This window comes from Trachurus trachurus (assembly GCF_905171665.1).
Source record: "Trachurus trachurus genome assembly, chromosome: 18".
In the NCBI taxonomy this organism is placed as follows: Eukaryota; Metazoa; Chordata; class Actinopteri; order Carangiformes; family Carangidae; genus Trachurus; species Trachurus trachurus.
This window is the reverse complement of record NC_139909.1, coordinates 433,002-721,359: the sequence shown is the minus strand read 5'-3', so window position 1 is coordinate 721,359 and position 288,358 is coordinate 433,002. Positions and strand designations below refer to the sequence as shown.

The 288,358-nt window shown below is 44.2% G+C and overlaps 8 protein-coding genes across 20 annotated transcripts in view; 3 read left to right on the top strand and 5 right to left on the bottom strand.

Moving 5' to 3' along the window:
- Nucleotides 1-43,015: 43,015 nt before the first annotated feature.
- Nucleotides 43,016-53,122, top strand: LOC311001442 (voltage-gated potassium channel subunit beta-3-like; the record flags this gene model as incomplete). Its single annotated transcript, XM_083992528.1, has 9 exons — nucleotides 43,016-43,220; nucleotides 44,460-44,528; nucleotides 47,580-47,666; nucleotides 49,405-49,490; nucleotides 49,586-49,706; nucleotides 49,903-49,997; nucleotides 50,118-50,238; nucleotides 52,858-52,946; nucleotides 53,030-53,122. The coding sequence occupies 9 exons, from the start codon at nucleotides 43,016-43,018 to the stop codon at nucleotides 53,120-53,122; spliced, it is 966 nt and encodes a 321-aa protein (XP_083848654.1).
- Nucleotides 53,123-60,896: 7,774 nt separating this feature from the next.
- LOC311002155 (rano class II histocompatibility antigen, A beta chain-like) lies at nucleotides 60,897-66,929 on the bottom strand. The gene is made up of 6 exons (XM_083993403.1): nucleotides 66,797-66,929; nucleotides 64,422-64,694; nucleotides 63,084-63,297; nucleotides 62,248-62,315; nucleotides 61,212-61,325; nucleotides 60,897-60,934 (listed from the first exon to the last, which is right to left on the bottom strand). The coding sequence occupies exons 1-6, from the start codon at nucleotides 66,849-66,851 to the stop codon at nucleotides 60,909-60,911; spliced, it is 750 nt and encodes a 249-aa protein (XP_083849529.1). The 5' UTR covers nucleotides 66,852-66,929; the 3' UTR covers nucleotides 60,897-60,908.
- Nucleotides 66,930-67,208: 279 nt separating this feature from the next.
- LOC311002161 (RLA class II histocompatibility antigen, DP alpha-1 chain-like) lies at nucleotides 67,209-173,078 on the bottom strand. Of its 6 annotated transcripts, none has more exons than XM_083993419.1 (4): nucleotides 172,959-173,078; nucleotides 71,989-72,237; nucleotides 67,644-67,928; nucleotides 67,209-67,524 (listed from the first exon to the last, which is right to left on the bottom strand). In XM_083993419.1, the coding sequence occupies exons 1-4, from the start codon at nucleotides 173,020-173,022 to the stop codon at nucleotides 67,403-67,405; spliced, it is 720 nt and encodes a 239-aa protein (XP_083849545.1). In that variant the 5' UTR covers nucleotides 173,023-173,078; the 3' UTR covers nucleotides 67,209-67,402. The 6 variants fall into 6 exon arrangements, with proteins under 6 accessions (XP_083849545.1, XP_083849547.1, XP_083849544.1 ...); XM_083993421.1 differs by having other exon boundaries at nucleotides 172,962-173,077; XM_083993418.1 differs by lacking the exon at nucleotides 172,959-173,078 and adding an exon at nucleotides 73,041-73,160.
- On the bottom strand, nucleotides 76,671-186,881 carry LOC311002158 (H-2 class II histocompatibility antigen, I-E beta chain-like). Of its 5 annotated transcripts, none has more exons than XM_083993409.1 (8): nucleotides 186,818-186,881; nucleotides 186,126-186,395; nucleotides 185,461-185,674; nucleotides 184,815-184,882; nucleotides 183,016-183,129; nucleotides 181,726-182,878; nucleotides 181,664-181,695; nucleotides 76,671-76,852 (listed from the first exon to the last, which is right to left on the bottom strand). In XM_083993409.1, the coding sequence occupies exons 1-6, from the start codon at nucleotides 186,870-186,872 to the stop codon at nucleotides 182,853-182,855; spliced, it is 747 nt and encodes a 248-aa protein (XP_083849535.1). In that variant the 5' UTR covers nucleotides 186,873-186,881; the 3' UTR covers nucleotides 76,671-76,852; nucleotides 181,664-181,695; nucleotides 181,726-182,852. The 5 variants fall into 5 exon arrangements, with proteins under 5 accessions (XP_083849535.1, XP_083849536.1, XP_083849534.1 ...); XM_083993410.1 differs by having other exon boundaries at nucleotides 181,664-182,753; nucleotides 182,790-182,878; XM_083993408.1 differs by having other exon boundaries at nucleotides 181,634-182,878.
- A 23,570-nt stretch (nucleotides 186,882-210,451) lies between these two features.
- LOC311002163 (mamu class II histocompatibility antigen, DR alpha chain-like) lies at nucleotides 210,452-212,937 on the bottom strand. Its single transcript, XM_083993425.1, has 4 exons — nucleotides 212,814-212,937; nucleotides 212,429-212,674; nucleotides 211,528-211,812; nucleotides 210,452-210,770 (listed from the first exon to the last, which is right to left on the bottom strand). Exons 1-4 carry the CDS (start codon nucleotides 212,872-212,874, stop codon nucleotides 210,649-210,651), a joined length of 714 nt encoding a protein of 237 aa, XP_083849551.1. The 5' UTR covers nucleotides 212,875-212,937; the 3' UTR covers nucleotides 210,452-210,648.
- Nucleotides 212,938-221,766: 8,829 nt separating this feature from the next.
- On the top strand, nucleotides 221,767-231,385 carry LOC311001508 (uncharacterized protein; the record flags this gene model as incomplete). The annotated part of the gene is made up of 4 exons (XM_083992596.1): nucleotides 221,767-222,124; nucleotides 229,040-229,056; nucleotides 230,021-230,202; nucleotides 230,278-231,385. The coding sequence occupies 4 exons, from the start codon at nucleotides 221,767-221,769 to the stop codon at nucleotides 231,383-231,385; spliced, it is 1,665 nt and encodes a 554-aa protein (XP_083848722.1).
- Nucleotides 231,386-243,915: 12,530 nt separating this feature from the next.
- mepceb (methylphosphate capping enzyme b) overlaps nucleotides 243,916-288,358 on the bottom strand; it is an 88,780-nt gene continuing 44,337 nt past the window's right edge. The window contains exons 2-10 of one of the 2 annotated variants that reach the window (XM_083993398.1): nucleotides 260,867-261,213; nucleotides 256,862-257,301; nucleotides 253,664-253,956; nucleotides 252,122-252,431; nucleotides 250,790-251,047; nucleotides 249,377-249,707; nucleotides 247,157-247,369; nucleotides 245,268-245,376; nucleotides 243,916-244,304 (exon numbers count right to left, since the gene is read on the bottom strand). In XM_083993398.1, coding sequence (XP_083849524.1) covers nucleotides 244,252-244,304; nucleotides 245,268-245,376; nucleotides 247,157-247,369; nucleotides 249,377-249,707; nucleotides 250,790-251,047; nucleotides 252,122-252,431; nucleotides 253,664-253,956; nucleotides 256,862-257,295 — 2,001 coding nt within the window. In that variant the 5' untranslated portion in view covers nucleotides 257,296-257,301; nucleotides 260,867-261,213 and the 3' untranslated portion in view covers nucleotides 243,916-244,251. Of the gene's footprint in view, nucleotides 244,305-245,267; nucleotides 245,377-247,156; nucleotides 247,456-249,376; nucleotides 249,708-250,789; nucleotides 251,048-252,121; nucleotides 252,432-253,663; nucleotides 253,957-256,861; nucleotides 257,302-260,866; nucleotides 261,421-288,358 lie in introns of those variants that run through there. The other variant, XM_083993399.1, reaches the window with a different exon arrangement.
- The window catches only part of dlg4b (discs, large homolog 4b), a 50,647-nt gene continuing 23,942 nt past the window's right edge, over nucleotides 261,654-288,358 (top strand). Inside the window, exons 1-6 of one of the 3 annotated variants that reach the window (XM_083993394.1) lie at nucleotides 261,654-261,848; nucleotides 266,683-266,888; nucleotides 269,410-269,529; nucleotides 273,224-273,306; nucleotides 280,338-280,463; nucleotides 288,308-288,358. In XM_083993394.1, the coding sequence (XP_083849520.1) occupies nucleotides 266,870-266,888; nucleotides 269,410-269,529; nucleotides 273,224-273,306; nucleotides 280,338-280,463; nucleotides 288,308-288,358 (399 nt within the window). In that variant the 5' untranslated portion in view covers nucleotides 261,654-261,848; nucleotides 266,683-266,869. Of the gene's footprint in view, nucleotides 261,855-266,682; nucleotides 266,889-269,409; nucleotides 269,530-273,223; nucleotides 273,307-280,337; nucleotides 280,464-288,307 lie in introns of all 3 variants that reach the window. The other 2 variants (XM_083993395.1, XM_083993396.1) reach the window with 2 other exon arrangements.

Below are 288,358 nucleotides of genomic sequence, written 5' to 3'. Positions count from 1 at the left end.
TATTGTACCCTGATACCCTGGTCCACCTGGGGGTGTAACATTATTCACTTTTCATGTAATTAACTTAAGATAGTATAGTAGTAGCCTATAACTAAAGTCTCCAATCTTGTTTAAGATACAGTTTATGTGCAAGAAATCATGCTTAATCCCATTTGGAATGGTAATGCTGAAAGTTCCGTTTTCTCTGATTTGAGGTAGGACACTGGAAGAAAATTTGGTCATAGCAGGTGTAATCTTCTAGATAGAAAGGTCATCTTGGGCTTAAATTGAGGCTTACAAATGTGGGAAGTTTTTCATATCTATCTAAGGCAGTGATATGTATAATAAAATGCTTGAAAATGATCACATTTGATGACAATTTGTCAGGCGGAAACACATTTTTTTGTCTTTTGGGATAAACTGAGGGTGATATTTGAAAATAGAAAGGCAGTAAGCCCCAGAATATTATTCTGATAGTTTCCCCTATGTGTCAGGATACACCATGCAAAATTTCAGAGTTATCTGACCATGTATGCAGTTGCTGTACCCTAATATATGCCATTACATCATTTCGCCAGAAGCTTTTCCCCAAAAGGGGGTTTTTTGGCCCCTGGGGCCAAACGGCCCCTTGCTGGGGGTGGAGGTTATCAACTTGTGATGGCCCAATGTATGGGATAACAAGAAATAATAGTGAAAAAAAGGTAGCAAAAAACATCCTGAGGAGTGGACCTGGCTCCCGGCCTAGACCCTTCAACCACATCCACATCATAAAAACACCATACACAGGGAGCGCACAATAAGAATTACAGACAACACAATAGATAATAAAAAATTTAGCTATTTTGAGCTCCTGTTCAGAAAACCCACTGACAGAGGCACGAAGGAGTTCTTATCACCTGTTGTTCCAGATGTTAGTACCTGTTGTTCAGCTGAAAATCAGAGGACAGTCCATTGTTAACTTGTTTTGTCTCATTTACGTCTTGTTGGCAAATGTTTTTTATGGAAGTGAGACCAAAGATGACTTTCTGGACCAGCTGAGTATCAGAGGACAGTCCTGGACCAGGTCTGGACCAGCTGAGTATCAGAGGACAGTTCTGGACCAGGTCTAGACCAGCTGAGTATCAGAGGACAGTCCTGGACCAGGTCTGGACCAGCTGAGTATCAGAGGACAGTCCTGGACCAGGTCTGGACCAGCTGAGTATCAGAGGACAGTCCTGGACCAGGTCTGGACCAGCTGAGTACCAAAGGACAGGTCTGGACCAGGTCTAGAGAACCAGGTGTTCATCCAGTCCAGCAGGGGGCAGCACTGAGAGTCTGAGCTGGAAACACAAAGCAGGTTAAAGCAGCAGCTGATTTATCTTCATCTGAGAAGCAGCAACAGGATCAAGACCTGGACCAGGATCAAGACCAGAACCAGAACCAGAACCAGGACTGGGATCGGGATCGGGATCGGGATCAAGACCAGAACCAGAACCAGGACCAGGACCAGAACCAGGATCAGGACCAGAACCAGGACTGGGCTCAGTTAGTGGGAACCAGGATCCGACCTGGTTTAAAAAAGAGAGAAGGAGAGAGTCAGAAACAGAGACAGACACGTGAAGGGAACTGGTCTGAAATGGTGTAAACTGGTGTAAACTGGTGTAGACTGGTCTAAACTGGTGTAAACTGGTCTGAACTGGTGTAGACTGGTCTGAATTGGTCTGAACTGGTGTAAACTGGTCTGAACTGGTGTAAATTGGTCTAAACTGGTGTAAACTGGTGTAAACTGGTCTGACCTCGGGCCTTCCTCTTGTAGTAGATGAATCCAGCCAGAGACAAGATCAGACCCAGGATCAGTCCTGAGGCTCCGATGGCGATTTTGTTCCTCTCTGACTCAGGCATGGACGGATCTGAGGACAGACAGGTAAAGACAGACAGGTGAGAGACAGACAGGTAGAGACAGACAGGTAGAGACAGACAGGTAGAGACAGACAGGTGAGAGACAGACAGGTAGAGACAGACAGGTAGAGACAGACAGGTAGAGACAGACAGGTGAGAGACAGACAGGTGAGAGACAGACAGGTAGAGACAGACAGGTAGAGACAGACAGGTAGAGACAGACAGGTGAGAGACAGACAGGTAGAGACAGACAGGTGAGAGACAGACAGGTGAGAGACAGACAGGAAGAGACAGACAGGAAGAGACAGACAGGTGGGAGACAGACAGGAAGAGACAGACAGGTAGAGACAGACAGGTAGAGACAGACAGGTAGAGACAGACAGGTGAGAGACAGACAGGTAGAGACAGACAGGTAGAGACAGACAGGTAGAGACAGACAGGTAGAGACAGACAGGTAGAGACAGACAGGTGAGAGACAGACAGGTAGAGACAGACAGGTAGAGACAGACAGGTAGAGACAGACAGGTAGAGACAGACAGGTAGAGACAGACAGGTGAGAGACAGACAGGTGAGAGACAGACAGGAAGAGACAGACAGGAAGAGACAGACAGGTGGGAGACAGACAGGAAGAGACAGACAGGTAGAGACAGACAGGTGGGAGACAGACAGGTAGAGACAGACAGGTAGAGACAGACAGGTAGAGACTAGGAATGGTGAGATTCACCGATTCATATCGCTGGTCCGATGCTGTAACTAGTAGGAGCCGTTGTGGTGAGCTGGGAAGAGGTGGTAGCTGCGGACGCTAACCAGCCGAAGTTAGCAATAGCAGTTAGCATCCGGGACAGCTAGCAGGGCTAGTAGCTCTCCTACTCTCCTGCTCTTCCTGCTCTCTACGAAGGCGGACGCATCTCTCCCTGTACAGATGTTAAGTACAATATCACATATGGTCAAGAGGTGGCGCCGTTGAGGTGTGTTGACATGGTTTAGGGAATAGAAGAAGAATGTGTTGTATCTGTTTTACGAGCATGAGTAAAGGAAGCTGTGTGGAGTTTACACGAAGTCTCTGGAGTCTGTTTTCACACATATAAACACTACCACAACATGGTGTCAGAAATAAGCGAACCTACTGTGGGTAAAAAGTGGGTGTAGTTGAGTTAAGTGAGGCTGAAATAGCCCAGCGGAGGTCGTCATTATTTACCTGACCGGCGTGCAGGCTAAGCTACGCGAGGCTACGGAGAGCACGGTGAGCAGCGGATCCGCGTCGGAGCCCGGATAAGGACGGGAGATGACAGACCAAATTTTCTCCATCGCGCCTCCTGGCAGCTTCAACTTCGAGGAGCCCAGCTCGTGGCCGCAATGGTTGAGACGGTTCAAGAGGTTCAGGATGGCGTCAGGATTGAGCGGAAAAGAGGACGGCTATCAGGTCAACTCCCTACTGTATGTGATGGGCGAAAAGAGTGACGACATTCTCACTACGTTACCACTAAGCGACCAACAGAAGACAGTCTATGCAGAGGTGACAAAAGCCTTTGATGAACATTTTGTGGGTAAGCACAATGTCATTTATGAACGTGCTAAGTTTAATAGCAGACAGCAACAACAAGGCGAGTCTGCAGAGAACTTTATCACAGATGTGCATAAGCTGGCAGAGCACTGCAAATTTGGTGCCTTAAAGGAGGAAATGATAAGAGACCGCATAGTGGTCGGGATAAGAGACTCCAGGCTGTCAGAGAGACTTCAGTTAGACCCAGACCTGACGCTGGCAAAAACAATAACCCAGGTCAGGCAGCAGGAAGAAATAAAGAAACAACAGCAACAGCTACGAGGGACACACACAGAAATTAAAGGTGCTAATGTGGATGCCATAAACACAAACAGAGGGAGAACACAATATAGACAAGCTCCCCCACGCAGACCAGAGCAGTCTATGTCCAAGCCAAGCACTGTAAACAAGACATACTATAATGAGAAATGTAAAAGGTGCGGCAAAACGCCACAACACCCCTGGAAACAGTGCCCAGCCAAAGAGGCCGAGTGTCGAAAATGCAAAAAAAAAGGGACATTTCGCTGCAGTCTGCAGATCATCTCAAAGAGTGGAAGCTATAGTGGACAGCGACACAGAATATGACATAGCTTTCATGGGGACAGTTAACACAGAAGGAATTGAAGAGGAGTGGTTAAAAGAAATCAGCCTCAACGGAAAGAAGGTAACATTTAAACTGGACTCAGGAGCCTCAGTTACAGCTATTCCATCTTCCATGTACTCGAGAGCATGTGATGGCAGGCTGAGGACACCACCTAAAAAGATTAAAGGTCCAGATAACTGTCCATTGAAGGTTTTGGGCATCATGAAAGCACACATTAAAACTGAAAAAAGAGAAACAAGGCAGGATGTATATGTGGTGACAAACCTGGTGAAGCCACTAATGGGACTTCCTGCTTTAATAAAGCTGAACCTGGTTCAACAGGTAGCTTCAGTACAGGAGGAGAAACAAGAAGCGAGCCATCAATACAGAGCTATGTTCCCAAAAGTGTTTTCAGGGCTGGGAAAGCTACAAGGAAGCTACGAGATAAAACTGAAGGATGGAGCAGTTTCTTATGCTCTCTCGGCTCCGCGCAGAGTTCCATTACCTATGAAAGAACAAGTTAAAGAAGAGTTAGACAGGATGGAAGCAATGGGAGTCATAAGAAAAATTGAGGAGCCAACTGAATGGTGTGCGGGGATGGTGGTGGTCCCCAAGCCAAATAAGAAACCCCGCATTTGTGTGGACCTTACCCGACTTAACGACAGTGTGTGCAGGGAAAGACACATACTGCCTGCAGTTGATGAGACACTGGCGCAGCTGGAGGGGGCAAGAGTCTTTTCGAAATTAGATGCAACATCTGGTTTCTGGCAAGTTCCTCTACACGAAGAATCACAGCCTTTAACAACTTTTATTTATCGTTCGGAAGATATTGCTTTCAGAGGCTCCTCTTCGGCATTTCTTCTGCGCCTGAGCATTTTCAGCTGAGAATCTCACAAATAATCGCAGGGGCAAAGGGCGCTCTGTGCCATGCGGATGACATCTTAGTCTGGACAAGACAAAAAAGAGCATGATGAAAGACTGCAGGAAGTACTGAAAAGGTGTGAAAAAGCGGGCCTCACCCTCAATGAAAAATGTGAATTTTCAGTGGAAAAAGTGAAATTCCTTGGACACAACATAAGCGCATCAGGAATCGAGGCTGATCCAGACAAAATCAGCACCATTAAAAACATGCCAGAACCTCGCAATGTGGAGGAGGTCCGCCGGTTCATGGGAATGGTGAATTATGTTGGCAAGTTCTCACCCAGCCTACCAGCTCTCACAAAACCCCTACGTGACCTGTTAAAAAGTGACAGCACATGGACATGGGACGCACAACAGAAAACAGCCTTTGAAAAAATTAAGAAAGAGCTGAGTTCTCCTCCAGTCCTTGCACAATACAGTCCTAAGAAAGAAACAATGGTATCGGCAGATGCATCTTCATACGGACTGGGGGCGGTCCTCCTGCAGCGGCAGACAGATGGTAGGTGGAGACCTGTTGTGTACATATCACGGAGCCTGACGCCCACAGAGGTCCAGTACGCGCAAATAGAAAAAGAAGCACTAGCGGCAACATGGGCCTGTGAGCGACTCAGCTCATATCACGTAGGTGCGTAGGTAGCCGCATGCTAGCGGCTAATCTGCAGCACGCTGTACATTCCCTCCCACATGACTGACTGTTTACTTCCCCCCCACTCACGCCCCCCTCTCCCTCTGTGGTGCACTCACTGCCGACAGCTTCTCCCCAGAGCTCCCCCTGCTGGCCACACCTGTCATCGTCTCCCTCAGCTGCTGGCCTCTCCATCATTACTCTGTCTAATAACCACAGCAACACCCAACCACTCCCTATTCCTGTCCATATTACAAACAGACACCACTCTGGCAGAAACACCACCCGGACTGTTAATCACTCTGTACTAGCCAGCCCATCTATGCTGGCTTCCACTCACACCAAATATGATAACTCATCTGTCAGCTTCGGACTTCTCAACATCCGCTCACTTACAAACAAAGGACACCTCATCCATGATCTCCTCACTGACCGCAAGCTCGACTTCCTCTGTTTAACTGAAACCTGGCAACAACCAAATGACTTCTCCTCACTGAACGACTCCACCCCTCCGGACTTTACTTACCTCTCCCACCCCCGTAGCCACGGCCGTGGGGGAGGTATTGCAGTCATTCACCATAAGAAATGGAAAGTACTACCACAGTCACTGCCTGTCTTCTCCTCATTTGAACATCTTGCACTTACACTCCCTGGACCCACTCCCACCATCATTGCCACTTTCTACCGCCCTCCCAAGCCCCACAGTGACTTCTTAAATGATTTTGCCGTCTTACTCACCCATCTATCCACTCTATCACCAAACATCATATTACTAGGGGACTTCAATATACACATGGACAACATTAATTCACCCCTCACCAGAGACTTTTCATCATGTCTGGACAGTTTTGGACTCCATCAATTCATCAACTTCCCAACACACACAAAAGGACACACTCTGGACCTAATCTGCTGCTCTGGCCTCACCCCCTCCAACTGCACAGCTGACGATCTCCATGTGAGTGACCATTTCCTCATCTCTTTTAGCACTGCACTCTGCCTCTCAAGAATCAAGTCACCACGCTTCATTTCATTCCGGAACTTAAAGAACATCAACATTGACACTCTCTGCTCCACCATTGACACTATTCTGATCCCGGACTGTTCTACCACCTCTGACGAAATGATAACCCTCTACAACACAAGTCTAAGCAACATCCTCAACTCCCTCGCTCCACTCAAAACACGCTCTGTCTCCTTCTCCACAACTGCCCCCTGGTATACCCCTCATCTCCGCTCCATGAAAACTAAAGGCCGCCAACTGGAACGACTCTATAAGAAAACTGGACTCACCATTCACAAAGAAATGTACATAACCCACATACGCCATTACAAGGACTCAATCATCCAAGCCAAAACAAATCACTACTCCGCTCAGATAATCTCCAATGAAGGAAACATCAGATCACTGTTCACACTGCTCAACAGAACTCTCCAGCCACCTGACTCCTTACCTCCCCACCTGTATTCAACTGACACCTGTAACTCCCTAATGCAGTTTTTCAATGACAAAATCTCCATCATTCACCAACACTTAGATTCAGACTCACTTCCCTCTCTCCCACCTGCACTTCCTCTCCTCCCACCAGCACCTCTGCCACACTGTCAGCACTTCTCTAGTTTCCAACCTCCCACTGACCTTCAAATCATCCGTAAATCCAAACCCTCTACCTGTCAGCTTGACCCCCTTCCCACCACCCTTGTCAAATCTTGTCTCCCCTCTGTGCTTCCCCTCATATCTGCCATCATTCACTCTTCACTCACCACTGGAACTGTTCCCTCACCCCTCAAAACTGCAGCTATCACCCCTATTCTGAAAAAACCTGGCTTAGACCCCAACAACTACAATAATCTCCGCCCCATCTCCAACCTACCTTTCATATCCAAAATCCTTGAAAAAATAGTCGCCACCCAATTACACACCCACTTAACTCAAAACTCCCTCTATGACCCTTTTCAATCTGGTTTCCGCCCCCGCCACAGCACCGAAACTGCACTCATAAAAATCACCAACGATCTTCTCACTGCAGCTGATTCCGGTTCACTTTCCATCCTCATCCTCCTCGACCTAAGTGCAGCTTTTGACACCATTTCCCACCCCATCCTCCTTCATAGACTCTCCTCCATCGGCATCACCCACACCCCCCTTCACTGGTTCCACTCCTATCTCTCAGGCCGCAATCAGTTCATCCAGCTCAAATCCTTTAAGTCTGACCCCTCCCCAGTCACTACAGGTGTGCCCCAGGGCTCTGTCCTGGGGCCCCTTCTCTTCATCACTTATCTCCTCCCCCTTGGCACCATCTTCCGTAAATACAACATCCATTACCACTGCTATGCGGATGACACCCAGCTCTACCTTTCCAGTAAACCAAACTCCGCACTCCCCTTTGTGTAAATCAGGTGGATGTGTACATGTGAATATTTCTAGACTTTTTATTCTAAACATATATGACTCGGTTCAAGATTGATTAAGTAATCAGTAATGACTTTGATCCCTATTAGTCGTATCATATTTTATCTTTGCTTTGGTGCATGTAAGTGCCATTTTGAAAAAAATGTAATTATTCTTTGCAAAGTGTGTACAATAAAACTTTATTTTTATGAGATATGTCTGTTTTGTTACATCTCAAAGTCACTCAACTTTGGTTTTATTGACCCCTTGCAGCTACGTCACAATTAGAACGTGACGCGAGAGGCGACGCCATGACGGACGGCAGAAAGTGCTCAGTGATAATGTACTGTGTATGGGTGCCGTCCAACAATGTGGCTCGATCACTTCACACTACAACCTTACAGCATTATCACTTATTTTAAATAGAATATCTACTCATCCGTTGCAATAATCCGTTTGTTTTTTTGTTATTCACCGTAGAATATCTCAGTTTTCTGTGCTTTTTCCACCGCTAAGGAGCCATAACGTCAGTCAGTGTCACACTCCCCATACAGCAGCTGCTCCTGTCTTTGCTGCTGCTAACTACAGTTACCAGACCTGGAAAGTAAAACCTGGTCCGACCCGTGGGTGTTGAAGACCTGACCCGACGTCTGTATAATTAGTGATCATTCTCTGATTAAAGCCGGCTGAAAAATAAAAGAAAACGGGAAGCCGTCTTCCTTTGTAATCACCGCGATCCGCCGGCGGCAACTACGTTGTGACGGTGCTATGTTTACTACGAGCGTTAGCTGTTGTTAGCCACAGCATGTAGCTCAGCTAGTTAGCTTCAACTGTGTTTACATCGACTATACACTGTAGATAAACTAACTTATAACGGCATCGATAACGTGTCTGTATATCTTTGCACTGGTCCTGTTGCTCATGTAATCCCGCTGCCAGTGGCCAGCCCCCGGTTCTTAGCTCTAGACCAGCAAGGAGTTGGTGCTTCAGACCAGTTTTAAGAACCAATAACCGGTTTTTAAGCGGTGGAAAAGCAAAGAACCGGTGCTAGTCAGGCTCTGGCTCCGAACCAGCACTGGAACCAGCTCAGTGGAAAAGGAGGGGAAACCCTACAACCCCGGTATGTCACAAAACTATAACGCGCCCATTCAATTACATTGACGTTCACTGTTCTTTTGCCGTCCATCATGGCGTCCGGAGCTATCGCGAGTGGAACGTGTTGAGATCCGCTCGTGTGGATCTCACCCAGGTCGGGAGGCAAGACACAAAGTGGAGGAGGCGAAGGTTGAATCAAATAAGTATTTAATCGCAGTCTGCAGAGAGCGGAGATCATACAGCACACAAAGACAGTGTTACCAGGAAGAGCTGAGAACGATCTGATCTGAGTATGTTTGTGTTCATCCTTACACACTGTGGGTTTGGTCCCTCCCAGTGTGCAAGGTGTGTACTACTGTGATGGGTCTATGTGAGCTCTGACGTGTGCTGATGTGCAGGCCTATGGTCACATGATCTATGAGTACTCTGTACAGAGTGTGGTGAAATTCTGTGTGTAGCCATCTTAAGGTCATGATGACCCTCAGTTCTGCTCTTTCTGGTACATCCTGTTATGCACATATCATTTTGTAACATAGCTATTATTATTCACAATCCCCCTTTTGATCTCTGAACAGAGATCACACAAATGAAAAGAAAAACATCTCAAACAACCTCAAAACCAACACCACATATAAGGCACTCTGTGAAACTGAGCTGTAAGCAAAAAGTCAACACTCATTCACTTTATTATTCCATTCAGATATATCACAGACCCCTTGGTAGAGCCGCACATGCTATCTGTGAGGGTGGCTAGCACCAACATAATTATCATGAACAAAATAAGGCAGTGCGGTTGCATGTACGTCTAGTTACTTTGGCATAATAGCAAAAAACAGTGAGAAAGACTTGAGTGCAAAAATAGTGTGAAAGACCTGAGTAAGGAGTCACACCTCCTTCTCAAACGTGAAACATGGAAAGGTCAGTATCTTCGTGTTCACAATCAGAGGGAACGTCAGTTACCGTGAGTAGAGGCATCGTGAGGTGTGCGGGCGGTTTACCTTCTATAGCTGTGGTGATGACGCGACTGGCTAGGGAGCGAATGCAAGGGATGCAGCAACAACCACATAGGGTCAGGATGGAGGCAAACACAGCCACTGATACCAACAATGATGACACCAGAGACCTGTATTTTCCGAAGGCCTCCATCCAGTTATCCCACATGGAGGTGTCTACACCTGAGTGATCCTTCATCTTCTTGTTGAGGGACCTTAGACCTTCAATTGCTTTAGTTAGCCTACCGTCGGGGGCTGTGTTGTTGGGGATGAAAGTACAACATTGGTCACCAAAGATAGCACAGACACCTCCTTTTTCTGCTAGGAGCATGTCAACAGCAATTCTATTTTGGAAAGTCATAAGGGAGGTAGCTTTAAGTTGCTCGTGGACAGCACTAAATCCTTCTTCCGTTTGATTACCTAGACGCTGGATATTGTAATGGACGTAATTAATGCGGTCAACGTTTTTGTTAATCGTACACCACCAACAGAGGTTTCCATTTCCCATATTGTAACATTTTAGCAAGCAGTAAAAACCTTCAGTGACGAGAATTTTCCAACAAGTAGTCCAGGGCAGGGTTACTCCCAAGACAGATTCAAACTCTCTATGTATCTCAGTCACACAACTCTTTTAGCAACTGCACAATTGACAAAGGTAAGTATAAAAGATTAACGCGACTGTGTATTTAATTAAAACCTGCAAGCCAATGTAATCATGTTTTGCCGAGATGTAAATCACAGTTTTGTTGTTCCTGTGACTAGCAGGTGTAGAAGAGCCCAAAGAAATGTCGCAATCACTACAAACCAACAAATGATGAGTAGAGTAAGCTTCATTATTTTCTTTTCAACACAATAAAGTGTATCACACAACTCTTTAGCAATATGCGCAGTACTTTTAAAACATAATAAGGTAAAATATGACAAAATTATAAAATGTACCCATCAAGATGTAGTGCTATAGGTATTATAATGTAGTCGTTCCTGCGGTGTACAGGTGGTGGAGACTCCAAGCAAAAACCAACATTACCACAAACCAACAGATGATGAATGAGGTGAGCGGCATGTTCTTCTGGGCGCCTCGACGATCCTGGTTGGTGGTTTGGCACACCACTGTTGGAGAGGAACGCTATTTCACTTCCTCCCTAGGGGTATTGGTTAGACTACCTCACCCTTTCGCCACCAGGGGATTATTCTGCCCCTTGTTGATCGGTGGACTTTGCTCCTTCGTTCTGCTCACGCAGTGTTTCTCAGATTTCCCCCAGGGTTCTGGCGGGGGCTTCAGCTGCTGCACATTGGCTCCAGTGGAACCACGTGTCTCCTTTGCCGTTCAGCCGAACGGCGTGTGAGGTGCGCTCCTTTACCTGGAACGGACCTGTCCAGCGTGGCTCTGTCCACTTTCTCTTGGTCACTTTCAGCAGTACCCACTCGGAGTCGGGAGTTGTTGTTGTTTCTCCTCCATTGTTTTCACCAACCTGCTTTGCGTATTCTGAAACAAGAGTCTGCAGAGCATGAAAGTACTGTTTTGGGGTTAGAGACTGATCATTCAAAGTTAACCCCACGAGCTTTGTTTGTGGCCCTGGAAACATTCTTCCAGTAGATAACTCGAATGGGGTGAACCTTGTACTCTGATTCACTGAGCTACGTACCGACATAAGTGCCAGTGGGAGTGCATCCAGCCAGTTCATCTTGGTCTGGGCACAGATTTTAGCTATCTTACTTTTGAGGGTCTGATTCATCCTTTCAACCTTTCCCTGAGACTGGGGATGATATACAGACCCAAATTTGTGTTTGAGACCCAGTGCTTCCTCCACCTTTTGTAGATCATGGTTTTTAAAGTGTGTGCCATTGTCAGACCTAATTCGTTCCGGAAAACCATGTCTTGGAATGTACTGATTAATGAGGAACTTTATCACCGTCTTACTGTCTTCCTTCCTTGTGGGAAGAACCTCTGGCCAACCTGTATATGCATCAACACATACCAACATATACCTGCAACCTTGAACCGAGTTTATCATATCTGTGTAGTCTATGATAATTTCTCTTCCTGCTTTTGTTTCCAGAGGGTAACGTCCAGGGTGGGGTCTGACCGTTGGTCTGGCGTTGTACATCGTACATTCAGGACAAGTATTTACATGATATTTACACATTTGTTTCATAAAAGGGTGCCACCAATTTTCCAAATTTCTCACCATCTGTGCTGTTCCGACATGTCCCACCCCATGTGCTTCTTTTAGTGCTATTTCTCTGATTCCTGGCGGTAAAATGATCCTTCCATCAGGACCTCGCCACAAACCTTCTGTTTCTGTACAACCCCTACTTTTCCACATAGATTTCTCTTGTGGTGAGGCTTTTCTTTGCTCAGTTTTTATATGTTCGATTTCAGCATGTTCATTTATGTCTGTGTCAATGTCTTTCTCTGGACGGATCATCATCATACTATGTACATACCCTGCAGCTTGTTTGGCTGCTAGGTCCGCGGCGTCATTTCCGCGCTTTGTGGCTGTGTTTAGCTTCTCATGTCCTCTGCACTTAATTACTGCCACCTGCCGTGGCAGTAATAGAGCTTCCGCAAGTTGCTTCATCTCTTCCTCATGTTTAATGGGTTTGTTAGATGCTGTGAGGTATCCTACTCTCTGCCACTGTGGTAGTTCTAGGTGTACTGCACCTACCGCATATGCTGAGTCTGTGTAGATGTTAACTACCTGTCCTGCTCCTAGTTTTAATGCTTCTATAACTGCCAATATTTCTGCTCTCTGAGCTGACTGCTGTCCTGAGACTCTTTCTGCTTTCAATGTGCGTGTGTTCTGTCCTATCTGTTCTATTACTGCATAGGCTGAGATTAATCCTTGCTTCTCATGTCTGTAGCAGCAACCATCTGTGTACAGTTCTCTAGCCTCAGTAAGAGGCTCTGCCTGTAGGTCTGGTCTGACTTTTTCTTCCTTCTGGACCTTATCTACACACTGGTGGGGTGTACCTATTCCCATTTGATCTGCCATGTTGGTGCCTTCATGCGTGAATGTGAGGTTGGGTGCTTCTAAGATTTTTGACAGGCGTCTTTGTCTCAATGCTGTGAGTGTGAATGTGGCGGAATTGACGTACGCTACAACGCTGTGTGTTGTTAGTACATGTAGTGGGTGGTCCATCACTATGTGTGCTGTTTTTTGAATGACTTTTGCGATTCCGGCCACGTGCTGCGTGCATGGTGGATGTCTTTTTTCCATGTTGTCAAGCATCGTACTGATGTACATTAATACTTTCCTCTCTCCCCCTTTTTTCTGGAGCAACACCCCGTTAACACAGTGTGGTGTTCCAGAAACATCAAGGTAGAAAGTGCTGGAGTAGTCGGGAACCGCGAGTTCGGCGGCCGTGGATAACCTTTGTTTCAGATCAATGAAGGCTTTGTCTGCCTCTGTGGTCCATGTTAGTGGAGCTGTTAATTTACGCATGCCATGTTCACGAATGAGGTCACGAAGGGGCGTGGTGAGAGAGGTGTAGTCAGCGACGTAATTCCTGCTGAACCCCGTGAGGCCAAGGAAAGAAAGCATTTCCTTGACCAGATGAGGTTTTGGGTGGTGCAGGATGGTGTCTCTGTGTTGAGGGGAGAGGCTGGAGCCACTCTGAGATATCTGTCTGCCTAGGAAAGAGACGGCTCTTCTGGCTAACTGCAGCTTAGATTTACTAACCTTGAACCCTTTCTGAGACAGATGTAGTAGGATCTGTTTGGTAGCTTGGAGGCACACAGCTGCCGTGGGTGCTGCTAATAGCAAGTCATCAACATACTGCACTAAGGTGGTGTGTGGTGGCAGGGCACATTCTGACAGTATGTCTTTGAGCACTTGATTGAACAGACCTGGTGAGAGGGCGAAACCTTGGGGCATACGCAAGTACGTCAGCTGTCTACCGCGATAGGTAAATGAGAAGATGTCTCTGCAATCTTCAGCTAGAGGAAGACAGAAAAAGGCATTAGCCAGGTCAATGCAGGTGAACCACTGGTGCCGGGGGTCAAGATTGGTGAGAGCAACGTAGGGGTTTGGGACCGGTGTCGTAGCGGTACGTAATGCACTATTAATGGAACGCAGGTCTTGAACCATCCGATATTTGCCGGTACCTTTCTTTTCCGTAGGTAAGATGGGTGTGTTCCATTGAGAGTGTGAGTCAATCAACACCCCCTTTTTGTACAACCCCTCAATGGTGTCTGCAATACCGAGTTCGGCCTGTAGTTTATGTGGATATTGAGGAAGCCAGATTGGATCCGTGGTGTTCAAAGAAAATGTGACAGGTGGGCAGTCTACCAAACCCACATCAGTGGGACCAGTGGCCCACAGAGAGTTTGGGAGAGAGTCCAACATGGCGGCGGAATCTGGGTGATCTGTCTTTTCACGGCCGTGGTGGCGGGAGATCTGAACATGTTCCATGAGTGCCTGATCTGTGCAAGAAACCTGTATTTTATATGTTTTAGCAGTAGAGGAATGCATTATTTGTGGCGTCTCCAATCTGTCTGTTGTTTTGCAGTTTTTACAATAGAACCTAATTCTTTAGCTTGGTGGTCAGGATGGAGAGCGAGGGAGACATGTGGTGCTGCCTCATCCTCCATCATGTACCATTGTAACTGTGCAGGTAGTAGGTTAACACTGGCTACTACACCTATGGGAGCAACATAGATGCTGTCTGTGGCTATACTCCAATCAGTACCTTCTATCTGACTGCTGAACTGTTCTTCATACCACTCTGTGTTTTGTCTATCATAAAACAATGTAACATGCGGAGGATCAGGAGGGGCCACGTAGGGGTGTAGCTGGGCTATCCAGGGCTTCCATTGTAGGTAGGCCGACAGGATCCCGCCATGCTCTCGTGTTTCACTATGTAGTAAGCCCCAGTAGATGTCTGCCGACATGTCCACTACAGGAGACATGAGGCATTGTCCAGACCGTGCTGTGTTGATGCTGTTACAGTTCATCTGGGTACCATCAGGGAACGAGACAGTTAGACCATCAGGGGAGCATAGAATGTTAGCTCCCAGTCTGGTCAACAAATCTCGGCCCAGTAGGTTTGAAGGGACATCAGGAGAGACCACGAAGGGGTGCAGCACAGTCTGGTTCCCCAGCTGCGTGGTGAGAGGCTTGGTATATGGCAGAGTAGTAGGAACCCCAGAGAAACCCATGACTGTGATGACTTCAGATGAGAGCAAGTTCTTTTGTACAGTCTGTATAGTGGAGATAGTAGCACCTGTATCCACTAAAAATGGCAGCGTGTCGTGGTTGACCGCCACTGGCAACACTGGTTCTGCCGTTAAGTGTTGCTCAGGACTTCTCTGTGGGGTGTGTCACTCTTCGAATAGCTGGGGGAACTGCCCAGTAGCTCCCCCTGTGGTGGGTTGGGGATCTTGTCTACTCCTGCCTCCTCTGTTTTGAAAGCCTCCCCTCTGCTGACGGCCGCCCCTTTGCTGGTTGTCATTGTTTTGTGGACATTCCCTCGCCCAGTGGGACGGATCTCCACATAGGAAACAAGCAAGGCCTCTTCTCTGTGACCTCCCCCTGTAAGCTCCTCTCAGGCCCCCACCCCGTGAGCCTCCCCTTCCCCTACGCATGTTATTACCTCCCCTATGGTGCGGCTGTGACTCCCACGGGGGAATAGGATTCATGTCAGGAAAAACAAGATGATCATCCCATTCCGGTCCCTGTGCTGACTGCATCATTACTTTAACTTGCTCTTTTTTCTTTTTCTTATCATTGACGTCATCCCTGGCCTTAGCTAGTTGCAGTTTAAGTAGCTGAGCTTGGAGGTCAGAATGTTCTTCCTCCTCTTTCTGTGTTTTATCTTGAAAGATAGTGAGGTGGTGCACGAGGTGCTTCTCCCACGTGGAAGAGTCACATCCTAACATGTCAGGGTTATTTTTCATGGTGTTTTGCACAGACTCAGGGAGGCCGTTCAATACAGCCTGTCGGTACCACTCAGTTTGGGAGCCTGAATTCTTAGGACAATGTCCTGTCTGGTTCGTCCACATGTCTTTAGCGGCGTTCAGGAATTGACGTGGATTTTGTTTAGGATCCCAACGAATTTTGGGCATAGCTGTAGAGTTAGGCAGAGGGAATTGCGCGCGCATAGCTGTGCCTATGCTATTTATGTGGTTGGTGAGTGGGGAGTCGTCTGGGAGCCTGATGGTTTGAGCGTCCATTTCTATGTCTCGTTTGTTACTTAAGGTCATGCATCTACCGGCAACCGCGCGGAAATCACCTAAGGCCAATGTTTGTCCTGCTGTCAGGGAGTCCAATTTGCTGAGCCACAAACTGCCTCCATCTGTGACAGGGGGCAGTTTGTCGACCAGAGCCTGAAGGTCACCGAACGAGAACGACTTGTATTTTGGTTGTTGACTCCCCGGGACCGTGGTTAAAGGAAGAATGGTATGAGGAGGAGGGGGTAGGGTATAGAGCATGCCTGAACGCGTAGCGCCGCGCTGGGCATCGGGAACATATTGCAATATTCTATCTCTGGCGGGGGACAGGGACTTCATTAATTTCTCTCTTACAGCTTGACGCTCTAACCGCTGAGCATCAAGGCATTCATTAGCCCGTTGTACGTTCTGATGGTCTTTTATCAGCAATTTTTCAAAGTAATCACGGGCGTTGAGGTCATTCACCGATTCCTCTTCTAATTTTGAGTATTCAGCTTCTAATTCAAGGAGCATGCCGAACTCGTTAGGGTCGTCATCTCTCTGGACTTCGGCTGCCATTGTGATTGTGTGGGGTACACCAGGTGCCTTTTCCTGAGCTGGCTGTGACCTCCAAACACTCCTCTTACCGTTAGGGGATAGTTCCTCGACTGGTCTGCGGGTTGAGGGGGAGCACTGGCTAGCTAACTGCCCTGAAGCTGCTCCTGAAAGGGTCCTTAGCCTAGCTCCCTCAACCTCTCTTTCTAACAGCTCTGAAGTCGTAGCCTGTAGCTTAGCTGCGTGTTCCATCAGCATTTCATAGTGTTCTGTCTGTTCTGCCTCCAATAGCACCTTCTGCTCTCGTTCTACTTCTGCTCTGTCTACCCTATTGTTATGTTGAGTGTCATGTTAATGCATTACTGCTGATTTAATATTTGGTTTTCTGTTATGTGCCGTATTTTGTTATTTGCATGTTTATTTATTTATCTATTGTGTGTTTTGAGGTTTCTTTAATGATGATTCTCCTGATTACTTTCTTTGATTTGAATTTACATGTATGATTTAGAAACGGCAGATTATGATTTGAAGCATTGAATGCAACCTCTGACCTACCAGCCAATCGGCTGCTACAGCAAGCCCCACGGACTGATTGATAGGCAGGCCAGGTAGCCGGATGTGTGTGCCTTTTTTTTTGTTCTTTTCAAAGACGCTGAAGACAGAGAAGCAGCGCCGTAGGAGCAGACCACGAGGGCCGTCCAGTGACTCTGGCAACAGTGTATCGAAGGCGTTTGGACGTGATATGGCAGAAGTTGGAGCTTCTGCCAAAAACCCGTGAGTCCCTAATCGATACACTTGTTAGCTACTGCCTGAAGAACTCTGGAAACCAGAGAGAGTGCATCCTGTGTTTGTAGAATAGACTGCTGGCCGGCGTCTCCTGTGTTTTAGGTCCACGACGTCGCTGGGAGGAGCTACAGCCAAGTGGAGGCCGTGTGAGAGCGGTGGAAGCAGCACAAACAACAGAGGGATCTTCAGACGGAGGACGGCTCGCGGTGGCTACTCGGCGTGGCAGAAGAGACTATAGGAGGACAAGGACTGGAGCGTGGTCGTGAGCTTGGACTGGCGAATTTTATCCTTCTTAAAAAAAACAAACATTACTTTTACAAAGAGGTCTTCTCATTTTTTAAACAAGAGACATTGCCCTCACAGTAGCCTATTAACAAACCTTGTTCAATAAATCTTTCTGTAACTAAGCTTGTGTTCAGATAATTGAGTACTGCTCACCATCGTAAGAAAAGAACTTGAATTTGGTGGTTTATTCATCTTGAAATATTTTATATATTTAAGAAACTAAAATAAAACCACCATTATCACATTTGGCGTTGTTGGCAGGATTCGATTTTGTGAGCAGTGCTTGATATCTGTAACTTATTGAGATGATGATGATGCCAATTTATCCTGGTGCTCCATGGGTGCCAAAATTCCAAGGGTCAGGTGGTGATTTAAAATATCACGAATGGAAGGAACAAATTAGGGGCATTTTAGAAGCACAGGAGCTAACAGAAGCACAAAAGGTTGCAATTGTGTTGGGGGCATTGAGTGGGGAGGCTAAACGACAAGTGTTTGTTTTAGAACAAGAGGAACGTGAGAGGACTGTTAGGATTTTTACTGTATTAGATGCACTTTATGTGGAGAAGGTCCCATTGTCAGTGAGAAGGGCACAATTTTTTGGATGTGTTCAAAAATTAGATGAGCCACTACAAGCATATTTATTGCGGCTAAAAGAATTACACTGTAAGCTAAGACAACACGACCCAGATGAGGCCCCCACTGACTCTCACCTCAAGGACCAATTTCTGTTGGGCCTTGAGGCAGGACCTCTGCTCCAAGCCCTGAAAATGTTTGCCCGCCATAACCCTGATGCCACTTTTACCCAAATACAACAAGAGGCTTTGTTATTAGAGGGGGAACAACAAGGCACAAAATGGCCGGAGGTTGTATGTGCAGCAGTAGGCGGGTCTAACTATTCTAGATCTCGTTCACAGACTGATTGGAAGCAGGAGCTCAAGAAAGAAATTATGGACGAAATGAGAGGTCAATTTACTGATTGGAAACATGACTTAGTTAAAGAACTTAAATCATGGAACGCAGAGCCCTCTCAGTCCAATCAGCACACTCGTCCTGGGGTTTTTACTCAGCCACAGTTTAAAACTAGGCACCCTAGAGCTGGTAACCCCAATATGTGGGATGAAAATGGTAGACCCATCTGTAGGCAGTGTAAACAATCTGGCCACATTGCAAGATTTTGTAAAAACTCCTCAGAATCTAGTTCAAGTTTAAACTGATTCACCCTGCTACCGAGGTCCATGTGGCAGGGTCGACAGCTGTCGAAGATTCTCAAAGGACCACAGAACTTTTCATTGGTGATTGCCCCACAGTGGATTTGTCTGTAGAAGGTGTTAAACTACAGGCCCTCCTAGACACTGGCTCCCAAGTCACTTTAATGCGTCAAAGCTTACTTGCCCAACACTTTCATCAACACACCACCGATCACATGGGCACAGACACTTCCTTCCTGAAGCTCAAAGCTGCCAATGGACTTAAAATCCCCTATATTGGCTATGCTGTTATGGACTTTGAAATTGAGGGGTTAACTATACCAAGTCGTGGCATAGTTATTGTGGAGGATGGGATTATTTCTTCACCATTGATAGTGGGAATGAATGTTATCCGCTCTTGCTGGGATGCTGTTTTTCAGGGCCCAGGAGGCCCAGTTTCATTCTCTTGTCAGAATTCAAAGTCGCAACGAGCCTGGAAGGATGCATTCGCTGTGTGCCAGAAGATTGCTGCCATCCCTGCAGATGGATTCTTGGGCTACATCTGGCCAGTGGGACACACAGGAATCCAGGTGCCAGCTAGAAGTGAAGTGGTGGTGTGGGGCCGAGCCCGAGCTGGTCCTGGTGGTAAGGACTATCTTGCAGTGGTAGAAGGACATCAGGAGCCAAGTACTGTGAGTATTGCAAAAACATTGGCTGTGGTTAATAATGGTAGAGTTCCTATACGAATTCGTAATCTGAATCCATTCAGTGTGTCCCTGGACCGCTACCAGAAATTGGGAAAGCTGTTTCATGTGGAGGAGACAGACGTGTTGGGAGCTAAAAATGTGAGCTTGACCCCAGAAACTGATGGTGCAGTTGAAGTTGGACTGATTGAAGCCTGTGTCCAGACTGTAGAAGGTGAGCAATCTGACCTTTTTGACCTAAACAATCTAATAAACAGACCAGGTTTATCTGAAGAGGAACAAGATAAGGCGAAGGGGCTCCTCAAAAAATGGGAGAAGGTGTTTGCCATCCATGAGGAAGATTTTGGGAGAACAGGTACTGTAAAGCATAAGATACCCACTGGTGATGCTAACCCAATTAGAGAACGTTTCAGACCATTACCACCTATGATGTATAAGGAAATGAGGACACTTCTTTCTGACATGCTTGAAAAAGGGGTGATATGTGAAAGCTCCAGCCCATGGGCAGCACCCATTGTAATAGTGAAGAAAAAGGATGACAGTTGGAGGTTCTGCGTGGATTATAGGAAGTTGAACTCTGTAACCCACAAAGATGCTTTTCCCCTCCCTAGAATTGAGGAGACGCTGACATCCCTCACCAAAGCAGAGTATTTCACCACCTTGGATCTGGCGAGCGGGTATTGGCAGGTGGAGATGGACCCCGAGGACCAAGAGAAAACTGCCTTCACTACACCAGTGGGTTTGTTTGAATTTCAACGGATGCCTTTCGGTCTCTGCAATGCCCCTGCCACTTTCCAACGCTTAATGCAACAGTGTCTTAGTGGCCAGATTGCAGAGTCCCTACTTGTATATTTAGATGACATCATAGTGTACTCTCCAGATTTCAACACACACCTTCAACACCTGGAAGAAGTTTTTGCCAGATTGCATAAACATGGACTGAAGTTGAGACCAGACAAATGCAATTTACTACAAAAACAAGTGAAGTTCCTGGGTCATGTAGTAGATAAACACGGGGTTCGTCCAGACCCCTCAAAGATTTCTGCTGTGGTTGACTGGCCCACACCGACCACTGTCAGAGAAGTGAGAGCATTCCTGGGGCTAGCTGGGTATTATAGACGTTTCGTCCTGAATTTTGCCAAAATTGCCCGTCCACTGAATGCATTACTAAGTGGTATCCCCAATTCTAAACGATCTAGTGGAAGAAAAGTGGACTGGACAGAGGAATGCCAATCATCCTTTGATCATTTAAAAACTGTACTGACCCAGTCTCCAGTATTAGCATATGCTGATTTCACTTTGCCATTCATTGTCTATACTGATGCCAGTAACCATGGACTGGGGGCTGTGCTGGCTCAGAAGCAAGATGGTCGTGAACGTGTTATAGCTTATGCCAGCCGTGCCCTGCATCCCACTGAACAGAACGACGCTAATTATAGCTCTTTTAAGCTGGAACTTTTGGGATTGAAGTGGGCAATTACAGAAAAATTTAAAGACTATCTTACTGGAACCAAGTTTGTTGTCTATACAGATAACAACCCTGTCGCCCATCTACAAACAGCCAAGTTGGGTGCCACTGAACAGAGGTGGGTTGCACAGTTGGCCTCTTTTGACTTTGAGGTGAAGTATCGTGCAGGTAAAGAGAACACAAATGCAGATGCTCTGTCCAGATTTCCTGTAACTGTTGTACCATTCACAGGAGCTCAGAGTCCAACACTCGCTGTCAACAGAGTTGATGTGGCTGCATCCGTGGACCACGACAACACGCTGGAGTTTGGAGAGGAGGACTGGGGAGTTTTACAAGATGGTGATGGAGACATTCAGCCTGTCAAGAGGTATGTTGAGAGGGGATACTGGCCAGAGAAGTTGGAGAGGAAGGCCCTGCCTGCAAAGACACAGCAACTGTTACACCATCGTAAGAGACTTTGCCTACAAAATGGTGTGTTGTGCCGCAAGGCTGTTGACCCTCACACACATGAGCTCCGTTCCCAGGTCATCTGTCCAACCTCTAAACGTAAGACTGTCTGGGACAAATACCACGAGGCTGCTGCACACGCCGGTGTGGAAAGAACCCTGTCAAACATGCGACGTTTCTTCTTCTGGCCCAATATGGAGGTGGAGGTACGAGGATACAACTCTAGGTGTGTTTGCTGTAGCTTACAGAAAGACCGGACGGAACCTAAAGCCCCATTACAACCCATCTCAGTGTCGTATCCCTTGGAGGTTGTTGCTTTAGACTTTCTTTCCCTGAGCCGACCCAGTGATACTTACCAGAATGTTCTTGTCATGACAGACATGTTCACACGATACGCATGGGCCGTGCCCACCCGTGACCAGACTGCAAAAACAACTGTCAAGGCAATTTGGACAAATGTGATTCAAATTTTTGGCTGCCCCTCACGGTTTCATTCGGATCAAGGTCCAAACTTTGAGTCTGATCTAATGAAACAATTGTGTGCTATGTATAATGTTTCCAAGAGCAGAACCACCCCCTACCATCCAGCCGGGAATGGCAGAGTTGAGAGATTCAATCAGACACTACTTAACATGCTACGTACCCTTGAAATAGACAAACAGAGTAAATGGCCAGAGCACCTCCCTGAGCTTTTGCAAGCTTACAATAATACTGTACACAGTGCAACAGGTTTTGCCCCTGCCTATCTGATGTTTGGCCGTCACCTCAGGCTTCCAGTCGATGTTAGTCTAGGGGTTGCTCCCACTCAGCTCCGCCAAAACACAGTAACTTGGGTCAACGAACATCATAAAAGGCTAAAGTCCGCCTATGATCTAGCCCACAGAAAAATGGGGGTTACTGCTAAGAGAGAGAAGGTACATTATGACCAAAAGGCACATGCCCCCTTACTTTTGCCAGGAGAAAGAGTTTGGGTGCGAGATAGGAATCGAGAAGGTCATGGGAAGCTTCACAGCTGGTGGGGCCCAGAACCACATGTGGTGGTAGAACTTTTGGGGGATTCAGGGCTGGTTTATAAGATCAGGCCAGAGAAGGGAGGAAAAGAAAAGACCCTTCATAGGAATGCCCTTAAACCTTGTGTTGGCCCTGTTGAGGAGATGCCTAAAGAGAACCCTGCAAGAGAAAAACAGAACAATGCCCCAACACCAATCTTATATTTCCCACCAGGTTTTAGGGCACCAACTGAGCCAACTGGTGTGCCGGACTCGCTACGACGATCAGCCCGTGCAAACTTAGGCCAACCACCTGCCCGCTATAGGTCGTAGCCATTGGCAGGGACTGCCAAGGTTAAAATGTGGGGGAGTGTTATGTTGAGTGTCATGTTAATGCATTACTGCTGATTTAATATTTGGTTTTCTGTTATGTGCCGTATTTTGTTATTTGCATGTTTATTTATTTATCTATTGTGTGTTTTGAGGTTTCTTTAATGATGATTCTCCTGATTACTTTCTTTGATTTGAATTTACATGTATGATTTAGAAACGGCAGATTATGATTTGAAGCATTGAATGCAACCTCTGACCTACCAGCCAATCGGCTGCTACAGCAAGCCCCACGGACTGATTGATAGGCAGGCCAGGTAGCCGGATGTGTGTGCCTTTTTTTTTGTTCTTTTCAAAGACGCTGAAGACAGAGAAGCAGCGCCGTAGGAGCAGACCACGAGGGCCGTCCAGTGACTCTGGCAACAGTGTATCGAAGGCGTTTGGACGTGATATGGCAGAAGTTGGAGCTTCTGCCAAAAACCCGTGAGTCCCTAATCGATACACTTGTTAGCTACTGCCTGAAGAACTCTGGAAACCAGAGAGAGTGCATCCTGTGTTTGTAGAATAGACTGCTGGCCGGCGTCTCCTGTGTTTTAGGTCCACGACGTCGCTGGGAGGAGCTACAGCCAAGTGGAGGCCGTGTGAGAGCGGTGGAAGCAGCACAAACAACAGAGGGATCTTCAGACGGAGGACGGCTCGCGGTGGCTACTCGGCGTGGCAGAAGAGACTATAGGAGGACAAGGACTGGAGCGTGGTCGTGAGCTTGGACTGGCGAATTTTATCCTTCTTAAAAAAAACAAACATTACTTTTACAAAGAGGTCTTCTCATTTTTTAAACAAGAGACATTGCCCTCACAGTAGCCTATTAACAAACCTTGTTCAATAAATCTTTCTGTAACTAAGCTTGTGTTCAGATAATTGAGTACTGCTCACCATCGTAAGAAAAGAACTTGAATTTGGTGGTTTATTCATCTTGAAATATTTTATATATTTAAGAAACTAAAAGAAAACCACCATTATCACACTATCTTGAAACGGTGGGGGCTGTGAACCGGCTGATGACGCCTGGGAGGGTGCAATCGATGCTGGGTAGACGGCGGTGGGTGCAGCCGACGCGGTGATGGACGGTGGAGACGAGTTAAAGGCGGAGGTAAAGACGGAGGGCGGAGCCGACTGCGTGTGTAATGGCGCAGCCGGTGAATGGGCGGACGTGAAGGGGTTAGTGTGTACGGCCTGGTGTGCATGCAACTCAGCAGTGGGGTATAACTGGGCCGTCCCCGTGCGTTGTTGGTCGGCGTCATCTAACTCGTCTTCTAATGTGGGCCCACCTACGGGCATAATATGCATGGTGCCTTTACCAATCCTATATGTGGGAAACATGCCAGGTGGGTTTAGTGCATATGGGGGTGGACATGTGGGCGAGCATGAGAGGGTGTCAGGTGCAGTTACCATTTTGGAGGGAGTTGGACTCCTGTGTTTGTGTTTCATCCCTTGCCAGCAGATAGCCAACTCAGACCAACCTCGACACTCCTCCTCCCACTCGTCCTCCTTCTTTTTCCACACATTCCTGTGAAACCAATTTGCTGTCTTTCCCTGCTCTACAGCCTCTTTCTTTTTTGCTGTTGCTGCTTTTACTTTAGCTACTAAGAGAGTATGTAAAGGTTCTTCATGTTGCAATGTTTTCCCCATATCAGTGATTAATGTATGCATCTTTTGTTTGGTTTTTTCAACCTTCTTTTCTCTACTGCCCTGTTTTGTGAGGGCGCCTAGGGCGTCTGCAGTGGTGTCTACTTGGACTAAGAGGGTCTGCCAGGGACCCCAACCACTGTCATTCATTTCTGTATCAAATTCTCCGTCCATGTTTTATCTAAACTCTGAGCTCCACAGTTAGTACGGCTGCAGGAACCAGGAAATGGCTGCGTTAGCCCCTTGCAAATCCTCAGAAGACAAGCTTCTAGACCAACCTAGTTGATCCGGTCTTCTCTGGGTGTTCTAATCACAAGGATTCTGCAAAGTTTTAGATCTGTATTCGGCACCGTTTATCAACTGGGTGTTTTAGCCTCCAAAACTCTCAGCTGGGTCGCGGAGTGGCTTTTACGCACTCGCCGCCCTGAACAACAGTGAGCTGGTGACGTTTGTTAACACCGCTAGGTTACCCCGCCACTTCAGTCAGCGGACTGACTGAATTGACCGTTCACTGCTGACACTGAGTGAAATGGATATTCACACAACGAGTTTCTCAGAGTCTTATTCTTCCCCACCCATATATTGCTCACAATAACTCCAACAACACAGACAAGTTAGAACTTTTACATAGAAAATAAATTTCAGCGCTTTCACAAAGGCATATCAAACTGTGCATGCTTCAGAAGTATTTGTAAGAAATTATTTTGTTTTTCCTACGGGCCTCGCACCCTTTAATTTTAGACAGACAGACGTGCTTGGTTTGGAAGCCTGTTCTTCCTCCCCGGGCCTTTCACCCTTACCGCAATAATTTAACCAATAGATAATTTAAATATCTCCAAGATATTAAGGCCTTCAACCTACTTTTAAATGTTAATAATTCTCCAAGAATGATATCAACAAGTATACTTAGGGGACCTCACCCCCGGGACTCCAACCCAGCCGCGGTATCAACCGCTCCTGGACCCCGTCGGGTCGTCAGGTGGAGTTACGCCACTCTCAAGGTTTTATCGTCTGCTGTTTTATGTCTCTATTTTCTTTACCTTTGTCTTTAAGTTTTAAAATACTTTTCTGATTCTTTTGCTACTTTACTTACATGTACATTGGACAGGACACAGTTCTAGTGATAGTCAATATGCAGAATTCGTTATAACAGGTTTTCTGCTTACCTTTTATGTGCCGGCTTGTGTCCTTATCCTCTGTCCATGAAGAAAAGCTTTTAGGTCGAATGGTCCATCCACCTGTCTTGCTCCCCCTTTAGCACGGACGAGCCCCCATTTGTTGAGATCCGCTCGTGTGGATCTCACCCAGGTCGGGAGGCAAGACACAAAGTGGAGGAGGCGAAGGTTGAATCAAATAAGTATTTAATCGCAGTCTGCAGAGAGCGGAGATCATACAGCACACAAAGACAGTGTTACCAGGAAGAGCTGAGAACGATCTGATCTGAGTATGTTTGTGTTCATCCTTACACACTGTGGGTTTGGTCCCTCCCAGTGTGCAAGGTGTGTACTACTGTGATGGGTCTATGTGAGCTCTGACGTGTGCTGATGTGCAGGCCTATGGTCACATGATCTATGAGTACTCTGTACAGAGTGTGGTGAAATTCTGTGTGTAGCCATCTTAAGGTCATGATGACCCTCAGTTCTGCTCTTTCTGGTACATCCTGTTATGCACATATAATTTTGTAACATAGCTATTATTATTCACAAACGTGACGTCACGTGCAAGGGGTCAATACTACATATAGGTAGATACATGACAGAATACTCAGTGTCTATACTACATATAGGGAAATACATGACAAATACTCAATGCACGACATAGTTAGTGCTCACATGTTTGGTTGTCAACGAGCCAGTTCTTTATGTTAACTTTACAGTTTTTCTCGATTGTTTACACATAATTTCTGAAAGCATGATGCCTCATACTAGGGCTGGGTATCGATTCAAATTTCAAGAATCGATTCGATTACGATTCTTAAGATTCAGAATCAATTTTTTTCGATTCGATCCGATTCTTTCGATCCGATTCGATTCGATCCGATATCAATTTGGGTTAGTGTCATTAAAACTGTTTTTTGAGCTGTTACCTTCTCATTTTCTAGTTATGTAACATATTAATACCTGATTGTCTGGTTATGCAACATATTTATAATAGTATTAAATTAATGAAGTAGCATATTGGTAGTTAATGATGGCTATAATGGTGCGTTCCAGGCAGGCTTTTTAACCCGTAAGTCACGACTTCAAGTCACCAGTTACGAGTTTGTAGCGTTCCAGGCAAGTTACGAGTTACTAACTGGGAACTGGGAGTAGATCGATCTAGTACGAGTTCACAGGTGGGAAGTTACGAGTTTGACTGTACGTTCTAACGGGTAACCATAGGAACAGGTCGGAAAAACACGAGTTACGGGTTGCCTGGAACGCACCATAAGACTGGGGAAAATGGCAAGGACCAATCCCAGAATGTTGTTTTACAAACATGCTGTAATTACTGAACAGATCCAGGGCACCTGCAGCAATGGATTGCTATTGGGACAGTAACCTGGTGCATTATTAAAAATATGACATGAAGAATTCACCCAAAAGCTGTTGCTGTTGAATACAAAAGTATTTTAATTTTGTCATGGCCATTTGGCCCACAAACAGCTGTGAACGTGAACAACTAAAGATAGTGAAGTGTAGGGTCGCACACAGTAAACTACTGCATGTTGTGCACGCTTCAGTCCGAATAGCAGCATCAGTGTGAAAGCAGCGCGACTGACGAGCGGTCGGTCATGCTGCGCGGAGCGGAGCGGAGCGGAGCGGAGCGGCTCTCTGACTGCAGCAGGCACCGTGACACTGCTGTGAGACTGACCGCCGGTGAGGCTGGGGGGGGGGGGGCTCGCGGCGGCTCCGCGGCTCGTTGAAGACGGTGCTTGACGTGCTTTCACATCGGAGTCTACAAACGAGAGACGTCTTTAACAACACCGGAAAAAGTCACTAGATTTGTCGCTAGTCGCCATTGACAAAAAAGAGAAAGTCGCTAAGTTGGTTGGATGAGAGAGTGGGGGGCGCGGGTGTGAGGAGGAACGTGTGCGTGTGTGTGTGTGTGTGTGTGCGTGTGTGCGCGAGAGAGAGAGAGGAGCAGAGGTTCGTTAGTAGAAGTTTGTCTGTTGTTTTTCTTTCTTTTTGGTTACGGCCGACGTAACTGTACCGTTCCTGAAATAAATGAAGGTTTGTTGAGCAACTCCTCCTCATCCTTTTATCACGTCCGGTCGGACTCTATATTAAAAAAATAAATACATAAAAAATCGATCTTTGGACGTGCGAATCGATCTGTAGGAAAGCAGAAGTAAGTGGTCCGGTCGTTTTCGCTAATGCTGCGTTCCAGGCAGGCTTTTGAAACCGTAAATTACAGCTTCAAGTCACAACTTACGACTTAGTAGCGTTCCAGGCAACCCACTCGTGTTTTTCCGACCTGTTTTACCGGTGAAAGTCACTATAACGGCCACTCGTAACTTCTGACCCGTGAACTCGTACCAGATCGAACTGGTACAACTTCACGGTCGGAAAAATACGAGTTTCCTTGAACGCACCATAACAGTCCTCGTCCCTACGTCACCACATTCACGGCGTTCCTTGGCTGCACATAGAGTGCCTAGAGAGAGAGAGTGGCGCCACCTCCGTTCACTGCAATGGTTCAGTTTTTTCACAGCAATGGCGGCGCATGGAGCCCCTCAAAAGTTCCCGGAAGTTAGCATAAGCTAACCGCCGCTCAATGTATTCCAATGGAGCAGCTGGTCGGAGCAGCACTTGTTCAAGGTAAAATGTTTAAAAAATGGCATTTTCATATCAGTAGTGCATATGAATTAAATCGACATGAGTAATTAAGTATGTTGGCGGATTATCCCCGTCTAGATTTGAATATTTAGAGAATATTAACAGATAAAAGTTTAGGCTAGCACTCTGGCTAACGATAGCAACACATGCAACAGGCTGCTAAATGTAATTCTGTTCTCTAAATATAACTTAATCCAACGCTGTCAATTGTCAGACTAGTAGCGAGGTTAATGTATAGGGAGTGTGATTGCAGTTAAACATAAAATTAATATCATTGAGGCTGCGGAAAGATGGGTGAAGTTTATGATATGAGGACATTCTGGACTGCTGTCTCAAACATGGGAAAATGTTCTGATTTGCTCATTTATTTTTTAAACCACTGACTGATTAAAATACACATCTTGCCATGGCATGTTCTCAAGTAATCATACTAAACATTATATAAACTATTGGTCATATTATTTGATACACCTGTGCAACATCATGCAGTGCAGTATAGGGCTACCAGCTGTGCCATAAATTCAGCTTGGTGTTCATTGTACTTTATGTTATTTGTTGAGCTCATTGTGTGTTAGACTGCATTATCTCAACAATTGTTGCTCATATTTTGCCTTCAAGTATTTTAATGGAGAGGAACACTGTTGAATGTAATGCACCCCAGCACAGCAGCATCCACTATGACTCCCGTAAATAAACAGCAACTAGTGACTATGATCACCTTTTTGACTATGTCAGCTATAACTAGATTTTTTTTTTTTTATATAAATGAAGAATGTATGGGCCAGAGCAATAAATAGTTAATCAATAATCATAGACATTGATGCTGTACATCAGGAGAAGTAAGGACCAATGATCTTATAGCTCAGGAGTGATGATGACAAGGATGTAACATGTCTCTTTATGTGTTAACTGTTTCACCAGATGTGGGACAACAGCCATGAAGGAGAAATGCCTGTCTGGTGTAGCTGGATGTGTCACCTATGTTTTATTCAACCCCAAAGGATTTCCACATGGCCTGCTTAGGTCTACCCATGTCGGTGGTGACATTTATTACATGTAGCCCAATGGATTCTGCCCTCTCTTGTCGTTGCTACTGTTTTAGGAGCTGTGATTCTGTGATTCTTCTTGCATTGTTTTTCCTGTTCTGCTCTGTTAATTAAAAAAATATTGAACTTCCCAGTGGCATGGTATTTGAAAGTGTGTGAAAGAGCAAATTGTTTGAATATGATTACCTCACATATTTTTTTGTTGAAATCTAGGTGTTTAAATTGCTCCTTCTGACTTTAGCCAGCCATGCTTTTCTCCTGTCCCTGTGTTTGGGGAAGCCATACATGTGCAGGCCTTTCTCCAAGCGACTGGAGCATCCCCATGCAGCACAGCATACCATGGTTAAGACAACACAGTGGAAAGGACGCAAACAGCTTGACATGCTGATCTGTTTGACTTCTGTAGATCTGTTTTTAAGGAATTTATTGTGATATTAAGTGCACTGGGCAAAACATGACTCTGTGTTTTATTATGCATCACTGAGTACAGTAAGTTTGGGATAAGTATACAGTTAACAAATAGTGATAAAATTCCATATATTTGCAATGAATTAAAATTAAACTTTAATTTATTTGCCATGGATTTTCTATTAGAGTTATCATCATAATGCTGTTGTGTAGTCAATTGTCAAATCACTTGTTACTCTGCCTCAACCAAGTCTGAAAGTTAAAAAAAAAAGAGGAAATATTACAGTTTTATTGCTATCAACAACTGTGTGGGTTTAGTAAAGTTAACAGAGTTCAAAGCAACACAAGCATAGCCTAATAAGAAGAATAGTTAACAAATAGTGATAGAATTACGTGTATTTACAATGAATTCAAATCAAATTTTATCATTTGCATGGATTTCCTATTTGAACACGGTTGTCATCATTATGCAGTTGTGAGTCCAGACATGTTGTGAGTGACCTGTCAGTTTGCCTCATTCAAGTCTGAAAGTTTGATAAAAACAGAGAAAATGCTACGATTTTACCGCTGTTGATGACTGTACGGGTTAAGTAAACTTAACACAGTTAAAAGTAATTAACACAAGCATATAAATACCGCAAAACAAAGCATTTATTGACCGTTATTTAGCAATTACCGGGGTTTTCCTATTGCTTTCAATTGCCCGCCAAGCACTTCCGGGAACTTTCTGAGGCTACATGGACCACGTGATCGGCCAGCATTTTGAACTTCCGTTGTCGCCACTCTCTCTCTCTAGGCACTCTAGCTGCACACACAGCCCTGCATGCCGTTCTCTCTCCTCATTGGATAAAAACTGTAGGATACGATAAATGTTTTCTCCTGGGCTCAGAGCAGAGCAGAGGGACTGACAGACCCGTGTTTCAGACCAAACACTCTATGTAAGTGATTGCTGTCGGAAGATATAACTATTTAAGACTTATATTAACACAAGTATATCACTTACTTCTGCTTTAAGATGAGAATCGATTTAAAATCAGTGGATCGATCTTTTCAACCCAGCACTACCTCATACTCTCAGAACTCTACACACAAATCCAAAAAAAACACACACAATGGGCAAAACCCCTCACTGCTCCTGCAAAATGAAACTTTACATTCAAAACAATGTTATTTATTCTCAAAATGCTATTTTAGTCTCAAATGACACAAACCATCATATGACTAGACATTTATAAGAACCAGTTGAACACTGATGTGCTCAGTGTAAAACACTAGGATGAATGGAAAACACTTCTACTCCATTCCTCATGATGACTTAGGCTTTTTTTGTTTTTACAGTAACTACAGACAGTACATAATGTAAATGTGTTGTAAAATATTTTAGAATATTGTTTTTATACTCAGAACACTCAAATACACGGTAACAAATGGAATGCGTGAAGACGCGACCGAGGTGGTCGTGTGACGATGCAGCAGCGCTGATGTGACCACAAGAAAGAAAAGAAAAAGAGTTGGTCGGGTTCAGCTGGTTTACGGCCGAACAATTTTGAAAGACTGAACACATAATTTTGATGAGATGAGAGACAACTGTAACGTGTAGCTCACCAAACTGTAAACTGTCTTGTCTGTAACAACATCTATTGCACGTCTGTCCGTCCTGGGTGAGGGATCCCTCCTCTGTTGCTCACCCTGAGCTTTCTCTGATTTTTCCCTGTTAAAAGGGTTTTCCATGGAGTTTTTCCTCAGTGGATGTGAGGGTCTAAGGACAGAGGATGTTGTCACGATGTCATGTAAAGCTAGGGGTGGGCGATATGGCAAAAATATCGTATCACAATTTTTTTAAAATGAAGTCACGATTTCGATTTCATCACGATCTTAAATCGAAAAAAGAAAAACAGACAATTTAGGCCAAAGAACCTTTCTGAATAGATTGTAATCTAAATGTGCAAACAACGTAAACATAGTGAAAGGTAAACGACAACACTCTGATAAAGTGCACTCTTGCAACATAAAAGGTAGCTTTCAATAAACATGAAAGTAAAATATCAATGAAGACATAACACAGTCATTTTAACAGGATTTTAAGTATATCAAAACACTAAATAGCTGATTGAAAAGGGTCAAATAAAAATATAAATTAAAGTAACTGTTATCTCTTTTAGCAAACTTTGTAAATGTCCTTTGTTTGCGCTTTGCAGCATAGAACTGCAGTTTATAGAATGAGCCCCAGACGATCCTACGATCTCTGCACTTTGGCAGATCGTTTACACACTCTAATCCTTCACGATCTAATATCGTCATATCGCCCACCCCTATGTAAAGCCCTTTGAGACAAACTGTTTGTAAAAACGGGCTATACAAATAAAATTGCCTTGCCTTGCCTTGCCTAGTAGAGCAGCACTCTTTGTAGTCAAATACTTTGTTCTAGTCTAGGTTCAAATCCTTCCATCAACATACAATTTTGGTGATCAATGCATTTTCTTTTCTTATCATCATTACAGTATGATCGGTGTGTGTGTGTTTGTGTTAAGTGTGGCCTCTCTGTTTGGTGTCTCTCTCTTTGGTGTCAGTCCATCACTGCCTGTTATGTTTCCCTTTTTTGCTAAAGCTCTGACTGCTAAATGTAAAACTGTGTGACAGGTGTTTACCCATGTGATGAGTCAGTGTGCATAGTAGGGAAACTAACTTTAGAATATTGAATAACAGTGTGTTACTCGTGAAAACAAGAGATTTTCTTCATGAAAATTGAGCCAAATGCAATTTGAGTGTAAAGCAGGAATTGTGCTTGTAGTTTAGCAGACTTGGTTCAGGGGGTCGGTGCATGATGAGTTAGATGTTGAGGCCGTTGTGTCTCAAGCACCAAAAATTGTGTGTAAACAATCGAGAAAAACTGTAAATGAGTGAAATGACGGTGAGTTCCACTGGTGTGACGCTCTGAAGGAGAAAACAGCGTCTGTGCTGAACGAGGTTTTCCTGAGTGGGATTATGCAGAGTCTTTTTTTGGACGCACCTCGTGTGGATCTAACAGCAGATGATTTAAACTTTATGAACCTCCAAGGTCCAAGCAGGTCTACGCAGGTCTAAGCAGGTCTGAGCAGGTCTAAGCAGGTCTAAGCAGGTCCAATCAGGTCCAAGCAGGTCCAGGTCTAGGTGAGGAGGAAATAATGAGACAGAAGTACAGACTGTGTGAAGAGTCATTAGACACACACACACAAAAAGACACACACACACACGTTATCTGATCTGCTGTCCTCTAGTTTCACTGTAACACACACACAGTTGACAGATGTGTGTTTTGAAAGAGGAGACCGGCAGCCTGTCGCCATGGTAATGATCATACCTGTCAATCAACAGGTAATCTGTCAATCTGATAGGAAGACACCTCATCACCACCTCCTGACCCAGCAATGACCTCACACACACACACACAGGTTTGGACTCTGCACCAATAGAAAACACTCTCTACTCTACTCTACTCTGCACAGTTATGCACATGTCTTCATAACTGTGCATCAGCCTTGTTCTCTGCACTGATAAAAAGTCGCTGCAGCTCAAGCCGAGTAAACACAAGAGCCTCCTACATGGCGACTGCATTGTTCCCAAGTGTACAACATCATGTGGACAGTCTGCCTTCTCAGTAAAAGGAGTTAGTTAACCTATGGAACACTTTACCCACTCACCTGAAACTGGAGACTGATACAAACTCGTTTAACAGAGGATTACAGTTTTTCTCGATTGCTAAGACACATTTCTGTAAAGCTTCTCTCCTTTTCTCTAAACTGTGAACACAAACCCCCAATTACCAAGCTACATTCACAAAACCTCAGACTCTTCTTTCAAAACCAAACTTTCACCTCAAAACAGTTCAATCTGTGCCCAAAACTGAACTATGTTGTCAAATTATTATATATACTCACTACTATTATTACCTGTATTATTGTATAGCTTCTAGCCATAGCAGTGCAAGTGATTAATTAATATTTTTAGCCCTATTATTGTAACATAGGTTCTATTAGATATGACTACCAGAACATTCTAAGCACTTTAGTGACTGTAAGCACTTTATCTCTTACTCGAGACACGGTTGCACTTTTTGTATTATTGTTGTACTACTGTATTGTATATTATTACTTTAAAAATTGAACTGTAAACTGAATGCTGCTATTTTATAACTGTGATACCATGTTTTTATTTATTGTATTGTACTCCAGGGAACATCTGTAAATGGGACAACAGATGGAAATTAGCCTGCGGCTGAAATCTGGCTCGTTTACAACTCTGTATCACTCAGTCTTGTTCATGAACTTGCACTGTCCCACCCAAATAAAATTGAATTGAATTGAAATCGTGCCCCAAGTCAATCAAAATTAAAAACACTACTGCACGTCTATCCGTCCTGGGTGATGATTGCTCACCCTGAGCTTTCTCCTGGTTTTCCCTGTTAAAAGGGTTTTCCATGGAGTTTTTCCTCAGTGGATGTGAGGGTCTAAGGACAGAGGATGTTGTTATGATGCCATGTAAAGCCCTTTGAGACAAACTGTTTGTAAAAACGGGCTATACAAATAAAATTGCCTTGCCTTGCCTTACTGAGCAGCCACTAAACACTACATAGACAAATAGAAAACACAACGCTCAGCACATGAAGCTGTAGAAATACATGTTTCTCTGTACTGGATCAGGCCACAGGACTTCATCCTGAACCAGCTTACAGTATACTGTATGTGCCCTCACATCATTGGACACAAGTGTGATCAATTTTGAGTTGTTGTGTTCAACCGGTGAAACTTGTGCTTTACTTGTGTTTGACTTTTGCCACCTGTGCTCAGCATTATGCAACACAGGTGCATCACAATGAAAATGTGTTGGTAAGATGTGTCTAAACAGGTGAAAAGTGCTGATGGTTTTGCCAAAAGAAGTGACTGATTCAATCAGTGGGTGAGAATTTGGTTCAGACAACAGGGTTTAGTGTTTTAGCAACTGAGAAAAACTGTAAAAGCAAAACAACAATGCTCACATGTATGAATATGGACTTTTTCATTGTTACTACTTTTACTGTTGGATCATGATTTCTGTTTGCTCAATCTCCTCTCATTGATCTTGTGCTCTGTATTTTTAGATTAGTCTGCTACTGTCATGATGTAGTGTCATGCACTTGGTTTCATCTCATACTGTTGATAATATGTTCTGTATTTTTAGATTAGCCGCCTATGGACTGGTGTTGAAAATTAGCACAACACACTCAAGCAAAAGCATCTGGTCTGTCCACTGGAACAGTCTCAATGTGTTTGTGATGTCCATATCAAATAAATAAATAGACACCTTTTCATAGCCGTTTGTCTCGGTCGCTGTCTGTCAGGATGTAACGCTACGACTGCTTCCCTCACAACTCATCAAATACACAATCCAACAGCTGACAGCTAACAGCAGCTAAGCTAACGGCGGTTGCAAAGTTAACGATGGTTGCTAAGGTAACGGCAGAGCTACCGACGGTAGCTAATTAAATGTGCTCTAGCCCAGTGATTCTTAACCATAGGGCCGCGGCCCACACCTGGGCCGCGAGCACCCCCTAGAGGGCCGCGAAAAACTTTCAGTTTTGCACATGTGGGCCGCGAGGGCCGTGGGACTGCGTAGATCATGTCCAAAGTCCGGCCCGCGTCTCTGGCCTCCAAACAGGCTGAATGACAAGAGGCTTCACTCTGTGACTCGGTCTCAGCACCTGGGCACGTTTGTTCCATAGCGGAATGAAATGAAGGGAGTGAAGCCTCTTGTCAGTCATCCAGGATCTTTGTCTCTGTGGGGGGAGGCGGGGCCGCTACACACACAATATAATACATCCATGACACACACACACACAGTGCAGCATGTGAGTCTGTGAGGAGCAACGCTAAGTAACGTCAGTGTTGCCAACTTAACGACTTTCCAAACCATGTTCCAAACCCTCTTAAAGACTTTCTTATAGTCAAAAGCCACTAGCGACAAATCTAGCGACTTTTCCGGTGCTGTTACTGTTACAAACGCTTCTGGTTTGGAGACTCGGACGTGAAAGCACGTCATCACTGCTGTTTCCAACGAGCAGCGGTGCTGCCGTGAGCCCCCCGCCCCCGTCCCTACAGCCCCCACCGGCGGTGTCACAGAGCTGTCCCCGCTATGAGACCCGCTCCACGCCGCTGACACCCCCACCACACCCGTCTTTACAGCGACATACACAGCCTCAGTCACTACTCACCTCATCTACTGTGATGACACGGTCAATATCTTGAAGTGCTATTTTGTTGAGACTTGATAAGCCATTTTATTTATTGTTTTGGTTGTGTGTGGTTTTATATTTGACTGCATCTTTTCTTAACAGAGACAGGGTCTATTCTTGTTTTTGGTTGTGATTTTTATTCAAGTGCAATTTTTGATTTTTGAAAAAAAGAAAGAAAAGAAAATCCAGACAAATTTTTCTTAATTTTATGTGGTCTTCAAATATGAAAAGTGATTTTGGTAAGAACTTGTTTAGATTTATTTATGTATTTGAAGAAAGGAAAAGAATGCCATTTGCAATTAAAAAAAAGTATTAAATAGTTAATTTGCACACACACACACACACACACACACACACACACACACACACACACACACACACACACACACACACACACACACACACACACACACACACACACACACACACACACATATACATATATATATGGAGAAGAGATTGCCCCTGCACAACTCAGATAAAACTCCACATTGGTGCAGGTGGTGTCAGGAACAAAAACCATGAAAAAAGAAAAGAAGGTTCCACCGCACTCAATGGGGTACATTCAATTAATTTATTGTTAAAACCGCAGCAACGCGTTTCGCCCTGTGGGCTTCATCAGGCTAGCCTTTTCTTTTTTCATACATATATATAATTTAATGGGCCCCGGGCCACTTTGTACTATAAAAATTGGGCCTCGGGGTCAAAAAGGTTAAGAACCCCTGCTCTAGCCTATAAATAAATTGTGACTTGACTTGATAAATATAACGTTAGACTGTTATGTCGACATTGTAGGGGCTGGCTGGCTGCTCATTTATTGTTTGGTTTAATCTTCGCCAGATAGCTAATAAAGACGCTTGAAATAGCCTGATATGATCTCCTCCCTCCTTCCTAAAAAAAAAAAAAGACAGGACGCAGAAGAATGACAGCGGTTGAATTACCGACCAGCAGCATCTGATGACCCGGGCTGCAGCTCCTGATCCCCGGTTCTCCTCCTCTCCTCCTCGGTGTTGGACTCGGCTCTGCTCGCTACCTGGCTTCCTCCACGCTCGGCTCTGGCTGCAGCATCAGGTGTGTTGATCCGAGGAATTAAAGGGACACTACGTGATGTTTGAGGTTAATAGATGGAAGCTGCTAAACTAAAGGAAGAATGCAGTCAAACATGTTAACAGCTTTTCAAAACTCTTCACACAGTTATGGTGCGTTCCAGGCAGGCTTTTTAACCTGTAAGTCACGACTTCAAGTCACCAGTTACGAGTTTGTAGCGTTCCAGGCAAGTTACGAGTTACGAACTGGGAACTGGGAGTAGATCGATCTAGTACGAGTTCACAGGTGGGAAGTTACGAGTTTGACTGTACGTTCTAACGGGTAACCATAGGAACAGGTCGGAAAAACACGAGTTACGGAACGCACCATTACCACAACATAATCTCTCCCCATGCAATAAAATGACTGACTCAGGTCGTCCAATAGGAAACCGGGACGTGAGAAACTGTAATAATCTGAGTTAGACTTCAGGTAGAAACTTCAACTTCAACTTCAATTTAAAACAACTTTATTAATCCCACCAGGGGCAATTGATTTCAGCCGCTTGCACAGTCCAAAAACACAGTACACACAATAAATACATGTAAGAAACAAGGTAAATAAATAGAATAGAATGCCAAGGAATACAGTGTTGTCAAAGATCAGTTGAATAAAGTGAATAAATACATACGTTGCACATGTTTGACCAATAAAATGTGCATGGTAAGAGGAATAAAATCATTATCAAGAATTTAAGAGGCGAATCTTGCAGACAGGTGAAACATAGCGACGACCTGAGGGCAACAGAGAGAATTTGCTTGCCAGCACGTAACCAGGAGAAGACAAAATATTGTTTACTGAGCAGCTCACGGCTCTGCTCCGCCGTTCTAAAAATAAAAATAGCTTGCATCGACAATTAAAGGTAACAAACCTACTGCTATGACTGTAGGGATTATGGCAATGGGCCAATTTCACAAAAATGTTGAACTATTCCTTTAATACAGACAGAAGCGCCTGCTATCCCGTTTGCATTTCGATGCTGGTAGAATTTCAACTGCAACAACCCAGACGCGCAAAACGATTTTACAACCTGCGCGTAGTTTTCAAGCTGCGTCGGACGAAGAGTCAGCCCACTCATCTCGACTTCATCGAGGGAACAGACCCATGCCATGTAAGTACAGTGTTTGTTTTTGAGTTAGATAAAACTGAAAATAATTCTGTCGTTCAACTGAAAGAATTTCATGCCAAGTTTTCAAATAAATCACATTTTTAAACATTATTTTCATTGTTGAAGTTTAAAAGTCTGGGTGTGCGACAAGGGGAAAGCAGTGATTTTGACAATTGTAAGAATGTTGAAAAGTATGAAAAAATTATAATAGAAAGGTGGTACATTTTTTCTAAGGTGGTTTTATTGTTAGTTTGACAAAGACAGTGGAATTTGTACAATATGATGTGTATTTTTTTTAAAATATGACCAAAGAACATAAAAGTGCCCGTAGTCTAAGAATCACCCATACACGTTATTATCATATCATTCATCTAACACACCGTGTAGATGAATGGAAACACCTTTGCACACCGGTAGGCAGAAAGGTGCATCGGAGGAGGAGAAACACGTGGACTAGGCGAAGAAAATCCTGCACACTTTCCTCCTACTAGTCAAACATGTTACAGCTTTTAAAAACTCTTCACACAGTTACCACAACATAATCTCTCCCCATGCAATAAAATGACTGACTCAGCTTGTCCAATAGGAAACCGGGACGAGTTGTAAAAAACTGTACAATTTGCCTTAGATTTCGGGTAGAAGCAGCAATAATAAAGAGTGGGTTGGATTTTGTTTTATCCCATATAAGTTTTCTCCTGGGCTTACAGCAGAGCAGAGTGACTGACAGACCCGTGTTTCAGACCAAGCACTCTATAGAAGTGATTGCTGTCAGAAGATACAACTATTTAAGACTTATATTAACACAAACATTCCGCTTACTTCTGCTTTAAGGTAGAAACAGCAATAATAAAGAGAGGGTTGGATTTTGTTTTATCCCAGTTGGTCAAAGATGTAAAATAAAAAAAAGCGCCTGCTATCCCGTTTGCATTTCGATGCTGGTAGAATTGCAACTGCAAAAACCCAGATGCGCGAAACGATTTTACAACCTGCGTGTAGTTTTTGAGCTGCGTCAGTGCCAGTGGAGATGAAGCCGACTTCATCGAGGGAACAGATCCTCGCCTTGCCTGTAAGTATATTGTTTGTTTTTGAGTTGGAGAAAAGTGAAAATCATTCTGTCGTTCAACTGAAAGAATTTCACGGTCTTTTCGGTCTTTTACAAAGATGTACTGTATATCAGGCATGTCCAAAGTCCGGCCCGTGTTAGCTATTTTAAGCTATTTTATATTTCACCAGACCTGTGGCCACACTCTAGCTGCGCGACCCTTGACCCTTGCCAGCCCATTTCTAAAATATGATATAATATAATATATAATATACAATGTTTCAAATGAACCTAGATATGTTTAAGCTTCCTGACAGACTTTTTCTTCATTTTATGTGGTCTTCAAATGTGAAAAGCAGAGTGATTTTGGTAAAACCTTGTTTATATTTATTAAAGGGGAACTAAACCCCTCAGTTTTGGATGATGTGCTCTAAGCTTGAAATTCAAAAAATGCCTTGATTATGGACGGGACTCCAGGAGCACTCTCCGATCCCCCCTCCCCCCTCCCCCCTGCGCCCCATTCACACCCGCGAAATCACACAAAAGAGAAAAAAAAGTAATAAACACACATCAACACTTCTGCTAGCGCTAACGAGCTACTAACGAGCGACTCTAACAGCACTAGTAGCGTGGACACTACTAGGAGAGGACGCCAGAGCCGTGACACAGCATCTACAGCTGATCCGCCGGCTCGTTAGCTCGTTAACGGCTCGTTAGCGCCAGCGGCACTAAGGATTCCCGTTCAGGCAGCTGTTAGCAGCCGTTAGCCGCAGCAGAGCAGCTAGAGTGCCTAGCAACCGTTAGCGGCAGCAGAGCAGCTAGAGTGCCTAGCAACCGTTAGCGGCAGGCAGCAGCCGGTGCTGATTGGTCGGGGAGCTGGTGGCCGGTGACGAAAGCTGCCTCCAAAACGTCATCTGCCTCCATCTCAGCCAATAGAAAAATTTGATTGTAATAGCCGTGTTTCAACCCATAGAGGGCAGTCACTCTACATTTTTACTACAAAATACACCAAGTTGAAATATTTTGACTAAAATGTCAAAAGTTGGACCAGAATCAACTGACAACACTACCTTATACCCAAATATATTTGTTTTCAGCAGAAAAAAGTGGTTTAGGGGTTTAGTTTAATATTCTATGTGAAGAAATGAAAAGAAAGCGGTCGGTACGGCGGACTCTGACAGGTCCGCCGTACCGACCAGCTGATAAATGACACGTCAGTAACACGTCGGATGACGCTTCTGAGGAAGACTGGAGTCACAGTCGAAACTGTCAAGCAGGTAACATCACTCTTGATTTCAATTGTCTGAACACAAGAAAAATATAACTAATATATTTGAGAAGACAAAATGAACATAATTAATCTAATACGTGGAAGTTTGGACATGACGGTGTCAAGTCGCTCCGCCGACTAGAAAAACTGGAAAAATCCCGAGCACGCCACAAGAACCACCTGAGATTTAACCTCCGATGCAAAGACGAGGATATAACACCGGCAAGCCTCAATATCCAATGTCCCATTCCGACCAGGAATGCGGAAAACATCATCAATAAAGCGAAAAAGGCTCTTATCAGAGAACGGATAAGAACCACGGTAAACAAAATCGACAAAATCAACACGCAAATAAAAGAGGAAATGGACAGCTTCAAAAATCACTGCACGTTGGAGAAGAAGTGGGAGGAGGATGTAAACGCACACCTAAAACACACATATGAACAAGAATTCGACACATCAAAGCAACGCCAGATCAAAAAACTAAACAAATTAATAGAAAGAAAAAACAAAAACAAAAACACACATCTCCAAACAAACGACAAATGGCTGCGCAACCTATCAAAGCGCACCCTCACGGAAACGGAAAAAACAGTATTAACAAGAGGTTTAAATTTCGCCATTACACCCACCAAAATACCAAAAGAAGAATACATTTTAGCCACAGAACTGGCATGCCACAAAATCCAAGACCAGGGACAGAAAGCAGAACTCCGGAACGCTGTAGCAGGTATCCTCAAATCAGCAAAACTTCCGCAAAGTAACATCACAAAGGAAGAAGAAACAGCTATAAACACATTGAAACGGGACAAAACCATTACCATTCTACCATCCGACAAAGGCAGAACCACAGTTATAATGGACACGGAAACATATGAACAACAGATGGAAACCATGTTAGGAGACAGAGGGACATACGAAATAATGAAAAAAGACCCCACAGAAGAAAAGAAAAAAACATTGAAAGCATTACTGAAACCACTAGTAGAAAATAAAAAAATAACACGGGACGCCTATGACCACATGATACCCACAGCCAACGTCACCCCCCGGATATATGGAACCCCCAAAATCCATAAAAAGGACACCCCACTGCGCCCCATCGTGGACAGCATCGGATCAGTCACATACAACCTCTCAAAAGCTCTGGTGGAAATCCTCAAACCCCTCCTCGGAACAACAGAACACCACTGCAAAAACTCTAAACAACTGGCACAAGAACTCAACAATATAACAGTACAAAAAGATGAAATCCTCATATCACATGACGTAGTATCACTATTCACAAAAACCCCCGTTGATGTCACTTTACACATTGTGCAAGAACGCCTCAAGGAAGACCGGACCCTCAAAAAACGCACAAACCTCACAGTTGAAGACATATGCAAACTTCTAAACTTTGTTGCCAAATCCACCTACTTCCAGTTCAAAAATAAAATATACAGGCAAACAGAAGGATTCGCAATGGGAGACCCACTATCCGCAATCATGAGCAGTTTTTTTATGGAGGACCTGGAAACCAAAGCAATATATACAGCACCCGCCCACTATAAACCTACACTATGGAAAAGATACGTTGATGACATCCTGGAGAAAATAAAAACCGGACACACACAAGACCTCACAGATCACCTGAACACCATGGACAGCACTGGCAATATTCAATTCACACACGAAGAAGAAATAAACCGGACCATAGCTTTCCTGGACATAAACATTCACCACAAAGAAGACGGCAGCATTAAAATAACAGTTTACAGGAAACCCACACATACCGACCAGTACCTCCTCTGGACATCAGAACATCCCACAGCACACAAACTCTCAGTTGTCAGAACACTATACGAACGGGCCACCTTCATAACAGAAGAAATAGACAGACAGGAGGAGGAAAAACACATCCAACATGCACTCACACTCTGTCAATACCCTAGATGGGCCATAGAAAAAGGAAAACAACAAGTCACAAACAAACAGAAAAAGAAAAAAGACGAAAAAACAAAACATACGAGAAAGATAGACGACAAACCCAAAGACATCATAACCATACCATACATCCGGGGAATAACAGAATCAATACAACGGATCATGAAGAAACATCACATCAACACAGCAGTTAAACCACATACAAAACTCCGTCAACTACTAGTTCACCCAAAAGATAAAATAACACCGGACCACAAATGCAACGTCATCTATGAAATACCATGCAAATCATGCAACAAAACATACATCGGAGAAACAGGGAGGTCATTCAACATAAGGAAAAAAGAACACCAAAAAGAATGCGAAAAAGAGACAGCTGGACGATACACACGGACACAAAAAGAAAAAGCAGAACAGGAAAACCTAAAATCAGCAATCACAGACCACTGCAGAAGAAATAATCACATCATGGAATGGGACAAAGGCAAAATCATCACATCAGAAACAAACAAGTTCAAACGCTGGATAAAAGAGGCCATAGAGATCAGGAAGCGGGCGAGGGACACCATCAACCGGGACGAGGGGGCGTACACTCTCTCGCACACCTGGGATTCCGTGCTCCAGAGACCACCCAGGGCGGAGGGGGCGCGGTCGGTACGGCGGACTCTGACAGGTCCGCCGTACCGACCAGCTGATAAATGACACGTCAGTAACACGTCGGATGACGCTTCTGAGGAAGACTGGAGTCACAGTCGAAACTGTCAAGCAGGTAACATCACTCTTGATTTCAATTGTCTGAACACAAGAAAAATATAACTAATATATTTGAGAAGACAAAATGAACATAATTAATCTGAAAAGAAAGCCACTTGCAATAAAAACATGTATTAAATTTGCATAGTGTTAAAGCAGATATCAGCTTCACGGCCGTTTCGGCTAATGCTGCGTTCAAGGCAGGCTTTTGAAACCGTAAGTTACAGCTTCAAGTCACAACTACGACTTGGTAGCGTTCCAGGTAACCCGTAGCTCGTGTTTTTACCATCCTGTTGTCTGTGAAAGTTCCCTATAACGGCCACTCGTAACTTCCGACCCGTGAACTCGTACCAGATCGAACTGGTATGACTTCACAGGAAGGAAAAACACAAAGTACGAGTTTCTTTGAACGCACCATGAGTTAGCAGCCCCCGCCCTTGTCAGGCATCAATTGGTCCTCGTGCTACGTCACCACATTCACGCGCATCCCTTGGCTGCACACACAGCCCTTCATGCCGTTCTCTCTCCTCATTGGATAACACTTGTATCCCACAAGGAAAATTTTCTCCTCGGGTTACAGCAGAGCAGAGTGACGGAGAGACTCGTGTTTAGGCTGAAATACTTCATGTAAGTGATTGCTGACGGAAAATAGGACTATTTTATATTAACAAAAACATTCCACTGATATCTGCTTTAAAGGTTCAAAGGATCCAACCCACAGGTTTTCACCTCACCAAATCTGGCCCTCTTTGTGAGAGAGGCTTGTCCAAAGAGTTTGGACACACCTGATGTAAATGCATGTGAGTATCTGGCACTCTTAGAGACTTTATTGTGCTATTGTAAATTATTTATTTTGATGTTCATGCTGTCTTTTTGCAAATTGTGAACCGTGTGGATTTTATTTTAGTTTCTGTTATAGCGTATAATCTCAAAAAAGATGTTATGTACACACTAAAAATACATTTTCTGTTGTTTGAAAGAATTTTGTGCAACTTTTTGACATTTACAATTTGAGAGATACAGCTGTGACATTTCTGCATTTTGAAAAATGTGCAAATTTGAGTTTTATTTGAGTTTTTAGCAATAATACAATATTCAGTATGGACACGAGCTGCAGCTCTGAAACCGTGTGTGTGTGTGTTGATGTTTCCATGTCCAGAGTGGAAGTGGTCCAGCCCGTCGCCACCACCTCTGCCTCTGTGGCGTCGTCATGGTGACGTGCTGAAAGGTGAGGTGCGTGACCTCTGACCTCTCCCCCGGCAGCAGCAGCACTTCCTCTCTCTTCCTGTTGGCTCCGCCCCCCCACTCGCCGCCACATTCCAGCTGCTGACCAGACAGGAAGTGATGTCACTCACTGCTGCTGTCTGTCCTGTCTTGTCTCTACGTTTCCCATGATGCCGTTCCCTCACACACACACACACACACACACACACACACACACACACACACACACACACACACACACACACACACACACACACACACACACACACACACACACACACACACACACGAGTCTCTGTCCTTCAGAAGGTCGACAGAATGTCTGACATCATCAGTGATGACACAACCGTCAGTTCAAACACAGAACACTAAGGCTGTCAACCCCCCCCCCCCCCCCCCCTAAACTAGAGTCAGTTTCTAATGCTTCTTATGTTAAATATTCAAATTATATTCACATTATATTAAATCTTATTAGCTCAGTATACGCCGACGTGTCTGTTCTGATGATACAAGTTTAAAAAATTACGATTATTATGCATTAATTCATTCTTTTCCAACACTATGAATGCGTAAAATTCAATTATATTCAATATAATAAATTACTTTTCTAATTGTATACACAAAATATTTAAGTATCTGTTAAAAGGTACAACGAGGAGTTTCAGAAAGTGAATTGTTTTCACTACATTTCCCATGAACCTCAGCGCGCACGGTGAAATTCTTGGACCGGCGCAAGACGGACGAAAGCGAAAACATTTGCCAAGAATGTTTTCAAGTCGGAGGTTGGAAGACGATCAGATACCGTCGTAGTTCCGACCATAAACGATGCCGACTAGCGATCCGGCCGCGTTATTCCCATGACTCGCCGGGCAGCGTCCGGGAAACCGAAAGTAGACACTAGGGATGTCACGATTACTTGTTTTCACAATTAATCGCGGTATTAAACGCCACAATTAATTAATTGTAAAGATTCCTAAATACCGTCACTTTCCAAAAAAAAAGATCATGTATGAACCGTATGTGCAGATGTGCTCCAAAGTGAAGGTAAATGCTCAGATTCTGGTCCATTTACCTAAAGTAACATTGAATTGGAATTTAAATGCTAGAGTGTCATTTGTAATTAAAAAAAAAGATTAAAATTAACTTAAACATTTGGTATCGATGACACTTCCCCTGGCGGATGAATAATTGTTCATATTTTAATAGATATTTAAAATATTTTATAATTAGTAATGTATATTTTAACTATATTTGATTTTACACATTAATAGTGTTGTGAAATTAATTAATGCATAATAATCATGATAATCGTAACACCGTGATTATTTCTCTGACAATAATCGTACCAAAAAAATCTATTATCGTGACATCCCTAGTAGACACTTTACTTTCTGTCTTCACCTCTCTCTCTGTCTTCAAACTAAATCTGCTACAAATCTCAGTCGACTCCTGCACTTGTTAAATATGCCTTGTCATGCCCTACTGATGAACTGTTTTATTGTATTGGATTGTATTGTTTTGTATTTTTCTAAGTGTAATTTATATAACCTTGTTTTCACTTTTAGCACTCCCCTCCCTTTCAGGCTGCACTTGAAAATAAGAATTGTGTTCTTAATTTTCTTCCCTGGGTAAATAAAGGTTAAATAAATAAATAAATAAAAATGCTGGACGAGTCGACCACTAATCATAAATAAATAGGGCTGTCCCCATTATCACACTGTATTTTGATAATCGAAGCTTCGCGGACATAAAATCGGTCAAAACCGAAGCTTCGACGGCCGGGGGGGGGTGCGCGATCATAGCGGAAATAATGAAAGTAATGTCAGACAAACACTGCATATCTCCACAATCAGGCAGGTTTCCAGGATGCCAAGTAGCCGACTCATTTCAATGTAACCGTTGCCGATGAGAACCGGTGTCAAAGAGGAAAAGAAAGAAAATCGATCACGGACTTCATGATCGATTACCATGGCAACAAACGAAGCTTCGAAGCTTTGGATTTTTGGGGTCAGCCCTATAAATAACAATATCACCAGGGGCGGAGTGGGGCGCCAAAATCTACCGGGAAACGCCACGGTTTCGGGTCTTGTCCTACTCACCAACATGCTTCGGTGCCATGGATGTATTATATTAACGTTCGGTGCCCATGGAGAAGACAGAGCAGCTGCTGCTGTGATGTGAGAGGTTCCGGCTCGTAACGGTACCGCGGTACCGCGTACCGACGCCCCCTGGCCCACTTACAGTAAAGCACGGACTTTGTTGTCTTGTTAAATTAATATAACTTATAGATAACGTAACACACGGGCAGGACTGATCAGGTTTGCTGGGTAGCTTCCGTGAGTCGTTCTGTTTTTAGCCGCAGCCGCTAGTTTAATGATAACTTTAACAGTGATAGGCTAACGCATTTCCCATGAGGCTTTGCACCATTCTACATTACTTTAAGAACAAACAAACAAATTAAATTGCTGGTTATTTTATATTTTGTGGTCATGGAGGTTTTGTAACATTGAAGTAAAATAATTAGATAAAGATAGGAGGCTAAACAAAAATCATTTAGTAGGCTGGATTGATGAGAGTCTGATTCACTATCGCAACCATGAGTGAGAGGTAGAGAGACATGAAGGGGTACAAATAATGGGTGGACTTTTTATGAGGTGTAGAGGTAGAGCTTGGAGATTATCATGGGGACTTATGATGATAGTTACTTTTAACTCATGATCACCACACGGCCGCGCAGGGCAGCTTGCGGGCCGGCTCACTTGGGTTTATTGGCCGCCGGCCGACCGGGAAATCTCCCGGTCCTCCCGATGGCCACTCCGCCCCTGAATATCACAATTGCTATAGAGACAAAAGGATATGTTTATCTAAATGGAGCATTAACAAGTGGTAAAGTAGATTCATCCACATTAATATGAGACTCTTCCTCTGGGAATCTTTATTAAAGGACCAACTATTAACCCCCCAGGGGAAAGTGTTTGAACTCTTTCAGTGATTATCTGTCATCAACACCAAATGTTTGTGTTGATTGAAGTGTTTTTTCTTTGATATCCCTCAGGTCTGCGTGGATCTCTGTCCAGGCTACAGCTGGACTACGTCGACATCGTCTTCGCCAACAGGAGCGACATCAACGCACCGATGGAGGGTCAATACACACACACACACACACACACTGATCAGATTGTTATTGGTCAGATGGCTATTGATCAGATGGTTATTAGGGGTGTGACGAGATCTCGCAAGATTAAACTCGGCGATATTTCTCGTCGAGTTAAAAATCTGTCTCGCAAGATTTTTTTTTTTTTTAATGTTAAATGAAAGCAGGGTTTCCACTAGCAGTTACCACTACTTTTCACTCCTTTCCACACAGTTCTACCTCTGTTTAGGTGCTTTTCTGTTCAATCACAGCTAAGTTCTTCATGGTTCCTCCTCAGTAAAAACCAAACTTATCAGCCGTGGTCTCTGCTCATTCTACCACTCTAAGGGGCGTTGTTCCCCCTTAGAGCGGTAGAATGAGCATATACCACGGACTGGAGTGATATATTGCTTTTATAAAACGGTTACCAATAATGACAATATGAAAGAGGAATACGCAATCAATTTCATGTAGTTTTATTCAACCAGAAATACATATTATTCAATAAAAAGCTGTTCCCAGCTGTCCAGACGTTAGCTCCAAGTAGCTCTCCGAGTATCCCATGGCTGCACACACAGAGAGGACTGCCCCTTTATGCCGTTCTCTCTCCTCATTGGATAAAGGTTGTAGGATACAAGGAAAGTTTTCTCCTGGGCTCAGAGCAGAGCAGAGTGACTGACAGACCCGTGTTTCAGACCAAACACTCTATAGAAGTGATTGCTGTCGGAAGATACAACTATTTAAGACTTAGATTAACACAAACATTCACCTTACTTGCCTCTACTTAAAAAAAATCCTAGAGGAAACTCTGTGACATAATTTTGTTTGCACTTGGAAAAAGGGAAAGGAATATTTATTTTATTTTAACTTTTATACATTTTAGTTTTAGTTTCAGTTTCAGTTTATTTAAAGCTCATGCTTACATCATGCATGTAAAGAGTTATAATAAAACATTAAAGGAGCATTATCGCAAATACAGCAGTAATAGCATAAAATAAGCTGAAATATGCAAAAGATGGGTCGGGGGGAGCCATAACTAAATTTACAAAAAAAATCGCCAACAGTATAGTGTCCGTGGGGCAAATGCAGCATTTGTTGTGATCCAAGCCGGCCCGGCGCTTGCTGCGTTAAAATGCACTCGGAACTCGCAAATCCGACCTCCGAACCGGACAAATATGCAACAGTAAGTAATGTAGCAGTGTCAGGCTGCTCACAGTCACTGAATCGCTGGTAGAACACTTTGTCTCCACGTCCCTGTGTCTTTCTTCAGCTGTCCTCTCAGCGTTATTAAGGAGGAGGACGTGTCAGTTGCTGTTGTTGTCGTTGTTGTGGTTGTGCGCGACGTAGAGCTGCCGCTTCCACTAGCGAGTTTTCTTTTTCCCGCGATTGCACGTTCATTCAGCCTGGTGAGGGAGGAGGAGGGGGGAGGGAGGAGGAGGGGGGGAGGGGGGGGACTAAACGAGGCTGCTCTCTCTCTCTGACAGCTGCCCACTTGTTTATATCTGATAAGCTCCGCCTGGCTCCATCTAGTGGCCGAATTTTGCGATAATACTCCTTTAAAATGCATGAGCAGCTCAGTTAAATAAAAGTCTGTTGGTCCAGTCAGAGATTCTGTCATTGTAGTTTTCTTAAAATCTCGTCTTGTCTCGATCTCGTGACACACACCTAATGGTTATTGATCAGACTGTTATTGATCAGATGGTTATTGATCAGATGGTTATTGGTGGTTATTGATCTGTGTTGCCAGAGGTGGTCCGAGCCATGACCTTTGTGATCGATCAGGGGATGGCCATGTACTGGGGAACGTCTCGCTGGAACGCCGTGGAGATCATGGTACAACCTGTCTGTCTCTCTACCTGCCTCACCTGTCTCTCTCTCTCTATACCTGTCTCACCTGTCTGTCTCTCTCTACCCGTCTCCCCCGTCAGGAGGCGTACTCGGTAGCGCGACAGTTCAACCTGGTTCCTCCGGTGTGTGAACAGGCAGAGTATCACTACTTCCAGAGGGACAAGGTGGAGCTGCACCTGCCGGAGCTCTACCACAAGATAGGTACACACACACACACACACACACACAGAGACACACACACACACACACACACACACACACACACACACACACACACACACACAGAGACACACACACACACACACACACACACACACACACACACACACACACACACACACACACACACACCCACCCCCACACACACCCCCAGGTGAGTGAGCTGTCTGTCTCTCAGGTGTGGGAGCAGTGACCTGGTCTCCGTTGGCCTGTGGCCTCCTGACGGGGAAATACAACGAGGGCGTTCCCGAGAGCTCCAGAGCCGCCATGAAGGTAACACACACACACACACACACACAGACACTCAACCCATCTGTTACCGTACACACACACACAACCCATCTGTTACCGTGGTGATCACTGTGTGTGTGTGTGTGTGTGTGTGTGTGTCAGGGCTACACCTGGCTGAAGGAGCGTCTCCACAGCGACGAAGGGAAGAAGCAGCTCAGTAAAATCAAAGACCTCCACCTGCTGGCAGACAAACTGAACTGCACTGCTGCTCAGCTGGCTATAGGTCAGTCCTACCTGTCTGTCTCTCTATACACCTGTCTGTCTGTCTCTACCTGTCTCTGTCTCTACCTGTCTGTCTGTCTGTCTACCTGTCTCTGTCTCTACCTGTCTGTCTGTCTCTACATAACACTTAAAGCAATACTTACCTTTCTGGAACTTTTGCACATTTCTTTGTCTAAGTTAAAATGCTATTAATAATCTGATGATACATTAAAATGTAAGAGAAACCCAACAGGGTTAAAAACTCATCATTTTTTCATTCTCATATAATTCTGAGAAAAGTCTGACCAATAATATTATTCGGTCCGATTAATAAGATTTGACGAGCGACCGAACCTACTTAATATGTAATCACTTTGTGCACCCCTCTCCTCCTCTCCCCCCTCCCGACCAGGAAGAACGCTTATTGACAGAGCAGTAGCAGGACACAGAGAGCAGAGGAGACTAGAGTCACAACACACAAGAAAGAAGGTTTTTGGAAATAAATAGTTTTTTAAAAGACCAATAACTGCAGCCGCAGCTGGTCACGGAGTTTCATGTCTGATATTGTAACGTTGATAGTGATCAGCCCCGAGTGATACACACAGGAAGTCACATGTGTCTATAAAGCATCCAGTGCTAACGGCTAGGCTACTGTTAGCTCTGTGCTAACGGCTAGGCTACTGTTAGCTCTGTGCTAATGGCTAGGCTACTGTTAGCTCTGTGCTAACGGCTAGGCTACTGTTAGCTCTGTGCTAACGGCTAGGCTACTGTTAGCTCTGTGCTAATGGCTAGGCTACTGTTAGCTCTGTGCTAACGGCTAGGCTACTGTTAGCTCTGTGCTAACGGCTAGGCTACTGTTAGCTCTGTGCTAACGGCTAGGCTACTGTTAGCTCTGTGAGTTCTCAGCGGTCCGGACCCGGTTGAACTCCGGACCGGCGCGGCTCGACTCGGCTCGGTCTGGGTTTATTTTCGGCCTGAACCAGCGCATCAGGTGGCGCTGGTCCGGCCGCCAGCCCGGCTCGTTGAGAACTGTAATCTGTAACAATCACTTCCCCTGCGTCTCCAGTAGCAGTAGGCTAACAACAGTTTATTATAAAACTCATCAGTCATCATCACTGAGTCCGTTTATACGGTTTAAAACTCCGGTGTTGTGTTTGTTTGTGTTGTTCCCGTTTCACTCGCGTTCCTGTTCTGTTTACCGTTGCCATGCCAACGCATGCAGCAGGGAGGGAGGGGGCTCGTGGAGCTGCGCAGGAGTGAGAGGTGGGTGGGACTTGTGAGGGAGGTGGAGCTGTTGGTTTTCAAATGTTTGTGCTGTGCTGAGTGAAATGCCAGATCGGTAAGTATTGCTTTAAATTTGACCACTTTTTGCAAAATATTGCCACTTTTTTTCTAGAATTGTTTTTGAGAAATTTTACCACATTGAGATATTTTTACCACTTTGAGAAATATGACCACTTGTTGAGAATTATTACCACTTTTTTCTCAAATTGTTTTTGAGAAATTTGACCACTTTTTTCTTGAATTGTTTTTGAGAAATTTGACCACGTTTTTCTTGAATTGTTTTTGAGAAATTTGACCACCTTTAGACAAATTTGACCACTTTTTGCGAAATTTGACCACTTTTTTCTTGAATTGTTATTGAGAAATTTTACAATTTTTTTCTCAAATTGTTTTAGAGAAATTTTTTACCACTTTTTTCTTCAATTGTTTTTGAGAAATTTGACCACTTTTAGAGAAATTTGACCACTTGTTGAGAATTTTTACCACTTTTTTCTCAAATAGTTTTTGAGAAATTTTACCACTTATTTCTAAAATTGTTTTTGTTTTGTCTGTAACCTGTCTGTCTCTCTACCTGTCTGTCTGTAACCTGTCTGTCTGTAACCTGTCTGTCTCTCTACCTGTCTGTCTCTAACCTGTCTGTCTGTCTGTCTGTCTCTCTACCTGTCTGTCTCTCTACCTGTCTGTCTGTAACCTGTCTGTCTGTCTGTCTGTCTCTCTACCTGTCTGTCTCTCTACCTGTCTGTCTGTAACCTGTCTGTCTGTCTGTCTGTCTCTCTACCTGTCTGTCTCTCTACCTGTCTGTCTGTAACCTGTCTGTCTGTCTGTCTGTCTCTCTACCTGTCTGTCTCTCTACCTGTCTGTCTGTAACCTGTCTGTCTGTCTGTCTGTCTCTCTACCTGTCTGTCTACCTGTCTGTCTGTCTGTCTGTCTGTCTACCTGTCTGTCTGTCTACCTGTCTGTCTGTCTACCTGTCTGTCTCTCTACCTGTCTGTCTGTAACCTGTCTGTCTGTCTGTCTGTCTCTCTACCTGTCTGTCTACCTGTCTGTCTCTCTACCTGTCTGTCTGTCTGTCTGTCTCTCTACCTGTCTGTCTACCTGTCTGTCTGTCTGTCTGTCTGTCTACCTGTCTGTCTCTCTACCTGTCTGTCTGTCTACCTGTCTGTCTCTCTACCTGTCTGTCTCTCTACCTGTCTGTCTGTCTACCTGTCTGTCTCTCTACCTGTCTGTCTCTACCTGTCTGTCTCTCTACCTGTCTGTCTCTCTACCTGTCTGTCTCTACCTGTCTGTCTCTCTACCTGTCTGTCTCTCTACCTGTCCGTCTCTAACCTGTCTGTCTCTCTACCTGTCTGTCTCTCAGCCTGGTGTCTCCGTAGCGAAGGCGTCAGCTCCGTCCTCCTCGGCGTCTCCAACACCGAGCAGCTGCTCGAGAACCTCGGCTCCATCAAGGTGAGGCTCCGCCCCCGACTGCCCCGCCCCCTCCCCCTCTGAAGGTTGGCATGGCAACAACCCTTTCTCTTCCTGTCTTCCAGGTTCTGTCTCAGCTGACTCCGCCCCTCATCACGGAGATGGACGCGTTGCTCGGCAACAAGCCACGAAACGCCAAGAAGGAGGGGCGGAGCTGAGGGGGAGGAGGAGGTAGCCACGGTGACGGCAACATGTCAAATAACCAGAAATATTTATTCTTATATTAATAGAATATAATATATATAATATATATCAATGTGAAGATGCAATCGCCCGACGCCGTCGTCATGGCAACGCCCTCGCGTCAATCATCTATGCATCTATGTTCACGCGTGCATGAGCCGATATAAACACAACCGATAACCAATAACCAATAATCAATCAGTTCTCAGTCTGAACAAGTCAATGTAAACATCACCTGTAACACCTGCTACCGCGGCAACAGGTGTCGCCATGGTAACAGCCTCCCCTCATCTCTCCCGTTACACACACACACACTCTCTCTCACACACACACACACACACACACACACACACACACACACACACACACACACACACACACACACACACACACACACACACACACACACACACACACACACACACACACACACACACACACACACACACACACACACACACTCGTAGGCTATTACTCATGAATGTAGACCCGTAGCGTTTAGAGCGCGTTGGCTCCACCCACAAACTGTGTCGACTTCAACATTCATCAACTACAACGTCTCAAACTGAATCAAAGGTTTTATTCACTTTCATCTTCATCCGAGTCTTTACAGTTGTTGATCAGTTATCGATCAGTTATCGATCAGTTATCGATCAGTTATCGATCAGTTATCGATCAGTGTGGAACTAAGTCCAGGCGTTATGACATCACCATCATCTATAATCAATCAATGACACTGTGTTTGACTCAGGTGTTGGCTGATCACCCAGTCGCCGTGACGACAGGCTGAGGTGGCGAGCTGTGGTTGGTCACATGGTTCCCCCCCCCCCCGTCAGTATTTAACCCCTTGTTCCCCTGATGTAACCGAACCACTGGACAAAATGTCAATAAAGTTATTTAAAAACCACGTCAATGACCACTGTGTGTGTCTGTGTGTGTGTGTGTGTGTGTGTGTGTGTGTGTGTGTGAACAGAGCCCTCTAGTGGCCAAACATCAGTACAGAAATACAAACACACACACACGTGCTCCTGTGACATCATCATGAGGTCACACCAGACTGCAGAACTACGGAGAGTCGGTGGGACAAAACCATCACGTGTTGTATGGGATCTTAATTTGTATGTGCTGGTCTCTTTCAATAAAGTTTTTTGGGAAAAAATAAAAATAAAAAGAGTCAGTGGGACAAAAGTCACAAAAACAACAACGACGATGATGATGATGATGATGATGATGATGATGATGAAGACACGACAGCAGCAGAGAAGCAGAAGAAGAACCAGGATTTCCCAGAGTTCAGAGCGGTCGGTTCTCCAGGTGCTGAGCGGTGGAGGTTCTGCTGGTGGTTCTACCTGGTTCTATGTGGTTCTGTGATGGTTCTACCCATAGATATATAAGAAGACTAGGTGACTCGCCCGCCGCCGCTGCCCAATGACACGGCGTAGCCACACGGCGGCCATCTTGGTAAGGTCAACTCTCTCCCCCCTATAGACCAGAACGGCATTTTTATGCAAATGAGAATGACTGATGCATCCTGGGTAATTTAGGGGCAGCGCCCGGCATTTTTACATTGCACTCAGTGGCTTTTTGTGTTTTGATGGAGCGTAGACTAACTAACAATCAATCTGAATGTTTTATTTTGTGTTTCTTTTGTAGCACTATGTCTCATAATTATTCTGACACCCTCTTTGAAACCCACCGTTCACGCTATCTTGAAGAATTACAATGAATGAATCTAGCGGTATGCTCCTTTAGCCTCCCACAGTGATCAATGACTCCACACAGTGGCCAGAAATGTCTGACCCAGACATCTACACGTAGGTATGTGGTGGAATCACCGGGAGGTTTTGGCTCAGTGTTGTCTGTAAACAGCCTGTTAATAGACAACTCTTTGTTAGTTAGTTTGTCAAGACAGTTAGGCTGAACTTTTCAATGGAGGGATGCCGGGCGCTGCCCCTAAATTACCCAGAATGCCTCAGTCATTCTTATTTGCATAAAAATGCCGCTCTGGTCATTTAAAATCACGGATCATTTTAATCATGTACTTTTTTTGTAAATGTAACATAATGCAAATAGTTAAAGTAATAGCTACATTCTGGTTTATTTTTCAGAGTTATGAATAGTTTTTTTTAGTGCAGAGGACAGGACCACCCACCTGAACTAATACAAGTGTCTGTACGAGTTGCCCGTTCCAATATGGCCGATCACTTGAGACGTTCCTACACCCTACTTTCCCAGACTTCCTTCTGCAATTGTAAATTCAAGTTCCTTTACACTGAACCATCTGTGATGCCCAACTTCCCACTTCCTAATTCACACTCCAACCCCTTTGTATTTTAAATTGTATCTCTTAACTCCATTATACCTGGGGAGACCGGTGATGATACCTTCAAAGGTGAAGGTGTGAAAACACAACCAGGGAAGGGGCCGGCCAAAGGACACAAACACACCCCAGAAGTGGACCTTCCCTCAGCTAGAAATGTTTAGGTTTTCTCTTTGTCTTTGTCTTTTCTTTACCATCATCCACTCGGATATGAACTGACCTTGCCTTGCAAGGAAATAAATGCATGTCGGCCGGCGAAGTCTCTATTTCATTATTCACCAACAGCAAACGGCAGAGAATTTCCACAACATACGTCTGCGTGTAGTCCGATCCTCCTCCTGGTTCTATCTGGCTCTACCTGGTTCTGTGGTGGTTTCTACCTAGTGTCGACCTGCTGCTGAAGCTGCCGCCGGCTCTTTTCCCGTGCGTTCTCATGGATCTTCCGGTGGCTGCGTAGGTTTCCTGCGCGGGAGAATGCGACGCCGCAGCGGTCGCAGCTGTACGGCTTCTCCCCGGTGTGCGCGCGGCGGTGCTCCGTCAGGCTGCCCAGCAGAGTGAACGTCTTCCCGCACAGGTCGCAGGCGTGCAGCCGCCGCGCCGCCGAATCCTCCTCCTCCGCCGCGTGGCGCTGCCGCAGGTGCAGCCGCAGGTAGCGCGCCGAGGCGTAGGCGCCGCCGCAGAGCGTGCAGCCGTAGCTCCGCCCCTGGTGCAGCAGCTGGTGCTCCTTCAGGTAGCCCAGCTCGGTGAAGGCCTTCCCGCAGCGGTCGCAGCCGAACGGCTTCTCCCCGGTGTGGATGAGCCGGTGCCGCTGCAGCCGGTAGGCGCGCGAGAACGTCTTCCCGCACAGCTGGCAGCCGTGCGCTCGGTCCCCGGTGTGCAGCCGCCGGTGGATCTGCAGGCTGCTGCTGGTGCTGAACGTCTTCCCGCACAGGTCGCAGCCGAACGGCTTCTCCCCCGTGTGCACGTACCGGTGCACTTTCAGATTCACCGACGTCCTGAAGGTTTTCCAACACTGCTCACAGCGGTACGGCCCCGGTTCCTATGGCAACACACACACACACACAGACAGACAGAGTGAGAGTTGGACCGGGACCAGAGGCCTGTACTGTGAAGGAGGCTTAACGCATCCAGGTTCATGATGCAGCTCAACAAAACCCCGGTCTGAGAAAACCGGTCTGAGTTACCACGGTACTACGAAGCACACATCAAAGGAGGCGTTTGGCGTCATATGATTCTACTTTCTCATTAAATGGACCAATCACAGGCCTCAGATTTCAGCCAAGAGCAGCAGGTTGTTCTAATGGAGAGAGGATGAGCGATACAAAAAAGCCTGATGGCAGCATGAAGCAACTGTTTTTTAATACTGTTGCTATTTGCTGCTGCACAAATGTACATTTCCCCACTGTGGGACAAATAAAGGAATCTTAACTGAACTTAACAAATATGACAAGAGAGGAGGCTGCTTTTAATTTCTGACAGCACTACATTGAGCTACTTTTAAATATGAATCTTTATACATTTAAATTAAATACACTAGAGCAACAACAACTGTCACGTTAAATTGTGTTTTATATTGTTTTCATACATTTCACTGAGCGCAATTATAGAATGTGAGTGTGTGTTTTATTGAAAGCGAGGCTGGTGTGTGCGTATGGAAATAGGTACAGTGGGTTTTTTAGCTGCTGTAGCTACAAGTGAATCTCATTGTCTCTGCACAAAGACAGCAAAGACCTTTTTAAATGTGAAAGAAACAGTGTGGACTTATTCAAGATTTGCGTTTGGGCAACACTGATATAACAGGCGAAACATCGAAATTAATTTATTCATGGCCACATTAAGTGAAATTATTAACTTTACCGATTATCCATCTGATTGTCTGACTGCTGCGAGCGAACAACTTCTATCAGTGGTGACTGACTGTATATAAAATATATATAGTCTATAGTCTAATATATAATGATCTCCTGACGCTCAGCTCAGCAGCTGAGCAGCGTCTTCCCTCAGCTGAACATCTGCAGGCAGAGACGCTCAGAGAGAAAGTATTTGACCTAAACAGCAGCGGATCAACGCTCCGTTCTGATCCAGATCCACTGGACTTCCACAGTAAAGGTGACGCAGCTGGAAATGAGTTCAATAGTGCAACAGCGGCGCTTTTATAGCCGCTTTTAGGATGAAACTCTGAATGAGCTAAGCATAAGTTACCATGGTGATGTAGCGGGTTAAAAGAGAGCCGCCTTGAGCCTGAACCCTCTAGACGCTTCACAGTATAAACCACCTGGAACAAAGACTTACTGCTTTCATCTCGTGACTCGGTCCAACACCGACCGGTCCGGTGCTCCAGACCTGCTGCTCCTCCTTCATGCTGGTCCTGGTCCTGGTTCTGGTTCTGGTTCTGGTCCTGGTCCTGGTCCTGGTTCTAGTCCTGGTCCTGGTCCTGGTCCTAGTCCTGGTCCTGGTCCTGGTTCTGGTCCTAGTCCTGGTCCTAGTCCTGGTCCTAGTCCTGGTCCTGGTCCTGGTCCTGGTCCTAGTCCTGGTCCTAGTCCTGGTCCTAGTCCTGGTCCTGGTCCTGGTCCTGGTCCTAGTCCTGGTCCTGGTCCTGGTCCTGGTCCTGGTTCTGCTCCCGGTGGTCTCTACTTCTCTCTCTCTCTTTCTTTGTTTGTTGTCGCTTCTTTGTTCAGTCCTGACCTCGCCGCGGGTAGCAGGAAGCTCGTCTGAAACCTGAGCTAAGCCCCGCCCCCTACCCCAGGTAGAGCGGTGGCTGTGACGTCATCAGGGGGGGGTGGGGGGTCAATCAATCAATATAAACTTTATTATCACCGAAGGGAGTTTTAGTTTAGTTTAGTTTAGTTTAAGTTTATTTCTGACATGTTAAAATAAATAAAACATCATACAGAAATGGACAGACATAACAAATACAAACTTTGCAAAGACAACATTTGGACAAAATAAAATAAATAAAATAATTGAAAATAAAGGTAATTTGATTTTTTTTGTTTTGTTTTTTCATATCCGAAAAGGAGTGAGAAGAAGTAAAACTTATTTACTCCCACCCCTTATTCATAAATGATCTATCAAGTCATTATAGTCATTATAGTCTATACAGTAAATTAATTTATGAGTTATTTAACTGGATTTATTCTAATATATTATTATATTTATATATATATAGATTTATTCAAAATTTGTCATGGAGAGTCATGTGCCACAAGTTGCTGCATTACATAAGTCGCCTACACAAAACAGATTAAAAAAAATTCGACATTCCTCACACAGTTCCTGCATACACACAATTCTCACATTCGCACAGATAAATATAAATATGGTAGATAAAAAGTACTGATGAGAAACTATTAAAAACTCAAATAAAGTGCAGGAGTGTCTAGCGCAATAAAAAGATTAAAGGAAAAAAAAAAAGTACAATCTCAAGAGATGGAAAATAGTGATAACAACCCAATTAATATTTAGAGATTTAGCAGGTTAATTTAGGAGGGAAATGGATGTAGGGAGGAAACTGAGTTTGTATCAGTTACTTTTGCATCACCTGTGTGTCTCATCATTAACACTGTGACGTTATCATCATGTACTGACAGGAAACCAAACACAGGCTTTACCCGATTACAGGAATGTATTTGTTTATGGTCTTATATTAGGTTATATTAGTTTTATTTTATATTATACATATATATTATATTTCAGTGTCAGACTTATAGGTTTGGATGATACCTCAGCTCAGTGGGAACCTCCTGTCATCTTTAACCCATGAAGACTAAACAACATCCTCCTCAGGTCAGAGGTCGTCGTCATGACGCTGTGGGAAGACCTTGTAGACAAACTGTTTGTACAAAATATTCTGTTCTTGTAAATAACTGTATATTCCTGAAACATTTTGGTACATAACTACATGTTTGTCTACTTTCTACTTTTTTACTGTATGTCACAAATGCTGCTGTAACAACCACATTTCCCATGTGAGGGTTAATAAACAGTTTTATGTCTTCAAAACAGGACAAACAGATGAACTTGCCTCGCCTCCTAAAACCTGAGGGTTTCTGAAAAACTGGGCCGACTGTCATCATCATTCAGAAAAACATTTATTTCTCAGCTTCTGAAATAAAATCAAAGGCATTTAATAGCTTACAATCTTGGCTTTAACTAGAAACCATTGCCTTTGCCCCAAAAATCATTCAACATGTTTAAAAAATTCACTTAAACAGAAAAAGTTTGTTCAGTTTTTGGCACATTTCATGTTTTCTTCACAAGTGTTTCTATGAATATCACAGCGACACTGGAATAAAAAGTGTCAGTCAAAGAATAAAGGTGGAACTGGCACAGTGAAAACACCAGTGTGTGTGTGTGTGTAGTAACTGATCCAGATCTGCAGGTGGCGCTGCAGCATTCAATTCAATTCAACAACTTTATTTGTCCTCAATGGGATTTGATGAATGCAGAGTAAATGATAAATCCACCGAGTTGTGAAACCTTTTTTTTTTTAGTTTTGGAGATGGAAAATGCATGTGCTCTACTGTAATGTGATCAGTAAACATTTCTCCATGAGCGTCCTGCCCTGAACACTGAGTTTTTCATTTTTTAGTGTAGTGTGTAATGACTTTTGGTGTAGTGTGTAATGACTGCTCAGTAGTGTTTCTATTTTGACAGATTAGAGCAAGATCTGACAGCACTGTTTGGTTTTGAGGAAGTTTAGGATGTTTGTCAGTGCTTGTTTGGTGTCATCTTAAAGAGACACTCTAAACTTTCATTCAAGCCATTTTGTGAATCTTTGACAAGAGAATCACGCACGTTAACCAGTTCACACCAGTCGACAACTAGTGTTTATAATAATCACATTGCACTTTAAATTTAAACAATGACTAGGGGTGTAACGGTATACATGTATTCGTCCCGTGCCGTCACGGTTCGGTGCACACAGTCACACGGTGAATACGTCTGAGTGAATATTTTAAAAAAGAAAGAAAAAAAGACGGACGGACGGACGGACGGACGGACGGACGGATGGACGGACAGACAGACAGACAGACAGACAGACAGACAGACAGACAGACAGGCCGCCGCCAGACCCTTCAACCACATCCACATCATAAAAACACCATACACAGAGAGCGCACAATAAGAATTACGAACAACACAATAGATAATAAAAATGTAGCTATTTTGAGCTCCTGTTCAGAAAACCCACTGACAGAGGCACGAAGGAGTTCTTATCACCTGTTGTTCAGCTGAGTACCAGAGGACAGTCCTGGACCAGGTCTAGAGAACCAGGTGTTCATCCAGTCCAGCAGGGGGCAGCACTGAGAGTCTGAGCTGGAAACACAAAGCAGGTTAAAGCAGCAGCTGATTTATCTTCATCTGAGAAGCAGCAACAGGATCAAGACCAGGACCAGGACCAGGACCAGAACCAGAACCAGTATGGTCCAGGACTGGGCTCAGTTAGTGGGAACCAGGATCCGTCCTGGTTTAAAAAGAGAGAAGGAGAGAGTCAGAAACAGAGACAGACACGTGAAGAGAACTGGTATAAACTGGTGTGAACTGGTGTAGACTGGTCTAGACTGGTGTAGACTGGTCTAGACTGGTGTGAACTGGTGTAAACTGGTGTAAACTGGTGTAAACTGGTGTAGACTGGTCTGAACTGGTGTAGACTGGTGTGAACTGGTCTAAACTGGTGTAGACTGGTCTGAACTGGTGTAAACTGGTCTAAACTGGTCTGAACTGGTGTAAACTGGTCTGACCTCGGGCCTTCCTCTTGTAGTAGATGAATCCAGCCAGAGACAAGATCACACCCAGGATCAGTCCTGAGGCTCCGATGGCGATTTTGTTCCTCTCTGACTCAGGCATGGACGGATCTGAGGACAGACAGGTAGAGACAGACAGGTAGAGACAGACAGGTAGAGACAGACAGGTGAGAGACAGACAGATAGAGACAGACAGGTAGAGAGACAGACAGGTAGAGACAGGTAGGTGAGAGACAGACAGGTAGAGACAGACAGGTAGAGACTAGGGATGGTGAGATTCACCGATTCATATCGGTGGTCCGATGCTGTAACTAGTAGGAGCCATTGTAGTGAGCTGGGAAGAGGTGGTAGCGGCGGACACTAACCGCTACCGCTAGCCAAAGTTAGCAATAGCGGTTAGCATCCGGGACAGCTAGCGGGGCTAGTAACTCTCCTACTCTCCTGCTCTCAACGAAGGCGGACGCATCTCTCCCTCTCTCCCTTATCTTCCCTGCTTTGCTTCTCACGTCTCGTCCTGTCTTGTCTCAAACTTTGGGAGCCTCTCTCCGCTTTTCTCTCCAAATTTAAATCATGGAATTGGTCAACTGGTCTCTCAACACCTGTCTGCCCTGACGGAACTGTCACCGCTGGTTACATGATGGACTCGTGGGAGAAGTGGAGGGTCGTGTGCCTGGCGATTCTTTCCGTTGAGGTCATCAAGGATCTCTACATATTCTGAACCATGATAACAGGCTATCTGCTGATCGGATTAGGCATTGCCCTGGTGTATCGGAAAATTCAGAAGACGGTGACAGCAGTTCAAAGCCCCATGAAGCTGCCTGACATGATTGATGGAGTGAGCAGAGCTGTTAGCACTCAGACTGTGGATGTAAACTTTATAAACCGCAACACTGAAAACATCTTGGAGAAGCTTTCGGCTTTGCAAAGGCGAATGGATCGATTTGTAGACCAGAATGGACAATCGAATCGGCCTCAGTGGTGGAGATATACATCCCTTATACAGACAGACAGGTAGAGACAGACAGGTATTTACCCCAGTCAGTGATCATGGGTTCCTTCAGACTGGCGTGCTCCACCTTACAGGAGATCTTCTCTCCAGACCTGCAACACAAACCAGACCAGTTTTATTAGAATAGATGTGTCGTGGAAAATATCGGTCCTGCCGGTGGCGAGTCAAAGAACAAGACAGGAGAGGTAGCATGAACCCAAGTTTATTCTCCATTCTCCACAGAGAAGGGGAGAAGGGAACAGAACACAGAACTACATGGCAGGTAGCAGTTCAGAGTAGTGCCCCAAGAGCAGAGATTGCAGCCCCTTCTTATACCCCACTTTATGACTCTGGTTACTTCATTACTACAAGCACGTCTAGCCTTCCCAGACAATAAAACAATCAAACAGATGTGTTACTCAACAAATGTCTACCCCAGTCGTTGGTTTCCCTATAGGAATTTACAAATTAGATCAGTTAGTAAACAAGGTTGTACATGGGTCATCCTAGTGTCCTTGCTCTGCCCCCAGGTTTATTATGGTCAATACACAAATTCTCCACTAATGGAGTTAACAGGATTGCTACATGGTCTTACTACAACTACTTCAAAGACTATGTTACCACTTATTACAAGGAGAATACCCATCATAGCAATTTTCCACCACAGATGGTTTTTACACATTGTCATGACAACATCCTCCTGGTGGGAGTGGATCTGGTAGTACCTAGACCTAGACCTAGACCTGGACTCACCTGGGTGTGTACTCCAGGTGGGAGTGGATCTGGTAGTACCTAGACCTGGACCTGGACTCACCTGGGTGTGTACTCCAGGTGGGAGTGGATCTGGTAGTACCTAGACCTAGACCTGGACCTGGACTCACCTGGGTGTGTACTCCAGGTGGGAGTGGATCTGGTAGTACCAGTCGGCGTCTGCCAGCTCCTCGGTGGAAGTGACATCAGAGTTCACTTCCTGTCCGTCTCTGATCCAGCTCACTCTGATCTGTTTGGGGTAGAAGTCGAAGACGCTGCAGACCAACATGGCAGGATGGTTCCCAGAGGGGGGGGTGGTGGAGTGGAGCCTCACATACGGCTTCACTGGAACAGATCAATAACATTATACATTATCATTATTACCATTATTAGGGTGGCACAGTGGTGCAGTGGTTAGCACTGTTGCCTCACATCAAGAGAGTTCTTCAAATTTGGCAATAAATGCCAAATTTGAAAAAAAAAAGAGTTTGTCACACCATTTTCTGAACCTATTCACTGCCCTATCAACGTATCATGTCAAATCGCTATATTTCCCTGTTTAAAATGCACTGCAAGAAGCAGTTCCCCTCCAAACCGCCAAAATGCCATATGTCTTCTCTCGACCAATCAGAATTCGGTGAGCGCTCTACGCCAGAGTCCTGCAGAGATCCAATTTTGGGAAGATTCGCGCCCACCCCACCCGTAGGTTTTTAAGCCTGGGAAAGTTGTGAGCGGTCACACGAGTGGCCGAAGATTGTTTATTTACATCAAGATGGTTGCTTTGTTGTCGCCACGTAAAGTATACCCCTGCAGCCCCCACAGCTCTGCATACCGTAAGGGCCCTGCCCCCGCCTGTAAAGCCAGGTTTACACCGAATCAACGATCGATTTTTTATTACTATTATTTTTTTACAGTAACATGGGTTCACGTCATGATAACTTCTGTATTTTGACAGCTGTTTATTTTTCTTTAAGGAGGGCTTAATCTCTCACACTTTGAAAACCCCTGGTCTATAGAGAGCCGAAGCAGAAGCAGGAAGTAACGGTCGCCATGGGACTTCAATTGTGAAAATATCTCCATGTAAGTGAACGGGAGTCAAATTTTATTTCATGACCTGATTGCTGCGGAGTTGCGGTACCAAGACGGTGTTCTCGCACAGGAAAGTTACAGGTACATTTCTACCACTTCAATGAGTTTAGAAACATTATTTTAAGATCGAAAAACTACAAAATGGTGCTTTTAATCAGAAACCAGTTGGGCCATAACACCGGAAACATTGGTTGCAAGCGGTGGAGGATGATGGATTCTCCACCAGGTAAATGTAAACACATCCAGACAGTGTCGTCATCATTGATACTGATTAACAGAGGGTGGATCAATAACTGATTGTATTGACAGCTGAGCAGCAGCTGCAGTGACTGTGTTTGTCCAGCAGGTGGAGACAGAAGCTGTGTCCCAAACACACTCACCTGACTTAGTCAGAACAATCTGGTAGTCAAGGCCAACGGTGTACAGACAGTAACTCTTCCTTGTAGTTTTCATCCGAGCCAGCAATCCGGTATCTTTGTTCCAGGCCTCAGCGTTCGTCACTCCGTACTCTGTCAATCCTATGAACTTCCCCACTCTGCTGTCAAACCTGGTGAATTCCAGTTTGTTGTAGAAGACCGACCTGATGTAGGTGATACCGCTCAGTTCAGAGGAGTTAAAGTCACAACGATCCACTCTATAAAACCAAAATCCATCTGTGGAGCAGAGTCAGAGAATTATCACTGTGTTCATCAATGTATTGATCGATCAGCTGACAGGACTGACCAATGATCACTGATCTATACATTGACAAGCGTATTGATCAGTATACTGGTAAGTGTACAGATTAGTGTTTAGATCAGCGTATTGATCAGTATATGAATGAATGAATGAATGAATGAATGAATGAATGAATGAATGAATGAATGGATTTTTTATTTTCGTGTCATGCCACCACTGTGGCCCGTCCCATATGAGATTACAAGACACATTTAATGACAAATACAAAACAAAGACTAGACAATCCTTCCTATTGGTGTTACCTGCCACACAGGTGTGACACAAATAAACTATTTAAGATTACTTTCAGTATTCAACTATATATCGCTCTTCGTCTCATTGCCCAAGCCTTTTCAAGAAATAAAGAAAATGCAAATATATTCAAATGAAAAAGATGTTTTAGCTTCTCAGCATCGTCTAACCACACAAATTCGTCATTTGGATCTACTTTACTAAACAATTTTTGTCTTATAGAGTCATAAAAAGGACAGTAGAACACAAAATGAATTCCATTTTCCACCTCTTGGATGTCACATAAATTACAAATTCTATCGTCTTCTGCTGTGCCAACATATCTGCCTGTCTCGATATGAAGACCAAGTATACCAGTTCTCATAGAGCACACAGGGATCTTTTTGGACAAATTATACAAAACATAGTGTTACTGTTTTATTTCACAGTAAGTACGCAGTTTTGGTTTACCCCAAGTATCTAATGCCCATCTATCTTTACTTTGTTGGAAAATAATTTATTTTAATATGTTAATCTCCCCTTTCTCTTTGTTATAATAATGGTCTTCATATCCTGCTCTCAGCAAGATGTCCCATGCCCCATTGGTCAGAGTGACCCAAAGATTTTTCTTGCAATCCTGTTACGATTTAATCCTAGTATCCTATTCCATAAACGCACCATATATACACTCCACCGTACCTCAGTGGGTTCCCAGCCCTTATCTCCCATCACAGCTAGTGTTGGTGTGAATTTATGTACGGCAACAAAATACCGAATGGCTCTACAGAGGGTATGCACGTGACGTCACGGTACTCGGAAGTCACTGTGGATCGTCCACTGAGTGGCAAAAAGACGAGTGGCAGAGCCGCCAAAGTTTCAAAACAGCGCAAGTAACGGAGCAATTTTCTCCGAGCCCACACAAGTCTGACAGCTTTGCCAGCATGTACAGCAGCATGACCTAACAGAACTGCTAGAAATCTTGAGGTTCAGTGTCCGTGGAGCAGATGCTTTTGAGGAACTGGTTGTCGATTCCTTTTGACATCAATTTGTTTTGATATAACATATTTTATCCAGTCTATGAGTCCACCGCTATCTGCTAGCACGTTGAGGGAGGTTTGTTTTGCCACTCAGTCCGAACGAATGCGGCGTTGCCGAGGGCAACGTGACGTAAACGCATACCCTCTATTTTGCACAGCCTCACATTTAGGGTACTGTTTGAATCCCCATACTCCTACTACCTAATCTCGCACTGGACACACACAACCCAACATCCCTCAGAGTCTTTATTTTGGCTATAACACCCCCTAGTGCCCAGCTTGCTGACTCAGCCAGTAGTGATGATCCTTTCATGAAATTCATGTGTTCATCCAAATAGAGACCCAAGTATTTGTAGCCTCTTGAATAGTTCAACTTTGACTCTCCAAACTTAAATTAGAAATCACTTGTCTAGATGTGTTTAGATCAGAGTATTGATCAGTATAGCGTCTAGATGTGTTGATAGATCAGAGTATTGATCAGTATAGCGTCTAGATGTGTTGATAGATCAGAGTATTGATCAGTATAGTGTCTAGATGTGTCGATAGATCAGAGTATTGATCAGTATAGTGTCTAGATGTGTGTTTAGATCAGAGTATTGATCAGTATAGTGTCTAGATGTGTCGATAGATCAGAGTATTGATCAGTATAGTGTCTAGATGTGCTGATAGATCAGAGTATTGATCAGTATAGTGTCTAGATGTGTTGATAGATCAGAGTATTGATCAGTATAGTGTCTAGATGTGTTGATAGATCAGAGTATTGATCCTACCTGCTGTGGAGACGGCGCTGAGGAGCAGGACGAGGCTCAGACAGGTTGAATCCATGTTCGTGTGTTGACCAACACTGACTCTGTCTGACTGAGAGCTGCTGGAAAAAGACCAGGGCGGAGTCACATGACCTGAGTGTCACCTGTTACCAGGCAGACAACTGCTGCTGGGACACAGACACTCAGTTTGGTCTGTGACTCAACTACAGACCAGTGGTCTGCTGAGATCAGTCTACCACCCCTGACTGTGACCCTTGACCCCTCCTCTCTCTCCCCTGTCAGCTGTTAGCGTAGCCTCTAGCTGCTCTCAGCCTCACTACCTTACCAAGTTGCCGTGGTAACCTCTGAGCCTCAGGCTCTGATTGGCTCTGAGCCCTGTCTACCAGACATTTATACACACACTCATTAAACACACTCATGTTTTGTACTTTTATTTGGAAAGTTTATTGCAGCTGATCAGACAGAACATCTGGATTAGAGGTTTAATGATGAAGATGATGAAGATGATGATGTCCATCAGGTCATATACAGGTGATCACAGGAGGAGAGCAGGTTAAAGCTGATAGGACAATATACAGGGACAACCATGACATCATCAGCCACAGCCAATCAGCTGCACTCGTTCCCTTTGATGAGGAAGAAGGTTCCAGCAGCCACGCCCAGCAGACCCACGGTCAGACCCAGTCCACAGAAGACAGCTGGTCCAACAGCTGGCTGCTGCACCTCCACATCTGGAGACACAGAGAGACATGTTAGAGACACACACAGCTGGCTGCTGCACCTCCACATCTGGAGACACAGAGAGAGACATGTTAGAGACACATCTGGAGACAGACAGACAGAGCCTCACCCCAGAAGCGGGTCAGTGGTTGGTCCAGAGCCAGATGTGTGACGGTGCAGCCGTACGTGTCTCCCAGCTGTGGGACGACGTCCAGCCTGGACGTCTGTCTGAAGGAACCGTCATCGTTGGGATACGGAACGTTGATGCTGGATCCTTCAGTCACGTTCTGTCCGTTCTTGGTCCAGTGGACGAGGACAGGAGCAGGATAGAAGCCGGTCACATGACACAACAGAGTGTTCTTCTGGCCCAGCTCCACATCGTCTCTGCTGTAGACAACTGGACCGGACGGAGGATCTGAGACACAGGGACACAGAGGCCCAGTTCCAATCCGCCCCCTAAAGACTCGAGCCCTGAACTGACCTAAGTGACGTCAGCTCTAAGTGACAGAGTGTGAGAGTCTGTGAGGGTCCAGATGCTGTAAACATGAATGGAACAGCACTCACCCACTCTCACGACACGTTACCTTGACAACAAAATGTTGTTGACTCCGGTCTTGGGCCGATAATTTACCGTACTTTCAACACTCACAACGTGTGTGAGGGAGGCACTCAAAACAAAATATTCCTGGCTCAGATCTGATGAAATCATCATCAATAATCACAAACCGCACGTTAATATTGAACTTGTTCTTTCTTTTCTTTCTTTCTTTTTTTGTTGCTGCTCCTGTCCATTAACAATAAAGGGACAGCGGAGCTCTCTCTGTCTACGTGTGGTAATTTACTTTTCTTTTCTTTTTTAACACTCGTGTTCCGACGGCATCCCATGTGTTTGACTTCACAACGCTATGAACTGTGGGTAATTTGCTTACCCAAAGTCAGCATCGGTGCTGACTGACGGTAAGGGGGCAGTAAGGGCTCATTCACTGACTCACTGACTTCATGATCTGACAACGGAACAGCCCTCACACACTCACGGACTTCCCGTGAACGCACCTCTAAGTCAGTGAGTCCGTGAGGGATTGGAATTGGGCCAGAGACTCAGGGTCTTGGATACAGAGACTCAGAGACAGAGACTCGGAGACACAGAGACACAGAGACTCAGAGACACAGAGACTCAGAGAGTCTGGGGGTCGGCCCGAAGGCTGGGCAGAAGGGCAACGCCGCTTGCGGGACTGGAGACCAGGAGGACGGCTGGCTGCTGACTGGAGTCTCGGGACAGAGATGGGCTGGGGTGCCAGCGGGACACAGGAATCAGGAGCCAGTTGAACCACCAGCTTGACACTGGAGACAGGAGCCGGGCTCAAGACCGGCTGGACTCTGGAAACAGGAGTGGATGAGCCCCTCGGCTGGAGGCTGGGAACCTGGGACTGCTCGCCACCAGGTTAAGGACAGGAAACCCCGAGCTCTGGCACATCAGAGCTGTGGGGTGCTGAGGATCAGTGTCGCAGCGGTGGTGCCAGCCAGGCCCCCCGACGCCGGAACAGGAGTGGCGTCCACCGGGACCCCCGACACTGGAACAGGAGTGGTGTCCGCCGGGACCCCCGACGCCGGAACAGGAGTGGCGTCCAAGGGTGACTGCAGCCCAGGGAGTGGCGCCGGAGTACGCTGCAGCTCAGGAGGTGGCCGGACCACAAAGGAAGCAAGGTAGTAGGGAGGTTAAGCGACTTTTGACTTCAAGTCATGATGCAAAGGTCCCCTTTGGCATAGATGTACATTAGGGTCATACAAATAAATCTATCCTAAGACACAAGTGAGATCACACTTTGTATCTGAAATAAACACGTTTTTAAAATGCCTTTTTTTAATTGAGAAAACGCATGTTAAAAGCACATTCCATTTAGAATGTCCATATAAACTACAATGTTTTCAGCTCCTGGATGTTATCTACAGCTTATTTGTGACATGATTGCAATATTTCAGGATTGTTTCTCAGTTTGAATGATGAACAGGGATCTAATGCCTTTCAATCTGTAGGGCGGACTGACATAGGAAGCCTAAAGTCCAGTCAAGACATTCCATTATGGCTCATTTAAAATAAGAAATAAAGATACTGTAACATCATGAGATTAATAAGATGAGCATTAACAAGCATTCACAAAAGTAAAAATCTACCAAAATAATGAAGCTTACCAGTTTCTCAGCATTACTCTGAGAGAGGATCTTAACCAGCTATACTGCGCAGGTGAAATAAGTCAGTCCTAATCATATGCTTTATGTGAGAGCTGCGAACCTAAACTTCCCTATATGTACATAAAAGCTGAACATTCCTTATTAAGGGCGCTCTACATTGAAATTTGTTAGTTTACTTTAGGAGCACAATGTAAAATGTATTCAGTATCAGGTTATATAAGCCTTAAATAATGTAGAGGGTCCTATGTGACCCATTTTTACATTTGAGAACAGTAAAAACATTTTTCCTTTTACTTTAAGTTGACTTCTAATATGTGTCATATGTGTCAGTAACTAGTTATAGGTAGGCCTATATTTTGACCAACACAATATTTGGCTAATTGGTCTTTCCTGACACCACTGTGATATGAATTACATCTTATTATGTAATAAGATATATATATATATATATATATATATATATATATATATATATATATATATATATATATATATATATATATATATATATATATATATATATATAACTACTTGTAGGCTATATTTGTTGCACTCCGTCTGATGTTCAACAAATCAGTATCAGTTTTATTTATGTTTTTACATTAATAAAACCCAATATCCTCCTGTCACACAAGCAGCTGCATGTTGTCATAGAAGCTGTAGATAACATCCAGGAGCTGAAGGCATCAGGGCATCTGCCTGAGTTTATATGGACATTCTAAATGTAATGTGCTTTTAGCATGCATTTTCTCAATTAAAAAAAGGCATTTTAAAAACGTGTTTATTTCGGATACAAAGTGTGATCTCACTTGTGTCTTAGGATAGATTTATTTGTATGACCCTAATGTACATCTATGCCAAAGGGGACCTTTGCATCATGACTTGAAGTCAATGGCCTATTTTTTGGGCTTAACCTCCCTACTAAGGGGAGCAGGCGTCGGCCGGACCACCAACGAGACACATGGCAGGGCTGTGGGCTGTTGAGAGGCTGGGGCCGGGGAGCTCGGCTGCAGGGGCTTCAGGAACTGGGCTGGTGACTGTCGCAGATCAGGTACAGGAGATGGCTACCGCAGAGAGAGAAATAAAAGTAGCGAAGCTCCGGACAGAGTTGCGGTGATTGTATCCACTTTATGATACGTTATGAAAACATATGTGTCTATCACAACAACGGATTTTCCGGGACAGATCAGCATAGCAAATCATTTTTGTTTAAATGATTCGGGAGATTTCCTGATAGTATCATACACGGCAACAACAGAACAACCATCTTGATGTAATAATAACAATCTTTGGCCGCTCATGTGACCACTCACAGCTTTCCCATTGGATTTTAGCCTGTCATGTGACGGCACACAGATCCCTATTGGAGACCCGATTTTACAGGCTTGGCTGCTCGGCTTCTGGGTAAGCTACAGGCACACCGATGGGATCAACGTAAAGGTTGAAGGGTCCCGCTTTTATTAAAAAAAGAATTACATTCCGGAAATAAACGCGAAAGAGTACGGCTATTCTCCCATTATCGTTGGTGATGATGGCGATCTCACGGGCAACGGGTGTTAGGGTGTTTTCACACATGTTTAGTGCACACCCTAGTGCGGTTCCAAATGTTAAAATGATACATTGTTTCATTTTTCAGTTAGTGCGGTTGCTTTCACACCTGCTTTTTGTCATTTGGGACCAAACGCCGCAGTACATGGAGAGCGTCATGTCTCCATGACTACCGGTTGAAATCTGGAAGCTTAAACCAGAGATAAAACTTTCATGATGGAGACTCAAGTACGCCGGTTGTTAGTGGCTCTGGTCATTTATTTCTATGTTTGTATGTATAACTCTTGGCAAACGACAGTTCCGATCTACTTTTCTAGTTTGGTACTTCCGGCTGGTTTCCGGTTGTGTTCACCCAGCTCGGTCCCGTTAGTTCCCGGTTAAACGTTAAACACGGGCGGACCTCTGCTGCTCGGTAATCAGCTGCTCCGCGGACACAAGGGACAAACCCGCCGACCTTTCCAGTGTCTGAGCGGACTCAGCGGACACTCACCGACCGGCTGCCCTGCTGCTGGTGCTTTGTTTGTGGGGACAGAGCTGCGTAGGACCGGAGCACTTATTTCCTCAGTCGATGTGAGGGTCTAAGGACAGAGGATGTTGTTACGATGCCATGTAAAGCCCTTTGAGACAAACTGTTTGTAAAAACGGGCTATACAAATAAAATTGCCTTGCCTTGCCTTGCCTTATTTCTACATATTAACAAGTTCATTAACTGAAATGAGGATCAGATCAGACGTTACCTTTGTTCAGTGGGAGGTCCTTCATGATGACACGGACCATCTTCAGGTTTGTTCTGCAGGTCTGTTGATCGGCCTCAGCATTATCATATAATACCTCCGGGTAGCTCATATGATCCATGAAACTGGGCTGAGGCTCCACTCCCTTATGATGGACGAAGTCTGCAACCCACTTCTCTTCTCCATCCAGAGCGATCGCCTGCTCTCCATCAGAGTCTGAACATCCAACGACTTGCATGTCCACATGGACACCTGGACAGACAAGACCTGGTTCACTGACCGTCTGTAGTTGTGTCAGTAGTTATTTCACTGTCTATAGTTAAGTGTCAGTAGTAATCCAAGTGTCAGTAGCTATGTCAGTAGCTGTCTAAGTCTCAGTAGTTGTGTCAGTAGCTGTCTCAGTGTCAGTAGTTGTGACATCTCTGCCCAGTTCCATACCTCCTTGTCTCAACACCTCCAGGATGCCACCCACAACTCCTAGAGCCTGAGGCCTCTTGGTGCACCATCAACACAGCTGCTAGTGAGACCATTGGCTATGTGAAACGACGCCACCAAGACTGGTTTGATGAGAACAACCTGGCAATCCGTGACCTCATAGACCAAAAACGGAGGGCTCGATTAGCATGGGAAAGCCATCCAACATCTAAAAGCAAGGAATCTGCCTTTCGAAAGATCAAGGCTACTGTCCAGTGGACCATACGGAAGCTTAAGAATGGCTGGTGGACCAGGAAAGACGAGGAGATCCAAGGCTATGCTGATCGCCACGAGACAAGGAATTTCTTCCAAGCTGTCCGCTCCATCTACAGACCAAGTCACTAAGCTCTGCTGATGGTAATGAACTCCTGAAGGACAAAGATGCTATCATTGCCCGATGGAAGGAGCACTTTGAAGACCTCCTAAACCGACCAGTGTCAGTATTGTTTCAGTGGCTGTCTCAGTGTCAGTAGCTGTGTCAGTAGCTGTCTGAGTGTCAGTAGTTGTGTCAGTAGTTGTGTCAGTAGTTGTCTCAGTGTCAGTAGATGTGTCAGTAGTCGTGTCAGTAGTTGTGGACTCACCACCGTTAGCACAGACACAGACGACACAGCCGAGGAAGAGGAGCAGCTCCGACACCTTCATCATGGTCTTCGTCAGTAGTTCACTGACACAGTCTGAGCGTCTGTTGGCCTGAGAGACGACTGACAGCAACTGACAGCGAGTCTGGCAGCAGCTCGGTCTTAGAGTCCCAGCAGCCAATCACAGAGCAGAGAGCAGGTGATGTCATCAGTGCCCAGGTAAATGGTAAATGGACTTGCCACAGAGCGCTTTTCTAGTCTCTCTGCCACTCAAAGCGCTTAGGTCACTTATGTCACATTCACCCTTTCACACACATTCATACAGCGCAGCCACAGCCGCCCAGGTAGAGGAGGAAGCAGCTGAAGAGAAACTTTCTGCAGACGCTGCGTTCAAGTGCTGCAGGAAAACTCAGTGTGGTCACAGTGACAGAGTCAGAGCTGCTGCTGAGCACCAGAGGAGAGCGTGGTGAAGTCCTACTGGAACACAAGCACCTGAATGCATCATGGGTTTAAACACAGAGGAGTTAACTCTGAAAGAAAAGTGTCATCAGTCAGTGTTGTGTGTTTTATTACGCTGGAAACAACCCCCTCCAACACAACCCTGTAGATTTTCCATATTCAGCCATTATAACCGGGTTGTGAAATACCTGGTTTTAATCTTCCAGTCTAACTCCCTCCTGTTTGGACTGTTTGTTGTTATGACCAGACAAACAGGTTTCACTCCATTCATCATCACAGATTACATTGTTCACTTCAAGTTCCCATCTGTTTCTAAACCCATTCTTTAACATTTTTTAAATAATACTTTCCTTTTTCAACTTCTTGAAAAGTTGTACTGCCTGATAGGGGCTTCAGGGAAGAACAGGCTCATTGTCTTACATTGTTCTGCATGTTCTTCTACTTTTTTACCGTATGTCACAAATGCTGCTGTAACAACCACATTTCCCACGTGAGGGTTAATAAACAGTTATGTCTTCAAAACAGGACAAACAGATGAAGTTGCCTCGCCTCCTAAAACCTGATGGTTTCTGAAAAACTGGGCCGACTGTCATCATAATTCAGAAAAACCTTTATTTCTCAGCTTCTGAAATAAAATCAAAGGCATTTACTGTAATAGCTTACAATCTTGGCTTTAACTAGAAACCATTGCCTTTGCCCCAAAAATCATTCAACATGTTTAAAAATTCACTTAACCAGAAAAAGTTTATTTGATTTTTGCACATTTCAGTTTTTCTTCACAAGTGTTTCTATGAATAACACAGCGGCACTGGAATAAAAGTGGAACTGGCACAGTAAAAACACCAGTGTGTGTGTGTAGTAACTGATCCAGACCTGCAGGTGGCGCTGCAGCATTCAATTCAATTCAACAACTTTATTTGTCGCCAATGGGGCAGTGGGGAGCATATAACAACGTACAGATCGCAGATGTTGACGGTCAAAAGCAATGAATAATTGATCAAATTAATCAGACTGTGCTGTTTCTAGACCAAGATGGCCAGAGTGCTCTATAAGATTAAAGTGTGCTGTGCAATAAGCTACATCCTCCTCTTAGAGTTGGGGAGGGAGACAGCAGTTTGTGATAAAAGATTGTTTATATCTGTTGGTTTTGATTGGTGCAAGTCTGAAGAGGGAACCAGAGGGAAGGAGCTCAACTTGTTGGTAAAGTAGATGGGAGCTGTCAGACTGGATGGATAATGCTTTATTTAATTGTACAACCTTTTGTTGTACATATCCTGCAGGGAGCATGTTCTCTATAAACTGCCTGAGATTGAATACATGATTAATATGATGACATATTGATCAGTATTGATCAGTCATCGTGTTGTGATGATGAGTTACTTTACCTCAGAACATCTCAACAACACCAAGTGTGTGTGTTTTTACACTAGTGTGAGTTTGTCTGACTGGTTCATGAGCTGCTGTATCAGGCCACACAGTGATGGGACTCTTCCCTCCTTAATGACTCTGCAGAGAATATCAATAAATATAAAACGGCCCACAGACCGTCAGCCTCCCTATAGCCTCCCTATATTCTTACTTTACTCCTAGTGTTTCTATAGATGTCCTTTTGTTTGCTTGTTTCCTGCTTTCCTCTTCATTTGTGCTCTAAACTCACTGGTTGCATCATTGTGTAACCAGATGATTGACCTCTGTTAATCACTTCTTTCCTCAGATTAAAAATCCTCCAACACAAGAAATCTATGAGTAACTTCACAGAGGAATGAAACACAGACAGAGCTCAATGAAAATGTGATATTACTTGCGACTTATTTACAGATTTTGATTGACAGATTGACAGTCAAATAGGTACCGGTTCTGATTGGCCGAGTCAAATGAAGCCCCGCCCCCAGCGGGTGCTGGAGCACCGGAGCACTAGAGCTCTGGAAAAGAGAGTAAGGACAGCATTGGTCCAATGGCAGCGCCTCCTGATGGAGGAATATGGGTTTTGCAAAAGAGCCAAAGAACTGACATCTCTGCATTGTTGGTGAATGAGCAAGTGTGGTATTTTCAATAATTTAAGGACATTTATAGATCACCCACGTTAATAGCATCATCGTGGATCCTACAGATAAACATTAACACATAGGCTACTAAAAAAACAACAACAAAAAAACAACAGTTGTCTACATTAAAGCAGAAGAAAGTGGTCCGGTCGTTTTCGCTAATGCTGCGTTCCAGGCAGGCTTTTGAAATCGTAAATTACAGCTTCAAGTCACAACTTACGACTTTGTAGCGTTCCAGGCAACCCACTCGTGTTTTTCCGACCTGTTTTACCGGTGAAAGTCATTATAACGGCCACTCGTAACTTCCGACCGGTGAACTCGTACCAGATCGAACTGGTACCACTTCACGGTCGGAAAAATATGAGTTTCCATGAACGCACCATAACAGTCCTCGTCCCTACGTCACCACATTCACGGCGTTCCTTGGCTGCACACACAGCCCTGCATGCCGTTCTCTCTCCTCATTGGATAAAAACTGTAGGATACGATAAATGTTTTCTCCTCGGCTTTTTTCCCTTTGGTTTTGGAGATGGAAAATGCATGTGCTATACTGTAAAGTGATCAGTAAACATTTCTCCATGAGCTTCCCTGAACAGTGTGTTTCTTAGTGTAGTGTGTAATGACTGCTCAGTAGTGTTTCTATTTTATTATTATTATTATTATTATTATTCATTCAATTTATATAGCGCTTTTCAATGACCCAAAGACGTTCATACCACATTCACACCGGTGGTGGTAAACTACGTGTGTAGCCACAGCTGCCCTGGGGCATGCTGACGAAAGCGTGGCTGCACAATGTGCGCCAAACGGCCCCTCCGACCAAGTTGGGTAAGGTGTCTTGCCCAAGGACACTACGACAGAGACTGGGGGAGAGCGGGATTCGAACCGCCGACCCTCCGATCATTGGACGACCCGCTCTACTGCCTGAGCCACTGCCGATTAGACCGATTAGAGCAAGATCTGACAACACTGTTCGGTTTTGAGGAAGTTTATGATGTTTGTCACTTGTTTGGTGTCATCTTAAAGAGACACTCTAAACTTTCATTCAAGCCCTTTTGTGAATCTTTGACAAGTTCAGTGGTCGAACAATGTTGTGGTGACATGTGACAGTGAAGCGACACTGAGTCTCTTTTTTTTTTTTTTACTTTGTTGTTTTTATTGCAGAAAAATATAGAATCCAAAATCAAACATGTGGATCAGAGACCAGAGCCAATAGAACAGAACCAGTGAACCAGAGTCCAGATCAGACCTGGTCCAGGACCATCATTCCAGATTAGACCTGATCCAGGACCAGCAGAGTCCAGATCAGACCTGGTCCAGGACCAGCAGAGTCCAGATGATACACCAGAGTCCAGATCAGATATTAAGAGACACAGACCTGAATTGTGGTTTACAGTGTGAGGTCAGTAAACAAAAATAAACTCAATAGGATCATTAACATGGCTAGTTATAGCTAGTTAGAAGCACTGGAATAAGAGAGTGACGACACCTCCATGGACTCCCATCGTACTATAAGGGTTTTGCGCCCCCTAGTGGCAGGATATGGGTATTGCAAAAGTGCCCAGAAAACCCATTCACTCTAATGAGCCGGTGCATATTCTCATTTGTCCAGGTCATAGTATTTCAAAGGAGGTTAAATCGAAAGCAACTGGACTTAGTTGTTTGTCTAGGAAGACGTTTCACCTCTCATCCAAGAGGCTTCATCAGTTCATGTACGCAGCTGACCAGGCTGGGACTGGTCCAACTATCTGGTGTGGAGACTCACTATTTAACCTCTTGTGTGGGCGTTCACAAGGGTGATGATGTCACTGGTTCCCTTTTGTGCTCCAAGTGCCAACGACAGTCGTTGGAGTGACAGTCGTTGGTGGGAAGTTGGTTTCGACTTCGTTAGTGCCCTATTGTGTTCTAACGACAGTCATTGGAGTCACTTGCCACTTGTGAACAGTGGTTGTCAGTGGCGTGCACAGACTTTTTGAAGGGCAGGGGCGAAAAGGAAAAAAAGGGGCACCTAATAGCGTGTCCTCGCCACTGAAGAGGGCACTTTAGCACGCGTTTTGGCTTCCCTGAAGGCACTTTAACACGTGTTTTAGCTCCCAAGAGGCCACTTTAGCACATGTTTTGGCTCCTAGATGTGGCTCCTAGATGTGGCTCCTAGAGGGCACTTTCAGGGCTGCCAAGTTTCAGAAAATGACAAGAGTGAGACTTTAGCGACATGGTGCGTTTGGCCAGTGACCACAGGTCGGCGGCGAAAATTTTTTGCCCTTTTTTAACATTGATTTGGCCTGTTTTAATATCGATACCTTAAGACTAAAAAAACGTTGATTTGGCCTGTTTTAACACGTGTTTTGGCCCCCAAGAGGGCACTTTAGCACACGTTTTGGCTCCTAGAGAGCACTTTAGCACGCATTTTGGCTTCCAAGGGGGCACTTTAACATGTGTTTTGGCTCCCAAGAGGGCACTTTAGCACACGTTTTGGTTCCTAGTTGTGGCTCCTAGAGGGCACTTTCAGGGCTGCCAAGTTTCAGAAAATGACAAGAGTGAGACTGTAGTGACATGGTGCATTTGGCCGGCGACCACAGGTCGGCGGCGAAAAAAATGTGGCCTTTTTAAACGTTGATTTGGCCTGTTTTATAATATCAATACCTTAAGACTAAAAAACATCGATGTGGCCTGTTTTAACACGTGTTTTGGCTCCCAAGAGGGCACTTTAGCACACGTTTTGGCTTCCAAGGTCACTTTAACATGTGTTTTGGCTTCCAAGAGGGCACTTTAGCATGTGTTTTGGCTCCTAGAGGGCACTTTAGCACACGTTTTGGCTAACCATGAGGGCACTTTAGCACACGTTTTGGCTCCTAGAGGGCACTTAAGCACGCGTTTTGGCTCCCAAGAGGACACTTAAGCACGCGTTTCAGCTCCTAGAGGGCACTTTAGCACGCATTGTGGCTCCTAGAGGGCTCTTTAGCACACGTTTTAGCTCCTAGAGGGCACTTTAACACACGTTTTGCCCCCCATGAGGACACTTTAGCACGTGTTTTGGCTCCCAGGGGGCACTTTAGCACGCGTTTTTCAACAATTGGGCCACGAGGGGGGGCGACTGCCCCCCCTGCCCCCCCCCTGTGCACGCCACTGGTGGTTGTTCTTTGAGGCTAGATGGTTGAGTCTCCTGGGAAGGGATGAAAGGGCAGCATTGTAAATTGGAGATAGGTGGTGTCTCAGGCCACCTCCCCTGTTGAGGGACGGTTTTTCTACTTTTACAAAAATGGCTTCTTTAACTCCTCTTTCAAACCATCCTCTCTGTCCAAATCCTAGACAGAGAGGACAGCACTAACGAAGTCAAAACCAACTTCCCACCAACGACTGTCACTCCAACGACTGTCGTTGGCACTTGGAGCACAAAAGGGAACCAGTGACATCATCACCCTTGTGAAACGCCCACACAAGAGGTTAAATAGTGAGTCTCCACACCAGATAGTTGGACCAGTCCCAGCCTGGTCAGCTGCGTACATGAACTGATGAAGCCTCTTGGATGAGAGGTGAAACGTCTTCCTAGACAAACAACTAAGTCCAGTTGCTTTCGATTTAACCTCCTTTGAAACATTCACTCTAATGTAGTATGTGTGTTGCCCACTTGCTGGTAAATTGATGAAAACAGACATGTTTTTGATTTTAGGTGTCTTGGTCATAACAGATTACACTTATAATTTGTTTATTAGTTGTCAGCTCTTGGGCGCTTTTGCAATACCCATATTCCGCCACCAGGAGGCGCTTCCATTGGACCAATGCGTGTCGTTACTCTCTTATTCCAGTGCTCAAAAGCTAGTTGGCCATCAACAAAGACCACTAGACAGCCTCTATAACACCGCTGCACAAAAGAAAGCCCTGTTAATAATCAGAGATGAGACTCACCCCTACACAGTGAAGTTAAACTACTGCCCTCAGGGCGGCGCTATAGAGCACCTCTGGAAAAGAAAAGATCTACAAGGGCTCCTTCATCCTTAATTATATTACCATAATCAACAGGTCACAGTAAAGGGGATCTTGAAGTGCAGATGTATGTATTTTTACTATGTGATCATTGTTAACTTGTTTTGTCTGATGTAAGTCTTTCTGGCAAGTGTTTTTTTTATGTAAGTGTGACCAAAGATGATTTTCCTGCCTTGGTGGGACAATAAAGTTTATTTTCTATTCTGCACCAGTTCTAGACCTGCTGAGTACCAAAGGACAGGTCTGGACCAGGTCTAGAGAACCAGGTGTTCATCCAGTCCAGCAGGGGGCAGCACTGAGAGTCTGAGCTGGAAACACAAAGCAGGTTAAAGCAGCAGCTGATTTATCTTCATCTGAGAAGCAGCAACAGGATCAAGACCTGGACCAGAACCAGGATCAGGACCAGGACCAGAACCAGGGCCAGGATGGACCGGGACTGGGCTCAGTTACTGGGAACCAGGATCCGTCCTGGTTTAAAACAGAGAGAAGGAGAGAATCAGAAACAGAGACAGACACGTGAAGGGAACTGGTAGAAACTGGTCTGAACTGATGTAGACTTGGCTGAAATGGAATAGACTGGTGTGAACTGGTTTAAACTGGACTGAAATGGTGTGAACTGGTGTAGACTGGTCTGACCTCGGGCCTTCCTCTTGTAGTAGATGAATCCAGCCAGAGACAAGATCAGACCCAGGATCAGTCCTGAGGCTCCGATGGCGATTTTGTTCCTCTCTGACTCAGGCATGGACGGATCTGAGGACAGACAGGTAGAGACAGACAGGTGAGAGACAGACAGGTAGAGACAGACAGGTAGAGACAGACAGGTAGAGACAGACAGGGAGAGACAGACAGGTAGAGACAGACAGACAGACAGACAGACAGGAAGAGACAGACAGGTAGAGACAGACAGGTGGGAGACAGACAGGTAGAGACAGACAGACAGACAGACAGACAGGAAGAGACAGACAGGTAGAGACAGACAGGTGGGAGACAGACAGGTAGAGACAGACAGGTAGAGACTAGGAATGGTGAGATTCACCGATTCATATCGCTGGTCCGATGCTGTAACTAGTAGGAGTCGTTGTGGTGAGCTGGGAAGAGGTGGTAGCTGCGGACGCTAACCAGCCGAAGTTAGCAATAGCAGTTAGCATCCGGGACAGCTAGCAGGGCTAGTAGCTCTCCTACTCTCCTGCTCTTCCTGCTCTCTACGAAGGCGGACGCATCTCTCCCTGTACAGATGTTAAGTACAATATCACATATGGTCAAGAGGTGGCGCCGTTGAGGTGTGTTGACATGGTTTAGGGAATAGAAGAAGAATGTATTGTATCTGTTTTACGAGCACGAGTAAAGGAAGCTGTGTGGAGTTTACACGAAGTCTCTGGAGTCTGTTTTCACACATATAAACACTACCACAACATGGTGTCAGAAATAAGCGAACCTACTGTGGGTAAAAAGTGGGTGTAGTTGAGTTAAGTGAGGCTGAAATAGCCCAGCGGAGGTCGTCATTATTTACCTGACCGGCATGCAGGCTAAGCTACGCGAGGCTACGGAGAGCACGGTGAGCAGCGGATCCGCGTCGGAGCCCGGATAAGGACGGGAGATGACAGACCAAATTTTCTCCATCGCGCCTCCTGGCAGCTTCAACTTCGAGGAGCCCAGCTCGTGGCCGCAATGGTTGAGACGGTTCAAGAGGTTCAGGATGGCGTCAGGATTGAGCGGAAAAGAGGACGGCTATCAGGTCAACTCCCTACTGTATGTGATGGGCGAAAAGAGTGACGACATTCTCACTACGTTACCACTAAGCGACCAACAGAAGACAGTCTATGCAGAGGTGACAAAAGCCTTTGATGAACATTTTGTGGGTAAGCACAATGTCATTTATGAACGTGCTAAGTTTAATAGCAGACAGCAACAACAAGGCGAGTCTGCAGAGAACTTTATCACAGATGTGCATAAGCTGGCAGAGCACTGCAAATTTGGTGCCTTAAAGGAGGAAATGATAAGAGACCGCATAGTGGTCGGGATAAGAGACTCCAGGCTGTCAGAGAGACTTCAGTTAGACCCAGACCTGACGCTGGCAAAAACAATAACCCAGGTCAGGCAGCAGGAAGAAATAAAGAAACAACAGCAACAGCTACGAGGGACACACACAGAAATTAAAGGTGCTAATGTGGATGCCATAAACACAAACAGAGGGAGAACACAATATAGACAAGCTCCCCCACGCAGACCAGAGCAGTCTATGTCCAAGCCAAGCACTGTAAACAAGACATACTATAATGAGAAATGTAAAAGGTGCGGCAAAACGCCACAACACCCCTGGAAACAGTGCCCAGCCAAAGAGGCCGAGTGTCGAAAATGCAAAAAAAAAGGGACATTTCGCTGCAGTCTGCAGATCATCTCAAAGAGTGGAAGCTATAGTGGACAGCGACACAGAATATGACATAGCTTTCATGGGGACAGTTAACACAGAAGGAATTGAAGAGGAGTGGTTAAAAGAAATCAGCCTCAACGGAAAGAAGGTAACATTTAAACTGGACTCAGGAGCCTCAGTTACAGCTATTCCATCTTCCATGTACTCGAGAGCATGTGATGGCAGGCTGAGGACACCACCTAAAAAGATTAAAGGTCCAGATAACTGTCCATTGAAGGTTTTGGGCATCATGAAAGCACACATTAAAACTGAAAAAAGAGAAACAAGGCAGGATGTATATGTGGTGACAAACCTGGTGAAGCCACTAATGGGACTTCCTGCTTTAATAAAGCTGAACCTGGTTCAACAGGTAGCTTCAGTACAGGAGGAGAAACAAGAAGCGAGCCATCAATACAGAGCTATGTTCCCAAAAGTGTTTTCAGGGCTGGGAAAGCTACAAGGAAGCTACGAGATAAAACTGAAGGATGGAGCAGTTTCTTATGCTCTCTCGGCTCCGCGCAGAGTTCCATTACCTATGAAAGAACAAGTTAAAGAAGAGTTAGACAGGATGGAAGCAATGGGAGTCATAAGAAAAATTGAGGAGCCAACTGAATGGTGTGCGGGGATGGTGGTGGTCCCCAAGCCAAATAAGAAACCCCGCATTTGTGTGGACCTTACCCGACTTAACGACAGTGTGTGCAGGGAAAGACACATACTGCCTGCAGTTGATGAGACACTGGCGCAGCTGGAGGGGGCAAGAGTCTTTTCGAAATTAGATGCAACATCTGGTTTCTGGCAAGTTCCTCTACACGAAGAATCACAGCCTTTAACAACTTTTATTTATCGTTCGGAAGATATTGCTTTCAGAGGCTCCTCTTCGGCATTTCTTCTGCGCCTGAGCATTTTCAGCTGAGAATCTCACAAATAATCGCAGGGGCAAAGGGCGCTCTGTGCCATGCGGATGACATCTTAGTCTGGACAAGACAAAAAAGAGCATGATGAAAGACTGCAGGAAGTACTGAAAAGGTGTGAAAAAGCGGGCCTCACCCTCAATGAAAAATGTGAATTTTCAGTGGAAAAAGTGAAATTCCTTGGACACAACATAAGCGCATCAGGAATCGAGGCTGATCCAGACAAAATCAGCACCATTAAAAACATGCCAGAACCTCGCAATGTGGAGGAGGTCCGCCGGTTCATGGGAATGGTGAATTATGTTGGCAAGTTCTCACCCAGCCTACCAGCTCTCACAAAACCCCTACGTGACCTGTTAAAAAGTGACAGCACATGGACATGGGACGCACAACAGAAAACAGCCTTTGAAAAAATTAAGAAAGAGCTGAGTTCTCCTCCAGTCCTTGCACAATACAGTCCTAAGAAAGAAACAATGGTATCGGCAGATGCATCTTCATACGGACTGGGGGCGGTCCTCCTGCAGCGGCAGACAGATGGTAGGTGGAGACCTGTTGTGTACATATCACGGAGCCTGACGCCCACAGAGGTCCAGTACGCGCAAATAGAAAAAGAAGCACTAGCGGCAACATGGGCCTGTGAGCGACTCAGCTCATATCACGTAGGTGCGTAGGTAGCCGCATGCTAGCGGCTAATCTGCAGCACGCTGTACATTCCCTCCCACATGACTGACTGTTTACTTCCCCCCCACTCACGCCCCCCTCTCCCTCTGTGGTGCACTCACTGCCGACAGCTTCTCCCCAGAGCTCCCCCTGCTGGCCACACCTGTGATCGTCTCCCTCAGCTGCTGGCCTCTCCATCATTACTCTGTCTAATAACCACAGCAACACCCAACCACTCCCTATTCCTGTCCATATTACAAACAGACACCACTCTGGCAGAAACACCACCCGGACTGTTAATCACTCTGTACTAGCCAGCCCATCTATGCTGGCTTCCACTCACACCAAATATGATAACTCATCTGTCAGCTTCGGACTTCTCAACATCCGCTCACTTACAAACAAAGGACACCTCATCCATGATCTCCTCACTGACCGCAAGCTCGACTTCCTCTGTTTAACTGAAACCTGGCAACAACCAAATGACTTCTCCTCACTGAACGACTCCACCCCTCCGGACTTTACTTACCTCTCCCACCCCCGTAGCCACGGCCGTGGGGGAGGTATTGCAGTCATTCACCATAAGAAATGGAAAGTACTACCACAGTCACTGCCTGTCTTCTCCTCATTTGAACATCTTGCACTTACACTCCCTGGACCCACTCCCACCATCATTGCCACTTTCTACCGCCCTCCCAAGCCCCACAGTGACTTCTTAAATGATTTTGCCGTCTTACTCACCCATCTATCCACTCTATCACCAAACATCATATTACTAGGGGACTTCAATATACACATGGACAACATTAATTCACCCCTCACCAGAGACTTTTCATCATGTCTGGACAGTTTTGGACTCCATCAATTCATCAACTTCCCAACACACACAAAAGGACACACTCTGGACCTAATCTGCTGCTCTGGCCTCACCCCCTCCAACTGCACAGCTGACGATCTCCATGTGAGTGACCATTTCCTCATCTCTTTTAGCACTGCACTCTGCCTCTCAAGAATCAAGTCACCACGCTTCATTTCATTCCGGAACTTAAAGAACATCAACATTGACACTCTCTGCTCCACCATTGACACTATTCTGATCCCGGACTGTTCTACCACCTCTGACGAAATGATAACCCTCTACAACACAAGTCTAAGCAACATCCTCAACTCCCTCGCTCCACTCAAAACACGCTCTGTCTCCTTCTCCACAACTGCCCCCTGGTATACCCCTCATCTCCGCTCCATGAAAACTAAAGGCCGCCAACTGGAACGACTCTATAAGAAAACTGGACTCACCATTCACAAAGAAATGTACATAACCCACATACGCCATTACAAGGACTCAATCATCCAAGCCAAAACAAATCACTACTCCGCTCAGATAATCTCCAATGAAGGAAACACCAGATCACTGTTCACACTGCTCAACAGAACTCTCCAGCCACCTGACTCCTTACCTCCCCACCTGTATTCAACTGACACCTGTAACTCCCTAATGCAGTTTTTCAATGACAAAATCTCCATCATTCACCAACACTTAGATTCAGACTCACTTCCCTCTCTCCCACCTGCACTTCCTCTCCTCCCACCAGCACCTCTGCCACACTGTCAGCACTTCTCTAGTTTCCAACCTCCCACTGACCTTCAAATCATCCGTAAATCCAAACCCTCTACCTGTCAGCTTGACCCCCTTCCCACCACCCTTGTCAAATCTTGTCTCCCCTCTGTGCTTCCCCTCATATCTGCCATCATTCACTCTTCACTCACCACTGGAACTGTTCCCTCACCCCTCAAAACTGCAGCTATCACCCCTATTCTGAAAAAACCTGGCTTAGACCCCAACAACTACAATAATCTCCGCCCCATCTCCAACCTACCTTTCATATCCAAAATCCTTGAAAAAATAGTCGCCACCCAATTACACACCCACTTAACTCAAAACTCCCTCTATGACCCTTTTCAATCTGGTTTCCGCCCCCGCCACAGCACCGAAACTGCACTCATAAAAATCACCAACGATCTTCTCACTGCAGCTGATTCCGGTTCACTTTCCATCCTCATCCTCCTCGACCTAAGTGCAGCTTTTGACACCATTTCCCACCCCATCCTCCTTCATAGACTCTCCTCCATCGGCATCACCCACACCCCCCTTCACTGGTTCCACTCCTATCTCTCAGGCCGCAATCAGTTCATCCAGCTCAAATCCTTTAAGTCTGACCCCTCCCCAGTCACTACAGGTGTGCCCCAGGGCTCTGTCCTGGGGCCCCTTCTCTTCATCACTTATCTCCTCCCCCTTGGCACCATCTTCCGTAAATACAACATCCATTACCACTGCTATGCGGATGACACCCAGCTCTACCTTTCCAGTAAACCAAACTCCGCACTCCCCTTTGTGTAAATCAGGTGGATGTGTACATGTGAATATTTCTAGACTTTTTATTCTAAACATATATGACTCGGTTCAAGATTGATTAAGTAATCAGTAATGACTTTGATCCCTATTAGTCGTATCATATTTTATCTTTGCTTTGGTGCATGTAAGTGCCATTTTGAAAAAAATGTAATTATTCTTTGCAAAGTGTGTACAATAAAACTTTATTTTTATGAGATATGTCTGTTTTGTTACATCTCAAAGTCACTCAACTTTGGTTTTATTGACCCCTTGCAGCTACGTCACAATTAGAACGTGACGCGAGAGGCGACGCCATGACGGACGGCAGAAAGTGCTCAGTGATAATGTACTGTGTATGGGTGCCGTCCAACAATGTGGCTCGATCACTTCACACTACAACCTTACAGCATTATCACTTATTTTAAATAGAATATCTACTCATCCGTTGCAATAATCCGTTTGTTTTTTTGTTATTCACCGTAGAATATCTCAGTTTTCTGTGCTTTTTCCACCGCTAAGGAGCCATAACGTCAGTCAGTGCCACACTCCCCATACAGCAGCTGCTCCTGTCTTTGCTGCTGCTAACTACAGTTACCAGACCTGGAAAGTAAAACCTGGTCCGACCCGTGGGTGTTGAAGACCTGACCCGACGTCTGTATAATTAGTGATCATTCTCTGATTAAAGCCGGCTGAAAAATAAAAGAAAACGGGAAGCCGTCTTCGTTGTAATCGCCGCGATCCGCCGGCGGCAACTACGTTGTGACGGTGCTATGTTTACTACGAGCGTTAGCTGTTGTTAGCCACAGCATGTAGCTCAGCTAGTTAGCTTCAACTGTGTTTACATCGACTATACACTGTAGATAAACTAACTTATAACGGCATCGATAACGTGTCTGTATATCTTTGCACTGGTCCTGTTGCTCATGTAATCCCGCTGCCAGTGGCCAGCCCCCGGTTCTTAGCTCTAGACCAGCAAGGAGTTGGTGCTTCAGACCAGTTTTAAGAACCAATAACCGGTTTTTAAGCGGTGGAAAAGCAAAGAACCGGTGCTAGTCAGGCTCTGGCTCCGAACCAGCACTGGAACCAGCTCAGTGGAAAAGGAGGGGAAACCCTACAACCCCGGTATGTCACAAAACTATAACGCGCCCATTCAATTACATTGACGTTCACTGTTCTTTTGCCGTCCATCATGGCGTCCGGAGCTATCGCGAGTGGAACGTGTTGAGATCCGCTCGTGTGGATCTCACCCAGGTCGGGAGGCAAGACACAAAGTGGAGGAGGCGAAGGTTGAATCAAATAAGTATTTAATCGCAGTCTGCAGAGAGCGGAGATCATACAGCACACAAAGACAGTGTTACCAGGAAGAGCTGAGAACGATCTGATCTGAGTATGTTTGTGTTCATCCTTACACACTGTGGGTTTGGTCCCTCCCAGTGTGCAAGGTGTGTACTACTGTGATGGGTCTATGTGAGCTCTGACGTGTGCTGATGTGCAGGCCTATGGTCACATGATCTATGAGTACTCTGTACAGAGTGTGGTGAAATTCTGTGTGTAGCCATCTTAAGGTCATGATGACCCTCAGTTCTGCTCTTTCTGGTACATCCTGTTATGCACATATCATTTTGTAACATAGCTATTATTATTCACAATCCCCCTTTTGATCTCTGAACAGAGATCACACAAATGAAAAGAAAAACATCTCAAACAACCTCAAAACCAACACCACATATAAGGCACTCTGTGAAACTGAGCTGTAAGCAAAAAGTCAACACTCATTCACTTTATTATTCCATTCAGATATATCACAGACCCCTTGGTAGAGCCGCACATGCTATCTGTGAGGGTGGCTAGCACCAACATAATTATCATGAACAAAATAAGGCAGTGCGGTTGCATGTACGTCTAGTTACTTTGGCATAATAGCAAAAAACAGTGAGAAAGACTTGAGTGCAAAAATAGTGTGAAAGACCTGAGTAAGGAGTCACACCTCCTTCTCAAACGTGAAACATGGAAAGGTCAGTATCTTCGTGTTCACAATCAGAGGGAACGTCAGTTACCGTGAGTAGAGGCATCGTGAGGTGTGCGGGCGGTTTACCTTCTATAGCTGTGGTGATGACGCGACTGGCTAGGGAGCGAATGCAAGGGATGCAGCAACAACCACATAGGGTCAGGATGGAGGCAAACACAGCCACTGATACCAACAATGATGACACCAGAGACCTGTATTTTCCGAAGGCCTCCATCCAGTTATCCCACATGGAGGTGTCTACACCTGAGTGATCCTTCATCTTCTTGTTGAGGGACCTTAGACCTTCAATTGCTTTAGTTAGCCTACCGTCGGGGGCTGTGTTGTTGGGGATGAAAGTACAACATTGGTCACCAAAGATAGCACAGACACCTCCTTTTTCTGCTAGGAGCATGTCAACAGCAATTCTATTTTGGAAAGTCATAAGGGAGGTAGCTTTAAGTTGCTCGTGGACAGCACTAAATCCTTCTTCCGTTTGATTACCTAGACGCTGGATATTGTAATGGACGTAATTAATGCGGTCAACGTTTTTGTTAATCGTACACCACCAACAGAGGTTTCCATTTCCCATATTGTAACATTTTAGCAAGCAGTAAAAACCTTCAGTGACGAGAATTTTCCAACAAGTAGTCCAGGGCAGGGTTACTCCCAAGACAGATTCAAACTCTCTATGTATCTCAGTCACACAACTCTTTTAGCAACTGCACAATTGACAAAGGTAAGTATAAAAGATTAACGCGACTGTGTATTTAATTAAAACCTGCAAGCCAATGTAATCATGTTTTGCCGAGATGTAAATCACAGTTTTGTTGTTCCTGTGACTAGCAGGTGTAGAAGAGCCCAAAGAAATGTCGCAATCACTACAAACCAACAAATGATGAGTAGAGTAAGCTTCATTATTTTCTTTTCAACACAATAAAGTGTATCACACAACTCTTTAGCAATATGCGCAGTACTTTTAAAACATAATAAGGTAAAATATGACAAAATGATAAAATGTACCCATCAAGATGTAGTGCTATAGGTATTATAATGTAGTCGTTCCTGCGGTGTACAGGTGGTGGAGACTCCAAGCAAAAACCAACATTACCACAAACCAACAGATGATGAATGAGGTGAGCGGCATGTTCTTCTGGGCGCCTCGACGATCCTGGTTGGTGGTTTGGCACACCACTGTTGGAGAGGAACGCTATTTCACTTCCTCCCTAGGGGTATTGGTTAGACTACCTCACCCTTTCGCCACCAGGGGATTATTCTGCCCCTTGTTGATCGGTGGACTTTGCTCCTTCGTTCTGCTCACGCAGTGTTTCTCAGATTTCCCCCAGGGTTCTGGCGGGGGCTTCAGCTGCTGCACATTGGCTCCAGTGGAACCACGTGTCTCCTTTGCCGTTCAGCCGAACGGCGTGTGAGGTGCGCTCCTTTACCTGGAACGGACCTGTCCAGCGTGGCTCTGTCCACTTTCTCTTGGTCACTTTCAGCAGTACCCACTCGGAGTCGGGAGTTGTTGTTGTTTCTCCTCCATTGTTTTCACCAACCTGCTTTGCGTATTCTGAAACAAGAGTCTGCAGAGCATGAAAGTACTGTTTTGGGGTTAGAGACTGATCATTCAAAGTTAACCCCACGAGCTTTGTTTGTGGCCCTGGAAACATTCTTCCAGTAGATAACTCGAATGGGGTGAACCTTGTACTCTGATTCACTGAGCTACGTACCGACATAAGTGCCAGTGGGAGTGCATCCAGCCAGTTCATCTTGGTCTGGGCACAGATTTTAGCTATCTTACTTTTGAGGGTCTGATTCATCCTTTCAACCTTTCCCTGAGACTGGGGATGATATACAGACCCAAATTTGTGTTTGAGACCCAGTGCTTCCTCCACCTTTTGTAGATCATGGTTTTTAAAGTGTGTGCCATTGTCAGACCTAATTCGTTCCGGAAAACCATGTCTTGGAATGTACTGATTAATGAGGAACTTTATCACCGTCTTACTGTCTTCCTTCCTTGTGGGAAGAACCTCTGGCCAACCTGTATATGCATCAACACATACCAACATATACCTGCAACCTTGAACCGAGTTTATCATATCTGTGTAGTCTATGATAATTTCTCTTCCTGCTTTTGTTTCCAGAGGGTAACGTCCAGGGTGGGGTCTGACCGTTGGTCTGGCGTTGTACATCGTACATTCAGGACAAGTATTTACATGATATTTACACATTTGTTTCATAAAAGGGTGCCACCAATTTTCCAAATTTCTCACCATCTGTGCTGTTCCGACATGTCCCACCCCATGTGCTTCTTTTAGTGCTATTTCTCTGATTCCTGGCGGTAAAATGATCCTTCCATCAGGACCTCGCCACAAACCTTCTGTTTCTGTACAACCCCTACTTTTCCACATAGATTTCTCTTGTGGTGAGGCTTTTCTTTGCTCAGTTTTTATATGTTCGATTTCAGCATGTTCATTTATGTCTGTGTCAATGTCTTTCTCTGGACGGATCATCATCATACTATGTACATACCCTGCAGCTTGTTTGGCTGCTAGGTCCGCGGCGTCATTTCCGCGCTTTGTGGCTGTGTTTAGCTTCTCATGTCCTCTGCACTTAATTACTGCCACCTGCCGTGGCAGTAATAGAGCTTCCGCAAGTTGCTTCATCTCTTCCTCATGTTTAATGGGTTTGTTAGATGCTGTGAGGTATCCTACTCTCTGCCACTGTGGTAGTTCTAGGTGTACTGCACCTACCGCATATGCTGAGTCTGTGTAGATGTTAACTACCTGTCCTGCTCCTAGTTTTAATGCTTCTATAACTGCCAATATTTCTGCTCTCTGAGCTGACTGCTGTCCTGAGACTCTTTCTGCTTTCAATGTGCGTGTGTTCTGTCCTATCTGTTCTATTACTGCATAGGCTGAGATTAATCCTTGCTTCTCATGTCTGTAGCAGCAACCATCTGTGTACAGTTCTCTAGCCTCAGTAAGAGGCTCTGCCTGTAGGTCTGGTCTGACTTTTTCTTCCTTCTGGACCTTATCTACACACTGGTGGGGTGTACCTATTCCCATTTGATCTGCCATGTTGGTGCCTTCATGCGTGAATGTGAGGTTGGGTGCTTCTAAGATTTTTGACAGGCGTCTTTGTCTCAATGCTGTGAGTGTGAATGTGGCGGAATTGACGTACGCTACAACGCTGTGTGTTGTTAGTACATGTAGTGGGTGGTCCATCACTATGTGTGCTGTTTTTTGAATGACTTTTGCGATTCCGGCCACGTGCTGCGTGCATGGTGGATGTCTTTTTTCCATGTTGTCAAGCATCGTACTGATGTACATTAATACTTTCCTCTCTCCCCCTTTTTTCTGGAACAACACCCCGTTAACACAGTGTGGTGTTCCAGAAACATCAAGGTAGAAAGTGCTGGAGTAGTCGGGAACCGCGAGTTCGGCGGCCGTGGATAACCTTTGTTTCAGATCAATGAAGGCTTTGTCTGCCTCTGTGGTCCATCTTAGTGGAGCTGTTAATTTACGCATGCCATGTTCACGAATGAGGTCACGAAGGGGCGTGGTGAGAGAGGTGTAGTCAGCGACGTAATTCCTGCTGAACCCCGTGAGGCCAAGGAAAGAAAGCATTTCCTTGACCAGATGAGGTTTTGGGTGGTGCAGGATGGTGTCTCTGTGTTGAGGGGAGAGGCTGGAGCCACTCTGAGATATCTGTCTGCCTAGGAAAGAGACGGCTCTTCTGGCTAACTGCAGCTTAGATTTACTAACCTTGAACCCTTTCTGAGACAGATGTAGTAGGATCTGTTTGGTAGCTTGGAGGCACACAGCTGCCGTGGGTGCTGCTAATAGCAAGTCATCAACATACTGCACTAAGGTGGTGTGTGGTGGCAGGGCACATTCTGACAGTATGTCTTTGAGCACTTGATTGAACAGACCTGGTGAGAGGGCGAAACCTTGGGGCATACGCGAGTACGTCAGCTGTCTACCGCGATAGGTAAATGAGAAGATGTCTCTGCAATCTTCAGCTAGAGGAAGACAGAAAAAGGCATTAGCCAGGTCAATGCAGGTGAACCACTGGTGCCGGGGGTCAAGATTGGTGAGAGCAACGTAGGGGTTTGGGACCGGTGTCGTAGCGGTACGTAATGCACTATTAATGGAACGCAGGTCTTGAACCATCCGATATTTGCCGGTACCTTTCTTTTCCGTAGGTAAGATGGGTGTGTTCCATTGAGAGTGTGAGTCAATCAACACCCCCTTTTTGTACAACCCCTCAATGGTGTCTGCAATACCGAGTTCGGCCTGTAGTTTATGTGGATATTGAGGAAGCCAGATTGGATCCGTGGTGTTCAAAGAAAATGTGACAGGTGGGCAGTCTACCAAACCCACATCAGTGGGACCAGTGGCCCACAGAGAGTTTGGGAGAGAGTCCAACATGGCGGCGGAATCTGGGTGATCTGTCTTTTCACGGCCGTGGTGGTGGGAGATCTGAACATGTTCCATGAGTGCCTGATCTGTGCAAGAAACCTGTATTTTATATGTTTTAGCAGTAGAGGAATGCATTATTTGTGGCGTCAGCTGTTTCCAATCTGTCTGTTGTTTTGCAGTTTTTACAATAGAACCTAATTCTTTAGCTTGGTGGTCAGGATGGAGAGCGAGGGAGACATGTGGTGCTGCCTCATCCTCCATCATGTACCATTGTAACTGTGCAGGTAGTAGGTTAACACTGGCTACTACACCTATGGGAGCAACATAGATGCTGTCTGTGGCTATACTCCAATCAGTACCTTCTATCTGACTGCTGAACTGTTCTTCATACCACTCTGTGTTTTGTCTATCATAAAACAATGTAACATGCGGAGGATCAGGAGGGGCCACGTAGGGGTGTAGCTGGGCTATCCAGGGCTTCCATTGTAGGTAGGCCGACAGGATCCCGCCATGCTCTCGTGTTTCACTATGTAGTAAGCCCCAGTAGATGTCTGCCGACATGTCCACTACAGGAGACATGAGGCATTGTCCAGACCGTGCTGTGTTGATGCTGTTACAGTTCATCTGGGTACCATCAGGGAACGAGACAGTTAGACCATCAGGGGAGCATAGAATGTTAGCTCCCAGTCTGGTCAACAAATCTCGGCCCAGTAGGTTTGAAGGGACATCAGGAGAGACCACGAAGGGGTGCAGCACAGTCTGGTTCCCCAGCTGCGTGGTGAGAGGCTTGGTATATGGCAGAGTAGTAGGAACCCCAGAGAAACCCATGACTGTGATGACTTCAGATGAGAGCAAGTTCTTTTGTACAGTCTGTATAGTGGAGATAGTAGCACCTGTATCCACTAAAAATGGCAGCGTGTCGTGGTTGACCGCCACTGGCAACACTGGTTCTGCCGTTAAGTGTTGCTCAGGACTTCTCTGTGGGGTGTGTCACTCTTCGAATAGCTGGGGGAACTGCCCAGTAGCTCCCCCTGTGGTGGGTTGGGGATCTTGTCTACTCCTGCCTCCTCTGTTTTGAAAGCCTCCCCTCTGCTGACGGCCGCCCCTTTGCTGGTTGTCATTGTTTTGTGGACATTCCCTCGCCCAGTGGGACGGATCTCCACATAGGAAACAAGCAAGGCCTCTTCTCTGTGACCTCCCCCTGTAAGCTCCTCTCAGGCCCCCACCCCGTGAGCCTCCCCTTCCCCTACGCATGTTATTACCTCCCCTATGGTGCGGCTGTGACTCCCACGGGGGAATAGGATTCATGTCAGGAAAAACAAGATGATCATCCCATTCCGGTCCCTGTGCTGACTGCATCATTACTTTAACTTGCTCTTTTTTCTTTTTCTTATCATTGACGTCATCCCTGGCCTTAGCTAGTTGCAGTTTAAGTAGCTGAGCTTGGAGGTCAGAATGTTCTTCCTCCTCTTTCTGTGTTTTATCTTGAAAGATAGTGAGGTGGTGCACGAGGTGCTTCTCCCACGTGGAAGAGTCACATCCTAACATGTCAGGGTTATTTTTCATGGTGTTTTGCACAGACTCAGGGAGGCCGTTCAATACAGCCTGTCGGTACCACTCAGTTTGGGAGCCTGAATTCTTAGGACAATGTCCTGTCTGGTTCGTCCACATGTCTTTAGCGGCGTTCAGGAATTGACGTGGATTTTGTTTAGGATCCCAACGAATTTTGGGCATAGCTGTAGAGTTAGGCAGAGGGAATTGCGCGCGCATAGCTGTGCCTATGCTATTTATGTGGTTGGTGAGTGGGGAGTCGTCTGGGAGCCTGATGGTTTGAGCGTCCATTTCTATGTCTCGTTTGTTACTTAAGGTCATGCATCTACCGGCAACCGCGCGGAAATCACCTAAGGCCAATGTTTGTCCTGCTGTCAGGGAGTCCAATTTGCTGAGCCACAAACTGCCTCCATCTGTGACAGGGGGCAGTTTGTCGACCAGAGCCTGAAGGTCACCGAACGAGAACGACTTGTATTTTGGTTGTTGACTCCCCGGGACCGTGGTTAAAGGAAGAATGGTATGAGGAGGAGGGGGTAGGGTATAGAGCATGCCTGAACGCGTAGCGCCGCGCTGGGCATCGGGAACATATTGCAATATTCTATCTCTGGCGGGGGACAGGGACTTCATTAATTTCTCTCTTACAGCTTGACGCTCTAACCGCTGAGCATCAAGGCATTCATTAGCCCGTTGTACGTTCTGATGGTCTTTTATCAGCAATTTTTCAAAGTAATCACGGGCGTTGAGGTCATTCACCGATTCCTCTTCTAATTTTGAGTATTCAGCTTCTAATTCAAGGAGCATGCCGAACTCGTTAGGGTCGTCATCTCTCTGGACTTCGGCTGCCATTGTGATTGTGTGGGGTACACCAGGTGCCTTTTCCTGAGCTGGCTGTGACCTCCAAACACTCCTCTTACCGTTAGGGGATAGTTCCTCGACTGGTCTGCGGGTTGAGGGGGAGCACTGGCTAGCTAACTGCCCTGAAGCTGCTCCTGAAAGGGTCCTTAGCCTAGCTCCCTCAACCTCTCTTTCTAACAGCTCTGAAGTCGTAGCCTGTAGCTTAGCTGCGTGTTCCATCAGCATTTCATAGTGTTCTGTCTGTTCTGCCTCCAATAGCACCTTCTGCTCTCGTTCTACTTCTGCTCTGTCTACCCTATCTTGAAACGGTGGGGGCTGTGAACCGGCTGATGACGCCTGGGAGGGTGCAATCGATGCTGGGTAGACGGCGGTGGGTGCAGCCGACGCGGTGATGGACGGTGGAGACGAGTTAAAGGCGGAGGTAAAGACGGAGGGCGGAGCCGACTGCGTGTGTAATGGCGCAGCCGGTGAATGGGCGGACGTGAAGGGGTTAGTGTGTACGGCCTGGTGTGCATGCAACTCAGCAGTGGGGTATAACTGGGCCGTCCCCGTGCGTTGTTGGTCGGCGTCATCTAACTCGTCTTCTAATGTGGGCCCACCTACGGGCATAATATGCATGGTGCCTTTACCAATCCTATATGTGGGAAACATGCCAGGTGGGTTTAGTGCATATGGGGGTGGACATGTGGGCGAGCATGAGAGGGTGTCAGGTGCAGTTACCATTTTGGAGGGAGTTGGACTCCTGTGTTTGTGTTTCATCCCTTGCCAGCAGATAGCCAACTCAGACCAACCTCGACACTCCTCCTCCCACTCGTCCTCCTTCTTTTTCCACACATTCCTGTGAAACCAATTTGCTGTCTTTCCCTGCTCTACAGCCTCTTTCTTTTTTGCTGTTGCTGCTTTTACTTTAGCTACTAAGAGAGTATGTAAAGGTTCTTCATGTTGCAATGTTTTCCCCATATCAGTGATTAATGTATGCATCTTTTGTTTGGTTTTTTCAACCTTCTTTTCTCTACTGCCCTGTTTTGTGAGGGCGCCTAGGGCGTCTGCAGTGGTGTCTACTTGGACTAAGAGGGTCTGCCAGGGACCCCAACCACTGTCATTCATTTCTGTATCAAATTCTCCGTCCATGTTTTATCTAAACTCTGAGCTCCACAGTTAGTACGGCTGCAGGAACCAGGAAATGGCTGCGTTAGCCCCTTGCAAATCCTCAGAAGACAAGCTTCTAGACCAACCTAGTTGATCCGGTCTTCTCTGGGTGTTCTAATCACAAGGATTCTGCAAAGTTTTAGATCTGTATTCGGCACCGTTTATCAACTGGGTGTTTTAGCCTCCAAAACTCTCAGCTGGGTCGCGGAGTGGCTTTTACGCACTCGCCGCCCTGAACAACAGTGAGCTGGTGACGTTTGTTAACACCGCTAGGTTACCCCGCCACTTCAGTCAGCGGACTGACTGAATTGACCGTTCACTGCTGACACTGAGTGAAATGGATATTCACACAACGAGTTTCTCAGAGTCTTATTCTTCCCCACCCATATATTGCTCACAATAACTCCAACAACACAGACAAGTTAGAACTTTTACATAGAAAATAAATTTCAGCGCTTTCACAAAGGCATATCAAACTGTGCATGCTTCAGAAGTATTTGTAAGAAATTATTTTGTTTTTCCTACGGGCCTCGCACCCTTTAATTTTAGACAGACAGACGTGCTTGGTTTGGAAGCCTGTTCTTCCTCCCCGGGCCTTTCACCCTTACCGCAATAATTTAACCAATAGATAATTTAAATATCTCCAAGATATTAAGGCCTTCAACCTACTTTTAAATGTTAATAATTCTCCAAGAATGATATCAACAAGTATACTTAGGGGACCTCACCCCCGGGACTCCAACCCAGCCGCGGTATCAACCGCTCCTGGACCCCGTCGGGTCGTCAGGTGGAGTTACGCCACTCTCAAGGTTTTATCGTCTGCTGTTTTATGTCTCTATTTTCTTTACCTTTGTCTTTAAGTTTTAAAATACTTTTCTGATTCTTTTGCTACTTTACTTACATGTACATTGGACAGGACACAGTTCTAGTGATAGTCAATATGCAGAATTCGTTATAACAGGTTTTCTGCTTACCTTTTATGTGCCGGCTTGTGTCCTTATCCTCTGTCCATGAAGAAAAGCTTTTAGGTCGAATGGTCCATCCACCTGTCTTGCTCCCCCTTTAGCACGGACGAGCCCCCATTTGTTGAGATCCGCTCGTGTGGATCTCACCCAGGTCGGGAGGCAAGACACAAAGTGGAGGAGGCGAAGGTTGAATCAAATAAGTATTTAATCGCAGTCTGCAGAGAGCGGAGATCATACAGCACACAAAGACAGTGTTACCAGGAAGAGCTGAGAACGATCTGATCTGAGTATGTTTGTGTTCATCCTTACACACTGTGGGTTTGGTCCCTCCCAGTGTGCAAGGTGTGTACTACTGTGATGGGTCTATGTGAGCTCTGACGTGTGCTGATGTGCAGGCCTATGGTCACATGATCTATGAGTACTCTGTACAGAGTGTGGTGAAATTCTGTGTGTAGCCATCTTAAGGTCATGATGACCCTCAGTTCTGCTCTTTCTGGTACATCCTGTTATGCACATATCATTTTGTAACATAGCTATTATTATTCACAAACGTGACGTCACGTGCAAGGGGTCAATACTACATATAGGTAGATACATGACAGAATACTCAGTGTCTATACTACATATAGGGAAATACATGACAAATACTCAATGCACGACATAGTTAGTGCTCACATGTTTGGTTGTCAACGAGCCAGTTCTTTATGTTAACTTTACAGTTTTTCTCGATTGTTTACACATAATTTCTGAAAGCATGATGCCTCATACTAGGGCTGGGTATCGATTCAAATTTCAAGAATCGATTCGATTATGATTCTTAAGATTCAGAATCAATTTTTTTCGATTCGATCCGATTCTTTCGATCCGATTCGATTCGATCCGATATCAATTTGGGTTAGTGTCATTAAAACTGTTTTTTGAGCTGTTACCTTCTCATTTTCTAGTTATGTAACATATTAATACCTGATTGTCTAGTTATGCAACATATTTATAATAGTATTAAATTAATGAAGTAGCATATTGGTAGTTAATGATGGCTATAATGGTGCGTTCCAGGCAGGCTTTTTAACCCGTAAGTCACGACTTCAAGTCACCAGTTACGAGTTTGTAGCGTTCCAGGCAAGTTACGAGTTACTAACTGGGAACTGGGAGTAGATCGATCTAGTACGAGTTCACAGGTGGGAAGTTACGAGTTTGACTGTACGTTCTAACGGGTAACCATAGGAACAGGTCGGAAAAACACGAGTTACGGGTTGCCTGGAACGCACCATAAGACTGGGGAAAATGGCAAGGACCAATCCCAGAATGTTGTTTTACAAACATGCTGTAATTACTGAACAGATCCAGGGCACCTGCAGCAATGGATTGCTATTGGGACAGTAACCTGGTGCATTATTAAAAATATGACATGAAGAATTCACCCAAAAGCTGTTGCTGTTGAATACAAAAGTATTTTAATTTTGTCATGGCCATTTGGCCCACAAACAGCTGTGAACGTGAACAACTAAAGATAGTGAAGTGTAGGGTCGCACACAGTAAACTACTGCATGTTGTGCACGCTTCAGTCCGAATAGCAGCATCAGTGTGAAAGCAGCGCGACTGACGAGCGGTCGGTCATGCTGCGCGGAGCGGAGCGGAGCGGCTCTCTGACTGCAGCAGGCACCGTGACACTGCTGTGAGACTGACCGCCGGTGAGGCTGGGGGGGGGGGGGCTCGCGGCGGCTCCGCGGCTCGTTGAAGACGGTGCTTGACGTGCTTTCACATCGGAGTCTACAAACGAGAGACGTCTTTAACAACACCGGAAAAAGTCACTAGATTTGTCGCTAGTCGCCATTGACAAAAAAGAGAAAGTCGCTAAGTTGGTTGGATGAGAGAGTGGGGGGCGCGGGTGTGAGGAGGAACGTGTGCGTGTGTGTGTGTGTGTGTGTGCGTGTGTGCGCGAGAGAGAGAGAGGAGCAGAGGTTCGTTAGTAGAAGTTTGTCTGTTGTTTTTCTTTCTTTTTGGTTACGGCCGACGTAACTGTACCGTTCCTGAAATAAATGAAGGTTTGTTGAGCAACTCCTCCTCATCCTTTTATCACGTCCGGTCGGACTCTATATTAAAAAAATAAATACATAAAAAATCGATCTTTGGACGTGCGAATCGATCTGTAGGAAAGCAGAAGTAAGTGGTCCGGTCGTTTTCGCTAATGCTGCGTTCCAGGCAGGCTTTTGAAACCGTAAATTACAGCTTCAAGTCACAACTTACGACTTAGTAGCGTTCCAGGCAACCCACTCGTGTTTTTCCGACCTGTTTTACCGGTGAAAGTCACTATAACGGCCACTCGTAACTTCTGACCCGTGAACTCGTACCAGATCGAACTGGTACAACTTCACGGTCGGAAAAATACGAGTTTCCTTGAACGCACCATAACAGTCCTCGTCCCTACGTCACCACATTCACGGCGTTCCTTGGCTGCACATAGAGTGCCTAGAGAGAGAGAGTGGCGCCACCTCCGTTCACTGCAATGGTTCAGTTTTTTCACAGCAATGGCGGCGCATGGAGCCCCTCAAAAGTTCCCGGAAGTTAGCATAAGCTAACCGCCGCTCAATGTATTCCAATGGAGCAGCTGGTCGGAGCAGCACTTGTTCAAGGTAAAATGTTTAAAAAATGGCATTTTCATATCAGTAGTGCATATGAATTAAATCGACATGAGTAATTAAGTATGTTGGCGGATTATCCCCGTCTAGATTTGAATATTTAGAGAATATTAACAGATAAAAGTTTAGGCTAGCACTCTGGCTAACGATAGCAACACATGCAACAGGCTGCTAAATGTAATTCTGTTCTCTAAATATAACTTAATCCAACGCTGTCAATTGTCAGACTAGTAGCGAGGTTAATGTATAGGGAGTGTGATTGCAGTTAAACATAAAATTAATATCATTGAGGCTGCGGAAAGATGGGTGAAGTTTATGATATGAGGACATTCTGGACTGCTGTCTCAAACATGGGAAAATGTTCTGATTTGCTCATTTATTTTTTAAACCACTGACTGATTAAAATACACATCTTGCCATGGCATGTTCTCAAGTAATCATACTAAACATTATATAAACTATTGGTCATATTATTTGATACACCTGTGCAACATCATGCAGTGCAGTATAGGGCTACCAGCTGTGCCATAAATTCAGCTTGGTGTTCATTGTACTTTATGTTATTTGTTGAGCTCATTGTGTGTTAGACTGCATTATCTCAACAATTGTTGCTCATATTTTGCCTTCAAGTATTTTAATGGAGAGGAACACTGTTGAATGTAATGCACCCCAGCACAGCAGCATCCACTATGACTCCCGTAAATAAACAGCAACTAGTGACTATGATCACCTTTTTGACTATGTCAGCTATAACTAGATTTTTTTTTTTTTTTATATAAATGAAGAATGTATGGGCCAGAGCAATAAATAGTTAATCAATAATCATAGACATTGATGCTGTACATCAGGAGAAGTAAGGACCAATGATCTTATAGCTCAGGAGTGATGATGACAAGGATGTAACATGTCTCTTTATGTGTTAACTGTTTCACCAGATGTGGGACAACAGCCATGAAGGAGAAATGCCTGTCTGGTGTAGCTGGATGTGTCACCTATGTTTTATTCAACCCCAAAGGATTTCCACATGGCCTGCTTAGGTCTACCCATGTCGGTGGTGACATTTATTACATGTAGCCCAATGGATTCTGCCCTCTCTTGTCGTTGCTACTGTTTTAGGAGCTGTGATTCTGTGATTCTTCTTGCATTGTTTTTCCTGTTCTGCTCTGTTAATTAAAAAAATATTGAACTTCCCAGTGGCATGGTATTTGAAAGTGTGTGAAAGAGCAAATTGTTTGAATATGATTACCTCACATATTTTTTTGTTGAAATCTAGGTGTTTAAATTGCTCCTTCTGACTTTAGCCAGCCATGCTTTTCTCCTGTCCCTGTGTTTGGGGAAGCCATACATGTGCAGGCCTTTCATCCCCATGCAGCACAGCATACCATGGTTAAGACAACACAGTGGAAAGGACGCAAACAGCTTGACATGCTGATCTGTTTGACTTCTGTAGATCTGTTTTTAAGGAATTTATTGTGATATTAAGTGCACTGGGCAAAACATGACTCTGTGTTTTATTATGCATCACTGAGTACAGTAAGTTTGGGATAAGTATACAGTTAACAAATAGTGATAAAATTCCATATATTTGCAATGAATTAAAATTAAACTTTAATTTATTTGCCATGGATTTTCTATTAGAGTTATCATCATAATGCTGTTGTGTAGTCAATTGTCAAATCACTTGTTACTCTGCCTCAACCAAGTCTGAAAGTTAAAAAAAAAAGAGGAAATATTACAGTTTTATTGCTATCAACAACTGTGTGGGTTTAGTAAAGTTAACAGAGTTCAAAGCAACACAAGCATAGCCTAATAAGAAGAATAGTTAACCTCTTCATGCAGAGGCCATTTTTGGCAATTTCCGCCTGTTTTTGTATCACTGCAATTAAAGCTTAATAGCCACAGAAGTACTAATCCCACAACTATGGTTAATGGCTTAAATGAAAGACAACCTTTGTCCCTTTACATCTATATGTATAAAATATTGAATTGAGTCATTCCATAAAAAAATGGGCTTCTGGAATTGCTATTTAAAAAAAAAAAAAAAAAAAACGAGTTTGAAATTTTTGGTGAAAAGGTGATATATCAAAATCCTAATTATAAAACAGGTTGAATTTTACATATATGGTTCACACACTCCCTGTCCACATGTGTACCAAATTTTAGGTTGATATGTAAAACTACTGAGGCACTATAGAGTTTTTCCAAACAGTGTCCCTTGGCGATGTACAGTGTGCAAAACCTGTCCAAAATTGTCCAATTTGGCTAAAATGCACACTGCAAGATTTTAGTGAGATTTTTTTTTTTCCAACAGATAACCTTTTGGGGCCAATCACACACTTGATGGGTTTTAGGAACACCAGTTACATAAGTAAAATGCCATTTGAAAATTTTATTTCTGGGGATGAATATTTAGTGTCCAAAACCCATCCAAACATGAATTTACCTATTTTCGCCTGTATTATATTGTTATTTTCCTTTAAAACTCCAGAAGTAAACATCCCACAACCATCAGTGATGGCTTAAATTAACAAGGACATTTGAAATAGTTCATTTTGTCTTTTATTATTATTTTTAATTAAACTTGGGGCAGTAAAAACACACTTTTTGTGTCGACTTGTATTGCTTACATGTTGACACTAGGGGGAGAGGGAACCACATGAACCAGCTGGGTGCAGGCTTAAGCTTTGCCCAATCAGGGATCATTATATATCAGGTCACACCTTAGAGTCTCTGCTATTGGACCAAAAAGTTTTCACCCCCGTGACTTTGATTGACAGGCGACGAGAGATGCGCAAAGCGGGTGCGCAGTCTGCCGGAGAATGCGAGTAGTATTAGAACTGCGGAGTTACGTAAAACGCCGTGGAATATCTGGTCACGATGGATAAAATCAATCAATGGATTATTTTCGAGCACATGTTCAGCTTTAAAAAAAGGGTAAGCTTGTAATTTTATTCAGTGTTTTAGTGGGTCTATTATTGATTATTGTCCGTCTTTTTCGGCACTCGAAAATGACTTCCGGGTTTGTTTTTGTTGAGTGAGCAGGCTTGTTTAAACCTTTGATGGGGTAAAAACTGCATTTTTGTGCTTTGCTTTTGTTTATATGACAGTTTATGATTTTTTGGTGGTGAAAGAAGAGGTGTACAGATGGTACATATATGTTAAAATCACCTTCGTTGTTGACGTGACGTCACTTGCGGGCTGCCGTAGTCTGATATTGTTTGAGACATTTTCAGTGACTGTGAAAAAACCGTAGCACCTAGAAACTTCATTTTTTTTTCTACCTGTTGCTGAAAGTGTCCTTAAAGGGTCTGTGGTGGAGTTTTAATTACAGCATGCCTACTTTTCGTTATATTAAGGACGCCGTTCGTGTGTTATTGATTTGGGACGCCGGCGTCCCAACCACTAGGGGGCCTGCGTGAACAGGTTAACAAATAGTGATAGAATTACGTGTATTTACAATGAATTCAAATCAAATTTTATCATTTGCATGGATTTCCTATTTGAACACGGTTGTCATCATTATGCAGTTGTGAGTCCAGACATGTTGTGAGTGACCTGTCAGTTTGCCTCATTCAAGTCTGAAAGTTTGATAAAAACAGAGAAAATGCTACGATTTTACCGCTGTTGATGACTGTACGGGTTAAGTAAACTTAACACAGTTAAAAGTAATTAACACAAGCATATAAATACCGCAAAACAAAGCATTTATTGACCGTTATTTAGCAATTACCGGGGTTTTCCTATTGCTTTCAATTGCCCGCCAAGCACTTCCGGGAACTTTCTGAGGCTACATGGACCACGTGATCGGCCAGCATTTTGAACTTCCGTTGTCGCCACTCTCTCTCTCTAGGCACTCTAGCTGCACACACAGCCCTGCATGCCGTTCTCTCTCCTCATTGGATAAAAACTGTAGGATACGATAAATGTTTTCTCCTGGGCTCAGAGCAGAGCAGAGGGACTGACAGACCCGTGTTTCAGACCAAACACTCTATGTAAGTGATTGCTGTCGGAAGATATAACTATTTAAGACTTATATTAACACAAGTATATCACTTACTTCTGCTTTAAGATGAGAATCGATTTAAAATCAGTGGATCGATCTTTTCAACCCAGCACTACCTCATACTCTCAGAACTCTACACACAAATCCAAAAAAAACACACACAATGGGCAAAACCCCTCACTGCTCCTGCAAAATGAAACTTTACATTCAAAACAATGTTATTTATTCTCAAAATGCTATTTTAGTCTCAAATGACACAAACCATCATATGACTAGACATTTATAAGAACCAGTTGAACACTGATGTGCTCAGTGTAAAACACTAGGATGAATGGAAAACACTTCTACTCCATTCCTCATGATGACTTAGGCTTTTTTTGTTTTTACAGTAACTACAGACAGTACATAATGTAAATGTGTTGTAAAATATTTTAGAATATTGTTTTTATACTCAGAACACTCAAATACACGGTAACAAATGGAATGCGTGAAGACGCGACCGAGTTGGGTGTGTGACGATGCAGCAGCGCTGATGTGACCACAAGAAAGAAAAGAAAAAGAGTTGGTCGGGTTCAGCTGGTTTACGGCCGAACAATTTTGAAAGACTGAACACATAATTTTGATGAGATGAGAGACAACTGTAACGTGTAGCTCACCAAACTGTAAACTGTCTTGTCTGTAACAACATCTATTGCACGTCTGTCCGTCCTGGGTGAGGGATCCCTCCTCTGTTGCTCACCCTGAGCTTTCTCTGATTTTTCCCTGTTAAAAGGGTTTTCCATGGAGTTTTTCCTCAGTGGATGTGAGGGTCTAAGGACAGAGGATGTTGTCACGATGTCATGTAAAGCTAGGGGTGGGCGATATGGCAAAAATATCGTATCACAATTTTTTAAAAATGAAGTCACGATTTCGATTTCATCACGATCTTAAATCGAAAAAAGAAAAACAGACAATTTAGGCCAAAGAACCTTTCTGAATAGATTGTAATCTAAATGTGCAAACAACGTAAACATAGTGAAAGGTAAACGACAACACTCTGATAAAGTGCACTCTTGCAACATAAAAGGTAGCTTTCAATAAACATGAAAGTAAAATATCAATGAAGACATAACACAGTCATTTTAACAGGATTTTAAGTATATCAAAACACTAAATAGCTGATTGAAAAGGGTCAAATAAAAATATAAATTAAAGTAACTGTTATCTCTTTTAGCAAACTTTGTAAATGTCCTTTGTTTGCGCTTTGCAGCATAGAACTGCAGTTTATAGAATGAGCCCCAGACGATCCTACGATCTCTGCACTTTGGCAGATCGTCTACACACTCTAATCCTTCACGATCTAATATCGCCATATCGCCCACCCCTATGTAAAGCCCTTTGAGACAAACTGTTTGTAAAAACGGGCTATACAAATAAAATTGCCTTGCCTTGCCTTGCCTAGTAGAGCAGCACTCTTTGTAGTCAAATACTTTGTTCTAGTCTAGGTTCAAATCCTTCCATCAACATACAATTTTGGTGATCAATGCATTTTCTTTTCTTATCATCATTACAGTATGATCGGTGTGTGTGTGTTTGTGTTAAGTGTGGCCTCTCTGTTTGGTGTCTCTCTCTTTGGTGTCAGTCCATCACTGCCTGTTATGTTTCCCTTTTTTGCTAAAGCTCTGACTGCTAAATGTAAAACTGTGTGACAGGTGTTTACCCATGTGATGAGTCAGTGTGCATAGTAGGGAAACTAACTTTAGAATATTGAATAACAGTGTGTTACTCGTGAAAACAAGAGATTTTCTTCATGAAAATTGAGCCAAATGCAATTTGAGTGTAAAGCAGGAATTGTGCTTGTAGTTTAGCAGACTTGGTTCAGGGGGTTGATTGGTGCATGAGTTAGATGTTGAGGCCGTTGTGTCTCAAGCACCAAAAATTGTGTGTAAACAATCGAGAAAAACTGTAAATGAGTGAAATGACGGTGAGTTCCAGTGGTGTGACGCTCTGAAGGAGAAAACAGCGTCTGTGCTGAACGAGGTTTTCCTGAGTGGGATGATGCAGAGTCTTTTTTGGACGCACCTTGTGTGGATCTAACAGCAGATGATTTAAACTTTATGAAACTCCAAGGTCCAAGCAGGTCTACGCAGGTCTAAGCAGGTCTAAGCAGGTCCAAGCAGGTCCAAGCAGGTCCAATCAGGTCCAAGTCTAGGTGAGGAGGAAATAATGAGACAGAAGTACAGACTGTGTGAAGAGTCATTAGACACACACACACAAAAAGACACACACACACACGTTATCTGATCTGCTGTCTTCTAGTTTCACTGTAACACACACACAGTTGACAGATGTGTGTTTTGAAAGAGGAGACCGGCAGCCTGTCGCCATGGTAATGATCATACCTGTCAATCAACAGGTAATCTGTCAGCTGATAGGAAGACACCTCATCACCACCTCCTGACCCAGCAATGACCTCACACACACACACAGGTTTGGACTCTGCACCAATAGAAAACACTCTCTACTCTACTCTGCACAGTTATGCACATGTCTTCATAACTGTGTATCATCCCTGTTGTTTTCTGCACTGATAAAAAGTCGCTGCAGCTCAAGCCGAGTAAACACACGAGCCTCCCACTATGGCGACTGCATTGTTCCCAAGTGTACAACATCATGTGGACAGTCTGCCTTCTCAGTAAAAGGAGTTAGTTAACCTATGGAACACTTTACCCACTCACCTGAAACTGGACACTGATACAAACTCCTTTAACAGAGGATTACAGTTTTTCTCGATTGCTAAGACACATTTCTGTAAAGCTTCTCTCCTTTTCTCTAAACTGTGAACACAAACCCCCAATTACCAAGCTACATTCACAAAACCTCAGACTCTTCTTTCAAAACCAAACTTTCACCTCAAAACAGTTCAATCTGTGCCCAAAACTGAACTGTGTTGTCAAATTATTATATATACTCACTACTATTATTACCTGTATTATTGTATAGCTTCTAGCCATAGCAGTGCAAGTGATTAATTAATATTTTTAGCCCTATTATTGTAACATAGGTTCTATTAGATATGACTACCAGAACATTCTAAGCACTTTAGTGACTGTAAGCACTTTATCTCTTACTCGAGACACGGTTGCACTTTTTGTATTATTGTTGTACTACTGTATTGTATATTATTACTTTAAAAATTGAACTGTAAACTGAATGCTGCTATTTTATAACTGTGATACCATGTTTTTATTTATTGTATTGTACTCCAGGGAACATCTGTAAATGGGACAACAGATGGAAATTAGCCTGCGGCTAAAATCTGGCTCGTTTACAACTCTGTATCACTCAGTCTTGTTCATGAACTTGCACTGTCCCACCCAAATAAAATTGAATTGAATTGAAATCGTGCCCCAAGTCAATCAAAATTAAAAACACTACTGCACGTCTATCCGTCCTGGGTGATGATTGCTCACCCTGAGCTTTCTCCTGGTTTTCCCTGTTAAAAGGGTTTTCCATGGAGTTTTTCCTCAGTGGATGTGAGGGTCTAAGGACAGAGGATGTTGTTATGATGCCATGTAAAGCCCTTTGAGACAAACTGTTTGTAAAAACGGGCTATACAAATAAAATTGCCTTGCCTTGCCTTACTGAGCAGCCACTAAACACTACATAGACAAATAGAAAACACAATGCTCAGCACATGAAGCTGTAGAAATAAATGTTTCTCTGTACTGGATCAGGCCACAGGACTTCATCCTGAACTAGCTTACAGTATACTGTATGTGCCTTCACATCATTGGACACAAGTGTGATCAATTTTGAGTTGTTGTGTTCAACCGGTGAAACTTGTGCTTTACTTGTGTTTGACTTTTGCCACCTGTGCTCAGCATTATGCAACACAGGTGCATCACAATGAAAATGTGTTGGTAAGATGTGTCTAAACAGGTGAAAAGTGCTGATGGTTTTGCCAAAAGAAGTGACTGATTCAATCAGTGGGTGAGAATTTGGTTCAGACAACAGGGTTTAGTGTTTTAGCAACTGAGAAAAACTGTAAAAGCAAAACAACAATGCTCACATGTATGAATATGGACTTTTTCATTGTTACTACTTTTACTGTTGGATCATGATTTCTGTTTGCTCAATCTCCTCTTGTTGATCTTGTGCTCTGTATTTTTAGATTAGTCTGCTACTGTCATGATGTAGTGTCATGCACTTGGTTTTATCTTATACTGTTGATAATATGGTCTGTATTTTTAGATTAGCCACCTATGGACTGGTGTTGAAAATTAGCACAACACACTCAAGCAAAAGCATCTGGTCTGTCCACTGGAACAGTCTCAATGTATTTGTGATGTCCATATCAAATAAATAAATACACCTTTTCATAGCCGTTTGTCTCGGTCGCTGTCTGTCAGGATGTAACGCTACGACTGCTTCCCTCACAACTCATCAAATACACAATCCAACAGCTGACAGCTAACAGCAGCTAAGCTAACGGCGGTTGCAAAGTTAACGATGGTTGCTAAGGTAACGGCAGAGCTACCGACGGTAGCTGATTAAATGTGCTCTAGCCCAGTGATTCTTAACCATAGGGCCGCGGCCCACACCTGGGCCGCGAGCACCCCCTAGAGGGCCGCGAAAAACTTTCAGTTTTGCACATGTGGGCCGCGAGGGCCGCGGGACTGCGTAGATCATGTCCAAAGTCCGGCCCGCGTCTCTGGCCTCCAAACAGGCTGAATGACAAGAGGCTTCACTCTGTGACTCGGTCTCAGCACCTGGGCACGTTTGTTCCATAGCGGAATGAAATGAAGGGAGTGAAGCCTCTTGTCAGTCATCCAGGATCTTTGTCTCTGTGGGGGGAGGCGGGGCCGCTACACACACAATATAATACATCCATGACACACACACACACAGTGCAGCATGTGAGTCTGTGAGGAGCAACGCTAAGTAACGTCAGTGTTGCCAACTTAACGACTTTCCAAACCATGTTCCAAACCCTCTTAAAGACTTTCTTATAGTCAAAAGCCACTAGCGACAAATCTAGCGACTTTTCCGGTGCTGTTACTGTTACAAACGCTTCTGGTTTGGAGACTCGGACGTGAAAGCACGTCATCACTGCTGTTTCCAACGAGCAGCGGTGCTGCCGTGAGCCCCCCGCCCCCGTCCCTACAGCCCCCACCGGCGGTGTCACGGAGCTGTCCCCGCTACAGAGACCCGCTCCACGCCGCTGACACCCCCACCACACCCGTCTTTACAGCGACATACACAGCCTCAGTCACTACTCACCTCATCTACTGTGATGACACGGTCAATATCTTGAAGTGCTATTTTGTTGAGACTTGATAAGCCATTTTATTTATTGTTTTGGTTGTGTGTGGTTTTATATTTGACTGCATCTTTTCTTAACAGAGACAGGGTCTATTCTTGTTTTTGGTTGTGATTTTTATTCAAGTGCAATTTTTGATTTTTGAAAAAAAGAAAGAAAAGAAAATCCAGACAAATTTTTCTTAATTTTATGTGGTCTTCAAATATGAAAAGTGATTTTGGTAAGAACTTGTTTAGATTTATTTATGTATTTGAAGAAAGGAAAAGAATGCCATTTGCAATTAAAAAAAAGTATTAAATAGTTAATTTGCACACACACACACACACACACACACACACACACACACACACACACACACACACACACACACACACACACACATATACATATATATATGGAGAAGAGATTGCCCCTGCACAACTCAGATAAAACTCCACATTGGTGCAGGTGGTGTCAGGAACAAAAACCATGAAAAAAGAAAAGAAGGTTCCACCGCACTCAATGGGGTACATTCAATTAATTTATTGTTAAAACCGCAGCAACGCGTTTCGCCCTGTGGGCTTCATCAGGCTAGCCTTTTCTTTTTTCATACATATATATAATTTAATGGGCCCCGGGCCACTTTGTACTATAAAAATTGGGCCTCGGGGTCAAAAAGGTTAAGAACCCCTGCTCTAGCCTATAAATAAATTGTGACTTGACTTGATAAATATAACGTTAGACTGTTATGTCGACATTGTAGGGGCTGGCTGGCTGCTCATTTATTGTTTGGTTTAATCTTCGTCGATAGCTAATAAAGACGCTTGAAATAGCCTGATATGATCTCCTCCCTCCTTCCTAAAAAAAAAAAAAGACAGGACGCAGAAGAATGACAGCGGTTGAATTACCGACCAGCAGCATCTGATGACCCGGGCTGCAGCTCCTGATCCCCGGTTCTCCTCCTCTCCTCCTCGGTATCGGTGGGACTCGGCTCTGCTCGCTACCTGGCTTCCTCCACGCTCGGCTCTGGCTGCAGCATCAGGTGTGTTGATCCGAGGAATTAAAGGGACACTACGTGATGTTTGAGGTTAATAGATGGAAGCTGCTAAACTAAAGGAAGAATGCAGTCAAACATGTTACAGCTTTTCAAAACTCTTCACACAGTTATGGTGCGTTCCAGGCAGGCTTTTTAACCCGTAAGTCACGACTTCAAGTCACCAGTTACGAGTTTGTAGCGTTCCAGGCAAGTTACGAGTTACGAACTGGGAACTGGGAGTAGATCGATCTAGTACGAGTTCACAGGTGGGAAGTTACGAGTTTGACTGTACGTTCTAACGGGTAACCATAGGAACAGGTCGGAAAAACACGAGTTACGGAACGCACCATTACCACAACATAATCTCTCCCCATGCAATAAAATGACTGACTCAGGTCGTCCAATAGGAAACCGGGACGTGAGAAACTGTAATAATCTGAGTTAGACTTCAGGTAGAAACTTCAACTTCAACTTCAATTTAAAACAACTTTATTAATCCCACCAGGGGCAATTGATTTCAGCCGCTTGCACAGTCCAAAAACACAGTACACACAATAAATACATGTAAGAAACAAGGTAAATAAATAGAATAGAATGCCAAGGAATACAGTGTTGTCAAAGATCAGTTGAATAAAGTGAATAAATACATACGTTGCACATGTTTGACCAATAAAATGTGCATGGTAAGAGGAATAAAATCATTATCAAGAATTTAAGAGGCGAATCTTGCAGACAGGTGAAACATAGCGACGACCTGAGGGCAACAGAGAGAATTTGCTTGCCAGCACGTAACCAGGAGAAGACAAAATATTGTTTACTGAGCAGCTCACGGCTCTGCTCCGCCGTTCTAAAAATAAAAATAGCTTGCATCGACAATTAAAGGTAACAAACCTACTGCTATGACTGTAGGGATTATGGCAATGGGCCAATTTCACAAAAATGTTGAACTATTCCTTTAATACAGACAGAAGCGCCTGCTATCCCGTTTGCATTTCGATGCTGGTAGAATTTCAACTGCAACAACCCAGACGCGCAAAACGATTTTACAACCCGCGCGTAGTTTTCAAGCTGCGTCGGACGAAGAGTCAGCCCACTCATCTCGACTTCATCGAGGGAACAGACCCATGCCATGTAAGTACAGTGTTTGTTTTTGAGTTAGATAAAACTGAAAATAATTCTGTCGTTCAACTGAAAGAATTTCATGCCAAGTTTTCAAATAAATCACATTTTTAAACATTATTTTCATTGTTGAAGTTTAAAAGTCTGGGTGTGCGACAAGGGGAAAGCAGTGATTTTGACAATTGTAAGAATGTTGAAAAGTATGAAAAAATTATAATAGAAAGGTGGTACATTTTTTCTAAGGTGGTTTTATTGTTAGTTTGACAAAGACAGTGGAATTTGTACAATATGATGTGTATTTTTTTTAAAATATGACCAAAGAACATAAAAGTGCCCGTAGTCTAAGAATCACCCATACACGTTATTATCATATCATTCATCTAACACACCGTGTAGATGAATGGAAACACCTTTGCACACCGGTAGGCAGAAAGGTGCATCGGAGGAGGAGAAACACGTGGACTAGGCGAAGAAAATCCTGCACACTTTCCTCCTACTAGTCAAACATGTTACAGCTTTTAAAAACTCTTCACACAGTTACCACAACATAATCTCTCCCCATGCAATAAAATGACTGACTCAGCTTGTCCAATAGGAAACCGGGACGAGTTGTAAAAAACTGTACAATTTGCCTTAGATTTCGGGTAGAAGCAGCAATAATAAAGAGTGGGTTGGATTTTGTTTTATCCCATATAAGTTTTCTCCTGGGCTTACAGCAGAGCAGAGTGACTGACAGACCCGTGTTTCAGACCAAACACTCTATAGAAGTGATTGCTGTCAGAAGATACAACTATTTAAGACTTATATTAACACAAACATTCCGCTTACTTCTGCTTTAAGGTAGAAACAGCAATAATAAAGAGAGGGTTGGATTTTGTTTTATCCCAGTTGGTCAAAGATGTAAAATAAAAAAAAGCGCCTGCTATCCCGTTTGCATTTCGATGCTGGTAGAATTGCAACTGCAAAAACCCAGATGCGCGAAACGATTTTACAACCTGCGTGTAGTTTTTGAGCTGCGTCAGTGCCAGTGGAGATGAAGCCGACTTCATCGAGGGAACAGATCCTCGCCTTGCCTGTAAGTATATTGTTTGTTTTTGAGTTGGAGAAAAGTGAAAATCATTCTGTCGTTCAACTGAAAGAATTTCACGGTCTTTTTCGGTCTTTTACTTGTACTGTATATCAGGCATGTCCAAAGTCCGGCCCGTGTTAGCTATTTTAAGCTATTTTATATTTCACCAGACCTGTGGCCACACTCTAGCTGCGCGACCCTTGACCCTTGCCAGCCCATTTCTAAAATATGATATAATATAATATATAATATACAATGTTTCAAATGAACCTAGATATGTTTAAGCTTCCTGACAGACTTTTTCTTCATTTTATGTCGTCTTCAAATGTGAAAAGCAGAGTGATTTTGGTAAAACCTTGTTTATATTTATTAAAGGGGAACTAAACCCCTCAGTTTTGGATGACGTGCTCTAAGCTTGAAATTCAAAAAATGCCTTGATTATGGACGGGACTCCAGGAGCACTCTCCGATCCCCCCACCCCCCCACCCCCCCCCCCCCCCCCCACACACACCCCCGAAATCACACAAAAGAGAAAAAAAAGTAATAAACACACATCAACACTTCTGCTAGCGCTAACGAGCTACTAACGAGCGACTCTAACAGCACTAGTAGCGTGGACACTACTAGGAGAGGACGCCAGAGCCGTGACACAGCATCTACAGCTGATCCGCCGGCTCGTTAGCTCGTTAACGGCTCGTTAGCGCCAGCGGCACTAAGGATTCCCGTTCAGGCAGCTGTTAGCAGCCGTTAGCCGCAGCAGAGCAGCTAGAGTGCCTAGCAACCGTTAGCGGCAGCAGAGCAGCTAGAGTGCCTAGCAACCGTTAGCGGCAGGCAGCAGCCGGTGCTGATTGGCCGGGGAGCTGGTGGCCGGTGACGAAAGCTGCCTCCAAAACGTCATCTGCCTCCATCTCAGCCAATAGAAAAATTTGATTGTAATAGCCGTGTTTCAACCCATAGAGGGCAGTCACTCTACATTTTTACTACAAAATACACCAAGTTGAAATATTTTGACTAAAATGTCAAAAGTTGGACCAGAATCAACTGACAACACTACCTTATACCCAAATATATTTGTTTTCAGCAGAAAAAAGTGGTTTAGGGGTTTAGTTTAATATTCTATGTGAAGAAATGAAAAGAAAGCCACTTGCAATAAAAACATGTATTAAATTTGCATAGTGTTAAAGCAGATATCAGCTTCACGGCCGTTTCGGCTAATGCTGCGTTCAAGGCAGGCTTTTGAAACCGTAAGTTACAGCTTCAAGTCACAACTACGACTTGGTAGCGTTCCAGGTAACCCGTAGCTCGTGTTTTTACCATCCTGTTGTCTGTGAAAGTTCCCTATAACGGCCACTCGTAACTTCCGACCCGTGAACTCGTACCAGATCGAACTGGTATGACTTCACAGGAAGGAAAAACACAAAGTACGAGTTTCTTTGAACGCACCATGAGTTAGCAGCCCCCGCCCTTGTCAGGCATCAATTGGTCCTCGTGCTACGTCACCACATTCACGCGCATCCCTTGGCTGCACACACAGCCCTTCATGCCGTTCTCTCTCCTCATTGGATAACACTTGTATCCCACAAGGAAAATTTTCTCCTCGGGTTACAGCAGAGCAGAGTGACGGAGAGACTCGTGTTTAGGCTGAAATACTACATGTAAGTGATTGCTGACGGAAAATAGGACTATTTAGGACTTATATTAACAAAAACATTCCACTGATATCTGCTTTAAAGGTTCAAAGGATCCAACCCACAGGTTTTCACCTCACCAAATCTGGCCCTCTTTGTGAGAGAGGCTTGTCCAAAGAGTTTGGACACACCTGATGTAAATGCATGTGAGTATCTGGCACACTTAGAGACTTTATTGTGCTATTGTAAATTATTTATTTTGATGTTCATGCTGTCTTTTTGCAAATTGTGAACAGTGTGGATTTTATTTTAGTTTCTGTTATAGCGTATAATCTCAAAAAAGATGTTATGTACACACTAAAAATACATTTTCTGTTGTTTGAAAGAATTTTGTGCAACTTTTTGACATTTACAATTTGAGAGATACAGCTGTGACATTTCTGCATTTTGAAAAATGTGCAAATTTGAGTTTTATTTGAGTTTTTAGCAATAATACAATATTCAGTATGGACACGAGCTGCAGCTCTGAAACCGTGTGTGTGTGTGTTGATGTTTCCATGTCCAGAGTGGAAGTGGTCCAGCCCGTCGCCACCACCTCTGCCTCTGTGGCGTCGTCATGGTGACGTGCTGAAAGGTGAGGTGCGTGACCTCTGACCTCTCCCCCGGCAGCAGCAGCACTTCCTCTCTCTTCCTGTTGGCTCCGCCCCCCCACTCGCCGCCACATTCCAGCTGCTGACCAGACAGGAAGTGATGTCACTCACTGCTGCTGTCTGTCCTGTCTTGTCTCTACGTTTCCCATGATGCCGTTCACTCACACACACACACACACACACACACATACACACCAATAGGGGGAACAGGGGACCTGTCGGGCCAAGCTGCCAAGAGGGGTCTTATGTTTACACTTATTTTGAAAAAACAAACATGGAATATAAAATTGACTTTTAAGGTCTTTTACCATAATATTACTGAAAATGTGACTTTTAATTATTTTTAAAGAAATTGCCAAGAGGGGACTTGGATCTCTGAGCGACATTTACCTATCAAAGAGTGGACCTCCACATACTGCAGTGGAGCTGTCTGCACCCATTCATTCACCTAACGACCCATTCATTCACCTAATGAGTCCTTGTTCACAACAATGACTTTCTCAGTTTCTTTCAAAAATGGATAATATAACTTTAGAGTTATCATTACTTATTTTAAAGTCTCTGTAGTACAAATTGTATATAAATATATAATCATGGCCACATTTGAGAGTGAATATTTTTTATTGAATTGCATGCAGTTCAGAAGTAACATGACTGCATGCACTAATATCAAGTTCTGCAGTATAAGCAACAACATTTACTTTAAAGGCCCCATGCTGTGCACTTTTCTCTGGGTTTATTTACCTGCTGATATCCCTAACAAGATGTATCATTGGTTTTGAGTACCTGTGATCTGCTTAATATCGTCTATATTGCCCCTTTCTGTTGCCTCTTTCTGGAGCTCTAGCAGACACAGGTCATTTGGCCAATCAGAAGAGAGAATGAGAACCTCTCTTCTGATTGGCTGACTGTTTTTAAGTGGCATGTGGTCGGGCCAATCACAGGCAAGTAACTGAAACCTAAGCTGCATTCATACAAATTGAAAAAAAACAACTGGTCACGGTGGGCGGAGTTACCTTGTGTGTGACATCACAGAAAGGAGGAAGTGCTATCTGCTCGTCTTAAAGAGAATGTTCCTACAAATGGGCGGTGTGTGTTTCTCCGTTTATGACCAGTTTGATGCATGGGGCAGTATATATGTGGCCCAGAGACCTCCCCATGCACGAAAAAATAACCCAAATCACATTTTTCATGCCATGGGGCCTTTAAACCGGCTTTAATATAGATTAATTCTTTTTTCTTAACAAAGATAATTTGCTCGTCCGTCTTTACTCATCCATAAATGCGTTGCCTCTGTCATTCTTAGCAGTCCAAGAGGGGATCTACTATCATCTCAATTTTAAATGGTCAAAATGCTCTAGACATTTGGTTTCAACCAATTAATAGGAAATAGGAATGCATTTTATTTATTGTTTTGCATTGCAGAAAAAAGGTCCACACTTGGTTCATATGGAATGACAGGGGTCCACTGTTGGCTGGTACATAATGACACAGGTTCCCACTTAGTTAGCATGGAGTGACATACACACTCCATCATGTATGAATATGAAAGAAATAAGCAAAAGTGATCATTCTTAAGATATTTTTTTTTCATCAAAACTTAACACAAACATTTATAATAAAGTAGCACCAATAATGTTTTCATTATTTTTAAATGTAGGGTGTACTACTGCAACACACATTTCTACAGTCTATTAATTTTTCCCCTACAAGAGTTTTATACTCCTTGACTGCATTTTTGTTATAGGAAAAAATATTTGAATTAAAACTAAGGGTTTTAGGTCATTTTAATGTACTTGCATCATGAATCTGTATTTATGAGGATGTATTTTATTTACTGTTTTACATTACAGAAAAAGGTCCACACTTGGTTTATATGGAATGACAGAGGTCCACTGTTGGTTGGTACGGAGTGACACACACACTCCAGCATGGGTGGATAAGCAGAAATGAGATAAATTGCTAAGTTTTAAGATACATTTTTAATCTAAATTTAATACAAACATTTGTAACTATTAATACACACAACACACACACACAAACACATGCAAACACACATATTTAAACTAAAGTAGCACTGGTGAAGTTGTCATTGTAGTTTTTTTTAAAACATGGGGTGTGCTGTGAAAACTCAATGGCAACCTATCAAGATACTTAAGGGAATATTTCAGTTATTGACATTTATGGCTCAACAATAAAACATGTATGGGAAAATAAAGGAGGCGCTGGGGGGTCATCAGTTTGTCTGAGATACAAGGGATAATTCTTCTAGAGGATGGATTAACCTCACTAAGTAATATACCACTGCAACACACCTTTCTACAGTCTGTCAAGTTTTTGACTTAATGAAGTTTCATACTCCTTGACTGCATTGTTGTCATGGGAAAACTACTTTAAATAACTAAACTCAGGATTCAACATGGTCTGATGGCCCAGAGCCACAAAGTGTTATTCTGTAGTCACCTAATGTCCGATATAGATGAAGCTCTGTGGTGGCCACCTATTGTCACTCTTCTACTTTTTAACAGCACATGGTTTCAATCAATTTTAATGTACTTGCATTCTAAATCTATATTAATAGGGATGCATTTTACTTATTGTTTTACATTGCAGAAAAAAAAGGTCCACACTTGGTTTATATGGAATGACAGGGGTCCACTCTTGGTTGGTGCATAATGATACAAGTGCCCACTTAGTTAGCATGGAGTGACATACACACTCCATCATGTATGAATAAGAAAGAAATAAGCAAAAGTGATCATCCGTAAGAGAAATGTTTCATCACAGCTCCACGTTACACTTGTTCCAGGCTCTGCCCGTCGTTTTTCTCTAGAAATAGAAACTTTTTCCAACTTTTTTTTTTTATCTCTGTGTAGCGATCGCACTCGTCTTCTCCTTCTATTTCACTTCTTGCTCTGATCTACAGTCTCATTCGTTCTACACATCCCAGAAACCCCAAAATTACTCACAGTGTGGGCGACAGCGTCCCCATTTACCAACCGCAGAAAACTGCGTTTGACGTATACAGTATGTACGTCAATGGCACTCAATGAGTTAAGTGGGAGGTACACAATAAATCTAATTCTAATCAAATTTATTTTGAAAACAAATAGTAGAATGGCAATCTGATTCAGTGATTAATTTGTTACACATTTGGGTTGCTTCCTAATGATTTTTTGATGTTTTAGTACCCAGCTAAACACAACAACAAGTGTGTATATTCCTTACTATCTACATTATGTATGTGCCTTGTAGGCACTTTACTTGCAAGTGTGTGTATGCAGTGTTTTATAAATCTGAATATTTTTTGTCACATCACATCTACCCCGACACTTTAGAGCGCTTCTGTCTCGACGCCGTGTTTGCCTTCGTTCTGACCTGAACACGGCATGTGTTGTTTGGGTTAGAAACATGCACATTTGCAAAGGAAAAAAAGCAAAATAGATTAGCGGAATCATTAAGCATGCACGCACATAATCCCAAGGAAATTATCACGTGGGAACCAGTTCTGAAGAGGAACCGGTTCTCAATTCCCACCCATAGACTTCAGTCTATGATGTGGACACAAAAGCATTCCTCTACATTTAAGTAGTGAAGTCATCAACACTCATGTATTTCACAGATCCTAAATCCTGGTACACACATAAAGATTCTCTAAATTTCAACCAATTTTTTATCTGTGAAAGACCCCACACGTGAAGATAAAAAATCTGTGATTGAACAGTTTTGATCGTATAGACCGAATCGCCTTGTTGTTTACATTCTACTTCCGGGTAGAAAACCAGCACGTAATTTGAATGAGATCAATAGTATCGAACGAGAGTTTAGCTATATATATCATATTTTTCACGCCCTATCACTGTTTAGACAAATCTGAAATGATTGAAGAAACATTACTATTTCTGTGTGTGTGTTTTGTGTTGCTATGTGTTGTATTTATCCAGTTTGGGGGAATCACGGTGTCTAGAAAGCATCAGTGGCTGCAGCTGACAGGGACAGCTAACGGTAGCTAAGCTAACGGCGGTAGCTAAGCTAACATCAGGACGTCAGCTGTTAAAACCCTCCCATTGTCGGACACGACATGAAACTACTCCAGTTAGCTCAGTCATGTTGTACCTAAGATATCCGCTGGAGAAAATATTTTTTTATGGACCGTTTATTGAGTCACTGAGTTATTAAAGTTCAACAGGTAGCTAACCGTTAGCCCAGCTAATTATTGATAACCATGACTAATTACAAAAATGTGCACACGTAAATAGTAATGTTTGTCCAATCATTGGTTTTATAGACTTTACAAACATCAGATTAGTCTAAACGGTGATATAGTGACATGAAAAAGTAGATATATATAGCGAAACTCTCGTCCGTCACTATTGTTCGAATGCTGGTTTTCTACCCGGAAGTAGTTGTAAACAACAAGGAGATTCGTCCTATTGTGTGTGGTGTGCTGTGATATTCCAAACACAACACACCACACACATTAAGATTTTTCAGAGTCGTGACCCTCCGGTCAGAAAACTCAGAAAGAGATCTATTGTTGTAGCTACTCTTTCGGGTCTATTTCCGGAATGGACAATGAGAGTGATGTAATTTTTTTAAATGAAAGCGGGACACTTCAGCCTTTACAACGATACCATCTGTGTGTGTCTGTGGCTTCGGAGGCCGAGCAGTAAAGCGGCTGTGAGCGGCGGTCACATGATCATTTAAACATGGCTGCTCTATTGCTGGCTGTTGCTGGCTATGATCGCTACCGTCTTTGCTATCGGCTATCAGGAAATCTCCCGTGTATGCGTGAATGTCTGTGTGAACCTCATGTAATGCCAGGGCTGCACCGTGGCTCTCTGTGGGATTACCGGTGTTGTGTCGAGCAGCATGCAGAGCTTGGCACTTCTCAGCACAACACCAGCTTTCCACATGCAAGATGACTTTTGATTTGTAAATATTGAACATGTTTAATATTTACGATTATCAATTCAGCGCCGAACGTTTTCTGAGGCGATTGTTGTGAGAATTTTGACTCTTAACACACCACACACTACAAGAGAATCTCATAAAATAATCTTAAAACCTTAGGATAATCGGCCGATTTTTGTCTTTGGTCGGAAGGGGGAAGATCGGGGCAAAATCAGCCCGATTATCTTTATGTGTGTGGTAGGCTTAACTCTACCTCCACTCTCCACTCTAAATGTGGAACTGGCTGAGAAGTGAGTGAGGGCTTTAAATCTGTGCCAGACGACTTGTGTCAGTCCTTGACCGTCGGGAGTGTGGGGGATGGTTTCTTGTAGCTGACGATGGTCGTTAGCAACTCTGAAGGGCAACCTGGAAAAGACTAGCATCCCTCAGCCAAGATCTTATATCCAAATCAGACTAACAGACAGTGGAATTCCCCAGTCCTAGGTTGGCCATGTGCTACACACCTATGGACTTCTGTGGCAACTGTAAAGAGTGGGTGTCCCAGCAATAATCCACCCTGTCAAGTCTTTGATGAGTTTTGTAAAGGTGTGTGATGCCTTGTGATCAGTATAATATTTTGTCAGCCTTTATATGGTCAACCATGGTGTGCCAGTAGAAATGTTTCTGAAATTAGGATTTATCAGATTTCCAGAGATACAGGGGATAAATCAGCTATAGTGGATGGAATAACTCCAAAATACCCACTGTTGAACTACTGCAACACACATTTTTATTTACCAAACTATTAGCTCTACTGGAGTTCATGTATACCTGTCTGCATATTTTTGGTCCACAACAAAAGTTAAAACTAAAACTAAATTTGTGTTCTTTTTCCTTCTGTATATTACACACTGTATCACATAGTCATACACATCTATAGATGAAATTGGTGTATGAATTGAAACCTAATTTAAAGTTGTCAAAAGGTACAGGATTGGCACAGGGTCAGAGAGTTTATATTAAGTGGGAAGTACACAATAAAAGCTGTATTCAGTTCACACTGGTGCTCAGCAGAAATGGGTCTGGTTGCTTTCAGGATGTGTGGATTGTACATTCAACAATCCCATATTACCTTATTCATAGCATCTGAAGTGGATTATAAACAAATTCAATTAATTGTGTTCAGAAGATGGTAAAACGTTATCTAATTTATTTATATTTTTAAGTAATTCATTTGTTATCTATTTTGGTTGTTTCCTAATGATTTTCTTTCGTTTCAGTACCCAGCTAAACACAAGTGTGTATATTCCTTATTATCTAGGTATAACCTTGTGCATGTTGAAGTAAGAAATGTGACTTCATTACATTTACACACAGTTTTCTAAGTAGAGTTGAACATTTTTAATGGGGTTTCAGTCTATGATGTGGGCACAAAACATTCCTCTACATTGAAGTAGTTAAGTCACCAGCACTCATGTATTTCACAGGTCCTATCTTTAAGGTAGAGTTGCTGAACTGGGATCTGAGAAGTGAGTGAATGGAGTGAGAGTGGAGTGAGTGCCAGATGACCTGTGTCAGTCCTTGAGTGTGGGCAGTGTGGGGGATGGGTTGTCGTAGCTGACGATGGTCGTTAGGTATTTTCAGGTTGGGCTTCAGAGTTTCTACCTTCTTTCAGCCAACATCTTATATCCAAATCAGACCGACTGAGACACAGGTATTCCCAGGTCTTAGGTTGGCCATGTGCTACTACGCACCTATGGCCTTTGGTGATTCAACTTCTGTGGCAACTGTAAAGAGTGGGTGTACCAGCAATATTCCATTTTGTCTAAAGAATTGTCAGTTCTTTGATGAGTTTTGTGAAGGTGTGTAATTACCTGTTATAATATTCTGTGACAGGGCCTTTATATGAGCCACCATTGTCTGCTAGTAGTAATGCTGTCTGAGAACAACAATTAACATGGAATAAGAAATTCGGATTCATCAGATTGTCATGGATACAGGGAATATGTCATTGTGTGTACGGAATAACCCCCAAAAAAACCCTGTTAAACTACTCATTAAAAGGTATTTAGAAAAGCAAGGGAAATAAAGGAACGCATAAATATAAAAACACATGCAAAGCCTTACAAAGCCTTGTAAAGGACAATTAGGACACAGCAAGAACTATATTCCTCAGACACGGTCCACACCACTGTCAACTTTTTTTTATTTGTGTTGCAGCAGTTCAACATTGAGCTATTTAGGGTTATTCCATCCACACAATGCCTTATCCCTTGTATCTTTGGCAATCTGATGAATCCTAATTTCTTGTGCCATGTTAAGTAAGATGTTGTTCCCAGACAACATTTCTGGCAGAGAATGGTAGCTCATAAAAATGCTCTGTGACTCTATATTGCATGTACCCATGTTTCAGTCAGTCTGTTTTGAATGTAAGTAAGTGGAGTGAAATGCACACTCCATCATGTATGAATAAGAAAGAAATAAGCAAAAGTGATCATCCTTAAGAGAAATTTTTCATCAAAACTTAACACAAACATTTCTAATAAAGTAGCTCAGATAAATACAGTGGGGCCAGGCCGTTAAGTGCTTTAAAAACAAACATTAAAAGTTTAAAATCAATTCTGTAAGGGACAGGGAGCCAGTGAAGGGAGTTAAGAACAGGAGTAATGTGCTCACGTCTATTAGTGTTAGTTAAAAGACGGGCAGCAGCGTTTTGGACAAGTTGGAGGCGACTGAGCGAAGACTGGGAGACGCCAACATAAAGTGCATTGCAATAGTCCAATCTAGAACTGAAACATTTTGACTGTGTGAATGTGTATGGCAATAGTTTAACATAGGGATCCTCTCAATGAATTATCCCTTGTATCTCTGACAAACTGATAATCCCCCATTCCCTCTGTATTTTCCCATATCAAATTGTTGTATATCAGTACCTCTTTGATGGTTTACTTGTACATAATATATCATCGTAGGTTGCCATTGAGTTTTCTTTTTTTTTTTTTTTTTTTTTTTATAATTCTTTTTTATTTCTTTCTTCAGTTCATCCACACGCACCAAAAAAACAGAACAAATTAAAGGACAAAGCATTCATTCATGTGTACATACAATGGTCAACACGCTGCTAAATGCTACCACTGGCAATCAAGGCAAAAAAAAAAAAAAAAAAAATGCAAATACAAATAAAAATAAAAATAGGCGAAACAAAAAGCAGGAGCAAATAAGCTTCAACAACAAAAACATCCATAGAGGAAGAAAAAACAAAACAAAAACAAAAGCCCACATTCATACTCATACACATTCATACTCATACACACCCCACACTCATACTCATACACATTCATACTCATACACACCCCACACTCATACTCATACACACCCCACACTCACGCACACAAAGGAATACACAATGCCGAGTTCCTTTAAACGTATATTTACTGTATGCTGTAGATCTATAGATCTCTGCAGCTCTCATTTACAAGGAGTCATAAATTGAACTCCATACCTGCAAGAAATTTTTCTCTTTCTTATTTTCCTCCATTATCGACCTTTCCATATTCAAATAATATTTCATCAAGTGTTTCCACTGTGAAATAGTAGGGGCTTCAGTATCTTTCCAATGTTGGAGAATTAATTTCTTAAAAACTAAGGATGAGTAGAGAATTTGCCATACCACTGGGTATCTTAGTTTCTCCACATCTTGAAAAATACAAATTGCTGGTGATAGTACAGCATTTGTTTTACCAGCTGTTGCCAACCATTTTTCAATATCCCCCCAAGTCCTCCTGATTTTTTCACAGTACCAAAAGGCATGGATGAGGGAATCACTCTGTTTGCCACATTTTAAACAAAGGTCAGAGGTGCTGGTATCAAATTTATGAATTTTGTCTCTACTGTAATATATCCTTGTCATTAACTTATATTGTATTAGACGCAAATTTTCATTTGTAGTTACTTGGTATGTTCGTAATAGGCATTCTTTCCATTTTGTATTCGCATCTACTATCCCTAGATCTTTATTCCAACAGTTATATGTTTTTTGCAGCTGTTCCTCATTACTTGTTGCTTTAATGAGGATGTCATATACATTACCTAACAAACGTTTCCTTTTACCCCTCTTGTTAAGGATCTCCCCCATTTCTGTGTGGGATCCCTTTCCAATGTCAAAATTCTCTGTTAGCCAACTTCGCAATTGAAGATATTTAAAAAATTCTGTGTTTTGTAGTTTATACTTATCCTTTAGTTCCTGGAACGAAAATAATACATTTTTATTCATCATATCTGACAATTTATTAATTCCGCATTTTATCCATGTGTTCCAATATAATTGAGAGTTTTGGATTTTTACTGATGGATTATTCCAGATTTGTATATTTAGTGGGAGATCTATTTCTTGTCCTAATATCTTTTTAACTTTCTTCCATGCATTTAAGGTGCTTCTAATCAAAAAATTTACTGTTTTTATCTTTTTTTTAGAAAAAAGGGCTAAAAGTAAATTACTTGGCTGTAGTTGATGATTTTCAATATCGATCCATGGTTCCTCAGTTGGGTTATTAACTATCCGATCTATATAGAACATTTGGGATGCATTGTGATAAAGCTCTAGATCATATAGACCAAGACCCCCCTCATTTCGTGGATATTGTAGCAATTTTCTCTTTAGTCTATGAGCTTTTTTGGACCATATGAATGATGTAGTCAATGAGTTTATCTCTTTAAAAAAAGTTTTTGGCGGGGTTAGAGAAACGGATTGGAATATATACAATATTTTTGGCAGCCACATCATTTTAAGTAGGTTTATTCTACCTATTAGATTTATCCTCAAATCTGACCATCTTTCAATGTCTGATTTAAGATTTTTAATTAAAGGTAGGAAATTTTCTTTATATAACTGTATCTTATCTGCACAAATAATACATCCTAGATATTTAATACTCTTTTTTTGTATTTTAAATTGCTTTAAATTTCCCAGGTCAGTTGTACTTTTATCTATTGGCATTAATTCTGTTTTACTTTCATTCATTTTATAACCTGAAATTTTTGAAAATTCTGTAATAATTTTTACAACAGATGGAACTGATGTGTTTGCATTATTTAGATACAGTAATAAGTCATCCGCAAATAAGCTAAGTTTGTGCTCCTTCTTCCCTATTTTAATTCCAGTTATTTCTTCTGTCTGTCTAATTTTTTCTGCTAATGGTTCAATCGCTAATGCAAACAGAGAAGGCGATAGCGGGCACCCTTGAGCTGTGCCTCTAGTCAAAAAGAAGGGCTCAGAGATAATCCCGTTAGTATATACTTGTGCCTTTGTTGATTTATACATTGTTTTTATCATATTTATGAATTTCATTGGAAATCCGTACGTTTCTAATACTTTATACAAATAAGACCTTTCAAGCCGGTCAAAAGCTTTTTCGGCATCCACCGCCATTAGTGTTAATTCTTTCTTATATTTTTTTGCATATTGTATTACAGATAGGCACGTTCTTACATTAGTTTTGGCATCTCTATTTTGTATAAATCCAGTTTGGTTATGATGGATAATCTCTGGTAGGATGTGTACTAATCTATTGTTGATAACTTTAGTTATTATTTTTTTGTCACAGTTAATTAAACTAATAGGCCTAAAGTCAGCAGGTCTGTCACAATCTCTCCCTGGCTTTGGTATAACCGAAATTATTGAGGAGTACATTGTTTGTGGAAGTGTGTTATTTTTTTGAGCCAAGTTTACTACCTCCATAAACAGAGTATTGATGTTTGGCCAAAATGTTGCGTAAAACTCCACTGGTAGACCATCTGTTCCAGGTGCTTTTTTTAAAGGGGATTTATTAATGGCGTTCCTTATTTCCATGCAAGTAAAATCTCTATTTAATTCTTCCTTTTGCTCTGCTGACAGACCCTTCAAATTCAATGATTTTAAAAAGGGGAGAGAATCTTGTTCTTCTATTTCAGAGGTATATAAGTTTTCATAGAATGTTTTAAATTCTTTATTGATTAAGCCATTGTCTCGTATCGTCATATCTAGAGTTTTATTTTTTAGACATATAGATTGTCTTTTTAAAACTTTTTTAGCCAAGGAAGATAAGTGTTTACCTGATTTATTAGCAGAAATATAATTAAGTTTATTTGAGTTGTATCTAATATCGTTGGCTTTTTTAAGTAATAAACTATCTAACTTTAATTTGGATTTTTGTAATTCTGTTAAAGTACTGTTGTTGACTTGTGACTTATGCTGCCTCGTAAGGAAATGTATATTATCCGTCAGTTTTTTTATTTCATTGTCCAGTTCCGCTTTCTTTTTTGCTGCAAATCCTAGCATTATTCCTCTTATATATGCTTTAAATGCATCCCAAATAATCCCAATCTCTGGTCTGTCCTCAGGGTCCCCCTTTTCCACATTGGTCTCGAGAAATAGGTCTATATGATTCTTAATAAGCATCACAAACTCACTATCCTTTAGATATTTTCTGTTCATTCTCCATATCCTGTGAGAAAGAGCATTTTGTTTCGGGGTCAGAATGCACGAGACTATGGCGTGGTCTGAGATAATAATATCATGGATTTTGCTTGTTTTAACCCTATCCAAACCTACTTTCGATATAAAGAGGTAATCTATTCTACTATAGCTATTTTGAGGATGAGAGAAATATGTGTAATCTATTATATTAGGGTGCACAGTTCTCCATATATCCTGTAGTTCATTATTAGATATAAATCTCAAAAGTTTTTTTGGTGGGTTAATTTTCCTGTTTTTAGTTGAACTATCCTTTGAATCAAAAATACAGTTCAAGTCTCCTCCTAATATAATCACTCCTGTCGGTGAACTATCCAACACGGATTGAATTTTACTTAGGAAGGACATATCTGAAATAGGAGGTTTGTAAACATTAATCAAAGTGTATAGTTCTCCATATAATTCGCATTTCACTATCAGATATCTCCCATAAGTATCTGCATGTTGAGCTACCAATTTAAATGGAATCCTCTTATTAATTAATATTCCCACTCCTCTGCTCTTTGAGGTAAATGTGGCTTCAAAGACTTCCCCCACCCATTGCCTCTTGAGGTATTCTATTTGCCCCTCTTTAAAATGAAGTTCTTGTAAAAAAACAATATCGGAGGACATCTTACCCAAATGGTACAAAACTTTATGTTTTTTTGCTCCTTCCTGTAGTCCATTTACATTCCAGGTTACAATCTGAAAAGTATTTGGAAGAGTTTGTACAAAGTTTTTAGCCATATTCTTTTTTGGTGTTTAAAGGAGCTTCAAAAGGAGAGCAGCAGAGATCACATCTGTTCAGCAGGTACTTACTGAGGAACTTCTCGGAACTTAAACACAAATTAAAAAAACATCCATTCACACACACCCACTTGTAAACACACCCAGCCACCCTTAAAACCCATAACCCCATACCATTCCCCCCATACCTATTTTTTGAGAACATGCTGGTTAGAGCTGCTAACCCCTGCTCTGTGTCGGCGTGCCGAAACTTGGACTAATTTCATACATATATACACATACACCTACTAGCTGCTACACATCCCCAACCCCCAAATCTCCAATTCCCCAATTTCCCCTTCCCTCCCCCGCTCCCCCTTCACCATGTTGCTAAATAAATAAAGCAGAAGATACTAAATATATAATAATAATAATAATAATAATAATAATAATAATAATAATAATAATAATAACAACAGCAACAACAACATGTTATTACTAATAATACATTTAAATAATAAGGAAAAAATAAAAAATTTTAGGAGAGTAAAAAAAAAAAAAAAAAAAACCTAATAATAATAATAATGAAGACACGTTGATTGAAAATTTAGTTCATTAACATAAGGCAGGGGGGAATTGTGGCAGTGTTGATAACAGCAGCAATACTCGTTAACATCCCTTAATTGCCATTGTCAAGTTATATAGTGAAAATTTAAGTATTGTGAGCCCCCTCTCTTAAAACAAAAACACAAAAAACCCACTTCTCCTTGCTCTAACCCAATTCTTAAATTATATATGTTCTACTTCCCTAACTAATCGACTCCCCGTTCTTTGAACAGGGGAAAAAAGAAACAAAAACAAAAAACATTAGATAACATTGTCTCAATATATTAGTTTAGTAGTTTCCCTTTATCTTTCCTCTCATCTCCACTAAAGGGAGAGAGAGAGGCAGGGAAAGAGAGAAGGGGGACCAAACAATGGATAAACAAACAAAAAAAAGCTTCTTTTTTTTCTTCTGTTTAATATAGTATAGTAATAATAAATAAAATAATAATCATAATAATTTTTTTTTTCCTTTCCTCCTTTAATTAATAGCAATAATAATGATAATGATAATAAAAAATATAATATCTAGATAAGTAATCATTAACTGAAGAAAAAAAAAAAAAAGAAAAAAAAGGGGAAAGAAAAAAAAACACTTGGGACTTTAGTAATTTCACAAACAATTACACAAGTCAGGTAAGATAAACGAGAAAAAAATAAATAAATATTTTTTTTTTTTTTTTTTTTTTTAAGGGAGGAGAAAAAAAATCATACAATAATAATGAAATGAATTTAAATCATACTTTCTCTACTAGTTAATACAGTACTTGGAATTCCAAACATGTTCAACTTTTTTTTTTTTTTTTTTTTCCCTTTCTTCCTTCCCTTGACGAGGAGAAGGGGGGGGGGGGTCAAATAAGGAAATGTATAACCTGGGAGAAGACACAGGGGGGGAAAAAAAAAGAAGTGCAAAAAAAGGAAGCGTAAGCCTAGGAAGAAGAGGCTCCGCTCACAGCTGTTACTTATCTCCCATTATCTCCATCGAGGGGGCAGCGCTCCTCCCCCCGTACAGCGCTGGCTTCCTAATAAATCTAATTCTTCTTTTTACATCTTCTTAATTCCAACGAATCAGTTCATTTGTCCAATGTTTTCAGTTTCAATAATCATATTGTGCTTCTCCATTTAATTTGTCCCGACCCCGTGAGTCATCCTAATAGTTCATTTAATAAATGTTCTTACCGAACGTTGTCTTGTCCCAGGTCTTAAGTCCATCCAAAGGGTCATTTACAGATTGTATTTTCGTTTCAATTCCACCTTGGCTTCCTCTGGGGATGTGAAGCTTATCACCTGCCCTCCATCTTCTACACATAAAGTTGCTGGGTGTCGAATATAAGTTTTAATGTTCAGCCGATGTAGTTGTTCTCTTACCGGCCAGAAAGCAGCTCTCTTGGAGCGAAGCTGGACCGACATATCCGTCACCACTCTGAAGTTGGACCCATGTGATTTCCCTCCAGCCATTTTCAGAATGTGCATTTTCTTCTGGTATTGATGCAGCCTGAATATTATAGCTCGAGGGTGTTGCGCGTTGTCTCGGAGTGGCCCCACGCGGTGCGCTCTGTCAAAATCTTCCTCCTTAAGCGTTAAGCACCATTTCTCCTCCAAGATTTTAATCAAGAAGGAGATCATTGACAAATCCTTCTCTTCCCTCTCGGGCACATTCAAGAGTCTCAGATTGTTCTGACGGTGCCTATTTTCCAGCTGATCAATATATTCATTCGCCTGCTGTAGTTTCTTCTCGAGCTCCGATACTCGATTTTCCTGGGAATCTAATTTGATTCCCTGGTCGTGTATTTCACCAGTCAGCATCTCCATTCTGGTATCGAGGCCATCTACTCTTTGAACTACGGAGTTCAAAAGAGTGTTCATTGAAGTGTTCAAATACAGCAGTTTATCCAGTTTAGTCTCCAATTCGTCAAATCTGACGTTGTAGCTGGCCACGTTTTCCTTCGGTGGCATCTTTGTTTGTTGTCTAGTATTCATACACACGATTAGCGTATCTTTCGCCAAAACGCGTTCGCCTTTCCTTCTTATATTCTTTCCCCTGTCAAGATTAGGGAGGATAAGTTGACTGAAACTTTCTTTTAAATAAGTTTTAGTCCATTGTCTGACACACGACCTCAGGAGCTCTTAGCTCTTCCGACCTCTCCGGCCGCGCATGCTCTCTCCCATTGAGTTTTCACAGTACACACCACATAAAAAAACACGACATTACCATTGCTACTTCATTATAAATGTTTGTATTAAGTTTAAGCTTTTGAGGTTAATCCATCCTCTAGAAGAATTATCCCTTGTATCTCAGACAAACTGATGACCCCCCAGCTCCTCTTTTATTTTCCCATACATGTTTTATTGTTGAGCCATAAATGTCAATAACTGAAATATTCCCTTAAGTATCATGGAAGGTTGCCATTGAGTTTTCACAGTAACTAACCCTAACCCCATGTTTAAAAACAAAACTACAATTACCAGTGCTACTTAAGTTGAAATATGTGTGTTTGCATGTGTTTGTGTGTGTTGTGTGTATTAATAGTTACAAATGTTTGTATTAAATTTAGATTTAAAATGTATCTTAAAACTCAGCAATTTCTCTCCTTTCTGCTTTGCTGGAGTGTGTATGTCACTCCGCACCAACCAACAGTGGACCCCTGTCATTCCATATAAACCAAGTGTGGACCTTTTTCTGTAATGTAAAACAGTAAATAAAATACATCCTCATAAATACAGATTCATGATGCAAGTACATTAAAATGACCTAAAACCCTGAGTTTTAATTCAAATATTTTTCCTATAACAACAATGCAGTCAAGGAGTATAAAACTCTTGTAGGGGAAAAAATAATAGACTGTAGATATGTGTGTTGCAGTAGTACACCCTACATTTAAAAATAATTACAACATTATTGGTGCTACTTTATTAGAAATGTTTGTGTTAAGTTTTGATGAAAAATTTCTCTTACGGATGATCACTTTTGCTTATTTCTTTCTTATTCATACATGATGGAGTGTGTATTTCACTCCATGCTAACTAAGTGGGCACTTGTATCATTATGCACCAACCAACAGTGGACCCCTGTCATTCCATATAAACCAAGTGTGGACCTTTTTCTAAAACGTAAATCAACAAATAATTCCTATACAGATTTATGACGCAAATACATTAAATTTAATTGAAATCACATGCATTTAAAAAGTAAAAGTCTGACAATAGGTGCCCCCAACAGGGCTTTATCTATATGAGATGTACGTGGCCAAAAAGTAACTTTTTGTGGCTCTGAGCCATCAGGCCATGTCAAACTGTGTTTTCCCATGACAATAATGCAGTTAAGTAGTATAAAACACCAGTACAGTGAAAAATTAATAGACTGTAGAAATGTGTCTGGCAATAGTTTAACATAGGGACTTTGTGAGATTAATCCTCTCAATGAATTATCCCTTGTATCTCTGACAAACTGATGATCTCCCAAACCCTCTGTATTTTCCCCAAAGATAACAAATTGCCGTGCCAATACTTTAATATCAGTTACTCTTTGATGGTTTACTTCTACATAATATATCATCATAGGTTGCCATTGAGTTTTCTGTAATATAAAACAGTAAATAAAATACATCCTTATGAATACAGATTTATGATGCAAGTACATTAAGATTACCCTAAATCCTAAAACCCTCTCTTAAAAAATGAATAGACTGTAGAAATGTGTGTTGCAGTAGTACATCCTACATTTTAAAAATAATTAAAACATTATTGGTGCTACTCATTATAAATGTTTGTGTTAAGTTTTGATGAAAGTTTTCTCTTAAAAACTATCACTTCACACTCACATGATGGAGTGTGTATGTCACTCCATGCTAACTAAGTGGGGTCGTGTGTCATTATGCACCAACCAACAGTGGACGCCTGTCATTCCATATAAACCAAGTGTGGACCTTTTTCTGCAATGTAAGTCAACTAATAATTCCTATACAGATTGAGAACACATGTATATTGTAAAATTGAAATCCTGTGCTTAAAAAAAACAGGACAAGCAACAATAGCAAGGTCAATTATTTTTAATGTTTAATCAGAATTCAACAGAAATGATCTAAATTACCATTTTATTTAAAATTTTGTTATGGGTGATCAATTTTTTCAATATTTTAAAATGTCTATTATACCTAATACAGTGTTGAGTTTAAACTTAAGACATCCATGAAAACAGAACCTTTATATTTTGTTACAAAGAATAACAAATTATGTTTCAAGGTACTGGTTTGTTCACTAAGGAGCCTGTTTGATAGCCTCTCTACAGTCTGAAAGGCTGCCGGGGCTGCAAGTCGTTCACACTATGGAGGAGTGTAAGAAACGACGTGTGTGAATGAGTCGTTAAAAACCCTGCTCCAGCCTGCCGGGGCACTGCTGAATATGGTATTTTACACACACACACACTCAGGTCCCCTCTTGGCTAAAGTTAAAAAAATTAACCAGAAGGTTTTTCACATGATTTTTAGTTGATTTAAAGCATGTCCAAGAGGGGACCTAAAAAAAGTCCCCTGTTGGCTGCATGGTCCCCTGTTGGTGAATGTGTAACGACGCCGATGTCCCCTCTTAGATAGGTACAACAGTGCACACACACACACACACACACACACACACACACACACACACACACACACACACACACACACACACACACAGCCCTGGTGAGACTCCGCCCTCTGCTGGACAAACTCCACACTACAACCAGAGAACAGACACACTCTGACAACTGTCCCATGATGCATTGCAGCTCTTTCAGTGACTGACTGATGATGATGATGATGTCACTGCAGAGTCATGACATCATCACGTAAACTGAAGGTTACAGTAGGTGTGTTTCCATCAGCTGTTTAGATCATCTAGATGTATCGCATCAGAAAATGATGATGGAAACGCCGTGATTCAAATTAAAATCCCCTGATTCACACAAACTGAAATACGCTGCTAGGGCCGGGTTTAGGTTGATGATTCGAATTAAGTGACGTAGCCACTTTCACCCTGTCTGCTCCTGTGTTGCAGTTCACTCACAAGACAACATCAGGGTAGGTTTGGGCATAGATATATATAAGAACTTGTTCTGACTCCTGTCAGTGTTTGAGTAATGTTATTGGCCCCCTGGTGGCGTGTCAGGGTTTTACACCATAAAGGAGCTGACTAGAGAAGTGACCTGCATAACATACACAGACCGTGCTACACCGCAGTGTTGTTGTCTGAACCTTGGAGTAGATCCATCAGTAAGTACGGCTGATCGTAGCTCATTTAAGTTAAGTTTAAGGTTGTTAAAGGTGCATTGAAGTTGAAAATCCTTTTTATCTTTTAGTTGGTAAACAATGCTTGCGAGGCTAATGCTAACAGGATCGTATGCTAACGCTAACAGGATCGTAGCTAGTAGCATAGCAAACTCGGTTCATGGTCAAGCCTCATTCATGTTGTATTTCACGTTTATGTGTGAACCACTGCCATTTACTGTGTTAATGGTGTTATTTCCCTGTGAGAGGATACTGTACTGTAAAAAACAATGTGTTTGCATTAGTTGATATTGTGTTACTTACCTGATTTCTAGCCTGAAAAGGAAAAAGAAAGTGTGACCAGTGTTGTTGCATATATTTAATTTCAAATTGTAACATTCTGTATATTTCATTGTGTTGCAGTTTTACAAAAAGAAAAATAAGAAAGTCTCAAGATTTCAGTAAACAGCCTCAACCTGGAATCAAGCCTACGAGTCTTCAATTGTTAGCTATCTGTCTACAATACTACAGCTCACGTGTTATCCAGGACAGAATAGAACTAGATGACTCACCCCCAGCTGTTTCCCAAAGACACGGCGTAGCCAGTACGGCGGCCATCTTGGAACGGGCAACTCTCTCCCTCAGAGCATTAAGCCTATGGTGCATGTTCTGCTATAATGACCACAACTTACTCAGTTTTTGTCCGATTTCAAAACGGTTTGATTTTTATGAACGTTTATGCAGTTATGATGCAGCATATTTAGAATCACGGATAATTTTAATAATATATATTTTTTTGTAAAAGTAACATTTTAGTGACATTATGCAAATAGTTAAAGTAATAGCTACATACTGATTTATTTTACACAGAGTTATGAATCGTTTTTTTAGTGAAGATGACTGGATCACCTATCTACTGCACTGTAACTGCAGCCAGAGTCAGAGCAAGTTGCCCGTCCTCATATGGCCGACTGTGAGCTACGCCTGCGTGTAGTCAGATCCACCCCCTTGGGTTTGGGCGGTATCCAAATTTTGATACCGTCAAACTTCCTCCACATTTTACCACGGTATACGGTATTACCGTGACTAATTAAAAATGATGACGTAAGTGGTATTACCAAACATTGGCTTGTGTATTCACCATTCAGAAACTGAATACTAGGGCTAAACATTAGCAGACCAAAATCTCATTGGTCGATTGGTCGCAGGAAAAAACAACAACATTTGGAGCCCTGTCTTGTCAAAATTAAGTCAAAATCAATATGACCGAACTGTATATGAAAGGCTATAGGGCTTTTATTTTGAAGGGCCAGATACAGGAAGTCAAAGTAGGCTAAAACATATTACTAACTGAAAATTCAACCACACATAAGTGCTACTGGACATATAATTAATTTTAGACATTAAAGCAGAAGTGAGTGATCCGGTCGTTTTCGCTAATGCTGCGTTCGAGGCAGGCTTTTGAAATCGTAAATTACAGCTTCAAGTCACAACTTACGACTTTGTAGCGTTGCAGGCAACCCACTTGCGTTTTTCCGACCTGTTTTACCTGTGAAAGTCACTATAACGGCCACTCGTAACTTCCGACCCGTGAACTCCTACCAGATCAAACTGATACAACTTCACAGGACGGAAAAACACGAGTCTACGAGTTTCCTTGAACGCACCATAACAGTCCTCGTCGCTACGTCGCCACATTCACGGCGTTCCTTGGCTGCAACCACAGCCCTGCATGCCGTTCTCTCTCCTCATTGGATAAAGGTTGTAGGATACAAGGAAAGTTTTCTCCTGGGCTCAGAGCAGAGCAGAGTGACTGACAGACCCGTGTTTCAGTCCAAACACTCTATAGAAGTGATTGCTGTCGGAAGATATAACTATTTAAGACTTATATTAACACAAATATATCACTTACTTCTGCTTTAAATTACTTTTATATAATATTTAATCCTTATCTCCTGTATAAGTGCATTGCATTTTTTCATGACGGTATTGAAACTGATACTGTTGCTATTTTTGAATACCTGCAGTATACGGTATTACCGTAATACCGCCCAAACCTACATCAGGGTTTCACTACATGTAATTAAGTGTGGCACCGCCATGGCAAAATAAAAGCCCCCATACACCTTCATAATGATGTTACTGTGCTTTAGGGCTGTCAATCCTCCCCCCAAATCAGGTTCGAATTTCTAACCCTTATGTTAAATATTCGACTAACATTCGAATTTTTAATATGTTTTTTTTTTAGTTTTTTTTTAACCTCATTATAGAGGGGGGGGCAGCGATGACGGTGGCGACAACGACACAGCAGAACGCAGAACAATGGACTGTGGAAGTTTGAATAGCAAAAATACATAAGTTATCCTGACGTGAACCATATGTTGCGGTATATATTTAAAAAAAAAAAAAAAAAAAGGATAGTTGATTCGGTGGAAACCCGGCTCCCCCCCCCCGCGGGGTTAGGGCACAGAGTAGTGGTGCAACAGATCACAGCTGATCCGTGATCGGCACACAAGTGGTCCGCGGATCTATCGATTAAAAAAAAAAAAAGCTGTGCATGTAGTGTGGGGACACATACGCGCGCCGGGGCAGCCGAATGAACGGGCAATTAAGAAAACTCTGCTCATATATTTGATGCTGCAGCTTTACCTTGTGCACAACAACAACAACTGCATTGTGTTTTATCAACATGTGTACTACTCCGAACGTCGCAACACACTACGTTAATTTGCCTCGTTAACGTTCGAACGTCAGTTTCCACCTTCGAATGTTCTAATTTTGACTAACATTCGAATTGTATTCGAATAGCGAAGTTCGTTCTGACAGCCCTACTGCACTTCTTCATAGTTCCTCCTCAGTAAAAAAAAACAAAACTTAGCCTATCAACCAGCGCATCCAGCGTTTACCATTAATAAAGTCTATGGCGGCCGCAACTCTCTCTCTCTCTCTCTCCCACACACACACACGGACAGGTCACGTTATGACGGTAATAAACATATGCGCTAAATCGCGCTAATGTGTTCAAATCAGACCGTCAGTCCGTCCAGGGGAATTTCTTTTAATGCGCATTTCCCAGTAATTCGAATCACTTTGGATGGAAACATGGCTAGTGTTGGAGTTGTGAGGAGACAGATGTGAACATCTGGGTGGAGTCATCACTGGGTTGTGTTGTTACACTGTGTGTGTGTTCATACTATACGCACACTTTATACAGGTAAGGTGGTCAACCTGCAGGTGTGTCTCCGCTCCTCTCTCCTCCTTCCCTTTCTCCGCTCCTCTCTCCTCCTTCCCTTTCTCCTCTCCTCTCCTTTCCTCTGGGTTGTGTTGTTACTCTGTGACTGCTGGTGGAGTGAAATGCATTGTGGGATACTGTCCACATGTAACCAGCAGCTTCCAGAAGCCTTCGCCACTGTACTGTCCCAGTAGCACTATGGTGGCTGACCTCTGACCTCTCAGCTGACGGTGTTGGTTGTGGGCGTGGCCCTGGATCAATGAGGGACCAATCAGAGTCAGAGTGTTTTTATTAATAATAGAATGTGACAGGATATAAAAAGTCAAGAAGAAGCAGGAAATCAAACCAAAGTATTTCTTGGTCAACCAATAGTCGTCATTCAGGGCCATTAGTTGACTATCATTGCAGATAATGATAATGCACTGGAATGCTACCACGCTATGAGATAATCATGAAACATTAGAGACAGAGTTGTTTTAGAGGCAAATGCAGCCAGAACTACATTCCAGACACGGCTGCTGGGCGGAGGGATTTCAGAAGATAAAGTAGTGCAAAGTATTTGCTTCATGTGTTGTAATGTTACATAATGTTACATGATTATCTCATAGCGTGGTGAATGTGCAGCTCACAACTTGTTGACCACAGCATTGTGGAGTTGTTGGATGGTGTATTTGATGAGTTTGATGAGGGACAGGGGACCTGTACCGTCTCTGCCCCGCCCATCTCAAAACAACATGCACCCATAATTAAAGGTGATGAACTTACTAAAGGTTGAACTGTCCCTTTAACCATCTCAAAACATCACAGGGGCAACTGACAGTGAGTGAGTGTCACGACTTCCTATAGACGGGTTTCTGTGCAATGTCATGGCAGATGTGCGCGTGCAGCCAGGGGGCAGAAAGCGGAACATTTCTCATTGTTTACAAGCGGAGTCAAGCAGAAAACGAAAATGACAAGGAGTTGTTGTGCTGTTAACTGCACAAACCGGCAAAAGGATGGATGGAAACTGTATAATAAACCGAGGGGATCTCATCCGTTTGCCAAAAAAAGAAGAAGATTATGGCTCCAGGCCATTAAGAGGACGGATTGGGGTCCCGAAGGTCCTAAAGTTGACGAGAGTCTGTGCAGTGGCCGTGTCATAAAACTAAAAATAATATAAACAAAACATTAATAAAAGTTTTGCACATAAAGACTTATATGCACGCAAATTGTTGTTTGTGTACACACTGGGATTCTCTATGAGATAACGGATGTCGGGCCATATGATAGCTGGCCATTTGGACATATCTGAAATCCACTGGGAATATTATATGGGTCTGGTAATTTCTCAGCAGTACTGAGGACCTGTTTGTTGAGGTAATCGGTGCAGTCTGAGCTGCTTAGGCTGTTGATATAATTTGTCTGAGCCATCTCTGTCCAGACCTACCTAACGAGCTATCAGACCTGTAGTGTAACGTATGGTATATTTACAGTGACATTGGTGGTTATTTTATTTTATTTTTTTATTAATGCCATATAGTGTGAAGACATACAAACAAATACTACAGGAGTGCAACGTGGGTGACTGACAAACAACAGTACAATACAAACAAGACTTCAAATAGGCAAACAGAGAGGAGACAAGAACAAAACAAGACAAAAAACTAGAAAAAGCATTTCCAAGAATGGAAATGGTGTGACTGCTGATAGCAACTGAACGCTGTTGCAGAAGTAGCAAATAGTGCAAGCAGTGATCACCATACAAATTTTTTACCAAGGTCGGAATCGAACCCACAACCTCATGGTCATTAGACTTCCACTCTGCCTCTAGGGCACGGTGCACACACAGTTAACACCAAGAAAGCTTGAGAGTCAAGCTTGAATGACTTAGAATGAAAATTTCTGTGAATTTCAGGCTGAGAGCAGCAGTTTCAACATGAAGCAAGTTATCAGAAGTCAACAGAGGACAACTGGGAAAATAATGCACTATAATTGTTGTTGAGGCAAGATTTGAACCAGCAACCTGCAGGTCTCCAGACCAGCAAGCTAACCACTAGGCTACAGACAGAGACAGTATGTGAGGGGTAAAGAAAACCTTTGATAAGAGGATCACTGGCTTCTGCTTAAAAAAAAAAGTAAGGAATCGTGGCAGAAAAAGTTAAATATTTTAAAAAGTATAAATAGTTAAAAAGAGAAAAGTAATGCCGATAAAGTTAAAAAAAAAGCTGCACGTTTTGATATATGAATTGTTGAAATAGCACAACACCTAACACACTAACCATATGGCCACAGAGAACCTGAGTTATAATGAGCTTTATACTATGAGGAATCAAAGACTGTCCAATGACAGCTGAATAATTGGAATCAAAAGTAAAGCAATGATGTGAAATGACTGAGGCAGGAATCGAACCCATGACCATATGATCACTAAACCTTTACTCTGCCACTCGGCTACAGAGAGCACACTGCTTTCAAAACTGTTGTCATTCATTGTAATGTGATGATGTGCTGCAAACTGGTATGAGTAATCAAGGAGATAACAAACACCTTTAACCAATTGAAGGCGGTGGAGGAGAGCAGAATTCAACATAACATAACAAGAGTTCTTCCCTTGGATTCGAACCAGTGACCTTGGGGTTGGGAAGCAGCCACCCTACCCCCTACACTACAGTGGAGTTGTGGTGAAGAGAGGTTGAGATTTTTCAATGATGCTTAAAATAAAGAGAAATGAGTATAAATTAGCCACACCAAGTAAGAAGAGGACTTTTTTGTGACCTGTGACTATTTTTTGGTGAATTAAAATGAATTAAAAAGCACTTAACAGCAAGTTACAAAGTTGAGCTCCTTCTCCTGCTGATGTGAAAAAAATACATTGAGCTGAATGAGAGCAGAGAGCTCCCTGGCTGCATTTAAAAAATATTTAAAATTATTATCTAAGTCTCTTTGCATTTTTGACCAGAATTTTAGCCAGAAGACAAGTGTGGCTACAAAACTGGAGAAAATAATTTGTCTAGAGTTTAATTTGTGGCCGTGCTGACAGTTTAGCCAGAAAAACTCTAGAATGTTTTTTTGCCTCTATCCACTCTGACACCACTCTGGCTCTGCTCGTTAGACGCAATACACACCCATTATAAAGCTGAAAAAAATCAGAAAAAGTTAAATATTTGAAAAAGTATAAAGAGTTAAAAAGAGAAAAGTAATGCCAATAAAGTCCAGAAAAAGCTGCACGTTTTGATATATGAATTGTTGAAATAGCACAAAGTATGAAGGACTAGAAGAAGACCGTAAAAAGGCGGAAGAAAATGGCCAAACAGAAGAACAATAGTGTGACTGCTCAGCAGTCACACTAATAAAAGGAAACAAAATTTCTTCTGCACGTGTGCATACGTGTGAATGACTTCTTGTGTGAGATTTGGGTCAGTAGAGTGTGCAGTTAAGTAAAGAGAGAATGAGAGGGGAGCAGAGATAAAGGGGAAGGGACAGATGAGAGACAGGAAAAAGTAACACATTGGCAGTTATTATATTTTCTTCTAAATGTTGGCAGGCTGTAAAGTAGCCTTGTCGTAAACATTTGTACTTTGTCTTTGTTAGCGTCACCATCACCATGCTCCTGATATTGTAGACATCCAAAACAACCATAACAACCGGAGTTGAAAGTGCTATTCTGATTTGTGATGCAATGAAAGATTTTTCTATGAAATGACATTTTATTGCGATTGAGTCAGGGAGAACTTAGAAACAACACGGCATCAACACTGATATCAGTTCACTCTGAAGCAGTCTGTTGCCCCCTGGTTGCGCGCAAACCTAGTGTTGTTTGCACACAAGAAACCCGTCTCGTATTCTAAATGTTTTGTTTTTCCTGTGACCAATCGATTAACGACTTCTTGGTAGACTATTTGGGGGCAGCCCTACAAGTCCCATCACAGAGTTCTTCAGAGGACAAATAATGCACTGGTTCTGGTGTACGTGGTCTCTGGGACCAGCACAGACCCTGGTTCTCCTCAGGTCAACGGTCACAGGTCAAAGGTCAAGGCTTGTCTCAGACTGGTGAATAAACATGGAGGATAAATAAATCTGTCATCAGCACTGTCACTGCCCGGTTTATGTCGCTGCCCGATTTGTGTAACAGCCCCCATCTTGGACAGTTACGTACGACAACTCCACTTGGACAAACTAAGTGTTGAGTTAGAATCACTGCCCGATGTGCATCGCCAGAGCCGGTTTAAAATACTTTATTAGTAATGTAAATTGAGGCCCCGTTTATACGTACCCGGTTATTTTTAAAAACGGAGACATTAACTCATTGGCTGCCATTGACGTCTATAGACGTCAATCTAATTACAACTGTTCACTGCCATTGACGTCGATAGACGTCAATTGCGTTTTTCAACGGGAAGGGCTGGAGGACGGTCTGGCGGAGCTTGTCCATCAATATCAGGCTTGTAAACTAGTGTAAAGATGTGTAGCTGTCCTGTAGGGGGCAGCAGTGCCCTCTTTGGATGAGAGATCAGCATGTATTACGGTATGAGAAGAAGAAGCGAGATGACAAGAGATATGCTAAAGAAACTTATGCACGGAGCCTATGTGTTCCGCACGTCGGCACATTATGTACCGTGTGTGTCGCGGTAGTTCGGAGAGGAAGAGGGTCGCGATCGTGAGAAAATGACGGAGATCATTGAAAAAGACACCGACGCTGGACACCGGCGATCAAGCCGGGCCGAGTGGTGAGAATCAGCAGCTGACGGTGCGTCACCACAGACCAGAGCCCAGCTCAACTGACGGCTCGGTGGACGTGACCCGAGCGATTCCGTCCGGATCAACCAGGAGCAGCAGAGACTCGTCCCCACGCTCCAGAAAGACATGAAGGTAAAAATATAATACGTCAATGGTAAAAATAACTAGAAAAAGCATTTCCAAGAATGGAAATGGTGTGACTGCTGATAGCAACTGAACGCTGTTGCAGAATTAGCAAATAGTGCAAGCAGTGATCACCATACAAATGTTTGACCAAGGTCGGAATCGAACCCACAACCTCATTGTCATTAGACTTCCACTCTGCCTCTAGGCCACAGTGCACACACAGTTGCAGAGACTGTTGTCTGTTAATGATCTGCACACTGTCAACATCAAGAAAGCTTGAGAGTCAAGCTTGAATGACTTAGAATGAAAATTTCTGTGAATTTCAGGCTGAGAGCAGCAGTTTCAACATGAAGCAAGTTATCAGAAGTCAACAGATGACGACTGGGAAAATAATTCACTATAATTGTTGTTGAGGCAAGATTTGAACCAGCAACCTTCAAAGAAGAAAAAGAAAACCTTTGATACAATGAGCTTTATACTATGAGGAATCAAAGACTGTCCAATGACAGCTGAATAATTGGAATCAAAAGTCAAGCAATGATGTGAAATGACTAAGGCAGGAATCGAACCCATGACCATATGATCACTAAACCTTTACTCTGCCACTCGGCTACAGAGAGCACACTGCTTTCAAGACTGTTGTCATTCATTGTAATGTGATGATGTGCTGCAAACTGGTATAAGTAATCAAGGAGATAACAAACACCTGTGACCAATTGAAGGCGGGGGAGGAGAGCAGAATTCAACATAACATAACAAGAGTTCTTCCCTTGGATTTGAACCAGTGACCTTAGGGTTGGGAAGCGGCCACCCTAACCCCTACACTACAGTGGAGTTGCCAAGAAGACTGTTGTCTGTTAATGATCAGCACACTGTCAACATCTAAAAAGTTAAATATTTTAAAAAGTATAAAGAGTTAAAAAGAGAAAAGTAATGCCAATAAAGTCCAGAAAAAGCTGCACGTTTTGATATATGAATTGTTGAAATAGCACAAAGTATGAAGGACTAGAAGAAGACCGTAAAAAGGCGGAAGAAAATGGCCAAACAGAAGAACAATAGTGTGACTGCTCAGCAGTCACACTAATAAAATAAACTAACTTGCTAGCGAGCTAACTTTTACTGCTTAGAGAAGGGCGGATCGCTTTGATCGGAAAGGTTTAAAAAAAAAAAACTCCACATCACACTTGACTACATCTATAAGAGATGTATTTTTATGGTAATTAGTGTGACTGCTGGAAGCAGTCACACTATTGTTCTTCTGTTCGGCCATTTTCTTCGGCATTTAACTAGTCCTTCATACTTTGTGCTATTTCAACAATTCTCACATCAAAATGTTCAGCCTTTTCGGGACAGGTGTGCTATTACTTTTCTCTTTTCAACTATTCATACTTTTTGCAATATTCAACTATTTCTCTTTCCCCATAGAGAATGCATTGGAACAGTCTTGAAACTCTTCAAATCTTCTTCAACCTCTTTTCTCCACAACTCTGTCTGTAGTCCAGTTGGTAAGGTGGCCGCTTGCCAACCCCAAGGTCACTAGTTCGAATCCAGGCTGAGCAATCTTGTTATGTGATGTTGAATTCTGCTCCCCTCCCCCACCCTCAATTGGTTACAGGTGTTCGTTAAGAGAGGCATTAATTGCTACTGCCACTCTTGGTGTGGCTAATTTCTGCACTTTCCTTTTTTTTAAGCAGGAGCCAGTGATCCTCTTATTAAAGGTTTTCTTTGCCCCTCACATACTGTCTCTACCTGTAGCCTAGTGGTTAGCTTGCTGAGCTGGAGACCTGAAGGTTACTGGTTCAAATCTTGCCTCGATAACAATTATAGTGCATTATTTTCCCAGTCGTCCTCTGTTGACTTCTGATAACTTGCTTCATGTTGAAACTGCTGCTCTCAGCCTGAAATTCACAGAAATTTTCATTCTAAGTCATTCAAGCTTGACTCTCAAGCTTTCTTGGTGTTGACACAGTGTGTTTCCAACAGGTGCAGCTCGTTAACTTCAGAGTGAGACAGAGTGCAGCTCATCAACAGACAACAGTCTTTGCAACAGTGTATATACTGTGGCCTAGAGGCAAAGTCAAAGTCTTCTGACCATTAGATTGTGGGTTTGATTCCTACCTTGGTCAACCATTTGTATGGTCATCACTGCTTGCACTATTTTCACAAAAGAGTCCTCTACTTACTTGTTGTGGCTAATTTCTGCACTTTCCTTACTTTTTTTTTTTAAGCAGAAGCCAGTCATCCTGTTACCAAAGGTTTTATTTGCCCCTCACATACTGTCTCTGTCTGTAGCCTAGTGGTTAGCTTGCTGGTCTGAAGACCTGAAGGTTGCTGGTTCAAATCTTGCCTCAACAACAATTATAGTGAATTATTTTCGCAGTCGTCCTCTGTTGACTTCTGATAACTTGCTTCATGTAGAGCACATATCAGCAGAAAAGGAAGTGCAAAATTGCATTTCTGAGTTTTTCTGCCTTCAAACTACTGTGAACCAATGGCAGACTCAAACTGGCAGTTTCAGGGAGACTGGAGCTGACGTGTCACAGCTCCAGGGGAGGGCACTAGTGCTACAAGCTGCCGCCCCATTCTTCATCTGGCTCAGAGGTGAAAGGCTTGACAGTTCGGTGTAGCTGTCAAGGTATAATAGGTATAGCTCACCTGGTAGAGCAGCTTGCACTGTGAACAAGGACTATGCTCCAGTCTGGGATCAAATCCCAGTGTGGAGTTTTACACTAAATGCGCTAAATCTGTAATTATACAATGTCCAACTGTCAGCAACCGGGGGGTGGGGTGCGAGGAGGTGGCTGGGCGGGTGCTCCGCCCACCCTCCAGAGGTGAATTGCTAATGTGCATGGCTAATGAGCTGGTTTTAAAATGGCCGAAAAGGGTCGCGGGAGTGGGACTTTAAGCATCATTGAAAAATCTCACATTCATCAAAGTCTCAACCTCTGCTTCTTCGGAAGTGTTGGAATGGCCTAGTGGATAAGGTTCCTGCCATCCAATCACAAGGTCACAGGTTCAAATCCCACCTGAGCAGTCTTGTTAGTATGTCAGCCACTTTGACCTTTAACCAATACCACTTGGTCTGGTCACAAGATCAAACTTGATAATGCATATGCGCCCCCACCTATTCTCTTTACCTCTTTCAATCTTGGTTTGTGTTGACATGTTTCTTGTTTATACCACTGCACTAAGATTGATTTGCACTGGAACTACAGCTTTGGGCTTGTTAACTTCAGAGTGAGACAGAGTGCAGTTCATCAACAGACAACAGTCTCTGCAACTGTGTATACACTGTGGCCTGAAAGACATGTTAGTAGAGTATAAACCCAGTAGAGCTCTGAGATCTACTGACTCAGGTCAGATAGTGGAGCTCAGAGTTCAGACCAGACATGATGAAGCAGCATTTAGCTGTTATGCTGCACACAACTGGAACAAACTACCAGCAGAACTGAAATCAGCCCCAACTGTAAGCACTTTTAAATCCAGGTTAAAAACATTTCTCTTTTCACATGCTTATAGCTGAGAACTTTAAACTTATCTTTTTTTTTTTTTTTTTTTTCTTTTACTTTTATTTGCTCTTGCTTTTAACTCTGTTTTTAGTGTTTTGTTTGTTTTTATTCTGTCTTATGCTTCTTTTTTTAATGTTTTGTCTTTATGTAAAGCACATTGAGTTGCCTTGGTATGAAATGCGCTATATAAATAAAGATGCCTTGCCTTGCCTTGCCTTGCCTTGCCTTGCCTTGCCTTGCCTTGCCTTGCCTTGCCTTGCCTTGCCTTGCCTTGCCTTGCCTTGCCTTGCCTAGAGGCAGCGTGAAAGTCTGCTGACCATGAGGTTGTGGGTTCGATACCTACCTTGGTCAACCATTTGTATGGTGATCACTGCTTGCACTATTTGCTAATTCTGCAACAGCGTTCAGCTGCTTTCAGCAGTCACACGCATTTCCATCAGGAAATGCTACTTTATCTAGTTCTATATATTTCTATAATTTACAGGTGGTGGATCGAGCAGTGGTCGACCATGGGGCAGAGGTCATGTGACAGCTACAAACGTACAAAAAAGTGAATGCATTTTTACTGATATTTGTAAATAAATTATTATTTTGCCACCAAAAGTCCTTTCTCAGTGTTGTTTTTGTTGTTTTATAGAAGGAGAACACTGTTCAGATGTGTGAGGTGTCACTAAAGCAAAAAATATCAACGTCAAAGTCACTGATCTGCTTGACATGTTTCTTTCCACAAAAAGCTTGTTTTCTCAGTGTTTTGGTCAAAAACTGCTGTATTTGGCGAAACCAGCCTACGTTCTACTGCTGTTTACAAAAGAACGGAAAAAGGTAGAAACAAACTTTTTTTTCCCTATTAAACAAAGAGAGTCTACTCTTTCTCTTGGTAGTTTCGGTGTTTATATAGTCATAGGCCGAATTCCGATTCTCCCCTTAGCCCTAGCCCTTGGCCCTAACCCTTCGTTTTGCGCGTTCACGTGAAGTGGTAGGGGTGTCCCAATTCTGGTTCAGACGAGGGTTAGGGGGAAGTGGTAGGGCTATCTCGCCCTCGAAACGGAGATTTTTCAGGGGCACACTACGGACCGAGGGCTATGGCAAGTTTCCCAGAATGCATCTTGCGGCAACCGGCAACTGTTTTATTTCTCACTGTAGCGCTGTTATTACGTCATTTTGTTAAGTTTTAATATTTTTTCATGCGAGAAAGTAGCTGTTTAGATCCCAATGGGCGGCCGGTTTATCCACATGAGGCTGTTTAGACGTTTGCTCCGCTGTTTTTCGGAGAAGTGAACCTCCACGTTGGAGCCTCCACCTGTGGAGCAGATCAGTGGCTCGTCACGGAGACACCACCCCGCTCGGAGAGCTTGTCAGCCGGCCAACCTCCCGACCTCGTACCGGTAGAAAAGACGACCGCTAATTAACTTACCCGCAGGGTTTTAAAGGTTTACCGCCACGTAGTTACATTCTTTTCAGGAGATAAATGCTCGTCTCATTGATGAAATGTAACAATTGTCGCATTAATTTGTTTGAATTAAAAGTGAAGCTTCATGTGTTTTGGACACAGGAGCAGAACTGCCTGGGGGATCTGTAGCCTATACATAAATCACCACATTTACATCAATAAATAAATGTTTTACAATGAACCGATCATTCTTCATTAAATTTTATTTTATTTTATTAAGTTAACGTGGTTCTGAATAAAGGATTTGTGGCAAAAGCTCGTCACGTCTGCTTATGTGAAAGCCAGCAGAGACGACTGATGACGTATGTGATTGTTGAAGTGGTATCCCAATTCGTAGGGGTTGACTTTCAACCCTACTCCTTGTAGCTCCGTTTCAAGGGCAAGGGTTAAGGGTTAGGGTTTGAAGTTCACACCTGCTGTTCTACATGTTACGCCTGTTGTTGCAGATGTTCTTCCCTGTTGATCCAGATTTTATCACCTGTTGTTCCAGATGTTATCACCTGTCCTTGCAGCTGTGTGGTGACGTGACAGTGAAGCGACACTGAGTCTCAGTTTTTTTTTAACTTTGTTGTTTTTATTGCAGAAAAATATAGAATCAAAAATCAAACATGTGGATCAGAGACTAGAGCCAATAGAACAGAACCAGTGAACCAGAGTCCAGATCAGAGGTCCAGGACCATCATTCCAGATTAGACCTGATCCAGGACCAGCAGAGTCCAGATCAGATATTCAGAGACACAGACCTGATGTGGTTGACAGTGTGAGGTCAGTAAACAAAAATAAACTCAATAGGATCCTTAACATGGCTAGTTATAGCTAGATGGCCATCTACAAAGACCACTAGACAGCCTCTATAATACAGCTATACAAAGGAAAGCCCTGTCAATAATCAGAGATGGGACTCACCCCTACACAGTGAAGTTGAACTACTGCCCTCAGGGCGGCGCTATAGAGTACCTCTGGAAAAGAAAAGATCTACAAGGGCTCCTTTATCCTTAATTATATTACCATAATCAACAGGTCACAGTAAAGGAGTTCTTGAAGTGCAGATGTATGTATTTTTACTATGTGATCATTGTTAACTTGTTTTGATGTAAGTCTTTCTGGCAAGTGTTTTTTATGTAAGTGTGACCAAAGATGATTTTCCTGCCTCGGCGGGACAATAAAGTTTCTATTCTATTCTATTCTGCACCAGTTCTAGACCTGCTGAGTACCAAAGGACAGGTCTGGACCAGGTCTAGAGAACCAGGTGTTCATCCAGTCCAGCAGGGGGCAGCACTGAGAGTCTGAGCTGGAAACACAAAGCAGGTTAAAGCAGCAGCTGATTTATCTTCATCTGAGAAGCAGCAACAGGATCAAGACCTGGACCAGGATCAAGACCAGAACCAGAACCAGATACAAGACCAGGATGGACCAGGACTGGGCTCAGTTACTGGGAACCAGGATCCGTCCTGGTTTAAAAAGAGAGAAGGAGAGAGTCAGAAACAGAGACAGACACATGAAGGGAACTGGTCTGAACTGATGTAGACTTGGCTGAAATGGTGTAAACTGGTGTAGACTGGTGTAAACTGGTATAAATTGGTCTAAACTGGTCTGAACTGATGTAGACTTGGCTGAAATTGTGTAGACTGGTGTAAACTGGTCTGAACTGGTTTAAACTGGTCTGACCTCGGGCCTTCCTCTTGTAGTAGATGAATCCAGCCAGAGACAAGATCAGACCCAGGATCAGTCCTGAGGCTCCGATGGCGATTTTGTTCCTCTCTGACTCAGGCATGGACGGATCTGAGGACAGACAGGTAAAGACAGACAGGTGAGAGGCAGACAGGTGAGAGACAGACAGGTGAGAGACAGACAGGTAGAGACAGACAGGTGAGAGACAGACAGGTGTAGAGACAGACAGTTAGAGACTAGGGATGGCGAGATTCACTGATTCATATCGGTGGTCCGATACAAACGCTTGCGATGCGACTGCACTGGCAGATTCAGGGTATAGTACATTGGATATAATTTATGGCTGAATTTGCGATGCATCTCTTCTAGCCTGTCTGCATCGGTAAATTCCATGGTTAAATCGATCATTTCATGTTCTGAACCTGAATGCACCATCGTGGAAGCCGTGTGCAGCCTCGTGCGGGTGCATGTCGCTGTCCGACTACCCATTTCTCCGACTTAAGTAGCCCTAACCCTTAACCTTACCCTAAACCTAACCTTAACACTGTGGAATGGGTAGTCAGAGAAATGAGCCGTCTGACTTTTGGGCAGTCTGACTGATGTATGCTCCTCACCTCCTGCCCCCTCCCCCCCCCAGCAGCAGCTGTAGTGAGCCGCCAAGAAAAGTAAACAGTCCCAGTGAAGCACTGGAGTGGCGGGTCGATTCTCGGCCGTCACCGACAACAGGAGCCTCCAGTGTGATGCTGTAACTAGTAGGAGCCGTTGTGGTGAGCTGGGAAGAGGTGGTAGCGGCGGACGCTAACCGCTACCACTAGCCGAAGTTAGCAATAGTGGTTAGCATCCGGGACAGCTAGGGGGGCTATCTCTCCTACTCTCCTGCTCTCCCTGCTCTCAGCGAAGGCGGATTCATCTCTCCCCCTCTCCCTTATCTTCCCTGCTTTGCTTCTCACGTCTCGTTCTGTCTTGTCTCAAACTTTGGGAGCCTCTCTCCGCTTTTCTCTCCAAATTTAAATCATGGAATTGGTCAACTGGTCTCTCAACGCAATTGACAGAATTTTCTCGACAAGAAGCTCGGGTTCGGGGGAACCTGTCTGCCCTGATGGAACGGTCGCCGCTGGTTACATGATGGACTCGTGGGAGAAGTGGAGGGTCGTGTGCCTGGCGATTCTTTCCGTTGAGGTCATCAAGGATCTCTACATATTCTGAACCATGATAACAGGCTCTCTGCTGATTGGATTAGGCATTGCCCTGGTGTATCGGAAAATTTGGAATACGGTGACAGCAGTCCAAAGCCCAATGAAGCTGCCTGACATGATTGATGGGGTGAGCAGAGCTGTTAGCGCTCAGACTGTGGGAATAAACTTTATAAACCACAACACTGAAAACATCTTGGAGGAGCTTTTGGCTTTGCAAAGGAGAATGCATAGACAGACAGGTAGAGACAGACAGGTAGAGACAGACAGACAGACAGGTAGAGACAGACAGGTATTTACCCCAGTCAGTGATCATGGGTTCCTTCAGACTGGCGTGCTCCACCTTACAGGAGATCTTCTCTCCAGACCTGCAACACAAACAAACCAGTTTTATTAGAATAGATGGTTTTTACACAGCGCCATGACAACATCCTCCAGGTGGGAGTGGATCTGGTAGTACCTAGACCTAGACCTGGACCTGGACTCACCTGGGTGTGTACTCCAGGTGGGAGTGGATCTGGTAGTACCTGGACCTGGACCTGGACCTGGACTCACCTGGGTGTGTACTCCAGGTGGGAGTGGATCTGGTAGTACCTAGACCTAGACCTGGACCTGGACTCACCTGGGTGTGTACTCCAGGTGGGAGTGGATCTGGTAGTACCTAGACCTGGACCTGGACCTGGACTCACCTGGGTGTGTACTCCAGGTGGGAGTGGATCTGGTAGTACCTAGACCTAGACCTGGACCTGGACTCACCTGGGTGTGTACTCCAGGTGGGAGTGGATCTGGTAGTACCTAGACCTAGACCTGGACCTGGACTCACCTGGGTGTGTACTCCAGGTGGGAGTGGATCTGGTAGTACCTAGACCTAGACCTAGACCTGGACTCACCTGGGTGTGTACTCCAGGTGGGAGTGGATCTGGTAGTACCTAGACCTGGACCTGGACCTGGACTCACCTGGGTGTGTACTCCAGGTGGGAGTGGATCTGGTAGTACCTAGACCTGGACCTGGACTCACCTGGGTGTGTACTCCAGGTGGGAGTGGATCTGGTAGTACCAGTCGGCGTCTGCCAGCTCCTCGGTGGAAGTGACATCAGAGTTCACTTCCTGTCCGTCTCTGATCCAGCTCACTCTGATCTGTTTGGGGTAGAAGTCGAAGACGCTGCAGACCAACATGGCAGGATGGTTCCCAGAGGGGGGCGTGGTGGAGTGGAGCCTCACGTAGGGTTTTACTGGAACAGATCAATAATAATATTGATATTATTATTATTTTCGGTGTTGGAAGCACTTATCAATAACCAATTAACCGATACCAGAGACGTTATTTTCCGAAATCACATTCATAGTAAATGTAGAACACAATCACATCCAGTCACCAATACTGATTATCAGAAGGTAGATCAATAACAGATTATAATCAGTGGGTGGATCAATAACTGACTGTAAGAAAAAGATGGATCCTTCCAATCAAAAAAAAGATAGTCTTCAGAAATTGCAGCAACTCGAATCTAAATATGCAGAGTTGGATCACATATTGCAAAATAGTTATTTAGATAGCATAGCCATACAACGAGAGACAGTTAAAAAAGAAATAAATTCTTTAAATAGAGCTCAGTCAGAATTTCTCATGCACAGAGTAAGACAGAAATATTACTTCCATGGATCAAGACCTAGTCATCTGTTAGCTATGAAAATTTGATCTAGCGATTAGTTTGCTGACATTCCAACCATTAAATCTAAAGATGGGATGTTGGTAACAGAACCCAAGCAAATAAACTTGGTATTTCAATAACTTTATACCGAGCTCTACAAATCTGAAGTAGTGTATAATAAATCCACATGTGATGCTTTCCTTAATAATCTAGAACTACCCTGCTTGTCTGAAAAAGAAGCAAAGAGACTGGAAGAACCTATATCATTAGAAGAACTAGAAAATTTCCTCTCGGGAAATTTTGAATGGGCCACGGGAGCTACTGTGGGTTGTGCCATCTCTGTCAACATGGGAATCAAACCCACGATCTTAAGGTCAAGACAGAGCTGATCAGACAGACACATGATCATCTTTCTATAAGCACTGATATGGAGGAGCTGTAACCACATTAGGTTACCTGTGTGTGTGTGTGTGTGTGTGTGTGTGTGTGTGTGTGTGTGTGTGTGTGTGTGTGTGTGTGTGTGTGTGTGTGTGTGTGTGTGTGTGTGTGTGTGTGTGACTGTAATCACATGAAGCTGGCTCTAGAGTCTGTGTGTGTGTGTGTGTGTGTGTGACTATGAGCTGCATCCTGTGTCAGTCTGATTTAGCTGTGTCTGTGCAAACTTCCCTGCTCTGCCGTGTACATGACGTCACCGTCACATCCCCGAGCGCCACCGAAGGAAGCCGAACAGTTCCGAGAGTACAGCTGAACAGCGCGGCAGCAGCTACGTTACCTGTCGAGTGTTGCAAACATCATCAGAAGTTGTGACGGTGTCAGTCGGAGCCAGATCGGGACTATCAGTGTCGTCGCTTTGTGCGTGGATGCAGAGTGAGTTGGAACTGGACATTTGTTGCTAGTTATCTGCTGTTTTGCAGTGTTTAGTGAGGTCGGAACGGCCGCCATGTTTGCAATGCGTGACCACGTATTTGAGCTTCCCTATGTGAAATATATAACCAAGGGAATGTTAATGTGTTTGTATTTAGCATATATGTTCTTAACATATAACCCTATTTGATTTGTGTCTGTAATATTGTGGATGGATTTTACATCTGCTGATATTCGTGCTTACTACAATCAATATGTTTACTCTGTAATGATGAGGTCTGGAGCGCCCTCGTGCGACCTTTAGAGGGTACTGTTTGATCTTACCGTTATTCTCTGCATTTGTTGAATAATAGATTATTATTTAGCTGTTTAGAAACATTGCTTTATTCAGCATTACTTATCATCATCATTATTATTAATATTAACATGTTTATTGCTCATTTGTTTGTGTATTCTAAGGAAACCACAACCCGACACTTCCTGTATGTTCATGTGTGGAATAAAGAGGGATAACAACACACTGGAGTAGCTGCAGTTCTTCTTACCGAGAACTAAGACCAGACCTGTGTACGCCAGCATACATAAAGATAATTAACAGTGTCTGTGTTTATAAACATTTAAACGAGCGCCAGGTGGATTGTTTATGAAGTTAACGAGCTCTGGCCTGAGGATCAAAGAGGTTACCACGGCGATAGGGGCCCCCGCAGGCTGAGACAGACAGAAACGTGGAGAAAAAGAGCCATTTTCTGCCTCTGCACCGGTCTCACAATTAGGCTTAGCATGACAAAACGGTAACTCCTATCAGAACAAAACACAGATCACTTTGCTCTAAGGACTTAATGAAAATTTTGGTACGATTTGGTGTTTCTACAGTAAATATTTTGGCGACGCTGGCAGTTTTAAAACATCAGGCCGTTCTGCTTCTCTCAGAAAATATTTGTATTGGAGTCAATGAGGAGCAGGGACAGACGTGGCCGCACTTAGAGGCTCAGAGTTTAAATTCTGTAAGTCTCTCTGATATTTTGAGCAGATTAAGAGATCAAGGATGAGCTCGTCTACAACCGTGGCCGAAATTATGTGTGTAGAGTGTAAATTGTGGCCGTTTGGAGTTTGGATAGAGAAAAAATCTGGAGTTTTTCTGGCATCTCTCCCACTCTAACCGATGATGTCACCCACTCTGACACGAACATTCCGTGCAATACACACCCATTATAATCTAATAATTTCTCCAAAAATGATCATGGTCATTGATCATGGATTGATCAAAAACTATATGACCTATCAAAACGTGGAGTAATACGACAATACACAAGACTTGTGTCTACTGTGTAAAGTTTAAATGGAGTCTCTAGGTGAAAGTATGCCTGAGCAGTAGACGTTTGTTAAACTCCAATGATTGGTCTTTTTTTTCCGCCCGTCCCATTGACTTACATGCAAAAATTTTGCGCAGTTTTTCGCGATTTACATCGCGAAAAATTCGTAAACTGTTGAGAAAAGTAATAGCACACCGATCCCGATCAAGCCGCACGTTTTGATATATAATATGTAGCGAATCGAAAAAGCGTCCGGAAGAGGACGGAGAATAATAATAAGAAAAAATCCACACAATAACAGTAGTGCCCGGGCTTTGCCTGGCACTGGTCCCTGCAGCTATTTCATAGCTGTTGGGACCAGTGCCCGGTGCGATTGCCCGTGGTCCTAATTAGAACAAGCTGTGAAAGAGATGCAGGTAGGAAAGTCACCGGGAATAGACGGGATTCCTCCTGAATTTATCTTAACATTCTGGGATATTCTTGGTCCTTTACTTTTAGATATGATACATTATTCTATAGAAAAGAGCTCATTTTCTAGGAATATTAATTTTGCTTTAATATCCCTATTATTAAAAAAAGACAGGGACCCAACGAAATGCAGCAATTATAGACCTCTTTCATTACTGAACAGTGATGTGAAGATATACGCCAAGGTACTTGCCCGCAGACTACAGGCTTATATGACTACACTTGTTCACTGCGATCAAACAGGTTTTATTAAATCCCGCCTGGCTAGTGACAATGTTAGACGACTACTACATATTGTGGATTCAATGAGGAATAGTAACTCAGCAGTGTTGTCTCTGGATGCAATGAAAGCATTTGACCGCTTAGAGTGGTCCTACCTATGGTCTGCACTAGAGAAAATGGGAGTAGGTGAGGGCTTTATATCAATGATTAAAGTATTGTATACTAATCCATCTGCAATGGTTCTGACAGGGAAAAATTGCTCGTCTTTATTTGGTGTTTCCAGGTCATCAAGACAGGGCTGTCCACAGAGTCCACTTTTGTTTGCTCTGTCACTTGAGCCACTGGCACAAGCAGTGCGCCAAGCAGATAATATCTGTCCAATCTCGATTCATGATACCCAACATTCTTTATCTTTATGTGCTGAAGATATATTACTGTTTTTGGAGGATATAACTAATTCCATCCCTCCATTGATTTCTATATTTGATTATTTTGGTATAGTATATCTGTTTTTAAGATCAACTGGCAGAAATCAGCGCTGCTACTAGGGCTGCAGCTATCGATTCTTTTTGTAATCGATTAATCTAGCACTTTATCGATCGATTAATTGATTAATCGGATTTTTTTTTTTTTGCGTTTTTAAACAACCCAAACAACAAAAATTATGTGGCTTCGAATTATCAAGCATTTGGCTTTTTTTATTGGCTCCAAAAAGCCCATTTATTGCAAGTGCAATAAGTAGGTAACAACACAGTTAACTTACTGTAAATTTAAACATACAACGAACCGGTGCATATTCTCATTTGTCCAGGTCATAGTATTTCAAAGGAGGTTAAATCGAAAGCAGTGACGGCTTTGAGCAAAGACCAAAACATTACTATCCTCCCAGCAGACAAGGGTAGATGCACAGTTGTGCTCAATACAACTGACTACCAGGCTAAGATATCTACATTACTCAGCGACTCTAACACTTATGAAACTCTGAAACGAGACCCGACCAGTGGCTATAAAAAGAAGGTGATAGAATGTCTACAACAATTACAAAAAGAAGGGGTCATTGACAAAACACAATACTACCGGCTTTATCCCCAGGATTCAATCCCATGCCTATATGGACTCCCCAAAATCCATAAAGAAGGGTCCCCGCTCAGGCCCATTGTCAGCAGCATAAACTCGGTCACTTACAACATAGCCAAACACATTGCCAATATCTTGGCTCCGTTGGTGGGAAACACCCCACACCACATCCAAAACTCTATAGACTTTGTGGGTAAAGTCCGGGACATACAAATGGAACCAGATGACACTATGGTATCCTACGATGTGACTTCTCTTTTTACCTGTATTCCAACTATGGAGGCTTCGGCCACAGTAAGAGAACGTCTCACACAAGACAACTCCTTGCAAAACCGAACAAAACTCAAACCCGAACATATTTGCCAGCTTCTGGATTTATGCCTGAACACCACATACTTCCAGTTCAACGGCAAATTTTACAGACAAAAACATGGCTGTGCCATGGGTTCACCAGTATCCCCTATTGTGGCAAATCTGTACATGGAGGAGGTAGAGAACAAGGCTTTAAACTCCTTTGAAGGAACAACACCGAGCCACTGGTTCAGGTATGTGGACGACACATGGGTTAAAATCAAAACCAAAGAAGTGCAAGCTTTTACCGAACACATTAACTCAGTGGACAAAAACATCAAGTTCACCAGAGAGGATGTCAAGGACAATAGTCTGCCTTTCTTAGATTGTGACGTCCATATGAAAAAGGACAGGAGCCTCCACATTGGGGTATACAGAAAACCCACACATACAGACCAATATCTACTTTTCGACTCTCACCATCCTCTGGAACATAAGCTTGGTGTTATCAGAACTTTGCAACACAGAGCTGATAACGTGCCCACCAGCTCACAGGCCCAAGGGGCAGAACACAAGCACCTGAGAGGCGCCCTCACAACTTGTGGTTACCCTAACTGGACCTTTGTGAAAACTGCAGCTGCTTCCAGAAAGAAAACCAGCAAAGTGGTTGAGAAAGAAAGACAAAACAAGAGAAAAAACATAGTCATTCCATATGTGTCTGGAGTATCAGAAAAACTCAGGAGGATCTTTAACAAACACCGTATCCCTGTGTATTTCAAACCCAGCAACACACTCAGACAGAGACTGGTACATCCCAAGGACAGAACACCACACACCCACAAAAGCAATCTGGTGTATGCAGTCCAATGCAACGAGGAATGCAAAGACCTCTACATTGGAGAAACAAAACAACCACTGCATAAACGCATGGCCCAACACAGGAGAGCAAACTCCTCAGGACTGGACTCTGCTGTTCATTTACATCTCAAGGAGAAAGCCCACTCCTTTGAGGACAGCAATGTCCAAATCCTAGACAGAGAGGACAGATGGTTTGAAAGAGGAGTTAAAGAAGCCATTTTTGTAAAAGTAGAAAAACCGTCCCTCAACAGGGGAGGAGGTCTGAGACACCACCTGTCTCCAATTTACAATGCTGCCCTTTCATCCCTTCCCAGGAGACTCAACCATCTAGCCTCAAAGAACAACTACTGTTCACAAGGTGGCAAGTGACTCCAATGACTGTCGTTAGAACACAATAGGGCACTAACGAAGTCGAAACCAACTTCCCACCAACGACTGTCACTCCAACGACTGTCGTTGGCACTTGGAGCACAAAAGGGAACCAGTGACATCATCACCCTTGTGAAACGCCCACACAAGAGGTTAAATAGTGAGTCTCCACACCAGATAGTTGGACCAGTCCCAGCCTGGTTAGCTGCGTACATGAACTGATGAAGCCTCTTGGATGAGAGGTGAAACGTCTTCCTAGACAAACAACTAAGTCCAGTTGCTTTCGATTTAACCTCCTTTGAAAAAAAAAAAAAAAAAAAAAAGAAATTAAACATACAACATTACAAATAAGGATTGCACATTTGCTCCTTCTGAAAATTACCTGAGACCAAAGAATATAAAATATCAAGCCAAACAGGTTAACAATATAAAATTTATGTATATAAAAAATAAATGTAAATAATACAATTATAAGTCAAGACTTGTCATAAAAAACAAATTATGTTTTCTATTAAAATTCTGATAAAAAATTGGATCAGGTCGGACCACGGGCTTATTTATTTATTTATTTATTTTGCCGTGGTCCAGCAGAGAATTAATGCTCGTGAGTCCAGCTGCATCAGGTCCAGGCTTCAACACCTGCGGATTGGACCGGGTCGGGTATTTGAGAACCGTAGCATCTTAGAAACTGCTCAAACGTATTCACAGGAACCTGTCCAGCACAGGAGACCAGAGTTTTTTTTTTCTTTTTTTGAGAAGTTACGGTAGGTTACATATGATGGTCTGGGAGACGCTGTGGAGAGGGGGGAAGCGGGTTACAGGTGCCGGCGCCGCTGCAGTAGACACACTGCACCTTGTTCTCTTCCTTTTTGAGTATGTAATGATCCCAAACTTTAGATTATCTCTGCCGTTTACGGACATCCCGACTCTCCGCCATCGCGCGCTAGTGGTGTGTTTCCTTAACAACGGTCCGTGTGGAACAATATCCCTGCGCGTCATAGGAATATAACGAAGCTTCGAGGCAGAGTTTTTGCCTCGAGCTATTTTTTGTAATCGAGTTAATCGAGTAACTTGATGAATCGTTTCAGCCCTAGCTGCTACCACTATCACCAAATAATGCTGGTGTAGTGACCAATATACCCTTCTCATTACCGGTAGTCCAGCACTTCACATATCTTGGGATAGAAATATATGCTTCTCTCGAATCTATTGTAAATGTAATGGTATGTGCAGTCACATTTCTGCCTCCTTAATTGACGTGAGTTGGTTGGCCTATGAGGTGGAGGAGTGAGGGCATATAGGGAAGCTCTAGCCCCCCCTCTCTTCCTCTTGCTCCCTGGCACTGAGCTCCACCCACTTCCTGGTTGCAGCCTTCCGCTTTCACACAGGTAAGGTGCATGGCTGCAGTGCTGCTGCTCATGTTTTGGCTCTCACTGGATGGTATTAATTTATTTTATTTGTGTTGTTAGCGGGTAGTTGTGGCCGCGGTTAGTGTCCCCGTTCCAGTACGCAACTGTGACTGGAGGACTAAGGTGTGTACTCGCAGCATCTCTTGTGTTTTGAGTCATTAGTGGCGTCAGCTGATTGGCAACCTGTTGATTTTCCCTGTAGCTTCCGGACGCTCCACCCGCGGACCTGAGATGCTCCATCCTCCACGGAGCAGTACATTCTCCCTCCTTGGTTGGTCACAATGACGCCTGCAAAATAATCTACTACTGCTTGGACACATTAAAGATAAGTAGCCTGGGATCACTGCTGCTTCGCCGGGCCTCGAGTCGAGCCGCGACTCAGTGAAGACTGTAAACTGATTGTCTGACTTTTTAATTGTTGTCGGCGGAGTTCACCGCTGCTCAACGCTGCGCCTCGGCGCATTCTCTGCTCGCCACAGACTGTGACACCTGCAACCTGCAGATGCTCCCTCTGCCCCGTCCTCCGCTATGGGCAGAGCGGCCGTACCATGTGTGTGTGTGTGATGATGGGGCCCAGGTGAACCATCAGATTTAGAAATTATGTTTATTGTTTTCTTTATTCTCCTTGGTTTAGTATTTGTTTCATGATTAATTAATTAAGAAATAATTTATCTCTAGCCAGAGGTTATTTTCTTTGGTTACTTTTTGGTTTCTTCGTTTCATTTGGTTTTGGTTAAGCACCAATAATGTATTGGGCTAATCTGTGTTTTTCCCTTAACCTGGTTAATTTTGTATTAAGATAAATTGTTTCTATTTTTTTGTTTGTCTTGGAAACTGTTATATTAATTGTTTATTTGATTGTGTTTATTGTTTATGGTGGTTCCCTTATTAATTGCCCCCTTTTTGTTTCCTGTTCGTAGCATCTGAGAGCCAGCGGTGGAGGTGGTGTCCTTGGGTGATGGTTTCCCTCTGCGTGCTGTGTGACACCTTTTTGGTTTGTTTTCTCTACACATTATAGTCTTGAGTTGTTTCACTTCAGTTGTTTGTGTGAATGGGGTGCTCTTTAATTTGAAGGATTTCCTTCCCCTCCTACCCCTCCCTGCTGTGTCTTCTCATCGTTACAGGAACTAGTTATTCCCCTATTCCCCCCCTTATACTTTTAAACTTGCAATATTTGGATATCTGTTGTGAAAATAAAATCAATTGTTATAATTTATTGAACCACGTCTCCTGCGATTTTGAGTTACGTACCTGTGTGTCCTTTTTGTTTTGTTGATTATACTTGAATTTCACTTTAAAGGTCCTGGGGTGAAACCCCCCAGGTGGCGTTGTCGGTTTAAGTTACAGAAATTATATATTTGAGTAAATTCCCTTTATTAATTTAATTATTATTTTTGGTCCACCCTCCCTCGTACCTCCACATAAAGAACAACTTCATGCGTGTCTTTAAGAAAATCGTATGATTTGGACAGATGGAAGACTCTACCAAATTCATTGCAGGCTCATATAGCTATTATCAAGATGAATGTGCTACCGAGAATTAATTTTGTAAGTTCTATGATACCGCTTGCTCCCCCAGCGGGAAGCTGGGAAAAATTACACATCAACAGATTTATCTGGAGGGGCAAGAGGCCTCGTCTGAAAACTCCAACCATCCAGCAAAATAGACGGGACGGAGGGTTGTCTTTGCCCAACTTAAAATTTTACTCTTGGGCTTTTACCCTTTGTTCACTTACTGTTTGGTTTAATCCCACAGCTAATAGTTCATGGCGCCCATTAGAAGAAAATATAGTGCATCCTTGGTCTCTCAGAGATGTCCTTTTATCTAACTTACCAACCAAAATGTGCAAGTCAAAATTTGGCCCCATTATATTTCACTTGATCTCAACCTGGCGTTGTGTGGAAAAGCTATGTAACATTACAACACAATGGCATTCAAACACCCCAATTTTTAATAATTTTAATCTACGAATTGGGGGTAAACTAGGGATGTGAAGATTCACCGATTCATATCGGTGGTCCGATATAAACGTGTGCGATGCGACTGCACCGGTAGATTCAGGGTACATCGGACATAATTTATGGTTGCATTTGCGATGAATCTCTTCTAGCCTTCTACATCGGTAAACCCCATGGTTAAATCGATCATTTCATTTCCGAGGCAACCTGAACGTGTAACGGATGTGCACTCACTCCACCCATAAAAGACGTGCTAACCAACCCGCCAAGTGGTTGTCAACCTCTTGGCGAAGAGGTTAGCATCGTCGCCTCCAGTGCGGGAGGTCGTGGGATCGAACCCCACCTAGGGCAGGCCGTGAGAAACACAACGTAGAGGGCCAGATCGACATCGGCTACAGTGGTGCCGTGACCCGGATGCCCTGGGTGGAGTGAGTTCAGCGGCGGTGAGTGTAACGGATGTGCACTCACTCCACCCATAAAATACGTGCTAACCAACTTGCCAAGCGGTTGTCAACCTCTTGGCGAAGAGGTTAGCATCGTTGCCTCTGGTGCGGGAGGTCGTGGGATCGAATCCCACCTAGGGCAGGCCGTGAGAGGGCCAGATCGACATCGGCTACAAACGCACCAGCGTGGAAGCCGTGCCTGTGCGCAGCCTCCTGCCCCTGACAGGTAACAGCAGCAGCCACCAAGAACAGTAAACAGTCCGAGTGAAGCGGCAGGTCAATACTCAGCTGTCCCCTAACTAGGAGGAGCAGGGCCGTGGTAGCGGCTCTGGTTGTAGTGAGCTGGGAAGCGGTGGTAGCCGCGGATGCTAACCGCTAGTTAGCGGTAGCGGTTAGCATCCGGATAACTAGCTGGGCTAGTAGTCCTCCTCCTCTTGGAGATGACTCTGCTGCACGGAGCTTCACCTGAGCTCTGTCACTGGCTGGAGAGGAAACACAGACTCTCCACCCAGAAATGTCCTGTGCACAACGAAACATCTGTGACTTGTCTCTTTTATGTTGTTTTGTGAAGCACTTTGTAAACTTGTGTTTTTAAAGGTGCTATATAGCCCTAAATAAAGTTATTATTATAACATAGCAAAAGACCAAAATGCAGAGGTGCCACCACACAAGACTAGCCCATATGATTAAGCTGGATTTCATTTCTACCATTTATTTCCTCTAGATTGTACCTTTCAAATATGATTTACTGTAAAAAATTAACCAAACATAGGCTACATCCCTCAAATTGATACAGAGAGTAAAGCAGAATTGTGATATTGAGGTAATAAACCTGATGTGGGAAGAAACTCTCATATCACAACTGTATCAAACATCATATCGAACCGAATCTCTTTGTAATTAAGTCATATCGTTATCAAATCGCATTTGAATCGCATCGTATCGTGAACAGGAGTGAATCGTATCACATCGTATCGACGGGAGCTTCAGTGTATCGTTAATGTATCGTATCGGTGGCAGCGTATCGAGATGCGTATCGAATCGGCCTCAGTGGTGGAGATATACTACAACCCTAGGGTAAACCCATCCAATTCCCACAATGGGGAGATCGGGGGATTCATCTCCTTAGTGATATCTATGATGGAAATGGCCTGTGCACATTTCAACATATTAAATCTAGTTTTAATTTACAGAACACGTCTTTCTTTTTTTACTTACAGACTAGAGCTACACTTAAGGCACAAGGACTACCAAGTGATGCTAAGTTATTTGAACATCCCTTGACTGAGCTAATAGATAAATTAAAAACAAGGGGTGTAGTCTCTGCTATTTATCAATATATTTTAAAGAAATCATATAATCCTTTAAGTTTAGATGCAGTATGGGGTAGGGACATAACAGATTGGGATCCAAACTTTGACTGGAAAGATGTATGGACTAATGTTATCTCATCTTCCAGGAATCCAGATCACCAAGCTATTCATTATCAATTTGTACATATAATTTATCTTACACCCTGCAAGCTCCACCGTATGAAGATCCTGGACAGCTCTTTATGTACTTTATGCTCACAGAATAAGCCAGGAACTTTCATACATATGGTCTGGGAATGCAAACCTGTCATCGAATTTTGGCAGCAGGTTGCAGCTGCATTGTCTTCTTTAACAGCTCAAAATATAACAGCAAACCCTCAAACGCTTATATTAAACAACTTATACACAATTAATTTATTACAGTGTCAAAAAAAAAATTACTTGCTGGCTTAACAGCAGCAAAAAAGATCATTGCAATGAGATGGAAACCACCGCACACGCTTAACATCTCTCATTGGTATTTGACTTTTCTTGATATTATTTATTTGGAAATATCTACAGCCCGAATCAATAATGCAAAGCAACAAAATATCTCATCTTGGCACATGGCAGCAGATCAAATCAAATCCAGACTTGCAAGAAGTACTTAAAACGAACACCATGTATTGCAGTTTCCCTGTCCTGTTCTTATTCTTATTAATCCTGCCTGAATTTTTGTTTATTTACGTTTGTTTATTTAGTTATTTGTTTATCTCTAATTACTACTATTATTTTTTATTGTTTTCCTTCTGTTATGATTTCTGTCCATTAAATGGTTAAGGTCCGAAGGGTGGGTGGGGGGTATATGTAAGTATGTGTTGTAATGCTTATTTGACATAACTGTTGACCTCACTACTGCAAATGAAAAATATAAAATATAAATGAAAACATTTGATCACAAAAAGAAAGAAAAGAAAAAGATGGATCAATAAAAAAGTAAGGTCTCAATGAGGATCAATAACTGATTGATTGTTAAATGAGAAATGATTGAGCTGTAACGTGATGATGTCACTAACACACTGAGCCGTAACGTGATGATGTCACAAACACACTGAGCCGTAACGTGATGATGTCACAAACACACTCACCTGACTTAGTCAGAACTCTGCTGTAGTAAAGGGCATCGTTGTGCAGACAGTATCTCTCCCTGTTAGTTCTCCTCTGAACCACTTCTGGACCTTTGTTCCAGCGTTCAGCGTTCCTCACTCCGTACTCAGTGTATCCTACGAACTTGTCCACTCTGCTGTCCCACCTGATGAACTCCAGTTTGTTGTAGTAGTGAGAGTAGATGTAGGTGACACCGCTCAGATCAGTGGAGTTAAAGTCACAACGATTCACTGTATAATGCATAAATCCATCTGTGGAGCAGAGTCAGAGAGTTATCACTGTGTTCATCTGGGATCAGAGTATTGATCAGTATAGTGTCTAGATGTGTTGATAGATCAGAGTATTGATCAGTATAGTGTCTAGATGTGTGTTTAGATCAGAGTATTGATCAGTATAGTGTCTAGATGTGTTTAGATCAGAGTATTGATCAGTATAGTGTCTAGATGTGTGTTTAGATCAGAGTATTGATCAGTGTAGTGTCTAGATGTGTTGATAGATCAGAGTATTGATCGGTATAGTGTCTAGATGTGTCGATAGATCAGAGTATTGATCGGTATAGTGTCTAGATGTGTCGATAGATCAGAGTATTGATCGGTATAGTGTCTAGATGTGTTGATAGATCAGAGTATTGATCAGTATAGTGTCTAGATGTGTTTAGATCAGAGTATTGATCAGTATAGTGTCTAGATGTGTTGATAGATCAGAGTATTGATCAGTATAGTGTCTAGATGTGTTGATAGATCAGAGTATTGATCAGTATAGTGTCTAGATGTGTTGATAGATCAGAGTATTGATCGGTATAGTGTCTAGATGTGTTGATAGATCAGAGTATTGATCAGTATAGTGTCTAGATGTGTTGATAGATCAGAGTATTGATCAGTATAGTGTCTAGATGTGTTGATAGATCAGAGTATTGATCAGTATAGTGTCTAGATGTGTTGATAGATCAGAGTATTGATCAGTATAGTGTCTAGATGTGTTGATAGATCAGAGTATTGATCAGTATAGTGTCTAGATGTGTTGATAGATCAGAGTATTGATCGGTATAGTGTCTAGATGTGTTGATAGATCAGAGTATTGATCAGTATAGTGTCTAGATGTGATGATAGATCAGAGTATTGATTGGTATAGTGTCTAGATGTGTGTTTAGATCAGAGTATTGATCAGTATAGTGTCTAGATGTGTTGATAGATCAGAGTATTGATTGGTATAGTGTCTAGATGTGTTGATAGATCAGAGTATTGATCGGTATAGTGTCTAGATGTGTTGATAGATCAGAGTATTGATCCTACCTGCTGTGGAGACGGCGCTGAGGAGCAGGACGAGGCTCAGACAGGTTGAATCCATGTTCGTGTGTTGACCAACACTGACTCTGTCTGACTGAGAGCTGCTGGAAAAAGACCAGGGCGGAGTCACATGACCTGAGTGTCACCTGTTACCAGGCAGACAACTCTGGCCCTGCTCTGCTGCTGCTGGGACACTGAGACACACACACACACACACACACACACACACACACACACACACACACACACACACACACACACACACACACACACACACACACACACACACACACACACCAGTGGAGGCTGGTCCATAGAGGCAGAGGAGGTTGGTCCTGCTCTATTTTTTTTTAGAGGCAAGAGGAAGATCAACATATTTTTAATAAAGAGTAACTGGTTGAAATAAACCTTTACGAAATCATTTATAATATATTTTCAATCTCTTTTATGGAAGAAAATCCTCTAAATCCACTTAAAACAGCTCAACAGCGCCGCCTGCAGGCGGAGGAGACAGAATAGTCTGTGTGAGGAGCAGGGAGCAGGAAGGTGGGGGCTTAGGGGAGGACGGAGGGCTTCTGTCCTCCTCTAGACACCTGGGGGCGGGGTCTCCTTCCATTCACTCAATGCATTTAGGATTTTTTCATGCTGATCTGTGATTGGCTAAGACGCGTAAAATGACGCGCTAAGGGAGGACGTCCTCTCTTACCAATCAGTAACCAGAACACAAGATTGACATCAGGTTGGTCCAATGACAGTTCCCCAACCCCCCTTGGTTACTGTTGCTATGTGCACCAAACTTTCACTCCCAGCCCTGCTGCTCCTAGCACAAGAAATACGGAGTTTTTCATCGTTTTGAAAGGAAATATCAGCAGATTTCTGGATAAACTGTTGGGAGATATCAGAAAGAAGTAGTCAGAGAGATTGTTCATAGTTTTCAGATACGTGACCTGGGCAGCTGGAGGGTAAACAAAGACACTACAGGACTTCTCCACCATATGTCAGCTCAGGTAAAAGCCAAATATGTATGTAATTTGCTTTGTTATTAATAATTACAGATTTTCATGGTTTTTGTTTTTCCTTTTTAAATCAGAGGGTGTGAAATCCCCACTGTGGCATTTACAGGTGTTAAACACTGGCCTGCTTTTTTTTTTTTTTTTTACATCCCACATCCATGATAAAGGCTCTGTCTTTTCCATTAGGCCTGTATTAATCTGAAAACAGTGAGATTTAATAAAATTATCTTGTTTTTAAGAAATCTTGTAAGACATGAAGCTAAGCGAAAGTTCAGACAGGAAGACTATCTCTTTAAGCACGCCTCAAAGCCCTTTCCCTGTTTTCCTGTTATCCTCTCGCTCCACCCTCATTCTCATAATTGAGCCAATCACAGTCTTCCATCCTCTTTCCCTTCCACCAATCAGTCATTAGCGTCAAATTAAAAAATTCTCTCTCTCCTGTCATCCAGCCGTCATTCCTGCAAAACTCTCAGCCATTGCTCATTGCTTTATGGCGTTTGCTATTGTTCCTCTGCGCCCGTTTGCCCACCTGAGGATGCCGGTTACGATTCCGGTCCTTTTGAGGGTTAACCGAGCGGCGATATTTTAAGCACAGTCTCCAACAGACAACAGTCCCAGGAAAAGGAGAGCGTCTTCATTCAGTTTCCCACGTCTCCCACCCGAGGTCCGCGCCGCCGCCGCCGCCGCTCCTCCGTCTCAATGGCCCCGCTGCTGCGCTGCTGCTGCCACTGCTTCTCCTCCTCCGGCGCCGTCTCAACGGCTCCGCTGCTGCCGCTGCTTCTCCTCCTCCGGCGCCGTCTCAACGGCTCCGCTGCTGCCGCTGCTTCTCCTCCTCCGGTCGCTGCTGCCACGGCCCCCCGCTGCTGCTGCTCCTCTGGCCGCCGCCTTCACCTGCAGCCCCGGCCGCTCCATGCTTCCCCAGGATGCCCCGCCACCACGCATTCAGTCACTGGTGAGATCGATCCAAGCTATCGTGTCCAGTCTTGCATATCGGTATTCTTGATGTTGCATTCACGTGAAATCGGGCAGGCGTCAACAGACGCTGCATGTAACAGGTAACAAGTGGTCCGCCAGCACAAGGCATAACAATACAGGCGTGACAATATGTCGTCAGGGGGATGTCGCATTGTTTACCTGACCCATGTTTTACCGACATCTGGTTGGTTTGCGACGGCGTAATTCAGGTGTCTGACAGCACCTGAATGCAACATCAGTGCCTCCGTCCTTCCTCATACTACACAGAGGTAACAGTAACAGGCGCCACCTGAGCGTCCTTTCTTTTCTTTTTGTAACGCCAGCTCCTCGATCAGAGAGGCTAGGGCTCCGCAAAACTCCAGTTACAAGTAAAAAGAAAAAAAAAAAAAAAAAAACGGCTATTAAAGAGACAGATTTATCTTCTGTCTCACTCAAGATTTATCCACTCTTGGTACCGAGGTCACAAGCAGTCGTCAACATCATTAACAAAGGGCACTCATCATGCAGTGCAATCAAGCCCTTCATTGCACCTGGTTAACGGTAACACAATTCATCATCTCAGCTCGTCTCATGCCAGGTCACTCCATCACCATTGTTGGTCTTGTTTTTATTTTTCATTTCATTCAGAGTCATTGTTCCTCCCCTGAACGCTATAGCCCTTTAGCTGGTAATGCTCCACTCGATATCATTTAAGGTTTTATATGAGGAAGTTCTAGCTCTGCACTCGCTGCTCAAAGATCTCGGAACAGTATTATCTCGGTAAATCATGCATATCTCTGGTGGTGGTATCTCAAGTTTTGCATCTACCTGCATTAGCATATTCCCTATTCAGGGCCGTTGCTAGGAATTTTGGGCCCCTTGAAAGAATACTAAAGTGGGCCCCTGCATGGCGGTCATTTGCATGGCCTTTATCAGAATCATTCAATCAGAGCTCAGCCATTTGCATGGCCTTTATCAGCATCATTCAATCAGAGCTCAGCCATTTGCATGGCGGTCATTTGCATGGCCTTTATCAGCATCATTCAATCAGAGCTCAGCCATTTGCATGGCCTTTATCAGCATCATTCAATCAGAGCTCAGCCATTTGCATGGCGGTCATTTGCATGGCCTTTATCAGTTTCATTTAATCAGAGCTCAGCCATTTGCATGGCGGTCATTTGCATGGCCTTTATCAGCATCATTTCATCAGAGCTCAGCCATTTGCATGACGGTCATTTGCATGGCCTTTATCAGTTTCATTTAATCAGAGCTCAGCCATTTGCATGGCGGTCATTTGCATGGCCTTTATCAGCATCATTTCATCAGAGCTCAGCCATTTGCATGACGGTCATTTGCATGGCCTTAATCAGTTTCATTTAATCAGAGCTCAGCCATTTGCATGGCGGTCATTTGCATGGCCTTTATCAGCATCATTTCATCAGAGCTCAGCCATTTGCATGGCCTTTATCAGTTTCATTTAATCAGAGCTCACCCATTTGCAAGGCGGTCATTTGCATGGCCTTTATCAGCATCATTTCATCAGAGCTCAGCCATTTGCATGACGGTCATTTGCATGGCCTTAATCAGTTTCATTTAATCAGAGCTCAGCCATTTGCATGGCGGTCATTTGCATGGCCTTTATCAGTTTCATTTAATCAGAGCTCAGCCATTTGCATGGCGGTCATTTGCATGGCCTTTATCAGTTTCATTTAATCAGAGCTCAGCCATTGCACGGCGGTCATTTGCATGGCCTTTCTCAGCATCAGCATCATTTCCGCTGTATAACTCAGCCATTGAGTACTTAGTTTTCTATTGTCTCCGTATTCCCTCTGCATGTTATGTTGGTATGTATTGTATTTTGTATTCAGCTGCAATCAGAAGTTCTCCGTATTCCTGGGTTTAATTATGTTATATAGTCTCATCTTTGCTGTCTTTGTTTTCCCAGTAGATTTGATGCTCTTTAACCAAGTATGGTATACTTTATTTTGGGGGGAGTCTTCCTCAGTGCAAGTTTCCCATCATTAGATCAGTTAGATTCGCTGAAGAGAATTTGTAAATGTTCCCCTCAAGCGCACGACAACAGGTGCCTATCACTCTGTATATTCTGCATGTTATATCCATCCCTTGCAAGGGCGTTTCTCAAACCTAGATAATCGCATCATCATCATCATCATCTGCATCTTCTATTAGCTCGTCACGGGTTCCCGAGTATAAGAAAAACCTGGTTCACGCATTTATGGAAACATCTCACGCAGGGCAATCTCTCAATCATCAGTATTAAGGCTAGTCTTTCGGACAGGAGCTGCCACTTTAGCTGCCGCCTGCTTCACTCCAGCAAATGGGGCGTTGGTCGTCAGCAGCCTATTCATCCTACATTCGTCAAGACTCCACCTCCACCCTGGTTGCTCAAAAATCTCTGAAACCTTATCTGCCCATTAAGCATGCATATCTCTATGGTCTATCTATGGTGGTGGTATCTCAATCTGGTTACTTTCCAGCACTTGGTTCTCTCTGCATAACACATAATTTCCCCCTCTCCTCAGCATAGCATTGCAATCTCTCTTCTCTCTCTACTCCATAGCATCGCCGTTTTCTCACATCACTCTACCCTCTCCACTATATAGCTTCGCAGTCTCTTGCATCTCTCTAACTTCTCTGATGCATACCATCACAGCCTCTCTTCCCTCTCCGCTGCATGGCATTGCAGTCTCTCTTCCCTCTCTGCTGCATAACATCGCATTCTCTCTTCCTTCTCCGCTGCATGGCATTGCAGTCTCTCTTCTCTCACGCTGCACGGCATCGTAGTCTCTCTTGCCTCTCTGCTGCATGGCATTGCAGTCTCTCTTCCCTCACGCTGCACGGCATCGCAGTCTCTCTTCCCTCTCTGCTGCATAGCATTGCAGTCTCTCTTCCCTCACGCTGCACGGCATCGCAGTCTCTCTTCCCTCTCCGCTGCATGGCATTGCAGTCTCTCTTCCCGCTCCGCTGCATGGCATTGCAGTCTCTTTTCCCTCACACTGCACGGCATCACAGTCTCTCTTCTCTCTCCGCCGCATGGCATTGCAGTCTCTCTTCCCTCTCCGCTGCATAGCATTGCAGTCTCTCACATCCGTCTAACTTCTTTGCTGCATAGCATTGCAGCTTCCTTTCTGTTGTATAGCATTACAGCAGTCTTGCATCTCTCTGCATAACCTCCTGCCTCATTCTACCATCTACACTGCATAGCATTGAGTCTCATGCATCTCACTTTGTCTTCACGGTTGCCTCTGCATCTATACTCACATTCTCTTATGCTCTTCAAGATATCTTGTTGCTCAATCTCAACTCTCTGGGTTTAGCTCATGCTACGAATCTCTACTATGTTGTATTGTGCTTTCTTTGTAGATCAAATCCTTCAACCAGGTAAGGTATACCTTATTTTTGGGGGGGATATAACTACTTCAGATGCAAGCTTCTCATCCCCAGATCAGTTTACTCAGCTGGTCTACACCCGTGGTCTAAGCGCCAAAGTCTATTTTGTGCACAATAAATGTAATTTCATCTTCATCCTCAAACCTGGCTCTCTTGTCGTAAATGGTCTATCCTGATTGAAATGAAGCTAAGCGAAAGTTCAGACAGGAAGACTATCTCTTTAAGCACGCCTCAAAGCCCTTTCCCTGTTTTCCTGCTATCCTCTCGCTCCACCCTCATTCTCATAATTCAGCCAATCACAGTCTGCCATCCTCTTTCCCTTCCACCAATCAGTCATTAGCGTCAAATTTAAAAGTTCTCTCTCTCCTGTCATCCAGCTGTCATTCCTGCAAAACTCTCAGCCCACCTCCACCCCGGCACCACCTCCATCAACATACAGACTGTCTTAAACCTGGATCTTCAACCGAGAAGTTCCCTCATCAGGCGACCTCAAGCTTCCCTACCACCACCAGTGTCTAGGCCCGGGGGGGGATATAACTACTTCAGATGCAAGCTTCTCATCCCCAGATCAGTTTACTCAGCTGGTCTACACCCGTGGTCTAAGCGCCAAAGTCTATTTTGTGCACAATAAATGTAATTTCATCTTCATCCTCAAACCTGGCTCTCTTGTCGTAAATGGTCTATCCTGATTGAAATTGTTTTACTGTTTAATTTTCATTGAATATAAGAAAGTAAGTAGTCAACTAATATAAAATAACATGACGCCGTGGACTGGTGTTTCTCCTGTCCTCCCCAATTTTTTCAGTCACCAGCCGCCACTGACACATACACACACACACACACACACACACACACACACACACACACACACACACACACACACACACACACACACACACACACACAGACTGAGAGAGAGTTTGGTCTGTGACTCAACTACAGACCAGGGTTAGTCTACCTCTGACCTCTGACCCCTCCTCTCCTCACCTGTGTATCAGTCCTGTCTCTCCCCTTTCAGCTTTTGGCATAGCCTCCAGCTGAGTGATGCCCTGATTACTGGTTCAACTCCCGACCAAGACTATCCTTTGTGCCTGTCTCTCTCCCTGCTCTCCTGTCTCTCTACACTGTCCTTTCAAATAAAGGCAAAACGCCCAAAATATATATCATTGTGTTCTGCACAATGACGATAGTCTTATCTGATCAATAAATGTTCACAAGAAGCGACTCATAGGCACCAAGAACCACACAGACTGATCTATAGACACAAGAAGACACTTATTGATTGTTGTGTCTCTGACTGTGACTTGTATCAATACTTCAGTTATGATGATTCATCAGTGGACAAAGGCATCAGATACGCTGGGGACATTGGGGACATGTCTTCACCACTATTTGTCATGAACAATTTTATCCCCACCACCAAATTAACTTAAAATTTGCCTAATGAAAAATTAAGAAAAACGATGGTAATGAACAGAATAGGCAGTCAGCCGAACTGCCTAAACAACACTGCATATAGCTTGCAAGTCACAAGTTTGTCTGTTTGGAGCAGCTGCTGACAGATGTGCAGCTGACAGTGACAGTTTCCTCATCACTAAACCTGAGCCACCGTCCAATACTCCCTCTTTAACATTGTGATGTTTGTTATTGATCAGTTTATTGATCCACTTGATCAATAATCTGATCACTAACAAACCGACAGGTTGATTCTGATTAATTACTGTTTATAGGTGTAACTGTAACTGCTCTGATAAACTCAGTCTGTGATTGGTTGACCACGTGTCACAGGGTTATGATGTCACACACACACACACACAAAGATCGTACTTTTACTTTGAAAGTTTATTGCAGCTGATCAGACAGAACATCTGGATTAGAGGTTTAATGATGAAGATGATGAAGATGATGATGTCCATCAGGTCATATACAGGTGATCACAGGAGGAGAGCAGGTTAAAGCTCCAGTTGGTAAGTTGATGGAAGTGAAAGTAAACTACGCGACTTGGTCAGAAATTTCAAGACAATAGAGCTCCGGACCCCACGTGACCTCCAGCGTTCGAGACGCCATTTTGGCAGTACGACGAAGGAGGAACAGGACGTCCTAGACCTGCAGTATCCGGACACAGCTACCTGATCAACTACTCTACAAGCATACAAAAGCTGGCTTTTTGCTCTTTGTGCTCCACAAAATGACACAAACAGGAAAGACGGTGACAAAAAGAAAAGAAAGAGGCAAACACATACAAGATGTGAGTCTCCTTCGCCTCCAGCCTTTCCAAGCTGACCCAGAGCCAGTCGCGGCGCACCGCCGCATCCGCCGCATCCGCCTCGGGCTGATCAGCACCGGGGAGAGCTCCCGGCCGGCACCCCATAGCACCCCGGACAGCTACGAGCTAACGTTAGCCATGCTACACTGCATTAACTGGGATGATACGACACTTACCCCTCTAGTGAGGATACAGCTGGTTTTTGCTGGTAGATTCCACAGTTGGACGTTCATCACAAAGCCAGACTGCGTCCATGTGTAACCCTCCAGGCTTGTGTATGCTTTTAGAGCAGGCCAATGCAAAGTTGATCAGGTAGCGTGACAGAGGTGAAAAGAGGGAGCTGACGGTGTATCGTCTTGAAATGTTCGACCAAGTCGCAGACTTTACTTTCACTTTAGTCATTTTACTACGACATGTAGGAGCTGTGATTGGCTGCTCTTCCTGCTCCCTCTACCTGACTGGTGGAGAATCGTTGATCGCGGTGGATTTTGGCAAATACGATTCCAGGCTGTAGGTGGAGCCGGATTTTGTCCTAAATTACCCATTTAATGTCTGACCATCAACATATAGTGACAGTTCCAGCAAATATGACTGAATAATTGTTACCAACTGAAGCTTTAAAGCTGACAGGACAATATACAGGGACAGCAATGACATCATCAGCCACAGCCAATCAGCTGCACTCGTTCCCTTTGATGAGGAAGAAGGTTCCAGCAGCCACGCCCAGCAGACCCACGGTCAGACCCAGTCCACAGAAGACAGCTGGTCCAACAGCTGGCTGCTGCACCTCCACATCTGGAGACACAGAGAGAGACATGTTAGAGACACACACAGCTGGCTGCTGCACCTCCACATCTGGAGACACAGAGAGAGACATGTTAGAGACACACACAGCTGGCTGCTGCACCTCCACATCTGGAGACACAGAGAGAGACATGTTAGAGACACACACAGCTGGCTGCTGCACCTCCACATCTGGAGACACAGAGAGAGACATGTTAGAGACACAGCTGGCTGCTGCACCTCCACATCTGGAGACACAGAGAGACATGTTAGAGACACACACAGCTGGCTGCTGCACCTCCACATCTGGAGACACAGAGAGAGACATGTTAGAGACACACACAGCTGGCTGCTGCACCTCCACATCTGGAGACAGAGAGAGAGACATGTTAGAGACACATCTGGAGACAGACAGACAGAGCCTCACCCCAGAAGCGGGTCAGCGGTTGGTCCAGAGCCAGATGTGTGACGGTGCAGCCGTACGTGTCTCCCAGCTGTGGGACGACGTCCAGCCTGGACGTCTGTCTGAAGGAACCGTCATCGTTGGGATACGGAACGTTGATGCTGGATCCTTCAGTCACGTTCTGTCCGTTCTTGGTCCAGTGGACGAGGACAGGAGCAGGAAAGAAGCCGGTCACATGACACAGCAGAGTGTTCTTCTGGCCCAGCTCCACATCGTCTCTGCTGTAGACAACTGGACCGGACGGAGGATCTGAGACACAGAGACACAGAGACTCAGAGACTCAGAGACTCAGAGACACAGAGACACAGAGACAACACCAGCTGTCCAGATGTGTCGTCATAGTAACACAGCTGGACACAGGTGTTATTTTTGTGTGTTGCCATAGAGACAGGAAGTGGGCGTGTCCTTCTCTGTCATATGTAAATGAAGCTTCCTAAAGATCAATAAGCTGATCGACTGAATCAATAATCATGAACTGATGATTTCTACATATCCACCTTTTTTTCCACCTTCAAAAATGTAAGCCGATTTTGCCCTTCCGGTGGAATTTTATGTTCACGTTTACATGGTTTCGGTAGTCGCGGTAAATGCATGTTTTGTTTAGTTTTTTCAATGAAAATCTGTCAAACACATGTTCACAGCAGCTTTTAAAAATGGATATCACACAAATTGACTTCCATGTTTGAAGCCAGCGTTAATAGATCCATGCGTTTACCTACCGCAACTATGACAACGACTGAAATCATGGGAGCGTAAACGTACAATTCCACCCGAAGTGCAAAACCGGCTTCCGGTTTTGACCATTGATGACGTTCGGAATAATGTGGATGAACAAGCTCATTAACTGAAGTGACTCAGAAATGAGATCAGACTTTACCATTGGTCAGTGGAATGTCCTTCATACCGACACGACTGTTCTTCAGGTTTGATCTGCAGATCTGTTGATTGGTCACAGCTTGGTCATAATTGTCTGGGAAGTTGATATGATCCATGAAACTGGGCTGAGGCTCCTCCCCCTTCTGATTGACGAAGTCTGCAACCCAGACTTCTTCTCCATCCACAGACTCCATGTTTTCTCCATCAGAGTCTGAACATCCATTGATAAGAAGTTCCACATGGACACCTGGACAGACAAGACCTGGGTCACTGACCGTCTGGAGTTACAACTGTCAGTAGTTGTCTAAGTAGTTGTCTCAGTAGTTGTCTGAGTGTCAGTAGTCGTGTCAGTAGCTGTCAGTAGTTGTCAGTAGTCGTGTCAGTAGCTGTGGACTCACCACCGTCAGCACAGACACAGACGACACAGCCGAGGAAGAGGAGCAGCTCCGACACCTTCATCATGGTCTTCGTCAGTAGTTCACTGACACAGTCTGAGCGTCTGTTGGCCTGAGAGACGACTGACAGCAACTGACAGCGAGTCCGGCAGCAGCTCGGTCTTAGAGTCCCAGCAGCCAATCACAGAGCAGAGAGCCGGTGATGTCATCAGTGTCCGGGTAGAGGAGGCAGCAGCTGAAGAGAAACTTTCTGCGGTTTATTATCATCACTGGGACTCGTTTTAAACACTAAAATGTTGACACACAACTGTTCATCTCAACTTTGGAGTTTGCAGTTTAATTTCCTATCCATAGTTTGTTCCATTTCCTTTTGAACCCCCTCCCAAAATACCTGTATATTCAGACCAGCCCATAATAGTATGTTAGTGAAGTCACCATGTTGGAAACAACCCCCTCCAACACAACACTGTCGATTTTCTATATTCAGCCATTATAACCGGGTTGTGAAATACCTTTTTTAAAATTATTTATTTAAGTGTATTCTTTGGCTTTTATGCCTTTATTTGATATCCATAGTAGAGATAGACAGGAAAGGGAGAGGCAGAGAGAGGGGGAACCTGATTTTAATCTTCCAGTCTAACTTCCTCCAGTTTGGACTGTTTGTTGTTATGACCAGACAAACAGGTTTCACTCCATTCATCATCACACATTACATTGTTCAGTTCCATTTCCCATCTGTCTTTACTCTCTAAACCCTTTCTTTCTTTCCTAACTTTCTTTACCGAAAAGATTGTTAATATTAGAACGAAGATTGCCAGTAATGGAGCACAGATAACGGTACCCATAGAAGTAGCCTTGTAAACCAGCCTCTCCCAGAAATGCATTTCATTTCATTTCTCAGAGAGTCTGGCCTCATTCCCCCTGTAAGCGTTAGGGGTGGGCGGGAGCTGGGCAGGAGTAGTAGCGTCATAGGCGGCCTTACCTATGTTTCAACCGTTTCAATTGAAACGGGCCCCGGCAGCCTGGGGGGCCACCCCAGCCCGCAAAAAAAAAAAAAATGAAACGGGCTCTGGCAGCCGAGTAGAGTACAGCTGCAGTACGGAGGCTGTAGCCTACACAGCTGTGGCAGCCTGGGGCCCCCGACTGGCCACAAAAATGTAGCCTAATCATAAACAATAATTCGTTACCTAGGTAACGCAGCATACACAGTGTCAGTAGCCTATCCCCCAACTGCCCACCCAAAATTAAAAGAGAGAAATAAAGAAGAAATTAAACAATTCATCACCTAGGCAATGCTGCGCATCCATCAAAATGAAGCGCTCATATCCGAGTGGTGCTGAAAAAAGAAAAACAGCAGAAAACAAAAGGAAAGCTGTGAGTAGTCTACCAAAAGTGAGCTCTTTCTTTCGCCCTGCACCTGCAACGACAGTGCCGGTAGAGGCTGCCGAACCCAGGCCATCTCGTGATGCCAGCCAAACAACCGGAACCGAGACTACGAAAAGCACGAACGAAAATGAAAATATTGACCTTTCTACTGCCCCATCTGATAATGATGATGACCAATTAGGATCCTTTGAAGAACATGAACATGATAGTCACACATCTGGAACGGATGAAAGAGATGCCACCACCAGCACAGCAAGGGAGAAAGTCCCACTGTCATTCACAGAGACAGACCCGTCATGCTGGCCAGAGCATATGACCAGTGACCAACGGATGGACATTGTCTGAAGAGGCCCCGTTCAGATAGAGGAATTAGACTTCCCACACAGCCACACACACCGTCGTTTCACCAAGGAGAGATATTTCATGAAGATGAGAAATGGAGAAAAAATACGCAGGTCATGGCTAGTATATTCACAATCATCAGACGCAGTTTTCTGTTTCTGTTGTACTCTGTTTGGCAAACGAAATCACAGCCTCACAGGCAGGGGTTTCAGAATGTGGGAACGTCTCACTCTCACACTCCAGGATCACGAGAAATCAAATGCCCACCGTTCCAATATGGACAGCTGGCGCGAACTGGAGATGCGCGTAAAAACCTAACCATAGACCAAACCTATCAAGAAATGCAAATGCTGGAAAGAAAACACTGGAACGATGTCATGAAAAGACTAATTGCAATTGTCTGTCACCTTGCACAGAAAAATCTTGCTTTCCGTGGCCACAATTCAAATCTGCACGAGCCAAATAATGGAAATTTTTTGGGTATTGTGGGGCTACTCGGAGAATTTGATCCGGTAATGAGCGAGCATGTCAGGCGAGCAGAGAAAAAAGAAATCGCTGACCATTATCTGGGGAAAACGATACAGAATGAATTAATAACTCTAATTGGAGACAAGACAGTGGAAGCAATCACAGCCAAAATAAAAAAAATCTAACTTCTCTGTGATAATGGACTGCACCCCTGACGCTGCCCACACAGAGCAACTCTGACACTGCGCTCTGTCCAGTGCGACGTCGGTGTCGGGGCTACTGTTGCAGAGCATTTTGTAGGTTTCTTGCCAGTGGTGGACACATCTGGCGCAGGGTTGACTGATGTGTTCTTGGGGCACATGGAAAAGTTAGGCCTGGATATGGAAAAATGCAGAGGACAGGCGTACGACAACGGGAGCAACATGCGGGGGAAAAACAGCGGGGTGCAGAAAAGGCTACTGGATATAAACAAAAAAGCACTGTTCATGCCATGCACCAGCCACAGCTTAAATCTTGTCGTCGTAGACGCAGCAAAATCATCTGTGGAGTCTGTGAGCTTCTTTGGTGTGCTGCAACGTTTGTACAATCTTTTCAGCTCATCCCCACAAAGATGGGAAATCTTTAAGGACAACGTCCCACAGCTGACTCTCAAGGCCATATCCAGCACCCGATGGGAGTGCCGTGTGGAAAGTGTCAATCAGCTTCCTGGTGTTGACAAAGCTCTCCTCTCTCTGATCGCGCATGCCACAAAAAAAGGTGCGCGTGTGAACAGACACACACACACGCACACACGCACACACACACCGCGTGCGCGCACAATTCAGCACCATGGATAGCTATCCAAACCTACTCCTTCCTTCTTTAAATAGGCCTAAATACTGTTATTTCTGACTTCAGGTGACGGTGAGACAGCATCTGCAGCCAGTGGCCTTGAACGGGAGATCATGACAAATTCCTGGTGACTGTCATTATCTGGTACAACATTCTGTATGAGGTGAATCGCGTCAGCAAGCTGCTTCAGAGCCCACAAGTGGGGATTGATGTTCTGCAGGGCGAGGTGGGACATGTTCTGACATTCCTGAGGGAATACAGGGAGAACGGGCTCTCATCAGCCCAGACGGATGCCAGAGACATCGCAGAAGAAATGGAGATGTCAATGGTCTTTCCCACTCCACGAGGCCGAAAACCAAAACGCCAGTTTCCATATGAGTCCAAAAATGAAGATTCATCTCTGATGATGACACCCGAAGAACGGTTCAAGAGGGATGTTTTCCTTCCACTGGTGGACTCTGCCATCATGGGCACTAGTGTGCGTTTCAAGCTGACAGAGTCATTTTACAGTCTGTTCGGGTTCATTTACGGGAGGAAAGAAATGAAGAAGGCAATGGAAGCTGGAATACTGGAGAAAAGCTGCAAGAACATGGAGGAAACACTTGGCGACGTGGATGCTGAGGAGCTCGTGCGCGAGGTTGTGGCTGCTGTCACCGCTGTGCTGGTAGAGGAAAATACTGGCCTGCAGATGTTGAGCTACATCTACACCAACAACCTGCTGGACCTGTATCCAAACCTCAGCATCGCCCTCCGACTGATGTTGACAGTCCCCGTGACTGTAGCAAGCGGAGAGAGGAGTTTCTCTCGCTTGAAACTAATTAAAACACACCTGAGATCAACGATGCTGCAGGAGCGGCTGTCAGCCCTGGCTCAAATCTCAATTGAGCACGAGGTCACAAGATCACTCAACAGAGATGACATAATTAGAGCATTCTCAGCACTGAAAAACAGAAAGGGTGGATTTCTGTAAAGGGCGAGTCTGTCTGTTCTTTTCCTGCACACTGTCTGTGGTGCTAAAATAATGCGGAGCACGTTGCGCTTACAAGGCTACTTTTGTTGCCAATTTTCAAGTTCAGATTATTGTTATAGGTGTTATAGTTGTGGTTTTGGATTGTGATAAAATACCTGGATTGTGATAAAATACCTGTTCGTGTCTTAAAATGCACATAAATATGAAAAATGCATTTGCATTTTGTTGAAAACCAACTTAAATCCTTGTTTTTTTCCCTGCTCATTTCTGGTTTCTTGCCCTATTAACAGTTAACAGTTGTAACAATGTATCTCAAAGGAGGTTAAATCGAAAGCAACTGGACTTAGTTATTTGTCTAGGAAATAACTTCCTAGACAAATAACTAAGTCCAGTTGCTTTCGATTTAACCTCCTTTGAAATACTATGACCTGGACAAATGAGAATATGCACCGGCGTAACAATGTATCGTTTTACAGTAAGACCATGCACATGATGAGTTTAGGCTATTGTATCATTTCAGGTTTCAATGCATCACAGACGCATGGGCGCAAACATATCGGTAATTAAATGTTTTATAGGGCCTCATATGCAGTATTGAAACGGGTCCCCAGATGCCTAAAGGCGGGCTTACACTGCAAGACTATTCGTCTGTTCACATCTCAAACTGCAGGAGCGTCCCTCTTCAGTCCTACGTCTCAGATCAGTCTCAGACCCCCACTAATTGCACGTTGTTCTACGATTGCTCCCCACTACGATTACCCTGCGATGCCGCTGAGATTTGTGCTGCTCTATAACTGCTCAATTGTAAACCTCAAATTGACATTGGTTCCTGATGTTGGTTCCTAAAGCAGAGTCCATGGTGGAAGATCAGACCGACAAACACACAGACAGACAGCGTGCATCACCTCCAAGGCCGGTGCTGCAGAGAGAGAGAGAGAGAGAGAGAGAGAGAGAGAGAGAGAGAGAGGACGGCGCTACTCTCTCCAGCCAGCTGACGTGTAGTTCACTTGCAGCTGTCAGAGGAGGCTCACTAGTTCTCTCTCTGGCCTGCACTTTAAAAGTTCAGCTGATCAGGTCAGCTGAGCTGAGCCAGAGCACAGTGGACGTGGCTGGTGTGTCTGATAGTACGTGTGTGTGTATTTGTCGGGCTGATCTTCCACCACGGACTGCGCTGCATTACTGATCATCACCCGGTCACCCTGTCTGTCACAGCTGTGGTCTAACTTCAGCTTGTCACTTCCCTGTCCCTCCTCTCTCTGTCTGCCCATTTTAACTCCATCTGACGACGTTCAGCATCACATTCAGGTTCATAAAGGCTCTGTGCTCTGTGTTAAAACAATCTGTCATGGTAAAAACTTGTCGTATGTGCAGAATCGTGACGTAGGACCCCATACATTGTCCGTCACGACAAGAAATTTTCTGGCATGTCAGAAATTAATCGGGAGGTCGGCGACTCGTCTTTAGGACGTCGGGACGTGACGCAGAGCCTCACTAACCATACGTCCTGATTATGCTCACGACCCCGCGATCCCTCTAAGATTATGCAAATTAGGCTGCGACTCGTCTGGGACGACAAAATCGTGGCAAAATCGTGCAGTGTAAGCCCGCCTTAAGGCCGCCACTGAGTAGCGTTGACAGACAACCCCATTCAGCCAATCAGCAAGTTGGTGTAGTGACGGGGCTTTGCACCAGTCGGTCCCTGATTGGCCAACGTGCTGTGTCAATCACAGCGGCGACGCTGATTGGCTCGGCCTTCTGAGGGTTTCAGTCCAAACGCTTACAACGGGGATGGTCTGCCCTCCCTACCAGTCTGCCATCCAGTCCTCCCATTAAGCTGGTCAGCCCCCCCCCCCAGTGCACATTAATTAACATTTCTGTAAAAGTACCAGTGTTAGTCAGAGGCTAGTTTTCAACTGTAGTCCTCCGGCGAGATGTTAAAAAGCCATTAGAATAGCAACACAAGGAACATAATAGATAAAAACAAGGACACAGGAGACATAAAAATTAGTGCAAGAATAGAACATATCCAAACCGAAACCAGCAGACAATGACACTAAATGAGAGACAATTAATATTATACTACTAAAAACAAAAACAACAAATAGACAGTAATACACAACAACAAAAAAACAGGATGTATAGTGCAATTAAATAAAATTGGGCGAGATGAACTGTTAAGGATGGATAGATGAGATGGAGGTGCAGCAATGCAAAGACCAGAGCAGGGTTTCTATATGAGAATATGATGAGAAAATGTTCTTATATGACACCTGCAGTAACTAATAATAATAATAATAATAATAATTCATTTAATTTATATAGCGCTTTTCAATAACCCAAAGACGCTTACAAAGACACAAAAGAAACAGGGTAGAGACATACAGGGGGAGACGAGGGAGAGACAGTACACAGTGAGACATTAATGAGCGAGGTGATGGAGAGACCGGCTATGGGTAGGGGAGGTCATAGGCTTGGGAGAAGAGGTATGTTTTTAACCGGGACTTGAATGTGGGGAGTGAGGGTGAGTCACGGACAGATGGGGGGAGAGAGTTCCAGAGTCGGGGTCCAGTACGGGAGAAGGCTCTGTCGCCGAAGGATTTGAGTTTAGATATGGGTGTTGTCAGGGAGAGAGTGGAGGAGGATCGGAGGGCACAGGTGGGGCGGTGGGGAATGAGGAGGTCAGACAGGTGGTGGGGGGGGGGGGGCAGGTGGTGGAGGGCTTTGAAGGTGAGGAGGAGTATCTTGAAGTTGATGCGCTGTTTGATGGGGAGCCAGTGGAGAGAGTGGAGGACGGGAGTGATGTGTTGACGGGACCGGGTGTGGGTGAGGAGGCGGGCAGCAGAGTTCTGGACCATTTGAAGTCTATGGAGGGAGTGGGAAGTGATGCCGGTGAGGAGGGGGTTGAAGTCTATGGAGGGAATGGGAAGTGATGCCGGTGAGGAGGGGGTTGCAGTAGTCGAGGCGGGAGGAGATGAAGGCGTGGATGAGGGATTCGGCAGCAGGGGGAGAGAGGCAGTGTCGGATTTTGGCGATGCGGCGGAGGTGGAAGTAGGAGGTCTTGACGACGGAGCTGACATGGTGATCGAAGGAGAGGGTGGGGTCCAGGATAACGCCAAGGTTGCGTGCCAGGGGGGAGGGAGTGATGGTCGAGGTGTCGATGGTGAGTGAGATGGGTCCGGTTTTGCTGAGGGTGGATTTGGTGCCTATGAGGAGGAGCTCTGTTTTATCACTGTTGAGTTTGAGGAAGTTGTGAGTCAGCCATGTTTTTATTGTGGAGATGCAGGTTTCGATGTGGGTGAGGGGAGGGTTCTGGGTGGATTTGGTGCTGATGTAGATCTGGGTGTCGTCGGCGTAGCAGTGGAAGTCCAGGTTGAGATTGCGGATGATGTGACCAAGGGGGAAGAGGTAGGAGATGAAGAGGAGGGGGCCGAGGACTGAGCCTTGGGGGACCCCCTGCGTGACCGGGGAGAGGGTGGATGTGTGGCCGGAGAGGGAGACGAACTGTTGTCTGTTGGTGAGGTAGGAGGTGAGGCAAAAGAAGGAGACCGCACACAATAGCTCCCTTATGTGCAGATTTATTAGCACATCACAAGTAACGTTTCGAGCTCATAGCTCTTCATCAGACTAACTGATACACATCAGACGCCCCGTTTTTTAAACCTGCCCCTGAGGGTCACATGGTGAGTCACATGGTAAAGGGAATGTATAAGTCAGAAACACATCTTCGTGCAAAACCAAAACATACAAAAATAAGTCAAAAAACGCCATCATAATTAAATAGACCAACACCCATCAGGCCGACTGGCCGTCATACAGATCTAATGAGGTAGGAGGTGAGCCAGTCAAGTGCAGTGCCCTCAAGGAGGATGGTATGGTTCACAGTGTCAAAGGCTGCGCTAAGGTCTAGTAGTAACAGGATGTTGAGGGCACCGGAGTCTGCAGAGGTGAGGAGATCGTTGATGACTTTGACAAGGGCGGTTTAAGTGCTGTGGAGTGGGCGGAATCCAGACTGGAGGGGTCTCCACAATGTGTGTGTTTCTTTAGGTTTAGGTCCTTGTTCACAACTTTTCACAGTGTTAGTACTCATAATTTAACATTTATTTATCATGTTTTTAACATATAGCCTACTTGTCTTTTAAAAGTAGCCTACTTCTTTTCTTGGATGATCGAATCACTTTTTATTAGCTACTGTGGCTTTGTGTCTTCTAACAATGAACTCCAATGTCATTTTCTTGGATTTCCTGTCATTTTTTTGAAATAATAAAAGTAAAGCAGTAGTAAAGCCCTTTGAGACAAACTGTTTGTAAAAACGAGCTATTGCCTTGCCTTGCCATTACGCACTGGTTGGGCTTAGATGATGAAGAAAGGAGTTGGTTAAGTTTAGTAAAAAAGACCAGGTTAGGGTTAGGGTTTGAAGTTCACACCTGCTGTTCTACATGTTACGCCTGTTGTTGCAGATGTTCTTCCCTGTTGATCCAGATTTTATCACCTGTTGTTCCAGATGTTATCACCTGTCCTTGCAGCTTTGTGGTGACGTGACAGTGAAGCAACACTGAGTCTCAGTTTTTTTTTTTTACTTTGTTGTTTTTATTGCAGAAAAATATAGAATCCAAAATCAAACATGTGGATCAGAGACCAGAGCCAAGAGAACAGAACCAGTGAACCAGAGTCCAGATCAGACCTGGTCCAGGACCATCATTCCAGATTAGACCTGATCCAGGACCATCAGAGACCAGATCAGACCTGGTCCAGGACCATCATTCTAGATTAGACCTGATCCAGGACCAGCAGAGTCCAGATGATACACCAGAGTCAGATATTAAGAGACACAGACCTGAATTGTGGTTTACAGTGTGAGATCAGTAAACAAAAATGAACTCAATAGGATCATTAACATGGCTAGTTATAGCTAGTTAGAAGCACTGGAATAAGAGAGTAACGACACCTCCATTGACTCCCGTGGTATGGGTTTTGCGCCCCCTAGTGGCAGGATATGGGTATTGCAAAAGCGCCCAGAAAACCCATTCACTCCAATGTATGTGTGTTGCCCACTTGCTTGTAAATTGATGAAAACGGCCGTGTTTTTGTTTTTAGGTGTCTTGGTCATAACAGATTATACTTATAATTTGTTTATTAGTTGTCAGCTCTTGGGCGCTTTTGCAATACCCATATTCCGCCACCAGGAGGCGCTTCCATTGGACCAATGCGTGTCGTTACTCTCTTATTCCAGTGCTCAAAAGCTAGTTGGCCATCAACAAAGACCACTAGACAGCCTCTATAACACCGCTGCACAAAGGAAAGCCCTGTCAATAATCAGAGATGAGACTCACCCCCTACACAGTGAAGTTGAACTACTGCCCTCAGGGCGGCGCTATAGAGCACCTCTGGAAAAGAAAAGATCTACAAGGGCTCCTTCATCCTTAATGATAGTACCATAATCAACAGGTCACAGTAAAGGAGTTCTTGAAGTGCAGATGTATGTATTTTTACTATGTGATCATTGTTAACTTGTTTTGTCTGAAGTCTTTCTGGCAAGTCAAGGCAAGTCAAGTGTTTTTTTTTTATGTAAGCGTGACCAAAGATGATTTTCCTGCCTTGGTGGGACAATAAAGTTTCTTTTCTATTCTGCACCAGTTCTAGACCAGCTGAGTACCAAAGGACAGGTCTGGACCAGGTCTAGAGAACCAGGTGTTCATCCAGTCCAGCAGGGGGCAGCACTGAGAGTCTGAGCTAGAAACACAAAGCAGGTTAAAGCAGCAGCTGATTTATCTTCATCTGAGAAGCAGCAACAGGATCAAGACCTGGACCAGGACCAGTACCAGGACCAGGACCAGGACCAGGATCAAGACCAGGACCAGAACCAGAACCAAGACCAGGACCAGGATGGACCAGGACTGGGCTCAGTTACTGGGAACCAGGATCCGTCCTGGTTTAAAAAGAGAGAAGGAGAGAGTCAGAAACAGAGACAGATACGTGAAGGGAACTGGTCTGAACTGGTGTAAACTGGTGTAAATTGGTCTAAACTGGTGTAAACTGGTGTAAACTGGTGTAAACTGGTCTGACCTCGGGCCTTCCTCTTGTAGTAGATGAATCCAGCCAGAGACAAGATCAGACCCAGGATCAGTCCTGAGGCTCCGATGGCGATTTTGTTCCTCTCTGACTCAGGCATGGACGGATCTGAGGACAGACAGGTAGAGACAGACAGGTGAGAGACAGACAGGTAGAGACAGACATGTGTAGAGACAGACAGGTAGAGACAGACAGGTGAGAGACAGACAGGTGAGAGACAGACAGGTAGAGACAGACAGGTGAGAGACAGACAGGTAGAGACAGACATGTGTAGAGACAGACAGGTAGAGACTAGGGATTGTGAGATTCACTGATTCATATCGGTGGTCCGATACAAACGCTTGCGATGCAAGGGAACATTGGATATAATTTATGGTTGAATTTGCGATGCATCTCTTCTAGTCTGTCTGCATCGGTAAACTCCATGGTTAAATTGATCATTTCATGTTCTGAACCTGAATGCACCATCGTGGAAGCCATGTGCAGCCTCCTGCCCCCGACAGCAGCAGCAGCAGTAGTCAGAGCCACCAAGAAAAGTAAACAGTCCCAGTGAAGCGCTGGAGCGGCGGGTCGATTCTCGGCCGTCACCGACAACAGGAGCCTCCAGTGTGATGCTGTAACTAGTAGGAGGGCCATTGTGGTGAGCTGGGAAGAGGTGGTAGCGGTGAACACTAACCCAACCCCGCTTTTCCCCAAAAGGGTCCTATGTTCCCCGTTGTGTCCAGACCGGGGAACATAGGACCCTTTTTTAGAAAAATGGTCCTTTGTTCCCCACATTTCCCCAAAAGGACTCGGGGAACATGCAATTTTTGTACCCATACCTGGAAGTGGAGTTGTGAGTGACTTGGCATATTTTTGCCTATTTTTGAGTGAGAAGTTGAGTTGTGACTTTGAGTGAGAAGCGTAGGCTAATTGTCCCATTGGTTGGGTTTAGGCAATGAAGAAAGGAGTTGGTTAAGTTTAGAAAAAAGATCAGGTAGAGGCTAGACAGGCCAGATAGATAGAGAGTCCAGATAAGTAGAGAGAGTCCATCGACCAGCAACAGTGGGGAACATAGGACCCTTTTTCTAAAAAAGGACCCTTTTTGGTAAAAACGGGGAACATTTTCAAAAAGAGGGTCCTATATTCCCCTAACCGCAATAGCGGTTAGCATCCAGGACAGCTAGCGGCGCTAGTAGCTCTCCTACTCTCCTGCTCTTCCTGCTCTCAGCGAAGGCGGATGCATCTCTCCCTCTCTCCCCTCTCCCTTATCTTCCCTGCTTTGCTTCTCATGTCTCGTCCTGTCTTGTCTCAAACTTTGGGAGCCTCTCTCCGCATTGCTCTCCAAATTTAAATCATGGAATAGGTCAACTGGTCTCTCAACGCAATTTACAGAATTTTCTCGACAAGAAGCTCGGGTTCGGGGGAACCTGTCTGCCCTGATGGAACGGTCGCCGCTGGTTACATGATGGACTCGTGGGAGAAGTGGAGGGTCGTGTGCCTGGCGATTCTTTCCGTTGAGGTCATCGAGGATCTCTACATATTCTGAACCATGATAACAAGCTATCTGCTGATCGGATTAGGCATTGCCCTGGTGTATCGGAAAATTTGGAATACGGTGGCAGCAGTCCAAAGCCCCATGAAGCTGCCCGACATGATTGATGGAGTGAGGAGAGCTGTTAGCACTCTGACTGTGGGTATAAACTTTATAAACCGCAACACGGAAAACATCTTGGAGAAGCTTTCAGCTTTGCAAAGGTGAATGGATAGACAGACAGGTAGAGACAGACAGGTAGAGACAGACAGGTATTTACCCCAGTCAGTGATCATGGGTTCCTTCAGACTGGCGTGCTCCACCTTACAGGAGATCTTCTCTCCAGACCTGCAACACAAACCAGACCAGTTTTATTAGAATAGATGGTTTTTACACATCGTCATGACAACATCCTCCAGGTGGGAGTGGATCTGGTAGTACCTAGACCTGGACCTGGACCTGGACTCACCTGACTGTGTACTCCAGGTGGGAGTGGATCTGGTAGTACCTAGACCTAGACCTGGACCTGGACTCACCTGGGTGTGTACTCCAGGTGGGAGTGGATCTGGTAGTACCTAGACCTAGACCTGGACCTGGACTCACCTGGGTGTGTACTCCAGGTGGGAGTGGATCTGGTAGTACCTAGACCTAGACCTGGACCTGGACTCACCTGGGTGTGTACTCCAGGTGGGAGTGGATCTGGTAGTACCTAGACCTGGACCTGGACTCACCTGGGTGTGTACTCCAGGTGGGAGTGGATCTGGTAGTACCTAGACCTGGACCTGGACCTGGACTCACCTGGGTGTGTACTCCAGGTGGGAGTGGATCTGGTAGTACCTAGACCTGGACCTGGACTCACCTGGGTGTGTACTCCAGGTGGGAGTGGATCTGGTAGTACCTAGACCTAGACCTGGACCTGGACTCACCTGGGTGTGTACTCCAGGTGGGAGTGGATCTGGTAGTACCAGTCGGCGTCTGCCAGCTCCTCGGTGGAAGTGACATCAGAGTTCACTTCCTGTCCGTCTCTGATCCAGCTCACTCTGATCTGTTTGGGGTAGAAGTCGAAGACACTGCAGACCAACATGGCAGGATGGTTCCCAGAGGGGGGGGTGGTGGAGCTCAGGACCACGTAGGGCTCGACTGGAACAGATCAATGATCAATATTATTATTATTATTATAAAAAACTATAAACTGAGTGTGAGGAAGGAAGCTCTGATCAATAATCAATGAACTGATACATTCATAGTAAATGTAGAACATGATCACATCCAGACAGTGTCATCAATACCGATTATCAGAGAGTTGATCAATAATTTAATGTAAACAGAAGTTGGATCAATAACTGATTATAATCAATCACTTATCATCAATAAGTGCTTCTATTGACAGCTGAGCAGCAGCTGCAGTGACTGTGTTTCTCCAGCAGGTGGAGACAGAGACTGATAGATCACAACCTGTCAATCAACATGATGATGATGTCACAAACACACTGAGCCATAACGTGATGATGTCACAAACACACTGAGCTGTAACGTGATGATGTCACAAACACACTGAGCTGTAACGTGATGATGTCACAAACACACTCACCTGACTTAGTCAGAACATTGCTGTAGTAAAGGGCATCGTTGTGCAGACAGTAACTCTCCCTCTCAGCTCTCGCCTGAACCACCTCTGGACCGTTGTTCCAGCGTTCAGCGTTCTTCACTCCCAGCTCAGTGTATCCTACGAACTTGTCCACTCTGCTGTCAAACCTGAGGAACTCCAGTTTGTTGTAGTGGTAGGAGTCAATGAAGGTGATGCCGCTCAGTTCAGTGGAGTTAAAGTCACAACGACCCACTCTATACCACCTAAATCCATCTGTGGAGCAGAGTCAGAGAATTATCACTGTGGGATCAGAGTATTGATCGGTATAGTGTCTAGATGTGTTGATAGATCAGAGTATTGATCAGTATAGTGTCTAGATGTGTTGATAGATCAGAGTATTGATCAGTATAGTGTCTAGATGTGTTGATAGATCAGAGTATTGATCAGTATAGTGTCTAGATGTGTTGATAGATCAGAGTATTGATCAGTATAGTGTCTAGATGTGTCGATAGATCAGAGTATTGATCAGTATAGTGTCTAGATGTGTTGATAGATCAGAGTATTGATCAGTATAGTGTCTAGATGTGTTGATAGATCAGAGTATTGATCAGTATAGTGTCTAGATGTGTCGATAGATCAGAGTATTGATCAGTATAGTGTCTAGATGTGTTGATAGATCAGAGTATTGATCCTACCTGCTGTGGAGACAGCGCTGAGGAGCAGGACGAGGCTCAGACAGGTTGAATCCATGTTCGTGTGTTGACCAACACTGACTCTGTCTGACTGAGAGCTGCTGGAAAAAGACCAGGGCGGAGTCACATGACCTGAGTGTCACCTGTTACCAGGCAGACAACTCTGGCTCCGCTCTGCTGCTGGGACACAGAGACACAAACAGACACACACACACACACACACACACACACACACACACACACACACACACACACACACACACACACACACTGTTTGGTCTGTGACTCAACTACAGTTTGTCACCTCTGACCTCTGAGAGAGTTACAGAGTCTTGTTGTATTTTTATTATTGACATGGTCATGGACTTAACTTCTCAGTTGTTTCATATTTATCAAGAATCGGATGGTATATGTTTACAGTCAAACGTTTTCATGCACTGTCGACTCAATTTTTCAAATATATCCAGGTGTTAACTTTGTGTAGGACAGTCTGAAGATGCAGTCACAGCAAATTTGGTGACAATTGAGCAAAAATTGTAGGAGAAGAAATGGACTTCATAATTTGCACTGGATTTAAGTATTGGGATGACACGGATGAAGCGTAAGAAAATAGATGGATGGATGGATTTTGGTGAAAGTTGAAAACTGTAGCATGTACTATACGGTTGGTTTGGTAGGAATTTTACAAATCTTTAAATTTAGGTGCTTGCTGTGTAACTGCTCTGATAAACTCAGTCTGTGATTGGTTGACCTGTGATCATGTGTCACAGGTTTATGGAGTTATTTTTGTCTCATAAATACCTGTAAATGCACAGAGGGTGATCTACAAATGTTCCTTGGTTTGCACACGTGTTTTGCTATCCACAAATACAAATTTCTAATTTGTAACTTGTATTTTGGTTTTTACAAATAAATGTGTATTTGTAAATATATTGGGTATTTGTAAATGTATAATTTTCCATTTGTAAAAACAAAAAAGCCATTTGTAAAACCGAAAATTCTGTTTGTGAAGTGTGACTCTGCATTTGTGGATCACCAATCACACACACGCATCTCTTTCCTCAATGACGTATTTCTGAGACATTCCTGTCGAGATCCACACAGATCCACAAACTCACAGCTGCTGATTCACAAAGGGCCGCTCTCCTCACCAGGAGGGGCAGTGTTGGCGAGTAGCTGAATTAAAACAAACGAAGAAGACTGCTACTGGATTATCTCGAGAAATTATTTCAAACCAACACTAAGGAACTTTCCAACCTTCATATAATATTTTCATAACTTTTGTGATGATATATCTATCGACTTACAACAGGTTGAATGACACCTCTTTCATGGCCTGAGGGGGTCTGTATCATTATGGTCTGTATCTCCTTCTCTGGCACTAAGCAGCTTTGACCAGCATGGTGGGAACCCGGCTCTCACTTAAGTTTCACTTTCACTTTTGCGAGTCACGACGAGGAGGGAGCAGCAATGCGGCACCTTTCCGTGGGATTTTGAATGTGTGTTTACTGTGAAATGATCCACTGCTAACAGAAACCTAGTTTGGACGTCTTCTGTTAATTTCCATGCACCGGGAGATCAGGATGTTTACGGTGCTACGCGCTAGTGCTCATGGGAAATGGAGTCTTCCTTCAGGCAAAACACTACCGCTTTGGGCCACTGGCGCCGCCAAACTCAACCAAAATTGAAAGTTCTTAAGTACTGCTTTAATTCCTACTGTTAATGCGTCACTTTATTAACTCATTGAGTGCCGCGCTCCTTTCCAAAGTTTTAGTCAAGTGTACCGGCAATTTAGACCATTTTTGACGATTTTTGTAGAGCCACAGTGTATTCTATATTATTGCCACCAACACATACTGTGGCTCAATTGAAAGGTTTAACTTAATGCTTCAAGTGGCCACAAACCGTTTGTTTCTACGTGCCTCTGTTCCTGAGAAAAGTCAAGCTAAACATGGCTGGGTTTCACCAAAATCCCTCCTTTTTTTCTAGAAAAGGAGATAGAGCGTCTTTTATGAAAGGTGCTCTGTTTGTGTCTGTCGCTCTTCTCACACTCGCATTTCTGGATCAAAGGGCTCGTATAAGATAAATATATACAACAATTGTTATTCTATTCACAAAACCACCATCGGGGGCGGGGGGGGCGCCACTAAACAACAATAACACAGACGCACCGTGCCGTGTCACAGCTTCTCCCCGCGGAACGTGAGGGTCAGTCGGCCACCGCGGCTCGGGAAGACCGGTCCCGCCGGTGGTCGCGGTCCTTCTGTGGTTCGGGTCGGTGATGCCGGTCTGCTTTGGCCCAGAGACCATCAGATTTTACCGCGGGAGGACTTTGGGGAGGACACGGTGTTGCTCCAGATGAAGACCGGGCGGACTGTCGGCTGAGAGCTTCCTGTTTCTGCTCCAAGCAGCTGGAGCAGCTGGAGCAGCAGCGCAGGTGAGAGCGGAGCAGCTGCTGCATCCACATGCAGAACTCGTTTGCAGAAGCCGAGTTATGATAAAAACTTCCAGATCATGAGCTGTCATGTGACTTTGATCGTCATCTATTTCAGTTCTCCTCGTCGTAGAGTTCCCAAATTTACATATAATGTGTATTAAAGTGTCTATTTTCATAATTTAAAAAAAAAGCAAAAAACGTAAAATTACGTTTTTGGCACTCAACGCATGGGAACGAAAAACGAGAAATTACGTGGTTGGCACTCAATGAGTTAAGTTTTAATATTTTTTCATGCGATAAAGTAACTGTTTAGATCCACAATATGCGGTTAGTTTAACCAAATGAAGCCTGTTTGGAAGTTTGCTCCACCGTTTGCGGAGCAGTGAAGCTCCATCTGTGGAGCAGCTAACTAGGCTACCACCGGACGAGCGGCCTATCACAGAGGCTACAGCCGAGCTGCTGTGGTGGTCGGCCGGCTAAGCCGCTGTCTCCTCCCAGGGGAGAAAACGACCTGCATTGTTAATGTCAACTGACTGACCGTTTCATTGTAAAACATTTATTTATTGATGTAGCGGTGGTGACTGTAGCCTACATGGCCCATCATAGACTAAATAGTTTTGTTTGTTGATATAGCCTAGACTAGGCTACACCACTGAACTGGTTTCTCCCCTGGAATGACGCCGCGGCTTAGCCGGCCCACCACCACAGCAGCCCGCAGAGGTGGCAAGTAACGAAGTACAAATACTTCGTTACTGTACTTAAGTAGAAAAATATGTACTTTCTACTCCTTCCACTGTAAAAACAGGCTCGTTACTTTTTTTTTTTGACACAACGTAAAAGCACCGGTAAAAGATGTGACGAACTAGAGAGGGAAAGAGGGAGAAGAAGTACTGTAGCAGCGACATGGAGGCAGCAGCATGGAGGAAGGAAGCGATGGTGGTCAGACTATCCGACGGGGGGGGGTTTGAACACTGTACAATCAGCGCAATATAGCGCATTTACCGTTCACGAGCGGCAAAGCGCAACCTGTCCATGTGCCCGTGTGTGTGTGTACGTGCGCGCGCGCGCACGTGTGTGTGTGTGTACGTGCGGTGCGACCGCACATGAGAGAAACGGCAGGTGGACTGACTGGCAGAGATGAGAGGTGATGAAACGCTGTTTAAAAATTATTATTATTATTATTTTGTGAGAGTCTGTGGCGGCCCAAACGTTGGGAAACACTGCCTCTGGTCAGTTCAATCTTGATTATTCTGTCTGAACTTTTTTTGTTTAACAAAATTATCAAATGATGTAGGTTTCATTAACGGCAGAAAAATCATTTTTACTTTTTACTTTTACTTTGTAAGTACATTTCAGAGCCTGTACTTTCTTACTTTTACTTGAGTAAAGGAGTTGAATCAGTACTTCTACTTTTACCAGAGTATTTTTTTACACATGTATCTGTACTTCTACTTAAGTACAGAATATGAGTACTTTTGCCACCTCTGGCAGCCCAGCTGTAGCCTCTGTGATAGAGCGCTCGTCTGGTGGTAGCCTAGTTAGCTGCTCCACAGATGGAGCTTCACTGCTCCGCAAACGGCGGAGCAAACTTCCAAACAGGCGTCATTTGGATAAACTAACCGCATATTGGGGATTTTAACAGTTACTTTATCGCATGAAAAAATATTAAAACTTAATAAAGTGACGCATTAACAGTGGAAATTAAAATAATTTCTCGAGATAAGCCAGTAGCAGTCTTCTTTGTTTGTTTTAATTCAGCTACTCGCCAACACTGCCCCTACTGGTGAGGAGAGCGGCCCTTTGTGAATCACCAGCTGTGTGTTTGTGGATCTGTGTGGATCTCGCAAGGAATGTCTCAGAAATACGTCATTGAGGAAAGAGATGCATGTGTGTGATTGGTGATCCACAAATGCAGAGCCACACTTCACAAACAGAATTTTCGGTTTTACAAATGGCTTTTTTGTTTTTACAAATGGAAAATTATACATTTACAAATACCCAATATATTTACAAATACACATTTATTTGTAAAAACCAAAATACAAGTTACAAACTAGAAACAGCATTTCCTAACGGAAATGCGTGTGAATGCTGAAAGCCATTGCTGAACCATGCTGAATTAGCAGAATAAATCAAGAGTACCCATATGCAGGGACAAGGGCGCCGCCATTAGCCCAGCTGATCCATACCGGAAGTTGCTCTTCTTCGTGTGTATAATCTCTATGTAGATAAAAAAAAAAACTCAGTAACTCAATGGTCCATAATAAAATATTGTTTTCCAGCGGATATCTTAGTTACAACATGATTGAGCTAACTAAATATTTTTTTGCATGGATCGTTTATTAAGTTATTGAGTTATTAAAAAACGCTGCTAACGGCTAGCGGCTAACGGCTAACGGCTAGCACCGCTCCTGCTGACAGCAGACCAGGAGAGAGAGAGAGAAAAAATAAATGAAATGTCGTTGGTGGGTGCTTTGGTTAGGGTTAGGCAATGAAGAAAGGAGTTGGTTAAGTTTAGTAAAAAGAGCAGGTAGAGGCTAGACAGGCCAGAGAGAGGGGGGGGTTCTTAGAATAACATAGAAATAATATACACAAAGAAGAGCAACTTCCGGTTGTGACTTCTGGTATGGATCAGCTGGGCTAATGGCGGCGCCCTTGTCCCTGCACACAGGTCCCTCTCGAATAAATTGACAAAGACATGCGGAATGGCATACAAGAAACATGTCCAAGGAAGGAATTGAACCCACAACTTCATGAGTGGTAACCTAACACACCATATGGCCACAGAGGTGTAATATGACTGAGGCAGGAATCAAACCCATGACCTCATGATCACTAAACCTTTACTCTGCCACTCGGCCACAGAGAGCACACTGCTTTTGAGACTGTTGTCATTCATTGTAATGTGATGATGTGCTGCAAACTGGTGCGAGTAACCAAGGAGATAAAAACACCTGTAACCAATTGAAGGCGGGGGAGGGAAGGTGAATTCTGCCAGTGACGTCCAATAGTGGGCAGCGCAGGACAGGAAATGATGGATACAAATCATTCAAGAGCTTTGCTTTTCTCTGCTGCTCCAGTGAATTTAAATCTTAGAGCAGTAGTTTAAACAAGAAACATGTCCACAACCCTGGACCTCATGATTGGCAACCCAGCAAACTAACCTCTCAACCACAGAGGGAGATAAAACATGAAATGAAAATTGGAATCAAAAGTCAAGCAATGATGTAACATGACTGAGGCAGGAATCAAACCCATGACCTCATGATCACTAAACCTATACTCTGCCACTTCACCACAGAGAGCACACACATACGCATGTTGCCATTGTAATGTGATGATGTGCTGCAGACGGTGGCAGTAGCAATTAATGCGTCTCTTAACGAACACCTGTAACCAATTGAAGGGTGGGGGAGGAGAGCAGAATTCAACATAACATAACAAGATTGCTCAGCCTGGATTCGAACCAGTGACCTTGGGATTGGCAAATATACATCATAGAGAAAAAAAAGAAAAAGAAAAACGATAACAGAAACGCAGTGGCGGCTGGTGAAAAATATTCTAGGTGGGGCTGTTTGTCCCTGAAGTTTTTGGTGACCATCTTGATAAAAGAACCCCAAACCCATTTTTAGGGATAAACATTAATTATTTATTTGCCTTTGATAAATCAGCAGTTTGACAGATAATGACAATGAACAAACAGTAGTCTTTCACTGGTGGCACACAGTGGACGTGAAATATACAGCAGTGATTAATGTTAACTATAGACAAAGTGTGACAGGAACAGGAGGAGGAGGAGCATAACGTGATTAAGTTTAGTCTGACCTGATGTGAGATGTTAACTTAACTGCTGCATTATCAGGTTTGATGACGAGTCTAACTGTGAACGTACTGGTCACACCTGTAAACATATTGAACAGTGCTGCAGCCTGATGCTCCGCATTACAGACGTCCTGTCACAGCCTGGATGATGAGTTTCCCCTGGTGTCACTCAGGAATAACAGTGTCCAGTCCAGTGTCCCAGAAGCTGGATGAACTAATAAAAACGCTCTCGGACGAGCTGTGAACGCACCGCGGACGAACCAACAGCATGTAGTCCAAAAGTTGGCTCCGAGCATCAAGAGAGAGCAGTCTCTGACGTGCCGGTTAACGGTGCTCCGGTCCTCCGGTCCTCCGGTGCTCCTCTCACACACTACGCGGCCTCCTGTCGCATCATAGCAGCCTCCCACCACCGGCCCACAGAGTTTTATCCACCTGTTCGTTGTATTTCCTCACCGTGAAACTGTGTTTTTCATCCAGCTGTGAAGCTCTGCTGCTAGTCCTGCCTAGCTTGGCTAACGTTAGCTGACAGCACCGTTCATGTGTCCCTTGAGTTCATGTTTTGTAATCCGTTCAGATAAATAGGTCTCTAACTCCAGTAACAGTCCGTGTGGTATCTGTCCGACTCCTCACTGTTTTAAAAAAGTAAATTATACGGGAAACAGAATTTGAAACTGATGAAAACTCCGTAGCCATCCTGGTACCGAGGACAGCTCCTCGGTTAATTTCCCCCCCGATTTCTGGTTGCCACGGGAGACCAAAATGTTTGGTTTGGGGCGATATTTTCTGCGCCCCAAAGGCATAAAATCCTAATATTAAAAATATTATTATTATTATATTATATTATTATATTATATATTATTATAAAATATTAATTTTAAATTATTATTTTGGAAAAAATAATAATCATTAAAATTCGCTTTTCATCAGGGGGGGCGGCGCCCGAGCGCCCTCTATTGACCAGCCGCCACTGCAGAAACGACTGCCGTTGCCTCCGCGGACAGGAGGCAATGGAAGCGCAAAAAGAAAATACACTCCTCCTTATAAAAGGAGCGGGCGGCTGTGGCTCAGGCGGTAGAGCGGGTCGTTCACTAACCAGAAGGTCAGCGGTTCGATTCCCGGATCCCCCTGTCTGCATGTCGAAGTGTCCTTGGGCAAGACACTGAACCCACACCTGCCCTGTGTGAATGATTATCTTCCAAAGCCTGTCTGCGAGCAGTGCTGTATGAATGTGTGTGAAAGGGTGAATGCGACCATTACATTGTAAAGCGCTTTGAGTGGTCCAAGTGACTAGAAAAGCGCTATATAAGTGCAAGTCCATTTACCATTTATAATATTGTTGTGTTGTAAGTCAACTAGGTAGCTAGGCAGGCAGATATTAATGATATATTAAAGACAGAAATTACTATTAGAAGAAACGACGTCGCATCGGCGTCGACGTAAACGTAACGTTAGTGTTCTAACGTGAGCCAGGCATTGTTTTACCATGTTAGTATCGTTTCCACCATCGTTACATAACTTAACTTACTGTCACAGTAACCGTTACATTTATTTATTTTGACGTCTTTTTGACTTTTTCTACATCGCGATTTTTTTTCTCGGAGAGCAACAACTAACTGTAATGCTACTGTACCCCTGCCCCCGCTCTATCACTGTAACGTTACTGCTTATCAGTAAGACATCGGTATAACGTCAGAGTATGATGTTACGGTATGTACTTTTAGCATAACAGTATGAATGAAATTTGGATAGTATTCACTTCTGTTGTCATAAAAGTCTTGAATATGCACTGCTACCAGTTGATAATAAGCCACAGTACGAATTAAATCTGTCTACCGGTAGTATTCACTTCTGTTACAACCAATCTTCAATATGCTGCTACTAGTACTAAATGATAATAAACTATAGTATGAATGAAATATGTGTAGTATTCACTTCTGTTGTAATAAATATATTATATAGTAGGCTACTGCTATTACTTAATAATTAGCTGTGTGTTTATGCGACTGTAGAACTTGTGTGTGTGTGTGTGTGTGCATAAACATATCTATATTAGTAAGTTAGAAAATAGTGCACATCTTTCATACTGTATTTGTGTTATAAACAAATATTAGCTGTTTTGGTATAAATATTCTTTCCCTGTTAATGGCAGATGGCTTCCAATCAAAAGAAGCACAGGGCCATGGGAGAGGAGGAGTGGCTATCCCGGCTCCGGAAATTTGCTGCCTCAGGTGTTTGGCCCTCTGACGCAGGAAACAGGCCAGCACCGCGGCAGAAGAAGTGGCATGATCTTTATCTGAAGGTAAACCTGGACAGAGTGATATGTGTGTCATATTAAATGTAAAGCTATGACATATTTAAAGGGAACACCTTCTTTAATACGCTGTCAAACATTAATACAGATTGAGAAGTGCCCAATGCAGTTGAGGGGACAAATGTCACTATTTGGAGGTGCACAGAGCTGCAGCTGTGGTTTCCATACAAAGAAGGTACCAGAAGTCTCATACAATTATGACATGCTGGTGTTGAATTCTGTAGTATTACAATTTTTTCATCTTGTCTGTGAACCTGTAGCCTTCCAGTTCGCTCCCTCAGACGCTACAGCCAGGACCCTCACCTGCTGGTGGTGAACCTAGAAGGCCCATTTTGTCTTTGGCATCAGTAAGTAATGAGGATTTACTTATGCTGATCTTTATATTAATATTATTAAGGTACTGAACTATATAAAATGTACAAAGCCCCAGTTAATGTCATTTTTTTCCTTTTGTCAGTTTACAAAGCCGCGGTTTGGTGGCTCTCATGGTGCCATGTTAAAGCCAAATTTAAGTTAGGCTGGGAAGCATTCATCAAAGGTAATGTAAAGAGAATGATACATAGATTGACTTTGAAAATTAATTTCATGTTGAAATGATCAGGTTTTATTGACTGCTATACCAATAATGATAGATAGATTCATTCATTATCATCTATGGTTATCCTCTATTGTGAACTGTGCCTTTATTCTCCCAGACCTCTGATGTACCCAGCCCCACCACAAGCCCCGCCAAAAGAAGGGTGTCACCACCTGGCCGCAGTCCCAAGAAGTTTGTGCAGACCGTTTCTCCTCTCTCTCTTCCTCCCTCTCCTGTTCCTGTATCAAGCCCAGCTTCTTCTATTCTGCCCTCCACTGCTACAGTTGTAAGATGATATTATACTACACTTGAAACAGCAACTGCTCTTGAGTAGATTGTTATCATATCTATGTATTTACCTTATTTTATTTTATTTTTCATAAAATAGGAAGTGTCATCTGCCACCACCTCCTGTATCTCCTCTGGAACCCCCTCTGCTGCTCTCACCTCACCATTGCCTGAAAATGTGAAGATTCCATCAGTTTCAGACGCTGCCTGGCTGCCCACAAAGCTGCTGAAGACCATACCACCTCAATTCAATCAGAAGTGGATTTCAGCAGCCCTGTGGAAAAACCAGCGTCTGCGCACAGACCTGAAACTGTGGTATGATCCACCAGAGCCATCCCTGATATATTATCAGGTCCCCACTTCAGAGCGCTTTTTCCATGCCATACCACCTGTGGAAGGTCAGGCTGTCCTGTCCTGCTTGTGGCACACAGCTCACAAGCTATGGAGCTCACAAGAGAGCCCGCCACATTCTGGATGTTGACAGGTATTACCTGATGATCACAGAGACTCTTTGGTGCAGTTCAGCTGGTTGCAAGACGACATATCTTTCCTCCAGCAAGACAATCTTGGACCAGCTGGACTTGGCTCACAGGCTGGAGTTCAGATTAATTCTGACTCGAAAGTAAGTATACGTTGATCATTTTGCCTTTGTTTGTTATCAAGAAGTAGGTTTTAATGTTTGTCTCATTGGGTCTCTTGTTCCCTTTGTTTTATACAGATTTGCTTGTGATGTGCGGGTGATCCGTTTCCTGAGGGAGAGAGTACTTGGAAACAGTCCCACCCGCTTGGTCAGACAGCTGAGGGAGAACCACAGCGAGGAATGGCTTAAGGGCGCTTTCACACCTAATAGTCCGGACCAAGGTCCGGACTTAATTTTTTTTTTTGGTACATTGTTTCCATATAGTCCAGTAAAGTTCGCTTTCACACTGCTATTATGCCAGCGGACTAAAGGACCTACCGACGTCATGACGGATGAGCGTGCGTCTGACGTTAGCGCATAGAAAGTGCTCTGAAAAAAAAAAAAATAGAAATATTTGTAAAAAAAAAAAAAAAAATAGAGCCTACTGCTGCAAAGCACACTGTAGTTTGTAATCGCGGTGCAGAAGAGTGAGTTTAGAGCTGATGTAAGGAGAGAAAAAAAGAGGGTTGTGCCGCGCTCTCATTGATCAGAGTGGCAGCGATCAGCGATCAGCTGTTTTGTGTAGCGGAGGGGAACACACACACACGCTATGCGCACACACGCGCGATCCTCCTGTCAGATGCGGCTGCATCTCTCCAGGTCACTTGTGTGTGTGAGAGAAATAAAAGGTCTGACTTGCTGGGGCAGATGTTGTTTGGTGTCACCCACTGATAAATATCCGTCTTTTTCAGACTTTTTTCGGCGGAAAAAAAAAATATTCGGGTCAATATATAAAAAAAAATAGGCTATATAAAAAAATGCATGTATCGTTTGGGGATTTATATTAAACACTCTACTGTTTAATTCCGTGTAAACGTTTACAAGTGTAGCCTACACTGACACACCCATCCCTCTGACCAAATCTGGATATAATATGATCTCCTCCTCTCCCCAAGTGTTGCCGCGGCTCCTCTTTCCTTTTTTTCTGTTTATTTACTTTTTCGGCACGTGCGAATCTGACGTTATTTCCTGTGTTTGGTCTGATAGTTCGAACCTTCCAAAAAAATGCTTTCACACTACGCAGCAGCGGACCTTGGTCCAGGATAGTCCGGACCGAGACCACCTCCTGAGGCTGGACCAAAGACTCGGTCTTTAGTCCGGACCGTGGTCCGGGGGAGCTTTCACATCTGTCAATTTGATCCGAACTATCTGGAAAGTCCGAAAGTCCGGACCAAACGAGGTAGGTGTGAAAGCCCCCTAAGCGTCTCTGCCGTTACCTTGGAGCGTGCTCTGACTTTGTCGCCAGGCCAAGCCTTTTCCCTGTGAGATTCCAGGATGCTCCTGAGCCTGTGGATGTTCCATCACACAGATGGATGCTGACTGTTTATGGGCATGACATTTTAAGGCAAGGCAAGGCAAGGCAATTTTATTTGTATAGCCCGTTTTTACAAACAGTTTGTCTCAAAGGGCTTTACATGGCATCGTAGCAACATCCTCTGTCCTTAGACCCTCACATCGACTGAGGAAAAACTCCATGGAAACCCTTTTAACAGGGAAAAACAGGAGAAACCTCAGGGTGAGCAACAGAGGAGGGATCCCTCACCCAGGACGGACAGACGTGCAATAGATGTTGTTACAGACAAGAAAACAGTTTACAGTTTGTCACAGAATGTGCGGAATATGGAAATGTTAGCAGGGGTTGATGAGGGCAGTCTCTGCTGAGGGGAGGGGGGGAGGGGGGGGCAGGGAGAGCCGGTCAGCTCGATGGGAGGACTGGGTGGCAGACTGGTCCATGGGAAGGGAGGGGAGGCCGGTCTAACAGCAGGGGAAAGGGTGGGAGGGGGGCGATGCAGGCGGCGGCTGGTGCAGAGAGATGGAGCTCCGGTGGATCTGCGGAAACACAGAGAGAGTGCGAGACACCAAGGCCAAACTACAAAGTACAACAGAAAATGACAGTTCAAAAATATACTGAGGAGAGGAGAGGAGGAGAGGGGAGGAGAGGAGAGGAGAGGAGAGGAGAGGAGAGGAGAGGAGAGGAGAGGAGAGGAGAGGAGAGGAGGAGAGAGGAGGGGAGAGGAGGGGAGAGGAGGAGAGAGGAGGAGAGGAGAGGGCTCTGTGTAACCAGATGTGTCCCCAGCAGTCTAAGCCTATAGCAGCGTAGCTATAAAATGGTTCAGAGCTACCTGAACCAGCCCTAACTAAAAGCCCTGTCATAAAGGAAGGTCTTAAGTCTAGACTTAAATGTAGTTAGAGTGTCTGCCTCTTTGACCCATGGAGAGAGCTGGTTCCACAGTAAAGGAGCCCGGTAACTGAAGGCTCTACCTCCCAGTCTGTTTTTAGAGATACTGGGAGTCACTAACAGACCTGCGTTCTGGGAGCGGAGTGCTCTGGTAGGACAGTAAGGAATGATTAGTTCTTTCAGATAGGTTGGAGCTTTATCATTAAGAGCCTTATAAGTCAGCAGAAGGATTTTGAAGTCTATTCTAAATCCTACAGGAAGCCAGTGGAGAGAAGCTAAGGTGGGAGAGATGTGCTCTCTCTTCCTAACTCCTGTCAAAACTCTTGCTGCAGCATTCTGGACCAGCTGGAGACTCTTTAGAGAGTTTTTCGGACATCCTGACAGGAGAGAGTTGCAGTAGTCTAGCCTAGAAGTGATAAATGCATGCACTAGTTTCTCAGCATCACTCTGGGAGAGGATATTCCTAATCTTAGTGATACTGCGCAGATGGAAGAAGGCGGTCCTAGTCACATGTTTTATGTGGGAGCTGAAGGAAAGGTCCTGGTCAAAAATGACTCCAAGGTTCCGCGCGGTTGTACTCGGGGTCAGGGTGATGCCATCTAGAGTAGCGATCTGATTAGAGAGAGTGTCCCTGAGATGTTTAGGTCCAAACACAATGACCTCAGTTTTATCTGAATTCAGTAGCAAGAAGTTAGAGGACATCCAGGATCTAATGTCTTTCAGACAGTCTTGCAGATTGATGAGCCGGCTTCTGTCATCTGGCTCCATGGACAAGTAGAGTTGCGTATCATCCGCATAACAGTGAAAATTGATTGAATGCTTTCGGATGATGCCACCTAATGGGAGCATGTAAAGAATGAAGAGGATTGGCCCTAAGACTGAACCCTGCGGTACACCATACGTAACTCTGCTATACTCTGAGTGGTCGTTATTAACATTAACAAATTGAAACCTGTCAGATAAGTATGACTTAAACCATTTCAGGGCGGGCCCTTTAATCCCAATTTCATGATCTAGTCTCTGCAGCAGGATGCTGTGGTCGATGGTGTCGAATGCAGCACTGAGGTCCAAAAGTACAAGAACAGAGACGAGACCTCTGTCTGAGGCTATAAGAAGATCATTAGAGACTTTGACAAGTGCTGTTTCAGTGCTATGGTGTTCTCTGAATCCAGATTGGAAAGCTTCAAAGAGCTCGTTGCTGTGCAGATGTTCATGTAGCTGCTCCAGGACAACCTTCTCAAGGATCTTAGAGATGTAAGGAAGGTTGGATATAGGCCGATAGTTGGCTAGGACATCTGGGTCAAGAGAAGGTTTTTTAAGTAAAGGGTTAATGACAGCCACCTTGAAGGCCTGTGGCACGTAGCCTGTGGCTAAGGAAAGATTGATTTGGTTCAGAAAAGAAATGTTAATTAAGGGAAAGACATCCTTAAGTAGTCTTGTCGGGACTGGATCCAGCAGACATGTGGCTGACTTGGAAGAAGTAATTGCAGAAGTTAAGTCTGACAGGTCGATGGGAGAGAAGCTGTCCAAGTGTGTACCAAGTCTGGGAGGTGCTTCTATGGGTACCGTAATCTGTGGTCCGTTACTAGCAATTTTTGTTCTAATATTAACTATCTTTTCGGTAAAGAAAGTTAGGAAGTCGTTACTGCTGAGAGTTGGAGGGATGGATGGCTCAACGACACTATGGTTCTTGGTCAGCCTGGCCACAGTGTTGAAAAGGAACCTGGGGTTGTTCTTATTCTTTTCTATTAAAGATGAATAGTAATTGCTTCTAGTATTACGGAGTTCTTTTTTATATATTAATAAACTATCCTTCCAGGCTTGACGGTCTTCTTCATGTTGGCTGGAATGTGTTTTCCTTTCCAGCTGTCTGGTCTTCTGTTTCAGAGCGCGCAGATTTGGGCTGTACCAGGGAGCTATTCTTTTCTGGTTGATAACTTTCTTTTTCAGGGGAGCTACAGCATCAAGTGTCCCAAGGAGTGCTGCTGCAGTGCTATCCACAAGATAGTCCACCTGTGTGGGGGTGAAACCAGCATAACTGCCCATAATATGGTTACAGAATGTGGTGAAGTCAGCATCACTGCCCATAATATGGTTACAGGATGTGGCAGCAAGCTCTGCTGGAATAAGCTCTTTAAATCTAGAAACAGCTGTGTCAGATAGACATCTACTGTAGCGGGATTTTTTCCCAGGTAGGATATAATTTGTTAAAGTAAATTCAAATGTTATTAAAGAATGGTCAGACAAGACGGGGTTCTGAGGAAGAACTGTGACATGGTCAGCTTCTATTCCATAAGTAAGTACTAAGTCAAGGATATGATTAAACGTGTGAGTGGGTTTGTTTACCCTCTGAGAGAAGCCGACTGAATCCAAAAGTGACTTGAACGCAGTAGCCAGACAATCATCATCGACGTCCACATGAATGTTAAAGTCACCTACTATAATGACTTTGTCTGAGCTCATTGCTAAATTTGACAGAAAGTCAGGGAATTCTTCTAGAAACTCAGAATAAGGTGCAGGAGGACGATACACTACAGCAAGTAAGAGTGGTTTTTCTGCTTTCCAGTCTGGGTGAGAGAGGCTGACAGTAAGGCTTTCAAATGTATTATATGAACTATTATGTCTAGGGTTGATAATCAGATTTGACTGATAAATAGCAGCCACTCCTCCTCCTCGGCCTGTGTTACGAGGCACATGACAGTTAATGTAACTAGGAGGGGTAGATTCATTCAAACTAACATATTCATCTTGCTGCAACCAGGTCTCAGTGAGTGTTAATATGTCAATATGGTGACTTGTAATTAAGTCATTCACTAGGAGAGACTTGGATGGGAGAGAACGAATGTTGAGCAAACCACATTTAATAGTTCTATTAGGTTGGCTTGCTGGAGCAGTGGTTTTGATTTTAACTAAGTTGCTATAAACAACTCCTCTAGATTGGGGTTTAGGCTTAGACAGCCTCGAGGCAGACACAGTTTCTATAGGCTGGGTGGGTGACAACACGAAGGACCCAGCAGAGGGGCGTGTTAAACTGCGGCTCTGCCTGCTGGTCTGAGCTCTGGGTGCTTGTCAGGGATTAGCATGGCTAATAAAGTTCCCTATGTTACTAGATAGGAGGGATGCGCCATCCAGAGTAGGATGGACGCCATCTCTCCGAATCAGACCAGTCTTTCCCCAGAAGGAGGTCCAGTTATCTATGTAAGCCACGTCGTTATCTAAGCACCACCTAGACATCCAGCGATGGAATGAACGCATGCGACTAAACATATCGTCACTCACTAAGTTGGGCAGCGGGCCAGAGAAAATTACGGAGTCCGACATTGTCTTTGCAAAGTTGCACACCGAAGCCATATTAACCTTAGTTAACTCCGACTGGCGAAGCCGGGTGTCATTAGCGCCGACATGGATTACAATCTTACTGTATTTAACCTTACGTTTACATGCCAGCAGCTTCAGATTAGCCTCAACGTCGCCCGCTCTGGCCCCTGGGATGCACTTTACGCTCGCTGAATTCTCTACCTTCACGTTCCGTAAAATGGAGCTGCCAATGACTAATGCCGACTTCACAGCGGGGCTGTGAGCAACAGAGTCGACATGTTGAGTTACGTTCTCAGCGGGTGTGTCGCTGAGTGGGGAAAAGTTGTTGGAGACGTGAAGGGGTTGGTGGGCCAACACGGGCTTTTTGCGACTATGATTCCCTCGGCTTGTTGTCACCCAGCCGGACTGGCTAGTTCCCGGCTGCTCGGGGGCTGGGGGGGAACTGCTAGCGGCGGCTAGGCTAGGTGGCTCCGCACCGGCTAAGCTGGACTGTGAAGCTACTATAGCTGGACTAGCCTCCATGGTGCGGAGCCGGGACTCTAACTCGCTGAGCCTCGCCTCCAGAGCTACAAACATGCTACACTTATTACACATACCATTATCACTAAAGGAGGCAGAGGAGTAGCTAAACATCTGACACTCAGAGCAGGAGAAGGAGAGAGAGGAGGGGGGAGAAGCCATAGCTAGTATGCTAAGCTAGTATGCTAAGCTAACTAGCGGACCTGTGGCAAATACAACAAGTTGAATGGAGAAATACAAAGAGAGTCCTGTTAAAGACTTAAGTGACAGAAAGTTGTGTAATGTAGTAAAACGTGGTGCACACTGGTGCTTAAAGTGATTAAATTAGCAGAACACTAGACGGAGGACTGAGAAAGTCTAACACAAGAACACAACACAGCAGCAGTGCAGCAGGTACAGGCAGGAAATGACGTAACACGCTCACCGTAAGTCTCGAGCAGCGTCTCTTTCGCCGCTCAACTTTTTCTTTCTTTTTTTTTAAGCAGGCTGGACCACATCTAAGCCAGCATAACGTCCACCTTTGGCAGCATCCTAAAAATGGACTCCACAAAGAAGGTAAGTATTTTTGACTGCTAATGCTGTAACACACAGTAAATACATAATTATTACCCTGGTGCTCAGATACAAATCCAACAATTTATTTAGGCATTCACTGTGTTTTCTGTGCCATTGCAGATCACCAAGAAGCTCTCAGGCATTGCTAAGGGGACAGCCTTGTGGCTTACATCTGTAAGCAACGAGAGAGGGCAAATCCTTATCAGTGTCCTGTCTGCTCAGGAGGGTCCTGCCATGGACAGAATGGCAACTGGCCTCATCCACAGATACAGTAATGCCGGTGTGGCTCCGCCTCAGCTGCTGTACGTTGACTGTGACTGTTGTCGGGAGGGCAGAGGACAGACGAAACTGAAGGAGAGATTTGGTGGGTGGCCAGACCTGATAGTCAAGCTGGACATCTACCATTTCATGCGGCGACTGGCATCTGGGTGTACAAAGGACGCTCATACTCTGTACCCTGTCTTCATGGCGAAGCTGTCGAGCTGCATCTTTGAGTGGGACAGAGGAGATGTTGCCTTGCTGCGTCAGGCCAAGCAGGAGCAGCTGAGACAGGAAGGTGTCCCTGGCATCACTGACACTCTGGTCGATCAGCACATCACCAAAGCCGAGCTGGCACTGCACTGCCGGAGGCAGACAAGAGGGGAGCGGCAGACAGTCATCATGATCGAGCAGCTCCTCAATGATGGGGGAAAAGGGCAGGGATTTCCTTGGTGTTCCTCTTCTGGACCAAGAAAGGATGCAGCACATCTGGCAAGTCCAACAGAGGCAGGTTAAGTGCATACAGGACGAACCAGGGGCCTCATTTATCAAAGAGCGTGTAAAAGTCCTCTTAAATTTTCAGTACGACGGAAAGGCAAAATGTGCGTACGACCAAAAAATATACACTCTTTTCATATCTATCAAACTCCGCGTACACACGGCTGCACGGTATTTCCCTTGAAAAGCGTGGATGAGAACACGCCTCATACCCAGCCCCCTAAATGGCCCCATACAACCATATATGGTCAATGCAAATCAGTTACGTGCATATTAAGTAGCCATGTGCACTCTGGAAACGTGTGGAATGACGTCAGTGGAAGACGGTGAAGACAACAGACGGACGGAGAGCGGAGAAAGAAGCGGAATTCCTCTGAAAGCGAGATACACGGTAACACGGCAATATCAGTCAGAAACATCATCTTGCATTGAAAGGCTACAATACAAACAAAAAACTCCCAAATCTAAATGAAACAGAACAGAAAGAAGAAGAATCACATTCATTCTGCCCCTTATTTTAGATTATGTCATAATAATTTAAAGCAGGGTTTCCACTGCCAGTTAGTACTACTTTGCACCCCTTTCCACTAACCCCCAACTGCCGTTCACTGCACGACTTTGATTTTCATTTGTGCATAGCTATAAAAAAAAAACAAAAAAAAAACATTGAAGTCCACCAGTCTGTGACTTTTCCTAAAATGATGTTGGGCAGCACCAATTTTTGTTAAATAGGCTACAATAAATATTATTCACACAAAAAATATCGATCATGTTTTCTCATTTGCTTTGATTTGCGCCGACATTATTGGGCTTGCTGCTTGCTTGTGTGTGTCCACAGTCTGGTAACACACGCACGTCGCAGAAATTATTTTCCAGACTGGACAGACTGGTTGTGGAAGAGGTGTAGCCTACATGCAGGGGAAAAATATCAATATGATATCAAAAGAAAACGAAATTTGTTTTATAAAGCCAGTATTTAGGAGCAAACTAGTGTAAATGCACAGGGGAAAAATCTGAGTCGCTGTGCTTTTCATGTAAAGTGTCGACGTCAACACGTGTGCGGTGGTGGTGGTGGGGGGGGGTCATCATCACCACCACTTGCTACTTCAAACAGTGTCCGCGCTCCTCTCTCCCTCGCACACTGCAGTTCTCTGACTCTGCAGCGGCGTCGCCAATTCCTCCTGTTCTTCAAAAAGCGTGTAAATGCCGGTACGCCATGGTCAGACTGGTCGTAAATTTCGGCACTTTCTCCCGACAGGTTTTGGTTTGATAGATCCCAAATTAGGCGGAGAAAAGTGCGTACGCACAAAACGGGGGAAAGAGCGTGTAAAAAAAACGTGTATCCACAATGATAAATGAGGCCCCAGGTGTGCTTCTTTACACCCAGACAGGCACCACCACCAAGGCAGGCATTGTGCTGCCAAACTACAGGTGTGCCAGAGGGTCCACATCATTGGAGTCCTTTCACCTGTGTGGCAAGGTGAAGAGGGCCCAGGCGGGGATTGAACCCACACCTCCCGGGTAAGAGTCACACGCGCTTGCCAGTCACCCAAAGGGACATCCCTTTGGCCAAGTAGCCAGGGCACATGATCAAGGCATAGTGACAGGAACCTCAACTGTCACATCTCTCCCCCTCTTTTCACAAGCACGTCCTCGTGCTTCCGCGCAGGCTGCCACACATTAGGAATCCATGGACCCACCCCTAGTGCTACATGGATCCTGCCAACAACGCCAGAATGTGGCAAGGTGAAGAGGGCCCGGGCGGGGATTGAACCCACACCTCCCGGGTAAGAGTCACGCGCGCTTGCCAGTCACCCAAAGGGACATCCCTTTGGCCAAGTAGCCAGGGCACATGATCAATTGGAGGCATAGTGACAGGAACCTCAACTGTCACACCTGCATGTAAACAGGTTCATTCCAGGTCAGTATGAATCATTATTCATCCGTATTCCGTAAGATTCTTTAACATCGCAATTCTGTTGTTTGTCATTACCACTATCCTGGAAACAGTGGCACAATAGGCTTTATGCACAGCTCCACTACTTCCTGCACTTAAACCAGCTCCTTTATTTCCTGTCTTACATTATTGGACAAACTGATTAATCCAGGTGTGTCTGACTCTGACATGGATTAATCAGTTTGTCCAATAATGTAAGACAGGAAATAAAGGAGCTGGTTTAAGTGCAGGAAGTAGTGGAGCTGTGTATAAAGCCTATTAATAATTTACAGATGACCAAACACAACAAATAAACACATCATTGTGTTTACCTTTCTACTATCTTAAGGAACGAGTGCCAACAGTTTGAATTTCCAGCTGTGCCTCCTGGAAGGACTGAACAGGTGGAACCAGAACCGAGAAGCTGCATCCCTAGCAGTCCAGCTGCCCCCCTGCTGAGTTACTCTGGAGACCTTGTTCACTGTGTTAACACCCTCAGTGTCAAGGTCTTTGGAAGGCACCTTGTCCCGTTGTTTCAGCCACCTGCTGTTTACACTGGTAAGTTTAAGCTTTTCATCCTGATTAAGCTATTTGCTATATTCACTGTACAGTATAATCTTTTTAATGCATTATCTGAAAGTGAATTTTCCACCTTCTATTGTTCTCTCACCTGTCACAGGTGAGCTACTCGGCGTAGACTACTTGTACAGCCAGACGGGAAAGGCCTTGCAGGATGTACATCCTGACTCAGAGGAAACTGAGGCACTGCTGGAAGATGTAGGCACTGCGGAGGAGCTGGAAGATGAGGGTTTTGAGGAAAGTGGGTTAGACCCCACTGTGGAGCTGCTGGACCTGTCTGATCCAGCCCCTGTCACCACCAGCTCAGCTAACACTCCAACTGCCACCTCTCTCCAGCCCTCTCCTGGTCCTGCTGTTTCCACCTTAACAGCACCTGAGAAACAACTAGTAATAATTATAGAATTATAATTATAGTAAAAATGCTGATGAAAGATGAAGTCCAATTTAATACATTTTTATAATCACCTTTTTGTATTTCATTTTACAGCCTGTGCATGAGTCCACACACTCTGATCAGTCAGCCCTTCCTACCTGCTCTGCTCCTGCCCTCCATACTCCCACCAGCCTCCCAGCAAGTACGCCTGCTGAACTGTCACAGCTGGTAAGTGTTCTTATTATGTGACATATTATCTGTTGCACTTGTAATATGATGTCATTTTTTATTTGTATTCAGTGTTTCCTCCGCGAGACCGGATCGTCGACTAGTCGCTCATGACATCATTCATATTTTTCCCATCATAACTAAAATCCCAGGAGGAGGGAAATGCTCTGCAACAATCTGTATTCACTGACAGACGCTCACGCACAGAAATTAGTCCACAGAACAGCAGCTTTATAAACAACAAGCTGTAAATCAGTTTGTTTTTTTGTAACATATACAGGTGCAAAAGATAATACTGTAGCTACTGTTCATTAAACAATTAGGGAGGAAAACGACACACAGGCCTCGTCACCATCACAGTCCTGCTCAGTCACAGTTTTACTCACAGTTTTTGTTTTTCCTGGTTGGTTGCTGCTGTTGTTGTTGTGCGCGACGTAAAGCTGTCGATATGAGCGGAGTTTTTTTTTTTTTTTTTTTTAATTGCCGGCAGCCCGGACACACTGCCCGCGGAAGCGGCAGTTTCTCCTGCTCTCTCTCTCCACGCCGGTCAAACATCGACCCGTCTGTAGGCTACTCGGTTTTCCACACACACACGTCTGTCTCTAGCGCTGTATGTATGGATGTGTGTCTTGTGTGCAGACGCAACTGACAAATATTTATAGACGAACAAGCAAACTTAATCATCATTTATTTTATTTTGAAAATTGACCGGATTCCCTCGCCTTTTCTGTGCCTGACTTCCTGTCTGGTACGCGCTCGTTCTATCCAGCTTGACGTCGCTCGTATTTTTTTCATTCAGCCACTCAGCTGTTGTTTCAAGCCGCTACTCTTGTAGCCTACTGTTACATGATCAGCGACTAGTCGGCGTCAAGCTCAAAACGTCATTGTGGAGCAGGGGACTGCAACCCCTAGTGGAAAACCTGCTTTACATTGTTTTAACATTAAAAAAAAAAAAAAAAAAAAAATCATCATTCTGAAGGTGTGGCGGCTTTTATTTTGCCGTGGCGGTGCGCCACGATCAATTACATGTAGCGGAAACCCTGGTATTTCTTAATTTCTTTTTTCAGGCTCAGTTGTCCTCTGGCCAGTCAGCCAGTATCGCTAGTGCAGCCTCTGCCCATCCTCTCTCCAGCGCCTTCACAATGACTGCCTCTGCTGCTGCCGCCGCAGCTACAGCTGGGTCAAGAATGGCCACTGCCACCCCAGCAGCCCCTGAAGAACAGCTGGTTAGTCTTTTTGCATCAAAAAGGTGTCATTGGTCTTAATGTCTTGCTTGTCAATGTATTATCATTGATATTAATAATTGTCTTATTACATTTAACAGATTGAGCACACCCTGTCCTCTGGCCCAACAAATGTCACCTCCAGCACAGCCTCTGCTCCCCCCCTCAACATCCTATCAGCCACTCTCTCCACAGCAACTGTTGGTCCCTCTGGGGCACCTACCCTGGCCCCAGCAGCACCTGTGCAACAAGTGGTAAGTCTTAGTCCAGCTGGTGTGACACATCACAGCAACATCAGGTGACTCTTCTAAGGAAGACACCAGATGCAGTCAAAACATGTCAAGGTTAACTGTTAAAATCCAGAGTCCCCCATTTGGGGGACTTGAAGACATGCATAACAATAACAGAGCCCCCAGTGCACTGATTATGAAAGAATATGGTCATATTATATGTCAAATTAAACAGCAGAAGCTGGGCTACAACGTGTAAAAAACCATGTTTATATGACCCAAACACAGCCCAAACACTACTCAAACAAACAACTAGACATCAAACTTCATAAAGCACCTCTGTGTGGACCCAGTCGCCACATTTCTGGCTCGTATACTACTGTACATTATGCAAAACACATCAGCGACCTCTCATCTGAACGTAAACATCGGGGCGTTCCCCAACAACCGCGGCTAACACAGCAGCTAGCAGCAGCACGGCAGAGGGAGAAGACAACAACCAGCAAAGTCGAGCAAACACAAACGCTGCGTGGCCAAAACCTGGTCGTACATTTGCTCTTACCTTTGCTGTTTTGCCGTGAAAAGGTTGTGTTATGGGTAAATCCACAATATTTCCAGTTGAACTCTGCCTAGTGTTTACATCTGAATCAGCCGGGCCGAAACCCGACGGCTCTAGGACCCTGCACGGAGCGCACACAACCCCACGTTGGCCTGAACGTGGATCTGCTGATCTGATTGGTTCATGGCTGTCACATGGCTGCCAGTGCGGCCAATCACATCGACCTGGGTCTAGCGTCATTCTTCTCTCTCTAATGGTCAGAATGAGCCGTCGATCACTCGAATCGACCAATGCGCTGCAGAGAGAGAGGCTGAAAGCCCAACCCCCCCAAATAAGCTGCGGAGTGCAGCAGGGCGCAGAGACACTGAATCCACTATGTTAGTTATTTACAATCGGTTCCAGTAGATTTATTTTCAGTTAGTTTATCCAAATTGTGTGAAAATAAAGATTAAACAATAGTTTATAGTAGCAGGTGGTTCCAAGCTGTGCCAAAAATGGACATTTTGGAAAGTTCGCCTGGATATTTTGTAGTAAAATCTCAATAATTTTGTCCTGCTTCAATTAAAACATATTTTAAATTATTATCTAAGTCTCTTTGCATTTTTGACCAGAATTTTAGCCAGAAGACAAGTGTGGCTACAAAACTGGAGAAAATAATGTGTCTAGAGTTTAATTTGTGGCCGAATTTGAAAAATTTGAAAAACTATAAAAAGTATGACAAATTTGAATACATCCGATAAAGTCCAGAAAAAGCTGCACGTTTTGATATATTAATTGTTGAAATAGCACAAAGTAGGAAGGACTAGAAGAAGACCGTAAAAAGGCGGAAGAAAATGGCCGAACAGAATGCTTTCAGCATTCACACTAATAATAAGTATAAAGAAAGTGGCGGAGAGGAAGAACAATAGTGATTCACACAAATTAGAAATTTGTATTTGTGGATAGCAAAACACGTGTGCAAACCAAGGAACATTTGTAGATCACCCTCTGTGCATTTACAGGTATTTATGAGACAAAAATAACTCCATACAGGTTTATGATGTCACACAAACACACACACACTAATCCCACTCATTGATCATACTTGTATTTTGAAAGTTTATTGCAGCTGATCAGACAGAACATCTGGATTAGAGGTTTAATGATGAAGATGATGAAGATGATGATGTCCATCAGGTCATATACAGGTGATCACAGGAGGAGAGCAGGTTAAAGCTGATAGGACAATATACAGGGACAACCATGACATCATCAGCCACAGCCAATCAGCTGCACTCGTTCCCTTTGATGAGGAAGAAGGTTCCAGCAGCCACGCCCAGCAGACCCACGGTCAGACCCAGTCCACAGAAGACAGCTGGTCCAACAGCTGGCTGCTGCACCTCCACATCTGGAGACACAGAGAGAGACATGTTAGAGACACACATCTGGCTGCTGCACCTCCACATCTGGAGACACAGAGAGAGATGTTAGAGACACACACATCTGGCTGCTGCACCTCCACATCTGGAGACACAGAGAGAGACATGTTAGAGACACACACATCTGGCTGCTGCACCTCCACATCTGGAGACACAGAGAGAGACATGTTAGAGACACATCTGGCTGCTGCACCTCCACATCTGGAGACACAGAGAGAGACATGTTAGAGACACACACAGCTGGCTGCTGCACCTCCACATCTGGAGACACAGAGAGAGACATGTTAGAGACACACACATCTGGCTGCTGCACCTCCACATCTGGAGACACAGAGAGAGACATGTTAGAGACACATCTGGCTGCTGCACCTCCACATCTGGAGACACAGAGAGAGACATGTTAGAGACACACACAGCTGGCTGCTGCACCTCCACATCTGGAGAGACAGAGAGAGACATGTTAGAGACACACACAGCTGGCTGCTGCACCTCCACATCTGGAGACACAGAGAGAGACATGTTAGAGACACAGCTGGCTGCTGCACCTCCACATCTGGAGACACAGAGAGAGACATGTTAGAGACACATCTGGCTGCTGCACCTCCACATCTGGAGACACAGAGAGAGACATGTTAGAGACACATCTGGCTGCTGCACCTCCACATCTGGAGACACAGAGAGAGACATGTTAGAGACACATCTGGAGACAGACAGACAGAGCCTCACCCCAGAAGCGGGTCAGTGGTTGGTCCAGAGCCAGATGTGTGACGGTGCAGCCGTACGTGTCTCCCAGCTGTGGGACGACGTCCAGCCTGGACGTCTGTCTGAAGGAACCGTCATCGTTGGGATACGGAACGTTGATGCTGGATCCTTCAGTCACGTTCTGTCCGTTCTTGGTCCAGTGGACGAGGACGGGAGCAGGATAGAAGCCGGTCACATGACACAGCAGAGTGTTCTTCTGGCCCAGCTCCACCTTGTCCCGGTTGTAGATCATCGGTCTGGACGGAGGTTCTGAGACACAGAGATTCAGAGACTCAGAGACTCAGAGACTCAGAGACTCAGAGACAACACCAGCTGTCCAGATGTGTCGTCATAGTAACACAGCTGGACACAGGTGTTATTTTTGTGTGTTGCCATAGAGACAGGAAGTGGGTGTGTCCTTCTTTGTCATATGTAAATGAAGCTTCCTAAAGATTAATAAGCTGATCAACTGAATCAATAATCATGAACTGCTGATTTCTACATATCCACCTTTTACTTCAAACTTCAAAAATGTAAGCCGATTTTGCTACTTCCGGTGGAATTTTATGTTCACGTTTCAATGGTTTCGGTAGTCGCGGTAAATGCAATTTTTTTTTTTCAATGAAAATCTGTCAAACACATCTTCACAGTAGCTTTTAAAAATGGATATCACACAAATTGACTTCCGTGTTTGAAGCCAGTGTTAACAGATCCATGCGTTTACCTACCGCAACTATGACAACGACTGAAATCATGGGAGCGTAAACGTACAATTCCACCGGAAGTGCAAAACCGGCTTCCGGTTTTGACCATTGATGACGTTCGGAATAATGTGGATGAACAAGCTCATTAACTGAAGTGACTCAGAAAGGAGATCAGACTTTACCGTTGGTCAGTGGGACGTCCTTCATACCGACACGACTGATCTTCAGGTTTGATCTGCAGATCTGTTGCTGGGCCACAGCTGTATCATAAGCTCCTGGGAAGTTGATATGATCCATGAAACTGGGCTGAGGCTCCACTGCCTTCTGCTGGACGAAGTCTGCAACCCAGACTTCTTCTCCATCCAGAGCCTCCATCATCTCTCCATCAGAGTCTGAACATCCAAGGACAGTAACTTCCACATGGACACCTGGACAGACAAGACCTGGATCACTGACCGTCTGTAGTTACTGAGGTGTCAGTAGCTGTGTCAGTGTCAGTAGATGTCTCAGTGTCAGTAGTTGTGTCAGTAGATGTGTCAGTAGTTGTGTCAGTAGTTGTGAACTCACCGTCAGCACAGACACAGACGACACAGCCGAGGAAGAGGAGCAGCTCCGACACCTTCATCATGGTCTTCGTCAGTAGTTCACTGACACAGTCTGAGCGTCTGTTGACCTGAGAGACGACTGACAGCAACTGACAGCGAGTCCGGCAGCAGCTCGGTCTTAGAGTCCCAGCAGCCAATCACAGAGCAGAGAGCCGGTGATGTCATCAGTGTCCGGGTAGAGGAGGCAGCAGCTGAAGAGAAACTTTCTGCAGACGCTGCGTTCAAGTGCTGCAGGAAAACTCAGTGTGGTCACAGTGACAGAGTCAGAGCTGCTGCTGAGCACCAGAGGAGAGCGTGGTGAAGTCCTACTGGAACACAAGCACCTGAACGCACCATGGGCTCAAACACAGGGGAGTTCACTCTGAGAGAAAAGTGTCATCAGGCAGTGTTGTGTGTTTCATTATCATCACTGGGACTCGTTTTAAACACTTTTACTAAAATGTTGACACGCAACTGTTCATCTCAACTTTGGATCAAAGTTTAATTTCATATCCAGAATTTGTTCCGTTTCCTTTTGAACCCCCTCCCAAAACACCTGTATATTCAGAGCAGCCCATAATATGTGAGTGAAGTCACCAACCCCTCCAACACAACCCTGTAGATTTTCCATATTCAGCCATTATAACCAGGTTGTGAAATACCTGGTTTTAATCTTCCAGTCAAACTTCCTCCAGTTTGGACTGTTTGTTGTTATGACCAGACAAACAGGTTTCACTCCATTCATCATCACACATTACATTGTTCACTTCAAGGTCCCATCTGTCTTTACTTTCTAAATCCTTTCTTTAAGACCATTTTGTAATGCTCTATAGAATCATGGAATAGTTTGCTTTTTCAACTCTTTTTGATCACAAATTATAAAAAGCTTGCTAGTTGTGATGAAGTCCTGACGAGTCGATCACCAAGTGCATCAGTGTTCCTCTCTGTTTAGTGATATGAGGGTTAAACAGGGAAATGAACAGAGTTGAGTTGCTCAAACTGTCACAGTCAGGACTATCATTAGAAAATCTGATTAATCTATTGAGCAATACTTGACAAGGATCCAAAAAAGGGAGCATACTCGGAGGCAATATCTAGTGTAGCTATACAGCGTGCTGTCTAGTATAAAATGAGAAAACACTCTGCATATTAAACAAAAATGGGAAGCAGAACTTGAACTAGAGCTAAGCATGGAGGTCTGGGACAGTATTTCTTCAGCGCATAAAGTCACTTGTGCAAATCTATGGAGAGAGTTCCAGTGGAAAAAAGTTCACAGATTTTGTAGAACCCCGCTAATCCTTTCCTAAATAGATCCCAGTCAAACAGGTGCATACTGGAGGAATTGCAGAAATGAGTCTGCAAACCACACACATGTATTTTGGAAGTGTCCAATGTTGGACAACTTTTGGAGGGAGATATTTGACTCATTGGACAAAATATTTGCATCTCAGTTGCCTAGGAACCCACTGCTGGCCATCCTTGGGGCACTCCCTGAAACAGAGATGACTACCCTGGTGAAAAAAAAGTGTACTTTATTGTATTTCAAGTATATTCGTATTTTGAATAGTATATTGAAAATGTAATTATACAAATTGTACTTTATATAAATATATAAAAATTACACTAACATCACACTTTCACGCTAACACTTTTAACACACTTGAAAATAATTGTACTATATTACACTTTATAGAAATATATTAAACTAAAATATACTTAAAGTGAAATTTATGTGTAATTTCTAAAGTGTACTTATTTGAAATTTGTTTTCACACATACTTTTGATATATTTTAAAATGTATGCTAAAATTGTCATTGTAAAATACAATGATAACATATTTTGAAAGTATACATTTTAATATCAACACTGTAATATTAAGTTTGAGTGTATTTTAAGTTACATTTGAGTTTAATTATAAAGTGAAGTTATTTATGCTTGTAGCCTACTTCAGGACATTTTGGAAAGTGGTATTAGCCTATGCACCTAAACCCGTTTATTAAATTTTGTGCTGTGTGTTTGGCAAAAAAAAAAAAAGATAGGCTACAACCTTACACGCATGAAATCACATGAAACAATACATTTAATTAACACTTAACAATCATCCACAAGAGCGTTGTAGAGTTGTTGGATTGTGTGTTTGATAGTCTCCGTAGCGGTAGCTGAGCAGCTCATGTCTCTGCCCCGCCGATCTAAAAACAGCTTGTAGGTTACCGTCAATTACAGTAAAAGTAACGAACCCTATCCCTAAGACTAGGGATTAACGGGCAAATCTGCCAAAATGTTGAAATATCCCTTTAAGCACATTGTTTTAATGTTATAATGTCTGTTGTAACCAAGGTTAAAAGTCTGTATTAAAAATTAGTTGATTGCATATTAAAACAGCTGAATTCATATTTAAAAAGTTAATTAATAAATACTAAGTTATGTTAATAATTAAAAACAGATACTTACCTATAAAAAGAAATTGAACAGTGATAAAATATTTTTTTATACGTTTATTTTGAAAGAGATTGGCTGGAGATGAGCTGTCAGCCAATCGGGAAGAAGCTCCCGCCCCTTGACCTGCTCAGAACAAGGTTCACTTCCTCCGGAGCCGTTGTCAGGAGAGCGAGCAGCCCCGCATCGAGCACGACACTTAGCTTGTGAAGAGGAGTCGGAGACACTAGTAAAAGTTGATAAAAGTGATTAAAAACTACGGGATAACTCCGGTGACGCCCTGGACCTGTGAGAGTGAAGCTAGAGGGACCCGACATCTCCACCAAGAAGAAAACGCATCGGTGAGAAATCGTTTTTTCCATGCTAAATGCTAACCGCCAGTGCTAATCAGTGCTAATACCAGAGACCATACCCACTCGTGTGAATCACTAGCGTTAAAGCTAGCACTAGCTTCATTTTGAAGGTGCAATATGAGACGTTTTGAGAATTTGTTGCACACTGAACTGTAAAATCTGATGATTTAGCACAGTATCTGCGTTTTTAGCACGCCGAGTCACTATTTTATGCTAAGACATGGCAGAAGGTGCACACTGTACGTCTTCTTACTGGTATTAATGTTATATTTGCATGCTTATTACTATGTGAAGACGTTATTTTTATATTATTGATGTGGAGAAGTTATTTTAATAACTTAATCTCTGATATTTTGAGAATGTTGCTATGATATTATTGGGTGTGGTGTCATATTACAATGTTTATTCAGTTAGAAATATTCTCTGTGAATTGAGTGGATTTAACATGATTTATATATTGTATTTCATGAGTGAGAGTTGAGAGAATTAAGAGAATGTTCTGACATTACTCATCATAGGTCAGGTTTTCCTGTTGGATCCTTTGAACCTTGGACCTACCCGGATGTTGGAGCCTGGATCGAGACGTTTGATGGCGAACCACATCCTGGAGGACAACTAGAGATATGGTGCCCGCAAAGAATCAAAAACCTGGATCCTTTCATCACTTCATTACACACACACACACATACATATCCAACACATTCAACCATGCGGTAGGATAGATCCTCTTCACTTCCTCAGTGGACTGAACATTTCATACTGGGAGTGACTGAAAAAAGAGGTGACTTGAACTTTCAAACATAGCTGCAATTTTTTTTTTTTTATGTTCCTACTTACCTGGGTAAGAATTGTGTTACACTGTGTATGTACATGTGTTTTGCTTATCCTTCTTTAAAGGACAATTCCAGGCAAATTCAACTTGAGGGTGTATGTTCTTATCATTTTAAGTCTAAAAGAAGGAATGTGAAGATTTTCAGTTTAACGTCTCCTGTTTTGCGGTAGCTGCGTCTGTCCCCGCATCGCCACGGCAGCAATGAATGGGAGTGGATGCAAGTTCCGCTGGTTAGGCTGTTTACATCCCTCAAAGCCGCAATTTTTTTCCACAGACAGCGTCAGATGGAGACTCAAACATGCACTGAGAAGTTTCTTTACTTCAAGCAAGCCGACATGCTTGTAAAACTAGATCTAAATTCAAAGTCTCACGCGAGACCCTGTTGCCGTGCTCGGTGCATTCATGGGTAGTCAGAAAGCTACCGTTTGTGTCATAAACACAGGAATATCAACTCTTGACTTGCTTCAAGTAAAAAAAACGTATCGGCGCATGTTTGAGTCGCCACCTGACGCTGTCTGTTGAAAAAAATGTACACTTCAAGCAAGTAAAGAGTCGATATTCCTGTGTTTATGACACAAAAGGTAGCTCCTACTGCACCTGAATGCACCGAGCACGGCAGCAGGGTCTCGCACAAGACTTTGAATTAGATCTAGTTTTACAAGCATGTCGGCTTGCTTGAAGTAAATAAACTTCTCGGTACATGTTTGAGTCGCCATCTGACGCTGTCTGTGGAAAAAAATGCGGCTTTGAGGGATGTAAACAGGCTAACCAGCGGAACTTGCATCCACTCCCATTCATTGCTGCCGTAGCGATGCGGGGACAGACCAAGCTACCGCAAAACAGGAGCGATTAGACTGAAAATCTTCACATTCCTTCTTTTAGACCCAAAATGATAGGAACATACACCCCCAAGTTGAATTCACCTGGAATTGTCCTTAAAGGTTTATTTGTAATGTTTAGGTCTGCTGCCTGAAATAAACCTATTTCTATTTTCTATTTCCTATGTATGAAAGAAGCAATATTTGAAAATGTGTTATTAAAGTTTTCCTTTGAAAATGTTTAAAAGCCATATGTAAATGTTTATACATTTAGAGATAGTACAAGTTTCTGTATTATTTGCAATGTATTATTATAATTTGGATGTGGTTTAAATACATTAAAGTAGGTTTTTTTTACCTGGAAGTAGTCCCACAAGTCTTTCAGCCTTTAGTATACTTGTAACACATTTGCATGAAGGTAGAAAGTAGTATACCAAAAGTATAATTAAGTATATATTTTAATACACTAACATCTAATTTTTAATGTAGTTATAATACAAACAAAGTACACTTTAATTTAACTAATTAGGCATATATAAGTACATGAAATGTCATGTACTTAAAGTGCACTAAATATACTTTAAGTTGTTCCACTTTAGTACACAAAAGTACACTAAATACACTTTAAGTTGAGCTTTTCTACAACTTAATTACAATTTAAATATACTTAACACAAAATTAGTTGTTCCAATTTAGCACTCTTCAAGTTAACTAATCTTAAACACACTTGAAATATAATGATGATTAGTGCGGTACGAGGTACCAGTGAGGAGAAGTGACATGAGTGGTGGTTAGAGGTACTGAAGGTAAACTCACTAACAGATGTGCTAATCCACTTGCCAAGTGCTCATTGGCCTCTTGGCAAAACGGTTAGCATTGTCGCCCGTGGTGCAGGAGACCTGGGTACGAAACCCACCCAGGGTAGGTCAGATAACATCGGTCACATCTAGTGAGCAGGGAACTCACACTGCAAACAGCAAAGTTCATGGACCCCATGCTTTTTCCTTATAGAGCCAGTCGAGGTGTGGAGGACGGATTAAATATTCTGTCATTTAAACAATCCAACCTAAACTTAGCCTATGTTTGTGTACTTTTTCTCATTTTGTGAATCAGGGAGTTTTTGAGAGAGAGACCCCAATGTGTGTTTGTTAATAAAACCCTCTCTGACTGTCTTGTCTTGAACAGCGGCATTCCTCAGGGGTGTGTCTTATTGCCGCTCTTATTCTCCCTGTATACAAATGAGTTGCAACGTAACAGCAAAGACCTCTGTCTTATTAAGTAGCTGACGATATGGCCCTGGTTGCCGGCTTGCAGGATGCCTGCTGTCCCTCCTACTCCCAACACATCAACCAAATTACAATAACCTTACATTCCAGGGAAATACAGATAACTTTTACAAATGAGCAAGACAGCGGCTCCATCTTCTCAGACAATTGAAGAGCTTTAACACCAGTAAACAAACCCTGACCATGGTCTACCGGTCACTCACGGAGAGTTCTCTCCTGTAATATCATCTACTGGTATGGGAACCTCTCAGTCAGATACAAGAACAAGCCGACCCAGGTAGTTAACCAGGCCAGTAAGATAATAGGAGACAAACAAAGTAGCTTCAGGTTAATATGTAACCGTTCTATAACCTATAAAGAGCCATCCAGGTCTACAGTGACCCCACCCACCGTCTCAAGGAGGTTCCGGGTACAAGAAGCCATTTGTGCCGTCTGCAGTGGACATCCTGAACCAGAGCATCTTTATCTCTGAGCTATAGTGAAACCAAAGCTGCTGTCTCTTTGTATGATATTGTATTGTAGTACTTAATATGCTTATTGATTAAGTTTTTTTTGCTGGTTTTGTCCAGTTGTTGTTGTTGTTTTGCTGACTGTCAAGGTGCCAAAGGCAAATTCCCACTGTGTTTTTAAACCATTGGACAATAAAGTCTTCTTATTTTATCTTATCTGGAAACACCTGGAAACACCTGGAGAGATGCTGCTGATAAGAAACACCTGTCCAGTTGTTAATCTGCTAATCCTCTAACCTGGTTTTATGACTTTCTGATCTTGTTCTTTCTCCTGTTTTTATCACTGTCTTTTTAAGTCAGATCTGTTTTTCCACCAGGTTTGTCCTTTCAGCCTGAGCACTGTTCACTAGTCGACTCACTGTTTGGCACTGCCTGAAGCTCAAGTTTCTACTTGTTTCAGCATGTTTCACTTTCTCCCCCCCCCCCCCCCCCCCCCCCCCCTCTGTGACCAGCAGCAGTTTATCTGAGGTCTGTTTCCCATCATGCACCTGAACTTGGCGTCTCTGGAAACTCCCGACTCTCCACAGTCAGACACTTCCTGTTTCCTCAGCAGCCAATCAGAGGCTGAGCTGCTCACGTGTCATCAGTTACCAGGAGAAGCTTGTTCTGCTAATACATGTACCACTTCTGCAGTTCTGTCAGGACTTTTATTGGTGAGCTACTGCTTCCAATCAGGCACCTGATCAATAATCAATCAACCAACCAACCAACCAATCAACCAGTCAATCAATCAAGTGAAGCAAGTGTTGTTATATGCAAGACAAGACATGAGAGTGAAAAGGTTCTTGCATATAAGAACATTTGTTGGACTCGTTGGAAAAACAGTTCCTACGAACCCTTTCACTTTAGTCAATCAATCAATCAATCAATCAATCAATCAATCAATCACAGTCTGACTGGAGAATAACAGTAAAGTTTTCATGTTTCCATCAGCCGAGTTGTTTATATAATGGCATCATCATTATCTGTTGATCATGTGATCTTGTGTTTCACTCTGTTCAACAGCCAATCAGAAAACAGGCTGCTGACGACTCATCAGTTACCAGAGAGAACGATCTTTGTGGTCTGTTTCCCATCATGCACCTGAACTCGGCATCTCTGGAAACTACCGACTCTCCACCAAGGGGGTGGATCTGACTACACGCAGGCGTAGCTCACAGTCGGCCATAGGAGGACGGGCAACTTGCTCTGACTCTGGCTGCAGCCAGTATATGTGATCCAGTCATCTCCACTAAAAAAACTATTCATAACTCTGTGTAAAATAAATCAATATGTAGCTATTACTTTAACTATTTGCATAATGTCACTAAAATGTTACTTTTACAAAAAAAAATACATTATTAAAATTATCCGTGATTCTAAATATGCTGCATCATAACTGCATAGACATTCATAAAAAATCAACCCGTTTTGAAATCGGACAAAAACTGAGTAAGTTGTGGTCATTATAGCAGAATATGCACCATAGGCTTAATGCTCTGAGGGAGAGAGTTGCCCGTCCCAAGATGGCCGCCATACTGGCTACGCTTTGTCATTGGGAAACAGCTGCGGGTGAGTCATCTAGTTCTTATATATATCTATGCTCTCCACAGTCAGACACTTCCTGTTTCCTCAGCAGCCAATCAGAGGCTGAGCTGCTGACGTGTCATCAGTTACCAGGAGAAGCTTGTTGTGCTAATACTACTAATACTACTTCTGCAGTTCTGTCAGGACTTTTACTGGTGTGAACTACTGTTTCCAATCAGGCACCTGATCAATAATCCACCAACCAACCAACCAATCAAGTGAAGCGAGTGTATATTATTATTATATGCAAGACAGAGGAGTTAAAAGGGTCTTGCATATAAGAACACTTGTTGGATTTGATAAACAGACACTATGAACCCTTTCACTCTAGTCAATCAATGAACCAACCAACCAACCAACCAACCAACCAACCAATCAATCAATCAATCAATCAGCCACTGTCTCACTGGAGAATAACAGTTGAAGTTTTCATGTTTTCATCAGCTGAGTTGTTTATACTATGACATCATCCTTATCTGTTGATCATGTGATCAGTTTGTGTTTGTGTTTCACTCACCCTAACCCCTAACCCAATCAGAAAGCAGGCTGCTGATGACTCATCAGTTACCAGAAGAGTTTAATCCACAGCAGAGAGAACGGTGTTTGTGGTCGGTTTCCCATCATGCACCTGAACTCGGCGTCTCTGGAAACTCCCGACTCTCCACAGTCAGACACTTCCTGTTTCCTCAGCAGCCAATCAGAGGCTGAGCTGCTGACGTGTCACCAGTTACCAGGAGCAACTTGTTGTGGAGGAGCAGCAGCAGAGAGGAGGAGCTCACACGCCTCCTAGTGGACCATCACAGGAACAGCAGCCACAGCACTGGAGCTGTCAATCAATCAATCAATCAATCAATCAATCAATCAATCAATCAATCAATCAATCAATCAATCAATCAATCAATCAACCAGCCACTGTCTGACTGGAGAATAACAGTTGAAGTTTTCATGTTTTCATCAGCTGAGTTGTTTATACTATGACATCATCCTTATCTGTTGATCATGTGATCAGTTTGTGTTTGTGTTTCACTCTGTCTGTTCAACAGCCAATCAGAAAGCAGGCTGCTGATGACTCATCAGTTACCAGAAGAGTTTAATCCACAGCAGAGAGAACAGTGTTTGTGGTCTGTTTCCCATCATGCACCTGAACTTGGCGTCTCTGGAAACTCCCGACTCTCCACAGTCAGACACTTCCTGTTTCCTCAGCAGCCAATCAGAGGCTGAGCTGCTGACGTGTCATCAGTTACCAGGAGAAGCTTGTTGTGGAGGAGCAGCAGCAGAGAGGAGGAGCTCACACGCCTCCTACTGGACCATCTTCATCATTACCTTCATCATCATCATCAGAGAGGAGGAGCTCAGACGCCTCCTACTGGACTATCTTCATCATTACCTTCATCATCATCATCATCATCATCATCATCAGAGAGGAGGAGCTCAGACGCCTCCTACTGGACCATCACAGGAACAGCAGCCACAGCAACTAGAGCTGTCTGACTGTCAGTCAATCAAACACTCAATCTGTGTGTCTGTCAATGAATAAAATCAATCAAAAATCCAAATAAACTTAATTGTCAGAAACTTTTCATTGGGAGGTCAGGGTGGCAACACGTACCTAGATACCAGAAACATCTAGATGGCTGTTTTCAGTATTATAACTGTTACTGTTGTAGTTAGGGCCACGGGCAATCGCACCGGGTACTGGCCCCTATGAAATAGCTGTAGGGGCCAGTGCCCAAGATTCTTCTCTCCTCTCCCATCCTCTCCTCTCCGCAACTCTACTTGTCCATGGAGCCAGATGACAGAAGCCGCCTCATCAATCTGCAAGACTGTCTGAAAGACATTAGATCCTGGATGTCCTCTAACTTCTTGCTACTGAATTCAGATAAAACTGAGGTCATCGTGTTTGGACCTAAACATCTCAGGGACACTTTCTCTAATCAGATCGCTACTCTAGATGGCATCACCCTGACCCCGAGTACAACTGCGAGGAACCTTGGAGTCATTTTTGACCAGGACCTTTCCTACCAGAGCACTCCGCTCCCAGAACGCAGGTCTGTTAGTGACTCCCAGTATCTCTAAAAACAGACTGGGAGGTAGAGCCTTCAGTTACCGGGCTCCTTTACTGTGGAACCAGCTCTCTCCATGGGTCAAAGAGGCAGACACTCTAACTACATTTAAGTCTAGACTTAAAGGGATAGTTCACCCTAGAATGATATTTCGCTCATTATCTACTCACCCTCATGTTGACTAAGGGCTGGAAGAATTATCAGAGTCCACCGTCCCTTCTCTTAGTTACAGGGGGTCTTGGCGTAGCAGTGCATTTCAATGCAACGGTTGCAAAGGGACACCGGAGCTCTTCGTAAAAAAACACACACAAAAAAACATCCAAATACCTCCATGATGCTCGTATGTAATGTCCGTCTTGTGCTGAAGCCCCAAATTGCGTAATTGTCCCGAAAAAAATTAAATAAGTCTATATTTTAAGCTTGTTTGTAGCGGAAGCTTCTTGTCTTCTTCTTCTTCTCCTCTTCCTGGTCCGTCCAAATCTCGCGTGATTCGCAGTAACCGCACTGACGGCGCAAATCACGCGAGATTTGGACGGACCAGGAAGAGGAGAAGAAGAAGAAGACGAGAAGCTTCCGCTACAAACAAGCTTAAAATATAGACTTATTTAATTTTTTTCGGGACAATTACGCAATTTGGGGCTTCAGCACAAGACGGACATTACATACGAGCATCATGGAGGTATTTGGATGTTTTTTTGTGTGTGTTTTTTTATGAAGAGCTCCGGTGTCCCTTTGCAACCGTTGCATTGAAATTCACTGCTACGCCGAGACCCCCTGTAACTCAGAGAAGGGACGGTGGACTCTGATAATTCTTCCAGCCCTTAGTCAACATGAGGGTGAGTAGATAATGAGCGAAATATCATTCTAGGGTGAACTATCCCTTTAAGACCTTCCTTTATGACAGGGCTTTTAGTTAGGGCTGGTTCAGGTAGCTCTGAACCATTTTATAGCTACGCTGCTATAGGCTTAGACTGCTGGGGACACATCTGGTTACACAGAGCCCTCTCCTTTCCCCTCCCCTCCCCTCCTCTCCTCTCCTCTCCTCTCCTCTCCTCTCCTCTCCCCTCCCCTCCCCTCCCCTCCCGTCCCCTCCTCTCCTCCTCTCCTCTCCCCTCCCCTCCCCTCCCCTCCCCTCCCCTCTCCTCTCCTCTCCTCTCCTCTCCTCTCCTCTCCTCTCCTCTCCCCTCCCCTCCTCTCCTCTCCTCTCCTCTCCTCCTCTCCTCTCCTCTCCTCTCCTCTCCTCAGTATATTTTTGAACTGTCATTTTCTGTTGTACTTTGTAGTTTGGCCTTGGTGTCTCTCACTCTCTCTGTGTTTCCACAGATCCACCGGAGCTCCATCTCTCTGCACCAGCCGCCGCCTGCATCACCCCCCTCCCACCCCTTCCCCTGCTGTTACAGTTTTTCTCGATTGCTAAGACACATTTCTCGAAAGCTTCTCTCCTTTTCTCTAAACTGTGAACACAAACCCCAGTTTTCAAGCTACATTCACAAAACCTCAGATTCTTCTTGCAAAACCAAACTTTCACCTCAAAACAGTTCAATCTGTTCTCAAAACTGAACTCTGTTGTCAAATCGTGCCCCGAGTCAATCAAAATTAAAACCACTACTGAGCTTCACTAAACACTACATAGAAAAATAGAAAACACAATGCTCAGGACATGAAGCTGTAGAAATAAATGTTTATCGTTCACTGTAGCTAAATGCATGTTGCAAAACAAAAAACCTGTGCATTTACACTGTAGCACTTCTCTCCTTCCCTTTCTTTCACCCTCCTCCTTCCCTCTCCACATCCATTTCATCCCCTTTTCCTTCCTTCTTCTTTTTTCTTCCCAGTTCATCCCTCCCTCCCTCATCCTTTCTTCCTTCACCCTGTCATCTCTCATCTTCTCCTCTTGCAAAACAAAAAACCTGTGCATTTACAGTAGCACTTGTACATAGTAGTAAAAAAAAAAAGAAGTACAAAAAACAGAAATCTTGTGCATTTACACGTAGCATTTGTACAGTACAAAGACAAACGGAAATCTTGTGCATTTAGCACTTGTATACAGTAGGCCTATGTAAAAATAAAGTACAAAAATATAGAAATGAGAAGTGCATAACTCAGCCACAGCATCATTTCTCTGTACTGGATCAGGCCACAGGACTTCATCCTGAACTACTACTTACAGTATATGTGCCCTCACATCATTGGACACAAGTGTGATCAATTTTGAGTTGTTGTGTTCAACCGGTGAAACTTGTGCTTTACTTGTGTTTGACTTTTGCCACCTGTGCTCAGCATTATGCAACACAGGTGCATCACAATGAAAATGTGTTGGTAAGATGTGTCTAAACAGGTGAAAAGTGCTGATGGTTTTGCCAAAAGAAGTGACTGATTCAGTCAGTGGGTTCAGGCAACTGAGAATTTGGTTCAGACAACAGGGTTTAGTGTTTTAGCAATTGAGAAAAACTGTAAACCGGCCTCCCCTCCCTTCCTATGAACCAGTCTGCCACCCAGTCCTCCCATTAAGCTGGTCTGTCCTCCCTTCCTATGAACCAGTCTGCCACCCAGTCCTCCCATTAAGCTGGTCTGCCCTCTCTTCCTATGAACCAGTCTGCCACCCAGTCCTCCATTAAGCTGGTCTGTCCTCTATGAACCAGTCTGCCATCCAGTCCTCCCATTAAGCTGGTCTGCTCTCTCTTCCCATGAACCAGTCTGCCATCCAGTCCTCCATTAAGCTGGTCTGTCCTCTATGAACCAGTCTGCCATCCAGTCCTCCCATTAAGCTGGTCTGCTCTCTCTTCCCATGAACCAGTCTGCCATCCAGTCCTCCATTAAGCTGGTCTGTCCTCTATGAACCAGTCTGCCATCCAGTCCTCCCATTAAGCTGGTCTGTCCTCTCTTCCTATGAACCAGTCTGCCATCCAGTCCTCCATTAAGCTGGTCTGTCCTCTATGAACCAGTCTGCCATCCAGTCCTCCCATTAAGCTGGTCTGTCCTCTCTTCCTATGAACCAGTCTGCCATCCAGTCCTCCATTAAGCTGGTCTGTCCTCTCTTCCTATGAACCAGTCTGCCATCCAGTCCTCCCATTAAGCTGGTCTGTCCTCTCTTCCTATGAACCAGTCTGCCATCCAGTCCTCCATTAAGCTGGTCTGTCCTCTCTTCCTATGAACCAGTCTGCCATCCAGTCCTCCATTAAGCTGGTCTGTCCTCTCTTCCCATGAACCAGTCTGCCATCCAGTCCTCCCATTAAGCTGGTCTGTCCTCTCTTCCCATGAACCAGTCTGCCATCCAGTCCTCCCATTAAGCTGGTCTGCCCTCTCTTCCTATGAACCAGTCTGCCATCCAGTCCTCCCATTAAGCTGGTCTGTCCTCTCTCTTCCCGTGAACCAGTCTGCCATCCAGTCCTCCCATTAAGCTGGTCTGTCCTCTCTTCCTATGAACCAGTCTGCCATCCAGTCCTCCCATTAAGCTGGTCTGTCCTCTCTTCCTATGAACCAGTCTGCCATCCAGTCCTCCCATTAAGCTGGTCTGTCCTCCCTTCCTATGAACCAGTCTGCCATCCAGTCCTCCCATTAAGCTGGTCTGTCCTCTATGAACCAGTCTGCCATCCAGTCCTCCATTAAGCTGGTCTGTCCTCTATGAACCAGTCTGCCATCCAGTCCCCCATTAAGCTGGTCTGTCCTCTCTTCCTATGAACCAGTCTGCCATCCAGTCCTCCCATTAAGCTGGTCTGTCCCAGTGGCGTAACATCATGGTGATGGGCCCCGGTGCAAATATTTTTTTTGTGCCCTATACCTGCTGCTGCCCTAAACACAAGCGCACACGCACGCACGCACGCACGCACACACACACACACACACACACACACACACGCACACACGGACACGCACACAGCCACTCTAGAGAACTGCTACACAAACTGGTGCAAAAATGACACATTGTTTCATTTTTCAGCACATATGTATTACATACACACGTTTGTTTTTTCTCTGGTCCAAACCATGGATGTGTTATGATCCAAACTCAGCACCACTGTCAGAGCGTCATGTTTCCATCATGACAACTGACGGGAGAAAGACGTGTGGCATGTTGTCATGTTCACATGAGCTCAAACTTGTGGCGCACACTGAGCAGAAGGCTCGAGGTCCGGCTGCTTTCACACACACGGACCGCGAGCTCCACTGCAGCCGCACCGAGACCTCGCGCTGCTCAGACTCACGTGCGTATTCTGTCCGCGTCAGTCCCGACAGGGATCGACACGGTCCGCTGAGAAATAATGCTGGCGTATTTTTTGCGTGTCAGCATGTAGAGGTATCAGTTCTCGTGGCAACCCCAGTTACAGGTGACTGGCCACAAACTCACCCTGCAAACCAGCGCTTAAGCACCACGGACAGCGGCTCCATATCAACACCAGCCTGCCCTGAGCTGGGCTCAAACCGCCGCTCATCTTGACTGACAGGTATCAAGGTGATTGTATAAATGATAATTTCCTCCTCCCATACCAGCCGCTCAGCGTTACCTTATACCGACCCGCGTCGAGCTGTGCCATTCACAAAAACAGGGGCCTGTCGCAATACTGGACAGCTGTTTTTTCTTTTTCTTTTTTTCTCTTCCTTCATGGGCCCCTGACGGCGCCTGGGCCCCGGTGCAGCTGCACCGGTTGCACCGTCGATATTTACGCCACTGGTCTGTCCTCTCTCTTCCCGTGAACCAGTCTGCCATCCAGTCCTCCCATTAAGCTGGTCTGCCCTCTCTTCCCATGAACCAGTCTGCCATCCAGTCCTCCATTAAGCTGGTCTGTCCTCTCTTCCTATGAACCAGTCTGCCATCCAGTCCTCCCATTAAGCTGGTCTGCCCTCTCTTCCCATGAACCAGTCTGCCATCCAGTCCTCCATTAAGCTGGTCTGTCCTCTCTTCCTATGAACCAGTCTGCCATCCAGTCCTCCATTAAGCTGGTCTGTCCTCTCTTCCTATGAACCAGTCTGCCATCCAGTCCTCCCATTAAGCTGGTCTGCTCTCTCTTCCTATGAACCAGTCTGCCATCCAGTCCTCCCATTAAGCTGGTCTGCTCTCTCTTCCCATGAACCAGTCTGCCATCCAGTCCTCCATTAAGCTGGTCTGCCCTCTCTTCCTATGAACCAGTCTGCCATCCAGTCCTCCATTAAGCTGGTCTGCCCTCTCTTCCTATGAACCAGTCTGCCATCCAGTCCTCCCATTAAGCTGGTCTGTCCTCTCTTCCTATGAACCAGTCTGCCATCCAGTCCTCCCATTAAGCTGGTCTGTCCTCTCTTCCTATGAACCAGTCTGCCATCCAGTCCTCCCATTAAGCTGGTCTGTCCTCTCTTCCTATGAACCAGTCTGCCATCCAGTCCTCCATTAAGCTGGTCTGTCCTCTATGAACCAGTCTGCCATCCAGTCCTCCATTAAGCTGGTCTGTCCTCTCTTCCCATGAACCAGTCTGCCATCCAGTCCTCCATTAAGCTGGTCTGCCCTCTCTTCCTATGAACCAGTCTGCCATCCAGTCCTCCATTAAGCTGGTCTGCCCTCTCTTCCTATGAACCAGTCTGCCATCCAGTCCTCCCATTAAGCTGGTCTGTCCTCTCTTCCCATGAACCAGTCTGCCATCCAGTCCTCCCATTAAGCTGGTCTGTCCTCTCTTCCTATGAACCAGTCTGCCATCCAGTCCTCCCATTAAGCTGGTCTGCTCTCCCTGCCTCCCTTGCCTACCAGAAGCTTCCTCCTTCAGCTGTTGTCAACATTTCCATGTTTCCCACATTCTCTGTTGTAAACTGTTTTCTCGTCTGTAACAACATCTCTGTCCCGTCTGTCCGTCCCGGGTGAGGGATCCCTCCTCTGTTGCTCACCCTGAGCTTTCTCAGATTTTTCCCTGTTAAAAGGGTTTTCCATGGAGTTTTTCCTACCTGTCTCAGGTGAGAGTTCACTGTTGTTGCTATTACAACAAGGGGGGGACGTAAAACGAGACGCAAAGTTTGCCATCTTGTTTCCACATGAAGCCCAGAGACAGGAAGTGTGTGTGTGTGTGTGTGTGTGTGTGTGTGTGTGTGTGTGTGTGTGTGTGTGTGTGTGTGTGTGTGTGTGTGTGTGTGTGTGTGTGTGTGTGTGTGTGTGTGTGTGTGTGTGTGTGTGTGTGTGTTGACCACATATGAAACCTGTCATTTCAAACCAACCTAAACATCAACATTTTTCTGTCGCCGGGCAGAACTGCAGCTCCTGAAATACTCTGTGTTCCCATTGGAGGAGAGGAGGCAGCGGGGGCGAGGGGGGCGTGGCCTCTGACCTCCGAGCCTGAAGACGAGTTTCTGTGTTTCTGGACATTTCTGTTGATTCTCTGATTCCAGATCAGACGGACGACGACGTCTTGTTGTTGGGGTTAGGGGTTTTTCTCTCTTGTGTTGATTGATTCATCGATCGGTTTCTGACTCCTCCCACCAGGTGAGAACCAATCAGATCAGATCATCGCTAACGAAGCAGCAGCGCTAGCGGTTAGCTCACTGTTCCCATAGACCTGCAGTCATTTGTGCTAAGCTAGCTAAACTAACGTCTAAGGCTGGATGGAGGGTTAAATTCAGATTTAAAACCATATTAACCAGGTTTAAACCAGATTATCTGTTATTTATTTTGTCTTAATAAACCAATCGATGATCTCGCATAGCAGTGCAAGTGATTAATTAATGTTTTTAGCCCTACTATTAGATAACTCTCTAAGCACTTTAGTGATTGTGAGCACTTTATCTCTTACCCGAGACACGGTTGCACTTTTGGATTATTGTCATACTACTGTATTGGATTTGTATTATTACTTTAAAAACTGACTGAATGCTGCTATTTTATAACTGTGATAACTTGTTTTTGTTTGGAAATTAGCCTGTGGCTAAAATCTGGCTTGTTTACAATTCTATATGTCTTGTCCATGAACTTGCACTGTCCCACTCAAATAACATTGAATTGAATTGAATGACTGTGAGGAAACTGATGTTATAACAGGAAACATCTGGAAACACCTGATAAGATGCTGCTGCTGCTGCACCTCTGTCTGCTGCTGGTAAGACACACCTGTCCAGCTGTTACACACACACACAGACACACACACACACACACACACACACACACACACACACACACACACACACACACACAGACACACACTTCCTGTCCAACAGACAAACTGAACATGAGCCACAGAAGCAGCTGAGTCTATTTTAAACTCTGTGGCTCCACAAACACTGATTTACAGCCAGCACCGAATTAGAAACACACACACACACACACACACACACACACACACACACACACTTCCTCTCTCTTTCTCTTGTTTACAGTTGCCCGTGGCGGCCGCGGTCTCACCGCAGGCCCCGCCCACCCAACCGCAGGCCCCGCCCACTCCACCAGAAGCCCCGCCCGGCGTGGTCGTCGGGGTCGAGGACAGGAAAACAAACATGAGCCTGAGCTTCTCCATCTTCATCATCACTGAGGAGGAGGAAGAGGAGGAGGAGGGAGGGAGGTGAAGATGGCGACTTCATCTTTACTTTTGTTTTGTTTTTTGTTCTTTTCTTCATGTTTTATCTTTTTGTCACAGCTCTGACCACGACGGCGACAGCGATGACATCAGCAGTGAGGAGATAACCGGCCAATCAGTGATTGAAGAAGAGCACACAGATCACATGACCGTCACCACCGACGACCAGCCAGGGGTCGGCTTTTCTGTTGACGAGACGGATGAGTTTAACAACACCGCCTCATCCACCGGGACTGTTTCTGATGACTCTGATGAGTTTAACAACACCGCCTCATCCACCGGGACTGTTTCTGATGACTCTGATGAGTTTAACAACACCGCCTCATCCACCAGGACTGTTTCTGATGACTCTGATGAGTCCCGGTCTCAGGTGGACCTCAGGCTGAGCTCTGAGGAGAGTCTGGAGGTTCTGGGTCCGGTCTCTCAGGAGTCCAGCTCCAGCAGTGAGGAGGTTCTGGTGGGTTCCAGGTCCGGATCAGGATCAGGATCAGTCCCCCCAGGTCCAGAGTCTGGCTCCAGACCCCAGATCAGCCAGGAGGAGGAGGAGGAGGAGCCTGAAGAAGCTCCGCCCCCTCAGGCCTCCGAAGCACATGCTAACTCTGATGCTAACACGGAAGCTAACTCCGCTGTAGTCTACAGCGCCAACAGAGCTAGCGTAGATGCTACACATGTGTCCGGTAACGTTGAAGTCGACGCCGCTCTGAACGGTAGCTCTGATGCTAACATCGACACTGCTAACGAGCCGAGTGTTGAAGACGTTAGCACAGAGGTTAGCATAGAGGCTGACACAGACGTTAGCATAGCGGCTGACACAGAGGTTAGCGTAGCGGCTAACACAGAGGTTAGCGTAGCGGCTAACACAGAATCTGTCGTTACCATTAAACCAACAGAAACAAGTGACAACAGAGTTAGCACCGATGCTAAACCAGATGTTAGCATGGCCCCTCCCCCTCCTCGCAGGAGGCGACCTTACCGCTTCGGTTTCCTCGGCCCCATCAGTCATTTCTACGGCGACAACCCCGTTGCCAAGGAGACAGCCGTACGGCATCGTCGACCGGAGACAAGATCGCCACAGCGACCACCGAGCCGCTTCTTCAACAGGATGCAGACATGGGTTACCGTAGTGACGGCGGCGGCGGCTCAGAGCAGCAGCGAGGAAACAAACTAGCGTAGTTAAGAAGAAGAAGAAGAAGCTAACAGCAGGGCTGGTTTATTATGGGATGTTGCTGTGATTGTGAATAATAATAAAGTTTCTGTTGCTGTAAATCCTCCTGTTGTGAAACATGTTTACTGTCGACGTGTCGACGGGTTGGCGTGTCGTCCATCACATCACAACACAACACAACACAACACGCCTTCTGTGGTCACACACACACACACACACACACACACACACACACACACACACACACACACACACACACACACACACACACACACACACACACACACAGTGTAAGTCATGTTGTCTCGCTGACAGGGGGCGTGGCCTCATGATGTCACGATGACGAGTCACTTCCTGCTGAACAGACGATAAAAGACACGGATCAGAACGAGAACGGATCAGAAACTGCAGGATCAACAGAACCAGGACCAGAACTAAGACCAAGACCAGAACTAAGACCAAGACCAGGACCAGAACCAGAACTAAGACCAAGACCAGAACCAGAACCAGGACCAGGACCAAGACCAAGACCAGAACCAGGACCAGGACCAAGACCAGAACCAGGACCAGAACCAGGACCAGGACCAAGACCAGAACCAGGACCAGGACCAGGACCAGAACTAAGACCAGAACCAGGACCAGGACCAGGACTAAGACCAGGACCAGGACCAGGACCAGAACTAAGACCAAAACCAGGACCAGAACCAGGACCAGGACCAGGACCAGAACTAAGACCAGGACCAGGACCAGGACCAGGACCAGGAGCTGAGTGTTCGTCCAGGATGTGGGTGTTTGTGGTGACGGTGGTCCTGCTGCACCAGAACCAGGCTGCTCCCGTAAGGATTTAAAGGTTTTTAAAGGATAATTACCGTTTTTTTTTACAACCTGGACCTTATTTCTATCATAAAATCTGATCATTTCCTCCCCCAGATAACTTTGGTGTCATTCCAAGTGGTTGTGATGAAATGAGCTCCAGCCGAGAGGCGCGTATATCTGTATAATGGAGTCTACAGGGCAGCAGAATGCAGCCTCTAAATAACACATTATCTGCAGAGAAACTCCTTCATTTCACCAATATTTAGTTCTGATAGGCTAGTGCTATTCCCCTCTGAGTCCGGGGTTAGCTGTTATCAACATCCGGGGTCTGTAGGTTGACCTACTGACCTCTGACCTGGATGATGTCATCTCTGAGCGCCGCCCGGCTCATTCTGATAATAATCATTCTGCTTCGGCATTCGGGTCCATTTTTATCTCAACTAGCCGGAGCTTTAGTGAGATGACATCATCCAGGTCAGAGGTCAGTAAGTCAACCTACAGACCCCGGATGTTGATAACAGCTAACCCCGGACTCAGAGGGGAATAGCACTAGCCTATCAGAACTAAATATTGGTGAAATGAAGGAGTTTCTCTGCAGATAATGTGTTATTTAGAGGCTGCATTCTGCTGCCCTGTAGACTCCATTATACGTTTTTAAAATCAAGAGCATTGAAATTCAGAGATCTAGTGGACTGCAAAACTGCACAATTTTTGTATAAAGCAAAGCACAATCTATGAGGGAAAGAGAGGGAGGGTACAACCTAAGAGGGAGAGGGAAGTTAAAGCAACCTTTTGCTCGTACCACGTTGAAAAGTCTGTGCATGTCTGTGGAGTGAAACTTTGGAACAGCTTACCAGAAGATATAAAAGATAGTAAAAATGTTGCCCATTTAAAAACAATGTTTAAAAATAATATTTTTGAAAAGTACAAAATTGAAAATGTTGAGAGCAACAAAGGGAAATAATTAACTTCATTTTGCAACAAACATGAAGTTTGTTTCTGACTGTTTTTTAGCGTATGTTTGTAGTTGAGGATTGATATGGGATGTGTAATGTAACCTAGGAAATTTCGACCTGTTTTGTTTTTGAGTTGTGAAGGTTTGTGGATATAGGATGGTCGGTGGGGGACGTACTGTGTAGGTATGTATGTGTGTATGTATGAATGTGTGTATGTGTATGCATGAATGTGTGTTTGTGTGTATGTGTGTATGCATATGTGCCATTCCCATCAGACTGCTTATGGTTTTTATAATAAAATGAGAAATGAGGGTGCGGCAGCTATAAGCTTTGCCTCAGCCACAACCCTTTTCCACCAGCTATAGTAGTATAGTAGTAGTATAATAGTATTTGTTACTACCTTGAATTTGTTTTGTTGAAATTTTGATGCTGTGATGGAAATAAACATTCACTCATTCATTCATATACGCGGCCCTTGGCTGGAGCTCATTTCATCACAACCACTTGTAATGACACCAAAGTTATCTGGGGGAGGAAATGATCGGATTTTAGGATAGAAATAAGGTCCAGATTGTTAAAAAAAACGGCAATTATCCTTTACTGATCCGTATCGATCAGCTGATCAGTGATCAGAGCTGTGATTGGTCGGTGACTCTCAGGTGTGTTGTAACCTACAGACAGCAGCAGGTCGAACCGGAGAACAGCAACACGTGATCCTCGCGCCGCAGCTGGACCTGACCACCGTGAGTCTCACACACACACACACACACACACACACACACACACACACACACACACACACACACACACACACACACACACACACACACACACACACACACACACACACACACACACACACACACACAGAGGTAACTAACAGCAGTGTGTTTCTCTGCAGCCGTCTCCCTCCACTCACATGACTCAGACTCAGAACATGTCGTCTTCTTCTTCCTCCTCCTCTTCATCATCATCATCATCATCATCATCAGTTTCCTCCGAGTCCAGTCAGAGTTCAGAGGTCAGAGGTCACGCACACACGCGCATACACACACACACACACACACACACACACACACACACACACACACACACACAGACACACACACACAGCTGAACCTCAGCTCCACTCAGTGGACGTTACAGGAGCTGCTCTTTAGTGTGAATGCTGAAATTGCTTCAAATCTTTCAATATTATTCTGAATTCTTCATCAGATTGTGCAGCTTCTTCTGCACATTATTGCCATTATTCAAATTTTTTAAAACTCCTGATACTTTTTCAAATATTTCACTTTTTCTGCAGTTTTTCTCTCTGACAGGAAAATGCATAGGAACCGGCTTCAAACTCCTAAACTACTGCTCCTACTTTGAACCTCATCTGCTTCCACATACTTTCACCTACAGGCTTCATTAAACTTCTGAACTGTAGACAAACATTTAATGTATTCACCCTGTGTACAACTTTTTCATATCTTGTACCGTTATTGAGAAAAAGCCTTTCAAAGCACATGAGCATTTATGACCAATTTCACATTTTTCAATGAGTGTGTATTGCGTTGGTCAGAGTCAGTGACATCATCATCAGAGTGCAGGACAGAGCCAAAAAGGCGACTGGAACTTTTCTCTTTAACCCTCCTGTTGTCCTCCTGGGTCAAGGAAGGAAGGAAGGAAGGACGAAGGGAAGGAAGGAAAGAAGGAAGGAAGGAAGGAAGGAAGGAAGGAAGGAAGGAAGGAAGGAAGGAAGGATAAAGGGGAAGATGGGAGGAAAGAGGAAGGGGAAAAGGAAGGAAAGATAGATGGAGGGAGGGAACAGATTGGGTCAAATGGGTCAAAAAGTAAGGAAGAAGGACGAAGGGAAAGAAGGAAGGGAGGGAGGAAAAAGGATTGTGGAAAGAAGGAAGGGAAAAAGGAAGGAAAGAAAGATGGAGGGAGGGAGGGAGGGAGGGAGGGAACAGATTCGTTCAAGGAAGGAAGAAAAAGTAAGGAAGAAGGGAAAGAGGAAGGGAAAACGGATGGGAAGAAAGATGGAAGGAAAGGAACAGATTGGGTCAATTGGATCAAAAGAGGAAGGAAGAAGAAATTAGGACAAAGGGAAGGAAGGAAAGAAAGAAAGGAAAAGGGATTGTGGAAAGAAGGAAGGATGGAGGATCGGAATAGATTGGATCAATTTGACCCAGAAGGACAACAGAAGAGTTAAATTATCTCTGAAGCTACAAATGACACTCTACACCTGTGATTTTGGCCACAGTTTGTAGCCACACTCGTCCTCTGGCTCAAAATGTGGTCAAAATGTGGTCAAATGTGGTCAAAAAGCACAGAGACTTAGAGAATGACCTTAAATATTTTTTTTTGAAATGCAGCAGAGAGTTCTCTGCTCCCATTTACCACAGTTCATTTTTCTTTCAGACCAGAGCAGATGGAGCTCCAGTTTGTAACTCGCTGTAAATGGCATTACACTTTGTTTAAATTCACCAAAAAATAGTCCCACCTCACACTACTTCTACTTCTTGCTTATTAAGTACTATTTTGGTAAGCTTTCAGTTCTCATTGAATCATCTCATATTATTGACGATGTAAAACCTTAAAGAAGTCAGGTATTTCTATAGTCCAGTGGTAAGATGGCTGCTTACCAAACCCTCGGTTGCTGGTTCAAATCCTTGATAGGGCATCTTTCCTACAATGTCTCTTTCTCGGTTTAGCCCCACACTTGATTCAACTTGTAAAATGTTTCATGTGTTTCAGGTTGAGAGGGTTAGCTTGCTGGGTTGCCAGTCATGAGATCCAGGATTCAATAAGCCATGTTTGTTGCACGTCATTCCTGTACTTCCTCTCTTTGTCCATTTCTAATTGCTTCAGGAATGGCTTTCAGCATTCACACGCATTTTCCTTATGGAAATGTTCTTCTGGATTATTCTGCTGTTTCTTGCAGTCTAACTAGTCCTACATACTTTGTGCTACTTAAACAATTAAAACATCAAATTGCACAGCTTCTTCTGCACATTATTGCTATTATTCAAAATTTTTGATACTCTTTATACATTTTCAAATAGTCCACCTTTTCTGCAATTTTTCTCTCATAGGAAATGCATTGGAACCGGCTTCAAACTCCTAAACTACTGCTCCTACTTTGAACCTCATCTGCTTCCACATACTTTCACCTACAGGCTTCATTAAACTTCTGAACTGTAGACAAACATCTAATGTATTCACCCTGTATACAACTTTTTCATATCTTGTACCGTTATTGAGATAAAGCCTTTCAAAGCACATGAGAATTTCGGACCAATTTCACACTTTTCAATGAGTGTGTATGGCGTTTGGTCAGAGTGAGTGACATCATCATCAGAGTGCAGGACAGAGCCAAAAAGCCGACTGGAACTTTTCTCTTTAACCCTCCTGTTGTCCTCCTGGGTCAAGGAAGGAAGGAAGGAAGGGCGAAGGAAAGAAAGAAAGAAAGAAAGAAAGAAAGAAAGAAAGAAAGAAAGAAAGAAAGAAAGAAAGAAAGAAAGAAAGATGGGAGGAAAGAGGAAGGGGAAAATGAAGGAAAGAAAGATGGAGGGAGGGAACAGATTCGTTCAAGGAAGGAAGAAAAAGGAACAAAGAAGGGAAAGAAGGGACGAAAGAAGGAAAGGAAAATGGATCGAAAGAAAGATGGAAGGAAAGGAAAAGATTGGGTCAATTGGATCAAAAGAGGAAGGAAGAAGAAATGAGGACAAAGGGATGGAAGGAAAGAAAGAAAGGGAAAAGGATTGTGGAAAGAAGGAAGGGAGAAAGGAAGGAAAGAAGGAAGGATGGAGGAAGGGAACAGATTGGATCAATTAGACCCAGAAGGACAACAGAAGAGTTAAATTATCTCTGAAGCTACAAATGACACTCTACACCTGTGATTTTGGCCACAGTTTGTAGCCACACTCGTCCTCTGGCTCAAAATGTGGTCAAAAAGCACAGAGACTTAGAGAATGACCTTAAATATTTTTTTTAATGCAGCAGAGAGTTCTCTGCTCCCATTTACCACAGTTCATTTTTCTTTCAGAGCCGAGCAGATGGAGCTCCAGTTTGTAACTCACTGTAAATGGCATTATACTTTGTTTAAATTCACCAAAAAATAGTGCCACCTCACACTACTTCTACTTCTTGCTTATTTTGTACTATTTTGGTAAGCTTTCAGCTCTCATTGAATCATCTCATATTATTGACGATGTAAAACCTTAAAGAAGTCAGTATTTCTATAGTCCAGTGGTAAGATGGCTGCTTACCAAACCCTCGGTTGCTGGTTCAAATCCTTGATAGGGCATCTTTCCTACAATCTCTCTTTATCGGTTTAGCCCCACACTTTGATTCAACTTGTAAAATGTTTAATGTGTTTCAGGGTGAGAGGGTTAGCTTGCTGGGTTGCCAGTCATGAGATCCAGGGTTCAATCAGCCATGTTTGTTGCACGTCATTCCTGTACTTCCTCTCTTTGTCAATTTCTAATTGCTTCGGGAATGGCTTTCAGCATTCACATGCATTTTCCTTATGGAAATGTTCTTCTGGATTCCTCTGCCGTTTTTGCAGTCTGACTAGTCCTACATACTTTGTGCTACTTGAACAATTAACACATCAAATTGTGCAGCTTCTTCTGCACATTATTGCTATTATTCAAAATTGTTGATACTCTTTATACTTTTTCAAATATTCCACTTTGTCTGCAATTTTTCTCTCATAGGAAATGCATAGGAACCGGCTTCAAACTAAACTACTGCTCCTACTTTGAACCTCATCTGCTTCCACATACTCTCACCTACAGGCTTCATTCAACTTCTAAACTGTTCATTTTGTATTCAAAGAGTCACACCTCACACAGAAGTCCTCTACTTCCACCTCTGACTTATTTCGTACCACTGTGCTTGGCTTTCAGCTATCATTCAATCATCTTTGATTCATGACAGTGTAAAACTCTCATCATATTGAGTGTCACTGTGGTGGAGGGGTGAAGGTATAACTCCAAATTCCAGGTACAAACCTTGCCTGAACAACCTGAACAGCGCATCAGTCTCTCTCTTGGTTTGTGTTATTAACATGCCTCTTGTTTACACCGCTGCTCTCAGATTGAAATGCACTAAAACTCTGAACTCCAAGACGGCAGCAGAGACAAAGCACAGCTCTTGAATGATTTGCATTCAGACATTGTGCATCCATCAGTGCTTGTCCAGTGCTGCCCTCCAGTGGATTTCACAGTAACAGCCACGACATCGCTCCTACCACAGTTTGCTGCAAATCATCACACTGCAATGAATGACAACAGTCTTTAAAACTTCAGCCTCTTTCAAATGTTACTACTTTAACTTACTTTAAGCTACACACTCCATTCAACTTGTAAAATGTTCATAAGACTTTCAGCTAGCATTCAAACAACTTTGATTTTTGACAGTGTGGAACTCATCTGCTAATTCAGCATGGATTCAGAACTGGCTTTCAGCATTCACACGCATTTTCCTTTTGGAAATGCTCTTTCTTTTGCTTTTTCTTTTTTTTCTCCAGGAACTTCAACAAGTGGGAGAACAACAGAACCTGGAGAACACGGTAACACACACACACACACACACACACACACTGGTTTGTAGTGACCTTCTGACCTCATATCCTGTGTGTGATGTCATACCCTGTGTGTGATGTCATACCCTGTGTGTGTGATGTCATACCCTGTGTTTGTGATGTCATACCCTGTGTGTGATGTCATACCCTGTGTGTGTGATGTCATACCCTGCAGGCTGTGGAGCAGGTGGACTCGTCAGAGGAGGTGAGCTGTCAATCAAAGCAGATCAATGTGATGGAGCCGGTCTAGTACACACAGTCCTGAGTGTGTGTGTGTGTGTGTGTGTGTGTGTGTGTGTGTGTGTGTGTGTGTCAGAGCTTGGAGGCGGTCCTCCGGTCTCCCGGTAACAGCAGCAGCAGCACCAGTCTGTGGCTCAGTGAACTGGTTTCACTGGGACGGCGGGACGGCGAGCGAGGCACCGGGGACGACGGCGAGCTGAGACGACGCCACAGGGTGACATCATCATTACATCATCACAGTTCACATTACATCACACATGACGTCACACAGATAGATCAGCATGTGGGAAACAGTTCAGTCAGGACTACACGTCCCATCATGCTTTGGGCCAAAGCTGTGATTCACAACCACAGAAAACCAGTTCCTCCAGTCCCGTCCAGTCCGGTTCAGTCTGGTTCATGTGATAAAACAGGAACATTTGTTGCTCCTAGCAAAGTTTAAAATTATTTCTGTGTCTCAATTTGAATACTTCCAGACTTAAGGCTGGATTGATAATGTTCGCTATTCCTCGTACGCGGACTGTCTTTGGTGAAAGTGCCTTCAAAGTATTCAAAAGCTCAGAAAAATCAACCTCACTCTGAAAAAAAGGACCCGTGATGAAAACCAGGGTTCGAAAAATAATATTGACAATTGACGCAAATAATTGGCACGAAAAGTACATCTCCAGTGTGAATGGACCTTTAAACTAAGTATTTAAGTCTAAGTTCTGAAGTATGTCAGAACACAGTGAACTGTAAGAACCTGGATGGTTTCACTCCAAACGGTCCAAAAGTGGAGTGTGGAACGATGTAAACTTCACACCCTCAGTGATCAACGTCAGCCGGCCTTGCACCAGCCGGCCGTGCACCAGCCGGCAAAAACTGAAACCCAAATTGAAATGACCTGCTAGTGTAGTCTAACAATTCAATGACCACAGCTGGTCACCAGCTTGTCGTGCCACACCGGTCAAGTCTCTATGAACACATCTATGGGCTTCTTTTTTGAGTGCATTTGGTCGTTGTCCCCACCAGTTTTCAAAATAAACTGACGCCCTTGGGTAGAGGTTTTATCGTGGCACAATTAAATCGGATTAGAAATAAAACTTTGACTCCCGTTCACTTGCATGGAGATTTTTTTCTGAATTAAGGTTCCCATGGCGACCGTTACGTCCTGCTTCCGCTTAAAGGGATAGTTCACCCAAAATTGAAATTTCACTCATGATCTCTTCCCCCTCATGTGGACTAAGGGCTGGGAGAAGTTTCAGAGTCCTCCGTGGCTTCTCTGAGTTACAGCGGGGCTCCGTGCAGCAGTATTTGTCCATATAACGGTTGAGAACGGAGCTCACTTTTCTTTGTCCAAAAAACATCCACATACCTCCATGCTGCTCGTCTGTAATGTCCCTCTTGTATTGAAGCCCCGACATGAGAAATTGTCCAGAAATAAATTAAATAAGTCTATATTTCAAGCTTGTTTGTAGCGGAAGCTTCTCGAAGCTCCTCTTCCCGGTTCGTCCAAATTTGATGAACCGGGAAGAGGAGCTTCCACTACAAAACAAGTTTGAAAAATAGACTTATTTAATTTATTTCGGGACAATTTCGCATTTTGGGGCTTCAATACAAGAGGGACATTACAGACGAGCAGCATGGAGGTATCTGGATGTTTTTTGGTGTGTCTTTTTGGATGAAGAAAAGTGAGCTCCGTTCTCAACCGTCATATGGACATGCACTGCTACGCCGAGACCCCCTGTAACTCAGAGAAGCCACGGAGGACTCTGAAACTTCTCCCAGCCCTTAGTCCACATGAGGGGGAGGAGATAATGAGAAATTTCAATTTTGGATGAACTATCCCTTTAACCCCTTCATGCAGAGGCCATTTTTGGCAATTTCCGCCTGTTTTTGTATCACTGCAATTAAAGCTTTATAACTACAGAAGTACTAATCCCACAAAATATTGAATTGAGTCATTCCATAAAAAATTGGTCTTCTGAAAATACAATTTATTTTGGAAAAAAAAAACGAGTTTGAAATTTTTGGTGAAAAGGTGATATATCAAAATCCTAATTATAAAACAGGTTGAATTTTACATATATGGTTCACACACTCCCTGTCCACATATGTACCAAATTTTAGGTTGATATGTAAAACTACTGAGGCACTATAGAGTTTTTCCAAACAGTGTCCCTTGGCGATGTCCAGTGGGCCAAACCTGTCCAAAATTGTCCAATTTGGTTAAAATGCACACTTCAAGATTTTAGTGAGATTTTTTGTTCTTTGCTTTTGTTTATATGACAGTATACGTTTTTTTGGTGGTGAAAGAAGAGGTGTACAGATGGTACATATATGTTTAAATCACCTTCGTTGTTGACGTGACGTCGCTTGTGGGCTGCCGTAGTCTGATATTGTTTGAGACATTTTCAGTGACTGTGAAAAAACCGTAGCACCTAGAAACTTCATTTTTTTCCCTACATGTTGCTGAAAGTGTCCTTAAAAGGTCTGTGGTGGAGTTTTAATTACACCAGGCCTACTTTCGTTGTATTAAAGCAGAAGTAAGCGATATTTTTGTGTTAATATAAGTGTTAAATAGTTGTATCTTCCGACAGCAATCACTTCTATAGAGTGTTTGGTCTGAAACAGTCTGTCAGTCACTCTGCTCTGCTCTGAGCCCAGGAGAAAACTTTCCTTGTATCCTACAACCTTTATCCAATGAGGAGAGAGAACGGCATAAAGGGGCAGTCCTCTCTGTGTGTGCAGCCAAGGGATGCGCCTGAATGTGGTGACGTAGGGACGAGGACCAATAGATCCATGACGAGGGCGGGGGCTGCTAACTCCATCGGCTGACAAGACGTTATGGTGCGTTCAAGGAAACTCGTGTTTTTCCGACCTGTGAAGTTGTACCAGTTCGATATGGTACGAGTTCACGGGTCAGAAGTTACGAGTGGCCGTTATAGTGACTTTCACAGGTAAAACAGGTCGGAGAAACACGAGTGGGTTGCCTGGAACGCTACAAAGTCGTAAGTTGTGACTTGAAGCTGTAATTTACGGTTTCAAAAGCCTGCCTGGAACGCAGCATTAGCCAAAACCACCGGATCGCTTACTTCTGCTTTAAGCTCTGTAAAGCGTCCAAAAAAGAAAACATTGCCATCGTTAGTTCCGATGAGTTCACAACGACAGTATTGGAGTTGAGACACAGCTACGTCTCCCCCCCCCCCCCCCCCTCAGGTTCTGGCGTTGACCTTTCACCCCCTCCGGAGTCGAGCCGGTCACCATGACTACCTGTCGACGGCACGCGGGGGCGGAGCCGAGTCCGGCGCCGAGTTTCCCCGACGACGGCTGGACGACAGCGAGGAGGACGGACTGACCTACGACCACCCAGACCACGCCCAGCGCCGCGGTTACCACGGAGACGAGGCGTCGCTGGAGCTGGGCCTTTAACAGAGGCCACGCCCCCCCCCCCCCCCCCACGAGCTGTCGATACCAACCAACCAATCAGTGATCTACACTGGTTAAAGAAATAAAGGGAACACTTAACTTCAAGTATATCACACCTAGAGCGCTGTAAAAGAGAGTAAGGACACCTCCATTGACCATTAAGGGTTTAAGGGTTTAAGGGTCTAAGGGTTTAAGGGTTTAAGGGTTTAAGGGTTTTGCGCCCCTAGTGGCAGGATATGGGTATTGCAACAGCGCCCAGAAAACCCATTCACTCCAATGTATGTGTGTTGCCCACTTGCTGGTAAATTGATGAAAACGGCCGTGTTTTTGTTTTTAGTCAGAGTCAGAGTCCTTATTGTGTGTGTCTAAATTCTCATTATTCTGGATAATGAAATTGTCTTTGGACCCACGGCTTAAAAACACAACATACAATACAGTAATAAATAGAATATAAAAAAATAAAAAATAAAACATACAATTTAATTAAAAAAGGAAAGAGAGATGCGACAGAGATGTTTGCACAAGTATGTGGGGGTGGCTGGGGACAGGGGAATAAAGTTTATTAGTGCAAGTCTGAGTGTGTCTGGGAGGGAAAGTACGTGTGAGTGTGTGTGTGTGTGTGTGTGTGTATGCCACTACAAGGGGGCGATTGCCTTCACCGCTCTAGGAAAAAAACTGTTCTTAAGGCTTGTAGTGGTTGCCTTGATGTACCTGTACCGCTTGCCAGACGGCAGCGGTACAAACAGTTCGTTAGGTGTCTTGGTCATATCAGATTATACTTATAATTTGTTTATTACAAAATGTAGATTGAAACATTCATGTAGACAACAGTTTGTTTGTTTTTTACTCTCCTATGTGTTAATGTTTATCTGTAAAGGATCCTCAATGATGCTATTAACGTGGGTGATCTATAAATGTCCTTAAATTATTGAAAACACCACACTGCTCATTCACCAACAATGCAGAGATGTCAGTTCTTTTGCAAAACCCATATTCCTCCACCAGGAGGCGCTGCCATTGGACCAATGCTGTCCTTACTCTCTTTTACAGCGCTCTAATCACACCTGTGTGAAATCAACCTGCCTGGGATGATAATTGTGATTTACATTGATCATTTATTTTATGTTATTTTGTTCTCAACACACTCTACTATATATTGAATAACGATTTCTATTAAAACTGCAATATTTCATTAATTGAGATCTAAGACGTGTTGTTTAAGTGTTCCCTTTATTTTTTTGAGCAGTGTATAATTATTGACCTCATGTCGTCATACAGAACATGTGGTGAAGTCTGTCGTCATCGGTCACCACGGTTACCACGGTCACCACGGTTACCACGGCCCTGGAGGCGTGGCCTGTGAGGTGACCGGTCGTTTCTGTTTTACTTCCTGTTGGAGTTTGAGTTTCAAAATAAAGCTTCAATGAAACAACTGATTGTGTTTGTGATCAGCTTATTGATCGTCATGGTGAAGCAGCTTATTGATCGTCATGGTAACAGCTTATTGATCGTCATGGTAACAGCTTATTGATCGTCACTCAGAGAAGCAGCAGAACTTTATTATACAAAGAGAAAAACAGAAACAGAAACAATGAACTCTTATTTTGAAAAGACCTGTACAGACAAAGAGAGTCACTTCCTGCTCATCGTCCAATCAGTGTCCCCCGACCAGGCGGCCGTGCGCTCCGTGTCGACCAATCACATCCTGAGGAATCCCTGCTGTCCAACGACAGTCTCTCCTGTGGTGTGATGTCACCACGCCCTCGGCCAATCAGCAGAGAGCTCAGTCAAACAGTTTCACCCGGTGAGCGTCCAATCGGCTGCTGAGGGCCGTTGCCATGGAGACGAGTCTGCGTCCTGTTCCCGTGACATCATCACTTCCTCTGGGCGGGGCCTTTGTGGAACAGGTAGATCGGCCGCTGGTTGCCTGGATACGGACATGACAAACATCCCATCAGTGTGTGTGTGTGTGACCACTCTGTCTCACACGCTGTGTTCAGAAATGCTGCCCTGGATGAGAACATTGTAACATTTGCTATAAAAGCGAGACTGCAGGTTTTACCAACTAAACTGAACCTCTCCATCTGGTTTCCAGGAAGTCATGCTCCTTACTGTATACACCATGGCAGTGAACAAATAGCTGAAACCATGTCTCACATCTTAAATGGTTGCCATGTTTACAGAGGGCTCTACATATGTTGGCATGACAGAATTGTAGATTTGATATCAGCAGATATCTCTTCTATCTTCAGGTCTTCCATCATGCTGTATAAACATTCTACTGTGAAGCCGAGTATGTTCAGCCTGTGTAATGATGTCTCAATGTTCTCTAATGTAACAGCTAATACTCCTGATGTTGTTGTTGTTGTTAATGAAAATCATAGAGAGGTGTTGATTCATTCTGGAGGTCGGCTGTACCTTTGATTACAGCCTAGAGGAGGCCTTTCTGACCAAAGTGCTGAAATAGCAGCAGCTGAAGCAGACCATCTCTCAGCTGGGCTACAGATGTAAACTTCTAGTCTTTATATTTGGTAGCCTGGGGCATGTGCACTAGTTGGTTGTGAGGGGCCTTCAGATGGCCGGCCTCTCTAAAAGAAGAGCTAAACAGTTGGCCAGGTGCTGCTCAGTCTCAGTTATTATTGGTAGCCGCTCAATCTGGAGGTTGTTTTTTGTATCCTTGAATGTCTGTTTTCTATCTGATCTGAGGTCAGTTTGTATGTAACTGTGTTCAGCTGCCCAGGTGCTTTGTGACTGACCGTCTTCCATTGTCAACTGCACTGGCAGAGTTTATGTCCCTTGTGCAAGAACCCTTGTACTTCTTTATATGTGGACATAAATAAATATTTCATGTGTGTTACCTCTGTGTGTGTGTGTGTGTGTGTGTGTGTACCTGTGTGTGTGAGCAGCTGGTAGGAGCTGAAGCCCACTCCGTCCGTCAGGTAACAGGTGAACTGCTCCGGCCTCATCCTCACGCTCCGGTAGTTACGGAACGTCGTCTCCTAGGAAACAGAGAGAGGTGATGTCAGAGGGATGTCAACGATTAATCGACTATTATTAAATTAATTGCAGTTAATCGTTCCTTTTCAATGGGAGTTTTTCTGTGAAATGTGAACAAGCGAAGCAACATAAATGTAAAAGAGACAACAACACTGTTACCTGTTGTAGCTGTAGCTGTAGCCTACTGGCCTCAGGCTGTACCATCGCTAACACACACACGACCAGGGAGTAACGAGTCAACCTTTAAATAATGTTGAGGGTCCAGTGTGTCCCATTTTCACATTTAGGAACAGTAAAAACACCCTAAACATACTCCCCCAATTCCAATACGCCCCCTAAAGACTCAGGCCCTGAACCCTCACTGACTGAAGTGACGTCAGCTGTAAGTGACAGAGTGTGAGAGTGTGTGAGGGTCCAGATGCTGTAAACATGAATGGAACAGCACTTACACACTCTCACGACACGTTACCTTGACAACAACATGTTGTTGACTCCGGTCTTGGACCGATAATTTACCGTACTTTCAACACTCACAACGTGTGTGAGGGGGATGGACTCAAAACAAAATGTTCCTAGATCAGATCTGATCAAATCATCATCAATAATCACAAACTGCACGTTAATACTGACAGGAAACTTCTTCTTTTCTTTTTCTTTCTTTCTTTCTTTTGTTGTTGTTGCTCCTGTCCATTAACAATAAAGAGAGCGGCGGAGCTCTCTCTGACTACATGTGGTAATTTACTTTTTTTTTTTTTTTTTAACACTCGTGTTCCGACGGCATCTCATGTGTTTGACTTCACAACGCTATGAACTGTGGGTAATTCCCCTACCCAAAGTCAGCATCGGTGCTGACTGACGGTAAGGGGGCAGTAAGGGCTCATTCACTGACTCACTGACTTGATGATCTGACAATGGAACAGCCCTCACACACTCACGGACTTCCCGTGAACGTGCCTCTAAGTCAGTGAGTCCGTGAGGGGTCGGATTGGAACTGGGCTTCAGACTCTGACTTTAAGTTGAACTTGTTCTTGACCAACACAATAGATTTGATACAGATGGAATGGTCTTTCCTGCCACTACACTATGATGATTACTGTATTTAACTACTTAAATCACAGCAGCATAAACTGATTTGTTGAACTCAGCCTGATGTAAACATTAGTAAACTCAGTAACCAATCACAGAGCAGCTCCATGTTGTCCCTGTGTGATGTTCAGGGACAGGTCAGGACAGTCTGAGGACAGAGCTCTGATGGTTGAAGTCCTATCATAATGAGATGAGCTGCACCTGAGACAGTGACAGGTCTGTAGCTTCGTCTTGACCACATGTCAGCTGATCAGCTGCTGTTCTCAGCTTCCGCTTTTTTAAAAATGAAGCTCCGGTAGCGAGCGGCTAAACTACGGCAGGATACTGTAAACCAGCGCCGGTCCGGTGTGTTTACCAAAGCCTGGTCTCCGTGCTGAGGCACCGGGTCGGTTTGAGCTGCGGTCAGGCTGCATTAAGACTCCTCAGGCAGCTCAGTGTCGGCGGCTTTTTAAATAACGTGTTACTTAAACATTTTTCATTGTCCTGTGCTCTAAAAATAAACTAACAAATACCAGTGTAGAGTCCTGTAAGGAATGTTCACCTTCAATTTTCACCTTATATTTAGTTTCTCAGAAAAATCACCACTTATCAGTCAATCGTTAATCGATCGATGAGCTCCATCAACTATCGATTAATGAATAAATTGATAATTTGCATCCCTAGTTGTGTGTCTGTGTGTGTCTGTGGTTGTGTTACCGAGGCCCTCTTGCTGTGGCTGTAGCTGCTCCACGGCTGCGGCTCCAGGATGAACAATCCGCCCGGCGACAGGCTGTGATAGGCTCGTCTGAACAGCCGGGCCACGCCCCCGTCGCCCGCCTGCAGCTGCACCCACTTGGTCACGCCCAGACACATGATGACGTCATAGAGGCCGCGGCCGGGCCACGCCTCCCGCTCCGACACGTAGTCGCCCTGTGGGAGGAGTCACAGCGGTGAGGTCATCAGCACAGCGATGAGGTCATCAGCAGAGCAGTGAGGTCATCACGAGGGCTTCGAGCCTGAGCATTTTGGGCGAATATGAGTTCTATGTATCAAAATAAAGGTCTGGGTGAGCTCTATCCAATGGTGCCAAAAATACAAATTTTTAGAAAACTATTAACAACTCGGAGGTCGGAATTCCCAACTCTGAGATTTCCGACATGTTTGTAAAACTAGATCTAATTCAAAGTCTGGCGGAGTCGAGCCCCAAGTTGACGCTCGGTGTGTTCGGGTGCAGTGGGAAGCTCCCGTTTGTGTTGACGCTCGGTGTGTTCGGGTGCAGTGGGAAGCTCCCGTTTGTGTTGACGCTCGGTGTGTTCAGGTGCAGTGGGAAGCTCCCGTTTGTGTTGACGCTCGGTGTGTTCAGGAGCAGTGGGAAGCTCCCGTTTGTGTTGACGCTCGGTGTGTTCGGGTGCAGTGGGAAGCTCCCGTTTGTGTTGACGCTCGGTGTGTTCGGGTGCAGTGGGAAGCTCCCGTTTGTGTTGACGCTCGGTGTGTTCGGGTGCAGTGGGAAGCTCCCGTTTGTGTTGACGCTCGGTGTGTTCAGGAGCAGTGGGAAGCTCCCGTTTGTGTTGACGCTCGGTGTGTTCGGGTGCAGTGGGAAGCTCCCGTTTGTGTTGACGCTCGGTGTGTTCAGGAGCAGTGGGAAGCTCCCGTTTGTGTTGACGCTCGGTGTGTTCGGGTGCAGTGGGAAGCTCCCGTTTGTGTTGACGCTCGGTGTGTTCGGGTGCAGTGGGAAGCTCCCGTTTGTGTTGACGCTCGGTGTGTTCAGGTGCAGTGGGAAGCTTCAGTTTGTGTTGACGCTCGGTTTGTTCGGGTGCAGTGGGAAGCTCCCGTTTGTGTTGACGCTCGGTGTGTTCAGGTGCAGTGGGAAGCTCCCGTTTGTGTTGACGCTCGGTGTGTTCGGGTGCAGTGGGAAGCTCCCGTTTGTGTTGACGCTCGGTGTGTTCAGGAGCAGTGGGAAGCTCCCGTTTGTGTTGACGCTCGGTGTGTTCAGGAGCAGTGGGAAGCTCCCGTTTGTGTTGACGCTCGGTGTGTTCGGGTGCAGTGGGAAGCTCCCGTTTGTGTTGACGCTCGGTGTGTTCAGGAGCAGTGGGAAGCTCCCGTTTGTGTTGACGCTCGGTGTGTTCGGGTGCAGTGGGAAGCTCCCGTTTGTGTTGACGCTCGGTGTGTTCTGGTGCAGTGGGAAGCTCCCGTTTGTGTTGACGCTCGGTGTGTTCGGGTGCAGTGGGAAGCTCCCGTTTGTGTTGACGCTCGGTGTGTTCGGGTGCAGTGGGAAGCTCCCGTTTGTGTTGACGCTCAGTGTGTTCGGGTGCAGTGGGAAGCTCCCGTTTGTGTTGACGCTCAGTGTGTTCAGGTGCAGTGGGAAGCTCCCGTTTGTGTTGACGCTCAGTGTGTTCGGGTGCAGTGGGAAGCTCCCGTTTGTGTTGACGCTCGGTGTGTTCGGGTGCAGTGGGAAGCTCCCGGTTGTGTCAGAAACACAGGAATATCAACTCTGGACTTGTTGAAGTAAATAAACTTCTGGCTGCATGTTTGAGTCTCCATCTGACGCTGTCTGTGGCTTTGAGGGATGGAAACAGCCTAAGCAGCAGAACTTCAATCCGCTCCCATTCATCGTTGCCGTGGCAACGCAGGGACAGACACAACTACCGCAAAACAGGAGACATTAAACTGAACATCTTCAGATTCCTTCTGTTAGACCTAAAATGTTAGGAACGTACAGCCCCGAGGTGAATTTGCCCGGAATTGTCCTTTAAGGTTAATGAAGACAGTTGACTGAAGTGTCAAAGTTTAGTTTTGTTTCTCCTGTAAAGTCAAAAGCCACAACACTTTTTTTTTCTATGTTTCTATTTCCTTTTTTATGTGTGTAAAGCACTTTGTGTCACATGTCTATGTAGGAAAAGTGCTCTGTAAAAAAGTTTGAGTGATTGATTGACTCACCTGGATGAAGGTGACGTTGCTAGGGAACCTGGAGGAGGAGGAGGAGGGGGGCGGGGGGAGGAGGGGCGGGGCGGCGAGCGGACCTCGACTCACCCTGAAGGAGAGGGGGAGGGGGGCGGAGCTTAGCGCCCGCTGTAGCTGCAGCTGTAGCTCCTCCCCCTCTGCCTCACCCTTCTCCCCCTCCCTCTCCTCCCCCTCCCCCTCCCCCTCCCCCCTCCTCCTCCTCCCCTCCACCACCAGGTCATGTGACAGGAAGTGCCTGACGTTCTGCCGCGCGGCGTGCACCAGCCGCCCGTCCAGCTCCACCCCCAGCACGTGGGCGGGGCCAAACCTGCACAAAGAGAAAGACATCAAAGTTTTTAACGTCAGGTTCAATGATCACTAAGACACTTGTTTTGAAGCCATCTGCATTAACATTTGTGACCCGATCCATCAAAATGAGTCACAGTGACCCAAATTTCAAAGTTGAGATTTTGGTATCAATGGAAAGATTAGAAAATAAGCTTTAAAATGATGATGATACCCTAGTCAGAGTCAGACATTTGATGGTTTTCTAGATGTGGCCATTTGAATTACGACCTCCTACTCTCTTATTCTGTTCTAAAACCTGAGAAAACTGCAGTTAAAGTTTTTGCCAGTGACTCTGGCATCTGTTCCTGTACCACGTGATTACACGCTCCCTATACGGTCCCTTGTTGTCATAGAGACACCATTCAATGACCCTCGGAAAGCAGAGAATCTCACAATTCAGATGCTTTTTACAGCTCGTCTCTGTCATAAACGGTTCAGAAGTTGTCATGTTTTATTGACATTTTGTAAAACATGAGCAAGCGTGTACGTTCGGTTTAGCATCGATGCTATGTTCGGTTTAGCGTCGATGCTACGCTCTGTTAGCGTCGATGCTACTCGGTTTAGCATCTGTTTCTGTACCTGTCCCTTCTCGTCATAGAGGCACCATTCAATGACCGTGGGAAAGCGGAGAATCCCGCGATTCAGATGCAGTTTACAGCTCGTCTCTATCATGAACGGTTCAGGAGATATTTCATGTTTTGCACCGAAGCAGCACTCATCTTCAGAGGGTTTAAGTTGCAGGTCAACTTTAATCATCATTTACATTTTTGTGCCTTTCCTCAATTATCTGGACTGTGAAACTTTGGGAGATTGTTTTTGAATGTCATTGCTTTGAAATTAGGGTAAAAAAATGTTTTTTTTTCTATGGGTTTTCCACGTTATCAGCTGATTATCTAAAAACAGAACGTTGCGACTTCCGACTCATTTTGATGGAACGGGTCACATTTATTGACTTGGTAATAAGGATGTCACATTACTTGTTTTCTACCAGGAAGTAGTTGTAAACAACGAGGAGATTCGTCCCATAAACCATAACTAAATCTGACTAAACCAATAACCAACCTGCGTGCGACGCTCAGCGCCATGTGCCCGGCGCCACAGCCGACGTCCAGCACCGTCTTGTCTCTGAACCAATCGGCTTCCAGGAGGCGGAGCCGCGGGTCCTCGTCCGCCCCCACGCGGCCCCCCAGGCCGTCGCCGTAGGAACCGTGGTAGCCGTAGTAACGGCTGTGGTTGCCGTGCTGGTAGCGGTGTTTGTCCTTCTTCTTCCTCCTCCTCTCTGGCGGCCGCGCGGCGCCGGACTCGGCTCCTCCTCCGCACCTGCAGGGGGCGACACGGCGACACGTTACCACGGCAACCAATCACACGTCAGCACGTTGACTCATAGATATATACACGTAGATAAGTGCCATTTTGAAAAAAAATGAGCTGAGGCTTTGTAATTATTCTTTGCATAGTGTTTTCAATAAAACTTTATTTTTTTGAGATATGTCTGTTTTGTTACATCTCAAAGTCACTCAACTTTGGTTTGACTGATATCACCTTATGGAAATAAAACATAAAAAATGAAGATTCTAGAATTTAAGAATTAAAACGGAGTTATCTGCTTTTGCAAATGAACTATATGACATATTGCATTGAGGTCTGGGGAAACACATACAGAACAAATACAAATTCTATTTTTTTATTGCAAAAAAAGGCTGTAAGAATCATCAGTAATAAACCTTTCCGTGAGCCAACCAACCCACTGTTTAGTCGCCTGAACATTTTGAAATTCAGGGACTTAGTTGATTACATTACAATACAAACCATGTACAAAGCAAAAAATAAACTTCTTCCTCCAGATATCCAGAATCTGTTTAAAATGAAGGATTCCAATTCTAACCTGAGAAGCCACTATTATTTGAGAAACCAAAGACTTACTGTCTTTCTGTTAGAGGGGTTAACATCTGGAATAACTGTCCTGAAAATATTAAATTCTGCTGTACTCTAGTCAGCTTTAAAAGACTTTACAAGAACATCATAATTACTCGTTACAGTATGGAAAATTAAGTTCAATGATTTTGTACTATTTTGGGTTATGCGCTGTGTACAATTCTTTATTTTGTTGTGATCAGAAATGTAAGTGTACTGATTAATTTCAAATGTCTGTGATCTGATCCTATTGTATTAATGCGTATATATATACAGTATTTTAATGAATGAATGATTTTTTTATTTTTTAAGATAAAAGGGGTCGGGGTATATAAGCTTTGGCTTCAACCTACAAGCTTGATTAGTTATACTAATGTTCATTAATATGCACTGTCCCTATTCAAATAAATGCTATTATTATTATTATTAAAAATAAATAAATAAATTCATTCATTCAACTCTTCTCTGACGTTGACTCACCTGTCGGCTTTAGCTCCTCCCACCAGCGGCGTCTGGAACTCCGTCTTGGACGTCGACGCCGCCGTTGCCGTGACGAAGTTGGCCCCGGCGTCCGTGTGCTGCTGCCGCGTGGAGGTGGTGCGGCGGCGCCTCCGCTGGCGACCGTCGCCGTGGCAGCCGGGCTTGTTGTGGGCGTGGCCCGGCGGCGGGTGGGTGTGGCGCCGCGGGAGGATCGGGGGCGGGGCCACGTCGTCCCGGCAGGTGATGGCCGTGTTGAGCTCACAGGGCAGCGGGGACGCCGTCACGCTGCCCCCGGTGGTCGCCACAGGAACTGCACCACCACAACAACAACAATATAGCTGTTATTTAGTTAGTTTTAGTTTATTTAGGACATGTTAAAATAAATTAAACATTATACAGTAATGGAGAGTAGGGGTGGGAGAAAATATCGATTCACATAGATATCACGATATCTTTTTTGACGATTTTTAAATCGATTTTTTTTTTTCAAAAATCAATTTTTTTTTTTTTGTTGAAATTTTTTAAATATTGTGCAATGTGTATTTGTTAGCCTCTTTTACATACAGAGAGTACAGGTTTTGAAAAGGGTTTAAGTTCACTTTATAATGGAGTATGTTAATTTATAGGCTCCTACAGTGTTTGTGTGCAGATAAATATTAAAAATGCTAAAGACTAAAAATCATAGAGAGAATCTGCAATATCGTAGAATCGCAATTTAAATCGAATCGCCATCCAAAAAATCGTAGAAGAATCGAATCAGGAGAAAAGCATATCGTCCCAGCCCTAATGGACAGACATAACTACTGTAGGAATGTCACCATTACTTGTTTTCACAATTAACCGTGGTATTAAACGCCACAATTAATTAGTCGTAAAGATTCCTAAATACTGTCACTTTCCCAAAAAAGATTATGTTGGAACGTTATCGGCAGATAAAAATAATACCAATAAAAAGGTAAATGCACTGATTGAATTGAATTGGTAGGAATTTAAATGTTAGCGTGTCATTTTTAATTAAAAAAAACAACAAAACAAAACAATTAATAATTGGTCATATATTAATAGATACTTGAAATATTTTGTGTAAACAATGAGTAATGTAGTTATATTTTGACTATATTTGATTTTACACATTCATAGTGTTGTGAAATCAATTAATACATAATAATCGTGATAATCGTTAACACAGTGATTATTTCTCTGACAATAATCGTACCAAGAAAATTTATAATCGTGAAAAAATAAAATAAATTAATTGAAAATAAAGATAATTCGATTTTTTTTGTTTGTTTTTTTATATCTGAAGAGGAGTGAGAAGAAGTAAAACGTATTTACTCCCACCCCTTATTCATAAATTATCCATCAAGCTTTCTTGTCATTATAATCTATACAATAAATTAATTTATGAGTTTATCTAGCTGGATTTATTCTAATATATTATCACTAATCGTTATCTCTCTGATATATAAGTATATACAGGTTGATTGACAGGTGATGGGTATGTGACAGGTTATTGGTTATTGATCATAGATGGTGTCTGACCTGTGAGTCTGGCGGCCGATGGCGGGAACAGCCGAGCTGGGACGCTGCCCCCCCCCTCCCTCTCCCTCTCCCTCTCCCCCTCGCCCCCCCCTCCGCCCCCGTGGTGGCGGTGCCGGTGTCTCTTCCTGGACTTGAGCGGCGACAGCAGCACGGCCCCGCCCCCCTCGCCCTCGGCCCCGCCCCCCCCCTTCAGGTTCAGGGGGTCCGTGATGTCACGGGGCACCAGGATCTCCACGGGGTCTCCGCCCCGCAGCGGCAGGGGCGAGCACTGCGGCGTCTCCTGATTGGTCGTTCTGCAGAGGAGGAGGAAAGGGGCGGAGTTTCATGATTAATACAGAAAAAACTATTTAACCAGGTGGTTAATCATGTGACATTATGTGACAGTGGATTTTTTTAAAGGGACCACTTTGCCCTACCTTTACATAGAGATGTATTGCAATTACATAAACACATAGAAATATACACTAACACTGCATGAAAAATATAAATTGGAAAAACTATGGTTGGCCAACCACAAAGTTAGCAGACTTCTTAAAGGGATAGTATCATTTTTTTAAAGTGGGGTTGTATGATCTCCAAATAGCCCCTAAGTACTTTAATTGCAGTAGAAGACTCTCTGCACTCCTCCCGTTAGCAACGCCAGCCCATAATAGCCCTGCCCAGAGATTTACAACATACAGTGTTGTGAACAGACCCAAAGAAACGGCCTATTTTCACGGCCTAAGAGAGGTTTTACCTGAAAAAAAATACAAAGTTCCATTGTTCACTATAATATAATTTTTTCCAGCCCTTCAAAGTGCAGGAAAAACACAGTTTTTATTTGGACCTAACCAACTGCTGATCTGCGGGCGCTAACCCTGGGCGGAGGGATACTTGAGTTGGTTAGGTCCAAATAAAAACTGTGTTTTTCCTGCACTTTGAGGAGCTGGAAAAAATTTAATTATAGTGAACAATGGAACTGTGTATTATTTTTCAGGTAAACCTCTTTTAGGCCGTGAAAATAGGCCGTTCAAGATCTAGATCGAGATCATACAACCCCACTTTAAAAAAATGATACTACCCCTTTAAAGTACCATCAAAGGGAAAAAACACCTTCTTAAAGAACACGAGTAGGATTACATTCTATAAATACAATACAGTCAAAGGAAGACTCAGTTCACCAATCTTAAAGTACCATCAATGGGAAGTCTTCAATTACCATCAAAGGAAAATCCTTGAATACCCACACAGGGAAATCTTAAGGTACCATAAAAAGAGGGAAATGTTAAAGGAGTCATCACCTGGTTTTTTATGTATCCAATCCCCCTTAAATTGCTTTGAATCAGTTCTTAAAACTTATTGGAAACATTTTTTTTTTTTTAATTCAAACATAGAGCTTGTTCTGACACTTTTTCATATGGCAACTTTCTCTCGTGAGAGTAGGCGCGAGGTTTTGACTGGTCCGGATGTTCATTGTATTAATATGTAATGAGGCGCGCATTGATTGGACGCAGGAAGGACAGAGCCGGAATGGTGGCTGGCCCTGTGGGCTACATGCAGGCTGTATTGGAAACCGCATACTATGCTGCTCCATGTTATAACTTAATAAAATAAAACAAAATTGTATCGGTTCATTGTAAAACATGTAGGCCTATTTATTGATGCAAATGTGGTGATTTCTGTACGTAGGCTACAGAGCCCCGGTGCAAAGCTGCTGCTGCTCTGTGTGAAGCTTCACTTTTCATTCAAACAAACCTCTACAAACCTACGGGTAAGTTAATTAACGACCGTTTCCTCCGCGGGCATGACAACGTAGTTTGACCGGTTAACGAGCAGCTGCAGGCGGGTTGCTGACGAGTCACTCTCCGCTCCTCTGCCTCGCTGGAGCTTCACTTCTCCCAACGCGAAGCAAACTTCTAAGCCGTCATTTGGATAAACTAACTGCACATTGGGGATCTAAACCCTTACTTTCTCGCATTAACAAATATTAAAACTTAATAAATTAACGACCCTTTCCTCCGGCGGCACGACGACGTTGTTATCGGCCGGCTAAACGAGCACTGCAGGCGGGTTGAGGAGTCACTCCTCCTCCGCTCCTCTGGTGCTCACTGCAGCAGCAGGCTGCACCTCACTTATCCCAACGCGGAGAAAACTTCTAAACAGCCGTCATTTGGATAAACTAACCGCACATTGAGGATCTAAACCCTTACTTTCTCGCATGAAAAATTATTAAAACTTGATAAAGTGACGAAATAACAGCGCTACAGTGGAAAATAAAACAACCCGTAATGGCGGCGCGGCAGAAGTCGGGGTGGTGGAAGAGAGGTGTGTTTATGAAAGCAGGCGCCACGGTGACGTCACCGTAGGCGCAGAATCAAAATCTCGTAATGTTGTGGTGTGCAGCCTCATGAGCTACTCTGGCTTAAACAAAGAGCCCAAACCAAAAAACTCAGCCACTTTCAAACCCCAGGTTTTCAGGCAAGTTTCCACTGAGGTCCAACACCAGTATACATGTTTTAACAAGGAAAAATGCGATTTCCGGGTGATGACTCCTTTAAATAAAAAAAAGTCTTAAAGTACCATCGAAAATGTATCATCAAAAGGGAAATATATAATACCATTAGGGATGTCACAATTACTTGTTTTCACAATTAATCGTGGTATTAATCGCTACAATTAATCGATCGCAAAGATTCCTAAATACCGTTGCTTTCCAAAAAAAGATTATGTATGAACGTGTCGGCAGATGTGCTCCAAAGTAAAGGTAAATGCTCAGATACTGGTCCATTTACCTAATGTAACATTGAACTGGTAGGAATTTAAATGCTAGAGTGTCATTTGTAATTAAAAAAAACAATTTGGTATCGGTGACTAATGATAAAAAATTAATGACTTGAATATTTCAAACACTTCCCCTGGCGGATTAATAATTGGTCATATTTTTATAGATATTTAAAATATTTTATAATTAGTAATGTATATATTTTTAACTTTGATTTTACACATTAATAGTGTTGTGAAATTAATTATTAATGCATAATAATCGTGATGATCGTAATACCGTGATTATTTCTCTGACAATAATCGTACCAAAAAAAATCTATTATCGTGACATCCCTAAATACCATCAAAAGAAAATCTTAAGTACTACAAAAAGGGGAATATTAAAATATCAGTGGGAGTTTCATGTTTAGAGATGAGAACAACGATCAGTCTCACCTGTTCACTTCCTCGTCCAATAGCGAGTTGAGGTTCAGCGGGTCGAAGATGTTCCCGCCCAACAGGAAGTGGCTCGGCCGAACAGGCTCCGATTGGCTGTCGCTGTTGGCGCGGCGACGGCGCTTGGCCAGCCCCTTGAAGCCGACGCCCATCGAGTAGCGCCTCTTCGCGATCCGCTGGGAGAGCGGGGGGCCGGTGGTGGCGGCGGCGGGGAGGGGGAGGGGGGGCTTGCTGTTGCCCGGCGGCTGCAGGCCGTTCTTAGGGCCGAGGGGGCGGGTCTTAGCCAGCTGCGGCTGCTCTGATAGGCCGAGGGGGCGGGTCTTAGCCAGCTGCGGCTGCTCTGATAGGCCGACCGAGGCCGGGAAGGAGGGGCTGGCTCTGAGGGACGTCTGGTGGGGGAGGACGGTCTCTTTGTCCAACGACATCCTGATCATCTTCACCTGTCGAGACAATCAATCAATAGATGATCAATCAATCAACCAACCAACCAACCAACCAACCAACCAACCAACCAACCAATCAACCAGTCAACCAGTCAACCAACCAACCAGTCAACCAACCAACCAACCAGTCAACCAACCAACCAACCAACCAACCAACCAGTCAACCAGTCAACCAGTCAACCAACCAACCAACCAACCAACCAACCAACCAACCAACCAACCAGTCAACAAACCAACCAACCAACCAATCAACCAACCAACCAACCAGAGACCAACCAACCAACCAGTCAACAAACCAACCAACCAACCAACCAACCAACCAACCAACCAACCAACCAACCAACCAACCAGAGACCAACCAACCAACCAGTCAACAAACCAACCAACCAACCAATCAACCAACCAACCAACCAAGCAGAGACCAACCAACCAACCAGTCAACAAACCAACCAACCAACCAACCAACCAACCAATCAGTAGGGCTGGGTAAAAATATCGATTCAGCAATGCATTGCAGTTCTTTTCTCTGCAATTCAATATCGATTCAGCAATCTTCTGAATCGATTCAAGCCCCTGGCCAGTGGGGGCGCTGTACGGACGGGGGCCGCACTAGACCAAACCATAACAATATGGGAGTGAGTAGCAGCAGCAGCGTTAAGCCAGCGCCTTCAAGCCTGAAAGCAGATGTGGGGATTCATTTTGTATTTATAGGCGCCGATTCCGTTGGTGCTCCGGTGCTCAAGCACCCACTGACCAGGTTGAGCCACCAGATGCGCATTTCTCCGTGCCGCAAAAAAACTAAAGTCAGACCGACAACTGCCCCCTTGTGTTAAGCACACGTTGTTATTGATATTGTAGCGTCAGACCCGACGACAAGTCAACAACATAACACAAACTTATCTGACAGCTGCTCTCACTTCTTCCTCTGCTCCTCCTCACTCACTCACCTACACACAGACAGGACTCTGTGTTCCTCACACTCACCCCAGCCCCTCAGTTTCTCATCCCACCTGCCCGTACCATACACATTGACAGTCAGTCAGAAATCACAGAACTTAAACATCATAACAACAACATTACTGCGGGGTCGCTACAATATTTTCAGTTGTGCAGTAGGCTATTATTAATAATATTGTTTTGTATTGTTTTATTACTCAAAATGTTATGAGTTATTTTCCAAGAGGAAAGTAACACATAGCCTAATTTAAATTTAGCTGCACTGTAGTTCAGTGTTAAAGCAGTGTCATATTTTGTTATGCTATGAGTTATACTATGGCTGTTCATAAGGCATGAAACTAAACAAATAATTATTTAAAAAAAAAAAAATCTGGTACTCTTATTTGTGTATTTCTGCTTGATACTGAATCGATATCGAAGCATTTCAATCAATATCGAATCGAATCGATATCGAATCGAATCGTGACCTAATGAATCGAAATCGAATCGAATCGTGAGATTCTCAACAATACCCAGCCCTACCAATCAGTCAACAAACCAACCAACCAACCAACCAACCAACCAACCAGTCAACAAACCAACCAACCAATCAACCAACCAACCAACCAGAGACCAACCAACCAACCAGTCAACAAACCAACCAACCAACCAACCAACCAGTCAACCAATCAACCAACCAACCAACCAACCAACCAGTCAACCAACCAACCAACCCACCAACCAACCAACCAGTCAACCAACCAACCAACCAATCAACCAACCAACCAACCAACCAACCAACCAACCAACCAGTCAACCAACCAACCAACCAACCAACCAACCAACCAACCAACCAACCCACCAACCAACCAACCAGTCAACCAACCAACCAACCAACCAACCAACCAACCAACCAACCAACCAATCAACCAACCAACCAGTCAACAAACCAACCAACCAACCAACGACAGTTGTTCCTTTTTCTGTATAAACAATGTATTGATTACTCTCAGGATAAAGGACCATTTCACCCAGTATAACAAAACATTTAAGTTTCTGAACAGGATCACCAACTATAACTTTAACAGCCTACAGGTTCTTATGGGAGGTTTAAAAAAAGAAAAGAAAAGAAAAAAGTCAAGCTTGATTCGGGTTCGGTCCGTTTCTCTCTGGTTGTGTCTATTCTTTGTGTTTTCCCTCTCTTCATTTCTACGCAGCTTGTTTTAGTTTTAGCCGGTAGGCAGACGTGGAATCAATACGAGTATCAATAAGTAACAGTATTGATACTGCTGCTCTAATGTGTTGTAGTGGGTAAACTGCTTTTTAGGTGGTAAACTGTTCATACTTGTATCACTGGTGGTTCTCAAACTTTTTTTATATCAAGGACCATAAAACTGACACAAATTAGACCACGGACCCCCATTGGATCAATGTACGTTTAAATTAGGCGTACATTTTGGAAAGATTATAGAGAAATTTCTGGGAAATAAAAAGTGCTACAATTTCTCAAAAAAAAGTTGAAACATTTCTAGAAAAAAGTGGTAAAAATGTTCACAAAAAACAAAAAAGTTTTTTAAAAATTTAGAAAAAAGTGGGGGTTTTTTTGTTGAAAATTCTGTTTCTCAAAGAAATTCTAGGAAAAATGGTAAAATGATCAATACAATCCACTTTATAGGCTGTTTTAGCCTGAGGTCAAAGGTCGTGGGGGCTGAGGAGTCAGAATATTAAAGGGATAGTTCACTCAAAATTGAAATTTCATGTGGACTAAGGGCTGGGAGAAGTTTCAGAGTCCTCCGTGGCTTCTCTGAGTTACAGCGGGGCTCTGTGCAGCACTGCATATGACGGTTGAGAACGGAGCTCACTTTTCTTCGTCCAAAAAGACACACCAAAAAACATCCAAATACCTCCATGCTGCTCGTCTGTAATGTCCCTCTTGTATTGAAGCCCCGAAATGAGAAATTGTTACGAAAAAAATTAAATAAGTCTATATTTCAAGCTTGTTTTGTAGCAGAAGCTCCCAGTGTTGCTCTGCCGGAATCTCGCGCGATTTGCGAAACCGTGAACTGGGTGTGAATGCAAATCGCACGAGAATTCAACACAAGAAGGACATTACAGACGAGCACTATGGAGGTATTTGGATGTTTTTTTGGTGTGTCTTTTTGGACAAAGAAAAGTGAGCTCCGTTGCAGTGCTGCGCGGAGCCCCGCTGTAACTCAGAGAAGCCACGGAGGACTCTGAAACTTCTCCCAGCCCTTAGTCCACATGAGGGGGAGGAGATAATAAGAATGTGAGAATGAAATTTCAATTTTAGGTGAACTATCCCTTTAATATAACTTTATAACGGGTGTTTTAGCCTGAGGTCAAAGGTCGTGGGGGCTGTTTGTGGAGGAGTCTGAGAATATTAACACCACCTCATCATAATCCAGTCTGGAGCTCATCTCTCTGATCAATCTGCACATTGCATTATGGATTATTAGTTATTGATTGGTTGTAAAACATCTGAGTCCACAGTAACTCAACCAGACTGATCAGTTATTATCTATCTATCTATCTATCTATCTATCTATCTATCTATCTATCTATCTATCTATCTATCAGTTATTGATCAGTGATCAGTGCCACTCACCGTCGTTCACTTGTTGTCGTCCTCAGACTTCCTCCTCCTCTCTCCTCCTCTTCTGGTTCCGAGATTAACACACACTCTCAGTCCGTGTGTGCGTGACAGAAATAGACTGTGTGTGTGTGTGTGTGTGTTTCTCTCTCTCTGTGTGTGTGTGTGTGTGTGTGTGTGTGTCACTAGCTCCCCCTCCCCCCCTACCCTACTCCCTACTCCCTACTCCCCGTCCTTTAGCCCCGCCCCCGCCGCCGCTGACTCCACCAATCCCGCGGCGCCGTCATGAATAAGTCGAACGCACCTTCAGGTAAAGAGTTAGCTTCAGTTAGCTTCAGTTAGCTTCCTCCGCTAGCAGCGAGCTAACTCTCACACACGCCCCCTGAACAACAACAACTACCGAAAACACGCGACAAAACCCGCTCCGTGCGCGGAAACACGCCCGCGCAGAGCTGCTCGTGCACCGGAGAGCGCGTGTCAGTGTGTGTGTGCGTGTGTAAGTGTGTGTGTGCGGGCTGATGAGTCATGACTTCAGCTCGCACCGTGCTAGAGTAGTAGCGGCTAACAGCTAGCTGCTAACTGCTAGCTGCCCAGCCGAGCCCCGCGCTTTTATACGTCAGCCACGGGGCGCGCGGGAGTGACAACCGAGCCCAGCCAATCACAGGCCGCGCTCAGCTTCCGCCTCTCCCCGCGCTGCGGCCAATCAGAGCGGAGCGGCGCTGTGATTGGTCCGCAGCTCCTGGAGGCGGGAAGAAGACGGAGAGGAGAGAGGAAGAGAGAGGCGTCCTGCGCGGTGCCTGACGGGAAACAAGGGCTCGAGGAGAAATAATCGATCTGCAGTTAAAGTTAAATAAATAATTAAATAAAGAAATAAATAAATAAAAACTTTAAAGTCTCGGACGGACGCACGCGCCGCCACAGAGTCGTCGAACCAACTCGAACCGGAAACGACGGAGCTGCACGCGGACCGGAAGCGCCCCCCAGCGGCGGCTCGAGCGTCACAGTCAGTCAGCGTTTATTTTATTTTTTTATTTTTTTATTGAAGTATCTTCAAACATTTAGAAGAGCACTAAAGTCACTCCTGCTAACCAGTCAAGACTTTCCACATGGTCTGCCTATCTAAACTAGGATTACTTTATATTTTCATCATATGTTTATCAAGCTTTTGTATGGGCTCTATGCACAGCTCCACTACTTCCTGAAATAAGCCAGCTCCTTTATTTCCTGTCTTACATTATTGGACAAACTGTAACCTGATTTGTTTTTCGATTGAACCTCTTTTTTCCCTGTGCTTTGAACATGTATTGTTTGCAGTGACGTGCGGTGAGGTTTGTAGTTGGGGAGGCACTGACTTTGAAAGTCAGATTTACAATCGTAATTCTAAGGCACTGACTTTGAAAGTCAGATTTACAATAGTAGGCTAATTCTAATAAAATAGCATGAATTCGGGTGAAAGGGTTTTCATCCCGCCAATGCAAGTCCACAAATGTAACAAAAATCAGCAGCTTCCTAATAATCCCACAACAAATCCACCTGCTGACTCCGCTCCGCTATCACACAACATCTTTCAGAACCACAGGTGTGGACAGCGGCGAGGAGGGAGAGACGCATAGGCTATCGCTTGCATGTTAAACTGCTCAAACGGGCGATCATGGGCTTTAAGAGATTTTGTACATAAACAACAACTTCCAGAAAATAGAAATAGACTGGTTCTCTTTAGCAGTGTTCGAATTGCACAGTGATTTTTGGGGGAGCCCTGTTGTGCGCGAGCCGCGAGCGACAGCGTCAAGCCGGACAGGAAGTCAAACAAAAAAACCCTGAGAGAATCCGGTCAATTTTCAAAATAAAAACAATTTTCAAAATAAAACACCGAGATTGACAAATACGAAGGATCAGTATCCGTGCCTTTGTAGCATAGGCAAACAGAAATAAATATAAACAGTAGCATAAACACAGTGCTTTTCTCCCTCCGCGCCGCTGTCCACCCCAGTGGTTCTGAAAGACGTTGTGTGATAGCGGAGCGGAGAGTCCGCAGCTGGACATCACAGAACCACATACACAGGCTCGAGTGGTGTGGTGTTCTTACCTTTACTTGTAAATGAAGTCCATTCGCCTTTCCTTCTGGACAAAGATCTTTGTGACCTCGTTGTAAAAGTCCTCCTTATCTTGTTTGAGTTTTACAAGTCTCTCTGTCTCAATTTAGCATATTGGACTGATTGTTTGTTTGTTAGCAACAGTAACTCGGGTATTTATATTGAACTTCAGGCTCACTATCGCCCCCAGCGGCGAGGCACCGACACTGCCTGCCTCAAGGCAGGCTTTTTCCTTGTGTATTTTTCTCCGATCAAAAGACTCAAACTAAACTTAAATATATTACATACATACGTGAAATACATTACCAAACACTATAACAATGAAGATGTATAATAAAAATGTTTTCAAAGCAGGATATTGGAAACATACAGAGAAATGGCAACCAGCACGCGCCAAGTGCACGAGCACAAGCCACTTTGAGGGATTGAGCTGTATGGGGTGAGGCACGTCGCTGCGCTGCCGCACCTCTCGTCTCTTAACTGTATTTGAACAGGAAATACAGGATTTCGGCGATTTTGACCACAGAAATGATCAAAACTGGTCGGAACCGCAATGAAAATGCATTCAAATCATAGGCCAGTGGAAAAATATTAATACTTATTTTATTTTATTATTTTATTTATTTTTTTCTTCTCATGATGGCAGGTGAGGCTCTGCCTCTCCTGCCTCCCCTGACTGCACGTCCTTGATTGTTTGGCTTCACTGACAATCCATCTTCTAAAGAAAAACAATACTATATAATCAATCTTATTATACAGTTAGCCAAATGGCACATTCATAAATGTCGTTACACTAATCAAAAACCACTTTTTCTTATTTTTGAAAATGAAGCCAAACAATACATTAAGTCTATTAAAAAATCAATCAACATGAAAGCTATAAAAATTTTGAATGTAGGCCTATGTACATTTTACAATGTTTTTGTGTATTGAATTGTATTGCACCATGATTGCTGACTTAATAAAGTTTCTAAAAAAAAATTAAAAAAAAAATATTGGACCAACTGATTAGGTGTGTCTGACCTCACAACAATGGTCAGACACACCTGGATTAATCAGTTGGTCCAATAATGTAAGACAGGAAATAAAGGAGCTGGCTTATTTCAGGAAGTAGTGGAGCTGTGCATAGAGCCCATTGCATTGTACAATGTTAAATCATGTTAAACCATGTTTGTATTTATTATGTATGAACGGTTTTTGTACCTCGTAATTGTGTCTATGCTCATTAGCTTAGAACTGTAGTTGGAGAATGCCACCCTACAAGCCCCTGGAGGGTTTTCTTTTTGGCATTTCCCCTTCACATTGTCTTGGATTTTATATGTCATATCTTTTTTTTTTTTTACTTTTTGATATGTGAAAATAAACAAACAAACAAAATACAAACATTACTGTAAAGGCACATTGGTAATAGATAAATGCACAGTGCTGAATCAGCTATCTTGATCAATCAAGAACAAAAAGAAAAGAGAACGTGAGGGTCTCAGTCCACAATAGTAAATAAGTCCAGCAAAGAAAATAACTTTAGGGCATTTTTGCTTTTCATGTAATGCAAAGATTTTTTATACATTCTGAGTTCGTTTATCCATCCATCGAAGTGGGGTTTCACTTTGAGGTAACAGTCAGTCGGTGTTGTAGTCTAATGTTTTGTAGTGGGTAAACTGCTTTTTTGGTGGTAAACTGAATACTTCAACTTCAACTTCAACTTTTATTCATTTTGTCAATTGGTTTTGCAGTAGACAAGCAAAAGACATGGGGATAACACAACCCCTGAGACAACATACAATTACACAAACCACAGTTCCATCAACACAGGGATGGTGATCCGCAATGCACAACCACAAGTCAACAATAAAAAGATGCATGTCAGTAGTACAGAAATCAATATCTATATAAATATAAAGTGCAACAACACTGCATGTAAAAGTAAAAACAAGGTGCAAAAACACTGAATGCATGTAGCATGGGTCTCAGCCATAGCAGAGCTCTGTCAGGTAAGAGCTGCTTAACTCCTCCCCTGACCAGAGTTTAAGATGGAAATGGCGTAGCAGTGCATGTCCATATGACGGTTGCAAATGGATACCAACTCAGACCAAGTCAGAGAGTGTGCTCTGCTGAACTCCCAGAATCTTGCCACTCATCATCTTGACTATTTTCATTTGAGTGCATTTTTGGATTTAACATTGAGGTTCCCATACCAGCACATTATAGAAAAAGTAAGTACAGACTCCACACAAGATTTTTACTTGTATCACATAGACCGGTGGTTCTCAAAACTGACACAAATAAGACCACGGACCTCCATTGGACATCATTTTGAAGCAAACACCAGAAATACACAAACAATCAATGTACGTTTAAATTAGGCGTACATTTTTTTTGAAAGATTATAGAGAAATTTCTGGAGAAAAAGTGGTACAATTTCTCAAAAAAGTTGAAACATTTCTAGAAAATAGTGGTAAAAATGTTCACAAAAAAATAAACAGAAAAGTTTTTTTTTTTTTAATTAGAAATAACTGGAACAAATACTGTCAGACCTCCAGTGTAACTTTGTACAGCTAAATATGACTGAAGGCAGCAGTGGAAGTCTGCACAGTTGACCCCCCCCCCAGTATTTTTAACACTGGTGAAACATGGAACATGGAATCTGTCATACAGGTGTCAGCCCAATGTGTGTGAGGTCATAAATGAAAAGAAAATGTGAATATTTCTCTATCTGCAGCCTTTGCAAAATGGAGATGGTACCACAGTGTTTTTCTAAAGTAATTATCACCCCCCCCCCCCCCCCCAAAAAAAAAAATAAAAATAAAATAAAAATGCTAGATTAATAGAAAAATGAATTGTTTGACTAATTAATTAATTAATTACAGAAAAATAATGGTTTAGGACAGGACAGCCCTAAACAGGATGATCGGCCTTCATCATGGGAGGGAGAGGAGGAAGACTTGGCTCATCTCTCTCTTTCTCTCAGTTCAATTCACTTTATGCACGGCTACACTACTTCCTGAAATAAGACAGCTCGTTTAATTCCTGCCTTACATTATTGGACCAACTGATTAATCCAGGTGTGTCTGACCACTGTGACTACTCAGACACACCTGGATTAATCAGTTGGTCCAATAATGTAAAACAGGAATTAAACGAGCTGGCTTATTTCAGGAAGTAGTGGAGCTGTGCATAAAGTGAATTCAAACAGCTTTATTGGCATGAACAGAAATGTGTTGTTGCCAAACACATTACACATTTTACTCTCTCTCACACACACACACATACACACAAAGCTGCTGTGAGTGTGTGTGTGTAGTTCCAGCTGCTCTCCACAGGGGGGCGCTGTAGACCTGCTGTCCTGTCTCTTCAGTAATCCTGATTGGTTTAGTATTGACGACAGTAATGACCAGAATAACTGGACGGTTTCTCTGTTAATGGAGTTTTTTAATGAACAGTTGTATTTTAATGAACAGTTGTGTTTTCAAGTTGATTTAAATGATCAGTTTATTTACCATGTTCTGTATTTTTTGTTTATTTTACTGCTGTAAAGTTTCCTGTTTGTTATTATTATGATATAATTAGTTGATTTACTCCTTTATTTTTTACACCTGTTTAAATGTATAGATTATTTCTGCCTGAACCATCAATAACTGTGTGTGTGTGTGTGTGTGTGTGTGTGTGTGTGTGTGTGTGTGTGTGTGTGTGTGTGTGTGTGTGTGTGTGTGTGTGTGTGTGTGTGTGTGTGTGTGACAGAGAGATGAAAGTCCTTGCCCTGTGTGACCGACGGCGTCGTCCAATCGGGCGGCCTGACCCCTGGAGGGGGCGGGGCTTGTGTAATGTCTGTGGTGTGATGGGAGCGGTGGGATTAGGACTACGTTACCCAGAATGCCCCGAGTGTTTGTAAAATCCCTAAAGAGGATTTGTGTGGATCAGAGACGACATGCCGCTGAAACGAGAAGGTGAGACGCCGTTTCAGCCTGTTTTACACTCTTTATTGTGTGTGTGTGTGTGTGTGTGACACTGTGTGTGTTTGACAGTGTGTGTGTCTGTGTGTGACATTGTGTGTGTGTGTGTGTTTACTTGATCCCTCAGCCTCCTCTTCCTCGTCCCTTCAGCCTTCTTCCCGACCTCTGACCTTCCACACTGTTGTTATGGAGTCATGTGACCAGGACTCTGCTGATCAAAACCACTGATTAATATCTGATCATATCGATACTATTGGTACTATTGATCCTGATGAGACTGATTCTGTTGATATGATGTCAGCTGATGAGCTCTCTGCCTGAGGCCACGCCCCCCAGAGTCAGAGTAGAGACACAGCAGAGTAACAAGGCAAGGCAATTGTATTTGTATAGCCCGTTTTTACCACCAGTTTGTCTCAAAGGGCTTTACATCCCATCATAACAACATCCTCTGTCCTTAGACCCTCACATCCACTGAGGAAAACAGTAGTAGAGACACAGCAGAGTCAGAGTAGAGTCAGAGTAGAGTCAGAGTAGAGTCAGTAAATGACAGTAAAGTAGCTCAGGAGTTAGAGCAGGCCAGTTATCAGAAGGTTGGTGGTTTGATTCCCCCAGTATGAGTGTTTGGCCTGAGGGGCAGTTTCTGTCAGTCTGCCCCTCAGGCTGTGGCTACAGTGACTGTGTATGAGTGAATAACGGTTATAATAATCAGTCTGCCCTAGGGTTGTCACGACTCACGATACTAACATTTTCAACTCGATACCGACACTCAGGAAAATATTCGATACTCGATACCATATTCGATACCACAGGGATAAAACAAAGAAGGAAAAATTCCTTCTCTCTCACTCACCTGCTTCTTTACTGTCTTTCCTATCCATATTCATGATTTCATAAAATCATCATCAAGTATCGATACTTTTGCAAATGAGTATCGTATCCGGATACAACATTTTAGTGTCGATACTTTTTTAGGAATCGATACTTTTGACAACCCTAGTCTGCCCCAGGGTCAGGGTCAGTCTGACAGTAACTTACCACCACTGGTGTCAGTGTGAATGAGTGAATAACGGTTTCTGTAACACGCTTTGGGTTTAGCATTTTTTTAAAAGCGCTACATAAATGTAAAGCACTATTATTACTTGTTACTCTCTCTTCAGACACTGAGACACAGTAGAGTCTCAGTAGAGTCTCAGTAGAAACACAGTAAAGTGTAACTCTCTCCTCAGACACAGAGAGAGCTCTCCAGTAGAAACACAGTAGATTCTCAGTAGAGTCACAGTGCGTTCACACCAAAACCTTCCAAAGCGTCAAAACGCCAGAAGTACCATAAAACTTCAAATAATGGCCGAGTCCCAAATTGCCGCCGGTCCCAATTAACCGCCGGGTGTAGCAAAATATTTTTTATATTAAACGCCCATCCCAAATAAACGCCGGGTCAAACATTGTTTTTCTGGTTGTCAAAAAATATTCTATGCAAATATAGCGGGTGTCTCGTGACGTTAAAGACGGCCGAGGACCGACGAGACGCCTCTGGGCTGGTTGCTCCTGCCCGGTCTGTCCACTCCTCTCATCACTTCAGCTCCTGTCCTGGGCTGCACCGTGTCGGCTCGGCTCGCTCCTCGTTTTAAATGACTTGTTACTACTTTTAAAAGTAGCGTAAACAGCCTACTGTTCTCTGATTACTCATACGCGTATTTAGTTACTGTAGGCTATACGTTACATTATTATTAGTTATAGACCTACTTCATTCATTCAATCAAAAAAAAAAAAAAGGACGGTGGTGCGAGCCAACACAGGTGCTGAAGTGAGGGAGAGGAGTGGAGAGACTGGGCGTCCGCAGGGTTTTTGCAGCTTGCGGCGGATCAGAGAGGGCGGAGGACCGACATGACGGGGTCTCAGTCTCCTGGTAACTGTGCGGGCCAGGACCGCGGAGGTCAGCGAGACCGAGAACGAGTCCGCCCTGGCCGTATTTACAGTAATGCCTTGAGAAACGCACGTATCAGTGAGTGAAGCCTCTTTCCCCAGAAAGAGGTCTAGGTTGAACACTATTAATAAAGGCAGGTCCCTAATAAACGCAGGTCCCTAATAAACGCCGGTTGATTTGAGCGATTTAAGCAAATAAACGCCCGGGCCCTTATTTGGTGTTTTACGGTAAATTCATTTTCAATGAGAGCCCGGCGACACTGAGCGTCCAAAGCGTCAACAGGCGTCGCCGCACTTCCAAAGCTTCACCAGACGAGAAGTTGAGCCCTGGTTAACTTTAGGGTAATTAGCTATCTGTCAGCTAGCTGTCAGAATAGAGACGTCCTTCGGCTGCCTTTTTTTGTCCTTCAACTCCCCAATGACCAGCGCGATCGAACTTTGACGTCAGTCACGTGACGCGCGGCCAAAGCGGCTGAAAATATTTGCCGTTTTGGAAGCTGTCTTGTCTGAAGCGCAGCCTCAAGCGTTTTTGACGCTTTGGAAGCTTTTGGTGTGAACGCACAGTCACAGTGGAGTCTGGTTCTCTCCTCAGACACAGAGAGAGCTCTCCAGGTGATGGAGGCCTGTCAGGCCGGAGCAGCTGAAGGGGTCAAAGGTCGCGCTGAGAAACTGCTCAACATCTTCCAGAGCGACTTGTTCCAGGCTCTGCTGGGTAACACACACACACACACACACACACACACACACACACACAGGAAACCCTTTAATCGGCTGTGTGCACCAAGTTCACCTATAAAGGGACAATGAGGAGTTTCTATTTGGTTATAAAAAGTCTGATATTAATGTGGATGAATCTACGTTACCACTTGTTAATGGTCCATTTTAGATAAATCTATGGTTTTGTCTCTATGGTTATTTTGTTATTATTAGTGGTGGTGGAAATGCTGGTTGAGCCGACCAGCGTTTCTTTACTTTAGGTTTCGTGGCGAGTCATGAGAATAACGCCGCCGTATGAATCTCCGTTTATGGTGGGAACTACGACGGTATGTGATCGTCTTCCAACCTCTGACTTTAATTCTTGATGAATGAAAACATGAGTCTGTCTTGCGCCGGTCAAAGAATTTCACGGTGCGGAGGCTCATAAATGTAGTGAGGAAACACTTCGCTTTTCCAAAACTCCTCGTTGTCCCTTTAACTGTGCACCAGCTCCAATAAAGCTCCAGTAGATCCTCACTACTCACCCTCTCAATCCAAAACTATTTATATATCGTATATATAGAATATAACTTACTTATACTTATAACTTACTAGAATATATCTTACGGTGTTCCTCTTTGCTGTCAGTGACCTTGCTGCCCTGTGTTTTCTCAACCCCCATCCCCCTGTATCCACCTGTATCCTCCTGTATCCTCCTGTAACCACCTTCAGCTGTAGATGTGACCTTAGTCGTCATCACTCCCATGTTCTATGTTATATGATGAATCTCTGTTCAGCGAGTGAAGAGCCAGAGCCAAACTCTGAATCTACTGAAGCTGCATAAACATGAGTTTTATCACTGAACTGTTATTAAAGGGACAAGGAGGAGTTTTGTAAAAGCGAAGTGTTTTCCCACTACATTTATGAGCCTCCGCGCACCGTGAAATTCTTTGACCGGCGCAAGACAGACTCATGTTTTCATTCATCAAGAATTAAAGTCAGAGGTTGGAAGACGATCACATACCGTCGTAGTTCCCACCATAAACGGAGATTCGGCGGCGTTATTCTCATGACTCGCCACGAAACCGAAAGTAAAGAAACGCTGGTCGGCTCGCCCAGCATTTCCACCACCACTAATAATAACAAAATAACCATAGAGACAAAACCATAGATTTATCTAAAATGGACCATTAACAAGTGGTAACGTAGATTCATCCACATTAATATCAGACTTTTTTATTGTCGCGGAATTTTTCGTTCTGCCGATGGAGAAACTCCTCGTTGTCCCTTTAATGCAGCCAAGTAAATCATTTATGGAATATTAAAAGGTGTTTGGCTCAGGTGTCAGGATCACCGGGCTGCAATGTCAGCAGGTTAAAGGTCAAAGGTCAGAGCAGACGTGGCCCTGAGAGCTCAGAGACTGTGACCTCAACACTACAGAAAGTGTTTCCAGGGCAACAGGCAGGGGAGAGAGGAGAATGCTGGGACGTGTAGTTCAACACCCGATTATAGATTATAGACTCGTCAACCTGAGACTTCATAGATATCTACATGTAGATGGTGCATTGGGGCTTGTCAGGAATCATCTTGAGGAGGAGTTCCTCCTGAGCAGCAGTCAACAGTCAGACCGTTTGACAGCTGTGAATCTGGCAAAATGCCAAACTTTTGTGCCGCGTACCGATGTTCCCATGAAAGAAACGCCAAAACCAAGAGACAAGTAATAAGTAATAAGTTGTTTTATATTATATAACTGTTATGAACTTGTTGAATTTGATGTAGGTAAGTTATCCGACATAAATGAAACTAACGTAACGTATCATAGGGTGGGATATGTGTTACATTTAGCTACCAAATAAATGAAGTAGTGACCGGTGTAGCTACCAAATAAATGCAGTAGTGACCGGTGTAGCTACCAAATAAATGAAGTAGTGACCGGTGTAGCTACCAAATAAATGAATTAGTGACCGGTGTAGCTACCAAATAAATGAAGTAGTGACCGGTGTAGCTACCAAATAAATGCAGTAGTGACCGGTGTAGCTACCAAATAAATGAAGTAGTGACCGGTGTAGCTACCAAATAAATGAAGTAGTGACCGGTGTAGCTACCAAATAAATGCAGTAGCGACCGGTGTAGCTACCAAATAAATGAAGTAGTGACCGGTGTAGCTACCAAATAAATGCAGTAGCGACCGGTGTAGCTACCAAATAAATGAAGTAGTGACCGGTGTAGCTACCAAATAAATGAATTAGTGACCGGTGTAGCTACCAAATAAATGAAGTAGTGACCGGTGTAGCTACCAAATAAATGCAGTAGTGACCGGTGTAGCTACCAAATAAATGAATTAGTGACCGGTGTAGCTACCAAATAAATGAAGTAGTGACCGGTGTAGCTACCAAATAAATGCAGTAGTGACCGGTGTAGCTACCAAATAAATGAAGTAGTGACCGGTGTAGCTACGCCAAAACGAAGTTTTGTTGTTTTATATTATATAACTGTTATGAACTTGTTGAATTTGATGTAGGTGAGTTATCTGACATAAATGAAACTAAGGTAACGTATCATAGGGTGGATATGTGTTACATTTAGTGCATATACCGGTAGTTAATATATTAATAGTTCGTTATTTTGTTGCCTGTATGTGTAGGCTAGGCTTATCAGCTGTTTCCCCCGGTTGTGAGTTTGTGGTTGCCATGGTGATGAGGCTACCTATATAACTGTGCTCGGGCCATATTAAATCAGTTTCATGGCACTGACATTAACCCTATAACTGCTAAGGTGAGTTATGTAGCTGAGTTGTAGTATTTCTATTAAAACAAAGGGCTTCAGTGATAGACCTCTCTGCCTCTGTAGATACAGGAAGTCAAAGTTAGACTCCTCCTGACCAAGATGGCGGCGGCGGCGGCCACAATCCGTTCCAATAGAGTGCCGAAGCGGAAGCAGCCCCATGGGTCCTCAATTCGAAAAAAAAATATCCATACAAATGAACGGGAGTTTTATTTCGTGATCCGTTTGAATTGTACCTGTTTAAAACATCACGTTTCATGAAGAGAAACCAGCAGTTTGTTGTAAAACTATTGTAAAATAAAATTCCGAAGAGTCCGTAACCAGAAAGACTACAGGTCGCGTAGGTGACGTCACACACCACATGCCGCCCTTTCCCGTGTCAGTTGGCGACGTATTTTTAGTGGGACACAGATCTGTAGTCCGTAGAGCGGTCTTTACACAAAATACATTCTTCTGTTGCCGTTTTACAACAAACAGCTGATTTCTCTTCATGAAACGTGATGTTTTAAACAGGTAGAGGACAGAGTTTTTTCTCATGGCACAATTCAATCGGATCACAAAATAAAACTTGGACTCTCGTTCATTTACATGGAGACTTTTTTCGAATTGAGTTCCCATGGCGCCGTTACTTCCTGCTTCCGCTTCCGCTTCGGCAAGGCAAGGCAAGGCAATTTTATTAGTATAGCCCGTTTTTACCACCAGTTTGTCTCAAAGGGCTTTACATGGCATCGTAACAACATCCTCTGTCCTTAGACCCTCACATCAACTGAGGAAAAACTCTATACACTCGTCAACCTGAGACTTATGATGTCACAAATGAGACAGGAAGTGGTCAGCGAACATGAAGTCATGTGACTAATCTGTGTGTGTGTGTGTGTGTGTGTGTGTGTGTGTGTGTGTGTGTGTGTGTGTGTGTGTGTGTGCAGACATCCAGGAGTTCTACGAGCTGACGGTGTGTGAGAACCCGCCGCCGCCGCCGCCGCCGAGTCGACCACACACACCTGGACAGGTAACGACCCCCCCCCCCCCCCCCCCAACCACCTCTCTGTCTCTATCTCTCATTTACATGGAAACACCCATCACTGTTACCTAGCAACAGCTGCAGCAGCATCACCGGGGCAACAGCTGCATAACACCATGGCAACAGGAGGAGCCCAACCCCCACCTCTCTCTCTCTCCGTGTCTCTCTCTCTCGCTCCGTCTTTTTGTCGTTCCCCCCCCCCCCCCCAAAAAAAAAAAAAGAAAAACACACACCAGTCTTCTTCTTCTTCTTCTTCTTCTTCTTCTTCTGTCTCGCTCTCTCTCTCTCTCTGCACTGCTCGCTCGCCCCCTCTCTCTCTCTCCCTCTCTCTCGCTCGGCGCCGACAGACGGAGGGATAGAAGAGGCGAGAGAGCGGGCGAGCGAGGGAGGATAGACAGATAGACGAGGAGAACGAGGAGGGGGGGGGGAGGGCGACAGAGAGAGAGAGAGAGAGAGAGAGAGAGAGAGAGATCGAGCATGAGTGTGTGAGTGTGTGTATTTGTATGTGTGTGTGTGTGTGTGCGTGTGTGTGTGTGGCAATGTGTGAGTGTGTGTGAGTGTGTGTGTGTGTGTGGATATGGACTGCCTCTGCATTGTCACCACCAAGGTAAGAGCAGACCGCCCGCATGCATCCGCTAGCACATACACACACACACACACACACACAGACTCACACATTAACACACAAAAACACACACACGTGTCCTCATTAACTGTGTGTGTGTGTGTGTCCTCACAAACCATCAAAGCCAGTGTTGTCATGTATGTGTGTTCGCTGCTTCCCTCATGTTTTCATTCACTACCTCGTCTCTGAGTGTGTGTGTGTTTGTGTGTGTGTGTGTGTGTGTCTGTGTGGTCCCATTAGCATGTAGCTCAGCAGCTGCAGCTTGTTGCTAGCGGTTAGCGGAGCCGTGGAGTTGAGCACATGTGGAGACAGTGAGTCACATGTCAGGAGCCACATGTAGTTTTCATACATGTCAGTCACATGACTGGAACAGGAAGTGATGTGACCAATCAGAGTCCAGAGCAACAGGTGGTCGCACCTGTACAGGTGAACTGCACTGTCACTGTGATCCAACCTGTTCACTAAGCTGCAGGGACGACTCAGAGCCCACAACGCTCTGCCGGCCTACAGTCGATGCTCCGCCGGCCTACGGCCCACAACGCTCCGCCGGCCTACAGTCGATGCTCCGCCGGCCCACAACACTCCGCCGGCCTACGGCCCACAACGCTCCGCCGGCCTACAGTCGATGCTCCGCCGGCCCACAACGCTCCGCCGGCCCACAACACTCCGCCGGCCTACGGCCCACAACGCTCCGCCGGCCCACAACGCTCCGCCGGCCTACGGCCCACAACGCTCTGCCGGCCTACAGTCGATGCTCCGCCGGCCTACAGTCGATGCTCCGCCGGCGTACGGCCCACAACGCTCCGCCGGCATACGGCCCACAACGCTCCGCCGGCCTACGGCCCACAACGCTCCGCCGGCCTACGGCCCACAACGCTCTGCCGGCATACGGCCCACAACGCTCCGCCGGCCCACAACGCTCCGCCGGCCTACGGCCCACAACGCTCCGCCGGCATACGGCCCACAACGCTCCGCCGACCTACAGTCGATGCTCTGCCGGCCTACGGCCCACAACGCTCCGCCGGCATACGGCCCACAACGCTCCGCCGGCCCACAACGCTCCGCCGGCCCACAACGCTCCGCCGGCATATGGCCCACAACGCTCCGCCGGCCTACGGCCCACAACGCTCTGCCGGCCCACAACGCTCCGCCGGCATACGGCCCACAACGCTCCGCCGGCCCACAACGCTCCGCCGGCATATGGCCCACAACGCTCTGCCGGCCTACAGTCGATGCTCCGCCGGCCTACGGCCCACAACGCTCCGCCGGCATACGGCCCACAACGCTCTGCCGGCCCACAACGCTCCGCCGGCCTACGGCCCACAACGCTCCGCCGACCTACAGTCGATGCTCTGCCGGCCTACGGCCCACAACGCTCCGCCGGCATACGGCCCACAACGCTCCGCCGGCCCACAACGCTCCGCCGGCCCACAACGCTCCGCCGGCATATGGCCCACAACGCTCCGCCGGCCTACGGCCCACAACGCTCTGCCGGCCCACAACGCTCCGCCGGCATACGGCCCACAACGCTCCGCCGGCCCACAACGCTCCGCCGGCATATGGCCCACAACGCTCTGCCGGCCTACAGTCGATGCTCCGCCGGCCTACGGCCCACAACGCTCCGCCGGCATACGGCCCACAACGCTCCGCCGGCCCACAACGCTCTGCCGGCCCACAACGCTCCGCCGGCCCACAACGCTCTGCCGGCCTACGGCCCACAACGCTCCGCCGGCATACGGCCCACAACGCTCCGCCGGCCTACTGCCCACAACGCTCTGCCGGCATACGGCCCACATCGCTCCGCCGGCCTACAGTCGATGCTCTGCCGGCCTACGGCCCACAACGCTCCGCCGGCATACGGCCCACAACGCTCCGCCGGCCCACAACGCTCCGCCGGCCCACAACGCTCCGCCGGCATATGGCCCACAACGCTCCGCCGGCCTACGGCCCACAACGCTCTGCCGGCCCACAACGCTCCGCCGGCATACGGCCCACAACGCTCCGCCGGCCCACAACGCTCCGCCGGCATATGGCCCACAACGCTCTGCCGGCCTACAGTCGATGCTCCGCCGGCCTACGGCCCACAACGCTCCGCCGGCATACGGCCCACAACGCTCTGCCGGCCCACAACGCTCCGCCGGCCTACGGCCCACAACGCTCCGCCGACCTACAGTCGATGCTCTGCCGGCCTACGGCCCACAACGCTCCGCCGGCATACGGCCCACAACGCTCCGCCGGCCCACAACGCTCCGCCGGCCCACAACGCTCCGCCGGCATACGGCCCACAACGCTCTGCCGGCCCACAACGCTCCGCCGGCATACGGCCCACAACGCTCTGCCGGCCTACAGTCGATGCTCCGCTGGCCTACGGCCCACAACGCTCTGCCGGCCTACGGCCCACAACGCTCCGCCGGCTCTGTATCCGGTCTGTGTCCGGTACATGTCGGGACTGTGTCCGGTCTGCATCTGGTTCATATCTGGTCTGTTCAGCCTGTGTTTGGTTCATGTCCGGTCTGTGTCTGGTTCACGTCCAGTTCACATCCGGTTCATATCTGGTCTGGGTTTGGCTCATATACAGTCTGTGTCTGGTTCATGTCCACTTCTTCTCCAGTTCATATCCGCTTCTTGTCTGGTCTGTACCTGGTTCTTGTCATGTCCAGTTCATGTTCGGTCTGTGTCCGGATCATGTCTAGTCTGCGTCTGCTTCATGTCTGGTTTATGTTCAGTCTGTGTCCAGTCTGTGTCTGGTTCACGTCCAGTTCACATCCGGTTCATGTCTGGTCTGTTTTTGATCTGTGTCCAGTCTATGTCCAACCTGTGTCTAGTGTGGTCAGGTCAAGTCAAGTCAAGTCAAGAGATCTTTATTGTCCCCGGATGGCAATTTGTAGTGCTGCCAGCAGCATAAAACAACAATAAAAACAAAAGCACAACAGTGACACAACACTGACGATGACATACGCTAATAATAAAAGTAGCAATAAAATACATACACAGGACAACAATTAGCAATAGTTAATAAAATAAATAAAACAACCAATAAGGTGCAACAATGCCATCCTGGAACAGGAGTTAAAGTGCAACAATGCCATCCTGGATGAAACAGGAGCTAAAGTGCAACAATTTCACCTGGATGAAACAGGAGTTAAAGTGCAACAATGTCACCTGGATTAAACAGGAGTTAAAGTGCAACAATGCCATCCTGGATTAAACAGGTGTTAAAGTGCAACAATGCCATCCTGGATGAAAATGGAGTTAAAGTGCAACAAGGCCATCCTGGATTAAACAGGTGTTAAAGTGCAACCATGCCATCCTGGATGAAAATGGAGTTAAAGTGCAACAAGGCCATCCTGGATTAAACAGGAGTTAAAGTGCAACAATGCCATCCTGGATGAAACAGGAGTTAAAGTACAACAATGCCATCCTGGATGAAACAGGAGTTAAAGTGCAACAATGCCATCCTGGAACAGGAGTTAAAGTGCAACAATGCCACCTGGATGAAACAGGAGTTAAAGTGCAACAATGCCACCTGGATGAAACAGGAGTTAAAGTACAACAATGCCATCCTGGATGAAACAGGAGTTAAAGTGCAACAATGCCATCCTGGAACAGGAGTTAAAGTGCAACAATGCCATCCTGGATGAAACAGGAGTTAAAGTGCAACAATGCCATCCTGGATGAAACAGGAGTTTAAGTGCAACAATGCCACCTGGATGAAACAGGAGTTAAAGTGCAACAATGCCATCCTGGATGGAACAGGAGTTAAAGTGCAACAATGCCATCCTGGAACAGGAGTTAAAGTGCAACAATGCCATCCTGGAACAGGAGTTAAAGTGCAACAATACCATCCTGGATGAAACAGGAGTTAAAGTGCAACAATGCCACCTGGATGAAACAGGAGTTAAAGTGCAACAATGCCATCCTGGATGAAACAGGAGTTAAAGTGCAACAATGCCACCCTGTAACAGGAGTTAAAGTGCAACAATGCCACCTAGATGAAACAGGAGTTAAAGTGCAACAATGCCACCTAGATGAAACAGGAGTTAAAGTGCAACAATGCCATCCTGGATGAAACAGGAGTTAAAGTGCAACAATGCCATCCTGGATGAAACAGGAGTTAAAGTGCAACAATGCCATCCTGGATGAAACAGGAGTTAAAGTGCAACAATGCCATCCTGGATGAAACAGGAGTTAAAGTGACCACAGTGCTGTCAATTGTTAAGAAGGCCAATGGCCACTGGAACCCAGGATTTTTTTTAAATCTGTTGGTCCTGCATCTTGGCACATGAAATCTGTGTCTGGATGGGAGCAGCTTAAATTCAGGTGCCAAGGGATGGCTAGGGTCAGTCAGGACGAGTTTGGCTTTGGTGTTTCCTGATTCAGTCATGTTTTCGTGCACTCGTCTGCCTCGTCTGTCTCTTAGACAGGAAGTTGAGGTCACATGACTCTTTAGGTGTTTCTTTAGGCAGGTGTGAGTGACAGATGTGACCAACAGTAAACATGTAACAGTAAAGACGGTCTGATCTAAATGTGAGACTCAGCTTTTTGTTTTCTTGTTATTTACTGCGTGTTTAACAGATTAACTGGTTGTTTACTGGGTCCTTTTATGTCTGTTTACGGGCTCACGGTTCTTCTGATGCTGGTGTAATGTTCATCTTTCTATTTTCTGCTCTCACAGAGTTGAAGAGTGTTAGATCAGAAATAGCTCCTTCTATCTTTAGCTACATCAGTACTGCTAATGGACACACACACACACACACGCACGCACGCACGCACGCACACACACACACACACACACACACACACACACACACACACACACACACACACACACACACACACTCCTGAATGGACACTAGTCTGTTACAACCAGTGGTATTACAGTCAGACCCAGTTCAGACTGGTTAGTTTGAACATGTCACTGGTTTAACTGAGTCTTGTTATGGTAATCGGTGTCACTCCAGTTCAGCATATGTCAGTCAGTTCGTCACTTTAGACTTTGTCTGATGTCCGACCAGTTAAAACCAGTTAAAACCACTTTGGCTGCTTTGTTTTTTTCATTTTTTAAGATATACATGAAAACACAAACACAGAACTCCAAACCCCTCCCCAACCCACCCACCAACAAAAAGAGAGAGACAAATAAATGAATAAATAAATAAAATTATAAGATTTATAATAAGATTTTTTTTTTAAACGGTCGAGAGGCAAGGAGAGGCAACAGTTAGCACTGACAGCAAAAAGCTTGTAAATCTACAACCCGTCCATCATAGAGGCTGACAATGTGTCCATTTAGGCCAAATAAGGTTGCCACATCCCGTTAAAAGTAGTATAGTCTTTTCTGAGTGTATATGTAATTTTTTCAAGTGGAACACAGGACAGCTATTCATTTCTGAAACCCATCTTCCTATAGAAAGTTGGGAGTCAGACTTCCATGCACTTCCTGGCAACAGACAAAGGCCAGTGAGAGAAACTTCTTTTGAGCTTTTCTTAATCCTGCATCAATATTTGTAGTATCTCCTAATAAACAGGTCTGAGGATCTAATGGAAGATGCACTGCTAGAAGTTTCATGCCAGAATATGTTAAGTTTTGTGCATTTAACCAAGTGCAGTGCAGGAATGAGCCCTCTTCTATACTACATCTAGAACACAAGCTGGATATCTCAGGTTCATATTTATGCAATTTCAGTGGCGTAAGATATAATTGATGGAGAAAGTTATAATATGTCAGCCTGTATCTGGAGTTAATAGTGGCAGTTAGACTTTTTCTACACAATTCAGACCAGAGCTCTTTATCCATTGTTACACCCAAGTCGGACTCCCATTTCTCCGTTGATTTATTGATTTATGTAAAAAAGAGAGAGTATACTTTTGAGATAAGACGAGGTGCATTTCCCTCATGAAGCAGTCTTTCCAGATCACTGAGCATGGGTAAAGTCATTTCAGATCCCAAAACAGATTTAAGAAATGATCTTAACTGTAAATAACAAAAAAAGGTTTCTGCTGGACAGATCATACTTCCTCCTTAGGTCCTCAAAACCACTTTGGCTGCTTGAGCTACATTTAGACTAGTGACATTTAACAGTGATGTGTGTGTGACGTCTGTGAGTCCATCTGGTTCAAGGTCAGGGGTCAGAGGTCAAGTCTAAGCCCTTTCTCTTGTCTGTTTAAATGTGTTTCTCATTTTATCAATTGAGGTTGGCTCCTCCTCTGTCCGGTGATGTCAGTTACCGGGCAACGGAGGCTCCTGGGGTCCTTCCTGTTACTATAGCAACCCCATCACCATCTCCGCTTCAGATTCTCTACTTTTTAAATGTTTTTTCTTTCTCTCCTTTCATCTGTTTCCCTCCATCTTTACGTCCTTCATTAACGCTAACAGCTGATTCTCTCTTTGCAGAAGTATCGTTACCAAGACGATGAGACTCCACCTGTTGACCCCAGCCCCGGTCACATGACCCACGGACGCAGCACCGAGCTGAGCCACGCACACCTGGACGGATACACACACCCCCCTGCACTCACAGTACGCACGCACACACACACACTACACACACACACAGTCAGTGCAACAATGCCATCCTAGAAGAAACAGGAGTTAATGTGCAACAATGCCATCCTGGATGAAACAGGAGTTAAAGTGCAACAATGCCATCCTGGATGAAACAGGAGTTAAAGTGCAACAATGCCATCCTGGAACAGGAGTTAAGTGCAACAATGCCATCCTGGAACAGGAGTTAAGTGCAACAATGCCATCCTGTAACAGGAGTTAAAGTGCAACAATGCCATCCTGGAACAGGAGTTAAAGTGCAGCAATGCCATCCTGTAACAGGAGTTAAAGTGCAACAATGCCATCCTGGAACAGGAGTTAAAGTGCAACAATGCCATCCTGGAACAGGAGTTAAAGTGCAGCAATGCCACCTGGATTAAACAGGAGTTAAAGTCAGTCAGTTATAGGGTTTGGAAAAGATGTTTGAGGAGCTCCCAGACATTTCTTGAAGAGGTTCTTGAGGTTTGTGTGAGTGTGTGTGAAAGAGAAATTAGCCGCTTTGAGGAGGTTCTCAGGAGGTTCTCAGGAGGTTCTCAGGTCTTTGAAGAGGTTCTCGGGAGGTTCTCAGATTTTTGAGGAGGTTCTCAGGTTTTTTGAGGAGGTTCTCAGGTCTTTGAAGAGGTTCTCAGGTCTTTGAGGAGGTTCTCAGATCTTTGAAGAGGTTCTCAGGAGGTTCTCAGGTCTTTGAAGAGGTTCTCAGATCTTTGAAGAGGTTCTCAGGTCTTTGAGGAGGTTCTCAGATCTTTGAAGAGGTTCTCAGGTCTTTGAGGAGGTTCTCAGGTCTTTGAGGAGGTTCTCAGATCTTTGAAGAGGTTCTCAGGTCTTTGAGGAGGTTCTCGGGAGGTTCTCAGGTCTTTGAAGAGGTTCTCAGGTCTTTGAGGAGGTTCTCAGGTCTTTGAAGAGGTTCTCAGATCTTTGAAGAGGTTCTCAGGTCTTTGAGGAGGTTCTCGGGAGGTTCTCAGGTCTTTGAAGAGGTTCTCGGGAGGTTCTCAGGTCTTTGAGGAGGTTCTCGGTAGGTCAGGTCAGTGTGGAACCGGGACAGCGAGCGGTGATGTCACAGGTGACGTCACAGGTGATGTCACAGGTGATGTCACAGGTGATGTCACAGGTGAAGTCACAGGTGATGTCACAGGTGATGTCACAGGTGACGTCACAGGTGATGTCACAGGTGAAGTCACAGGTGATGTCACAGGTGAAGTCACAGGTGAAGTCACAGGTGATGTCACAGGTGATGTCAGGTGAGGTGTCCTGGTGCTGAGGTCAGCTGATCCACTGTTATTAACATTCACACAGAGAGAGAGAAGACCTACAGCCAGAGGCCCACTGCTAATTACACACACAATCACACACACACTCACTCACACACACTCACACACACACACACACACACACACACACACACACACACACACACACACACACACACGCACACACACAGCGTGGGCTGTCTGTGCCCACTCTGAGTGTGATGCATCTCTACATGTCTTTCTCTTTTTTCTTTTTTTTTCTTTCTCCTTTTTTTTTTTTTTTTTTTTGCCCGGCCGTCGCCATGGCAACGCCTAGAATTCTAGGGAGGGAGGGAGCACAGGAGTGGGAGGGGGTGTTGCCATGGCAACAATATTAGCAGAACGTTTGCGCGCGCGCGTGTGTGTGTGTGTTTGCTGAAATCATTCTTGCTGTCAGAATTCTATTAGTCTCTCTCTCTCTCTCTCTCCTCTCCCTCTCTCTATCTCCTTCCCCCTCTCTTTTCTCTCTCCTCTCTCTCTCCCTCCCCCCCTCTCTCTCTTTTCTCTCTCTCTCCTCTCTCTTTCCTCTCTCTCTCTCTCTCCCTTTCACTCTCTGAAGGAATCCCCTCCCCTTTGTGATGTCACTTGGCCGCTGGCCGAGAGAGGGAGAGAAAGAAAGAAAGAGAGGGGAGAGGGGGGAGAGAGAGAGAGAGAGAGAGAGAGAGAGAGAGAGAGGTAGAGAGAGGGTGATGTGCAGTGGGGCGTTCGGAGGGTCGAGCGGCACAGTGAGAGAGCGAGCGAGCGGAGGAGGAAGGAGGGATGACAGAGAGGTAGAGAGAGGTAGAGGTAGAGAGTGGGTGATGAACATTCATTCAGAGGATCTGCTGCTCGTCCTCGTCTCTCTGGGTGAACGGGGGAGGGTCAGGGTGAGGAGCGACCTGTCAGTCATGTCCGCGAGGTGAACGAGCTGCTGCTGCTCAACGACCTCTTCCTCCTCCTCCTCCTCCTCCTCCTCTTCCTCCTCCTCCTCCATCACCGCCGCGCTCTCTCTGCTCCTCCTGCTCCTCCTTAATTATTCATCCGCCGTGTTTATGTAAGAGCCGCGGCCGCGCTCTCATCGAGCCGGAGAGACGGAGAGACGGAGGGACACGGGCACCGGCGGCGGAGGGACACGGCGGCGGCGGGCGGAGGGACGGTGGACACGGACAGGGACAGTGAGGGAGGGATGTTTGTGTCTGTGTGGTATGCCAAGAAGATGGGAAGACGATTCATCAACAACGTGCGAAAAGCAAAGAGACACCGGCAGAGGATGATGGTAGGAACCCCGGTCGTCCAATCAGAGAGAGAGAGAGAGGGGGGCGCAAGATCACCGCGTGAATTTATTAGCATCAGATTATGTGGGATTGTGTTAATATCAAATTATCTGGGATTGTTAATATCAAATTATATGGGATTGTTAGCATCAATTTATCTGGGATTGTTAATATCAAATTATCTGGGATTGCTAGCATCAAATTATATGGGATTGTCCACCAGGACATCCACCGGGACGCAAGATCACCGCGTGAATTTATTAGCATCAGATTATCTAACGTTGTTAATATCAAATTATCTAAAATTGTTAATATCAAATTATCTGGGATTGTTAGCATCAAATTATCTGGGATTGTAAGCATTGATATTAACATATTGTTAATATCAAATTATCTGGGATTGTTAGCATCAAATTTTCTGGGATTGTCCACCAGGACGCAAGATCACCACGTGAATTTATTAGCATCAAATTATCTAAGATTGTTAATATCAAATTATCTGAGATTGTTAGCATCAGATTATCTAAGATTGTTAACATCATATTATCTGGGATTGTTAGCATCAAATTATCTGGGATTGTTAGCATCAAATTATCTGAGATTGTTAGCATCAAATTATCTGAGATTGTTAGCATTGATATTAACAGATTGTTAATATCAAATTATCTGGGATTGTTAATATCAAATTGTCTCGGATTGTTGGCATCAAATTATCTGGGATTGTTAGCATCAAATTATCTGAGATTGTTAGCATCAAATTATCTGAGATTTTAATATCAAATTATCGGGGATTGTTAGCATCATATTATCGGGGATTGTTAGTTAATATCAAATTATCTGGGATTGTTAGCATCAAATTATCTAAGATTGTTAGCATCAAATTATCTGGGATTGTTAATATACAATTATCTAAGATTGTTAGCATCAAATTATCTGGGATTGTTAGCATCAAATTATCTGAGATTGTTAGCATCAAATTATCTGGGATTTTTAGCATCAAATTATCTGGGATTGTTAATATCAAATTATCTGAGATTGTTAGCATCAAGCTACCTGAGACTGTTAGCATCAAATTATCTGAGACTGTTAGCATCAAATTATCTGAGATTGTTAGCATCAAATTATCTGGGATTGTTAATATCAAATTATCTGAGATTGTTAGCATCAAGCTACCTGAGACTGTTAGCATCATATTATCTGAGACTGTTAGCATCAAATTATCTGACATTGTTAGCATCAAATTATCTGAGATTGTTAGCATCAAATTATCTCGGATTGTTAGCATCAAATTATCTGTTAATATCAAATTATCTGAGATTGTTAGCATCAAATTATCTGGGATTGTTAATATCAAATTATCTGAGATTGTTAGCATCAAGCTACCTGAGACTGTTAGCATCAAATTATCTGAGACTGTTAGCATCAAATTATCCGAGATTGTTAATATAAAATTATCTGAGATTGTTAGCATCAAATTATCTGAGATTGTATGGGATTGTTAGCATCAATTTATCTGGGATTGTTAATATCAAATTATCTGGGATTGTTAGCATCAAATTATCTGGGATTGTTAGCATCAAATTATCTGGGGTTGTGTCCTAACTCCCTCCCTCCTTCACTCCTTCCTACTCTCTACATAGTGAATTCTATAGTGGACTATATAATGAACTTTCGGACACTACTCCGCCGCACAGTTAATTATGTATTAGCTATGTAGCGTAATTAAAACGTTGCAGATCAATGTTGACTGCATTTATAACTGCAATCCGTGACTGCAATGCATAATGGGATATCTTATGTCCACTACATTTTGCGGTGAATTGTGGGATACAATGAGCGAACTATATAGTAGAGGTCGTCTCGGGTTGAAAATTGACGTGTCCGAACCCGGTAGAACTGTTACATTTGGTTCGGAGATCCGATGGGAACCCGATAATCAAAAACAAGATATGATACCGACCCCTTTTTGCCCAAGACATTACAGACCCAAGTCCGTGCATGCCCGAGAGTAAAGCTATGAGAGTTTATCCAACACCGATACGGGTCCCCTAATTCACACAGATCAGATAAACCCGATAGCCCAAAATAGCCAAGCTAGCACTAGGCTTTAACGGAGTAGCATTACTTCTGACGTCACCACCACTAAGCGGCTTGTCAGCGGGTTTGTTGTCGCATTGAGAAAGAAGAAATGTTTATATCAATTTGTTCAAACTGCAGGAACATTTTAATGAGAGTAGATGGCGACATTAAGCTGCTGCCGAGCTGAGCTCTCTACAAAGAGGGGGGCGACCGCCATTCCGACAGTCCGCTAATCCGAAAATTTCCGAAGGTCCATCATTCTGAATTTCCGAGGGGCCGCTAATTCCGAAGGTGTCAATTGTGGTGTTTTATTTTGAAGGATCAGGGACCGGATTCTCTTGTGTGTCTTTGTTTGACTTCCTGCCCGGCTTGACGTGATCGCTCGCGGAAAATACACCGGATGAAACGATCGCTGCAGGGCGTGAGAAGGCGGCACGACTGGTGTGTGTGAACGACACAATCGGTTAACATGAGCCGGTGTGTCCCCGGCCGGCTAATAATGTACAGTGGGCTAATACACAAGACAAAAAAATATCAATGTGCACCCCTTCCTGGAGATCCATTAGACTATCGCAGCACTCAATGAAATGTCCTTACGACAGCATATTTAACCAAACTTTTCGAAATGTCACACCTTTTTTCAGATTCGGAATGGTGGCCCTTTTTCAGACATAATTAAGGGCCGGCATTCCGAAACATGAAAGTAAACGTTCGGAATGGCACACTGGAACACTACAAAGAGTAGCTAGTGCAATGCACACAGACCGATAGCCGAGGAAATTGGTTAGGTTCGGACCCCGACCCAAGTGATGTCATTAAAACAAAGACCCAGACCCGTATGTGATATTTTTTTTCGTAGGATGAGTCAATTTTCGACTCTGATTGGCTAGAAGGGCTCTCGCCTGATTGGTTGTTTGTTTTGGTTGTGAAACGGCTGTGAAACGCAGGCTGTCGGCAAAGTGTGATAAGTGCCTAGATCTATCTGGACTCTCTCTACCTATCTGGCCTGTCTAGCCTCTACCTGGTCTTTTTACTAAACTTAACCAACTCCTTTCTTCATTGCCTAAACCCAACCAACGGCACAATTACACTTCTCTCAAACTCAAAATGTAAACTTGGAATATACATTTAAAAACTAAATTTTTCGGAATGTGAAACCAGCGGAGATCGAACTCGGATTCACCACACCGCAGGCGAAAACGCAAACCGCTACGCCATGGCGTCTGATTACATTTAATACTTCAGTTGTGTGTATTTTAGTTTACTACAGTACTGTTGTGAGATGACGTCAATCGGAGGAGAATTCATCCAGCCAATCAGAGGCGGGGAAGGCGGGACTTTCCCGGACCTATCCTACGGAAAAAAATATTGCGTCCCGTATGGGTCTCGGGTCGAATCAGGTTTTCTCGGGTCCTCATAGACCCGTGAACGTTAGCTTTGACGTTAGCTCGGCCTCTGTGATTGGACACGGTGTTTCACGTAGCGCCACTTAGCATTAGTCCTGGTCTGGGTCCTGGTCTGGGTCTGTGCAGACATAGGGCCCCATTGTGAACCCGGAAATGTTGAGTACCCCAAATTTTTATGTTAGAAATAGATAGTATGGGTCCCCAGTATTCAGAAACTGCCGGATGCTAACTTATATATATTGGGCAATTAGCATAATTGACATAATTAGCATAAATTAGCATAATTTCCTATATGGGCAATATTTCAACAAAATTGACTTGGCTGATCTGGGCAATATTGGAGTGGTTTTAGGGGTTATTGATGATGCTGAATCCATTTCTGACATTTTCAAAATTCTAAATGGCTGTCTAAACCGGAAGTGACCAGATTTTAACCGCCAGTGGGCCGTTTTTGATGGATAATCAAAATCTGGTCACCGGTTTAGACAGCCATTTTGGATTTTGAAATGGATTCAGCATCATCAATAACCCCTAAAACTACTCCAATATTGCCCAGATCAGCCAAGTCAATTTTGTTGAAATATTGCCCATATAGGAAATGATGCTAATTTATGCTAATTATGTCTGTTATGCTAATTGCCCAATATATATAAGTTAGCATCCGGCAGTTTCTGAATACTGGGGACCCATACTATCTATTTCTAACATAAAACTTTGGGGTACTCAACATTTCCGGGTACTCATTGTTGGCAAGTAGACTATATGTATGCACTTTATCTCTTTTTTTTTCTATGTTTATTTGTTAGCCATTGAAATCTGTCTTGCTGTAATTTGTTATAGGGGTGGAACCGGCTTCGTTCCCTCCTTGCACCATTGAAATTTGTGTGCTAAATAAATAAACTCTAAACTCTAAACTCTAAACTCTGATAAACGTGAAGCGGTTTTCATCCCAGCGCTGCTTGTGATCTGATGTTCTCACTCTGTGTGGTGGAGAGACACTGACTCAGAGTGGCAGAGAGGGAGAGAGAGAGGGAGCTGTCGGGGGAAATGAGGAGTAGCTTTAATTAATTCAGTGTGAACTGTAACGCACACACACACACACACACACACACACACACACACACTATAACACACACACACACACACACTCTGCTGTCAGTCTACCTCTCGCTCTCTGTTATATAACTCTATTGAAGCTCGCTCGCTCCTCCAGATTCTCCAGAGACAAACACAACGAACCGAACTGTGTGTGTGTGTGTGTGTGTGTGTGTGTGTGTGTGTGTGTGTGTGTGTGTGTGTGTGTGTGTGTGTGTGTGTGTGTGTGGACAGCTGCTGTCTACATGACGGAGATGCAGTGACATCATCATGACATCATGTGTAGCTACGTTGAACATCTGCGACACGAGAGCTTCACAGTAAAAGCACTTCCTGTCGGGACACTTTCACAGTAAAAGCGGTAACCTGTGATTTTTGTGTGACATCATCGAGCGTAGTGTGTGTGTGTGTGTGTGTGTGTGTGTGTGTGTGTGTGTGTGTGTGTGTGTGTCTGCTGCGACAGGAAGTGATGTAATAACCAGCTTCAGATCTCGCTGACTGTGTGCATGAGAGAGAGGAGAGAAGGAGAGAGAGAGAGGCGGTCGCTATAGCTACAGTTACAGTTGCCAAGGTAACTAACTGACCCCCCAAGGGCCCAACAGCTGTTACCATGGAGTTGCCGTGGCGACAGGCTGCAGCCAGCAGAGAGGGGATGTGGTTTAACCGTTGTTGTGTGTGTGTGTGTGTGTGTGTGTTCACAGATGAACGGATCAGAAGGAGAGCTGGAGTACGAGGAGATCACACTGGAGAGG

Bases quoted from the DNA above. Each gene is read 5' to 3' on its own strand.
- LOC311002161 (XM_083993419.1), bottom strand. From the start codon at position 173,022: ATGATGAAGGTGTCGGAGCTGCTCCTCTTCCTCGGCTGTGTCGTCTGT. The intron at 72,238-172,958 runs GTGAGTCCACAG...TTGTCTGTCCAG, and splicing joins CTGTGTCTGTGCTGACGGTG to GTGTCCATGTGGACATGCAA. The intron at 67,929-71,988 runs GTAACGTCTGAT...CCTGTGTCTCAG, and splicing joins GGACCTCCCACTGAACAAAG to ATCCTCCGTCCGGTCCAGTT.
- LOC311002155 (XM_083993403.1), bottom strand. From the start codon at position 66,851: ATGGATTCAACCTGTCTGAGCCTCGTCCTGCTCCTCAGCGCCGTCTCC. The intron at 64,695-66,796 runs GTAGGATCAATA...TCTGCTCCACAG, and splicing joins CAGCGCCGTCTCCACAGCAG to ATGGATTTTGGTTTTATAGA. The intron at 62,316-63,083 runs GTGAGTCCAGGT...TTTGTGTTGCAG, and splicing joins CACCTGGAGTACACACCCAG to GTCTGGAGAGAAGATCTCCT.
- LOC311002163 (XM_083993425.1), bottom strand. From the start codon at position 212,874: ATGATGAAGGTGTCGGAGCTGCTCCTCTTCCTCGGCTGTGTCGTCTGT. The intron at 211,813-212,428 runs GTAAAGTCTGAT...TCTGTGTCTCAG, and splicing joins GGACGTCCCACTGACCAACG to AACCTCCGTCCAGACCGATG. The intron at 210,771-211,527 runs GTGAGGCTCTGT...CTGTGTCTCCAG, and splicing joins ACCACTGACCCGCTTCTGGG to ATGTGGAGGTGCAGCAGCCA.
- LOC311002158 (XM_083993408.1), bottom strand. From the start codon at position 186,872: ATGGATTCAACCTGTCTGAGCCTCGTCCTGCTCCTCAGCGCTGTCTCC. The intron at 185,675-186,125 runs GTGAGTGTGTTT...GATCTGTTCCAG, and splicing joins CAATGTTCTGACTAAGTCAG to TCGAGCCCTACGTGGTCCTG. The intron at 184,883-185,460 runs GTGAGTCCAGGT...TTTGTGTTGCAG, and splicing joins CACCTGGAGTACACACCCAG to GTCTGGAGAGAAGATCTCCT.